The sequence below is a fragment of the Amphiprion ocellaris genome, chromosome 8, assembly GCF_022539595.1.
Source record: "Amphiprion ocellaris isolate individual 3 ecotype Okinawa chromosome 8, ASM2253959v1, whole genome shotgun sequence".
Lineage (NCBI taxonomy): Eukaryota > Metazoa > Chordata > Actinopteri > Pomacentridae > Amphiprion > Amphiprion ocellaris.
The window spans coordinates 10,112,204-10,355,996 of record NC_072773.1 but is presented as its reverse complement, the minus strand read 5'-3'; the positions used below and the strand labels follow the sequence as shown (position 1 = coordinate 10,355,996).

The 243,793-nt window shown below is 40.4% G+C and overlaps 3 protein-coding genes across 7 annotated transcripts; 2 read left to right on the top strand and 1 right to left on the bottom strand.

The window, feature by feature from the left end:
* The first annotated feature begins 435 nt into the window (after nt 1-435).
* Nucleotides 436-120,712, top strand: prkcz (protein kinase C, zeta). Of its 4 annotated transcripts, XM_023276271.3 has the most exons (18): nt 436-726; nt 12,283-12,404; nt 14,341-14,430; nt 15,781-15,831; nt 65,576-65,661; nt 75,495-75,626; nt 76,740-76,830; nt 78,790-78,845; nt 79,039-79,233; nt 84,772-84,869; nt 86,252-86,338; nt 88,683-88,818; nt 89,041-89,128; nt 90,293-90,412; nt 98,054-98,133; nt 99,788-99,877; nt 109,559-109,674; nt 117,239-120,712. In XM_023276271.3, the coding sequence occupies exons 1-18, from the start codon at nt 650-652 to the stop codon at nt 117,324-117,326; spliced, it is 1,803 nt and encodes a 600-aa protein (XP_023132039.1). In that variant the 5' UTR covers nt 436-649; the 3' UTR covers nt 117,327-120,712. The 4 variants fall into 4 exon arrangements, with proteins under 4 accessions (XP_023132039.1, XP_054868597.1, XP_054868598.1 ...); XM_055012622.1 differs by lacking the exons at nt 436-726; nt 12,283-12,404; nt 14,341-14,430; nt 15,781-15,831 and adding an exon at nt 52,658-52,795; XM_055012623.1 differs by lacking the exons at nt 436-726; nt 12,283-12,404; nt 14,341-14,430; nt 15,781-15,831 and adding an exon at nt 52,788-52,809.
* A 447-nt stretch (nt 120,713-121,159) lies between these two features.
* si:ch73-70k4.1 (uncharacterized) lies at nt 121,160-132,940 on the bottom strand. 2 transcript variants are annotated; one of them, XR_002746482.3, is made up of 5 exons: nt 132,753-132,940; nt 130,564-130,711; nt 127,484-128,037; nt 122,611-122,860; nt 121,160-122,478 (listed from the first exon to the last, which is right to left on the bottom strand). XR_002746482.3 is itself a non-coding variant. In XM_023276275.3 (4 exons), the coding sequence occupies exons 1-4, from the start codon at nt 132,875-132,877 to the stop codon at nt 122,788-122,790; spliced, it is 900 nt and encodes a 299-aa protein (XP_023132043.1). In that variant the 5' UTR covers nt 132,878-132,940; the 3' UTR covers nt 121,160-122,787. The 2 variants fall into 2 exon arrangements, 1 of the variants encoding a protein (XP_023132043.1); XM_023276275.3 differs by having other exon boundaries at nt 121,160-122,860.
* A 9,306-nt stretch (nt 132,941-142,246) lies between these two features.
* skia (v-ski avian sarcoma viral oncogene homolog a) lies at nt 142,247-240,215 on the top strand. The gene is made up of 7 exons (XM_055013283.1): nt 142,247-143,622; nt 230,976-231,092; nt 231,775-231,890; nt 232,426-232,736; nt 232,924-233,252; nt 234,945-235,175; nt 236,483-240,215. Exons 1-7 carry the CDS (start codon nt 142,717-142,719, stop codon nt 236,669-236,671), a joined length of 2,199 nt encoding a protein of 732 aa, XP_054869258.1. The 5' UTR covers nt 142,247-142,716; the 3' UTR covers nt 236,672-240,215.
* The last annotated feature ends 3,578 nt before the right edge of the window (nt 240,216-243,793 follow it).

Genomic DNA, 243,793 nt, shown 5'->3' with positions numbered 1-243,793 from the left:
TTCTCTAACGCTCACAATACTTTTAATTTTCACCAGCTGTAATAAGAAATGATATCCATTTTCACATGAAGCTGAAATATGACAGGTATATATTATTAGGAGAGATAAAATACATCACTGTGATATAAACAGTGAAGTACCATTAGTGAGCTCGTTTTATTGACTACAGAAGCAGCATCCCTCTGTAAATGTGAGGCTTCCTGTTGGGACAGCAGCACAACAGGTGAATGTGGATCACCGTAACCATAGTGAGCGAGTAAGAAACTGTCAAGTTTAACCTCACAACCAGGCTTTTGGAGGTTCTTATTTCAAAATAAAAGCACCGCACTGCTCTTTAATCCATTTACAGGACGACTTTCACAGAACTTGTTTTATTTTTAAACTGAATACCAGAAATAGACAATGTCATTTCCTCTACCTTGACAAGTTCTTCGTCACCGAAGCTTTTAACGTTGCCGAGACCAAAGAAACTTCCAAGTAGTTCCACAAGTTGTCTTCAGAGAGTACGGGACGAGACGTTGCTGCTGCCCGGTGTCGTTCCTCCGCCGCTGTTATGTAACTTTTATCCTGCTCGGTGGACGGGTGGTACAGCTGGTTCGGGCCTGTCCAGTTAACGTTGGCCGAGTTTGGAGGTGAACCAAACTGTACGATGCATACGCTGGCGTCAAACGGATTCATAATGGACTCGGGCTCGGAGTTGGTGAAAATTAAAGCACACTACAGTGGGTAAGTCCGTGTCCGTGAATAGCAGGTATCCGGCCGGTAACGGTGAGGAGGGAAACACCTGTGGAATGGAGGCTTCACTTCTCTGCTCCATGTAGCCTCGTCAGTCAGTGACACAGCAGACCTGACCTTTAAAACAGCCCCAATAGAGGCTTTAACTGCTCTCCCACCCTCATAGGAACACACACTAAATCATTTACCTCACCTTGTTTTACTTTATTTTGATAAATAACAGTAACATCAGTGGCAGTTTTGACCTGAGGAGTGTTTTAAAGATCTGTACGTTTTGTGCTAAGTGGTTAGTAGCCATTCTATGACATGATTTTGTGTAAGTTTGAAAATACTGCCATGAAAGTAAGTAAAGTTACTCCAGTTCTGCGTGTAATTCATCAGTAAATGCTTTCTTGTACCCTTTTTTAAGGCCATGGCAGGTGTTTATGTTAGTTTCCCCCTGAGAAATGGTTTACAGACGCTACTCCTCCTCTGAGAAAACTGTCTTCTTTTGACAAAAGTTTTACTTACTGAAATACTGTATTTATTGAGTAAATTCTGTAGCTGTGATGAGTTTCTTTTGTATCTCTCAGCGAACAAAGCTTGATGTAGTGATCCTCTGATGATGTGGCCACTTTTGGTCAGTCTGATCCTGCTTAGGATGGACCTGATCTAGTTCTCACACTGTGTTTTAGAGCTCCATGTACTGTCCATGAGAAACCTGTGATTTGACCCTGAGAAAACGTCTTTGCTTGGTTATGAAATGTTCGTCTTCTTCCCCTAGCCTGCTGCAACCCACGGTATAAATGATTGAAAATGTTTTTTTTTCTTATTGACAGAAATTAAAAGTGCACCGATGTGTTGGGCATCATAATCGTGTTTGGCTGAGATACAAAGCTAGCATCTTATCAAGCGTCAAACTCAGGGACACAAGTTCCTTGAGTCTCTCTGTAAGGCAGCACTTCTTCCCAAACTTGGAGCAGTCTGACCACGGTGCAATGATGCGCAAAAGTTCAAATGCTTAGTAATAAAGTGGTTTATTGAAGTCCTTGATAATGATTATGTTTAGATCATGCCTCAGTTGCAGTTACTGTATAATAGATAAATAGAATTTTAAAGAATTTTTAGCTGCTGCCTGTATTAAACAAGCATGTTCCTCCTGTGAGTGGAGAATATCATTTATAGGCCGTGGGATCTCTGTAGCACCACAATGTGTTTTTTTTTTTTTTTTTTTTAACAGTTTAATGGTATTTTGTGACATATTTGACGTTTAGCAAAAATTGCAGCTTCAACAATTTGGCTATTATACTTGGCCACACAATGTTTTGATTAATTGTTCATCCCTATAGTGTATCTCTCAACATAAAGTTTCACTGATTGTTGTTCATGAGACTGTTTTTTTCATTCTTGCATTGACCAGTCCGACCTGCTTATGACCTTAAATCAGTGCACCTCTCTGCAGAATATTGATGCTGTGTGAGTCAGCCTCATTTTTTGACATAACTCGTGGTTATGATATCTTTTACAATAAGCTACACTTGGCCCATTGTCCTCCAAAGTTTCCCCAGTTCTAGTTACCTTTATCTTATACCAATCTGCAAAATATACACTACCATTCAAAAGTTTGGGGTCACTCAGACAATTTCATGTTTTCCATGAAAGCTCACACTTTTATTCATGTGCTAACATAATTGCACAAGGGTTTTCTAATCATCAATTAGCCTAACAACACCATTAACCAACACAATGTAGCATTAGAACACAGGAGTGATGGTTGCTGGAAATGTTCCTCTGTATTCCTATGTAGATATTCCATTAAAAATCAGCCATTTCCAGCTAGAAAAGCCATTTACTACATTAACAATGCATTTCTGATTCATTTAATGTTGTCTTTGTTGAAAAAAACTGCTTTTCTTTCAAAAATAAGGACATTTTTAAGTGACCCCAAACTTTACACGGTAGTTATTTCTTTTTTTTTCTTGATTTATGTTATTCTTTGTCATTCCGTTAGCAATAAAACAAAACAAAATTTCACTGTAGCAGCTAGTTTACACCCCGCAGCAATAACATGTATGAAATTTCATGTGGTCTTTATATGCTGAATCGAAGGAAAATTGGTTTGCTTAGACCATAACATCTTTCTTTCATGGCTCCAAGTGTCATCCCTTCAGACTGGGCTTGTTTGTAGTGCTACCTTTGTCTGGCTTCCTTACCGTAGGATGCTCCTACCAGTGCCTTGCATATTTGTGCTTATATGACGGTGATTCTCAGAGAATTGCTGTTTGTGTCGAGTGTTTTTACACACACTCATAATAATCAGAGTATCATAGATATGAAGTATCCTACACTGCAGCAACAAAGAGGAGCTGAACGTTCCTGGTTCAGTGTTGGCTGTCAGTAGGGCTGTAACTAATCACTAAGTACAACTGATCGATCAGTTCAACACACCAGATCCTCTGTGACTGTTCAAATGCTGTAAAACTTCTCTGTGCAACACAATGGCAAGTTGTAATACTGGGGTCATTCAACCATCCAGGTTTTAATCAGAAACTGATTCTGAAGAAGAATAATGAAACAGAAAGCGCTCTGCAACCTGACATCAGTACACTGCAGTTCCATAGAGGAAATACTCAGCTGTCACGCTAACTACATATTTTACTCATGTGTTTTATATAAAACACAATAAGGATTCGTTAAACAGGTACAAAAAATGGATTTATTCCTGAGGGGTAACTTTAAATGGCCAATAACTGTCCTCAAATTTCTCATTTTGTTTGACCATTAGGAAAGAACCCAATGATACTCTCTTCATAATAGGGTTCAAAAGCGACAAAGGGCTTACTGTCAGTGAGTGCTTGTGATCTTTGCTTCCATTTAGGCTCCCTCTCAGTGAGATGGTTGTTATTTTAACAGATGTAACTCATCGGTGACACAGTAATGACAGTGAAAATCAGACCATTGCTGTAGAAACAGAAGCAGACTAGGGACAGCTGGCACAGAACAAAGAAGGCGTGTGGTTCGGTTGGGAACACTCTGGCTTCAGTACACACATAAAACAGAAGAAAACACAGTACATTCAAATACTGGAACACAAGTGGTTTGTTTCAACATCTTAAACACAACTATCATACACTGGTTGCTAATGCTACTCCATATGCTCAAACTAATTACTTGGTAAGCAAGTTTATGCAAAGTGCTACAGTATTTAAGTGTTTCAAATTTCCTGAAGTAACTATCCATCCCTCCATGATCTATACACCACTTAATCCTCATTAGGGTCTCAGGGGGCTGGAATCTATTCGAGCTAACTTAGGATGAAGGCAGGGGACACCCTGGACAGGTTACCAGTCTATCACAGGGCTGTATATAGATACAAACAATTACGCTCACAGTCACATCTACAGACAATTTAGAGTTACCAATTAACATGAGCATGTTTTTGGACTGTGGGAGGAAGCCAGAGAACCTGGAGAAAACCCACACATGCACAGAGAGAACATGCAAACTCCATACAGAAAGATCCCGGGAAGGCTGGGACGCAAACTGGGAACGTCTAGCTGCAAGGCGAAACTGCTAACCACCAAGCCACTGTGGAGCCTCTGAAGTAACTAATGATGTAAAAAAAAAAAAAAAAAAAAAAAAATCAAGAGTTTAATTTTTTTTTTTACCATTGAAAATGACAACAAAATGTGCCTCTCAGTGACACAGTTTGACAGAACTTGATAAAACAGGAGAGGGCTATAGTATAGATTTTGCTGTTAAAAGGACCAAAACAATACAAATCTTTATTTAAAGCAAAGTGATTTTACTTTGTCAGTTCAGAATTTGTGTGCACAGTCAATAGTCATGCTCTGTATCTTTAACAACAAATCATATATTCTTTCTTTGTAACCAGTCATTGGTGTTTATGTATTGATGTATTTATACTTAGTCTGAGGTTTTCTCAGATATTATACCCTAGTCTTTCATTCTTCAATTTGAAATGGAATTCTATCACTTTAAACTCTAACATGCTAACCTTGCTAAAGTTTCATGTTAGCTATGCAAAATTATTCACAGTAGCATGTGGCACCTGACATGGCATTAAACGATAATGTTTGGATTAGTGGTGGGACACGATTAAAAATTAATCTAATTAATTAGAGGCTTTGTAATTAATTGTTCACGATTGATCAGATTTTTGTCAAATAGCATTATTTGACACAATAAGCAAAATTTTTCAATTCAAATTATTTTTGTTTGAGGACTGAATCAATGAAAAGACATATATATGTGAACTTAAACAGCAAAAATGTTTATGTTTCGTTTATATTAATCTGTGCATTTTTCATCTGTCTACTACATTCACAGATTACTGCAAATTCAAAGTGCAATTCTAGCTATATATTCAACATTTCAAGACTTTTTGTCAACACTTTCAGTGTCTTGAAAATTGGTCTATTGTGAAGTGGCCACACTGTTTGCCCGTACCAGGACTGTTGTAGCTAACGTATGATGCATCGCCCCAGAGCTCATTTGCATAAAGTAGGTTCATTTATGCAAAAATGGCACAGAGGTCTGATGCATCGCGACACTTTCGTTAAACATCTGAACTAGCCGTCATTGAACTAAAATGAGGACAGCAGCTTTTTTCTTGCATCAAAAGTTTCTGAAATACTTTTTGCTGAACAGTTTTTAAAAAATAGAAAGTTTGCGACCGAGCCGCCATGTTTGTCCAACATTTCTGCGCTGATTTACTCATCCTGTGCATCTTCTTCATGGCGGACAAACAGACTTTAGGTGCATTACCGCCACCTACCGGACTGGAGTGTGCATCAGTGTCACCAGTGTGCCAGAAATTAGGGAACTGAGAAAGATGCGATTAAATGCTTCTCTTTTTTTTTGACATGTTATTTTTTCTGGAATTAATTAATCGTAATTAAGTCATTGAAGTCCCAGCCCTAGTTTGGATATCAACATGCTGATGTTATGTTAGCATTATCCTCATTGTGTAGGTGACTTAACTATAGCTGCTATTGTGTCTTGTGGCTGATACCTCTATTGATTTTTTGATGTTAAAACAAATGTAAAATTGGTCTGAATATCTTAAGGGTTATTTATTTTCACCCCTTAAATTTGGCGTATGTAAAACAATATGTAGTAAGTGTGAAGTTTTAAGTTTTTACAGATGTATTTGCGATAGGTTTTATAAGCTGATGATGGTGGTCCACTAATTTGTCAGCAGGCCTGTGTCTTGTGACCTGTAAATTGACTAAATGACTGATCCTTCAAACTACCTAGAGGACATTGCCATGTCAGTAAGTACATGAATGAATGATGATGGAGACCATGGATCCATTCTGGATGAACTGTAACAGGGTCCACAGTGGACGGAGCCTGGCATACACTGGCATTTCAGTATTAAGAGATCAGAAAAGGTTGAACAGTCCAAAAGAAGCCTGAGAATAAAAAGCCACTTTGTTCAATGGTTCATTAATCCAGTTGGCATGCTAAAGACCACTTACAGCTCAAAATTGCATTGTGATGAGTTGTGCTTTGCTCTTTTATATTTAGAAGAGAAAAAGCTTTCAGATGCCAGAGTGAAAAGTTTTTGATGTATACACCATATTAACTGCTGTTGGACTTGAACTCTGGATTTTTCCTTTACAGGACGATTAACTTTATTGTTGATATGTTGTTTTGTTTGAGAAGCCCTACTTCTTAAGTTGAAGTGTATTGATGCTGAACTTCCTCAAAACTATAAACTCGATCTGGCATGCTTCCTTGCTCTCAACTTGGCAATGCCATCAAATGTATTTTTGAAAGGGAGTGTGGATATGCAGGTGCTGGGCGTGGTTTTACTCCATTAAGGTCCAGTTATGCCTGCCAGTTTCAAGACACACTGGATGCTGGTGAACTGGTGAAGTCAGTTGCACCCAAAAGCTTGAGTGAAGATTAGCCCATGTAATTCAGCATTTACCTGGTGAAGAGATGGCAGCTAGATGTGCTCTGGGAAGAAAGCAGGATGGTGGATACAATGTGATGCCAAGCAGCAGCTTGGATTGGGTAGGAATTTCAAATTGTCTGTGTGACCCCAAACTTTTGAATGATAGTGTGCATATAAATATGACTACAGATACATTTACATTTTCTATTCTACCATCCACATGAGTAATGTGAGAAAATTTAGTTTGTAAGGATTTCGAAAGAAGAGAAAGAAGCATAAAAACGATAAACAAAGGGAAAAAACAGCATTAGGAATTATAAAAATAATGCAGAGCGGTAGCAAAGGAAAAAAAATGGTTGGGCCCTGGGGACTAACAGACATTGAGTTGGAAGTGGGAGAGATTAGAACTGCTGCATCAGGACAGTTTTATTTATTTATAGACTGATACATACATTTTTATATGTAGTCTTCATTTTCCATTGAATAATCTGTTATTCCTTTTTCTCTTTATCGACCTTCCAGTGACAAGAGACTGCTAATGAAAATGCTATTTTGAAGTGATTGCGCTGAGTTGATGTGTATCATCAGATGTGGAGCTTACTGTCAGTCCTCCAAGTTTAATACTGGTTTCTTATAGTCTCGCAGAGCTGGTATGGGATCTTGACCTGGTGTACTGTAACAAAGTACTTTTTGTAAATGTTGTCAATCAGGTTAACTCCATTACACAAAGCTTATGATCCCTACTGAAGGAAGTGCTATTAAATACTTTATTCTAATAACATATGCCGCAATCGCAGATCAGTTGGTCAGCGGTCAATGTAAAGCAGGGGTTTTACTCTGCACCTGCAAGTATGTGAGGGTCTGCTGGTAATGCAATTTGGTCATGTCCTCAAGTCAGGGAAAGGCCTGCCAAACGTACATATAACCTACTACAAATGTTCGCAATGGAGTCTTCCGAAGAAATTCCCACACAGAAGAAAAATAGTACAACAGCAACAACTACAAATCCATGGTTTTTCGCAGCCATTTATATGCATGCCTACAGCGGAGTATAATCAGCACTAAATGTCTATGTTTATTTCATGTACAAAGATGCAGCAGCAAGCAGCAGCTTTTCCAGTTTAAACATCACTTCACTGCTTTCCTAATACGGTTTAAAATGTTGTTAATCGCCTAAAAAGGATTGAATGGTTTGGCTTCAAGCTACATCTTGGATCTTTTTGTTCCTTACACTCAGGGATACGCCCTAGGGTTAGTAGAGAAAGTATCAAACTGTTCACAAAGGATAACCGTGGTTTTGCTGTTTAACTCCCTCTATAGAATGAAATACTGTCTACAATCTGCACTGATAACCCTGTATTTTCTTTGAAACATAAACGGCTTTTACAATCTACTTCTAACTGCCTGTGTGATTTTATGATTGTTATTATTATTAGATGTCTTTGGTCTCAATAAATATTGATCAGTTATCTCCATTGAGTCCTAAAGGGGTGTCATTGAAAGTGAAAATAGGAATCTTTCTGACGGGTTGTTAGTTTCAGAAGGCTGGAAACCCAGTAACACAGTGTATGTTACCAAGGAACCAACACAAGGTGAATGTTTGCAAATATTTGACTTTAAGGTGTCAGACATATTTTTATTAGACGGAACAAAGATCAGCATGTTGCACAGTTATGCTCTTGTGCATGACCAATACCTTAGTGTGTTGAGCATTTCTAAGCATGTGCACTCAGCAAACAGTGCAAAGGTTGGCCAAGGAACCGCCTGTAATCACAGAGTCTGAGATTTCAAATCACTTCTCAAGACCCACCTGTTCAGAACTGCTTTTAATACATAATACCAATTTATTTTTGTTATGTGTTTTATGACTTGTTTTATGATGCTCCCGACCCCCTCAAAATCATCTGATTTTTTATGTACATTAACATTCGTATATTTAATGATGTTAATTAATTCTTCTTTTCTAACAAAAAAAAGATTGTGTAGCCAGATGAGAGGGCACAGACAGTGTAGCTGACAACTGGTTTGTTGAGTTTCTTGACTGAAATACAATAAAGAGAAGAATTGTGTAGATCATGCAGAATGTGGCGTTGTGCAGTATTTTTAAATTGTACAATGACGGCATGTAACACAAACTTGGAAACTCTTAGTGTGAAAAAGCAGCTCCTCTTCCTGTGAGCTTTCAGTGTCATCAGGGCACCAACAAGTGGGAAAGCTGAGCTGTGTGTAAGGTCAACATTGCATATCAAGTTGCAGACACAGTTTAATGAATTATTTTCTGAAAATTCTCCAGAAAATTTTTTCACATTAACAGCTTGACTAAATGTCAAGAAGCCTAACAAACATGGTAGGACTACTAACCGATGAAGTGTTAAAGTAAATACTCAATATCATCAGCAACACTCAGAGACAGTATATTTTTCACACCACAGTTAACTCAACCAGATCTGATTTGATTACATGGCAGTGACTAGTACAGTATGAGACAACATTGGCTCACGAATATATAGACACAAACCTGTGACTTTGTGTGTGGTGTTTGAGTGTGACATCATTCTGCATTGACTTGTGTGGGTGTTGACTGTGTGGAGCAATGCCTGCTGGGAAGCAAGCTGTCTCTGCTCCACCTTGTCAGAGTCCAACAATCACTCGCCATAAACACTTGGCTACACACACTCAGAAACCTATCAGACACACTCACAAGGGACCACTCACAGCAGCTCCTGCCCATACACATTCGGAAGCAGGTTGCACAGTAAAACACACACACGTATGCACATGCGCACACACACACACACACACACACACACACACACGCACACACACACTACTCACTACTAGCTGTGTGTTTGGCCCTGTCTACGTTCATTCCTTGATTCTGAGCTGCTTCTGTGTTGAATGTGAATACATTTTGCCCAAGATTCTCTGTTCAGCCAGTGGCAGATCAGTGAGGGTGTGGATGTTGAAACTGAACATACATACCCTTATTTAAAATAGTTGTGAACTGATAAGGGTATGTGAAGGCCAGTACTGACATGAAATTCAGTGCTTATGTTATATTTATGGCCATTGGTTTCAATCACTCACTGTCCAATGTGCCACGTTTACAGCTTCAGTGCTGAAATTAGTCCAGAATCTCTGCTCATGATATTTCCCGTTTAAAAACATTTACTTGTTCGAATAAATTTAGTTTTTCAGTGTTTCCCCACAATGTGGGATTTTTTTTGTTTAACCACAGAACAACCAGCACTTATCTCAACTCCTAAGCTCATTGTTCTTCCAGTTATGATTAAACAGATATTTATTTCTCTTTGGTGGGTATTAAACTTCAACACTTGGTTGGAGCCAGTTGAAATTTGTTGTCCATCCTGGATAAAACGGTCCACCCGCTTCACCCCCTGCTGGACAGGCAGCAGAGCAGCTTTTCCAACAGGCTGGTCCACATGACTACACATGGCAATAAGCATGATTGGTTCACATACGGGCTGCACAGTTGTGTAGTGGTTAGCACTTTCGCCTTGCAGCAAGAAGGTCCCTGGTTCGCGTCCCGGCTTTCCCGGGATCTTTCTGCATGGAGTTTGCATGTTCTCCCTGTGCATGCGTGGGTTCTCTCCGGGTACTCCGGCTTCCTCCCACAGTCCAAAAATATGCTGAGGTTAATTGATTATTCTAAATTGCCTGTAGGTGTGAATGTGAGAGTGCTTGTTTGTCTTTGTATGTGGCCCTGCGACAGACTGGCGACCTGTCCAGGGTGTCCCCTGCCTTCGTCCGAGTCAGCTGGGATAGGCTCCAGCCCCCCCCGTGACCCTAGTGAGGATTAAGCGGTGTATAGATGATGGATGGATGATTGATTATTCTAAATTGCCCGTAGGTGTGAATGTGTGAGTGATTGTTTGTCTATATATGTAGCCCTGCGACAGACTGGCGACCTGTCTAGGGTGTCCCCTGCCTTCGCCCGAGTCAGCTGGGATAGGCTCCAGCCCCCCCCGCGACCCTAATGAGGATTAAGCGGTGTATAGATAATGGATGGATGGATGGTTCACATACTGTAAGGACAATAAGTCTGTGTTACCTTATTTGACAGAAATCTGTGGAATATTTTGTTATTTCTCACCATTTGATAAACCAAAATGTACACGGATCAGGCATAACATTATGACCACCTTCCTAATATTGTGTTGGTCCCCTTTATGCTGCTAAAACTCCTCTGACCCAGTGGGGCATGGACACAGGACCTGGTACGTGTCCCAGGTCCTGTGGTACCGGGATGGTGGCAGTGAATTCTGTGGGTCCTGTGGGTTGCAGGCTTTTCCTGGAACATCCCATAGATGCTCAGTAAGATTTGGATCTTGGGAGTGTGTAACCCAGGTGAAAACCTTAGCTCTGTTGTGTTCCCCAGGCCACTCCTGAGCAGTTTTTGCGGGGTTTCAGGGTGCATTGTCCTGCTGAGGGTGGTAGCGGCATCAAGGACTGTTATTGTCATGGGGGGATGGGGGGTTGGGGATTGTTTGACCTGCAATGCTTAGGTGGGTGGTGCATGTCAAACATCCATATGAATGTCAGGACTCAAGGTTTCCCAGCAGAACGTTGCATTATAACAAGATGATCGATGTTATTCACTTCATCTGTCACAATGTTGTGGCTGATCGGCGTATATTGTGCTTAATGAAAGAAACCAGAAATATCAAAACTAGTGCCAAACATATGTAGGAAACACGCTGTTTCAGCTTTGTAACCAAAATATAATGATAATACATTATGCATAGCATGGTTTGTTGTTATTACTGCTATTAGCACTTCTATAATTACAATAGGTGGACTGCTCCAGATCTAGCTGTGATTATAGTCCAGTATAACATGAGTGGGATCACAGCAGGTTAAAATAGGGAATAGGATCCAAATTAAAGCAGCAAAGGCTAAAATGTCTTTATTGATGTACGGGCCAATCTCCCAAAACTCTGGATTCTACACTTCCCATAATTCAACTCGATAGCATCTCCTATTAGATTCTCCCTGTAATGTAATCATTTGACATTCTAAGACTCTCTGTTACGCATCTGAAAGCAAAAAGAACATGACCATTCACAGATGAAACAAATAGTGTTTCTTATCTTGTTGAAGCAATAGTTCTGTCAGGCTGTCTAGTATCCCTTATAACTGTTAAACTGACTTTCAAGTCCAAAATCAGTGGAGTACCTCTTTAATTTTGTCTTTTTGTCAAATTCTGGAAAACACAATCTAACACCTGCAGCATCTATTGTGAATGTGCCAGTGAACTTCAGTACAAGCTGGTGCACAGCTGTGACAGGCCATAGCCAACAGTAAATATTGCACCGCCGACTGCAGCCAGTGGGTCATTAACTGTGTTGCAGGCCGAGCCAACATTTTTCTCCACCCCTTTGTCTTTCAAACCTGTTTGTACGTCCTAGTACTTTGTAGTTATATTGAAAGATAAGAGCTATTTCAATTGCTAATTTATAATTTGGATTATTTGTCTGTAACCTACAATACCAGACCATAGGGGAAATTTACTTTGAATTCTTCATTTTGTTGGTTGAGTTGTTGGGACCCCCTGATGGATAACTGCTCCACGTAGACAAAGTGGCTCAATCTTGACATTTTCTGTGTATTTGTGTATTCAGGGACATGCTGATCACAGACTTGGCTGCCACAGTAACCTTTGTGGAGCTGTGTGAGGAGGTGAAAACAATGTGCAGCGTTGCCAGGCAGCAGCCCATCACCCTCAAATGGATTGATGATGAAGGTGGGTGTGCCTTACAGTCACTGTATACTAGTGTGCATGCTCTGTCTTGTCCTGATGGCACCTGCTGGGTCCTGTTTCTCTCTCTATCTAAACCCTGGCTCAGAGATGCAGCCAAGTGGCCAGATAGCCCATTTCCTGGGCTCCTGGCCAGTCCAAAAGTCATCACTGCCACATGACAATGCAGTGGAATTGCTTCCAAGTGTTGCATTTAATCTCTAATATCACTTTAAGATGACATCGGTCTGGTGACATGCAATCAACATGCGTTCTTGCTGTTCACATAAGACGTAGCTCTTGCCCAGATATGCTACGGTGTTTCTGCATATATCACTTTCCAGCTGGATATTGAAGGTACATAGCTATAGTTTTCTTGTCAGTTTTCCACAGTTATTGTGGTCCTTCTACTCAAAACACATGCTGCTAATCAATTGATTAGCAGCAATTGAAAAAGACTGTGATGTGGATCTGAGTTTATATACGCTACTGTTCAAAAGTTTGGGGTCACTTGGGGACAAAGCAGCTGGTCCTGATGGTATCAGCCTTAGACTGCTGAAGACCTGCTCCACTCAGCTGTGTGACATCCTCACATATCTGTTCAACCTCAGCCTGAATCTGCAGAAGATCCCCACACTGTGGAAAACATCCTGCATAGTCCCTGTCCCCAAGAAGACACATCCTACTCATTCCTCTGACTGCAGACCTGTAGCCCTCACTTCTCACATCATAAAGACACTTGAGAAACTGATCCTTTCCCATCTAAGACCCAGGGTGAGGACGTACACAGTACCCCTGCAGTTCGCACGTCAGTCCAGTGTTGGTGTGGATGATGCCCTCATCTACAAGCTCCAGAAGACCTATGGATTCAAGATTCAAGACCTTTAATTATCACAAACACAACTATACATAGTATAATGCACAGTGAAATGCATTGTGCACCTGTTCCAGACTGAAACAATAAGATGTCCAGATGTCCATCTGATGGACATCTAGATATTGTAGATACGACGTGATGGATATGTTTTTTGATTTTTCAAGTGCCTTCAGTACTATCAAGCTGGTGCTCCTTGGTGAGAAGATGAGGATGATGCAGGTGGAGTCAGCACTGGTCTCCTGGGTCATGGACTATCTGACCTGGAGACCACAGTATGTTTGACTGCAGAACTGTGTCCAACACAATCCTCTGCAGTACATGGGCCCCACAAGGAACTGTCCTGTCCTCTTTCTATATACCTCTGACTTCAGGTATAACTCAGACAGCTGCTTTTTTCAGAAATATTCTGATGAATCTGCCATTGTCGACTGTATCAGAGAAGGATGTGAGGAGGAATACAAGGACATGATCTGGGACTGGTGTAACCTCAACCACCTTATACCACCTTGTACTGAATTAGCTGGGGTGAGAATGCTCAGGAAACTGAAATCTATTAGGAACGATGCTTTTCACCCACTACACAATCTGGAAATGTTTTGGCAGAGCACCTTCAGCCACAGACTCATCCCCCCTCGGTGCAGGTCTGAGTGCAGCAGGAAGTCCTTCCTACCAGCTGCAATCAGGCTTTTCAATTCACAGTAATTCACATTAATATTTCAACTTATGAGTTACATGCTTTGCATATGTTTTTAACGTTTATAAATTTTCTAATTTATATACTATGTATACTGATGACTATTAGTGTTGATGTTCTGTCGGATATGTAGGTTGTCTGTGTGTTAACATGCTGCTGTTACAAGTAATTTCCTGTAAAGGATCAGTAAAGTGTTTTTCTAATTCTATTCTTGTTTTTCATAGAAATGTCCTTAGTTTTGAAAGAGGAGCAGTTTTTTTCAATGAAGATAACATTAAATGAATCATAAATCCACTCCAGTCTAGACATTGTTAATGTGGTAAATAACTATGACTGTGCGTGTGCGTGTGTGTGTGTGTGTGTGTGTGTAGGGGACCCTTGTACCATTTCTTCTCAAATGGAGCTGGAGGAGGCTTTTCGCATTCACAGTCGAACCAAGTGGTCTGGTTTGCTCCTGCATGGTGAGTTAGCTCTTACTTTTACGGTACTTTTAGTTGAGAGAGACATATCGAGCACATCTCCAGGTCTACATTTTTGTTCTGTGGCTCATTTCTGAATGTCTCTTTATGTTGAGCCACTGTCAGAAACTGGCTATTTTAGCTCCTATATCTTGACGGCCCCACTCTAAATAGTTCCACTCTGTTGCAATTGCAAGCAAGCTATCCTTCTGCAGACTTCTGCTGGCTCCGGAGGCTATAAAAACAAATAATGGTTGTGGGATTTTGTGTTTTTTCTCATTCTTTGCTCCTGAGTCCAGGACTAAAGAGCCTCTGTAGCCTGAATCCAATCAGAAATAAGGACAACGTCAGAAACATAATGAACAATCTTAGCAACAGCTTGAATGACATGAGAAGTGCAGAGCAGGCTGATGGATGGACTTTGGACTTGCAGGGAGCAATTTTACATAGATTCATTTTAAGTTTTTGTCCAGTTACAGTGTCAGAGATGTAGGTTAACCTATACTATATATTTGAAAGAAAAATCACAAACAGCTTCAGCTTTCCTTTTGTATGGATTTTTGAAAAAATATTCCCTGGAAATGACTATCCAAGAAGCAGTTCAGAAGAAGTATAAAGAATTTTGTCTTTCGACAAAAGTATGTATTTAGATTGTAGTTTTAGTCAAATTTTTTTTGGTCATTTGATTTGTTTGTGAATCGTTTACAGATTCTGTTTTCTAAACATTTTGAGGTTACAGCTGTTGTTATCTTATGTGTTTTAAAGTGAAATAAAGTGGAATTTCTTCACTGAAGAAGAATTAGATGAACTGCTGTTGTTATTCCTGAAACTTACTCATTCTGTGTGACAGCAACATGAAAGGTAAAACTACTATTAACAGTATATCAGCTTACTGTCATGAAAATGTTAATGTCTAAAAACTGAGACATCACTTTACTGTCTATGACAGTGCATTTTATTCAAAATAGTCCAGCAGATCAAGTAGATATGAACTTCTGACTATCCGATATTTTGACTGGTGGACCACTGTTTCACTATTAGGAGCTACAGTGTCACAGATTGTTGAAAAAGACGCATTAAAATGGAGCTTTTTATCCATTCTTTGACCTTTGACATTACCAGTTAGTTTTCATTTGGTGGTAAAAGTAGAATCGATTTTATCGGGAGTCTCATTTTAAAATGTTACATTTTTATTTATTTTTAATGTTGCTTTATAGCATAAAAAATACAATATTGGCAAATAGTTTTTGTTACAGTTTTCATTGGCAAAATGAACACTGCTACTTCATGACAGGAGAAAAAATATAACAGAATAAAATCAGTGAACTTTCTTTTACTTTCTGTTTTTTTCAGTCTTCCCCAGCATCCCAGAGCAGCCTGGCATGCCCTGCCCTGGAGAGGACAGTGAGTGAAGCAGCTTTACCTTCATTGTCTAACTTTTTTAGGTCTCCCAATTAGTAGTTACAATGCTGTGCAACTAGCACTGATATGCTATGTTAGGTGCTTCTGTGCAGCAGTATCATGGAGTTGGGTGAAAGCTCTCTGGATTCACCTGATTAAGCTGCAGTTGTAGAAGACTCTGCACCAGTCCTCAGCCAGTAAAGATTTGGGATCATTGTTGTTCGTTAAAATCCACATGCAGCGATGTTCTGTGTTCGATGCAGATGAAGCACTACAAGTCAAATTCTGATGTTACTAAGAACGCAAAGGTGTTGAAGACCGTCAACAATGCAAGCCCTTATGCTTGTTCAAATCTAGAGGACCACTATCCTTAAAACAATGATTACATCAATGAATCTGACATTCAAATCTTGTAGCTCTATATTAAGGGAATGGGATGGAAGAGCTACTTCACTGAAGGGCTTCAGTTCAAAAGTTAGTAAAGAAGGTTGAGCCGCATCATGAGATTAGAGACTTTATCTGGCCTCATCTAATTTTTCTCTTTTATTTTGTGATTGCCATTGTCACTTATGTTACACGCGTGTCAAAATCTGTGGCCTAGTTTCTCAAAAATTCCCAAAGCTGAGTCTGCATGTCTATATATATGAGGAGGTCTTGTGAATTGTTACACATACATTCACAACAGACGTGGCATTAAGAAAGACTGTATGGCTGGTTTAATTTGTACTACAATGTAGTACTAGTACAGTGCAACCAGCTGATGCCAGCACAAAGCAGGAGAATTGATTAGCGCTGTTAAATTGCTGGTGATTGTCAGAATGCAATAGAAAAAGTCTCGCATTGTCTTCCAGCTCTCAGACCCTCAGCTCTATGTTACATTATAAAATTGCTTTGATATCTGCTACAGTGAGGGCACAAGGTGATCACAAGCAGCAAATCAATTTATACAATGCAGCACATTCATAAGTCTGGTATACACAATTGAAAATCCTAAATCATGAGGTTTTAGGTTTGAGTACTTCCTTGTCTCTAAAATACAGTAGTCTGGTAGTCTTGTGTACTAGTTTTGATCTGCTGTGAACACTGGTGACTGGAGAGTCTAACTGCAGCAGGCGTAATGACCTGCAGTAGCGTGTATCATGTAGAGGGGTTGAAGGTGTTGACCTGGAGAGGCCATAATCCTTGAACTGTAGTGCACATATTTCAGAATCATGTATTACTTGTTTACTATTTTCAAATACTTTTTGATCATAACCTAAGACTCTGCAAATGCTTGTAAGGTCTGATATATGTATTTTTGTAATACTGGGATATCGTTTTTTCATTATTTTAAAAAAATTCCAAACGAACATACAGTAGCTGGAAATACGAATCATTACTCCTACAAGCAAGAAATTCCCCTTTAGCACTCCACATTCAAATGGCTTGATAGAAGACAAAACATGTGGTCGCTAAAATCAAAGTATTTGTGCTCTCAGGAGCATGACAGCCGTGTTATCGCAGAATGTGATGTCTTCTTCACAAATTGGAAAGAAACAGCAGCAAAAGGTTAACTGCAATAAATAAATAGATTTGCTCATGGAGGCTTCAACCTTGATCAACTTTGAAATTAGTCAAAAAATAGTGGCGTCATATTACTGTGATACAACAGTCATTTTTACATTCAGCTGTGAGACATTAGTTGATTATGTCAATAAATCTGTTGAGTAAACTTTTTGTATGGTTTCCAGTTGGTAGCCAAACTTGCTGGTGTGCTAACTTACTGTTACTGCTTAGTGAATGTACAGTTTAGCTCATCAAACACGACTCACCAACTAGCATGACAAATTGTCAGTATGCCTTCAAATGTCTGTCATCACCTATTTCACAAAGATGCACAGTTCATTTTGTTCTACCACTTTCTGGTCTTGTGTGAAAGGAATTATTTAGATTACAAATGTTTGTTGAGTTTATCCAAATAATTCCAGCTTTGAAGTCTCCTCAGTCGTTTTTAGACGTGTGGACCCACTGGCTGGTCAACCCAGGCGCTAACAGATTAGGTCCCGAGATAACTGATTAGTCAATGTCTGTTGTCCTGCTGAGGAGAACTGTCTTACATTGCCAAGCATTTTTACCTCTGGTTCTGATGTCCTTAGTGTTTTGATATGGCGTAATTTCTACTGATAGAGGATAAAATTTCACCTCAATGTTGCAATATAATAGGTTAAGTAAGCTTGATGTTTTAAGTGAACAGCACATTGTTGCTTCCTTGGACTTACACTTGTCTTCAAGTATGGGATTTAGAACATGGCTTACTCTGTATTTTGAAAGGCTTTCAAGGTGGTCTTGACTCCTTGACTCCTGACTCCTGAAGAACTGAACATGATTTAGCTCAGTAAATATATCGACTAAGAGATATTCAAACCTAAAGGACAGATTGGAATCACTGAGGTTGGTTTAATATTTTTTTTTTGATCAAGAGAATAGTTCCAAGGCCATCACACAATAGCAGCTATGAATATGTGCAGAAAATGTCATGCTAGTTTGACCTGTAATGTTTCCCAAGTGTTCGACGGTTGGGCATGTCCATTCTTAGCTCTGTGTAAAAAGGCCTAAATATTGTTCTTAAACTATAATATGAGCTATTGCTGTATTGTGTCAGCAGTCACTGGTACTGTGGTCCCCTCCCTCCACATACTCTCATGCTGTTTGCTGCACTCCCTCACTGTCTATTTGCTGTGACAGCAGGTTTCTACACTGCACTCCTGACTGTGTCTGTGTGTGTGAGTGGAGTGTGTTTGCATGTGTGTTTGATGGGAGGGCAGCTTTGTTCCTGAGGCAGACCACTGGTGTAGTGTCTGAAGAGCAGAGTGGGACTGTCATTCTGTAGGTAGGTATTGAAGGACACACATTTACAGGCTCACACACACCAAATTGCTGAGTCTAAGTATTGTAAAGCTTTGCTTGTTGGGCCCTCTGGAAGATATGTAATGTTGTACAGTAATACTTGTGGAATGCTGCTGTGTTTGCTTCCATTTAAACCTCCTTTGTCTACTGTTGATGTACGTAAGTGGAAAGAAGGGGGCAGAGCTGTTCTCTTTGGAGTCAGGGAGGAAAGAATGACAATGAGTGGAGGAGGGAGAGAGATGTTGCTACTCATTCATTTTTAGAATGTTTCTGTTTTTCAAGGCAAACTCAGCACTGTTATCTCCTGATTAAATATGCAGTGGCTAGTCATTTCTGAAGATAGTGAAACATTAAAAGATCAGTTGAAATAAAATTACAAATATGCATATTAGCAGAATTCCTATGTCTAGCCATGCAGATAGTTATGGATTGTGATCTTTGATTTTTTTTTTTTAACTTACTGTATTCAATGAGGGCTGCACAGTAGCTCAGTTGTTAGTAGTCTGGCCATGCAGCTAGAAGATCCCCGGTTTGTGTTCCGGCCTTCCCGGGATCTTTCTGCATAGAGTTTGCATGTTCTCTCTGTGCATGTGTGGGTTTTTCTCAAGGTTCTCCAGCTTCCTCCCACAGTCCAAAAACATTTTCAGGTTAATTGGTAGCACTAAATTGTTTGTAGGTGTGAATGTGAGTGCGATTGTTTGTCTCTGTATGTAGCCCTATGATAGACTGGTGACCTGTCCAAAGTGTCCCCTGCCTTCACCCTAAGTCAGCTGGGATAATCTCTAGCCCCTTGAGCTAACCCTAATGAGGATTAAGCGGTATATAGATGATGGATGGATAGATGGATGTATTCACCTAGATCATAGTGTACAGTATTTGTAGATGTATGTAATCAGTCAAAAGTTGTGGCCACACCACATTGTTGTTTAAACTGAAGACATCAACAGTATGAAACACTCCTCAAAGCCTCCTCCTGCTTTAATAACAGCTTTCCACTGTCTATATTTTCTTAGCCAGCGTCAGGCTAAGAAGGACATCACCTGGAGTTATTCCAATAGCATTGAAGGAGTTCCAACATATACTGAGCACTTCTTAGCTGCTTTTCCTTCATCATCCCACACCATCTCAGTTGGCTATAAGTCTGTGACTGTGGAGGCCAGGTCATAAGATGCAGCAACCATGACTCTCCTTCTTTGTCAAGCAGCCCTTACAGAGTCTGTAGCTGTGATTTGGCTCATCATGCTGTTGAAAAACTAATGGTGGTCCCACTAAATTCAAATCACATGGGATGGTGTGTTTCTGCAGGATGGTGCTGTAGTCGTGCTGGTTTTGTGTTGCCTTGAATCTCTAACAGTGTCACCAGCTGCTGCTTCAATTTAGGACATCAGAGATTGCATATAAATAGCATGACATCTCAGACTCGTTTCACGTGTCTACACATTTGAAGCTTTTTGCGTGTCATTCTATGGCATTAAAATAACACATGACAATCATTGATATAAAAATATATAAAAACAGTCATTGTGGTTGTTTAACCCCCTGTATTAACAACCAGGCTAAGCATCTATGTAACATTTGTACCGCACAACTTTTCTATCGGTACACAATTCCTCAGTTGCAGCTGAAAGGCAGACTTGTATGTCTCTGTCTACCTGCATGCATGTCCTATGCTTAGTTTCTTTTGCAGTTAGTGTGGAGAATGGTGACTCACACAGGTGGGGAAACTTGTAAGGAAGGTAAGCAAACTTTTCACAGACATGAGTTTGGGATACTACTTTGAAAGGGTTGACCCAAACCCATTGTCTGGTCACAGGGCATCTCCAGCAGCTTCCCTTCTTCCTTGTCAGTATGGCTACTGGAATTTCTTCAGCTCTCCTTCTTACTGTATCATTTAAAAGAAGAACAGTTTTCACCTTATTACTTTCTTCTGCTCTGAGCACAATTTAACCTCAGCTGGTAGTTTGACTTTTTCAAAAATTATTATGTTCCTCACCCTTTCATCAGAAAAACTCTTTGTGTTGTGTTATCAGAAAGCTCAGCATCTGATACTAGTGTAGTAAACTCATAAATCAAGGTATTGAAAAGATTGCAATTTTCACCTCAGTAAAGTTATTAAACTTGATGCTAAACAAGTTTGACCACAGTCAACAAAGTCAGACATGTTTCCAGTCAGTGTTGGACTCCGTCAAGGCTGCCTCTTGTCTCCGATCCTGTTTGTGTTGTTCATGGACAGGATCTCAAGCCGCAGCCAGGGTGAGGAGGGTGTCTGGTTTGGCGACCTCAGGATCGTGTCTCTGCTTTTTGCAGATGATGTGTTTCTGTTGGCTTCATCAGACCGTGGCCTTCAGCAAGCACTGGATCAGTTTGCAGCCGAGTGTGAAGTGGGGATGCGGATGAGTCTGAGGCCATGGTTCTCTGTGGAAACCGGTGGATTGCTTCCTCTGGGTTGAGGGGTGAGTTGCTTCCCTAAGTGAAGGACTTCAAGTATCTTGGAATCTTGTTCATGAGTGATGAGAAAATGGAGCGAGAGATGGCCAGGCGGCTTGGTGTGGTGTCCGCAGTAATGCGCGTGTTGTACCGAACCGTTGTGGTGAAGAGGGAACTGAGCCACAAGTCAAAGCCCTCAATTTACCAGTCCATCTACGTTCAAACCTTCACCTGTGGTCATGAGCTCTGGATAGTGACTAAAAGAATCAGATCGCAGGTACAAGCGATGAGCTTCCTCCACAGGGTGGCTGGGGTCAGCCTTAGAGATAGCTCGGACATCTGGATGGATGATATGGTTGGACATCTGATTTAGATGTCTCCGGAAAGACTTCCTTTGGAGGTGTTCCGAGCACATCTGCCTGGGAGGAGACCCCGGGATAGACCCAGAACCCGCTGGAGGGATTATGTAGCTCGTCTGGCCTGGGAATGCCTTGGGATCCCCCAGGAAGAGCTGGAAAGCGTCGACAGGGAGAGGGACATCTAGAATGACTTGCTTCATCTGCTGCCTCCACAACCCGACCCCAGATAAACGGAAGATAATGGATGGATAGAAGTTGGACAACAGTGCTCTATAGAGTTCAAGATAACCAGTATATCAGGCTAGCACTGGTCTTAAATTGGTTTGCTTTATTGAATAGAGCATTTTTTACTAGTTGTACTAGTATCCTTTAAATGGGACAAATCATGTGTTTACTGTCATACATTCAATGTCAGGTGTTCACAGTAAATGTAACCAAAGCTTTAAAAGTAATCCCTGCTTACTTACTGCTGCTCTTAACAGTAGGTTTCCAGTGTTGTTGTTTTTTTTCATTGTTCAGCTCCACATAGATTTCTTTACACTGCCATTTGCTCCATGGACAGTGCATCCTCAAAGCCTCAAAGGCCAAATAGCTCATAAGCACTGGTTGCAGGCTTCCAAAAGTTGGTCAATCAGAAGAAAGTTTGCTGTCAGGGGGGCCTTTAAAGACAGAGGAGCTAAAATGGCTGTTTTTTTTTTGCCTGAGGATGAACTGAGGGGTTACATAATGTTCCAGTACAAGATCAATTTTTGAACAGTGAGTTATGCAGAGCTGGTCTAATGGGATTGATTTAAACGGAAATGAAAATGAAATATAAATGAAAATGTCCAATATTTCAGTGTTGATACTACTTTATATAGTGTTGTTAGAAAAAGCACAACACTTCTCTTGTTGTTATATGCCAGAAAATAAGCTGCCTTTGTTAATATATTGAGATGTGCTTGCCTACGATTGTGTATAGTTTTGGTAAATTTACTTAAATAAATACAGAAGTGTTCTACTGATGTAATGCTTTTAACTGACATGGGTCAGGTCTTTGTAGCCTTAGCAAAAGGTAGAGTTGACAACAATGGACAAGGCTTCTCTTGAAAGCAACTTGCTTCGGGCTTTTTTAAGGCTGAAAGTGTGATTTTCATGTGTGTGCGTGTGTGTGCGCATGTGTGCGTGTGTATGTGTGTGTGATGAGTGAACAGACCCCTCTCTGTGTGAAAAGCGAATGTTGGAGGGTGGGAGGAGGTGGAAGTGTTGAAATCCCGGATGATGCGCTTGGTGGATGGAGGCTGCCCTGCCTTGCACTGGATTCTCAGACAGTAACCCCCCCCCCCCACAACACCACCAAGCCCCGCCCATCCCCCCACTGCCCCACCCTCCTCCTCTCCCTCCCACCACTTTTTCCCATCATCCCCCTCTCTTTCTGTCAGCTGTGTGGCACCACTGTCTCTCCAGGGAGGAGCCTACAGCACTGCTGCATCACACAAGACACAGAGGTGGGCGAGGGACACAGTGTGAAAGTGAAAGACAGGGAGAGAGAGGGGGAGCATTGTACTGTGCAGATAGTGGCTCTTAATATACAAGACAGATATTCTTTTTTTTTTGTTTTTATTCTTCTATTTTTGGCTCTGACTGCCGCGGCAAAAAAAAAAAAAAAAGGCAGAGATACGACTTCATCGAGGACAACAAGTTCTGGAAGCAGAGGGGAGAAACAGACAGGGAGAGAGAATTACAGAACCTTGAGAAAAGCAAGGCGACTCTCTCAGCTGGAAGGAGAGAGGGGGAAGAAAGGGCGGGTTAGCTAGAGAGGGAGGAAATAATTAAATAAATCCCAGGGAGGAGAGAGAAAGAGGGAGGGATTGTCAGAGAGAGGGAGAGGAGGGGATGTAGCAGTGTGTATCCTTGCCGGCTCACCACACATACACACATACACATACACACACATACATGTACACAAACACACACGCACTCTTATCCTGGATAATGTGCTGAAAGAGGTGGAGAGAAAGGAAGAAGGCAACCCGGTGAGCTATCAGCTATCTATTCTGCATCCTTCCATCCATCCATCCATCATCCATCAATCCGTCTTTTCATCAGTCCGTCTGTATTTAGACACCAAACCCTGAGACAATGGATTTCAACGAGTGTGTCCTTGCCTGAAATCTTTCTTTGTGTGCGTGCATGTGTGTGCGTTTGTTTGTGTGTGTGTGTGTGTGTGTGTGTGTGGGAGATCTTTCTTCCCTCCTTCCTTCCATGATTAGCGTTTGTGATTGATTCATGCCTTATCGCTCGTCGTGCCACGCATTGCAGGCAGGGACTGTACATGCAACCTGCTAGCTGTGCTAGCATGGCTGGTGCCTGTTTCTGGCTGGCTTCCTTCACAGTATTGTAGCTCTGGAAGGCTGTCTGTTTGGCAGTTCACTCAAAGACTGCACCTGCCAATGAGTGCGACATGATGTCGGTGTAAATATGTGAGTGTAAAGGTTGCATTGTTTTGGTGGTGTGTAATTGAAGCATTATATCAGACTAGACTCGTCTTAAATTCAAATGTGCTGTAGTGACTGGCGTCCACCTGATGTAATGGCTGATGCAGGCTGATTGCACATTAGAAGATTTCCACTGGCTGTACTGGAATCCTTTAATCTAAATTAACAGTTTGAATGCTGTTTCAAAGGTTTGTCTGCAGTATACTACAGAATTATTACTGAAAAATCAAATCATTCAAAGGTATCTTAGAGTAGTTATTATATTGTGAGTATTGGCTCTGATGTTAAATCATAAACTGTTTTGATTTAATGTAGTAAAAATACAGGCCCACAGCACAAATTTAATGCAACAAAAAGTCTGTCACCTTTTGTTACTGAGATTTAAATATTTAGTTATTCACTACTTCATGTGTCCACTTTTATTTTTGATGATAGCTCAGTCCTTCTCAGCAGGGAGAATGCCAGTTTCCACAATTACTGCAGGATTGTGCTTTCACTGTGGTTGTCCTGACCAGACTGACCCCCATCAAATTTATCTTGATATCATCCAAACAAAGAATATATTCCCTATATTCATCAGCCAGCTTTTCATGTTATTTATCAAAATTCAATCTTTCAATCTTGTACCAAAAAGTAAGCAGGTTTCATGGAAACTGACATCATTCACTGTCCTTCACACTGTCTGAGCGGTCACAGAAACATTGTTTTCATTTTATATCCCTTTGCCAACTCTGAAACAACCTCACTCTGTTTTTAGGAGAGATTGCATATGTAGGAAGACTGCCTGGCGACATTTTAAGTGGACGGCCACTGTGACTGATTAGTGGTCCTATGGCTCTGTCTAAACTTTCGGATTTCTACTTATGATTTCAATGATTTCAATCTTCCTGTATCCTTTTCCATGTTTGTGAAGACTCTCAATCAGATTTTTCAGTTGTAGTTCTTGTTCTTCGTGTGAAGACATAATGCAGACATGCAGATGGACACAGTCCATAGGTCCAAAACTGAGCAAGTTCTGCTGTTCACGGGTCATTTTATAACCATGTTGCACTATTTGAAAATCACAAATATTCTCAAATTTGTTTCAATGATTCTATGTAGTCTTTCTAGATTAGGTGTCAGAGAAAATATTATTTTAAGAAATTGTAGAATTGTTGTGGCAAAAAATGGTTTAAAGCATTAATATTGTACAAAATAGAGGGAATGACAATGGGTTTATGTATATACTGAGCTTTCTTAGTCTTCTTGGTGCTCGTTGCTCAAGAGAAACGACTCAAAGAACAGACAGTACAAAAACCCAAAAATGTTTCTTTCCTCTTTCCTTCCATTCTTACCAAAGACTGTATGGATGTTTGTCATAAAAGCAATAAGAAGAAGATTTATTCACTAAGCTCAATTTACTTGTCCTGGTTCATACGACTCAGTTTGTGGAAACAACTGTATGCCTCCTGTGGTTCTGATGGAGCTTCCTCTGAGAAAATAATGCCGTTGATGTCACCAGGGTTATCTGGGCTTGCATTTGGAGAAAACACATTTTAAAACAATTAAGAGGCACTGTCAGGTTACGTTGTGGGAAATGTAGGCATTTTGGAGTTGGACCCATACGAAGGTCTTCTGCTGTATCGATTTTTGCCACTGTCTTTTATATTTGCCCCAGCTTTTTGGAATTACAATTCTAAATTGCATGTAGACCCTTTTAATGTGTCACTGTATTTTTCAGGTTGTACTGTATAATAAGGACAGAAACATGGAAAGAATTAGTGTAGAGATGTTTTCCTTGGGCAAAAAAAAAATCCCACTTGAAATCATGCAGTGATTTGCTGCACCTCTTATTTGCTTTAACCAGCCACTGAAGCTGAGACTCATAGATATTGTAATACTTAGATCTATCTGCCTTTAGCTTAGTAATCAAACTGCATTTTAATGCTGTCATTCCATTTATTGAGCCTGAAGTCATGCTCATGTTAGATGCTGCTCGTTTTGTTTGTATTTGACTGAGACAGACTATAGTAGTCATTGCACTGAGCTGTTTGCAATTTTGGGAAAATGGATTAATTGTTCAATCCTAGGTAGCTTAGCACATTTCACATCGCACAACAATGCCAGTTTAAGTCCACTTACAACTGGATCAATTATATCCATCTTATTCTCACTTGTTGGCATTTTATTGCCACTTCTCTGTTACTATTTGAGCATTTGAACCAATCAAACCAATCAGTTCAACTACCTATCTCTCATGTGCTGTTTTGTTGGGTAAATAATACACATCTAAGCTTACAATTGTGATATTTCTGTCCAATTAAAAAAAAAAACTTGTCAAAAATAAATTGGTTGCACTGAACAGATTCTGTGAAAACAAAAATGTTTGCTGTCCCTGGCATAACCATGAAGGCTTTAGTGACTTAACTTTGACCAGCAGCAGACAGCTGTCACATCACAACAGTTTTTCAGACTATTCATCTGAACTGCAGGCTGCATGTTTAGTTTGCAGATAGAAGACAAGTATGGAAACAAATTTAAAATGTAAGTCTCAAAATGTCCACAGTAGAGAGTCACAACTTTTTCAGGTTTTGGTAACACCTGTTGGCACTTGAAAAAATGTTGTACTTGTTGATTCCCGTTGTTCATTATTGTACAATAAATAATCAGTGCCTAGTAACTGAATTTTTTTCTTTCGAACTTGGTTATACAGCACAAAATACTTTTTAAAGTTTTCTCTGCTTCTCGCCATGCTTATATTGTTTCCATAGAGGTGCTGCGAAAATTGAGCCTACAGTGAGTAAAAATGTGTTGCATAAAACTGGGCTTGAAAGGGTTAACATGTTTATCTATTTATGAATTTTAAGAATATTATTAAAAGAAAACTTTGAAATGGTAATTTAGAGTGGGGAATGACACCTGACAGCTCTCACCTTTAGGCATTTCCATCTCTTGTGTTGATCCATTTGTCTTGACGTTGCTTGTTCAGAGGAAGAAGGCCAGTGTCCATCTGGACAGCTTTCCATGTTTTGTCCAGACAGCAGGCTGAGTTCTCATCCTTCAAGGCCAGGATTTATTGTCCAGGTGACACTGTGTGTTAATTGCTACACTGCGTTCTTCTGATGCTGGACTGGTGGTAATGGCTCAGCCCCTTCCTACCTTGAATGTTTCTTTGCTTAAAATGACAAGGCACTTTAGCATCCAGCCTCTCTGTCCTTGGCTTGCTCTCTGCAGAGCTAGAAGGTGAATACAGAGCCAGAGTATTACATCTCAGAGGCTATACCTGGTCTGGGGGGCATTTAGGGCTGCTTTGTGCTGTAGTGGCCGTGCTCTGTGCAATCTGAGTCATCCCATGTATTGATCCCTACATTGTTTCCAGCTATTTATGAGCCTGAGTAGGACTGTGGCTGTGTGTGTGTGTATGTGTGTGTGTGTCTGGTAGGAAGTTACTTTATTGTGTGCCGGTTTTGCTGACTGGACACTGACCTATTAATAGCATTTTATGGATAATACTTGGTCGAGCTCAGTCTGCAATGCGGTCATTGATATGGAATGGTACACAATAATACATCTGCTCCCATTTCCTTTTGTTAGTGGATGTGACTGTTTTTCAGAACATATCAGCTGATATAGCTCTCTTCTGGTTTTCTGCTGTAGGGCCATTGCAACTGCATTATGGAGCTCCAGTCAGCCTATAAGTGGCTAAACTGGTTAACTAGCAGATTCAATGGGGCTGCTGCCTTTAATATCGGGCTGACTGTGTGCAGGAAACCTTTTCGTGATACAATACCAGCAACTTCTGCTTTCCTCACGTTTGTTAATTGTGTGGCCATATTGCCCTTAGTATTTGTCCACAACACCACAACATAAACGTCAGCTGCTGTCATCACAGCATATAGACACATTCATCCTAGTGCAAAAAAAATGAATGCAAGAGGATATCTAACAGCACATGCCAAAAACTAAAGGCTCTGTATTTGTCACTGTCGGACTTTTGTTACTTATTACTTAACCTTGAAGCCAAGGGTTGTGGAGAATGGTCTCTGTTATTGCTGGAAGGCGTTCTCACCAGAAACACAGACGAACAAGAGAACGGGTTTTCCATCCTGATCATCAGATAACGCTCCAATTATAAATGAGCTTTTGGCCACAACTGTGCAAGCCTCAGGGGATTAATGTTAAAGCTGAAACAGGTTGCATTTGCAAATTAGTAATGAGGGTGCTTTCTGTTTTCAAGGATTGTGCAGACCATACGTTCATTTTTATGAATTTGTATGAACATTCTATACTAATAGCTTGAGAAAAAAATCGATGGTTGTCGTTGCAACTTTGTCTTGTTTAATTGTGACCTTAGTTTTTCATCTTGCTTTGCTGCTACGATGCATCATTTGCATCGTAACAGGGAATACATTCAGTTGGCTCGATACCGGCAGACTGTGGGATTACATAAACTCATCAGCCTTGGCTTAGAACCAAAGAGGGGGAAGCTACTTTCAAAATCCAATTTCAGCCTACTCATTACTTGCTTTAAGTTGTAGCCACTGATGTAATCCTCTGGAATGCCTCAACTCAGATATATAATCTGATTGCTTCTGTCAGTTGTGGGTTTATTTACCTCAACGACACGGCAAAAATAATTGCGCTCAAAAAACATGTTTTTTACTGTGTGGGGCAGATATTAGGTAGTCAGAGTTTAGTTATTTACCACTCATTATCACTTCTTTAAGTGTTTTGAATTTTTTGGTCTAACCAGTATTTAGCATAGTTCTCTTGTAGTGTATAATATGCATGTCATTAAAGTTGGTAGTCACTTCAATCAAATCACTATCATTTGAAATGTACAGAATGTTTGTTCATAATTTGAATTTGTCTGAATATCTGGCTGGCTTGCCAGACTTTGTTGTTGCAATATTGCCCTGTTTTAAAAGAGGACCCAAGTTGCTATTTAGCCAACAATATAGCTTTGCTCAAAGAGTCTCCTGAGGAATGTGGAGTTTCTGAATAAAGTGAAATAATTCTGGCAGTGGAAACTGAGGCCAGACATGGCTGTCCTTTGTCCGCAACACTAATCACAAAAGTGTCAGAGGATCCTGGAAGGAGTAACGTAAAAATAGATGATGATGATTCTTCCTCCTTTGATAGTCCCTGTATGTATTGACTGAAAAACTAGGGAAAGCTATAAACTATAACGGGCAAAGTTTCAGTGGTCCAATGCACTCAACTTTCTGTTTGCTCACCCCCAACCCATCCATTGACTGTACACCGCTTAGTTCTCTGTAGGGTCACGGGGGGGCTGGAGTCTATCCCAGCTGACTTAGGGTGAAGGCAGGGGACTCCCTAGACAGGTCACCAGTCTGTCACATTGCTACATGTAGAGACAAACAATCACACTCACATTCACACCTACGGACAATTTAGAATCACCAATTAACCTCAGCATCTTTTTGGGTTGTTGGAGAAAGCCGGAGTACACAGATGAAAACTCTACAGGCCGGAACATGAACCGTCATCTAGCTGTGAGGCAACGATGCCAACAAATGAGCCACTGTGCAGCCTCCTCAGCATGTCTGCTGCAATTCACACACAGCCTAGGGTTAAGAAGAAACCCAGCTCAAGGCTTTGAAAAGTCACTATACCAAAAGACAGATGTCTTTTTCTACAGTCATAAACCACATTGTACAAAATAAGATGACATGCTTTGGCTGTTTAGAGAATGATGGGCTAAAATGGTGTTTGCTAAAAACTTTTATACATTTCCAGCTTCAGTGCTAGATATTATGAAAGCTCGTTTTCCACCAGTGTGGAAGCAAACATTGATATTTTTGGGATTAAAGTTACCAGTAGCAGTTTTTTTTTCTGATATTTAAAAAAATGACCATTTTCAAACATTTCAGTCTTACCCCGAACCATCTTTAAACCATGGGACACTGAAGCAGAAAGCATCAATTAAGGTTAATGGTGTATTACAGACATCAACGAACAAACTGCATCATGTCAGAGTAGAAGTGCAGTATTAATTTACTGTTGCATGCAGAGCATAAATTGGGACTAGTACATCACCTGCATCTGTAACAACAGTGTTATGTAATGTACTAGCAGGAATTAATCGCTGCACTGAAACTATGGCCAACCCCCTGAGGGTGAAAATACAGCAGCAGCACAGTGCAAACTAACGTAGATTCCAGGCAAGAACAGCTGCCCTGTTTAGTTGTGTGATGTCACACAGCTTCCTAGTTTAACACCTCTGGTCTTTTTCATGTTACTTGTCTGTTAGTCAGCAACTGCAGTAATATTGCAATCTGTGATGAGCCACAAGCAGTGCTGAGACACAGGCCAATCATTTTCTTCTGTGATATTAAAGAAGTTGTTATTTCTCGTTTGTTGTACAATATGGATCACATCTGTCAACATTATGAGACATTAATAACACATGCATCTGAGAGAAATCGATCCGAAAACACTTGATTGCCATTATGATCTGTGCCTGTGTACCTTGAACTACTGGGCCCATTTAGTTTGTGATGCAGTATTTGCTGCCCCACTTACAGTTGGACCCCAAAAGGGCACTGATGGCCAGACTATATGTCTGCCTGCCCAACATTATAGAAGGTAGCAGTGTTGAACAAATAAAGACATGTTCTACAGCAAAGTAAGGCAAAGTGTCACAAGAAGTACTGGTCAGATTACGATGGAATTTAGTTTTGATATTCACAGAGTCCTCTGATTTTGAGGTCAGTTGGCCATTTGTATATCACTATGGTCAGGAGAATTTCTCTTTGATTGATATATTTAATTTTAAAAGCTGGAGTTCCGTGACATTGTTATGTATGTACACGATTCCTGCAAGAGGAAAAACCAAAAGGGCACAGTATGTATCAAGTGAAATATCATCAAACAGCATCTGAAGCACCCTCTCTTTACATGTGCTCTATATACTACAACATTTTTTGTAACATTTAAAACAATAGTGCAACAGATGTCCATGTGGCACGTCAACTGCAGGGATTGACCAGATGTGCAACTGATTTACCTCAAGGTCCATTAAGTCTAGTGAGAACCTTTTTACTTTCGAATGTACAGAACCTTATAGCCTGGAAGAGATTTATAAAAACCATATGGAGTGGACATTGTGTCAAGTGAAGGATTCAGACCATTGACTAAAGTAAAAGTAACATTATTACACACAGAAAGAAAATATTCCATTAAAACTTCTTTTAGTCAAAGTACACTACCAGTATTTTTTTTTTTGCATTTTTGTCATTGTTGTGTTTTTTAGTATTGAAAATAAAATAACTAATTTTGAAAAAAGACAAAAAAAAAAGGCTGCCTCCAACCTGCAGCATTCTTCTTAAAGATGAAGTAGGACCTGTTTGTGAGGTCATGAGTGGTCATAAGTGTTATCCAATCTATGTGTCTGTAAAATATATATGAATAAGAGCTTTAGAGCAAAGTGGCAGGTAGCAGTCTGGCTACCTGCCGTGTTATTGCTCACCCTTCCTCGTCCTTCTTTAAATGAGCCCATCGCTCATGTTATTAAGTTCTGAGCATTTCTGTAACTGATTATAGCCACAATACATCAAAAAATGTAGCTCTGTTATAAACATGAACCTTTAAACAAAGAAGTGCCAGTGCAGCATATAGTGTTCCTGTAGCTGTGCAATAATCCAGGGAGAGTAATGGTTTTAATCCTTTGCATGTTGCACTGACCTAGTAGTGGAAGGGTTAAAGTGTAGGCTGGGGATGGGTTCAATTACATCAGCCAAGTGCCAGGCCCATTTAATGACTGTTCCTGGCCAAAGTCATCTGGTTTACAAAACAGGGCATGCACTTAAAATTGTTTAATGATGTGCCGAATGGTTACATACTTGTAAATGTTTTGTATTATTAAACAGCGCCATTGACCAGTCTCATTTGGAAATAGTGAACTGAAATGCCTTATGTTTAGTGTACGCATGAGGCTTTGCCAAGTACAAGGAGAGATCAGATTAACCTAATGAAAAAAAGATTTGCAAAAGTTTAATCAAATGACATTCTTTTGATAGTTGCTCCCATGTTAAATTTTGTATCACCAGGTTTTCAACTCTTGTCATGGCAGCAGGTCTTCTTTTTGTCTTTGTCTTCAGGAAAAGAGGAGTGAAGATTGTTTGACTTGTTATGAACACGGCATTAAACGACATTGTGAAGTCGCTTTGGATTACCTTTGGGAGTTTGTTTAACCATGGTTATTTTTGGAATGAGCATCAGGGTACATGTTGTGCTTTTGTGTCTATATAGGAAACTTGCAGAATTTGAGTGCAAACACTGACTAAACCTGGTCACTGACAACATTTGCTGTGGTTACATCATCCATTCCCATTAGGACCCCTTTCCTATACTTCTTAACCTGCAGAAAACATCTAAAATGGTTTAAATAGTGTTAAAAAATTGACTTTGGACAGCAGCAGTGTTATGTTTGAAGTGAGATGGGTGTTTTTGGTGTTTGTCATTTATTGGTGTTTATCCAGGATAATAGAGGCATCACAAAGGAGTAATGGCAATAGTAGAGTGTAACCCAATTTTGCAAGATTTTGTTGGGCATTTTATGTATATAAATATAATAATAATAATAATAATAATAATAATAATAATAATAATAATAATAATTGTTATTGTTATTGTTATTGTTATTATTATTATTATTATTATTATTATTATTATTATTATTATTATTATTATTATTATTATTATTATTGTTATTGTTATTGTTATTAGAATTATTATATTATGATTTGTATTCTGTGTAGTCTGCACTTTTATTTTTAACGTACTGCTATATGAGCAAAAAATGCAATCACATTTGGTTTGCAAACACTTTGCAAACAAGGAAAAAGCTTTTTAACAGCAGTGTTCCCTTTACACAGTAGCAGTTAACATATTTCCTGTAAATCTTAACCTAAACATTAATGTAATCAAATCAAATCAAATCAAACCAAAGCTATTTGCCACTGCAAGGGCATTAATGTTTTATCTGGTTTCTTATAGAAAAACAAGTTACCCTCAGAGTCCAGAGCCACAATCATAACATTATAACAGGAACCTTCCCAGCAATGGCAAGTTAACATTTATACATCTGCATTCTTATTTTTTCTCAACAGGTACCAGTAGAAACATTTTTTCTTTTATCAGGGAGCAGCAGAAACAGTCTATGTTCAGTAGCAGCTGTCCCTGTTAGAGTGACGTGAAGTGGTCGAACACATAAAAATACACAGTTGGGACTGACTGTGCAGAAGACTTTTTAATCCTTGAAGTCCATGTTTGTACTTTTTTTTGGCCTTTTTAGGTGTTAATATAGAGAACAGTGGAGAGTGACAGGAAACGTGGGGAGAAGAGCAAATGACCGTGTTACGGACTCGATCCCAGGACCGCTGCGTTGGGGACTATAGCTCCGGTTTATATCGTCACACACACAAAAAAAAACATGCTAGTGATGCATGTTGAGGCTCATACGTGCCATCATTCATTGCAATACTAAGAACGTTTGTCAGACCGACATCTTCCACAATACTAATCAGAATACAGTCTATAGCTAGCTACTTCGCTGCAATATTTGTTAGCTTATCTTGTTTTAGTTTGTCTCTATTTCTCCCACACGCTGCATCCAACCAGTCTGCCACAATCTCCCTCCACTGTTAGTTTGGGTGAGATGTGAAGACGCCCATCCAAAGTACTGATCAATATCCAGCCCTCCTGTGATCCATGGCTAGTCTGTCTGTGTATTCAGAGCCAGTGAGCAACAGACTTTCACAGTTATAATAATAATAATAATAATAATAATAATAATAATAATAACAAAAAACGTGTTGACGAAAAATACATCAGTAGATAGAGTTCTTCAGCTGTCACAATGCTGCAGACAGATAGTATTAGATATTCAAAAGGTGTTTGCAGTACACTGTGTAGGTCTTTGCAGTCGTTAGCTTCAGGGCCAACCTGTTTCACTGCCAGCTGCACACTGCTGTCACTCTACCACTCACTTTCTCTGCATACACACCTGCACTGCTCTGTACTCTACTGTTCCCCTAGCACAGGTGAATCGATAAGCAGAATCAAAATGAAGCTTTCTTAACAATTCATTCCGAAGCATAACTTTGACACCAGTTTCAAATTGGAACCTGATGCCCAACCCCATTTCTAATGGTTGTGCATGACACATTCATGACCTGTAATTCTGACTGTGGCCACTGTGCTAAATCTTACTTCAACACAGTGCTGTTACTGTGTGGTTACTGCCAGTGACTGCCAGTTTCTGGTCTGACTCCAGCTGTCAGAGCTTAGCTCATGTAAAGACAAAGAGGGGTCAAAACATGTCATCGTATCAGAAACGATGAGGGTTTTAAAACTAATACTCAGCTTTGTCTGTGTGACAGTCTGTTTGCAGGGCTGAAAGGTATGCAGTGCAATATCTGCATACCATCAGTTCAGTGTAAAGCCCCAGGGGAACATGGGACAGGGTACAAAAAATTGTTGTATATAGTATATCATTATTGAATACATTTATTATGTAATTGAAACTATGAACACATGCCAAAAGACGGGTTTTATTTGATTCCCATTGGCGATCATTGTTGCATGTCATCCCCCTCATCTCGTCTCGTATCTGTGTAACCAGTGGTTTCTCTTCTGTGCGTTGTGTTGATCTAGCCGACACATAGATCTCTTTGGAGGCAATCTCTGTTTATTATTATCCTTCACAGTAGATAAAAGAAAACACACAAAATCATCCATCTCACAAACTTTGACTCCTCTCTCGCTGAACACATAAACAAAAGGACAGGGTAAGGCGGGTACAAAACGGAACACATACCTTCGGAGTTGACAAAAAAAAACACAAAATCGTGAATCAAACAAACTTGGACTCCTACAGAAATCAAACAATTCAAAGCCATATCAGAATTGGAAAGTGAACTCATGAGTAGAATTATATTGCATTCAAACACACAAATTACGACTGCACTATCTTGCTTAGTTCTCTCTCTGAACGCATAAACCAAACTGGAGTGGTACGGCGGGAATAACTCACTTATAGGACGCTATGGGGCAGCTAAGTGTGTACGTAGAGGTACAGGAGCCCCCCAGCAAAGGTTCCACACAACAACTAAGAGGTAGACTAAACTTTGTGTTATTAGAACAATAAAAGAATAAAATGAAATATATATGGTGCGTTATATATCACTACTCAGTAAAGCTAATTCATATATATTTAACCCACAACCACTGCTGCACTACTGACCCTGTTACATCTGTGTCTTCTCTGAAATACCCCCCACCCCCCAAAAAATACATAAATAAAAATTTGCCAAAATAAACAAAAACAAAATACAAGATACAAGATTTCCAAACAGGAGAAAAGGACGGCAAAAACAGTACAAAGAAATGAGTCAAAATGATCTATGAATACATTTCTCTGCATATATTAGAGCCCTCACAAGACTTAGACATTTTAGGTAAGATGCCTTCATTTAGCATGTAAAGCAACTTGTGCAATTTGAACAAAATAGACTTACCAATTAGAATTGGACTACAAAAACTTGAGAGTAATCCAACTAGTTGCCCTCAATGGTAGCAAAGTTTGGTGTCCCACTAGTACCATAGAGGTCTTGCATGCAGAATTCTGAAGGTCCATATTTACCAGCTAAAGAAAAACCTGCACCAGTGCATGCAGGATTGAATTAGACAATGGACGATGAGTGAGGAACACGTTATAAAGTTTGACTGGTTAATCTTTAACTTCTTAATCGTGAGGAGAGGAACACACAGCACCAAGCTGCACAATATGTGACTGCATGTTACAAACTGAAAGACATATTATTAAAATCTCACTGATTATGACAATTATCAAACACAAACACACATTTACTGTTTTTCTTTTTGACCTTTCCCTTGTTCTTTTTATCTTTAGTGTCTCCCACTAGCTTTTGCCACTGCCACATCCGCAGATTTTGTCGCTCTTCATACTACCTCATTTGAAAACTCTCATATAAGTTATTTTAGGAGTCAGTGATTTCTGTCATTATGAGGACATGTAGTAGAAACCAGGGGTGTTCTGAGATTCAGCATACAAAACTGACTTATTGTGCATGTATTGTTTCTTTCTTTTAGACCATTCACTTGTTCTGTTTAACCTTATTCATTATTTATACCACTTAAGATTTTTTTTGTAGTTTTCTAACTTAATTTTTTTTTTTTAAATTAAACCCCATCTTTGATAATTTGGCAATAATGTTATCCTGATGTCGGGGCCAATAAAGCATATTGAATTGAATTGATTTAAATTCTAAGGTGTGAGGTGTGTGATAGTTCAAGTAGTTGATGTGTAAGTTTGCATTGTTTGTTATGTAGAGATTGCTGTAGTTGAGTGCAAGGGCACTGTTTAGCCGTGGAGATATGCTGGTAGAATAAAAGGTTGTATGTGTGTGTGTGTGTGTCTGTGTGTGTGTGTGTGTGTGTGAGAGAGAGAGAGAGAGAGAGAGAGAGAGAGAGAGAGAGAGAGAGAGAGAGAGAGAGAGAGAGAGAGAGAGAGAGAGAGAGAGAGAGAGAGAGAGAGAGAGAGAGAGAGAGAGAGAGAGAGAGAGAGAGAGAGAGAGAGAGAGAGAGAGAGAGAGAGAGAGAGAGAGAGAGAGAGAGAGAGAGAGAGAGAGAGAGAGAGAGAGAGAGAGAGAGAGAGAGAGAGAGAGAGAGAGAGAGAGAGAGAGAGAGAGAGAGAGAGAGAGAGAGAGAGAGAGAGAGAGAGAGAGAGAGAGAGAGAGAGAGGAAGGAGTCAGCATGCAGGTCCTTCACGCATCACAGGACTCAACTGTCAAAGTGTGGAAGCCAGCATGCCAGTGATGACTTACTTTAGTCTGGGACAAGCTAGACTCAACTAAAATACAAAGAGGGAGGGGTGGAGGGGTTTGTGGGGGTGGTGGTGTGATTGGAGGGGGAACAGAGGGAGAACATTAATAGGCTAGATCAAACCAGTCAATATTTAGCCTTACAGGACCTTTATTCTGTGAGATTCTAAATCCGAGGAAGTTTGAAAACGGTAGTATCTGCGTTGCTGGGATGGATTTTGCCATTGGAGGTGTTCTGGTTTCATTTAGCAGTTACTTTCAACCTGGCCTACTTCCTATTAAAGCTGCCATTGTGGCACAAGCAACCACACAAAACACTGTATTGGTGCAACTAGCACAAGCCTTCTGCCATCAGCGGGTCCATTCGTTGCAGCTAAAGTTTCTGTCCTCAGTTGACAACAGAGCAGTGAGGGCAGGAACAGCCTCAACTTTTAACGCTACGCTGTCTCTCAGGACATGATGTTGTCTTTCTGTCTCTGCTTCCATCCCCCAATTCTTGTCCTCTTTTTGATCTAGCTTCACATTTGTGAATTCTGAGTAAATACTGGCAGCCATCAAACTGAAAGGACTTGCAACCATCCTCATCAAGTAAATCTCGCAAAACTTAAAAAAAAAAAAAAAACATGAAAAAACAAACCTAATTTCTTCAGCTTTTACAGTATCGCATAAACAACCATATGTGATCTGTCCACTGTCTGTGTATTAGTAGATATACACGCATCCAGGTATTGGTTTATCAGGTCCATATGTCCTTGTGCAATGTCATAAGTTCAGCTTTTTTTTTTTTTTGCTGGGATATGGAGTTAAAATACCTACCTATGAATTCTGGTTACATCTGTGTTAGGTGAGACACCAGTAATGCTACAGTTATCCAGTGATAGCCACATTGTGAACCATCATCAATTTTACTTAAAATGGCCTAATTAATTTTCAAAACCCAAAACTCATACAAACACCTGTATCAGGATTACTTCATACACTTCATATTGGTTTGATGCATAAAGAGTTGCAGTGGAACTGTATTTAAGATGTTGCGACCAGCGGATCATTTCTCACCAGAAAGGTCTCCACTCAGTAGAATTTTAAAACCAAAACAAAAAACAGTCATCTAGAGGCTGTAAAGTGATGCTACAGAGTGATGTATCATTTCACTCAAAAACAGTCTTTGTCAGAGTTTAGTCATCAGCTTGGGGAGAGCTGCTGATGTTGGCCATTTAAGTGGAGAACATAAGATTCAGCACTGGCTGTAAATAAAAAGCTGCTATCATTTATCTGCATGTTTTCAACATCTGTCTTTGCTAGTAAAAACCAAATAGAGATACAAACTTGATAAAAGATTTGTTACTGTCAGAGCTTAATAAATCCATTAAGAGAGATGATTAGGGGCAGCTGTATTCTGAACTAACAGTATATCATTTTACTTGGACTTGCAGTTGATTGCAATAACTTTGACCAACAAGAATTTTCTCTCTTAGGTGTAAATACAGTGTAAGAGCATGTTTATGTCATTGCATTAGATAACTCAACACAGTTGGGTTTCACAACATTTCCTGTCATCCCTTCTCTTGCATTCATTTATTTAGATCTGCCTTTCTAAGATGATCTTATTTAGCTGGAACTTAATGAGTTAGATCTTACATAATGACTCCATCCATCCATTATCTATACACCGCTTAATCCTCATTAGGGTTGTGGGGAGGCTGGAGTCTATCCCAGCTGACTTAGGGTGAAGGCAGGGGACACCCTGGACAGGTCAAAAGTCTATTACAGGGCTACACAGAGACAAATAACACACTCGCATTCACACCTATGGACAATTTAGAGCTACTAATTAACCTGAGCATGTTTTTGGACTGTGGGAGGAAGCCGGAGTACCCGGAAAAAACCCACGCATGCACAGGGAGAACATGCAAACTCCATGCAGAAAGATCCCAGGAAGGCCGGGAATGTAATGACTCACACTTCATTAAATTATTTATGTGTCCTCTGTGCTTCAAGTAAATCTAAGCATTGTTCATGGTCCCTTGAGACACTAGATTTTTTTCTACAAAATAAGTGACATCTGTGAATGGTTTACTAAATGCTAAGCTAACAGGTAGCATGGTTTATTTTTAAAAGAAAACATTACCTCAGACCTTCTATCTAGTGACAGTTATACTTGCTGCAGTACAGCATTTAATCAGACGCCAAGTAGACCACAATTTAACATGATTAGTTGCACAAATTTATGATTTCAGTAAAGCTGACCTTCACCCAAAACACAGAATATTCCAGACCTACAAACCACTTCACTAATTATAGGGATTCCACAGGAATGGATTGAATTTGCTGTGACCTTATCCTAAATACTGCTGTGACCCGGACTTTTGTCAGATTACATTTTTAAAATTGCATTAAATATTGCCAATGTGTACAAAATGACTTGAGACCTGATGCAACATATTCCATACAGCAAGTTATTGCACCCGGTCTTATCAGGTATTTCTGTAGCTGACCCCTTCGTCGTCGAACGCATACGAAAGGTGATAGTGTCCATTTAAATGGTTCCCCCTGTACTCACAAAAATAGAGGGGAAGCTTTTTGCAAGTGGATTTTTTAACCCAACCCATGATTTTTCTTAAACCTGACTAAATAGTTCAGATACATAAACTTAACCAAACAGACTGTAAATTGGAATAATAATGACCAAAAAACAGATTAAGTCGGCTGCATCTGAAAACAATGGTTCTATACAGGACACAAATCTCCCTCTCCTGGATCAAGGCCCTGTGACTACCTTTTGCCACTGCCACGTCTGCAGATTTTATCACTCTTCTTACTACCTCATTTGACAACTGTCATATATGTTTTTTTTAGGAGTCAGTTTTTCTGTCATTAAGTTTTGAGGACATGTTGTAGAAACCAGGGATGTTTTGAGATTCAGTGTACAGAACTAACTCATATTGTATTAATTTAACAACTGATTAAATCAGGAAACTGTTGGAGATCTATTGTCCATGTCCTGCTCAAGTCAACATTCTGTGTCAGCAGCAGAATAAACCTGTCAGAATTTAGCAGACATGTCACACATTACTTCCCTCACCTTGTATAATTGCCTCCACTAATCACTTGCTTCTAGAGAGAATGAGAATGTCATATGTCAGATGTCATTTGTGGTTCCTGCTAATGAGAACAGCTGGACATGCATCCGGGCTCCACACCCTTAATACTCAGTGAACCCCTTGACTTATAAGCATCTCTAGCTCCAGAAATAGCAACAGTGGTTTTGTAATGTGTTAGGCCTCCCTGCTGCACTGCAGCACACCCACATGTTCTCACTGCTGCTGATAACCGAGCAGCAGGGACGCTTTCTAGCATTGATCTGAATGCGGAAGCTAGCCAGCACTGTTAGGATATATTTGATATGCAGATAACTGAGGGAATTTGCTAGCTGTCTGGAAATCATGAACAGAATGCGAAGAACATTAAACATGTATAGACACACCTCCAGTAGGACTGATCTGAATCTGGATCATAATGGGTGCATAATAAATTCCATAGACAGGACAATCTTGGTGTTATAGGTTTAACATCTCTAAAAATACCGCTAGCAGCCTTAAAAGTCCACACTGATTGTGTGCTTGTCTGCTTTCCTTTACCCCATGCTTAGTTCTTGTGAAGTCTTCTGGACAATTTGGGTAGACTTGGGTAGTTTTATTTCTGCAGCAGTATAATTGTAAACGCAGAGCTAACATAGCTTTGAAGCTGTCAATGGTTGCCTTGTCGGTGACTATGGCACAGCAGAGCGCCATTGTTCTGCCTTTAACACACTGTGGTTTCTATACTGACCAGAATGATGTATTGTGGATGACAGAGTCACTCTACTGAGACAGCATGGGGTTTGTGCTAAGACTAAATGTTTCAGTAAAAGCTGTCTTTTAATGGGCCATGTAACTGAAACACACAACAAGCTAAATATTCTGCCATTGATCTTTACGTTTTTGTAATATGTGAAGAAATGAGTCAATTTCAATTTTATAGGGTCAGTAGGGATGTAGCATTTCCACAGATTTGATAATTAGTACCAGCACCATTGAATTTCTGAGTCTAGATACTAAATTTGATACCGAAATATTAAATGAATCAAATGAATGCATTTCAAAATAAACTCTTATTTAATAGAAATCTCCTGCATGCACTATGTAGTACTGCACACAAACACATGCACAACATTATATGCTACTGACAGTAGCCAGGAGTCTCAGATAGTCTTTTGGCTCCTGTACGAATAATTTGGTGTAAATTTGGCAAAAGTGTTTCTATTGTTTATCTAAATAAAACTTCCATCTCCTAGACGATTTTGAAATAGATTTCACCTTTGTCAAACACACTGCAGATCCTATGGCAAGATCAAATGCTTAGTGCTTTTTTTTTTACCCTTAAAACCCATAACTTAAATCCATTCATCCATCCATCCATTATCTATACACGGCTTAATCCTCATTAGGGTCATAGGGGGCTGGAGTCAATCCCAGCTGACTTAGGGTGAAGGCAGGGGACACCCTGGACAAGTAACAGTCTGTCACAGGGCTACACAGAGAGATGAACAATCACACTCACATTCACACCTACGGACAATTTAGAATCACAAATTAATCTCAGCATGTTTTTGGACCGTGGGAGGAAGCTGGAGAACCCAGAGAAAACCCACACAGAAAATACTGACTTTCCAAAAACATTGTTAGCATCTTAAAAGTGTTGCAGACAAACTTGTGCCTTAGTGAAAATATTAATTTAGAGTTACCAAATAGAAATAGCTGCGAATATTCCACTGAGTGAGCTTATTTTGGTGTCTGTGTATTTGTAATGACTTCTTGTGGTGACGCTAACACCTATGTGAGGGTCTGCAGGTCTCCACACGGAGAAGGACAGATCCTGTGCAGTCTTTACATTTTTGTACATTTCAGTTTGCAGTTGCTGGTGTTGAAATGCAACCTGTTTGTTTACATTTGTCACAGCTGAAGCTATTGGCAAGTGCTGTGCTGTACTCAGCTCAGCGTAGACTTCAAGTTTCTTATACACTACTTGTTACCTCTTTGATGCCATGCCACTACATTGACTTTCTACTCAGTAAATAATGGCTTGGATCATCCACTTAACATGCAGATGAGTACAATTCTTAGGCAGTTACTGTTTATGTGTAGAAGAGAGGGACAAATAGAGAGGAATATAAAGCAGCAGTGTCTGATGTTTGTAGACTACCCCCAGCTATAAGTCAGATGAAGCCACAGTAGAGTGACAGTCTGTATTAAGCAGGCAGATGAGGTGTGCACACAGTAGGTAATGTAGCTTTGATAATGATGCACCAGTCCTGATACCTGCTCTCAGAAATACTACAGTGAGCTTTCAGTCTCCAGGGGTTTTCTCACCAAATCCTGCTTTGTCTCTTATTTAATTTCTGTGACAAGTTTGCCAAATCTGCTGAGGTTTTATTGTGTTAGTTTTCATGTCTAAGCATAAAAACATTAGAAGAGCTAAATTATGTTACATTCTCTTTGTTGCTAGGATAATAGTGACAATTTTACTTCAGTATAAAGCCTCTTTTACAGATTAGGCGGTATAAAAAAGTTAGGGTATCAACAAAATTTGATGTACTTTCATCTACTTACTGTGTAATTAATCTCTTCTGGTAGGAACTTCAAATTCTATGAAAATAAAGCTGAATTCTCAATGCAGCTATCATTTTTATCCCTTGTGTATAGTAGGTTTGTCAGATAAAGTGATTGTTGGTTAACATGTAGTCTTAATGAGCCATGTTTCCATCATTATTTCATACATATGTAAATGAGTAAAGCTTCATGAGCATTAAAACACAGTATATGCGAACAGTAGTAAAACGAACAAATATAAAGTGGTTCTGTGCCGAATAGCATCTGCATGTTTCTCTTCAGGTGCATTATACTGTGATATACCATTCACACTCTGCACAGTGTACAAACTGCCTTTTTGTTCTGTGCTCATTGTGAGTACTCCCATGCTTTTCAAGTCTTGAGTCTTTGTAAACTTTTACATGAAACAGAATCGGACATTGCTGCTGCTTCCATTGTTTAACACTGTAGTACAAAAAAAAGGTTAAAATATAATAATAGCAGCAAAAATAATAATGATATCAATGCATTTTCAGCATAGAAGTCATTGATTATACTTATTATAGATTTTGATTCTTCTAACTAAAGTCAGAATACTAAAGTTGTAAGTACAGCTTTTATTTTTTGGGCCTTTTTGGCTTTATTGACAGGCAGTGAGAGAGACACAGGAAAGTGGGGACAAGAGTGGGGAAAGGAGCTGCAGCAAAGTCCTATGGGCTGGATTCAAACCCATGGCTGCTGGGGACTATAGCCCCTGTTTATGGGTCACCCTGTTAAGCTACCGGCACCCCCACTTTACTTTGTGCTCTGGTTTGGTTTCAGCCAACTAAACATATCTGCCTCTACAGCTGCTAAATGCGTCATTCTGTTCTGGTCTCCAACTGTGCCTGTCTGCTGTTTGGTGTTAGGCAGGTAGTGTACAGTGAGTTTAGCAGAACTTTTTCACTGGAAACACCTGCCTACTTCCTGCTGGAAAAAATGGACAAGAGCAGAGTTTGTGGGCTGTGAAGCACTGCAGAGACCGGTGATCATTCTCTGTGGATTTTCCCCTATACGTCTCACCTTTTCACTTGACACATTTTTAATATAAAAATAGTACAGCTTTAAATAAATTTGCAGTAATGCAGGCTTAAATACAACACATTAACGTTCCAATACAGCTTACTTGCCCTGGGCATATGCAGCATTCTGCAGTATTACAGTGAATACTATCAGCATACCTGAGATAGTTTGGGTTTCTTGCAATCAGATACAGAGTTTATTCAATCATTGTAAACAGAACAGGATGTTGTTGTAGAGACAGTTCAACAAAGAATATTAGCATCCTGGTTTATTAACAGGATCACAGTGTGAAGCATCCAAGCATTGTGTAACTTGTTTTCAACACTGTGTCACAGCCAGTTAATCTGTGGTCTGATGTAGAAAGAGCAATGCTTATCAGAGCAGCACATGAGGACATGTTCAATCACACACACTCAATCATGAAATTAGCTGTAGCAACTCTGATTTCAAATCACTTTCCCTGTCTGTTGAGTTCAACTCTTCTTTTGCGTCTCTTCTCATTTGTACATTTACATTACTATGTTATAGGCTCTGTGACCAACCACAGTCAACCCACAGCACCAGGACCTCATCCTTGGTTCTCTTCACCTCCGCAGGAATCTCTGATTTCCCAGGAGTGCTTCTCTGAATTGTCAGCTTCACTGGATTGATTTCTCATTACATTGACTTTGTGAGCTGTATGTAGTGTGTGGGCCTTGTGAGTCAATGCAGGACAGGTTCTTGTTAAAGAAAAAATGGTGCTCTGGCATCTGTCAGGAATCAATGTATTTTTGACACTGATATTTTTGTTACACAGCATTAGCTTGGTGATTTCATATTCTTACCTCTCAGTACAGGCGTATACATCTTCAAGAGTGGGAAATGTTTCTCAAGGGAAAGCCGCACAGAAAGGCACCTGAGCACAAATTGATTTCAGCCCGGCGGAGAGGTAAAACAGGCAGAGAATTGACATTGCAGTGTGATCTTCAATGAGAGTCATGGATTCTATAAAGAGGCTGCCTTGTGAATTACTCACTGCTTGGCAGATTACATCACAACACCCCAACACCGCACCTGTCTTTGATCCCTCTTTAATCTGAAAGGTCACAACAGTGGAGGCACTTTTCTTTGCAATGTAGGCATTTTGTTGGACTTATACTGAGAGACCTCAACACTGAACGTAACCATGAAGAGAGATTGTTTATTCGCAGAGTGTGTGCTGATATGCCTCCAGGGTTGAAATGTGATCTTGTGGCTCCGAAACAATCAGGAATAAAAGAGAGAGATAGTTGAAGAGTCCTTTTCTAAACATACTAATTATATTGCAAATATTTATCTTCAAAGCAGGGAAAGAATATCTATCTGTCTATTCAGCAAGTTCGTCTATAGCAAGATATCTTAACAGGTATTGGCCGGATTACCATGGGACATCTCATCTAGCACCACAGTCAGGTTCTAAAACCATGTGGAAAAAACACAAGTAGTTAAACACTTGGATAATAGGCCACCATAGTTTTTACTGACTTGAAGTTGGTCACCGAATCACCAAAATACTTTACAAAATCATGATATTATTTTAAACCCATACTGCCATCTGCTTGGATGATGATATGGGGTCTTAATGATACATTTTCTTTAGATTTATCATTCTCTTGGTCCCCCCTAGGTCGCCCTAGAACAATGTAGGAGTCTTTGATACTCCTAAATTGCACTATTGGGTCAAAATCTTTAGCTGCATTATATCAGAATCTAGTAACCAATGGCAAAATCTAATTGCCATGAAACTGACCGAGCAGAATGATGCTTCCTTGAAGATAAATCCTGTCTGGAACGTTGAAATTGCTCTTTTTTTTATACCAATCTCAGGACGAATGTCATCTTTTCACACAAGATTTCACAGAACTGATAGGCAGATTACCAAGAAATGAGATTTTCAGGCTGCTATACACATAAACCACGTCTGTCTAAAATGCCCCAACGTTTCCTCTAATACTACCCTGTGAAAAATGTTTATGATTTTTCTTACTGTTGGTACGGCTGTAAGAATACTAAACTAGTATGTTTATTGGTCATTCTGACACATAGGTTGATGTTGAAAATAGGGGAAATTAAACCTTTTGGAATTGCCTTGGGGAAATAGTTTTATAGTTGTTAAAATTTAGAAAATAAAAATTTGTATAATTTCAAAGAAATAATATTTGTATAACTGCAGGGCCAGAGGGAAAACAGATTTATTGAAATGTTCAGTGAAGTATTTCATCATTCTTAGCCTAAGTCAATTAATTGTTCTCCTTTGGAACACTTCACAAGTTGAAAAGGTTGATTTAATTTATTATATGCATCTATTCAGCTAAAGCTGTCAAAGTGGAACAATGAGCTAAAAGTGACTCAGGAAGTGCCCACCATCCTCTGTGAATGTCTCTTATTAACCGTAAAATTCCAGCTTCCTAGCTCAAGCAAATATGTGCATTTTTTATGACCTGTTTTGGGGTGTTTTGTTGTGATTCAGTTGCTTTGAAAATTCACTCTGCTTTGAATCTCCTGATATCTCCTGATATATAACTGAATATCAATAAAAGAAATCGTAACTCCTGAATATATCTGTGCAGTTTTGAACAACTTTGATGGTTTTTAACTGAAATGAGTAATAATGTCAGATTTTACTAGAAAAGTATAGATAATAAAGCAATCATCCAGATATAGTAGTTGAATTGTGTTTTTTTTCCCCAATCAGTCTTTGGGCTGCCTAAAATGCCTAAATAGATCTAAATACAGCCAAATGTCAGCACTTGCCATTACAGTCATTGACGGGTGGGTATTAATTAGACACCATATCAGCCATGCTGTGGGCAGTGAAAACATTACTTGGTGCACATAGTGGTCAGTCTGAAGAGATGGGAGACTGTTCCAGCAGTGTCCAGCACACATAACACTCCTAGATTTTTCAGTTGTTTCTCTTAAAAGGTCTAACAGAAAGCAAACTTCCATTGTATTTTTTTGGAGCTTTCATCATTAGCTATCAGTTAAATGAAGGCCTCAGCTTGTAGTTCATAACGGGGTCATTACAGCTGTCTGCATGCTGCTGTCTTGCTATTGACTCATGCTCCCTTGGCAGCTAGAGCAGCTTTGTTCGTGATTTGCTAATTAATTCCCTGGGTGATAAATGTTAGTACTAATAACCAAATGAGCCATCGAAGCACCCCATTACGACAGGTTTTCACTGCGGCTAGCTTTACTGACACAACAAGTCCTTTAACCAGGACAACCATATCGGTTGTTTGGTTTCCTGACGAGACCTATAGGAGTGCAGCAGCAGTAGGAGATAAATAACCCGTTCACAATGACTGCTTTGATACGGATTTGTTAGAGTTGTGGTGCAAAAACAGCTTAGTTAGATTAAAGGAAACATCATGGTTTGGGTTAAACGTACATAGCAAGGGCTAGGTAAAAAGAAATGCTGACTTGCAGTATATTTATAGAGCAAATGAAGAACGGCTGTTGTCATGGTTACTGCAGTAAACATACAGTTCAGGTTATGGAATGCTTATGGTAAGAAGAAACTTTGATAGGTTTAAAACAGGACATGAAGAGCAGCCTCCTGTGTTTTGTGGACCCATCCACCCTGACCTCCTCCTCACTTTGGGACTGTGACAGCGCCTAAGCTCCTTTGTGCCAGTCATATTTACTATCACCAGTAGGGGGAGCTGTCACAATGGAAAGGAACATTTAAACATAATAACCTGCACAAACATTGTATGTGACCATTATTTTATTAGAGAACAGTCTCAGTTAAAAGTATGTGTAGGGTGGGACAATTCCGTCAATGGCAACACTTAACATCACTAGCAGTGTGTGTTGTGTTGCATTTAACACTAAGCATCTGATGAGCTTGATAATACTGACACCTATTTGAATTTCTCCTCCGTTATTGTGACTTCTCTTAGAATCTGACCTTACCGATTCTTATCCTTCTTTTGTGAGAGTGGGTTGGACTCTGGAAAGGCCCAGCTTCAAAGTCTTTCAGGAGCAGGGCTTTTCTCTCCCTCTCTGTCTATTTCTACTAACTGGGTTGGAAGTAAACCTTTAAGTAACATGGCAGTTGTCATATCCAGCTTGAATTTGGGTCAAATGACCCTTCAGATGAAGAAATGCTTTAGTTAAGCACTGACAAATGAACCTCTTTTAAACCTGTCTCTCTTTGACCAATCCCTGTCTTTCAAATCCTCAGTAAAAGAATGATTAGAGCTTTGAGAACTGGGGCATTTTATATAAAGACAACCCCTCTGCTCAGCTGTGGTCGGCTTTATGGATTGCAGTTCATTTATATCATAAGCGCTTTTTTTCTCTGGCACATCTCATGGGGGGCTGCACAGTGGCTTGGTGATTAGCACTGTCGTCCAGGTAGAAGATCCCCGGTTCGTGTCCTGGCCTGGGCCTGGGATCTTTCTGTATGGAGTTTGCATGTTCTGCCTGTGCATGTGTGAGTTTTCTCCGGGTACTCCGGCTTCCTTGCACAGTCAAAAACATGCTTGAGGTTAATTGGTGATTCTAAATTGTCCATAAGTGTGAATGTGAGTGTGCTTGTTTGTCTCTATGTGTAGCCCTGTGATAGACTTTTGACCTGTCCAGGGTGTCCCTTCACAACAAAGAGAGTGAATGAGACACATACAGGGTGATACCTACTAAAATAGGTCTGCCTCACTGTAAGACAGCCATTCTTCAGCACCAAAGAATCCTGGCTGAAGCCCTAACTATTCAGTAACAAAGAACACAGAAACCGTTTCCACTGACTCCTACACTATCTTTAAGATGATCTGATAGCATTCTAAACAAACAAATGACTGCCTTACAGCAAGTTAACCTGCCAGCTTTTACTAAAAGAACCAGTGCTCTGAAATTGTATCTCAGACAATCAAAGCACCCATATAACTAGCCTGGTTCCAGACTTTTGAATTTCAGCAATTCAAAGAGGTCACTGATGCCTCTTGAACTGGAGAACTGAATAATCTGAGGTTTGTAGACAGGTCTAAACATGGGGGTGCCATTTAGGGTTAGGGTGTGATAAAATGTTTCCCAATACAGTCCAAGATGCTTGTACCTGAGCTGGACAAAATAATACAGTAAAAAGATAAATCAAGTATTTAGCCCTTGGTGTGGAAGTCCATGACTCCATGGCACTGTGCCTTGATTACAGATAAACGGTGGCGAATAATGAGAATAATGGTGAGATGAAAAGACAAAGGCAAGGAATGGCCGTTCACCTCAATGTGTAATTGGCTATCTTTACAGCTTGAGCCCTTTGTGGTGGAAGCTATTATGCACAAAGAACACTGAAGCATAGACAGAACTCTTTTCAGTGCAGTAAGTTGCTTAAAGCTTTTTAGACAGGTTCTGGCCAAGGGGGTGCCTTGACAGAAAATGTGAAACTGATTATATGAAACTGAGCTATTCTCAGGAGAGGAACCTTTTGTGTAGCTGATTTTATGTATACAGCATGAGACTGGAGACAAGGTTCTTTATTTTCAGTGTAATACAAGAAGCACTGACAATGTTAGGACTATTGCAACGGTATTTGGGTATTTTGTAAGTAACGCTGGATGGGTACTATTACATGCATGACAGTGACTGAATAACTAATAATGTGAGTACAGTGAAGGAAGTCTAAATGGGGATATTTCTTGGAGCCAAGATCTGGTGGCCATCAGCACCTTATGGCACTTTTCGATTGGCTTCATCATTCACGTTGATACAATACCTGAACTATGATACTGATTGATGCTGACACAAATCTTTTTTTTCTGCAAATTATAGATTAGCCAAAGCCAAAATCAAGTCATAATGTTGTAAGCATCCAAACATTAACCTCAAGTCCATGAAACTTAAAACTATCTGATTTTAATCATCAAGCATCTGATGCACAAGTATCAAAGACCTGAACCTGGCAAGTTTAGAGCCACTATTTGATCTGAAACAAGAAAGTATTGAGATTTTTTTCTATCCAACATCACGTGCTGCTTCATCTTGAAAGACATCAAAACTACATATCAGAACCATCCTGACACTCAAGCATCCTAACAGCTATTACCTCTGCTGCTAATCTCATTCTGTAGGCTGGATTTGGAGTGGTTGGCATGTCCTACTATTGAACCTCTGCAGTGAATAGTGTTAGCCTGGAGCACATCTGCTCAGAAGGCTAATCCACAAAAGGCTGGTCTCTTGCGTAATGCTCCCACTGGGCAACCACTTCAGCTAGCAAAAACAAGCCACACAACAATGGTGTCACTAAAGCTAGCCGTGGCGAGGCTACATGCTGAGCAGAAAGAGCTCTGCTAAGCTAAATCAAGCCAGTATAGTTCTGAGTGCTGCTAACTGAACTGACCTTGTTTCAGAAGCCTGCCCTTGGCTTTCCCCCTTCATCCAATTCTCATTCTTTCTTCTATTCCAGTCCCTGTCAGTCTCCTTTCTTTTCAGTCACACTTTGCTTTATCCCTGTCATCAATGTTTTTTTAAACTCATATTCTCGCATCTGTCTTTAAGTCTGCATTCCTCTGCTCAGTGCACCGCATACCTGTCCAGTTCACCTTGCTGCTCTTCTTTGTTGTTTTTGATATTCTGAAGTCAAAGCAGTTTTTGCAAAGCCCTGCAATCTTATATAATCTGGCACCAGATACAGTACAATGGCCTCTCAAGGTTAGGACCCTCACAGACAAAGGAGCTGAAATGCTACGTTATTATTATTTTAGTAGAAGCTACACAACAAGCGTTTGATATCCGTATTTGCACAGTAGGCTTCCCTCCCAGTCACTAAAGCATTGTTGGAGCTGGTTGATACCAGAGATTAACTGAATTACTGGTACTTAAGGATGCATTTGGATTCAGAGGATTCATTAGGTAAAGGGTTCAGAATTAAATTAGAAAAATGTAAAACCAACTGATCATGGAAGCAGCAATAGCAGACAAGTACAGTAAAAGTCTACAAATGATCACTGTAAAAAAACATGAACAACTTATTATTTTATACTCTGCAAAAGTGAATAAAAGCTGCAGTGGTTTCTTAAGATGGATAAAGTCAGCTAGTCTAGCTGAAAATCCTGTAAGTGAGTGCCAATACCTACACAGAGTAGAGAGAATGTGTTATCTTCATTTCCAATCACTTAGTTCCCCCCAGTGGAAAACCCCTTTAAAACCAGACAACTTGTGTTTCCTAACACACTCCACTGCTTTCAGCTACAGTGTTGACTCAGAGTGAATGGGTGCTGCATTACACAGCCTGCTCCTGGCAAGGCTGATAAAGTAAAAATGTCTTGAAGGTTACTTTGATAACGCAGTGTGTCCAGCCAAGTGAATAGCCTTCCACCCTCGCAGTGAAGGAATGCAGAAAATGCTTGCACAACCTCCCCAGTGTTGCAACACTGACGGGCAAGGATAGGCATACAGTAAATATGTCCAAGTGTGTGTTTGGCTGAAAGAGGGAGATCTCTGGGTGCGTCTATTGAAAAATAATCAAAGTTGCTATGGTGAATTTGATGAGGTTTAATAATCCTGTCATCCACAGCATTAGCTTTTTCTCAGGAGTATCTTTGAGTTTCAAACTGATAATTCTAAATTGTCTGTAGGTGTGAGTGTGAGTGTGATTGTCTCTATGTGTAGCCCTGTGATAGACTGATGACCTGTCCTGCCTTCACCCTAAGTCAACTGGGATAGCCCCTTCACAACCCTAATGAGGATTAAGCAGTGTATAGATAATGGATGGGTGGATTTTTGAGTTTCAGTTTTATGTACTGGGAAAGACCTCGGTATGTTTAATGTATTCTTTGTTTAGTCATCGAAAGGCCCAGGTGATGTGGCCAGTCTGTTGATGTGTTATATAATACAGTATACCTGTAATAATATCATACATTATTTGAGTACTCCACTGCTTTTCATGACCAACTGTGACATGTAAACAATAAATGCTCCAAGCAATGTTTTAATTAATCCACAGTTACATTAGACCTTCTTATGGCAGAAAATACATGAATAGTTAAATGCACCAGATCTTAACCTGGTACATAAACAAAACTGAGGAGGATAAATGATGGCTATAAGATGCTGCCACCTAATATGTACAAATACATTTAGTCTGAATATTAAACATAAACGCCGTCAAGTGTGAAAGCTAACTCAATCTAAGCTTAAAACTTGGTATCGTGGTATGCAGGCTTTGTTTGCACAGAGCAGATAGGAAAGTATGGGAAAAAATGGAAAATGTGTGTAGTAAAATATATGGAGCATGTAAAGTTGCCATTTTCTTCTAGTACTGGTAAAACCTGTGGTGCATTTTACCTATTTTTTCAGTCCTGAAAGTATCTTTGCAGATGTATTATTCTTACCAAGCTCTTTTACTATTTTGAGTGACATAATTTATTTTAAGCATAATTCTTGTTGTCCTTTAGTTAATCATTTCCTTGTTAATTCAATCATTTGCCTTGACTTGTCTTGAATTAGAATAAAACTGTTTGGATGTAAAACTGGATGAAACTGACATTTTAAAATGGAATTTTGGAATTTACTTTTAATGGCAAACATTGTTTTCAAATCCCCATAAAATAGGTTGTAGCTTTTATCCACACACTTCCAACACTTTCTAACTGTACAGCATGCATTAGCTGTTGCTTATATAGGGAAGCTTAGCATTACCAGTCACACACATATACAGTAGCACAAAAAGCTCTGAAAAAGTGCTATAAATGCATATTGAGACTGGTTTCTAGGAAAGTGTAGCTGTCATCCAGGATGTGTTCCAGTAGGCACAGTTACTAAAAATAGTCCAGGTTTATATTTGGGTTAAAACCTGCTGTGTGCAGAGAATGCTGCTGTTGGATGTAGAGCTACTTCTGCCATCTTGTGGGCTAAAAGCTGCAACTGCAACATGGATGCAGGCAGTAGGTTGCTGTGAAATCCTCAGTCAGGTGATATGATCCCTGTTCAGTGAGGAATATTTGATGATAACCACAAGAAAAAAAAATTGTGCTTTGGAGCTAGTCCATGTTTGCGTATGCCTCCTCTGATGTGTTGTATTTGAAGTGTCGGTGTAGTGTGACGGGAAGCTTTAGAGAAGCAGGGGAGGGAGGAGAGAGCAACATAAGAGCGAAGCTGCTTGGTGAGAGCAGGAGGAGGAGGAGGAGGAGGAGGAAAGCAGGATGAGGAGAAGAGTAGCGGAGGAGGTGCAGGAAACCACCATGCGATCTAGGGTGTGAAGGAGCGGAAACGTTCAGCAGTAGGGATGCTGCTCACGCTGCTTTTCTACCTTCGAGTCAAAGGTAGGGGATGTGGGGTGAGTGAGAATGATTCTGTAAATGGGAATTTTGGCAATATCAGGTCAGCTGAGATCTGTGCAGACATGTTAGGCTTGAAAGAAAGGTTGAATCAGGACTGAGTTGAGCTGAGGTGAGCTAGTTTTCCTTTAAGCTAGTGATGACATCATTAAGTATCAGCCGTTCTTATCTTGATAGGGCTGAATACATGAAAACCACTCCACTGTCTTGTTGCATGCAAACAGAGCATGAACTAGATCCATTTTCCATTATATCAGTTAGACGCCTTAACTGTTTAAGATGCAGCAGCTGCATCTAAACTAAATATCTTCCATGTTTTGTGTCTTTGCTGAGAGCATGTAAGACTCTTCTCTGTCAGCTGCCTACTGTCAGCGTTGACAGCTTGTGCCTGTCGGTTGTTTCCAGTATCAGAGGAGCTGCTGACTGGGATTCATGTAACCTATTAGAAAGCCCTCAGTCTGTCTGTGTCCATGGAGAAGTGACTAATAGCAATGCAATGTCTCTAAATACTTATTTGTGTAAGTTGATTTAATGACAGTGTGAGTTTTGTTTCAGACAACACTTTGGTCGGTCACGCTCTGCTCTACATACTATTTTTTACTGCAGCTCAGTAAATTAATTATTTAAGACTGTCACAGTTGACATAGAGAGTGAACTGTTCAATGTTAACCTTTTGAGACACTTGTCCCTTGGATAAGTCAGTTTACCTTTTGCTTGTCCAGCCATGGAGGTCACTTATCTGCATAAAAATGACGTGCAGCCTTGAAGTAAAACATTGTTTATCTTGTTTGCTTTGTGTTATTATTTTGTATTCTTCACATTGTTCTGCAAAATGCCACTCAAAGGTGCACTTACCATTTTTTTAATATTGTCTACCAGTAATGAATCTTTTAATTCTTTTTATTCACGTATGAGCAAGTACGAGCTCTATAGAGCTTCAATCATTTTTCTGGCTTTTAATAATGATGAATTGAGGTATTACTATGATGATGGTTTACAGGTGCATGTGGTGAATTAGTAGTACATGTGCTATAAAAAGCCACAGCTGTGTGTAATCGTCACATTTAATAGCATTTCTGTTGTTTAGGCAACACTTAACTTGGCTGACAAGCTAACGCTCCTCCTCTCTCCAGATAGTTTTGTTTATAGCTTAGTCAACGCATTTTGGGGTCAACGTGACAGATTTAGTGAGTAGATCACAATTTTAACAGCTAATGTAATAGTTGTAGTATACATGGGCCATTCCAATATCTATACTACCATACTATGGTATGCCACAGAAAAGACTTGGGATGTCCCAATACATAGTATGTCGAATGTTGTATGTCAAAAATGGCAGGATGTCCTACTATATCTGGTTGGATTTCGCAGTATTCTTACCCACAATCCTCTCCGCAGTAGATGACAGTTTTTTGTATGTTTATGTTTATTTTATTTTTAAAATGGGACAGTTCATATTAATGTATATACGAGAGATTTTAGCCGTATGGCTAATTTCCATCTCGTGTCCCACTGGCAGATCAAAAGTAAAGAAATTACAGATAACATAATACCATAACCAAAAAAGACATACAAAAACAGAAAAACAAGCAACAAACAATAGCACATAGTGCACAAAACAGACAAAAGCTAGGGGGACCAAGGCAAGCTACCAAGCAGTAATTAATTAACATTTACACATGATTATATTGTAAGTATTAAGTTGATGTTACACTACAGTCTGCAATTATTATATGAGAAAGGTTCAGTATTAGGTAGCATATCCCAGTTGTATACATACTGCATGAAACAGTGCGTACTTTGTAAGGGCAGGTTCTGTATGTACTTAAAGTAAAAATACAAAATATCGATTTGAAAGGCAGCCAGTGTTCAGTGTAGCAGCATTGCACGTGTGATCCTTATGACGTCGATGCATGTTTGGGAAAGTCCTGTTAAGCTACTTGGCAGGAACAATTAATTTTTTGTTGCCGCTTGTTTGTAGAGTACACTTGTGAACTTGTTAGCAAGATGTGACTGCAGCATTTTATCAAGATCAGTGTGTTGAAGTAATAATCTGTGTTGAGCTGTTACTTGTAAGTAAAGGTGTTGGATATTTAAGAAACTTTGTGGTGCGGTGGTGGCTTAAACTACTGTTCTGTGTTGCTTGTTACTCCTTTAAGTGACTAGAGTAGTGACTTTGTGTAGGTGACCCACTTGATCTCTGGCTGCTGCAACTGACACTTGTTTCCCTTTTAACTATTTGTCTGTATTCAAGATCTGAAGGATCAAGGTTGGACAAGACTACAGAGGAACTTTGTCCTGATTTTTTTAAGGTTCTGTGAGGAACCCTTGGGCCCCTCTGCATTCCTACTGGTGCTGGAATGACAGTACACGAGTTTCTGAGTAGTACAGGGCCTTAATTGTCCACACCAAATTGTCCACTTTATCCCCACGTTAAACTACGTGCATCAACCGCACAGCTGAGCAGTGCGATAAAACAGTGAAAACTCATCAGGGATCTTTTAAAATCTGTCGTTCATTATGTTTTTTGCTTGCTCAAACAGCACACACAGTAATGGACACAACACCAGAGGCTTAAAAGCTATATCAAACATCACTGATGAAATATAATTCTGGTTGTTTTGGTATTTTACTGTAGACTCCAAATATCCCAGATAAAACTCTGAGGACTTGAACCCAATGTCCTCAGTGGTAGTGCTCCTCTAAGAACTGGGTAATTGGCATTATGATGGATCAACAGCAAAGGCAGTGAAACTAATATTTGATGATGGGGTCTTCTCAGCTGTGAGTTGCTTGGTTTCCTGTTTTTTGTAACCTTGAATTGAATTGGGGAAAAAGTTAATTGACTGATTCCCTTTGAGTTTTTGGTCATTTGTCACTCACTAAATGGCTGTGGGTAAAAAGTCATTAGAATAATCCATAATGAAAATAATTGTTAAATAGGCGCCATGGAAAGAAATTAGCAGAACTGATCAGAAAATCATTTGTGATCATTTGTTTTCAAATCTAGTATGTAAAATATATCATATTTATAGTCTTTATGTGCAGTGAATTACTTACAGTTGAGTGGAAGCTATTTTATTTTTCAGTTTGATATGAGGCATACAAAGGACTTATGATAAATGAATAAGCAATAAAAGGCTGACCTGGCTGCTCACAGGTCGGGCCACTGTACAATTTTCTGCTCTCTCATTACAGTCTGTCATGAACAGGGGTGAATTAGCATGACATGTAGTCTTCTGTTGATGGCTGATGAGTCTCTTTTTCTCAGATTTTATTGGGTGAGCTCAGTGTGCTCTCTGTGGTCTTTATTTCTTGGTTTCCCAACTGCAGAAACATGGTGGAAATTCTGAAAGACCGGTCATTTTTTCTCTTAAACTATCCACATTCACAGCATCCCTGCATGTGTCTGCCATATGTGAAAGGAAGCACAGGGTCATCAATAACTGCAGTTGTTGTATAGATGCTCCAGCTGCTCATATTGCCACTCTGATGACCAGGTTATTCGTACGGATGTGCAGCTTTTATTTCTTGTCCATGTTTATGTTTAGAAAAGATGAACAGAAAGTTGTTTTCTCCCTGTGGTAGCCTGCAGCACCAGGCTGTTGAGCTGAATTGCAAAGTTAGGACTGTCAGTACACACCCACAGAGCAGTGAAGTGAAAGTGGATGAGACCTCAGAACTCCAGGACCAGTTCATTTAGGCTTACCATTTGCATAGGTAGTATTCAAATGCTCATGAATCCTTGGCCAGTATGAGTATATAAACCTGCAACATAGTTTATACCTGCTTAAGTTTGCAAAGTGCCATTGCTCAAAACTGTGTTCTAGATTTTCTTTGGGGCGTGAACTAGATTTTTAATGATTAGCTCAGACATGCTCAATTTTTTCTTTATGAGACACGCCTGTTTGCCTTTCTGCTGTGATTATATCAATAACAGCGGTTCAAAGCAGTGTAATCATTCCAGTTCTTCAGAATTACGTTTTTGCATCTATAGGTAATGAGAGTGTGTGGTAGTACTTAATTAAACAGAATTGCACGATGAACAGAGTACTCAAAATCAGTTCACTATGAATCCTTCAGATTCCCAGGTAGGCAGTGACCACATTTCAAAGAAATCTGTTCGAAATTAGCACCATGTAAGCACTTCTTTGCAGTTATACAGTGTAAGTGTGGAGGCTCTTAAAGAAACAATGTGCACTGCAATAGCACTAACATGTTTATAAATAGAAAGGAAATTAACAATTGAAAGGCAGATTACTGTCCATCTCTTTTGTGTTAATATTTTGGCAATAGTCTCATTGTTACACACAAGTAAATGTAAAATAGAGTCTGATTAGCTTTCACAAGCCTTAAAAACCGCTGATCACAGGATAATTGTAATAACGACAACTGAATACAGGCCGCCACCAAACACTTGAATAGAAATGCTCATCTGGCACATGAGCAAAAAGATTTTCTAGATTCTGGGTTTGCTTTTCTTCTGTGTGGCACACTGGCTTTGCCAATATGTTCTTGCTCTGAAGTAAATGAGAACTTGCTTTTCTGGGCTGTAGAAATAAAAACCCCACAAATTAGAACTGCTTTTTTTGTTGTTGTTGTTGTTGGCATTGCAATATAACAAGTGACCACTGGGAAAAAAATGACAGGAGGGCTGAAACTTATACTTCTGCATTGAATCTACACGGCAGATACATCAGGCCACAAAATTTAAGTACATATTGTGTCACAGACCACAACAACTGGGAATGGTCCACTTGGTTTATAGGCATGGCAATGGTTGTATGCCTACTGCAATGGCAGTGTAAAGGCCTATTTCTCACTTAAAAAAGGTCTTCCAAGTCATGCAAAGACTTTCGGTTCCAACATCTTCCCCTTTTTTGCGTTGCAGTAATCTCCAGTAACATTTGTTAGCACAAACTCCAACATAGTCTGCACTGTTTCAGTCATAGTTGTTTGATGTACTTGAAGACAATTAACAGTGGCTTAGAAACCCACTGCTAACTAGTGCTTAGGTGATGTAATCGTAGAGCAACGCACAAGTATAAATGCCAACAAAGGCGTAGGCCATTTGTGTAGACTGTGTAGATTCATCGCAGAAGCATAAATCAAGCTTTAGTGGCCACACCATGTTATGATTTCCTAACAAATTCATGCATGCATGACATACTGTGTACAGAGGAGGCATAGAAGGACAGGCAAGCAGGAAAGCAGAACCCACTAGATTGTTTGGTAATGTAGACAGTCTAGTAGGAACAACTCATGATAAATATTTAATTAAAGAAGAAGTCAAAAAAAGAGACAAAAGTTTAAAATAGCAAATAAATTGAATTTGCCTTGTCAAAACTGCAATGACTGAGCATAGGACAGATGAGGTATTACTATAGTGTTTCAGTATTAATATCAGAATATAGGAGGTTAAAAATAAATAATAAGAATTCAGAATTGCAGAGTGCAAAAAAAAAAAAATCACATGGAATAATTTTTAAATCTGGATATATGCCAGTTTTGAAAATATGAAGTTCAACTCTTCATAAGTGTACAAGTGATCAGAATTTGTCCCTCAGATGATACTTTAACCTCCTAATAGTAAGTGTTCATACACAAAAGCACCACATTATGATTTATAAGCAATGCTAATTTTAATAGCACCAAAAATGGAATTCTGGTTATTCTTAGAGACAGAAACCTGAAGCTACATGCTGTATATGTGTGCTAATTATTTCCACAGCAAATTGTAACAGTAATAACAACTAAAGAGTACAGTCGCTGATGAGAATCATTTCAGTATTAGTATAATAATAATACCCCTAACAATACCCCTGAACTGAAAATCTTCTAGCTAACGACTTGGGATGAGTACACATACTGTTAGACCCATAGTATTTCCAAATAGTAAAAAACAACATTTGGGTAGAGAAGCATAAATAAATATGGTTGCTCACAAATACTGCAAAGATGATTAGTTAGTGAACCTTAGCTTTTTTTTAATTTTCATATACTCTATTGATCACGCAAGAGGAAATTCTCTTTTCTCATATCACAGAAAGCTGGGATCAGAGCGTAGGGTCAGTCACACTAAGGCACTGCTGGAGCAGACAGGGTTAAAGGCTTTGCTCAGGAGCAATAGCATCTTGGCAGTGCTGATGTTTGGACCCCGACCTTCAGGCCACAAGCCCAGCAACCTTAACCACTGAGAATCCACTACCCCAGTCTGTATAAGCTGATATTGGCCTCAGTGCTCACTTTAACCAAAGGAATCATTCCATAAGTTTCCATGCTTGACACACGTTGTGTACAGCTCACACCTCAGATATGGGTGCAGGGGTAACATAGTGATAGATCAGTTGCCATGGTGTCACCTAAACCGTCTGACTCATCAGCATGTAACACTGTCTGCAGTCCAGAGGATCCCACACACTCCTTTGCCTGGCAGTCATACAGTGTGCCTATCACTGCCTCCTACCATATCTGCTTCAGAAAACCCTGATGGTCCTCAAAAGCCTTAATCAAGTCCTAAAACTGCATCAAATGTGGGTTGTCCCATCTTAAAATGATGTCTTTTGTAATCTCATGCACTTTGCAGTGTCTGTTGTCTCCTTTATCTGGAACACGATGCTGAAACAAATGTTTTATTTAATAGTCAAACTAGCAAAGTTAGTCATGCCACAATTCAACATCCCCTCTCACAGAAGTGTAATTGTGTCTAAAAAATGCCTCGGGGATGTTTCACTAATCTCTTTCAACTTCATTGAAAGTGGAAGCCAGTAATAACCTTGGCCTTCAACAATTGACAGTGTCCACAAAATAAGTAAAAAAATTGTTAAGTTAATTACACCCTGGTAGAGCGTAGGTGGATCCTTCATTGTGAAATACTGCTGCTGATTCCTAAGGAACATGTTGAAAACACACAGTGCAGAGCATTCTCAGCCTTGATGCCTTCTGCCTTCCTTTTTCTTTTTTTTTTTTTGGTATTTGAGCAAAGGGGCGGGTGCTGTTGGTAACAACTTGTATGCTGCTACTTTCCTGTGAGTGAGAGGAACAATGTCTGGAAGTGAGTCAAACCCTCGTAAATGTCCTGTCCTGGAGAGATTTGGTAGTACCACCCTGTCCTCCTGCTACACGGCTCCCCACATAATCTACAGTATATCACCAGCAGGCTGTCTGCAATTCTTTGTACCTTCAGTGGGTAAAATGGCAGGACTGTGCGCGTTGGCCTTTGCATCCGGAGGTGTAGTATTGTGTTTTGATTCATAATCTGAGAGCTGGTTTGACTTGCCTGCTTTGTTCCTTCACTCTGTGTCTTTCTTATTCTCATTCTGGCACCTTGGCAGAAAAATGGGGCAATGCAACACTCACTGTTCTCCTGAGGGGGATGTTGTAATAGGTCAGCTCTTTGAAGGTCTGCTAGTCAAGTGCAAGTGGTGTGTTGCGAGTGTGTCTGAGGCAGCAGTGTTTCTGGTTTGCATCGCCTTCAGGCTGTGAAGGATCCAACCAAGCTGTATATAAGACCTTATTAACTCTACTTATCCACAAATGACTTTTTAAGGAATAACCTTTTTAACTCAAGATGGTGTCATTTGTTGTGTTACAACTGATAATCAGATTGTTTACATGAAGGGATAGAAATGCAACTGCTGTATTGATCTTCACTTAAAATTGGGCAGATTTTTGAGCCAATATTGCATATATATTTTCAGCTTATAGGGCCTTTGAATTAAACAGGAATGTGGTTCTGATTCATTAAAAACATACATTTAAAATATATAGACTGAAATGTTATTCATCCAATCATTTACTTTCTAATTTGAGTTAAATTAATTTGTTTGATTTGTTACCAGTTTTACATGCATGTTCTCGATCGAATGGTTAATACTATCTATACCACAGAATATAAATGTCATCAAAATGTGCTTATTTATACATAGAATATTAATTGAATGACTCACAACAGTCTATATGACAGCTAAATACAAATTAAAAAGGAAACTATTTACTCATGTTTCTTAGCTTCTTCTATTTATCCACTCATCTATTCATCAGCACTCTAATTAAAGACACTGAGCTAAGAGCTGCAATTTACCACTTTGTCAAAACATCTGTTGCAATTAATTATTTAATCACATACACTGTATCTCGCATCTGATGTGGGCATGTGGTGTGGAACGTGATCTCCAGGTTTACCTTCGTCACACTTGTCCTCAGTGGCACATTGTCTCACCCCCAACTGCCTCACTCAGCCACCAGTACAAGTGCGAGAGAGGAAATACTGGGTAACTATGGAAACACTCTGCACTGATTCTCAGAGGCAGGCGGCACTTTTCTTTAAAGGGCTCGACTTAACAGGATTAGAGGGAATTCACAGTCGAGACCCTAAAGAGGAGGGCCTCTTTGTGTCTCCCCTCTGCTTGCTTTCACTCTGATCCCAACCAAGAGAGACAGAAACAATCAAGAATTACCAACACATTTATCATAATAAAAAAGAGGCAGAAGTGATGGTTGTTGAATGAACATTTTAGACAGGAGCGACCTCTATGACAGTGCTACTGTAGTAACATTAGACTGGTGTGACCATATTCTAGCATGCGACAGAAATTTTGCTGTAGTGTTGCCTTCAGTCCTCAGTCAGTACCTCAAGTGTCTGGTAATGCTTTTAAATCCCTGTCTCTATGGCTGCATATTTGCATAAGATGAGCATAAGTTCAGTTTTGGCTGAGACAACATTCAATCCGCATACTATCTTGTAATGTCAGTATTGCAGTATTATAGAATGCAAACAGCTATGCCCGAGAAGAGATGGAGACAAATAGTTTTGGTTGAACACTTACATGAAGGGAGCGAGTGCTGTCATTAAAAACGATCATTTATGGACAGAACTGAGCAGGTCTGCCTTAGTACATGATCCAAATATACTGCCATTTTCAGTGTGTCGCTTGCTACTTAGGGGCTCCTGTTCTTGCTGCTGTTGTGTCCTATAGTGGAAGAGATTATGGAAAAAGTATCATGCAAACGGAAGAAATGTGGCACAAATGGCAGGCTTATACCCAAAGTCTACATTTGGTGAGTCAGACTGGCTTAAGTAAGGTGCACGGCCCCCTTTTAAAACAATCTGGAACCAGACATCAACAGCAAATTTCATATACAGTATGTTTAACCTTAATCTTCATAATGGTAGAATCAGTTTTCAGAAGTGGACAAAGGGGGATTTGTTGTTAAGATGCACTGTTATTGGCAGACAAAGTCATCTTGACATGCTCACAGCTGACTAATAATAGCTGGTATGTGGTGGGCTTGGGGTACCATAGCAACAGAGGCAAAAAATGAGGGAGTAGAGGAGAATATCACAGCCGCACCCATCAACGGAGCATCCAACCAGACTAGAAAACCAGTGCAGACTGGGGGGAGGCTCTGGGATTGTGGCTAAGGAATAATTAGTGTGAGTGAAGAGGGCAATGTCTGATGTGGTTCAGCCGCTTAATGCTGTGGTGATTGTTTATTTTTGTTTTCTTGTAAACAGCACATACAAACATATTGCCTCATAATTTATTGATTTGCATTGATTTGTAGAAGTGCTGCTGCTTATTCACATTAACAACACTACAGTATGCCCTGCAAAGACATTTCACTGATGAGGTCAAGATAGAGGAGGAGGAACTTGCTTGGGCTTGGAGACTTTACATATTTGACCAAAAAAATCTATGATACACACTCGGGGTATGAAGTTGGGCTGGCGTCTAATGAAAAATTTATTCAAGCTTGTGTAAGTGTCAGCATTTTTACCATTTGACCAAAACATGACAATAGTGGCATTTTCTTAAATTGCTTTTGACCATTTGTCAGTGCAGTTCTTAATCACTAGAAAGTATTAACTCCCATGAAAAGAACCAAACTCACAATATCTGTGTCTCCTTCACTATTTTCTGGCTTATTTAATACAAATAGCCTTTGTAATTTTTATCAAATGTTGCTAACAAGATAAAATAGTGCATTTGTGGGCCTTATTTTCTATGTTAGCTTAATCTACATTTGCTGCTGTAGAGTATTTCTAACAGCAGGGTGGTGTAGTTGAGGCTGAATAAGGATGAATAACAGTTCATAATAATGAAGGATGTCACTCAGTGCAACACATTTTTGGACAACAGTGGAGCTCTGTAGCACACTGGAGAAAGATGTAACAAGCGTTGATGAACATTCATTGTTGGTTAGGGTTTTAGCTTGTTTTGTTGGATTTTTTTGTCCTAAGAAGAACATCACCAGACCAATTCTGAACAACAGCTTTTATTTCATCAGTGTTTAGATACTAGAGTAAACTTGGAGTGTTTTACAGTAGTTTTGCACTAGATTTCATATCAAGTTTTATCATGTACTTGATATTAATGTTGCACAGTGATTGCATGGTGTCCAGTTTGTTGCAGATCCACAATTAAATTCATTTGTCTAACCCTGTTCATCACTCAACTCTTTTGAATCTCCACTACTGTCTGCTGTGCGATAATGCATCAGCTGTTCCCTTTTTCCAAGCTTCATCTGATGTAACACCCTAAAATTAAAATTTCCTGCTGTTAATAGAAATACAATGGTTGTCTGTAATCATTTTCATCACTCTTTATCCTGTCAATTGTTGAGGGATTATATCACATGCTGAATTAAGATCTCATGTGCACACTGGAATAGGATTGGACCATGACTAGTAGGACATGAACTACAGAAATAGTGCATGATGGTTAAACAGAGTGTACTTATGCTCATTATACACTGTGATATGGGATCTGGACTAGATTGATTACGTATGTATCCATTATTTTTCCCCCAATATATTAGTTGTGCTTTCAGCTTATTTGTGCCATGCAGGAGGTAGGTTTTAACCCCAAGTCACTACTGCACAGACCCTGGTTGCAGATGTCATCACCAGCACAAGATCTCAGCGTCCCTATCTATCACGGGGGTTACGTTCTAGACCCCCCCGCGATAGACGAAAACCCGCAAAATAGCGACCATATTTATTTTATTATGTGTGTGTGTGTGTGTGTGTGTGTATATATATATATATATATATATATATATATGTATATATATATATATATATATATATATATATATATATATATATATATATATATTATATATATATATATATATATAATATATATATATATATATATTATATATATATATGTTACATATATATATATATGTTGAGGCTTCATAAACCCTCCCCACACACACCACAGAGCAACACTATGAGCAGTGATCATCTTTTATGTATTTTTTTATATTGTTTTCATTTTTTTAGCTAAAAAAAAAAACGCTTGTTTTACCACAAAAATAATTAAAATAATGTAGTGATCGCAGAGCCGGTCGCTATGACTGAACTGTTGTGCTGCAATGCACCATGGGAGTTCAGGGTGTTGGGGGTTTAAATGCCATTATTGTGGTTTATGTTAGTGTTACAGTGTTGTTAGTGTTTTATTGTGTTTTTGTGGTTTAGTCAGCCTAGTTAGCTTGGTTAAGTGTTATGCTGTCAGGACCGTGAGTGTGAAGTGTTTGATGACTTTCTGCCACATTTTCTATTGTGTTGCTACCTGTGTGTCAAAATAAAAACATCTGTCAGTGGCAGAGAGCACAGAAGGCAGACATCCTTACTCCAGTGTTGTTCTTCAACATAGCTCACCATAATAATACCCATATCCGCGATACCAAATGCAATTTAAGAATCCGCGAAACGGTGAGACCGCGAAAAGTGAACCGCAATATGGCGAGGGACCACTGTACTTTGGATTCTCTTGGTTAGTTGTCGTGTCCATCTATGTACAATATTGATTGCAACAAAACACTATAGATGTAAGACTATTTATATTTGTTTATCTCTTACTTTCCATAATTGATATTTAGTTTTTAGTGACAGAAAATGGTCAGGTAATTCTTACTGTCATTTATCAATAATCTCCTCAATCCCAGAGAATTATTATTATTATTATTATTATTATTATTATTATTATTATTATTATTATTATTATTATTAATAATAATAATAATAATAATAATAATAATAATAATAATAATAATAATAATAATAATAATAATAATAATAATAATAATAATCATGTGTCTTATAGGACTGCTTCAAAAGATCAAAATATTGAAAAATCCCAGAAAACCTTTTGTTAGTGTGTTAATTTTTTAAAATCGTTTTAAAACATTGCTTGATATGAGGACAGAATCAGCCAGTTTTAGTACATTGCAAGACACATGCTAATGCTCTGCAGTTTATTAATAGCTGACTACACAGTCCCATTATAAATAGCTACAGCTTCGTATTTTCGTCTGAATAAAAGGCATTGTGAAGCAGTGATGAGTCCATCCATCACCAGGGGTGAAAGAAAAAGAGAGAAGGAGGTCTTGAAGAATGGAAGAAACACAGAAAGATGAAACAAGACAGTAGACTGGGTGGGGTGAGGTGGAGGAGGGTGTAAAGGGAGAGCGGGGGGAAGGCAGGCACTTTTTGTGTGTGCGTGTGTGTGTGTGTGTGTGTGTGTATGTGTGTGTGTGTGTGTGTGTAATCGTGCATCTTCATTGTAGACCAACCTGGTGGTTGTTTTTCCCTCACTTGAACTCAGATTTCGCACAAAGAAAGAGCTGCAGGACCTTCCCTTCAGCTTTCACTCATCACTCTGTCTTTATCCTCTAGCTGAGCCTATCTCCATCCCCCTCCTCAATAGTCCCACACCATGCTGCTACTCTACAACTGTTTTATCTCTCTTTTAGAATCGATCTATCGCCGTGGGGCCAGAAGATGGAGGAAGCTCTATCGAGTCAACGGACACCTCTTCCAGGCCAAACGCTTTAACAGGGTGAGTGTCCTCAATTTTTTTTTTAAATATACAAGCAGCAATGCGTCACTTCAGTCAGTTCAGTGAACTGAGCTCATCTTCACTGACTGGAATTATGACTATCTTAATGTCACTGGAAGACAGGATGTTTGAAAGGGATGTGTACTTTAATATAAGGTTCAGGATTACTTTATTCTTAGCATTCCGGTGACTTTTCACCCTAATTCAGTGTGACCAGATTCAGATTTAGCGTGAGAAACTGGTCTTTCCCACTAAATTTTGCTGAACACTGTAGAGGAGCTATGTATGAGCCGAACAAAAAGACATGTTAGGCTGCTCAGAGCATCAGTAGTGATGCAGCTGATACAGATGCAGTTAGCAGATGTCAGGAGCACTTAACGTTTGTTAGTTGAAAAAAGTATGTTGGTTTGGTGGTATGTTACTACTCTATGTTGTAAGCCTGTACAGCTGTGCTAATTTCGTCCACAAACATTTTTGGTTTAATTGAATTCTAGCTTTGGCAAAGCAAAGTGTTGTCCCTGTTCTTGTTGTAGCATGTAAAGCTTTTATGGTCTTGGTTGATTACGCCATCAGAGTATAGTACCAGACCTGAATTCCTGCTAAGGAAAGCAGCTGAAATGACAAGAAAATGGGGTGAACCGTGAATGCTTTGGAAAAAGTAGAAGAAATCTGCATACTTACTTTTACTTAGTTTTTAAATACATCAGCTGCTAGATTTTACCATTAGATGACATTTTGAATGAGTTTCTTACAAAGATAAACACGATGAGGTGCAGATGTGAAAAGACACTAAGAGGAACTTTAGTTAAGATGCTTTATTAATAAATTGTCAAATCCATAAATCCATCTATTATCTTTCACCGTTTAATTCTCATTAAGGTCACGGGGCAATGGAATCTATCCCAGCTGACACCCTGGACAGGTCACCAGACTATCACAGGGCTAAATATAGAGACAAACAATCACACTCACATTCACATCTATGGACAATTTAGAGTAACCAATTAATCTATGTTTTTGGACTGTGGGAGGAAGCTGGAGTACCCAGAGAAAACCCACACATGCACAAGGGGAACATGCAAACTCCAGGCAGAAAGATCCCGGGAAGGCCGGGACGCAAACCGGGAATTTTCTAGCTACAAGGCAAAAGAAAATTGTCAAATCATTTTTAAAAGTTCTATTATTGTTTTAATTACTGAACATGCAGTGCCAGTGATCAGTGCCAGTGCTGGAAATAGCTCCATCACATATGTACCCTAATGTTCCCCATGTTATCACCCATAACTAGGGTCTCCTCTTAACTATTGGCAAGTGTTGTAGTTTGCCAAAACCACAATCTACAAATACACAGATTTTTAGTGACATGTACAAATTTCTTTCCATGTGGTTTTACCTTATGTTAAAAGGTGGAAAATTAGCTTAGAAGAATATAAAAATATTACAAGCAGACTAATGAAAGAAACAATAAAATGAGTTCTTCAAATTTGGCTCCAGGTGGGATGGTTAAGAGAGCCAAGAAATGGAGGAATTTTTGTGAGTGACAGACAGTGCTAAACTAAATGCTATGCAGCCTGGGTCAGCCACCTGATGAGGCGACGTCTGTGGTTGATATGTGGTGGTATGAGTCATCAAAAACCACAAAACCAATTGGATGACACTCATATGAAAGCTGCTTCAACTGGTTTAAGTCGACTTGACAGAAGCTTGCCCTTATTTCGATCACATACATAGAAAAATGTGCTAACACTTTTGGATATACTCACAGTTTCACACAATTGGATATACTTTATTTTACAACATGTGAACGCCTATAGGCTCACAAACAAGACTAAAGTTACGACCAACTGTGTAACTGCATTCATGGATTACAGCAGGAATTGGATCGCTTTACTACTTTCCCAAAAATTAATCAGGTTTATCATATATTTAAAAATCTATCAAACTTTTGTCAAACATTCCTCAGTATCAAAGCGGTCAGTAAGTTGAATAATATACAGCAAAAGCAAATAAGTAATAACAAATTTGGCGTATCTAATTTTCCAAAATGTAAATAAATACAGGCTAAAACAGGGTTTTTGTTTCAGACCACAGTGGAACTTACTGTACCATGGCAACACACTGCATCTTTTTCTTATTCTTGCAAAAGTTTGTGTTCCAACAAGTTAAGACTTTTGAGCATTTTCCAAAATACTTGATTTTAAAAAAAAACACTATCTTGATATTCAAGCTCATATTCAGTACTGAAGTACCTTTTAGAAGACTCAGTTAAATCATGCAGCGCCATAATGCTTCTTTGCATCCTGTAATTCTGAGATCCTCTTTCAGAATTTTGACATCCAGATTTCACGAACAAAAATTTTAATGAAACAACAACAACAACAACAATACAAGTAGGGTTAATTGGGTCTGTTATGCATTTCACCCCTAGCACAGGCATTTTGAAAAGGTTGGCACTGGACTGAGTGGTCCAATAGGAAAATTCTTTTTTGATGAGAGGGCAGAGCATGTAGGTTAAGAAAATAAAATACTTAAACTGTTTCTTTTAAGGAAACTGCCACTTAAGTGCGTGTAGTGTTGCTGCGGTTTATCACACTCTGACATTGTGTTTGTGTAGAATGTGATTACAATTAACATCCTGACTCATGATGAGAGTTTTCAGTTCAAAATTGAAATCTTTCTCTGAATTTATATCTGTGCAGAATATTGGCGTATTTCTCTTTCTTTGTGGAATGTACAGTGCAGTATGTCATAAACATACTGCACTTAAATTATAGATGACAGGTAATCAAGTCATCGCTCCAGCTAAGCTATCTGGATATTGATGCATAATTCATTGTGTCCTAGTTGTGGCTTGTTTAGCAGTTGTCTCAGCTCTCAGCTCCATGCTACACACACACACACACACACACACACACACACACACACACACACACACACACACACACACACACACACACACACACACACACACACTACCTGAAAGCACATGTGGGCTTTCATCATTTCCCTGCCAAGATGTTAAAGGGCTCCACCTGCCCATCCTGCTTGTCTGAAACAGGATTTCAACATTTAAAGACTTCTTATTCCATAATTCACTGGCCACTTTGGAAGGCAGAAGAAGAAAGACATTAATGCAGTTTCAGGTCTTAAGTGCCTAATGTGTTTTCTCTGAAGGGGAAGAATGCAGATCAGGTTCTACTGCTGCTAGAGCAAGGCACTACCTTTGTGTTGTGATCTTTCTTTCTGTGAACTGTAGAAGCTCTAGGCAGATTATACATTGTTGTATCATGTTTTTGTCATTTGTTTTTTGAGGCAGCGTTCAGATAAACAACCACAAAGTAGATGGAAAGTGGAGTTCATCAGTCAGCTGAATTAATCTGAGACTTCCAAATAATAATCAAAAAAGCTACCTTCAAAAGTTATTGCATTGCCAACTAATGATGTGCAAACTGTACATGAGTGTTTAAAGACAGCCTGGATTTCAGTAAGTGGAAGGGTTTTGGTCATTGTTACTGTTCTTCAGGGTGAAACATCTCCCATCGGTGCTATTGTCTTAATGTCTAGACCAGAAGTGGATAAGCTGAGTGCATCGGCATCATGCTGATTCAGCATGATGCTGATCTGCTCCTTGTTATTGTCACTAATGCACTGTGGAGCCTGACTTATTCAATTTAAGACATATACTGCTGGTTTAAGATGAGAAATGTAATGCAGAAACACTCATAATGATGGGACTGCTGCTCTGTTTAAATCGTAGTTACACATAGGACAGGTGCTGATGTACATTTTATTCCATACATATTGTACTGCAGTCAGGTTTGCATATGTGGATTTGTTCCAAACATCATTTCAAAAAGAATCTGCGCTACTGTTTAAGGCCTGTGCATGCGAATCCAGTTTGTGGTGCATGTGACTATGTGTTGAGTGTACATGTCTGACACTATGCACAGTCACACATTTTGGGCTACACACTGACATTCACACAAGGATTCAAGGGACAATCACAGACTTGTGCAAATAACAAAATATATGTTGTGTCGAGACTTGCAGTGATAAATTGGCCTTCTTTTGTTTTCGTTAAACGAGACAAGTAGCTTACTAGCATACTAGCCTCATATTTGTGTGGATCTGGAGTTAGAACATAGTTAACTTTGTTTAGGATAAAAGTAGCATCAAGGAAACAGTTGATTAATTTCCACAATTTTGAATGGACTTTACAAATGCTGCCCATTTATCTATATTTACATATATTATTGTATTTTTTATTCTAGAAGGAGAAAATATTTATATCTATGCACTGTATGCATTGTGTGCTGCTCTCCTTTTTGTTCTGTTCTATTTGCTGCTGCTGTTACATTGTAAATTTCCCCACTGTGGGATCAATAAAGGTTTAATCAATCAATATATCTATCTATCTATCTATCTATCTATCTATCTATCTATCTATCTATCTATCTATCTATCTATCTATCTATCTATCTATCTATCTATCTATCTATCTATCTATCTATCTATCTATCTATCTATCTATCTAAATCTAAATTGTTAATAAGTTGGTTTTCAGGCTGGGATTTCTCTGACTGTTGTTGCTATGCCAGCTTCCAGACTTGTGGTTGGTTCACTGTGCTGTCCTCAGCATATAAATAAGCTAAAGAGAAGTAGGTCAGATTTCTCCTCCCTTCTCTCGCTCCATCCCTCTCATTCCTCTCAGTCTGCACATGTTCATCTTCATCCCTCCCCTCCCTCCTCTTCATCCCCCTCCATCTCCTGCTGACACTGCAGTACAGAAAGCTGCTTTGTGGATCTCTTCCTATAGACATAATGAGGTCTGTTTAGGTCCATGTGATGAGGCAGAAATTAGTCACTTACTGTTCAGCTCTACATGCTTAATAGTTCAAATGGAATGCTAGAACCTCTGAAGGAGTGTCTTTATTGCTCAGAACTCTCACATATCTACCTTTGCTGTTGTGTATTTGGGCTGCCCAGTGGATAAGTGGTTAGCACTGTCGCCTTGTAGCTAGAAGATCCCCGGTTTGCATCCCGGCCTGGGCCTGGGATCTTTCTGCATGGAATTTGCATGTTCTCCCTGTACATGTGTGAGTTTTCAGCGGGTTCTCAGTCTTCCTCCCACAGTCCAAAAACATGCTGAGGTTAAACTGGTGATACTAAATTGTGTGTAGGTGTGAATATGAGTGTGCTTGTTTGTGTCTATATATAGCCCTGTGATAGACTGGTGACCTGTCCATGGTGTCCCCTGCCTTCACCCTAAGTCAGCTGGGATAGACTCCAGCCTTCGCATGACCCTAATGAGGATTTAGCGGTGTATTGATAATGGATGGATGGATGTAGTGTTTTCACTCTCATTGCCATTTTCTTGTTTTTGTTAGGCAGTTTGAGCTTTCTACTCTGGTCTTGTTGCCACTACTTGTCTTGTGATGATGGGGGTGAGTAGGTGAGAGAGTTATTACCCGTTTTTGTTAGTGTTTGAGAGCAGCTTTTACTTTTCAGTCTCCAGCAGGGGCTACCAGATGAAATTCAAGAAATGGACTTAATCCACCTAAAGCTACTGCTGGGGTCAAACATTAGGTTTGGCCAAGAGCATTTCTATCTCAGTGCTTTTACAGGTACATGCTTTGTAATGTTGGTTGGTCACTGCCTTGGTCCAGACTGAAATATCTCAACAATTATTGGATGGATGGAAATATACTTTTGTACAAAGTTTGAGCCAGGAATCAAAAGACTTTGGTTTTCTCTGACTTTATGTGATATTTTTTTTTATAGTTCTGCAGTTCATACCAAATGTCCACCAATTATCACTAACAACCAGTGATAATTTCCTGGCTTTTATTCTATGGTAAATCCTGGAACTAATCTCCTTGACTCTAGGATTCTGGAATGACAGTAACACTAGTCTCTTCCAAAACTGAGCTGTGAGAAGACGTCCAGTCAAGGACATCTCTGGGCTTTAGACTAAGCTGTTAATTTTCACTTCCTGTGAATGTAAGCCTAATTCTAACACTGGAATAGATATTTTCTGTTTTAAATAACATTTGAATGTAAATCACAGAACTGCATAAAATTAGTCAGAAAATAGTTTATATTTTCATCATCTTGTGTACTGTATGAAGTCATACTCTTCAGGAAGGTTTTTTAAAACATTCCTGATACCAAAGGGCCTTGTGTTTTGACTGCACTGTTTTGATATGAGGTAAATAATGTGTACAATGACATCAAAGAGCAATATAATGCTGTGTGGCAGTGCTGTCACTGAATTGTTTTTGGTAGTTTAAGCTATAGGATCACTGTTGTAGTATTCATGTTTTGTTGCTGTATTCTGGCTGTCTACTTTACACAATGCTCTTAAGTTTCAGTTACATGCTTACCTACTAAACTACTGTTGCTAAACATCAGTATGTTAGCATTGTCATTGTGAGCTTGCTGAAACTATCATTTATCTTATTGATCACTGTTTTATTTATTTAGTTATTTATTTTGTCTAAGAGCTGTAAAAAAAAAAAAAAGAATTAATTGGCCTTCTTGATTTTTGAAATGTCAAGGTGTTGTTTGCAGATATCTTGTTTAGTCTCACCATCAATCCAAAATTCAAAATTATTCAAATGGCTGTAATACATTATACAACAGCACTGAGTAGACTCCTTTGCATTATCAATTACATGTCAATGTTTTTCTAAATGGCATTACCTCTCAATAATTGTTACTCCGCCAAGGAGGTGGAGCCTCAGCGGAGTTAAATGATCATTAGCGTTGGCTCAAAAACAGATTAACAGATTTCAATTGAATTTTCAGGGAAGGTCAGAAATGACACAAGGACCAAGTGATTAGATTTTGGCAGTGAGGCGGCTTATAGTCTGGATTCACGGATTTGTTAAAGATTTCTGTATCATTGCAAGATAGTGGCACGGCAGCATTGTAACTATGACAACATGTGAACACTACCTCAGCTGCCTGCTGCCGATCATATGATTGTGATCCTACTACAAATCCACTGCGGACTTATCCATTGAAAATGATACAAGGAACAACTAATTAAATTGTGGGGATGTTTCCGAGTCCTATCAATTCCCATCGCCCGCTACATATTTAGGTCACGCGATTCGGTATCCGTACATAACGTACACATGCATAACACACACCTGTGCTCAGCGCAATGTCATTTTGTTTGTGGGCACATCTATATTAAATGGCCATATTCTATAGTGCTGTGATTTCTGCCACAATTTTTTTCAATATTTCAGCTGTCAGACATGATACGGCTGAGCAGTCTTGGCAAAGTACTGCGCTCTGAGTGCTTTCCTTGCATTTTTTATATTTTGATGAGGACAGCATTTTCCCTCACGAACAATCAAAAACAGTTACTCAAGAACGATTGAAAATACTGACCTCAAAGTAGAAATTCAGTGCCACAAAAATGAATACACCTGTGATCACTGAAAACCTTTGATTATTAGAACAAAACTTACTACAGCTGTGATTCTCAGTTAGCCTAGCTGTTTGAACGTGGTTATAGAATGAGCTGTGAACACCAGAACCTTCTCAGTTTTGCACTGATATATAACTCTGAACAACAGATGAGGAGCTGCTTCAGGAATAGCACAAGTTTTATCAATTCAAATTAGGCTTTCTGTGACAGATCAGACAGCATGAAAAACATTGTCTAATGTCAACCTCTATAGACGCTGTCCAAGAAAAAAAAAAAACATTTGCTAGCTCTTCAGCACAAAATTGCACGATGAAAACTTTGCTAAAGCAGCCTGATGAATATTGGTCAGATGAGATCAATAAAGTTATTTGACTTGATGGGGTTCAGGAAGTTTTGGAGTCAGCCTGGACAGGACTATTACAGTGAATTCATAGTCTTGACAGTAAAGCACAGATGTGAGGATATAGAGCTGCATTAGTGCAAAATGTGTTGAGAGATAACATTTATAGATGCACCATGAATGCCTGTGGATATTCCAAAATACAGGCTGACCAGATGACTCAGTCTGCAGTAACTTGGCAGAAGAAAAGTATTCCAGCATGATAATGATCCTAAGCACACAAGACTTTCTAAAGCAGGAACAAGTGAAAACTATGGCCTGGCCAAGTATGTCGCCTGACTTTAATCCAAGAGAAAAATTTTGAGGTATTTTATGGAGAAAGGTAGAAAGACCCATCCCCTCCAGCAAAGAGCAGCTGAAATAAAATGTCTGAAGAATGGCGGAAGACCTCCAGAAACTTAGTGACCTGGTTTATTTGTAACACTAAAAAAATACTACATATGAAATATACTACAGGCACAACCAATTCTTGTCAAGCCCATTTCCCAGAAGAACCCTGTTATGGCTCTAACTGTGGTTCCTAGATTTGAAGCAACATTTAGGTTTAGTCTACTATTTTGGTTTATGGCTTATTTTATTAAATGCACATTAAACGAATGACATTCCAGTAATGTTAATTTGCAAATGGTAACGTACTAACAAGAGATGGTGTTTCTGCAAAATAGCATACTCTGTGAACAAGTTGGCATTCTAATGTTAGCATTTAGCTCAAAGCAACCAAAAAGCACTGACACTGTATGCCCTCTAACAATAAAAGGCTTGACTAATAATACTCCCTGATGTTTTTTAACTTGTCCAAAGCCTGGTGCAATGACAGGCGTCCTCGACTGTTTTTTTTTTCACCTCACATTACTGATTACTCTCAGGTTGTGTGTGCTGTGTAGGGAAGGAAACAGAGAATAAGGCAAATCTTTGTGATTAATTTATAAATGTACGCCTTAACCTCTGCGTAGAGTTAGATTAAAAAGACTGAAAGAAGCCTTTGAAGTCTCACTGAAGAATTGCCATGGCAACGGAGCACTGACTGAGACTCTTTGTTCTTTACACTGTCAGCATACACACCCTGTGAATGGATGTTGTTGATGCAGCCAAGCACTCACATTGCATCTAAAGTGTTTAGTGTTTAGTCTTCCCAGGGAGACATCTTGGTGACAGGTTTATTGATTCCCAGGGACACTGAGCTGCAAACTTAACATCCTTTGGTACCAATATAGAAATGTGAGGCACAAGCTTAAAAAACACAAGCACAAAGAAAGAAACACTCAGGAGACCATGTTATGTAACACACAGTAAACTTCAGTAAGTCTCAGCTTCACAGTAGATGTAGGTGAAGGTAGGAGCCTGAGCTGTACAGACATACAGCAGACATGGTAACATACTGCATAGAAGACAACAGCGTATAAAAGAGTTCAAACATGTTCAAAACTATGAAGTAAACAGATAAATGCATTTTTTCTATAATATTGGCTTGACACTATCTACTATATTTTTACATTTTCCCCTCAAAAGACCATCCTTAAATTCAGTCAGTACAGAGCTACTAAAGAGATATGGAATGCACTCCAAGAACTTGCAGGCCATTGAAGGGTGGCCCAAAGTTTTGTGATTGTTCCAACCATAGGAACTGCCCCTGTAGAACCTCTTTCAGGGCCATTTTTGTGGGAGAGCAAAAAGTATGTAGGAAGTAAGTATGGCAGTGTTAGAAAGCAGTCTTCTCCTTTGTTACATTGCCAGACAGGCAAACACAACAAACCTGTATTGTTTTGTTTCCTACATGCTCATAGAGTTGGGGTTAAGTCCAGTAACTGCTATTTCTCAATAACTGATGGGATAACACCACGGTCGAAGCTGTTGGATCTTACACCACAACGTAAACAAAGGCTGAAGGGGCCGATTACTGGGCTGCCCTTGCAAACGTTGCGCACCTAGAGAGTGTGTCGGCGTGTGGTTTAAAAACTAACCTGTGTGTCCTGTCCTGTGTGTGTCTTTCAGAAAGCCTACTGTGGCCACTGTAGTGAAAGGATATGGGGGCTGGGCAGGCAGGGCTACAAGTGTATCAACTGCAAACTGCTGGTCCATAAGCGCTGTCACAGACTCATCCCTCAGACCTGCCAAAGGCTTATGGTGAGTATATTTTTCATGTCCCGAGCAGAGAACAGCACAGTGTCAGCCTGTCATAACCGACGCCAACACAGTGGCTCATTCTGCATTCTGCCAGAGTTCCATGTTGCTGACATGAAAGATTACATTCCCTCAGCAGTGTTATGCGATAATAGCACATGAAGTGCAACACGTCTTACAAGTTTTAAGCATAATTCCCATTTATTACAACTTATTTTTGCCATTATTTTCACTGTTAGCTCACAGTTGTCAGGGGTGACTATTTTAAATTATCTTTAACAAAGTCAAATCAATTTAACTCTCCTTTTGGATTCATGATACAAATTGTAACACGTGCATTTTTTTTTTTTTTAGATCAATACTAGAGTCCTCACTTCAGAGTTGATTATTGTACTTTTGGAAATTGTTGTGTTTCTTTTTGTTTTTTTTGGCTATCATTCAGTTGATTTTCTCACCCATTTCCTGTGTAGGAAGGAAACATTTATATCAACGAACATCTAAGAAATGTTGTTGTGCCTCTGAGCATGTGCTGTAAGCTGCTGATGTATTTTCTGAAACTCAAAAGTTGTCTATGCATATTTCCTGCCCATCATTGTGGATTGTTTTCCATCAGCTCCGGAGCTTTTCTCCCAGTCTGTTGAAATGAAAAATCCTATTAGATAACAGCAAATGTAGTTTGCTCCACATGATCAATCAATTTGACCGCAAAGCAAGCATTTCGCCAAACACAGACATCCAAAGTTTAACCTGTAAAAACACAAACCTGACAAGAAAATCAATGTAGTCAATGCGGTATTTGCTCTGGTACTGGACTAACTGTCTGCTGTCAGCTGCTTGATCACAGATTCAACTTGCTTCCTTCAGTACCAGATAAGTGACTTTTTGAGATTAAATGTGTTTCTAGTAGGACGCCAACATTGTCATTAGAGTCTCTGAGCGACAACATTTCTCTTGATTAACTGAGAACATCAAACACAGACTTCTTTCTGAGTGCTTGCAAACATGATCTATCATACACTCCTTCATGAGTGTGAACCAGTCGTGAATATTTCATTGAATATTTTGAAAAATATTTTTGCTGGATGTTTAGTCATTTTTTAAAATTTCTTTGTTCAGGATCCAGTCATGCCATCACAAGAGCCCCCTTCAGATGCCAAGAGTGAAGAGGTGGACCTTCCACCAGACGACACAGAGGACACAGATGGGAGTAAGTCTCTTTAACTGTTTTCTTCTTTTCTTGACAAGGGAGTGGAGTGCTACCTGCTCCTGTATTTAGTTTTTGCTTTACAGCATGGATTGAGATAAAAGGCATAAAGGCAGCTCTGAATACAGACAATTGTGAAAAATAGTATACTCCAAAGATTAGTACGTGTGACAAAAGTAACAAATTAAAAGAAAAACATTAGGTCTTGAGCCCTACAGTGAAGAGATGGCAGGCTCTGTTATGATGTGGGGGCATTTCACTGACATGGTTTGGGTCCACTTGTACCCATAGAGGGAGGGTCACTGCAAATCAATACAAAGTTGTTGTGAGTGTCACCTTTATTTTATGATAAAACATTTAATCATAATCATCTCATAATGTTTCCACCTACTGTCTAGTAGGACTAATTTTCTGCCTTGGTAAATCAAGATTTTCTTGAAATGGAAAAAAAACGGATTGCTTTTGGATCCATGTCAAATCTCTCAGATCCTTTTACTCCATCAGAAAATATTTGCCTTCTGAAAGAATTTAAAAGTTGCAGGAGATTAATTTAACACGAGAAAAGCCATCATTAGAAGAAAATCTCTACTTCTTCACAGTGTACTACTCAATATGTGTGATAACCTGCTATATACGTATATATATATATATATATATATATATATATATATATATATATATATATATATATATATATATATATATATATATATATATATATATATATATATATATATATATATATATATATATATATAATGATATACCAGAGGCATGAAATGACGAGAAACAGATACATACACACATACATACATACATACATACATACATACATACATACATACATACATACATACATACATATATATATATATATGTATATATATGTATATATGTATACATATATATATATATATATATATATATATATATATATATATATATATATATATATATATATACACACACATATATACATATATACATATATATACATATATATATGTATGTATGTATGTATGTATGTATGTATGTATGTGTGTATGTATGTATGTGTGTATGTATCTGTTTCTCGTTGTCATTTCATGCCTCTGGTCAGCCGGCACCCTGTAATTGTTACTGTGGAAACATGGCTTTTAGTTTCCAGTTCGCTGAGGGGTGCAGTGGCTAATTTCATAGGATTAAGAAAAGTCTGCCTTCATTTGTGGGAAACTGTCGAGCTTGCTTTATTGCATTAGATCAATCTATGATCGAAACAAAGACTTTCTAAACAACACAGACCGTTCTACAATCTCTTTGTGAAACCAACCCCTGTCATGGTGAAACCCACGTCACAGTAGCACCAAAAACTCAAGAACAAAACTCAGACAGCTCCTCTGACTTGAAAGAAGCAAAACAATTAAGAAGTGAATTGGTCTTCTGCGGTACATTTTCTTCTTATTGTGTTTTGAAGACATTGTGTACTCTATATGACATGTATAGAGAAGGAGGTAACTGAGTGTATAGCATCCAGAGTGGGATCAAGGAACCCTGAAGAGCACTGGTGTAATTCCAAGTGTCCCCAGACTAATGATTAATATGGGGGCTACTTTGTTCTAAAGCCTGATTCTGGACCCTGGACAGTGCACCTCACCTGCTCTATCATCACTTCTATAATTCTCAGCCCGTATCTAACCACATTACTGCTCTCTAATGGGATCCCATAGAAAAGACTCCTAAATCCTCTTACAAAGAGACTGGTGGACTGATGTTGTGGCCTATTTGGGGGCTTCTGATATGAGACACCCCCTGTGGGTTACTCTACTGTTGTATTTCCTGTGGGTTGTACAACTTTATTCTGTGTACTCTATCTCCCTCTATTGGTCAAAAATGAACAATGTAAATTTATCGGTGCAGGTTCACTTCTGTCACATTGCAACTGTCTTCAAATGCTCATACTTTTTCTGAACCTGTCTTTCACAGTACCGTTTTTACCACACAACTGTGCAGTGGATAAAACAGAAGATGCAGATACAGAGGTGAGATGAGCTCTGAGGCACTGCAGAATTGACATAATCTTTTGTTCAATAGTAAATAGCATGAAAGAATCACTTATTGTATGTGGTCCGTTTTCTACATAAAACTTTGTCTGCTATGACTCTTGTTCATATATATATATTTATTTTGGATGTATCAGTACACTCATAGTATTCTCACCTCTATGCCCTCTAGGACATGAAAGCAGTAGTGGATGGCATCGGTGGTATTAAGCTGTCCCAGGGCCTGGCTCTCGGACTGGGGGACTTTGACTTGATCCGAGTGATTGGGCGAGGCAGCTACGCCAAAGTCCTGCTGGTTCGGCTAAAAAAGAACGAGCAGGTGTATGCCATGAAGGTGGTGAAAAAGGAACTGGTCCATGATGATGAGGTGAGACACTAAGTACACCTGAGATGTCATAGATGTAAGACAAGTGGAGGAAAAATAAGGGAATGCTGAAGGAATGGGATGAAACCTTTGTGGTCATTGGACATATGCCAATCAGGTATAACATTGTGACCACGCACCTAATATTGGGTTGGTCCTGTTTTGCTGCCAAAACTGCCGTGACCCGTTGAGGCATGGACTCCACTAGACCTCTTAAGGTGTGCTGTGGTATCTGGCACCAAGATGTTAGCAGAAGGTCCTTGAAGTCCTGGAAGTTGTGAGGTAGGACCTCTATGGATTGGACTTGTTTGTCCAGCACATCTCACAGATGCTTAATTGGATTGAGATGTGGGGAATATGGAGGCCAAGTCAATACCTCAATCTGTGCTAGTCAAACCATTTCTGAACCATTTTTCCTTTGTGGCACGGCACAATATCCTGTTGAAAGAGGCCAGAGCCATCGGGGAATACCGTTTCCATGAAAGGGTGTACATGGTCTGCAGCAATGCTTAGGTAGGTGGTACATGTCAAAGTAACCCAAGGTTTCCAGCAGAACATTGTCCAAAGCATCACACTGCCTCCGCCGGCTTTCCTTCTTCCCATAGGACATCCTAGTGTCGTGTTCCTCAGGTAAGCGACACACATACACCCGGCCATCCCCGTGATGTAAAACAAAACATGATTCATCAGACCAGGCCACCTTCTTCCATTGCTCCGTGATCCAGTTCTGAAGCTCACATGCCCATTTGTTGGTGCTTTTGGCGGTGCACAGAGGTCAGCATGGGCAACTGACTGATCTGCAGCTATGCAGCCCCATACACAACAAATTGGTATGCATTGTGTAGTCTGGTACCTTTCTATCAGAACCAGCATTGACTTCTTCAGCAATTTGAGCAACAGTAGCTCTTTTGTTGGATCGAAACACACGGGCCAGCCTTCAGTCCCTCATCAGTGCACCTTGGCCGCTCATGACCCTGTCGCCGGTTCACCACTATTCCTTCCTTGGACTACTTTTGATAGATACTGACCACGGCAGACCAGGAGCACTCCACAAGAGCTGCAGTGTTGGAAATGCTCTGACCCAGTTGTCTAGACATCACACTTTGGTCCTTGTCAGGCTCACTCAAATCCTTGTGTTTGCCCATTTTTCCTGCTTCTAACACATCAACTTTTACGGACAAAATGTTCACTTGCCACCTATTATGTCCAATCCACTAATAGGTGCCATGATGAAGAAGTAAGTGTTATTCACTTCAGCTGTCAGTGGTCAGAATGTTATGCCTGATCGGTGCAGGTTTTTCTAAGGGGTCTGACATACTAGAAAATGATATTAAAGATTAATTCTGGTTAATTGCAACTCCGGTCTCATATTGTAAGTTCACTACAATGAGTTGAGAATAGTCAGCAGTCAGACTGATTGTACAATCTAATTATTTAAACATTGTTATATGAAGGTAAAACTGAAACATTTGAATGTTTGAGAGTGATGGTAATTTAATTTTTCACGTGTCCACTATGCATCTTTATTTATAAGTGTTGTCACATTCCAAGAATAGGAATGATAGCTAAATATACAGATTTAGTGAGACTTAAGTCACATTAAATTAACACCATCATTTACCACGAGCTTTACTATAGAAAGCACAAAATTTTAAGAAGCAAGAAATAGAGGCCTGCAAATATAGTATTTGCCAAAGTGGTCTTTACATGACAGTGCTTTGTGTTTAGAAATAGATTTAGAAAGCAGACCACAGCAGATGAGAGACAGTGTATTTGTCTTTAGCTTTGGATGTACCTCTGTTTCTGCCAGTTTGAAACTAATTATCGGAGCTTCCACTCTTTTTAGTTTTGATTGTCTAGAAACACATTTGAGTCAATGGGACATCACTGGACGGCTCATTCTTGTGGACAGATCATGCTAACACAGTGGTGGCATTTGCTGCCACCTACTGCACCTGCTGATTTCTACATAAATCCACTTGCAGTTGATGTCAGCATCTACCACTGTCCTATTTCCCAGCTTCAGCATGCATCACCGCTCCAGAGAAGCAGCAATTTAGTCATATTCTTTTTCTGGAGTCGCATATCCCAGCTACTGTACTTTGACTACTTTTTATGTCTGCCTGCTGCCTGTGGGAGAGAACTCATGACAGACCTAAAAGGTGATGGTCTTTAAGGCTTCTGCACAAGCCCAGTCTATCAGAAGTACAAATATATCACTGAGAATCAGATGAATTTCAAATATTTCTTGTACAATGTTTTCAGGGCATTTTCTTAGACTTAGATTGCTGCCAGTTTTGTGTGATGCTGTCTGTTTAATTGCTTTGACCTTGCATTCCAAGCACAAATTTGTCGCTGATTAGCTGCCCAGAATGAAAAGCAGTGAAGCTCTGGGTCTTCAGGGGTATGGTCTGAGAACTGCTGGACTATGCAAGAGATGGAGGAGGGAAGAGGGTAAAAATTGGGGAAAGAAAAGATTGAGATGGAACGATAAAATATATATCGAAATATGGGAAGCAGAAATATGGGAAGGGAGTGGGGTAGACTGATTTATAGACTGGTTGAAGCTTTTGAAAGGAACGAGGCAATAAAAAGTACTGTGACAAAGAAGGGGGATGAAGTAGGGGTGGAAATAAAGGTTTAAGAGGAATGAGGAATAAGTGAGTGGGTGACTCAGGATAAAATCCGGGTGTAACTTTTTTTTTTTTTGCATTGGTGAATCGCCAGATGAACATGAAGAAGAACAATTATAAACGCACATATTCACACAGCAATGTGACAGAGTTGCCATGCAAGAGATGCCTGCCAGGCATGTGAAGGGGCGGGAGGTTTAACCTGCTCCACCATCTGAGTGCCCAGATATGCAGCTTGATACTCTTGGTGTTATTTATCCATGTTTTAAGATATCTGTCTGTGTGTGATAGGACATAATGCAGCCCAATAATATGGGCTATCCTAAATAGCCAGCCTCACACCACAGGAGTGTTGGAACAGTTTCTAACAATCGGAGGAGAAGTCTGGTTTGACATGTCAGTCTGAACCAATGATGGGCCCAGAATATTTGGAAATGTGAGGGATTTGCAGATCCTCATTAAAACCTCCCAAACTGCTTGCAGACTCATCCATTAATATCTAATATATTATCAGGCTAGTTTCAGTTATCACAGTACTGCTCGGAGCAGTGTTCTCACCCTGAAGGGAAACGTTAGCAACATATTTTAAAAACTGACAGGCGGTAGAACAGACAACTGAATCTTCCAACCATTTTCTCATTCTGGCTCATTTAGCCTTTTACTTATATTTTTTTCTCACTGCAAACTACTGCAGGACTGTTCCAGCAGGTCATAGCACTGCATTCTCTCTTTTGTTTACATCTGCTTTCACATAAGATCACATGAGGTGGAGCACTGCTGCCTGATTGCTAGATATAGGAGTATCTGTTGCATCTATTGTGAGTTTCTACTTAGTTGCATGATGCATTTCAGTATGAAAACTCCTGTGTTGTGACCGCAGCCTCAAAATCTTTTCAGTTTCATCTGTCATAATTTGAAGTAAGAAAAAAAAATACATTCAAGATTCAAGGGTTTTAATTGTCACATGCTCATACAATATGTGCAGTGAAATACAGTGACTGTTTCACAAGACTATGCAATTACAAATAGAATACTAAAACAAACAAACAAACAAACAAAACGAGTGCCACAGGTGTTTGAGGCCAGTAGTTGATCCATGTTGTAGATGATGACTGTGATGCTGAGCAGAATAATTTGTTAACACGAGTGGACTATTGATATGATAGAACGCAGAATAAACTTTACAGCAATTTGGTGTGAAGGCCATTGCACCCGTCTCACCGTTAAATGCCATCAGAACATACAAGCAAGTTTATTCATTCGTTCCCTCAGCACAATTCATACATTGAACTAGATGCAGCGTTCATGCATTTTGTTTTTATAAAGAATCAAAGATTAATTTACAGAAGAAGGCTGTTAAAGAGCTGCTACAGCATGCTGCATCCTGTTACTGTTTGTGTTATATGAGCCCACTAGATGGCGCAATCGCTTAATATAAAACTCCTTCGGCACAAACAAGCCGATGAGATTATTATCTAGCCACAGTAAGGGTCAGTGTGAAGAGTGTCTGCATCATGCTACATCTGCACATCTCCAAGTCTCCCTCCCCAGCTTATAATCTTATTTTTTCCACTGATGTGAACACTTAAATCCAGTATTTAAATCCAAATTTTCAGGAACAGTTGAAGAAGAAAACAAATTTTACTCGGTGACAAAGATTCAGTTTTGCCCAAATAAAGAAGATTTAAGGAAATCCCTAAGCCTTTCCAGTGTTTTGATTGGACTTCTCCCTTCCATTTATTCATCGCTCTGTTCCTGCACATTAGTTTAATAATTCATCTCAATAGCAGTCTAATGCATGGCATCAAACGAAGCTTGTAACAACTTTCTACCAACTGAATATAAGCTACTGAAGGAGCTGAAAGTACCAACGTTGTGATGGCAGATTCTGCATGATTATATATTCTTCAGCTAGTAATGAGTTGACCACAATGAATTTTGTATGGTGTGCACAATATGTGGTCTCTATTGTGGTGGTATAAATTAACCATTAACCACAGAGGAGCACTGCATGGGGAGCTCAAAATGTAGACACACTCTATTGTAGCCCACATAAAACATTAACTATCATCAATTTAACGACACTTTAAATTAGCATAAAACATCCTCGCCTCATGCTAAACACTTTCTAAAACTCTCGATAACTGAAGCACCAGCGGTTAAAACAACAACTGACAACAATATTACGCGCACACTTTGTTTTCTCATGCAGAGACCTGATTTTGTAAGGGTATACTCCATGATTCTAATTGTCTGTTTTCGTTATGACTCTTACAATATGTCTGCAACACAGTCCTGATGTATGGAATTATGCAGCAAACAAAAAAGTGTTAAACATATGAAACCATGATTGATAGATTCAGATTTCTCACAGTAGCCATTGTTTGCCTTGATGACAACTTTATACAATGATGGAAATGTCTTAAGCAGCCAGAAAATAGTAAAAATAAAGAAAACCACTACAATGAGCAGCTCTGTACAAACTGTATATGATTGAACCTCATGCTGCTTTGCTTGCATGTAAATGTATCAGTAATGTAATTCAGTGATCTCTTTCTGTATTACAACCTTTGCATTTGATTTGTTTGATTAAATTTTTTAGAGCAATTTGAACATTACAACTTGAACAACACCACAAACCCGTAAATAAGTGTTTTATAATGACCTAGTAGATGGCTTTCAGGACAGGTTTGGCTGCCCTGCCATCATCAAGGTACACCCTCTTAAATTGAACAGCTGAAGGAAGAAATAATCCAAAATACTGAATTACTTCAAGACTGACTGCATGTCCGTGACATGGTGTATCTCCATCTGTCTGAGAAGGCCTATTGATCAGACAAATTGATTGATAATACATTATCTTTTCTTCATGCCATCTCCATCTCCTTCTGTCCCCTCATTTCTCCAGGATATTGACTGGGTGCAGACAGAGAAGCATGTGTTTGAACAGGCATCCACTAATCCTTTCCTAGTAGGCCTCCACTCCTGTTTCCAGACAGAAAGTCGGTAAGTGTGATAAAGCTGACACTTTGCGAGAGCTCATACTGTTTTAAAGCCAATATGTTTCAGTTGCAGCTCATAGTACCTGACAGTACTTTTCAGGAATATGAAGTATTACTTTGTGATGATGGTCTATTGTACATTAGAAAATAATACAGGTACATTTCTATAATTTCATTACTATCAGAAGATGCCGTGGAAATTTATCCTGCTGCTAAGGCTTGTCTAATGTCTTATGCCATTGTGTCATGGAGTAGGCTTGAAAGTATGCATTCTTCAGTCTGATCTAAGTGTTTTATAAAGAAACTTTCAGCCACTACCCCTTCCTCAAGGCAAATCTTGGACAAAGAAGTCTCACTATAGTGATATCAAACAAAGAAAATTTATTCTTTTTCATGGACATTGATGTACCTCATTGACTCTGAATTCATAGCTCTACAGATACTATATTACTGTAATAGGTTTAATTTGTGGCGTTTGCTATATTTGATAGTTTTCTTAATATTTCTCTCCCTTTGTTTTTTGCTTGCAAAAAAAGCACAGGCATTCTCTGTCAGATGTCATTGTCCTTTAAGTCAAGTTTTGTGAATCCTTCATTTGCCTTGGTAAAGATCACATGACCAAAAGAGATGGTTTAAGATTCAATACATTGATTAGAACTGTGCAACACCTTCATTTTTCCATATTAGATGTTTTTTAGGCATGTTGCACAATAGCAGTATCTAATGTACGCCTAGGTGTTCTGAAAGTGAGTCAAAAAAAAACAACATCAAACATATAAATGAGTCACACAACAAACAATGAACACCAACCATTCAATAGCAGTCTCACGTGTTTCTGCTACAGTTGGTTGTAGCTTGTCAGTAAAGGACTGAAAACACAGTTGTGGTGCTTTAGATACCACACTACTGGCCAATTTAATCTAAAACTACTACTGAATCTAAACTAAAGCTGTATTTCACCTAAATTTATGTTCTTCATCAGAATGCCTCTTTTATGCTATTTGGCACAGAAACGTAAACTGCATGCTTCCATGGAGACCATAGGCTCCTTATTAAAAGAATAATACATTGGTGTTTTTTAAATTTCTTCTTTGATTTGTTGGGACATTTAAAAAAAATGTCAGCCATTATGACCCAGTTTTATTTCTTTCACAATAAACAGGGACCAATGACTCAACAGAAAACATTTCTGTTGGGAGAATTTCCTTTGAAAAGATGCAAGATGTCCTCTCAAGAAAGAGAACGTGAAAAAATATATTCAAAGTGATATAGGCAGACTTTGTGCATGTATTTTTTTTCATCTGATATGATGCTTCATTGTCTAAACCAGCCGCTGGTAAATATTATCAATGGTTTGCTAATGAACTTTTTCACCATGGTTTCCAGGTTATTTCTGGTGATTGAATATGTGAATGGAGGGGACTTGATGTTTCATATGCAACGACAAAGGAAGCTCCCTGAAGAACATGCAAGGTAAACATCCAGATGTACATCATCTGTTTTCATACATGATCAAAATAAATTGAAATCCCAGTTTGGAATTTAAGCATCTATATTTAGATGTATTAAATGGTGTTTAGGTGTATTCGTCCCACATGGAAAATTCATCATCCCTAGAGCTATATGGTTAGGTAGCATTTTTAAATAGAAATGAGGTGAAGTGATTTTTCTTTGAATCTTTCTCAAATTCTGTATACAACAATAAAATTAAATATCTGTCTACTACTGGCCTGCAGGAATACACTGCAAGATCAGAGGACGACACTGAAGTGGGTGAATTTAAGATGAGATTTTCCTACTTCTGACATGGCAGAATCTTCTAGCTACACTGGAAACACATCTATGCAATGACCAGTTATTTTGGGATGGACTTAATGAAGCCAGTTCATTTGGGTGATCTGTGTTTCTTATGATGGTATACTGTAATATAACGGTTGGTGTAATATTTGTCTTTTGGTTAGGTCAAAAACCATCAGTTTCATGAAAGGATCTCAGGTTTTGTTGTGCAAAACAGCAGAAGTCTGTGCTGAAGATGGTTTTTAATGCACCTTCTTTGCAATTTAAAGTGCTCTTCAGTAGCATAGTTAGGAGTACTCCTACTAAACGGATGCTTTAACAGCTCTTCATGAGCATGGCAACATTTTCAAAACCCAACCTAACACTTTTTTTCCACCTCTGAGAAATATAATGAGCACCCATAATTCATTGTGCCTGTCTAGTTGCGGGGCACTCCAACTGCGGCTCTGATAAATGCTGGATCAAAGGCTGGGTAATTTAGAGAGGCACCGTTGGGCCCCTATCGGCCCCTTGCAATCTGGATTCTGGAGACAGTGGTTGTACATATGCAAAGCAGCATGTTAATCACTCATAATGATTGTACATATTCATGAGCAGCGCTCTTAGAGAGAGCCGTGCTACATTCCCCCACGCCGTGGGGGAGGCGGGCCGGTGGGCGATGGATGGTACTGCTGATAGGACACAGCGTCTATCAGTCTGATGGCAGCAATGAAACAACGATGTACAATGGAGGCTGTCACCGTGAAAATGTGGGGGAGCGATGTGGGATTTGTGATTTCTCTGTCAAACACTGCTCCACTACAGTCTTTTCCCTCAGTGTTTGACAATCATGGATTTACAGCAGGCAGACAGAGAGGCTCGTCAGTGTTAATGAAGGCTTATCTCCTGGAGACAGAATGCACACTACCTACACACAGAGAGAAAACATGCTAGTGACTCACCAAAGAAGCACACCAAGCACATTTAATCATGGCCAAAACTATGGAGGTTTTAAAGGCTAATGTTTGCTATAAATACGTCTCTGTTCACCATAATGAGAATCATCTTCATACCATTAATCTGCTTATAAAACCCTTTACACTTTAAGACTTAGGGATAAAGTAGATACAACCAAATGTTCATATATTATGTTTTGGGTTTTTTTATAGACCTTTTTAAAAAAAAAATATTTATGTGTTTTTGGTTGAGTTACTTCACATCACACCAAATACATTGGGATTGGGGCTTTGATTATTTAAAGGATTGTGGTTTCCTGTCGGTCAACAGTGATGAGTACCTACTGACAGAGTCCAGCTGAGTGGGTTGTGAGTGGGTTGTGAGTGGGGTGTGCTACAATACATCTGACACAACTCAAACCTTGCAAGACGTAAAGGATCTGGTGTTAACATCTAGGTACCTGATACCACGGGTCATAATGGTCATATTCTTTTAGCTGTCACAGTATCTGAACATTTCCCAGTGTTTTAAAAAAAAAAACTTGTTTAAAGCTCATGCAGTCAGATCAGTTCCAATTCATTGTGCCTAAAAACAAGTCCAAGCATCCAGACAGAGTCAGAGAGACCCATCCTCAGCCACTCTCTCTGAAAGAAGTGGCTTTTTGGGATTCTGACATAAACTCCCTATGGTGGCTTCATTTGAACATGACAGGGCCATTACGGATAGAGCCGCAGTGCCCCCTTTTCCTAATTACAATGATGGCAGCACTACTGAAGAACAGCGCTAACTGGAAAATAAATGAATAAAGTTGTGGACTTTATGCCGTTACATTATTGTGGCAAAATTGAGATCACACGTGTGCTGTGCTGAAAGTGCTGCACATTTGTTATTAGTCTATTTAAAATTTCCTGAATTCTCTGAAATTGTGACATTTGGGGGTTATGTACAGAGAACAACAGCAACATGTCAGCTACCAAGGTCTATACCAAGGTCCTGTGTACAAGTGGAAATCTTTGGCCTGATGATGGCACTAGATGACAGGTCAGGCACGTTATTCTCCGCTTTTCTCTCTGCTTCTTCACAGATTTTATGCTGCTGAAATCTGTATTGCTCTGAACTTCCTACATGAAAAGGGCATCATCTACCGCGATCTGAAGCTGGACAACGTTCTCTTGGACCATGAGGGACACATCAAGCTCACAGACTATGGCATGTGCAAGGTAAGACATGTATTGATTTTTTTTTCTAGGAGACTGCACAGTTATCAATAATGCAGGAGGTCAGAATTGACTGGCTCTAAAAGGGCCTCTGTTTTTTTAGTTTTATTTTTTCATCCCGCCATTCACCATGTTCTGCTGCACATGACATCCTTCACACTGCTTCTTTCATCTCTGCAACTGCTGTTTTCTCTTTCTTCTTCCTCTTCCTCCACCCTCGCTTAGGAGGGGATCAGACCAGGAGACACCACCAGTACTTTCTGTGGAACTCCCAACTACATTGCACCGGAGATCCTCAGAGGAGAGGACTATGGTGAGTACAGGTACACTGTTAAGCAGAAATTTACTTAGTAACAGACTAATTTAATGTCATCCTATTCTCAAGTAGTGTAAAGGACTACAATTACAAATTCAGTATTTAAATTACAGTTACATTAACACAGGTCGGCTCTCTACCAAAGCAGGAGAAATTCAACTCCCTGTTTCTCAAAAGTTGCTTAAATGTTGCATGTTCTCAACTGGCTTGCTAATGATAGCCATGCGTGTGCATGTGTTCAGGAGTCACCCAGTCAGAAGGTGTCAAACCACACTTCTGAGGTCTTTTTCTATCTGGAGAGTGGTGTGCAGTTACTGAGGCTAATGTTAAGCTAGCTGCTACTGCATGGGTTGTAAATCCTTCCAGATTGTTGGATATTATATGCAATATTTTGTAATAATATGTAACAGTATGTTTTGAAATTCTGTGGTAAAATACAAGTAATAATTTGATAGTTTTCTACGTCTATACATTTTAAATGCAAAAGTCATAGCTGTGACAGTAAAGTGAACATTATAAACAAACCATAAGACACCTTAGCACTCCCAGCTGCTTTGTACACTGGCATGCACAGTATGTTAGGTTCTTATCCATCATGCAATAGATAGATAGATAGATAGATAGATAGATAGATAGATAGATAGATAGATAGATAGATAGATAGATAGATAGATAGATAGATAGATAGATAGATAGATAGATAGATAGATAGATAGATAGATAGATAGATAGATTATTCGATTATTCATCCCGATGGAAATTCCAATGAAATCAAATCCCAAATTCTTTGTACATGACAACAAGACCATAAAGACAGTCAGAGTCATAAAGAACCATGTACTGCATCATACAGAAAATAGGCAGCACATGTGTGTGGATCATTTTACAGTTGTGTAAATGTTCCTTTGACGGAGCTTACAGCTGAGTAATAAGTATTAGGTAACATGTAATGTAACACATTGCCTTTGCTCATAAGAAATTAGTGTCTAACACTTTTGCAGAATACTGTACTTAGTATTCACTAGTGACCAAATCAGCCTCGGTTTGTGATTTCCTGATATGTTGCGTGTATAACATCTCTGTCAAAAGCAGAATTGAGCAGTGCTTTCATGGCAAACCCATTTCTGAATGAATATCATTTGTTTTTCTTTGCCCTCCCAGGCTTCAGTGTGGACTGGTGGGCTCTGGGCGTGCTGATGTTTGAGATGATGGCTGGAAGGTCCCCATTTGACATTATCACCGACAATCCTGACATGAACACAGAGGAGTACCTCTTTCAAGGTGAGACAGAGGAATTTTGCAATGTACGTACACCCTACAAAACCATGCTTGGAGTCACCAACTAAAGAAAATAGATGAGTAGTATCATAAACCTAAGTTTCTAACTTAATTAGTTTCTCTAATTAGTATTTCCATGTTATTTAAAAGTAATTTTAAACGATTATTATGAACATAGGTTTTTAAGTTGACAACCACATTCAAAGTAAATTGCGCTATATACATTTGCGTCTGCAGTTTGCAGTCCACTCTTATTTTGTTTTAGTTTTTTGGCATCTCTTAGCATTTGAATAAAGTTACATGAGTGATATAGAGCAGTTGAACAAGGCCCAAAGCAATAACAGTTGTAGAACCTGAAATCACACTGTTTCTTATATTTGTTGTTGGTAAAAACACTCCTGTGTGTTTATTTCCCCTCTGCAAATTCTTTATTTGCACATTTTTCTACCTTGGAATCTAATTTAGTGATTTGTGTGTTTCAAATTCAGTTGAGAGATTATATGGTCCTTAATGGATTAAGAAAATTCTACCCTTGGACTGGTTAAGTTCCTTCAGCTCCATTGGATGAGTGCAGAAATGCATTGCGGTGAGAATAAAAAGCAGGCTGGTTTTCTTGATGTATGAAAGAGTGACACGTGTTTAACAGTTTGTTGTATCTAGTCATGAACAAACGTTTCTGTACACTTGTAAAGACAATTTGTCTTTGTCACACACGTAAAATCAAACACACATACATACACACAAAAACAATCATACATTTTGTTTTTTTCATAGATTTATTGTAGATCTTCTGAAAATATGACAAAATCTGCTGGGTCAAAAATATACACATAGAAACTTGAATTGTAAGTTTTGGTGATGTAGAAAGCTGTGCTAATCCGATTTTCTTAGTGGCATTACCTCTTACCTTTTCAAGAGTACTTGCACTGGACTACAGTTGATGACTACTCAGAGCTAATTTAAAAACGGCCCATTTGATACACTCATGAGAATCAGCTACAAACACTACTGTAGGAAAGTCTGAGGAAGGAGGAGGATCTGAAAAAGCAAATCACTGACTTAAACAAGTCAAGAAAGCCACTTGGAGCCATTCCAAAGCAGCTACACATCCCAAAATCAACTTTGCAAACCATTGTTTGTTAAATATTAGAAGAACTAGGAGAACTAGAGAGACCAGTTCATTCGGCCCGGACAACACTCAGTGGTTGTGTGCTCAGGCACTGTGCAGAACAGCTGGGAGGTGTGTTTCAGACCCTCTTCCAAAACTCCCTTGATAGCGCTACAGTTCCTCAGTTGTGGAAACATTCCACAGTCATCCCCATCCCCAAGAAGAGTACAACCCAAGTACTCAATGACTTCAGACCTGTGGCTCTCATCTCCCTCGTGATGAAGGCAATGGAGAGAATCGTGAAACATCACGTCATCGGAGTAACTAACTCACAGACTGACCCTCTCCAATTTGCATGTCATTCAAGCAGAGGTGTTGATGATGCCAAAATACTCATTCTGGACACTTTACACCGTCACCTGGAACACCCGAATACTTCAGTGAGACTTCTGTTTGACGACTTCTCCTCGGCATTTAACACCCTCCAGCCTCACATCCTGGCTCACAAAACTCTCCTCCCGCTTCCACCTGGATGATCAGCTTGTCCTGTGGATACTGGACTTTTTAACCTACAGATCACAGAGAGTGCAGGTCAACAACACCTTCTCTAATCTACAACACTCCACTGGTTCTCCTCAAGGCTGTGTCCTCTCTCCGCTACTCTTCATCCTATACATGGATGACTGCAGATCCACACAGCCCAATTCCCACCTGGTCAAATATGCAGATGACACAGTCTTCCTGTCTCTGCTGTCAGGACCTTCTCAGTCCCACAGCTCAGTCCTCCAGGAGTTTGTGGAGTGGTGTGATGACTCTTGTCTGGAGCTGAATGTTAAAAAAACCAAGGAGATGGTGGTGACCTTTTCCAACAAGCAGATGGCGCTGGCTACAGCTGTCACCACCACCATCCATGGGATGCCTGTTGAGCTTGTGGAGGAATACAAATATCCGGGTACCATCTTTGACAGCCAGCTGAAATTCTCCTCCAAAACAGAGGAGATTATCAGGAAATGTCACCAGAGGCAGTATCTCCTAAGGAAGCTCAACTCTTTTGGAGTAAATAAGAACATTCTCCAGGCATTCTATTACTCCTCCATAGAGAGCACCATCACCTTCTCCATCACCTGCTGGTTCTACTCCATCAGCCTCCAGAACAGAAACCGCCTGCAGAGGACTGTCACTGTCTGCTCAAAAATCATAGGACTGCCTCTCAGAACTCTGTCTGCAGTGTATGAACATTTAACATGTACACTGGCAAACCGGATCATCCGTGACCCCTCACATGCTCTCTTCTCAGCATTTGAGTGGCTTCCTTCTGTTCGATGGCTTCGCTGCCCTGCATGCAGGACATAGAGGAGAAGCGCTACCTTTGTGCCCAGGGCAGTCCAACTCCTCCTCAACTCATGTCTTATTCCTCTTTTTTATTTTTTTTCTTATTACTCGCTCTAGATTTGTATATATATTTATCCCTATTTCTTATTATGTCATTGTTGCACTGACTGCTCTAAATGCCTTTTTAATTGTCCCCTGGGGACAAATAAAGTTTTGTGGATCTGAATCTGAATCTGAATTACCTGCATGGTACAGTTGTGTCACTGCCATGATCAGGAAGAAAACAAAAACTATCACCTGCTGCTGAGAGACAATTGTTCATGATTGTCAAGAGACAACCAAGAATCACCAAAAAGCAGGTCTGCAATGAATTAAAGGCTGCTAGAACACAGGTGTCAGTGTCCACAGTTAAGCATGTTTTACATCACCATGAGCTGAAAAGCTGCCGTGTAAGAAGAAAGCCCATCCTCAGAAGTGACACCTTAAAGCTCGACTGAAGTTTGCTGTTGAACACATGGACAAAGAAAAGGCCTTCAAAAGTTCTGTTCAGATTAAAGAAAAAATGAGCTATTTGGCCACAATGACCGGAATATGTTTGTAGGAGAAAATGCGAGGCCTCTAACTTCAAGAACCTACTAAGCCTACCATCAAGCATGGTGCTGGTTGTATTATGTTCTGGGGCTGTTTTGGTGCCAGTGGAACTGGTACTTTACACAAAGTAAATTGAAATAATGAAGAGGGAGGATTACCTCTATATTCTTCAGGAAAATATAAAGTCATCAGCGAGACAGTTGGATCTTGGATTCAGTTGAGTGTTCCAAACAGGACAGTGACCCCAACACACATCAAAAATAGTAGAGAAATGGATAAATTAAGCCACAGTTAAGAGTTTAAACTGGTATCTCTAAAGTCCTAACTTAAACCCCATCAAGAACCTGTGGATTGTGCTGAAGAAACAAGTCTGTGAAAAAGGCCGCAAATTTAGTTAAACAGTACCAATTCCATCAGGAGAAGTGGTCAAAGATGGAACCACAAGTTGTAGATAGCTACCAAAAGCACCTAATTGAAAATGACCAAAGGATGTTTAAACAAATATTAGCATTGCTGTGTGTATATTTTTGATCCAGCAAATTTTGTCATATTTCCAGATGGCCTTTAAAAAATCCATAAAAGAAACAAATCGCATGATTGTTTTTTGTGACAGAGCTTCATATGTTGCAATTATTTAATCAGAGAAAATTCAGAGTTATAGGAATCATTGGAAACTCAAGACTGGTATGATACACATGGTCTTTACAAGTGTGTGTAAACTTTTGTTCACAACTGTACATGGATCTTACCACAGAAAAGGGACAATTTGCTCTCACCTTATGTGTGCAGTGTGTGTGCGATGGTGTATCTCTGCACACGCATATTTTCTGTTGTATGCTCCTCCACCTCTTATGAACCGTTGGAAGTTTGGCAGCACACCATGACATTTATTGTAGATAAGATTTATGTGCATGTGTGGAACAATTTAGTGTTGTCTTCATTAGTGTGCTTCATTTGGCAGTTGATTCAATTTTGAGGGTTAGGGTTAACTCAACCCCTAAAACACAGCTTTGTGTGTTCTATCATTTCAAATACAGGGTAACTGTCCAGCAAACTATATAGTATGAGCATGTCCTCTGTTGGTGGAACATTGTGTCATAATTCTTATCTTGTTAGTATAAGGAGGTGTCTGTTAACATTCGATGACGTCGTTATTTATAAAGCTTTGCATGACAAAATGAGCTGAGGGAAGAATAACAGTATCTCATGATTTACCTGAGGGATGCGTAAATAAACTAAGCAGCAGCAAAAGTTTGGTTTCAAAAGATGTTCAGTCGACTTCATTGCCAGTTAGCACAGAAGCTAAAAATATCAAAGCAAAGGACAGAAACAAGTCTTGGTTTGTGGAACAAGGTTTTGTAGATTTTACAGTTAATACTATGTTCAGACTGAGATTAATACTAGAAAAGTTTTTTTTAAAAATGCAGCCCCCGTATTCATCTCAGTGAAACTACTGGAATAACACTCAAATGGCTGGGGCTGAAAAATCTTCACCAAACTACACAAAAAACACATCGTGAAACTCATCAAATTTTTGTACAACACAATCTGTCAACATCCATCTATGCACCTGGTCATCCAATCAGATCTGTGCAAGCATGCATCCTTGGTAGGTCACTTATAGAAAGTGAACAGTTTGGGGTCACTTATAAATGTCCTTGTTTTTGAAAGAAAAGCATTTTTTTTCAATGAAGATAGCATTAAATAAATCACAAATCCAATCTACACATTGTTTATGTGGTTAATGTCTATTTTAGCGGGAAATGGCAGATTTTTTAATTCAATTCAATTCAATTTTATTTATATAGTGCCAATTACAGTCAAATAGTCTCAAGACGCTTTACAGAACCCATATGCCTGACCCTGGATAATGGAATACCTACATAGGGCTACGGAGGCCCATTTCAGCAACTATCACTCCTGTGTTCTAATGGTACATTGCGTTAACTAATGGTGTTGAAAGGCTAATTGATGACTAGAAAACCCTTGTACAATTATGTTAGCATATGAATAAAAGTGTGACTTTTCATGGAAAATGTGGAATTGCCTGGGTGACCCCAAACTTTTGAATGGTAGTGTAAGTCCACAGAGAGTTCTATTCCAATTTGGGAGGCCTGCATGTCCTTTTGTTGACCTGCACTTACTCATCACACCTGTCCGTCTCTGTGTAGACCTGCAGACATCTCTACATGTATCTCTGGAGAATTAGGATTTCATCTTCACATGAAGATGGAGAACGTTTTAGCATTAAAGTGATTATTTGCAATGGATCTTTGTGCCCTCCTATCAAGGCACTCATTCAATAGTTTTAGCACTGTGATAATCATAAATTAGACTGGCCAAGTTCAAATATCAGATTTAGTGGGGTGACCGGTTCACTATTAGAAATCAGCAGACAACATACTCTGGGTGAGATCACACCCTCAGGGTAGAGGAACCTCAATTTCTGTCCTTCTTTTTGCATTTTTGTGTCGTCAAGCCATATGGTCCCTGTTCATGGCACACCCCCTTTTCCTCCCCCCTCCCTCCCCATCACACAACCACCCACACAGGCCTCAAAAACAGAAATTCCTCCATACTACAGTGTGACGCATTATGTCTCAGCTGTGACTGTCAGGAGCATAGCGCGGCACCATGGCTAGCATCTGCCACCAGTACCATCCTCCTGGCGGTCTTACCGGTAGAGCAGCAGGTTTCTGGATGAATGCCTGCCAACGGAAACTAACCCTCTCACTATAGGAGCCACCCAGCCATATGCCAGCTAGCTAGACCCTGTGCCAGCCCTTACTTTGGGAATCAATGCACCACATGCCAAGTCCGGGGCTTTAGACAGACACCTAAAGACTGGTAAACATTTGAATCCGTGGTGAAATCAGCCACACGGTGGTATTCACGTCAAAGCCTGAAAATGATGTCGTTTATTTGACCAAATAAGGCTGGAATGCTAACACTTGTTTTGGGATGACTTCTGAGCATTAAAGATTACTTTTGACTTTGGAAACTGTAGTTTAAGAAAAGGAAAAGATAATCTCAGTCCACTGATTAGCTTTCAGCATACTGTATCTCAAAGTTAAAGTCTCAGTGTCTAGGCATTAGCAAAAACTGCTCAATAGTAACAGAGATGACAGTGTATCAATTAGACTCCAAAAACATTAAACTGCCATCTCATCTGGCTGTTTTGTGACAGCATCCAATAATTAAACAGCTGTAGTGTTGAAGAGTGCCAGAGGAGAGGCTGGTGTACCTGGTGGCTGGTGTTTTGGGTGTACCTTTCCCAGTGTTTCACGATAAGAAGTTAAAATGAACCATAGAGGGCTGACTGGGTTTTCCTGAAGAGGGAGCCACAATAAAATAAAATAAATAAATGAATAATGTATGTGAGAAAAATACATGAATGCTCTGTCTTGCATTTCAATGTATATCAATTAGAAACTGGCTTAAAGTTGGATATTGTGATTTCCATAATAATGCTAATATAAACAAAATATTTACATTTTTGTTAGCTGATCCCATGAAAAGATCAAAAATCAACAATGATCTAACTCTACTCATTTGATTAACTTTGTTCCTGTAACTTTCACTGTCACACTGGAAAACTCTAATCCTTTATCAATAAAAATATGGGCACTGTAGTTTATTGAGGAACAGCTCCACAGGGTAATAACAGGGTCTGGGAGTTGCCTAGTTTAGGGGAAAAATCAAAGATGAAGGAGAAGGGAAGACAGGAGAAAAAAGAAAGTTCTGATGTGTTATTCTGTCAAGACAAACATTTCGGTTGATTTCAATATATTAATATGTTTATCTTTCTTTCTCTAACTTTGTCCCCGTCTTTCCCCTTTGTCATTACACATACATACACACCTCCTACACACACATATTTCTGCTTGCATGCGTGGTACAATGAGAAAATGCAAATGGAACTGTTTTATTTCACTCACATACCTTCTGTCAACTACTTATGCCTGTATTTGCCTGTGTTTCTTATTGTTATTGTCTTTCTTTTTGTCTCGTCATGTCTCATATATATATTCCGTGAAACGCTTGTCTTATACGTCAACACGAATGAAAGTAAGAGGACACACTTTAGAACAATGACATTTGCTGATTGTCATCTCCTTTTTTTCCTTGTCAAACATGTCTGTTTCTCTGCGCAGCACCCATTTATCTTATTTTGAAACATTGGGTCTTAAATGGGGAGTAAGTAGTATGAACTTGCAGTGGTCACATCACCTTGAACGGTAATTGAAAAAAAAACCAGAGTGAAGCACTAATCTCAAAAGCAGTGCCACATCCTTGGATTTAGGTTTTGAGGGGAAAAAAAACTATTTTTCAGTGTATTTCTTCTTGTGAGTATGACATTGTTTAGCTGTGGGAGTCTCAAGGCTATTAGTAGACCATAAAAAGTGAGAGAAAGAACAGAATAGTGTCCTCTGTATCTCCTCCCTTCCTCTGACTCCCACGCAGCAGACATGGTCACCCACAGGCAGATTGGACTGTGAATCATCCTCCTCCCTGCTCACGATTGTCTTTTTATTGTCTCTCTCTCTCTCTCTCTCACACACTCACTCACTCTTTTCTTTTGTTGCTGTCCTTCTTCTTTTTTCTGCCAACAGTTATTCTTGAGAAACCCATCCGCATCCCAAGGTCTCTGTCGGTGAAAGCTGCCAGCGTGCTCAAGGGCTTTCTAAACAAGGTGAGAGGAGTCCTCTCCCATCAGCCCTCTCTCTTTCTCTCAAATCACCATGTGTGGGATCACTGCCAAGAACTGGGGCTGTGTTATGGGCAGTCGGGGAAGGCCTCTGTATTTGGCTCAGACCGACTGTATGTTTCTTCCTGCATCATTTTGGTAGTAAGACATTAAAACTAGTATACCCCACACAAGATCTGTAGCATATACTGTAATCCATGTGAGGGTTTCTCAGTCAAGGGGCCAGGACTGTGTTGGGCCACTTGATATGAAAGAAGATAAATTGCTATTTGTCATACTGACTATCTGCTATTTACTATCAATCTGACTGTTGCTGATTAAATGGCATGACAAGAATAATTGGTAATTGCTGCTGCTGATGTCACATCTGTGCATCATAGCTAGAGCTAAGAGCTAAGTAATTAGCCCAGCTTAGCATAGTATAGAGCAAAAAGACTAACTATATATATATATATATATATATATATATATATATATATATATATATGTACACACCAGTCAACTACTAAAGTTTGGGCACACCTTCTCATTCATTAAATAATTCCACATATATTCTTTTATAGTTTTTATGTCTTCAGTATTAATATACAATGTATGAAATAACGATTGAATGAGAATGTGTGTCCAAACTTTGTGCGTGTGTGTATATATATATATATATATATATATATATATATATATATATATATATATATATATATATATATAAAATCCCCTTTAAAACCCACTATAACTGCTGGCTTTGACACTGGTCTTACAGCATGAAAATATGCATTCTGTGTTGTTATTTGGCTCCTAATCTGGGGCCTTGCTTCAGAATTGTCATTTTTAATATTTTCCAGAACATTGGGCTGTTTTCACATATTTGGCCTATGGAGCAAATACATACACATAAACATTTTTCCGTTGTTCAGTTTCTGCTGTATTATAGAGCATTATAGAGCATCGGAGACCAGTGGAATAAATGTATGCAACTGAATTTGTTTGAGGGTGTTGGTAGTAATGTCTATGTGTCTACTGAGTAATTTGTATGTGGTTGCGTGTGTGTGTGTGTGTGTGTGTGCGTGCATTAATACACAGGCAGGAATGTAGTTTGAAGAAGGAGAATATGAGCTGAAAGCATGTGGTTCCCATGACAGTCTTTCATTCGCTCTGCTCTCTACAGAAGTAAAATGGGAGTTTGACTTTGGTGAAGAAGTTCAAAAGACCTTCAACAATTTCTTTTGTTGAAAAACTTTTAGTATTCTGAGAGTGTACATTTTGGTAAAAGCTCCAATAGCAAATATAATTTGTAGGATGATTAAATGATCTACCGCATGAGAAATAGAAGAAGAAAGAAATAGAAACAGAAATGCCCTGCATGGACACAGACATGCAGTGTGTGATGTAACAGCTAGGGCCAGCATCATCAGTAATTGTATACTTGGGGATTGCTTCATTCTCATAGGAGTATGAATAGCGTGAAATATGAGAGGTACTATCTTTTGACATAGTCTACCCTGAACTTCAGTGTACATGTAAAGTAGACAACCCCCCTGCTTGTCTACGTCTACATGCAAAATTTTAAAGAATAATCACATTTCTATTGAATACAGTAGCTGCTGGTTATGTTCCTGACCAACTGTTCTGTTTTGAACAGGATCCTAAGGAACGGCTGGGTTGCCAGGTCCAGGCGGGCTTTACAGATATCAAGTCACACACATTTTTCCGCAGTATAGACTGGGACCAGGTAAGAGCTGACTGAGTGGAAAGTGGGGAAACATCATTGTGTGTTGTGGTCATTTCACTTTTTGCCAGTGTATAGATAATGGATGGATGGATTTGATTAAATTGGTTTCTGCTTCATTTTTCCCCTTGGTATGATTAATAATGGCAGATCCGAATCGAGCCAACAAACTGACGGTTTAAAAATCTTCTAATAAAAGAGAAAAAACATTGGATTGCAACTTCCAAATAGAGATCTGAGCCCCAAGTTGAAACTGATAAAGCGCTTGGTGGAAGGATAGGACAGATCTGGGTGTGTGCTGCTTCATGATAGACAGCTGCTGACAACTGATCTGGGGTTTGGCTTTACAACCTGTCAGTTCACTTAGAACTAATGTGAAAACAACAAACACAGAGTAAACACTGCACACCCACATTTAATGCCAGTCAACTCTGAGAGAGAACAGGGCACAGCTGTCATTGCACGTTCTGAATTCCCTTCATCACACTTGATCATGTGTGTCTGCTGTGTATATGAAGAGCTTAAACAACGCAGAGAACACACCCTCCTGTTTATAGTCTGAACAGGCACATGAGTGAAGTGGAACCCTTTGTGTATGTATGCATGTGTGTGTGTGTGTGTGTGTGTGTGTGTGTGTGTGTGTGTGTGTGTGTGTGTGTGTGTGTGTGTGTGCGTATTGGTTAAAAATGGATGATATAGTCATAGGCATTATGTGTAGACTCCCACTGCATGCCTCCCCCAACCTCCACCCCCACCCACCACCACCACTGTGGAGCAACAAGGCAAATAAAAGTGAATTCCTAATGACACACACACATTCACGCTATCTGAAACATGAGCACCGGATGTGTGTGTTGAGGTTACAGTTGTGTAATTAAATGGTGTAGCTCTGACACACAAAATTATGTGAAACTGACATGAAAGAAGAATCGAGGCTATGCAATTTTAAAGACCTTCGCAGTGCAAAACTCTGTGCTGAAGTCTGTATATAGTCGGTTTTTCATCAGCAGGGTTGAACAACATAATTGATAACAGATAATGTAACAGAAATTGTGATGTGCTCAAAAAAAAGTGAAATTTTAGATTACGACAAAATAGTATCAGTGTGCAAATTTGTTTGCATTCCCAATTTATTCATTTTAGAATCTTGCCTTCTTCATTTTACTTACTTTTAATCAGGTAATTACTGAATAGGGTTGGATACTAAGCCAAGTATAAAAAGTGACTTGCTGACATGTGCAAAGACTCAAAATATCTTAGTCTGAACCATCGCCTCCTCCACATCAAGTTCTTACACATATTCTAGCTTTCATCTTAAAGGATAAATTGAAATTCAACATTAAATCATGAAAACACTACCAAAAATGTAGCTATATGCTTATGATGCTTGATAACCATTCAGTTTCTGTATTTAATGAGAAGTAACTTTGTGATTTTATTAGATAGCCATATTTTAAACCATTAATACAAGCTAATGAGGGGCAGCTTTATTCCTCTATCACTATGCGAATGAAGGTTTTTTTCTAAAACTGTTCCAATTGGACTTATTCCAGTTTTTCCACTTTACATTTACTTTAGAAAAGCCCTATTATGCTGCTTTATCAGACATTAGCACAAATGCTAATATAAGGTGAATTAAGAGCATTTCTCTATCCTCATTGTTGCTGTGTCCCTCATGGGACAATTAGGTGGAGTGGCAGGTAGTATAGTGGCATAAAAGAGGAGGAAAACCATTGTCAGAGTGTGTTAATGAGTGCTGTCTCAGTGCCTGTGAAGTATACACCAAAGGCAAACTGGGGAGAGATATCAAAGCGGAGAGAAATCCTGAGCCCAGCGACAAAGCTCCCACGTAGTGCAGAGGGAAAACAAGTTGACAAAGCTGTGAGAGGTGGAGAAGCGACGCTCTCTGCCCTCAAACTAGAAACCTGTCTCCAGACCTGACAGGCCTGGAACGCCGCTACTGTTGTTACCACATATTAATATTCATCAGACATTTCCTGCGGGAGCGCAGAGTTTTCTCTCTGAAGAGATGACACATTTGAATATCATTTACCTGCCGTCCTCTTTTATTCCGTCTCCAAATGCACAGTTCTTTACTGCCAGAGAGGTGTCAGGTTGATGAGCACTGAGAAGAAATTGATCATTTGAAGGCAGATAGAACTGGATTTCATTGCTTTGACTTATTTTTCACTGATGCTGAGATCACATTTAGGAAGGAAACAAAATGTCTTTTGTACTGCATGTTGTGGATGCTTTTAACATCAGCATTAACAACAGAAAAACAAAGACTGCAGGCATTGAACTAAAATTAAAGCAATTAGATAAAATGCTTATTATAAATCAGCCTTCCTCTATACATGCCCCACCCTGGCAACCTTTTAAAATGGGGATGGATTGCTTCTTTAAAGCAGAGAATGCACAACTGACATTTATATACTCAAGTGGTCCAAATACTGATAACTCTGACACCTTTGCGATTAATCAAATTATATAGGGTCAAGTAATCAGGAGTAAACCTGGATTTTGGGCCCTGGGGGGTCTTGGGCTCCTCGGTAGTTGATTGACTTCTACTGTCAATGCGTCACAAAAAAACTAATCCTGTTCACACAGCTGCAGGTTGTCAATTGGCCCACTGAAGTCAGCATACATCAACTTTTACATGTTTCTGTGTGTGATGTTTGCTGTCTGACAGCAGATCAGTACAAAAAGCAGCAGGATATTTGAAAAGTTGTTTCACTCCTACAATTCAAACCTGCAGTGAAGTGAAGGTACTTGGCCTCTCTGATGTTAATCTCCTTGTTCTTGTGGAGATGTGCTTGTACAGTTCTGTGGAGGACAACAGAGAGAGCTGAAGAACCACTCAGAATGTGTGATTAAGTGAAACTCTGTTAGTGTGTCTGTACACTACCGTTCAAAAGTTTGTGGTTACTTAGAAATGTCCTTATTTTACAAAGAAAAGCAGCTTTTTTCAATGATGATGGCTTTAAATTAATCAGAAATACAGTCTAGACATTGTTTATGTGGTAAATGACTATTCTGGCTGGAAATGGCAGATTTTTTTTGATACTTTATTTTTATTAATATTAATTATAACATAAGAACATAACAGTTACAGTCGACATTAATGCAATATTACAAATTCACTTGCAATTGAGAATAAAGTTAAAAAAAACCAAAACAAAACCTTGTCATTGTGGTTTCCAGGTTGGCATGAATCATGCATTACACATTTTTGACCATTTGCCCCATCTAGCAGAATAGAGTTCTGGTTGTAGCCTTAACATGAATGTTTAACCTCTCCAACGTATGAGTTTCTTTCATAACTTCCAGCAAGTCCTCAACTTTTGGAGAGTCAGTTTGGAGCCATTTGCGAGTGATTGCTTTTTTTGCTCTGGTAATAAGAATTTTAAGTAAATATTTGTCAAGTCTGTAGGTAGATCTCCAGAGTACAATTTTAGCATTGATTGGGATATTTTAAAACCTAAAATTTCTTCCATTTTCAGTCTGACTTCAGTCCAATAGGGTCTTATTTTTATACAGGACCAAAAAATGTGTGTATGATGAGCACCATCCTCACCACATCCCCTCCAACATGTAGAACTGGCTGAATTTACCTTTGGTTGTTGCTTTGGAGTTATAAAATACCATGTTTTTCCAACTAAACTCTCGCCAGTGAGCAGAGCAAGAAGTGGTATAGACGGTTTTACATATACTGTCCCATTGTTCAAGTGATATGTCAATATTTATTTCTTTCTCCCATCAGATTCTAATATAATCTGCTGAGGTCCCTTTACTAGCTACTAAAGTTTGGTACAACTTGGAAATAATTGACTTCTGTGCCTTGGTATAGGCTTGAGAAATCAAAATTATTAACTGGATGAGTTTTGAATTTTCTGGATTTTGTAATTTTGCACTTACGTATTGTCTTAATTGTAGATATCTATAAGAATCTATTGATTTCAAGTTATATTTTGTCTGACATGTATTCTTGTCCATTATCCTACAATAAGCAGTCATTCCTTTCTGAATCCAATCTTTAAATTTTGAATCCATTTGATTGGGCTTAAATTCTGAATCAAAAGCCACCCATCTAAGTACCCAAGTTTGCTTCATAAACTTTAGATCTTTTAACAATTTGAACCATGTTGATAAAGTAAAAAACGTAATGGGGTAAGTTCTTTCTGGCAGGATAGCATTAATTTTTGGTCCCCAATCAAAGCTTGTACAGTAATTTTTCCACATGCGCTCTCCATTTCCTTCCACCTCGCCCCACAAGAATGATCACACCACTGTACTAATGCTTTAAGTTGGGCCGCAAAATAGTAATTTCAGAGATTTGGCAACGACATACACCCTTTTTTTTTTACAAGCTGTTAATGTTGAGTACTTAATTTGAGGTTTTTGTTCTCTCTAAATGAATCGGGATATTTGTTTATCCCAGTCGTGGAACTGGGAAATTGGAATTTTGATAGGAAGCGACATAAACAGATATAGTATCTTGTATTCTTGGCAGAATGGACATCTTTATTACTTCAATCCTTGAATAAAAATTAAGTATATTATTTGTCCACTTTGAGAGAGCCTCTTTAATGTGAAATGGCTGATTTTTAATGGAATATCTCCATAGGGGTACAGAGGCCCATTACCAGCAACCATCACTCCTGTGTTCTAATGCTACATTGTGTTAGGATAATGGTGTTGAAAGGCTAATTGATGATTAGAAAACCCTTGTGCGATTATGCTAGCACATAAATGTGTGAGTTTTCATGGAAAACATGGAATTGCCTGGCCGACCCCAAACTTTTGAATGGTAGTGTATGTGTGTGATGCATGATTCCAGGTGGGTTGACTGCAGTGTGTCTCCAGTCACATTAACGCCTGCCTCAGATCAGGCTGACTGCCGCATCGTCCAGTCATGTTCTGAAAGCATCGATGCCATTGGAATGCAAACACACACACACACACACACACACACACACACTCACTCACTGACAGGTGCTGTGATGTGAGAACTGGTGGCTCGCCTGTATAGCTCTGGCGCTCACTTACCTCTTTCATGTGCCCCTCTGGCCTCAGGGACACTTGCGGTGTGTGTGAAGGTTCCAGGCTCGTTCCAGGCCTTCAGTACACTTCATTACCACCACACAGAGCTGCAGCCTGCCCAACAACACATCAGAGAGACTGGAGAAAGTAGGAGGAGAGAGGAGAGGGATGTGAAAAGATAAAAGAATTGACAATGAGTAAGACAGACACAGGCGAAGAGGAGAAAGATGGAGACAGGATGTGAGGGGGTGAAACTGACAGGAGTGTAGGTAGGTGCGGAAAAAGCTGAAAAAGAAATTAGCAAATACAGAGAGAGGGAGAGATTTAGGGAAGGTGGGCCAATTTGATGGAGAGGGAGCGATAGGAAGAGATACAAAGAGAGAAAGTGAGTTGTTTTCTGTTTGTTGTTTGTTTGAAGTCGTTCTCAGAAAGCTCTTTGAACCAATAACACTAATGAAGCACAGAAACCAGAGCCAGGGGCTTTGTAGGAACTAAACACAGACACACACACACACACATATACAAGAAACAAGTCACGAGTGTTTAATAAATTCCTCAACAGTATTCAGAACTAAACACCACAACAGGTTGTTGGTTTCTCTCAGTGACCCGTATGAGCACCACAGCAGTGATTCAGATAAGCCACCTCCACGTAGTCCAGCTGATTTGTGCCAAATATGAAGAGCCATGTCCACTTTTTCACTCAGAAAAGCATTGAAATTGGAACACTCGTATTATTTCGGGCCCTGAACACTGTCAGAAATGGAGCCATCCTAAATATGTCTCATTATAGCCATTTTATTTTGCACCTTAACCAAATGAAGTATTTTGCATCATGAGCTAAACATGATTAGATTAGATGAGATTGCATTAGATTTTTTTAAATTTGTCACATACATATACAATATGGCAGTGAAATGCAATGACTGTCCATCAGGCTTTGTAAATACAAAATGTTAAAATAGGTAAAAATATAAAATACAAAAGAAAAATATAAATAATAACAAAAAAATACAAAAAATATTAATAGGTAAAACTATAATATACAAGAACAGACAGGTAAAATGGACATATTTTTGTCATGTACACTGTGCAAAAGGTAGCGGATGTGCAAAAGTGAGACTGCGTTCACATAGAGAATGTGCAGTCTGTGTGATGTGGATGTGCAACGTTGTGTGTTTATAGTCCCTGTCTGTGAGCTGCTGACTGGAGGTTAGAGTTGACGGTTCTGACAGCTTGAGGGGAAAAGCTCCTCCTGAGTCTCTCTGTTTTCGCCGTGATGAGGCGAAGGCGTCGGCCAGAGCGTAGCCACTCCAACAGTTCGTTGTGAGGGTGTTGAAGATCCTTCATGATCCTGTTCGCCCTGGCCACACTCCTCCTGGTGTCTCTATGGTACGCTCTGCTGACCTCAGCACCCTCTGCAGGGCTGGTCAGTCACAAGCAGTGCTGTTCCCGTACATGATGACACCAAAAAAAACAATCTGCTCATATGTTTTCATGGTCAACGTAAACCATCAAGGTTAATAGTTAATGATGACATTGTGAAAATGAAATGACTGAATCTGAGAACCGTGGCTCAATTAAATATCAGATCTGTTGTGTTCATGTTGATGACAGTTTTAAAAGCTTGACTTTTCTGTTTATTAACCCAGACAACACAGTGACTGTAAAGAGAAGAGCAATATTCAATATGACCGTCTTAGCCTTAATGAATGTGACACGAAGAGTGACTTCAAAAATAGAATTTCATAAACACCTTTAATTGTTTTATTGTTGTCATTGTTGGATCTGTTCTTCACTGTCTCTTCCATATTGATAAAGAGCTGTGCACGGCAGCCACAACTTGATAGTTTAAGGATGGATCAGTTTGCCTGTGAAAGAGTTAACGACAGTGCTCTCCATTTCCACACGTTTTCAGACCAGAAGGTTACAAAGCTCTGCTTTGTTTACATCGACTCTCTAGAAGACTTTCCATTGTTTGTTGTTGTCCAGGTATCTGCTGCTGTTCAGTACCACAAGTTTTCAGACCCAGTGTTCTATTATCACACCCACAACAAAGAAATCGGATTGCCCTTTGCAAGCATGAAGAGGCAGACACAAGATGCTACTCTATAGAATGGATGCCAGGAGAAAACAATTTAAAATGGTCACTCTGCATTCTGTGGACACAGATGTTGAGGTCCTCAGAATTCCACATGTCAAATTGGACATTGAGGACCTGTGGTGACATATGGAAATAACATTAAATAATTTCTACTGAAAATCAATACTGAATTTCAGATTCATACCTATCTATGCCAAGTGTCTGGGTCCTGACAAATCCCTTTCCTAGCTATGACACTGTGTCTCTACTTGCAGTTACAGCATGGGATACCTGGGATGGTAATGAAAGAGCAACAGAGGCTTTGATTTTTCTGTCAGAGTCTCCAAAAATCCTCCCAGAGGTCATTTCCATTTCCTCTATGATTGCAGCAGGTCACCCCAGCATGCTGGGGTGACGGGAGAGCACTGTGGTCAGTTTCTTCACAGGCAAGCAGTTCATCCTCAAACTCTGCAGTTGCCCGGATAGTGCAAATGCAATAAGGCCTCCTAAAAGTGCACAGCTTTGGGTCAGTATAGACAAGACTGTAAAAGAGACAGGGAAGAACAGATTAGACAATAACAATATAGTCAAACATGAAATATATATATATTTATATTTATAAGTCCATCACTGTGTTTGACACATTCTGGGTGAGGTTCACAACTTTTTGAAGTTCCCTTGTTGGTGTTTATTAAGCAAGATGGACTAAAATCAAGTTTTCTCCCTTCTTTCATTTTTTTTGTCTCTGACTAATCACAAGAAAACTAATTTTGCTGTTAGCGCAAAGTCTAAAATAAATGAAAGAGAACATGACAAATTTGTATCAGTTGTTTACTAATTAACAAATATACTAAAGATCACACTGTCAGTAATACAGGAACACAAGCTGATTGTAACTAAAAAACAGTTTGACAGGTGATGTTACCATGTGTCACCAGAATAATTCAATAGTGTTTAAAGCACTAACGAACCATCAGTCAGTCAGTTTGAGTTTGATGTTGGTTTATTCTCTAAGTGTTCAGCAGCTTAATGTATTATCAACATTATAAATTTTGTCAGGTAAAAACTGAATTTTCTGTATATTTCGTAGCAAGAGCCGCAACACACAGTTAATGGTTTGTTTGGAAGAGAGAAACTGCATTGAGAAAGCACACTATAGTAAAAGTGTAAATTTCCAAGGTGGAGCTGGAAAAGTCTAAAGTAACCAATCAGTGAACAGCCTCAAGTCACCCTGGCACTGGACATACAGATGGGTGACAAATGAAAGGTAATACCAACATTACGAGTCTTAATAAGGTGTTGGGCCACCATGTGCTACACCCATTATCTAGAACTCTACTACAGTGGTGAACGTCATTATTTCAAAAGATATTCCCTCATTTGTTGTTTTGATAAAGGTGGTGGAGAGCGCTGTCTAACACTTTGATCCAAAATCTCACAGAGGTGTTCAGTTGGATTGAAATCTGCAAACTGTGAAGGCATAGCATAGCATGTTATTTGCATCATTTTATACTCATCAAACCATTCAGTGACCCCTCATGCGCTGTGACGCTGTGATGGAGACATCATTCTGGAAGAGACTACTCCTCTTAGGATATAAATGTGTCATTACAGGATAAAATTAATCACTCAGAACAATTTTGTATGACCCAAATAATGCCAGTAACAGCCTTCACAAACCAGCCAACAAGTCATTACCTCTATTTTAAACCTGCCTACTTTCAACCAGGTTTCTGAACAATCAAAAACAACATGGAGAGCAAACCTGTGTACCTGTGGTCTTTCTGTGGCCATCTGACTTCATTGTGTTCTCATAAAATGTTCTCAGTGCACATTTTAACAGGATGAGGGACCAATGTGAAACCATGGAAACAAACCAGACAAAAAAACTCTCCTGGCTGAATCACTGGGGCACAATTATTCTGCTGCCTCAACCTTCTCCATTCTCTTATTTTTCTCTCCGTCGTTCAGTCCTGCCTTTCTTACCACTGAGGAAATATAGCAACAAGACGCTCATCTTTGACTGTAGCAACACTGACCATATGGCAAAGAGCAACAGGGCTTAAATATGGTCCGTTGATTAGCTAATGCACAAGTGATTTGTATCTGCGTTCTTTCTAATGACGAGCAGTGGGCAACTTTTCTGATGGCAAAACAACCTCATTAGCATAGAAGTCAATGAGAAAATGGCCCTACTTCTCACTTGTTTAATTACCTTTGTAAATATCATTAACATTATCTATTCACTGGTATATATTGCAGTTTTTCTCAGCCCCCTGCGACCCTAGTGAGGATTAAGCGGTGTATAGATAACGGATGGATGGATGGATGGTATATATTATTATTTTGAAGTAAACATTTTGTATTTAATTCAGAACGAATGAGAAATGGATGCAACTTCACTTGTGGTCTCAGACTTAAGGTCTTCACTGTATATGGGCCAAAAGCTGTTGATTTAGAAAAAGAAACAGCATAAACATGAAGGAGTTTTGACCCTTCACTTGTGCTCTTTATTCTCGTGATACATAATACATAATGATGTGTATGTTTTTCATCAGCTGGAGAAGAAAGAGATGACGCCGCCCTTCAAACCTCAAATCTCTGATGAGTACGGCCTCGAAAACTTTGACACCCAGTTTACTAATGAACCAGTGCAGCTAACGCCGGATGACGAGTAAGTACTGCTTCTTCAACTGGCATCTCTGCCTCCATTACAGTCAGTCTTATGTGAATAATGGCAAACACTATTTCATGTGTACGTCGGTTTAACGCAATGAATCTACACACTTCTGTATGAAGGTCTTAAAATTTGCAGCTTTCCCATTAAAACAACAAGATATTGGGTTTTTTTTCTTTGTTCCACTGTTGTTTTTGTGACTATCCTGGTTAATACATAATGTTTGAAGACCCCCTCTAGTTTTTAATGAAACCCCTTCAGGAGACCTTTGAGTTGCATTACATACAATTTTACAGCCTGTTAAACTCAAACTTATTTAATCCATGTATGTGTTCAGAAATGAAATGAAAATAATACTACAGCAGGCAACAGGCAAGTTACCCCCAAGGTAGATCCTTTCCAGTGCACTACTGTCACTGTTTACTTTCAATCAGCCTCACAGATGAGTGTTTGTAGAGTGACGGTATGGAGTGCAAACTTAACTCATAGAGCCACAAAATCCTCATTTGAAGGAAATATGTCAGGGTGAAATAAAGCCGAATTTTGCTTTGAGTTTGTACTCTGCTCAGAAAGTTGCAGCTAATGTTACTTTATATTCACGTTACCTCAATGCCTGCTGAGGCTTCTGCATAGACACTGATGGTTAAGTTCCTCGTTATAAAAAGGAGCGAGGCTAGCTAGTGTTAGCATTCTTTGTGTCATAGGTCCAGTTGTGTTGGACTATCAAAACCCACAGCAGCTGACAGCCTCATAACCTCAGCACTATTACAATAATGTGCCGAGGTCACAACCTTGGCCAAGAAATGGGAACTCATTAAACAATACAGTAGTGTGAATAAACTGCCTGGGCCATTTGGATTGAAGTGATGTCGTATCCAGTCACACACACACTGCAAGATAATCATATTTCAGTAGTGATACCATCAGTCTGTGCTAAAAATGTATCTTCTCTGAGGAAAAAAATATAAGGAGTTCAGTCACTGCAGACTAGAAAATATAGAGTACATTTCAACTTCAGTCTTTTATCATATTACATGTCTTTGCTTGCTTTTTTCAATACTGTTTTCTGTGTTGCTTCTACTATTTCGTATCTTATAATTGAAATTTAGTCTTTTGCTTTTAAATTCTGTTACAATGAATAAAACAGCATCATACCACAGCACTAGTCAACACTAGGACTAAAATATGATTGCGCTTGACGGGTGGAGATGTGCCCAGCAATATAAAGGGTTGATCCTGTCATGGTTGAACTGATGTTTTGAAAGAGCTCCCATTCAAAATGTATTTTCACATGACCATTGGGTGTTGTGCCATCTTCTCAGAGGACTTCTGCTTCCAATAAAGAAAAACTTCCCCCCATGAGTCCCAACACTGAAGTCTTTATCCATCAAGGGCATTGTTTTGATTAATACAAACATGTAACCTTCAGGATCTGACAAAAGCCGTTGTTTAAGATTTAACTTTAGAGAAGAAAGGCTGCAGAGATCTGGCACAGCAACAGACACGACAGGCTCCACTGCTGCAGACTGTAGCTGCAACATGAACACACAACCATGGCCTGTTTTCCTCTGCACTGTCACAAAATGGCTTCCATAAGGCTCTGGCAGGCCTTGCCAATACGTATTACCAGGCTTATGTTAGACAATATTTTCATTTAAATCCATGTTGGATTGATTGTACTGGCTCCAGCATTTAGACTTCTCCTGCAAAGCATTTATTGGACTAGTTGTAGCCTCTCATTTCTCAACAAACCTGCTGTTCAAAAACAGAGACTGAACTGAAAGTTATACACACTGTTCACCTCACTCCAAAAAAAAAGAAAAAAGAAAAAGGGATTCTTATTAAAATTAATGAATGACAACAAAGCCAGTGTGGAAAAATGTTGGGTGGAAATACACCAATACAACAAAGCATCTTATGGCTTGGATGAAGTGTTCAGATGTTGCTCACAGTTCTCCTCACTTTGGTTCTCTACACATCCAAAATGTGGAGGAGCAGTGTATGTATTTCAATGTCAAAACTCAGTAGTGTTGAGGTACCTTAGTTATGGGCGTTACAATTTTGGTCTCAATATTCAAATTGCAGTCATCATGATGGGAAAAAAATATCTTAGAATTTGCCACTGAACAAAATTGACAGGGAGCTTGGTGTTTACATTCAGTGTGAGCTCCGTATGGTGCCGGTTGATTGACCAGTACCAGGCTAACTCTGCTAGCATGTTGTTGCTGATAGCTGGTGCACTGGTGAAAATCCTTTACTGTGATATTTTTGACTGCAGTGACTGCAGCATGATATCTTCTCCCTACCTTTTGAGCACAGCAGCAAAGTAATATTTACTAAGTTGGAAATAGATTTGTTCATATGATCTACAGAGGTGTGCATGTTTGGTACCAATAATCATGTGTAGGCAGCCTGTGTTAGGAGAATTGTAAGATCCTGCTTTGGTGTATTGGTACATTCCATCAAATATTTCTGTGTAGATGTATGCAGCTGGGGATAAGGTAGAACTATCCTGTACACAGGAACAGTTAAGATGGTCGAAGACTGAAAACAAAGACCAGACTGTCTTACATCCTAGGTTACCGATCTCATTGCACAGAAGGCAGGATTCATCCAGGCAGCACACAACACACAAGTTAGCACTGCTGCAACGTTTGGCGTCCTGACTGTCCCAATAAGAAGACAATAGAAGGTGCTGAGAAAAAGCAATGCTGGCGTACACAGCCTTAGAGCAACATATAATTCAAGTCAGATTTATTCATATAATCTAATGTGACAGATTCCAAATTTGCCCAAGATTCTTACATTCTTGCAATATAATGTATCACATGCTTTGGTCTTCAACCCTGGGCTCAGAAGGTTTGATCAGGGGCCTCTCTTCAGGATGTATACATTCTGGAGCAACGTCCAAGACAAACCAACTGATGGAGACCTGTCTGAAATGGCTCATGATTATCTGTACCTCCTACCACTCCTGGCTTCAGCTGAAGCAGAATTAGGATTCATACTGTCAGAAACTGGCATTATCATTGCAAAGTTGTTGACTACGCTGTACTTAGTGGCCTTATTAAATGCCCATCATGTTCTGCACCGTTGACAGATGTTTTTGGGTAACTACCATCGCTCTCCCTCAGTTTGAAGGTGCTGCACACCTCCGCTGTTCACAAGACATTGATCTTCAAGACAGCCTCGGTGGCTGAGCTAATTAAGGGGCTGCAGTGAGACGCCTCTGAAAGTCATCCTGGCTCATTTGTGACAGAGTTTGATGATGAGAGTGTGTGACAGACTTTTGGGGAGACAGCTGCAGAAGAAGTTAGGGTAGCGCCATGGTGGAGGGGGAGCGAGATGAGTGGGAAAGCAGGGTGGAGAGCACATTGCCAGTTCAGTAGTGGAGATATCAACTTGGCATCAAACACCATGGCACATCAAAAGAAGACGCACGCCTCCTCCCTGCGTCTCGCACTTTATCTCCTCATCCCTTTCTCTTCCCTCTGTTACCAAGGAGAGGGGCTGACGTCGCCCACTCCTGCTAGGAGGGGGTGATGCAAAAAGCTCTCCCGTCTCCCCTCTCTCCCACTCGTGATGGGCTTGGCACAAGAAGAAAGAGAAGTGAGAGCCGAGTAGGGAGAGAGAAGGGTAAACCCTCCATGTTACAGATTTACATTGTGACATTAAAAAGCAGGATTGCTGGGAGCCCTTGCCAGCATAGTGAGGGGAGGGCGACAGAGGCTTTCGGTTTTCTATGCCAGTTCCCCGTCTTAGAAAATGGCTGCCTCAGCCAGTGCCTTGGGAAGCATACTTTGGTATTTTCTAACCTTGATCCTTGATGGTTGATTCTACGGTGCTGATGACTGTGGCTACGACCACAATACTGTTCTAGTCTGCCTGGTCAACCTGGTGTGAATCCTCACGCAGCAGAGGCTGTATTCAGGGAAATCATTCATTCATTTATTCTATCTCCCCCCCAGTTTCTTTCTTTACTGCAAAAAACAGTCTTAAAATCAAATGAGAAAAGTCTTACATGACAGTTTATGTGTCAGAAGGGTTCCTGTGGGCCTTCAGTGTTGGTCTCTGAGACAATCCTGATGCATGTTAAGCATCATTCTCACACTAAAGAGTGTGATTGTTTATCAGTTAAAATACTAAATTATATGTCACATTATGGTTAGAGTTGCATTCATCAAAAATATTGATGAAAAAATAGGACTTTTCACAATGAAAACAAGCGACATAAACAATGTTTCACATTTTTCATCCACAAATAAAAACCAAAAAAGATTTGGGCTTTTTTTTTGTTCATACAAACTCTTTCAAAGCATTTGTTTAGTCTGTTTTTGCACCATAAAAATCTCATGTAACCTTTGTGCAAATGTTAGATTTGGCTAATCTGGAAACCTTCTTTAAATTAGTTATTTTCAAATCTTGTCTCCTGCTGATTTAGCATAGCTAAAACATTTTCAACTCCTGATCTCACTGCATACCTCCCAAATTTGCACTTTAATTGTATCTACTAATGTTTTTGTGTCAACTTAAGACACAACTGTGCTGCTGCTAAAATTTGCATCACATTCAGTCAGAACACAACGTGACTAATCCAAACTCTGTAGCTGGATGAACACTGCAGTGGGTGGTGACTCGTAGCTTTCAGCTCCACACAGTCGTCAGTAGCTCTCTGAACCACTGACGTTAAAATGATTTCTTAGATTGTGAAATGTTCAGTGTTAAAATGTTGATTTCCAGTACAAATTGCTAGTCTTTTCCAAAACCCTGTTGTAATGATGTCTGGATATCCCCGTGCTTTACTCTCCAGATCCTGTTCTGTCTCTCTCTTACTTTATTCGCTCCTCTGTCCCTTCCTCCTCTCTTCATTCTGCATCTGGTAACGCTTTCAAGTCATCCAAGTCTGACAAAACGTTGGTTGAGCACACTGTTTGCTTTGGTCGCCTCCCAAACCTTCTCCCCTCGTTTTCATGAATCCCTCTCTGTGGTCTTTCTTTGCACCTCCCTGTCCTCCATGGAACTCCAGAATAGAAAAAAAAAAACATTTTCTAAATCTAATTGTTGTCTTGTTGGTTGACCTACTCCTACAGTGAGGGTACTTCACATGAGATCAGGTGGAGGAAAAATATTTGCTTCATCAATATGCTAGTCAGCACACTCAGAGAAGGACACTATAGCAGTTCATTCACTTGTCCTGGTGCTCTGTGTGGGTGGGATCTGCAACCCGTTCAACACTGCCGGTGGCCCTTAAAGTGAGACTCCCACCCACCTGGTAGACCAGGAGGTCGACCAGTGAACGCACCTATTGTTTTAACTTCAAAGCCCTCAGTTCAGTGTCTACAGGGAGAAAGCCTCTTGGCCTTTCTCAGCAAGAGGCCTCCTTTTTGGGTTCCAGTCCTTCATCTCACCATCACCGCGCACACACACACACACACACACACACACACACACACACACACACACACACACACACGAAGAGAGAGAGAGATGAGTAAACAGCCTGTTGCTGCAGGAGAAGAAGGCAGCAGCGTTGCTAAGGGAGTACATTATTTTTACCCATCCACTCTGAGCCCACTATTTATGGGGTTCCGCTCCAGTTACCTGTGATTAAGCCTTTGTTAATGGAAGCGGCATACTCAGGAAACAAAAAAAGCAGTCCAAGTTCTTCCGCTGATTAGTCTACACCATGTTTTTTTCTGTCACACTTAACATTGTGCACTAAAGGATGCCATCTTACTGAATTTATTCCAGAAAGAAACGGACGTAGAAACATTGGCTTATCAGGTAGCTTCCAGATGATGCACAGCTGTATCCTGGACTGGACTGGATGGTAGCAGCAGTTATTAAATATATCTTTAAATGCTATTTTAGTTGCATACATTTTAGTTGAAGATGTTTAAAATGGCAGTGAGCAGATGAAAACCTATGAGAAACAACTGCTGCATGATCAAACCATCAAGAACTTATTCAGTATTTGTGAATACCAACTCTGAACCCTTGATCTGGCCATACAAATCACTATTAGAACATTCAGTTGAAGGTAATAAACAATTTTAAAAGGTTTACAAGCAAATAATTTGAAGAATACTTTGTGTTTTGTAATTAGCTTTGCCTGTGGTCAAAACGGCTGACTGCTAGTCAGTCACAGTAGCTCTGAGGCTCCCAGCTCTACCTTCTCTATTCTGGAATAGACAGCTGCTATTGGTCAATAGTGTAAAGTACACCAATACTGTACTCCGAACAACAAATTTAGCAGCAGTGGAGCACATTCCTGCGAGTGAACCCACTACTTGTGATTGTTGTGGCATTTTAAGATTGAACAAATGATACAATTAGAAAAATGGGATGTGTGAATCAAATTTAAGAGCGAACATTGATTAGACTGGGAGACCTAACGTGTCAACTGAAGTTAGCGGCAACGCAACAGAAGCCTATGGAGCCCATATAAAGCATAAGACAGGAGTTCATGCCCTCTCTACGTCAGCACTCGTGAACTGAAACTAGGGCACGCTGAGCCAAGCAGAAATAATGCCAACCTAGCAGAAATAAAAAAGAGAAGGTGGTCTAACTTCCGATGCCATTACTTCATGTGTATCCTGATTGGGTCTTAAGACGATGGGTCTTAAGACGATGGGTCGTGGCTTCCAGAACGGAAGAGGAGTGTTTAAGAGAAGGTATATAAGATGATGTAACGCTATGTGTAGTCAGTTAAAATCTCGAGATTTTGCACGTTTGTTTTACAGCCTCTGTATTGAATAAACATTATTGAAGACTCTTTCTGGAAAGCTTTTTGAAGACTCCAACTTTTGATCCAGAATTGATTTTTGACTACATGTTGGACAAAGCTGCCTGATTATCACTGACCCTTAGCAGGCAGACTGAGTCACAACATGGTTGCTGTGGCTCAGTTGGGAGAACAGGCTGTCTGCTAAACAGCTTTGATAGCAGGTTCCTCTTGAACATGCACCGAAGTTTTTAAGGTTTAGCAACTGGAAGCATTTCTGTGGTGGTTTGAAGATTGAGGCTCTGGGTTACTGATCAGAAGAAAGAGGTGACGCCTCATCATCATTATCACCCTGCACTCTGACCCCAACAAGCGTCAATATGCCAAAAAAAAGAATTTTAAATAGCTGTACTGTATTTGTGGAAAATAACAGCTTCTTCTTCTCCTTGTACTGGTAAATGCCAATATTTGGGGTTGAGGTATTGAACCTGGAACGAAAGAGTTTGATTGCTGCATCACTAACCAGTTGTGCCAGTATGATTAGAAAACATGTCATAGAAAATCTTTGTCAGTGCTTGGAAACTCTGAGCAAATCTGTCCAAGCTCAGGGTGATAGGAAGCTTGCTGTCATTTAGAATATCCCACCATGATGTCGTTTCAAAACCTGGGCGTGGCAGGATTTATTGAGCATTAAGCTCAATTTAACTTTACCTTTTGGAGCAAAAAGCATGGTGACAGTAGATCTGAGAGCAGCTGGGTCTGCTGCTGATAGCACTGTGCTCTGGGTCTGTGATGAAACAACACCTTTAATTCTCCTTCCCATCTCCCTCTCCTCAGGGACGTCATCAAGAGAATAGACCAGTCAGAGTTTGAGGGATTTGAATACATCAACCCCCTGCTGCTATCCACAGAAGAGTCTGTATGAAGGAGAGGCCAGCTTCCTCCTTCGCCCACCAACTGTCTGTCCAAGCTGCCGTTTCAGCCAAAAAAATCACTCGCAAGCCAACTCTGAAAGGCGAGGGAAAGGAGGAGGAAGAGTAAAGGACAACAGAGAGGACGAACTCACCCTCTGGACCTGTCAACAAGGCAAAGCAAACTGGAGGAGGGGAGAGTTTCCTTTCTGGATGATTCCGATTGCGTCGTTTTGGGTACCAGACTGTTCTTATCGGCATCTACAAGGAAAACAGAGACACCGGACTACAACATTCCCTGTCGTTACGTTGTCTTTTTTCTGCCTCAGCTTCATTCATTTCCCCCTCAGAATGTCCATCCTCGTGTCAAAGCATGACCAGCTTTGTCATTTCAAAAGAGACGTGTTTCATTCTGTGCCTGCCATCATGAACACACTTCAGCCCGTCTCACATCCCTGGAGGAATATGACAGTTCTGATGAAGAACTTGAAATGATTTTATGTGCACTTTTTTTCTAAAAAAACAAAGTTAATTTCTTTTTTTTCTATCTTGTAGGGGGGCAATGCCTCACACAAAACAAGAATGTACAATGACAAAGGAAAAATAAGTTATTATTGTGTATTATAATGTAGGTAGTGAATCCAAAATTGACGATGCCTTTTTATTGATGCAAGTGGCACATTTTCATCCATAACCACAACCTTCCTTTTTTTTAAAAAATCTTTTATGATTTTCTCAAACAATGGGGGGGAAACACTAACAGGGAGACAACTTTTTATTTAAGAAGTGCCTCAAAGATTAAATTAATTACTGCGTCTCTGATTGCACTTATCTCTTATTGGACATTTCTTCACCCATCATGGCTTCAGCAGGTAAAGCAGCTGAAGCTATGGCTGCCCGGGTCCAAACTCCTCCAGTTTGTAAAGGAATCAGTATGTTTGGAGCTCAGTAGCCTGCCTCAGTGATGAATCAGTTTTTTAAAAAATCAGTGTGAAACAAATTATTTCCAATCTATGAATTCACAAGGGCAGCATCTAAGCAACATTAGATATAAACCTAAAACTGGTGGCAACAAGAGACGAAATGTATTGATATTGAAAAGTAAAGATTGTGTCCCACTTACCAGGAGTTTCACACGTTATTAGTCTGAGATTATCAGATGGCTGCTGTACAGCAAACACCACACAGCCCTGTATGTCAAAACACGACATAATGGTATATGAAGGTAATGGTATTAGAGTATACCGGACTGAAAAACAAAGCATTCCATGGGCTCCAGCTACCGCAGTGTGTACAGGCTTCCTGGCTGAGCTTGGGTTCTTCCTCACCAGCTGCCACTGTGTGACCATCTGCAGCCGCTCAGAAATACCATGTGACCTGTTGGTTGTGCTGCCGTGACTCATCTCCATTTCCACTTTGGGCTCACTGTGTATTTCCATCTCTGCCCTGAGGCCGGTTCTATCTGGTGCCACTATCGCTCAGTGATGCTTGAATTGACTAGATTGTTCCTTTGGTTGCGAAAGTCCACATGAAACGTCAGTTAGGAATCATGTTAAAATGATATTTAAATGTGTTATTCATGTTGCTACATTGCTAATGGACTGGACTATTGTGGTGACTCCAAAAGTTATGATCGTTCCCCCAGGTGGAGACAGGGAAGCCAAGGCTACAGTGACCCTAAAATGAACAGATGGATGGATGAATGAATGACATGAATGATTCTTAGTCTTGCTTTTTAACTGTGTTGCCATGTGTCCCGATCTAATGTTCTAAATGTTTCCAGTTTCAGCTCACTGTATTGCATTTAGACACAGTTCTTTTACAACAGATTGTGATTTAAACTGATGCATTAAGAAGTTTTGTTAAGTAAAAAATAAAGGTAAAACGTGTTTAAATTCCCCTAAAGTATCAGCAAGAAGTGTTGTTTTGGTACTGGTATCAGTATTGACCAATTAAGGAGTCATAATATCAGAAATTTATTCATCAGTTCCAACTCCATTTACTTTCCACAATCTTCTGTCAGTTCTTGTTACATTATGCTGTGGAGGTTGGGGTCACTTGGAATGTTCTGGCTGAGTTTATTACCCGGTGCAAAGACAGACAAACACGTGATAGATTGAACTCTTATGTCTGGGAATCAGAGGCTTAGCACGCCTCTATAAGCCATCCATGATCTACACACCGCTTAATCCTCATCAGGGTCGTGGCAGGGCTGGAGTCTGTCCCAGCTGACTTAGGGTGAAGGTTCACCTGGACAGGTAGCAGTCTATCACAGGGCTACACATAGAGACAAACAAGCACACTCACCAATTAACCTGAGGATGTTTTTGGACTGTGGGAGGAAGCCGGAGAATTTAGAAAAAACACACACACAGGGAGAACATGCAAACTCCACGCGGAAAGATCCCAGGCTGTGACACGAACCGGGGATCTTCTATCTAACTAGGTGACGGTGCTATCCACCGAGCCACTGTACAACCCATACACTTATCAATTCATCCAAATTAGAATGTCCCACCTCCAGCTGCTGGTGCACAGTGGGTACACAAACAATGAGAAGTCATGAGTTTATAAGTAAACGGTGAAGTTTTAGGCTGTTTCTAGTTCAGCCAACTTCATATACTGCCACCTTTACACACAGCAAACAACATGCAACCAAATGTGGGAGACTTGAACTGTTGAATGGCTGGGGGAAAAAAAATCAAACACATACTCATAATACGTCTATGAATATCGACTACGAGCACAAATTAAAGCCACCAACAGAAGTCCTCGCCTCTGAAGCAAGCTCAGTGTCGCTCTCTACATCTGTGTGCTTCCGAAGAAAGAAGCGCACTATTGGCTGAGAATTATTTGATGAAATCTGACCTGTGCTAATTTGATAACCACATAATAGGATTAATTAGCTGATCCCATGTCAACGGGTCTCAATTAGCTGGAGGGCCTTTACAGGCAGGGAAGAAGCAGATAGAGAAAGGAGAGATAATGAAGCAGTTTCACAGTCACCAATTAATCCAACAGACACACACACACACACGCACACACGCAGCTAGAAATCACTTCAACATTTGAGGAAGTTTCCTCTTCTACCCTCCCAAACTCAGCTCATTTGCTGCATTGTATTAATGTAGTGTTTTTGTTGACCATTTTACACACTATGCGATACATTGATGGCATTTTTTTTTTCTTGAGGGACCAATGGATAAACTGGGAGTCCTTGAATCCACCTAACCGAACACTATAGGCCATTCAAACACCAATAGAGAAATATTCTTTAAAAATGTATGAATTTAGACCATGATTTTTGGTTTAACATAATGCTGGTTGTATCGGCTTCATTTTGCTTTACTGCATCTTTGTAAATATGTGTAATTATTAAAAATGATACTGGTTTTCCGTGCATGGAGTCCGTCTTTTTTTTTGCAGACTATGGCAGTAAAATCTTTGCAGATACTACACTTTTGGAAGGGGTCGCCTGGGAAAAGGCCTCACACAGCAGCACATCCTCTGATCACCACTTACTCTGTTCATACAACATGAGCGGAGAAGGCAATTAACTGATCATCAGCTAACACCATTCTGTGTTTATTCTAGAGAAAATAAGGTGTTTACTAGAATACTAAATGTGCAATGGAGAATTCGACCGGTTTCATCAGCTCAGTTACATTCTGTGAAGTTAAGGCCAGTGTGCACATTTTTCTTTAACCCCTGCTATTAATCGTATCTATATATATATCTACCTATATCTTGCATCTTGCCAAGCGTGTTTGGAGGAAGACAATTAGCAAAAGACAGAAACCTTTGTAAATTTATGCTGACAAGAAGGAGAAATTGCACACAGTCCACATCTTTGCGACCCTGATGGTTCAATAACTTTAATGTTTTTACAAGAGGAAAACTGCCACCAGCTAAACATGATCAGAGGCTGTTTTCATTGACATGGAAGTGATTTAGAACCAACAATCAGAATGCCAGAAGTTTACCAGATGAACAAAGATGTATTTTTTTAAATACATTTTAGATAAGGTCATTATCAATCAAAACTTATTACAGAGCTGGATTCTGGACATAGCATAGCATAGCTTAGCACACACACAAAGCTAAGCATTACCACTGCACTGTGACCAGGCACTCAACACACTGGAACTCTCACTCGCAAGTAATCACACTACAGTTCCGGTCATTTGCACTGCATGTTGAATCCCTCAGACACCTCAGGATGTTCAATAGAACTCTGCCTTGACAGCTGGGGGATTAATTCCTGGTGCACAACGTGTGAATCTTGGAAAAAAGAACAAGCTGGCATCTTGGTGCACCTGACATGAAACTCCCTCTCCAGTCTGTGGCTCCACTGTCAAAACTGGTTTCTTCTCTCAATGGTATCTGCAAACCCATCTCTCATCGCTGGTAAGTCGTCAACATGAAGGTTGGATCATCCCAGCTGCTGACTGAAACAGAATGTGAGGTTTTCTTTTCTGCTCCAGTTCACGTCAATTGAGAAATCCCAAGTGTGCACACAGCAGTGGTCACAAAAACATACAACGGGTTGCAGTGTTGATAGCAATACTTTCACACGACATCCTGACTCATGACAGGTATTGTTTACACGTGTTGCAAGTGCAGTGAACAGTCTCAAAACTTTTTGCTGAACCCTTGTACGAACTAGAAACAGCGAATAAACAGCAGTTGACCAGGAGAATTCGGCAACAAACAAAAAAGAGAAAAACAAGGTAATGTTAGAAAAAATATCTGAAATATTTCCATGAGAATCTCTCATTTTAAGACACGCTGTCTGACAACGTTGGTTCTGAATGACCACGCTGGAAAAGATAGCTGACATAAGGGTTGGTTCACATTTTCAGACTCTTCTCCAGGGAGATACTAACCACACATTATTTAGTAACAACAATGCCTTACTCCCGTCCCACCTCTCCACAGCTGTCTAGTCACACAGTGAAAAACTCTCTCTTCAGACCAGTCTATGGTTTTGTGTAAGCAGCTTAGTTTGGAAGATGCGGCCCGCTTCCATTCCCGGTTTTATCTCCCAGAGCACGAGGCGGGCTGGATGGTCTTTTTGTCTGAAGAGCCTTTTGACCAGCAGAAATCAAATGCATCATAGGCCATGTGGACAAGCTGTGGTTACAGTAGAAATCTGGGCTCTTAAGTCTGGAAATTAAGAGAGTAATTGAGACATCACAGAAAAGTGTTGGTGACAAAGTAGCCCCAGTGCAAAATTCTCAATACTATCCCATCTTCCATGACTTTTCACAAAACAGGTAAACATCCTTGTCTCCTCACCTTGAACCTGTGGGCTCCCTCTCTCAGAGTACAGTCAGTGTAAAGTGTCATGGACAGTGGGAGTTATTTGCATGAGTTGCTCTCAGGGTGTGTCTTGGTCCATCTGATATGATCCTGGAGTATGTGGGGCATCTGGGCTGCTCGTAGCTCCTGGACAGCAGCCAGCGTCCCGTCGACTCACCAGGTCATGTCCACATTCATCTCCGACAGACACTGGGCCAGGTGGCCGTCACAGTCCATCTGGGTGAACCTGGAGAGACAGGAACACGGAACTGACAATGAACACACTCAGTGTGTGATTAGTACATACTGATGCATGCAGTCTGTGCTGCTCAATTCAAAAGCCGGAACGTCAGCAAGATGGCGCGGCTGTGTCCAGACGCCGTCCGATCTGCTCCGCTAAGGCTTTGCTTCTTTTTCTTTCATTCCATAAATATGTCCAGTTTACCTGTTTGTATTTTTCTTTTGTACAGTGATCCCTCATCTATCGTGGCGGATACATTCCAGACTCCCCCGCAATAGACAAAAATCCTCAAAGAAGCAACCATATTTATTTTATTATTTATATATATTTTATGGCTTCATAAACCCTCCCCACACACCACACACCACAGAGCAACACTACACGCAGCGATCAGACATCTATGTGAGATGGATAAGGCCAGATGCTGAAGCAGACTGATGCTACGATCGCTGAACCAATCAGTGCTGTACGCTACACATTTTATTTTGATGAAATATTCTTTTAATATGTTTTAATTCAGATTTTTAATATATTTTTAATATTGTTTTCAATTTTGTAAGCTAGAAAATGCTTGATTTACCGCAAAAATAAGATAAATAATGTAGCGATTGCAGAACCAGTAGCTATGACTGAACTGTTGGGCTGCAATGCACCATGGGAGTTCGTGGTGTTGGGGGCTTAAATGTCATTATTGTGGTTTATGTTAGTGTTACAGTGTTAGAAGTGTTTGTGTTTTTGTGGTTTAGCCAGCCTAGTTAATTTGGTTGAGTGTTATGTTGTCAGGACCGTGAGTGTGAAGTGTGGTGAGTTTGATGACTTCCAGCCACATTTTGTATAGTGTCAGCTTCCATGTGTGTCAAAATAAAAGCATCCGCCAGTTGAACAGTGCATTAAAGGCAGATATCCTTTCTCTAGCATCGTTCTTCTACGCAGCTCGCCACAATAATAAATATACAGAAACATCTATATCCCGCAAAATCCGGCAATATAGCGAAAAATCCGCGATTCCAAATGCAATTTCAAAATCCTCGATACAGTGAAGCGCGATATGGTGAGGGACCACTGTATTTTAAATTTGTACCTATTTTAACATTTTGTGTTTATAAGCCTGGTGGACAGTCACTGCATTTCACTGCCATACTGTATGTGTATGTGATGGATAAAAAACATACGTCCTTTTCATTAGGCTTCTGAAATGAAATTGACAGGTTTTAAACAGACTGAATGTTAGGTACATTTTGCTCATTATTGGTACCAACAGCAGAATGTTTTCATCCTGCACAACAAAGCATTTTAACCATAGTCTGTCCTCGACTTACAAACTGGACTTTACATCAGGGTGAAAACTACCCAGATATCAGGAACCAAAAATCCAAATGGTTGCAAATGTGTGAGGATCTAGTGCACTGTGATTTTAGTCATGTCAGTGAACTACAAACTGCAAAGATGGACATCATGACAGCTCCCCAAAAGTGAAGCCAAAATATGTCAATGGTTCCCTGATGGTTGAGATATTTTTCAGGTGTCTAACGTATCTTGCAGTATAAGTCATATCTGTATTTTTCTGATTCTTTATTTGATGCTATAACAGGGGCGTATGTCGTCACGATTGGTATCATTCAGTCTCATTATGTAATAGCCTCACCTCATATGTGCTAAACTGCAGCCTTTGTAATTTTATTGCATTGATTTAAGTTGCGATTTTGATTTGAAATAGCCCGAATAAGCAGATAGGCACATGACAGGTGTGTGAGTTAAAGCCAAAGTAGAGGTCATCCCTCCTTTACGTCCATTCACAAAGAGGTAATCAGTGTTTCTGCAGCAGGCCTGCAGAATGACAGTATGCTGGCTGTGTAGCCCAGGCCAACGTACACAGAGTCTAGCTCAACAGGCCCCGGGGCAAACCGGCAGCAGCACAAAGGGTAGATTGTTCACAAAGACATTGGATGCCTCAATCAAGTCTCTCTAGCCCTGATCTGAGCTCCCCAACACATATGTTGATACTTCAGCTAATACCAACCCATTAAAATGCATTCAGAACCCTGATGCCAAACCTTAGGACCAGCTCAGGATATTTGTAGTTTCTACTTCTGCTCACCTTCCTTATTTAAGTTAAGCAGCTGCCTATGGTATTATCCGAGATTTCAAGTATTTCTGTATGTGACTGGACCTTAAGTCGTACTACACTCCTATGACAAGTGAGAAAAAAAATGTTTGTGTTATGGTGTCACATTATGGGGTTTTGATGTCAATCAGCTATCCATCTTTACTGTAAGACAATAGATTTGTAGTTTCTTAGTCTGCGGACAGCTGTCAAGTCAGACAATGGATGGGCACACACTTCTATGTGTACTATAACCACAGGTGATGATTCATGGCTGCAATCAAATACAGAAGAAGAAAAAAAAATCATCCTTTTCAGTAGCCTCAGGTGCGTCTGTCTCTAAGATGAAAGAACATACTGCTCTGAACTAAACCTGTAACCAGCTGCAGCTCCGTCATGTTTTTGTGACAATAAACCAAACAGACAAACTTCTGTATCAATTATGTCGTGTTTTAGCAATGGAACAGAGAGACAAAACTGCCACCATCAGGTTAAACTGATACTTAGAGGACTGCCTTCAATATCTGTCATCTAATGTACTGTTATTAATAAACTGTTACATACAGTGCCTCAAAGTCTTTAGACCAAAATGTTTGAAAAAGAAAAAAACTTTGATGATTATATACATTTTGACACAAAAACATTTTAAGGACAAACAGGAATACCAGGGAGTTTAGTACTTAATTGAAAAAAATGAATGAATTACACAATGTTGTTATATATAGTTTTGGTTTGTTCCACCTTGAAGGCAAAGCTGAACAAACAAAAGGACTGCCAGAAATAAAAAGCTGTCAAGACACTAATAAATTGCAGGTGTCGTTCTGACATATTTTGTATTAGAGTCATAGTATTCTGACATAAGTTAACAGATTACATTTGTGAGAGGTGTCTGTTGGCTCCACCACAGGGGAGCTAGGGATGCAAATTTCAGACAATTTCCTTCACTGATAGTTGGCAGCCTTATCAATAAATACTCAAACAATCAATAACGTGAAATTACCCACAGTTATCATAATACTTTGCAGTTTTGGTTATATACACTGTCAGGCTGCTGTATCTCGTGTGTTAGTAAGTGCACAAAGGCACAGTTCATCAACTAGTAATTTGGTGTCATGCTCAGTTTACGCATTCTGTCTGGTAGTGAGCTTGGGGTCTCCGGTATATATCTGGAGTCACATCATTTTCTCATGGTTGCACTTAACTAGCCCAACTGTCACAATGCTCTTTGCTTGCCAACGTGAATATGTCGAAAGACCCAGTGACCGTCTCCTAGAGTGTTAAAAAGTGAAGAGGCACCACCTGGTGCCACATGCAGGTACAACTAATGCACAATAGCTTCCTTCTCAGTTCATTGATTTTTAAATCGGTTAAATTATAGGGCTGGGACTTTAATGCTTTAATTTCGATTAATTAATTAGAGAAAAAATAACAAGTTAAAAAAAAATAACGCATTTTATTGCACCTGTCTCAGTTCCCTAATTTCTGGTACACTGGTAACACTGATGCACACTCCAGTCCAGTAGGTGGCGGTAATGAACCTAAGGTCTCAGTAGTTTTGAGTTCAGACATAAGGTGGAAACACAAACAACAAAACAAAACAACTCAACAAAAGAACTCACAACGACTGCGCTAGTAAGAAGACATGATGAACGTTTTGAACCTAAAGTCTGTTAGCCAGCCGTGAAGAAGATACACAGGACGCACTGAGTAACGTCAGCGCACAAGAAAGTTTGGTGAACAGTGAAGGGAGACGACACCGCATTGAGCTTGTTGGGCAGAAAGTTTTCTTTTAAAAATCTTCCCAATGGCAGCTTAAATAAAAGCATGGTTGTGAGCAAATTGTGCAACAAAGAGTTGCAGCCTCGGTGGAGTAATAACTTAAACAAAAATGTGTGTCTTTTAATAACTTAATTATAACCTTTTAGTTTATAAGAACGATCAAAATTACACCATGTATCAGACCCAGAAACTATGAAAACAGAATGAATCTATGGATTTTCAACTTTTTGAAGGTCCTTGAACTACCCATGTTATGTGCTATACAATGGAAAAACCATTAAACCAACTAAATCCAGGCTATAAATCATCAAAATCACTTATTTCTATGTCCCATTTTAAAATTGTATTAATTTACTAAATTTAAATTATAAACACATATATGTCTATTCATTGATTCAACTGTCAACCAACATGTATTTGAACTGAAAAACTTTACTTATTGTGTCAAATATTGCTTTTTTTGTCAAAAATTTGATTAATCGCAATCAATTAATTACAAAGCCTGTAATTAATTAGCTTAACTTTTTTTTTTAATCGCATCCCACCACTATTAAATTATTAATGGCAATGAATCAGTTATTTGATTAATCATTAGCATTCCAAGTGGGAAGCACAAGATTATTGGACACAGGTGGAAATTCACTTCTCCATAAATGAAGAACCAGGACAGAAATTGCAGAGATGGACAAAAAGAGTCCTGCTAGGCTTTAGTGAAAAAACTAAAGTAAGTTTTGTGTAGTTCTCACCCAGCAGGGAACAGCTGCAGGCACATGGGGCAGCTCTGCAGTCTTCCTATTCCGACTTCTACACTCCTCTGCACCTCCTCTTCCTCTTCATCCTCTTCCTCCATCACTGCCTCTTTATTTTCACCCTCCTTCTGCAGACTAACTTGGCTGTCAGACATCTTCACCCTGTTAACAAAAAGCTGCCTGCTGACTGGTCCAGTCTCTTCTTCCAGTTCTCCTCCTGCCGTCCCCTCTTCACCACCAGCGTTTGAGGGTCCTGCTGATGATGCAGTTTCATCCTGCCTGCGAAGGGACAACTGCTGTCTTTTGCCCGAGTGTTGAGGAGACACTGTCTTGCAATTAGGACTCTGCCAGCTGGGAGAGAACAGCAGTTTATCAAGTGGATGTGGTACAGGTTTCATCTGTTCTGAGAGGTCTTGCTGATAGGGGCTGAAGCTGAGAGAATGTGGGCTCGATGAAATCCTTGGAGAATGTGCAGAGGACTCAGGGAAGACGGCAACCTCACTGTTAAGGTCACACCACTGTGGTTTATCCACCTTCATAGCTGTGGGTCTCTAACGGGATAGAAAGAAAAACGGATGCAACTTTAAACAGATGGTTTGACATTATATAAGCAAGGACAAGAAATAATAATAATAACCCCATGCATGCTCAACTGGATTAAGCTCTGTGGAACTTAATCAAGTCAACACTTTGAACCCTTTGTCATTTTCTTCAAAGCTTTTGTTGGCAGACTTTGCAGTGCCAGAGGGAGCATTATGCTGCTGAAAGTGGCCGCTGCCATCAGGAAACACTGCTGCCACAAAAGGGTGTACATGGTCTGCCACAATATTTAGGAACAATATCTGTCAAAGTACCATCAACACATGAATGCAGAACTCAAGGTTTCCCACCAGAACATTATCCAGAACACCATACTGCCTCTGCCACCTTGCCTTCTTACCAAACGGGATCCTGCTCCCATCTCTTTACCAGGTAAGCGATGCATACGCACTGGGCCATCATAACATTTTTTCAAATAGTTTGCCTCTGACCAGCACCATACTCTACATTTTTAAAGCTCCTATTGGTGCCAATCACAGGAAAAAATGCCAGTCTCATGTCAGCATGAACAATAAAGGTTTTATGGTTGGTAGTAGGGCCCGATGGATTCATCGGCCGGCCAATTAAATCGATCGATTATAGCCCTTCATAAAATAATCATCAGTCAGAATTTTGTCAATTAAATGCCCATAAATTCTTAATTTCTCATAAAACAGTAAATGATGTTATGTGTCAGAGTTGCGCAGAATGATGTCCTTGCACTGTTTGTCCAATACATGGAGCTCTGACTCCATTCAATCCTCAGTCCTCACCGCTGTCTTCTCAGTAACGTACAGGACTAAGCTACAGCCAGGCAACATAACAGAAGTGGGCTGAGCCGACAGGTGAGTTTATAACAACATTGTGAAATTAACAATGACTCAACATGTCTCCCGTTTCAGCTTAACTCTCTTTACCATGTGTCACAACGAATGATGCGTGCTTCGTTGCATCGGTCATGCTTTTCATTTACGTTGTATTGCTGAAGTTGTGCTAACCTAGCTTAAGTTGCTCCCTGTCTGTTTATGTTAGCAATAACATCGCTGTAGTTATGCCAACCTAGCATAGTGTTGGCTAACAGCTTAAAAACCAGGAAGTAACTGCAGAAATAATGTAAGTGTACAAAATACTTGAGAGTACAGAACGACCATTTGTCACTCCGTCAGCTACGTGTTGAGGCGCATTTAAGGAGGAACGATGTGAACGCAGAGGGGAGGGGGTTTATTCAGTGCAGGACCGAAAAGTTAAAGTGACTAACGTTATGGTCTGTCTTCAGCAACCATCATGTCACTCTTAGTTTTACTTTGTCGGAAAATACAATAACGTGACACAGCATGTAACAGCAACTCACTGTGTGTGTTGCTCTGGAGAAACATTAGTGACCATTATATATTTAAAATGCAACTTATCAAAGAGGACATGTTTTGACATCTGAGAACAGTGTCTCAGGTTTTCGTTTTGGTTCATATGACTCATGGCAAAAAAAAAAAAAAAATGGAGTAGAGAAAGTGTGATTTAACATTAAAGGGCATCAGGGGGCTGCATAAATAATGTTTTGCCAGTAACTTCACCTGTACTATAGCCCAGTGGTTCCCAACCTGTTTGCCTTGGAGCTTTAATAAAACCAAATTTAAGGTAACTCTCGAGGTATAGCCGGAGTTTTTAGGTACTGATGAATCTTCACCCGTTTTGCGTTTTTCAGACACCAATTCCGTCAGTAATTTTCTAACTGCACACAAACTAATGAATCGGGATGAACTAGCGAGCCAACCTGAAGAAAGACCACATAAATGTGTTTTAAAAATGTTTTATAAGTAGACTCGTGATGACACAGCGAGTCTGTTACTCTGATTTGATTTTATTTTATCCCCCCCCCAATCTATATATGAGTATTTCATAACTCATATATAGATTGACACTTTTTTAAGGTTAAATCATTTTCCAGAGGTTTTATGCTTTGTTGCATGTTTTTGTACTTGAAAATTCCTCTCTGTTGTGACGTTAAACAAATACTAAAGGACAAAGTATTGTAAAACAGTAAAATGTTCTGTCTGCAGTTCATATCTTTGTTGCTGTAAGCGTTAAGGGACCAAACAAGAAGTTATTTTGTTCATTATATATTTTTAAAATTAATCGGCCAATTAATCAGTTTCACCAAGATATAACTGGTTTGTATTATTCTATCAAAGTCAATAAAGACCACATGTACATATCAAGGAGCCTGCAAAATGTCAGGACTCTGGCTACATTAATTCTTAAGTTATGGCACTTCAAACATTGCTATACAGACTGGGGCAAAGGAAAGATGCAACAATCAACATGATCCCATCCCTCCTATTACATACAGGAGTGTAGTCTATGCAAGCACATGGCAAGAACACTTCTGAACAACTGAACTTTGAACATTCAGAACTCAGCATGTTGATGTCGAGTCTCTCTGACGTGTGTTTTAAGTTTCATCCTATTCACTACAGGTGCTGTATGAAGCTATAACTTACCACTGCAGATAGATGTGGCAGATCAGAAACCAGGTCCCAGTGTTGGTTTTCCAGGTACGGCAGAGCAGACTTCAGTGTGAACGCCCACAGGCTCTCCACAGCAGGCAGCGGCTGTGTGTTCCACCAGGCTGCTGCAGGAACCGCTGACCTGCAAACCAGATATCACACACAATGTGTTCCACACAACCACCACTGTTCTGCCTCCTCTTTGTAATCCTCATCCAGCATGGTGCTGAATGCAACATGTTGTATTTCAAATGTGGTGCATATTAACAGACAACACAAAGTATATCTAGAAATTCTGAATGTATTTGTTGTTTTTTTTCTTTTTAAAGTTAGGTATGAATTTTTAATTTGTCAATCAAATAATTTATGAGGCAGATCTTTGATCTGGTGCACAGTGGTGTAAATAAAATAGAAAGAGAAAATAGAGATTGCAGCCTGCGCAGTAACAGAAAACTCTCTAATCAGCTTTGATTTTTTTTTTAAATAATATGGTGACTTTTAATCAACTGTATGCAATGCTTTGACATACAGGTGCTCTCAGACCTCCTTATCTGGATTCTTCTTGTAGATTCTGCCAAATGTTGTGTAATTTAATGTATGCCTTTTTACTTTGTTTGGTTGTGTCCATTTATTAGAAAATTTTCCCCAGCATGAACTCAGTCGTGAACTAAGGTACGTCCTTGTTATGTACTCCTGCAGCATGTAATACAACAGCCCAGCCATAGATTTTATCTTTGTCTTGCTTATAATGTTCCATTTTAACAGACACCGCATCAGAGAGAACATGCTAAATTCAGGGGCTAATCTTTTCTTTGCCTTGTTACATCCTTTCCTTGATTTGGATTCAGTAGCTCTGCGGGGCAGATGCAATAGATAGAATAGATAGAATCAGCTGTGTCAGCCACGTCACGAGTGTAAAAATTTCCAGTGAGCTGACATACTGGTCTGTTGTGTTGCTGATTCCCTTTTATATTTTTCATATTCCATTACTGTAAGTGCAGCCTGAACTAACCTTGTCAAAAAGGGATCTTTGGAGTGAGGAAATAAAAATAAATATCGATTCTGCTGATAACCTGACTCAAAAGCAAAGTATTTCTATAAACGACTTGATATTTTTTCGTTTATTTTAACAGCAGACTTGTTACTGTGACTGCACTTGCCACCACCATTCTACATGTTGCTGTTGTTGTCTGGTACTTCTTGTACCTACACCATCTATGGTTCCTTAGATACCTATGGTACTATAGAACAATAGGTACCATCATGTTGTCAAAATTTTGGGATCAACCTGGTAGTGAAGTAACTGTACTGAAGCTGTATCTACACAGAAAGCATCTGAGGGACATCCGTTCACTGGTACTTCATCAAGAGAAGAGGCAACCTTATTGGTCTCTACAGAGGCTTTTTTTCTTTTCTTTTTTTTTATTTACAGGTAATCTGTATAGGTCACTAAAAACATTGCAGGAGAAAGAAGAAAGTCACATCTTGAACACACAGATACCCATCAGCAGCACAGATGACTTCATTATCACTCTGAAAATCGTGACCATGCAAATGGATTTCAGTTTGGGAAACGCATAGCTTCAGATGGTGCATGTCAGGTGAGTAAGGTGCATGGAGCAACATTGCAAAGCTACATTTGGTTGTTTCTGAAACCTGATGCACTTTTAAACTGGCTTTTGACTCACTTATTTTAGTCCTTTCTGTGTCTTTTATTTGGCTTTCGGTGCTGATGTATGATGCTGTCACTGTATCTCATGTCAGCTGCTGAAGAATTCTGTAGCCATGTTTAGAAAAGCATTCTATAGATTTTTATTTATGCATTTATTATTATTATTATTATTATTATTATTATTATTATTATTATTATTATTATTAAGACTCCTTTTATTTTATTTTGTATCAATTATCGAAGAAAGGCAAGTGTATGTCTGACCCTGTGGCACTCATCTGTTAATATGTTATGTCTTTCTCTGATGTTCTAATGAGTAACATGTTACAAAACAAAATCGAACATTTCATTTTTAACATGTTAATGCTGTTTCATTTTCTCACCAGGCAATTGCTTTATTAAAGCCGGCCGCCACTAACTAGGAACTAAGTATGAAATGAAGTACTGTAGCTTTGATGCGGCTTCAACATAAAACATTTTATCGATTCCTGAACCTGAACAGGAGACTCACCCAGCACGCTTTTCTGCACTGTTACCGGAAAACGGTGTCGTGTGGCCGCCCTTCGGTGTTGACTGCGGCTCGTCGACAGAAGACTTGTCTCGTCTAAGTTTGGTTCTTGGGTAATTTTCTGCCATGTCGTTTAATCGCTTTTTTTTCAGGATTTTTTCCAAATTCCGCGCCAGCACGGCGAACGGGGACTTCCTCATTCCTGAAAGTAACGTCATTTGATTCTATCCAATCAGACGTTTTTCGGGCCTGCCATGAAATAATTCTATCCAATCAAGTTGCTCTATGACGTTACTCAGCCAATTACGTAAACACACCAAACAGATCGATTGACACTACATTTGAACGCATTCAAAGATTAAGCGGAGAAAGAATTAGCAGTCTCTTGTGAGAACACTACCGTTCAAAAGTTTTGGGTCACTTAAAAGTATCCTTATTTTTGAAAGAAACGCTTTTTTTTCAATGAAGATAACATTACATGAATCAGAAAACCAGTCTAGACATTGTTAATGTGATAAATGACTATTCTAGCTGGAAAGGGCTGATTTTTAATGGAATATCTGTACACAGGCACATTTCCAGCAACCGTCACTCCTGTGTTCTAATGCTACATTGTGTTAGCTAATGGTGTTGAAAGGCTAATTGATGACAAGAAAACCCTTGTGCAATTATGTTAGCACATGAATAAAAGTGTGAGTTTTTATGGAAAATATGAAATTGTCTGGATGACCCCAAACTTACCAGTCAAAAGTTTGGACATATCTTCTCATTCAATGCTTTTCATTTATTTGTATTATTTTCTACATTGATAGATTGATACTGAAGGTTAACACTTTTTTTGTTTACAACATAATTCCATATGTATTCATTTATAGTTTTGATGTCTTCAATATTAATCTACAATGTACAAAATAATTAAAGCCATTGAATGAGATGGTGTGTCCAAACTTTGACTGGTAGTGTATATCTCAATAGAGATGTATGTTAGGGAAACTACACCTCTGACGAAACAAAACCTTCAGTACTGTTTCCAGCATCGGTGGCACCCAAACACACGCCTAAACTCCTGAGGTCCTTGTCAGTACTTATGGCTGAACTTCATGATAAACTCCACACAGCGTACTGGTCAGTATTATACGAATTATTTTAATGAATTTAGATTTTCTGGTGGAAAAAAAAATGCTATGCACTTTTCTACTGTTTCCTGCTGCTTCAGGATTGTGGGTATTCAGCTGCTCCCCATCAAAAGCAGATAGTTGAGCTGATTCAGTCATCTGACTAGGATGCCTTCCAGACACTTCCCATGTGTGTTTTGGGCCTGTAAAAGTAGAAGGAAATCCAGATTATGGTTCCATTTCAAATAACGCAATTTTCTTTTTCCTTTCAGGACATACTACAGCTGCCCTTACTGATTAGATACCGAATGCTTTCATTTGGGACATGCTACTTCATCATAATATTATGTCTTAAGCTTGCTCATATATCTATCATTGTCTGCAGTGCAATATGAGCTGTCATCTGTCTGCATGCTCTCAAGCTTTTTAATAGCTATGTGAGACAGTGTGACATATGTAACATAACTGTGCAGACAACTGTGGGTCAGAATGACCAGAAAAGCATCCTGGCTGCATATTGCAAAATGCAACTGGATGGAGTGGGACATCCTGGTATTTCTGATGTACTGCCTTTGACAAACTGCATCCACTGTTAAGTCTGACACACCAGCCATTTCCGGGTCCAGATGCTCCTTTACAGCCCAAAAGCAGACAAAGATTGAGGCACCATCAAGGATTCAAATGAGTCAGAATCCAGTCATCCCTGTAAAAACAATCTACCTGGGAGGCTGAAGCTATAGATTATGAAAGGACAATTCAATTCAATTTTATTTATATAGCGCAAGTTACAATTCAAATTGTCTCAAGACACTTTACAGAACTCATATGCCTGAGGTCGTGTAAAGTTATTAAATGATGATCATTAGGTTAAAACTAGATTTAAACATCAGCCATCCATATTTAAGGATAGTTCTGGTTTATTTCAACCTGATGTATTTTCCAATAATGTGGCTATTTTTACTTTTAATGTGTCAACTTTGCACACTCCACCACTGTTGCAGAGATTCATGGAAAACAAGGAGTTCTACAAAGCAGAAATGATCTGACTAAATTGCCATTTTGCTAATCTCCTTAGGGTCAGTTTTTACTTGTTATACCAGTTTTTATGGCATGCAGAGTGGAACACAAGGAGTCACAAAAAGGCGAACAAATCTGAACTATCACGCACTCCATTCCATTAACATGTGTGAGGCTGATTTTTAGAAACTCAGCAGCAACATGCAAGAATGGATTACCCCATGGAAAATAAAGGGGGATTATGCGTCATTTCAGTATTATAGTCAGCTATATTTATTAGAGCCCACACTTGAGGAACTAAACTAAATGAAAGGCAAAACATCATCCAGTGATTAGCCAAGAAAACTGTATCTGTTCATTCTTCTCTCCACAGAATTATTGGACAGTATGTCCAGAACTGTTTGCATGTTGTATTGCAATCACTTCTCTCTCTTTGGTTTTGACTTTAAGAATAAAATAACATAATAAACAGCTTTTTACTGTCCACAATAGCTTTCGCTTTTAATACATTCAAGTATTTTGTCAGTCTTGCACAAGGATTTCTACTCACTGCACTGTAAAGAATGTTACATCATGCAAGTATGCTAACGGTAATGACAATACTTTGTTCTCTCTGCAAGGACACACATAAAGTGGAAAGTTGAAGTCATATAATAATGGTGGGACTTTCTGAACTTTTTAAGCTTTTGGCCAGAACAGAGGGACCAATGGAGAGTGGCTACAATTATGCAGTGGAAAAAGACAAGGGAAACCTGGACTGAATGGGAGAAAAGGAAAAGAGAGGGAAGAGAAGTGCATTATTTACAAGAATAGAAAAGAGCAATATGGGAAAACCTACTACTTTGAAATAAGGTGACAGTTTTTTGGGGGGTTTTCATTTTTGGAGTTGGGGTCCGATAAGATGAGGATTGCAGAAGGACTTCTGCTGAACTGCTGACTTTGGTCAGTCAGTTTTTTCTACCTCAACCACAAGCAGGGAAGACACACAAAAGCAGAGCAGTGGGCCAGGCCTGTGGTACATAGTGCGACTGGGAAAAAGCAACCCGGCGCCTGGAAAGAAACATTATGTCACCCATCCCACATGATGCTGTGTTGTGCTCTGCTGTCATGGTGACAGCAGAGCACGCCTCAGAAGCAGCCGATAATTCTGTAAGTTAAAGAAACACACCAATAGTTTTGAAAGTTCCACTCAGCGTTGTTTGTTGAGTGATGAAAACCTCAATAGAACATCTTTCAGGTGTCCTGATAGATTGTGGTCAGTTTAAAGAGTGGCTTTTGACACATTAAGCCATAATAAACTCCATCTATTGATCCCACTTCTTGGTAACATTTAAAACCCTCATCCAGGTTAAGTTCAACTTGATTAGTTTGACTTCCATAGTGCCATTTCTATAGACTTCTATTTACCTGGAGAACTCCACCTCAGTACAACTTTTGGAGTTAAATCTGCCTGAGACATGTGGCCCAAGCATTGCAGTCACCCGTGTTGTATTTCAGTGATGACGTTTTGATTCTAGGTTTTCTGCATAATTCCAGGAAAGTGATCTTGTTAGGGGGCAGCATGGTAGTGCGGTAGTTAGCACTGCTGCTTTGGTTTGCATCCCAGTTTATGGAGTTTGCATGTTCTCCCTGTGGGTCTTCTCCGGGTTCCCCCGCCAGACATCCACTGAATTCTAAACCGTAACTGTATACCTTTTCAGATGATTGTTAATCATTGTCGCAGACCTTACAGGAAATCTAAAATAATAGCTTTTGAATCTGTATCTGCCAGTATGAGGTTATATTAATATATAAGACATATCATATAACTTATGTTAGAAAATCAAAATGGGGTTTACAAAATTCATTAGGGTAACTTAACTAGCATTAATGCAATTAAGCAGTTTGATTTTTTTTTTTTTTTTTTTTTACCTGTTTTGTAGTTCTTGTGAAGCAGTCAACCACAGCACAGCTAAAGCTACAGCCACAATCACAGCATCAGCATTGACTTTAGCTTAGTATAAACATTTTGTATCTTGTTCACTAACATAGATGATGTAGTTGGCTTTCCTTCTTGGAATGATTTTAGGAAAGAGGTTCCCGGTCAGCACTTTAACCACATACCGTTAGAACTTGTCCAGTTCTGCCTTGCTGCTGTGAAAGAGAGGTTAAGACTCAAAGAGTTTAAAAGACATTTATTTATACATTCTCAGCATTACATTGTGTTTACTGGCACTTCATTGAAGAGAAATGACCACTTGAATACCTAAAAGCTAGGCTTCAACCAAAGAATCTGCCAGTTGGTCTAACAACAAGTGAAACCTTTAGACAGTGAAAACTCAGTAGGCTTCCAAGAATTTTTGTAAAAGTCAGACTGCAGTGTGTAGTTCATTCTACTTAGAGGTTTGACTGACTGCAATCTATCATCTCTCCCAAACCTGTACACCCTCAGAACCCTGGGGTGGGCAGGACAGATTGTGTCAATGCATCCCACCCCAGGTACAAAGTTTCTGTGACACTCCTCTCCAGTAGGAGGCTGTGAGTCTATTAGAACCAAACTTTACGCCTCATCAACAAGGGCGAGGACCTCTGCCTATAATGGATTCCTATCATAGCCCAATGACACTGCACATTACATTAATATAAAGTAGCCCCACCTTTCTCAGGGAATGCACAACACACAGTTTTCTGAACTATTATTGTTGCACCATTCACATTTGTTGTACTTAATACTGAAAACATTTACACATGCACACATACATTGCATGGTTCATATGTTACACATCCTTTCAAAACATGCTCAACTCCTTCATTTTAAAACAGACACATTTTAAATATTCTTGGTGTGTCTTGACTTACAGTACTTGCTTTTACTTTATCCTCATTGTCATGCTTCAAAATACAAAAACCCTTTTCGTTGTGTGTACAAACTTGGCAATAAAGACAATTCTGTTTCTGACTGAAGTCTTTTAGACTTCAGGCCTGCTTTTGGTACAGCTGATCATTCTGTCCTTCCATTATCAAGATGCAAGTTGACACAGCATTACCCTCGAATGATTTCCCTCCTACCTAACATCCGTCCATTATCTATACACTGCTTTTTATTCATGAGGGTCGTAGGGGGGCTGGAGTCTATCCCAGCTGACTTAGGGTGAAGGCAGGGGACACCCTGGACAGGTCACCGGTCTATCACAGGGCTACACATAAACAAACCAGCACTCACTTTCACACCTATGGGTAACTTAGAATCATCAATTAACCGCATATTTTTAACCTGTGGGAGGAAGCCAGAGGACCCGTTGAAAACCATGCATGCAAACTCCTCACAAAAAGATCCTACGCGCAGGGTGGGATGGAATGGGAACCGGGGATCTTCTAGCTGTGAGTTGACAGTGCTAACCACCGAGCTACTGTGCAGTCTTCCTACCTAACAGATAGTTAGTTAAAATTGCCTTGTATATGCTCTCTTTGGGCTCCTTCTTCACAAAGCCCACTGTCTCGTAGTTGTTACACTGATAACACTCAATTATATCTTCCACTGAGACTGGGGGTTACAAATTCAGTTCAGTCCTTCTTTGAGTGCCTCCAGGTTGTGAAAGGCTGGATGATAAAAGAGCTGACTGAAACACAGATGGTTTGTTTATATATATAAAAAAAAATATCACTCAAGTGCATTAGTTTTGTCTGTTCCATGGTCAAGGACAGTGAGTAGTGGCATCATGTCTTTCCAGTAAATGAACCAATGCTTTGGAATAGACTTCCATTGTATTAGGTGTTATTCCTTTACTGACATTTAAGTCAAAACTCAAGACTAACATGTTTTTAATAGCCTGTGGGTGTCTTTATTGGCTTGTAGATTTTATTTTAGCTGTTTTCTATTTAGATAAATATTTTACAATTTGTATCTTTTTCCATGTTTTACATTTATTTATATTGGTTGATATTGTTTTGTCTCTCATCATTGCCTTTCACAGGCCTTTTATTACTGATGTCATTTCATCTTCAACTCTGGTTGTTTTGATTGTATCCTAAAAATAAATATCTGACAGTTGGCTGTGTGTTTGATCAGTGGAAGTACTGATTTATTTTCCAGACTGTGGAATGAAAAAGTAGCTTTAAATTCAATGCAATGTTTGCTGTGATGAAGAAAAAGAGAAGACTATGAACTATGGCCACCACACTCAGCAAGACTTTCATGTCCAACATGAGCAGCAGATAGTGTGGGTCATGCATCAGACTCTACAACTCTCCAAAAACAAATAAGAATTTCAAAACCACAAGGAGAAAAAAGGGCAAGAAAGAAAATGTATAAGTAAATGATGAGCACAGATAAGGTCATGGGGGAAAAAGAGGAGAGAGCAGGAGGACAAGCACTGCACGCTGGCAACATTATGAATCATTGAAAACAAGGCTTGGCATGCACTTGCCACTGTCTAACAGCTCTGGCCTTAATAGGACAAGAAGCCTAAAGAAAGCACAAACTTTTGATCTCACTTGTATCCATATTACTTATTGTATACACACAGACAGTGAAACAGAATGCCAGTGTAGCACTGCAGGCCCAAGTCCAGCTGCCGGTGCTCAACCCTGAGTGAAAGAATGGCTTCAGGACAACTGATTAAGACCAGCAGAGGCTCTGGTCCCTTGAGGAATGGTGACATATCTGCCTGAATGGGATAGAGCCCAGCACTGTGGGTCCAGCACTGGAATAATCACTGACCGCTATGCAATACTGCTGAATACACTATGGGATTATTATAATATACTGGGAAGATATAGATTGTATTTAAAAATCACGTTTTTCACCTCAGACTTGAAGATTTTAACTGAACAACTGCAGGAGTAGGTAATACATCTTTGGAAATACTACACTACATTCTGTTTATTATTGATGCCTTTGGCTGTATTACCAGATACACCACTAAACATGGGTTCTAGAGTTGGCCTCTGAACTGTCAACAACAAATCTTGCTGAATTGCTCCAGCCGAAACGTCCTCTAAAACTACACTTTGTCGTTAACACTGATTAAACATGTTCCGCTAGGCTAATCTGACCATGAACTGACCAGCTGCATTGCGAATAAACTGAATTCATTAGAACAACGAAGTGCTTAAATCTGGTTCTAACATTATTGTAAAGTAGAATTAATGTTGTCTTTTCTTGGTCTTATAGGCTGCATTCTGTGATTGTGATTAAACAATAAACCATTTCAACACTGGAATGCTGGTTAGTTTTGAGCTACTTGAGGTAATAATGAATGAACAGTAGGAGTGGCCCAACAAAAACAGTTTGCCTGGAGCCAAAAGATTAATCAACCCAAAGCTTTATTTCAACTTGTTGCACATAGATTCTTATTTAATTGGAACATATGGTATTTTCACATGTATATTCACAAAAATAGAACCTTCAATATTTCCCTCATTCTCTGCTGGCCTATAGTGGAGGATAATTTCAGGTTTTACCCCCACACTCCCCCACCCCTGCTGCTGCCATGTTGCAGTTACAGCAGGGTTTGGCTAGGGGACGCCACGTGAACAGCAAACTGCTCCATCAGCACTGGAGTTGAACTTACTCTGGACACATGACACACACAGGTTGATGTAATAAGACAGGATTATTAGTCAGTAATTGTACTTCTTTATTGTCACCTCTGTTCTCCAACATTAAAATTCTGAGGAATGAAATGAGAAAGCTGGGATTTCCTGTGCATAAGTCAACTTTAGAAACAATTCTGTGTATCCTCCGGATATATACACACAAATGATAAGAAATGATCTGTTATCTATAGATTTTAAATATTGATTTCTTTGTAGATTTGTAGGCATCACATTTATTAAAAGATCAAATGTTTATAAAAACTCATAAATTACACTGAAGTGTATACTCTTCCCTTGGACTAGTTCGGCTGTTCACTAACATTTTCTGATAGCCGTGAAGAACAAAAACGAATAAATACATAAAAATATGCTCGTGTCATTTCATTAGCAAGACTGTTTCTCAAGGTCTCCAATCCATGAAACTTGTTTATTCGCCGCCTCTTGCCAACCATTTTTTAACACATTCAAGCAGAAGGGAAAATAAATAAACCGCAGTCAGTAGCGTAATTTGCGTTTCCTCTTCCACAGCTAAATTTGTCATGTCTCGCAAAGCACCACCCATCCTCTTTCGACTTTTTTTTTTATTCCGCAGCCGTGAACCAAATGATTCACATAAACGCTCTCTATTCTCCTGCTGCGTTCGGGACCTATGGGAAAGGTGGGAAATATGGATATCCCCATCCCCCCGTTCACCTCCGCTTTCAGTTATGACGGCAACACAACTGCAGTCACAAGTGGAAAACTCCATGTTGATCTTATGACAGAAAAGAACTGTGGAGATATGTGTTTAAGTCAGCGATGCATTCTTCCCAAAATTAGATGTGCAATTTCCCATAAAGCCTGAACGCAGCACCGGTAGTCAAAGCTTAACTGATTTTGAAACCAGTCAGTTTTTGTACTAAACACTCGTTTTCATAGTATACTGGGCATTTATGTCAGATATGCGAGGTTTATCGACATATACAGATATAGTGCAAGGACCAATGTGTTAGAAACATCAGTCCAGTAAAATCATGCATTCAATAGAGGTGTCAGTAATAACTTAAAAGTTATTTTCAAAATCAAAAAAATGCCACCACTTTTACGAAATTGCATAAAACTGGGCTCCCAGTCTTAGTCATTAATTCATTTCGTGTTAGCATCATATAGTAAAAAGCAATTGTGACGTACTCATCAGGCAGAATGTCGCTTTTATTTTACTATTCTAATACTATGCATCTAACAGAAAGTAATATTAAATGCAGCTTGATCGAAGGCAGTGTATGTTCTATTTCATACTTTTAGGTCTCGTATGTAAATCGTCATCTGCGAGTCTCTCAAGTGAATATAGTAAAAAAAAAAGTACAGCGTTTTCGTCTTAATTCCACTGAAGTACAGGGATAAAGCAGCATAAATTGGAAACACTTGAGTAAAGTACACGTATTTATTTAATTTCTACTGTAAGCAGGCTTACAGTAAACAAAGTGTTTTCCCCATATGACATGAACGCAGCGTCCGTCTCCTCTGCTCCGTTCGCTTCGGTTTCTTTTTCTGTGCTCTCTGCAGGGCAGGGCAGTGTGTGTGCGCGCGCGCATGTGTGTGTGAGTGCGCGGGGGGGTGACGGCTTGTTCCTGGAAGAGCCCGGCCTGCCTGCAGAGTCACTCACATTCCTGGCTGGGATTCAATGACTGAGCCAGACACACAAACACAGAGGGAGGGGGCGCGTGAGAGAGCGCGCGCGAGAGACCTAGACGGAGCGCGAGGGGGAGAGAGAGCCCACAGACTGTGAGGAGAGAGAGAGTGAGCGCGCAAGCAGGCTGGCTCTCAGACTTCTCATCTCCATACAGTCAGAGTGAACTGCGGGGGCAGACGGAGCGGATCGCTGCAGTCCTCGACAGCGGAAAGAACCTCAAATAAGGATTTTTTTTATCGCGCTGTATCGATTCTCACCTCCCGCTTTTGGTTCATTTTCGCCTACTTTGTTTTGGAATTCGACAAACGGAACTTTTCGCTTCTTCTGAGTTTGGAAAGTCGTCTTTTCAGATATGGACAGTCGGCGACCCGCTACAGGGAGCGACTGGCCGGTGTACACTCTGTAGTCGCAGGAATAAAACTGTAAACTCACGTCTGGGACTTTTTCCTGGATATTTGATGAAGCGCTTCGCAATTTTGGTCAATTCTGGGACACCGCGGATTTACCAGGTTCAGGAACGGATAGATACTTGTGATTCCCGGTCGACAACAAGAAGGATTTACGCTTCTAAAGTTGCAGGAAAAGCATGGAGACTGTAAGTCGGCAGAGCTTCCAGCCTCATCCGGGACTGCAACAAACTCTCAAGCAGTTTCACCTCAGCTCTATGAGCTCTCTGGGCGGACCTGCGGCTTTCTCTGCCCGGTGGCAACATGAGCTGCTCTTCAAGAAGGACGGTAAGGAGCCCGAGCCGGTTCTGCAGCATCTGCCGCCCCCCGTGATGCCGGGCCCGCTGTTCATCCCGTCGGACCGCTCCACGGAGAGGTGCGAAACGGTGCTGGAAGGCGAGACCATCTCATGCTTCGTGGTCGGCGGGGAGAAGCGACTGTGCCTGCCGCAGATTCTCAACACGGTGCTGCGGGACTTCACCCTGCAGCAGATCAACTCAGTGTGCGACGAGCTGCACATCTACTGCTCCCGTTGCACGGCGGACCAGCTTGAGATCCTCAAAGTCATGGGGATCCTGCCCTTCTCGGCGCCGTCCTGCGGCCTCATCACCAAGACGGACGCTGAGCGGCTCTGCAACGCCCTGATCTACGGAGGCGCCTACCCGCCGCGCTGCAAGAAGGAGCTGAACGGAGGCACGCTGGAGCTGCAGTTTACCGATAGGAGCTTCAAAGTCTACCACGAGTGCTTTGGCAAGTGCAAGGGTTTGTTCGTGCCGGAGCTATACACCAGCCCAAACGCAGCGTGCGTCCAGTGCATGGACTGCAGACTCATGTACCCGACCCACAAGTTCGTGGTGCACAGCCACAAGGCGCAGGAGAACAGAACTTGCCACTGGGGCTTCGACTCGGCCAACTGGAGGGCGTACATCCTCCTGGGCCAGGATTACACAGGGAAAGAGGAGAAGACTCGTCTGGAGCAGCTCCTGGACGAGATCAAGGAGAAATTTGACTTCGCCAACAAGTACAAGAGGAAAGCATCATCCAGGGTGAGCTGATCCTCCATGGAGCTTTGGTTTATTTATTTTCTATATAAATTGCCGTTTGTGAAGACATTATGCTTAAAATCATTCATGCATTGCAGCGCTTTTAGTTGTTACTTTATTATACTTTCCTGCCATAATTACTTACATGCTTAATATTCTACTCCCCCTTTAATACCACAGAGCTTGTTTGAAGGTTTCGTGTAGATACAGTTTAATCCACACATTCAGATTCACATTTAGCAGGATGCTCCATAAAATGTAGTGTGGCACCCTAGAATCGACATGGGACAGAAGGGTGTCTCCAGCAAAATTTCACTATTGTATCTGTTTTAAGATTCAGTTCTGGGAATCCCAGTTGTCTACTAGAGAGTCCTTAACTTGAAATGCATCCCAGATAAAAATAGCATTTTAAGTAGTTAATTCTATCAACTTCCACATTTCCAAAATTCCCCTGATGCTGAAACATTTGGATTTCTATGTGATGTGTCTTGTGTTTACCTAAAGTCAGTATTTGATTATCATTGCCATATTGTTGCTAATTGGGCCTCATCTAGCAGTGACAACAAAATGCCTCAGGTAGCAATAAAGCCATTATTCCCCCCTTGAAACACCTTTATACTCACTTTTATTGGTATGTACAGTAAATACAATCTCATTTACCCACAAATGGCTCAATGGGAAATTGTCAACCACCGTTCTGGGGGAATGGGTCATAGTGTAGATTAAACAGATATTCAGATGCATGTCTGGATATAATTACTTTCCCTTCTTCAGCTTTCTCTATCAGGCACACACTCTTCAGTGGGACATACACTTATTGGCTGTATGTGTGTGTTGCAAATGGGAAGACATAGACATGTTCGTATTTGTATTCCTTGTTCTGTTAGCCTCTGAGACTTGTGTCATTAAATGTATGTAATGTTTGTCTGAATGTCACGTGTCTGGCTTCCTGCAGGTTTAATCAGCACGGCTATCAGTTTTGACTTTTCTTGTTTTTCTCTTATTCGTGTCCACATTCTCAGATTCTCTTTTCACTTGAGATACTTCTGAAATGTTTGAATAATCAGAATTAGAGTGTTTGAGTAGGTTTTGGCTGTGCGTATTTCCTGTGGATTTTGTGATCAGGTACACAAATTCCAATTGAAGGAAATGAGTCTAGGCATCAAATCTGATTTCCGCAGCTCCACTTTGTAAGGCTAACTGACTTTAAAACTGTATGCAGGAATTATAATCTTCACTTTGGTGTGCAGGGAAGATTTTACAGAGAGAGTGGTTGGGTGGCAGACTGATAAAAAGAATCCCACCCCCACCCCACCCTTAGGAAAAAAAGGGCTAGTGCAGCCATTTGCATGAACTGTTACACATGAATGGAGCTGATGAAGCAGGGTTTAGAAGTATTGTGGTGGAAACATAATATGATCCCAACAAAGGAGAGCATTCACCAAACATCAGAACCCCCCCTCTAAAAAACATCCACTGACCCTAGGCCAGCCACCCACCTCTGACATACACACATTCACTCTAATCCGCCCCCCTTGCCAACTTTTTCCTCCCATCTGACTGAAACCACAGTGAACCTCTGAGGGCAGCAGACTTGTTGATGAGGGACAGAAAGCAACTGCAAAGTGTTTACAAGCAGCTTCCCTCCACTTCTCTACTGGGGCTTCTTTCAGAAGAATCTGCCAAAGAAAGAGAAATCAGGGAGACCCTTGAAGTCCTGAAGAGTGCCAAAGTCCTGCCATGCATGGTGAATACCCACTCTTGGCACACACTTTTATTCAGACTCGAGTGGGCACACCTCAAGGACCTCCACTTTCAGGGGCCTCTTCTGTTTTTATAAGTGCAGATGGGGCACCCAAGTGTTAAGCCCAAGGCTCATTTGAGCCTCTACCCAGCTTTTAATTCAACTCCTCCTTTTTTTCCCCTCAAGCACCCTGTTTCAAGCAACGCTAATGGGGGAATACATGCTGGGTGTGAGTTGAGGAATATTACTAAACTTATGACAACAGAGCTCTCTTTTGTCAGCACATTTCAGTACAGTCAAGGAACTCTGAAAATGTTCTTGGAGGATGTGAGGCAAAGTGCTAGTCATGCTGCCTTCTGCCTTTCAACACAGCAGAAAATGCCATCATCTGCATGCTGTCAACGGAGGAACCGGGTGGTTCTGTGAATATTAATGAGGCTGTTGCCAAAGTTTTTGCAGCAGTCTCGCATGCAGACAGACGCAGGAAATGATATTGCTACATTTCCCTTCTTGCAGACGCTCTTTTGAAAGTTTCCCTCCCAGACACTCACATGCATATATCTGAATCATAGGCCGTTTGAGTAAAAATATGTCTTCACTTTTTACAGCTTTACTGCAGTTGTGGAAGAAGTGTTAATTTGCAGTTTATTCTCCTTTCTTATCTTGGAGGATGTGAGCCACAGTGTTGATTGTAAACAACATGAACAAAGGCAGTAAACTATTGAAGTGTTTAAATTAGTTTATATGCTGGGTGTGGAGCACTTCTCCGACTTGCTCATGCCAGCTCTTAGCTGCAATTTTTTCGGTTTCTGGCTGGTATACATGTGGGTGGCGCACATAATCAGTGGCTTTCCGCATCAGGATGTTTAGATAAGGATTGTGGCTGCAGATTTAGTATGTTTCTAACTTTATAATTCGCCCTCAAGATGATGTGATTTCTACACAATCCATCTGTTTCAGAGAGATATGACAAAGTGAGTGGGGGTGGGGGTGTCGAGCCAGCTCGAGCTTGGTTCAAAATCAGCAAGTTATTGTCAGAGTTTTTCTTTTTTGGTACCTTCCTAAATGGCGAAGATCTTGTTTCTACATAGTCTGTGTTTTCAGCAACTTTTTCAGTTTTGGAAATAAAGCAGTTTTTTTCAGTTGAAGTTATGGAATTGAACTCTTATTTATTTATTTATTTATTTATAAAAGGGTTCTGATTCATTCAATTTAGTCAGCCTGTGCTTACATTCCAGACCTTTCCATTTGAGGCCACTCCCTCTGAGGGGTGAATTTGTTTGAAACAACTGTTACACGAAGACACTCTTGAGTAGACTTGAATGGCACATGTCTCGGTGCAGGCATGTCCATACAGTTAAGCACGACTCCACTGGCTACTGCTGAAAATAGCAATGGAAATCCAGATTTCCTCCTCATGGTTCATTTTTCTGCTGTACTGGTGGGAAGTGATTGTTTAGAGATAAATGTGTATAACAAATCCAGTGAGAACAATAAAGCAGGATAGAAGCTTTTTGTGTTTATGCTCCACATATGCTGTGCTACTGTGCTGACACACAGCACATTCTTGCAGGCTGTTTCCATGTGTTATCCTGTGGCTTAATGTGGAGAAGGCTGACAGAAAAGCTGACAACCCTTAACACGAAACCATTAAGCCGTAAATATGGAAGTTGTGTGGGGTTTTAATTTATTTGTGCAACAGCATTACACTTGACTATTCTCAAATATGCAGAGGTTTAAACTTCCCTTTTATTTCCACAACCAGCCCTGCCCCTGAAAAGCACCCACTCCTTCTTGGGATATCTGGCCTCCAGCTGAAGGGGCCGCTTGTTTCAGGAGGGAGGTGGGGCTGTGGTGATGGTGGGGGCTCAGAGGAAGTGAACTCCCAGAGGGGATATAGGCCATGTCCTGTTTCATATGCAAGGCGCAGTGTTGGCGAAGCCTGCTGACAGCCAGCCATGTCCTCACGGTGGACAGGACAACAGCTGGTAGCTGTGCATTTCAATGGCTGCTCAGCGAATATTTCCATTCTCTTTTTAGGAGTGTTTGGCAAATTGTGAGTGCTTCAAATGTCCACAGCAGTGCTTAAATTTGTCCTGATTGCGTGGGTGTGAGAGAAAAGTATTTTTACAGATTCCATACCCCTTTTGCTGCTTTGATGACTCCCCTATCAAATAGTAGAATTTAGACATTGTGCTCTGTGCTATGAAAAGTAAGGAGCCACCAATTCAATTAGGCCTGTGTAATGAGTTCTACTGCCTGGCTGGGCTGCCAGTCTAGGTTTCTAATGGAGGACAGTCATGGTATGTGTCCACAGGATCTGACAGTTTCCATTCCTTATCTATGTGAAACGCCCTGCGCTGCTTTATGGTAGTGTTGTGTTGCATTTTGAGGGACGGGGCATTGAATTGCCCACCCCTTATTAACATAAAGTAGCCTAGACCTCAACTTTATGCAAATGAGGGTCATCAATCAAAGGTTTGACGATTCGCGAAGCTTTCGTTAAAACGTCTAAACTAGCTGCTGCTGAACTAAAATGAGGATACATTCAGCAAATGCATAGCTTATTCCTCTCCTTAAGTGTTTCCAGAAATACTTTTCACTGAACTGTTTTCATAATTGAGGACAAAGTTTGTGACCGAACCACCACGTTGGACCAAAGCCTCTACAGGACTGAAGGGAAAATGCTTGTCATGTGACCACCTAGTGACATGCCTATCAAGTGTGTGATATTGGCATTTGCATGTAAAATCGCCCCTGTGGACATGTACCATCAGTCAGTGCTGTAAAACATTCAAGTGTCTTTTTGTCAAGTATGACTGAAGACTCACCTTTTTGAGCTCAGAGTGACAGAATGACATAGAAAATTCAGCCTATTGCCCTTAAATGAATTCTGTTTTATATTACCAATGATATAGCTCTTAATATATATTCTGGGTGGACCTCAAGGCATGAAATGCATTTTGAGAAAAAGTGTTCTGCTTCACCTTTTTATTGATTTGGACTGTAATTGCTCTTAACCTTAATAGTATGCAAATGAAAGTCACTTTGTGTGCTGAAACTTTTGCTAATTGCTTTCCGCATATGCTACTACTTTTCCATACTTCTTTTAGTGTCCTTATTCTATACTGAAAATTACCTGCAAAAACTAAGTTTATTTTGCTTTTTTCATCCATGCTGGAACAATTTCTCTGTGAGTAGAAACTGCACTCAGAGTCTCTTTGATGAAAACTTTGAGGAACAAAAGTACTGTGAGTTGAAAATTCAATGCAGTGGTTTTGATGTGTCTTTAGACATTTGTCTCAGTCTGTGTTTTCACCACAACTGCAGACAGGAGAGCACTGTAACACACAGGAACGAGGGAGGGAGAGTGGAGGAGCGTCACAGGTTGTATAGCTTGCTGCATTTGTCTGGAAAATTTTTCAAAAGACTGCCATTGAAGTAGCAGTGGAAAAATGAATTAAGTGCAGTGATTGTTTTCATACAGCATTTCTCCCTGCCAGAAGCTGTTTATTTCAAAGCCTTTAAAGTTGTGTGAACAAAAGGGCATTTTCCCAGTTGCTATTTGACTGTGCACTAGGCAAGAAAGCATCTAAAAAGTAGTATGGGCTGGAGTTCTGAAGTTACTGTCAGTTGATGTGTCAATCCAGGAACACCTTGTGTCTGTGTATTGCTGCATTCAAAATGCTGCTTGAGAACTAACAAATGTTCTATACAAAGCAATGCTGCAAGATTTTCTAACCTTTGCAAGGTACCATGATTGCCTTCTTTTAGTCCACTGCATTAGAGCTGAGTAACAAACCTCAGTACCGTTTTGGGAGTGAAAAAAAGTGCCTGTGGAGCATGAAGACACATTAAGAACTGTTAAGCATTATCATTTCATCATGGGTAACTGTGAATTTAAGCCAAAATCTAAATGAAAATTCACCTGGGTCCTGGTTGTGTTAATTTTAATTAATTATACCATGAAGAGTTGTTTTTTATTCACAGGAGGGACAGAAAAAAACAGCTGACAATGAATGACAGTTCTTTGTAAAAGGTATTAAAAGTCTTTAATTTGGTGAACCCTGAAGAAGAAGCTTAAAAAATTTACAGGTATCTTTGATGAAAAGCAGAAGTCTGGTCAAAGACGAAGAATCACAGTAGAGAGCAAGAGATGGAAAGTGGTAGTTCAAGCCCTCACTGCCAGCCATTGCCTACTCTCCATCCCCTGTGCAGCACTCCCATCCCCCGTCTCCTCTGACTTCACTGGTTTCTCCATCCATCAGCAGCAGTTTAATGTGACAAATGGATGGAGCAGCCCACCGAGTGCTTTATGAAGAGCCCAGGCAGGGAGAACTGAACATTGCATTAATATACCTGCCTGGAACTGGCTGGCTATAAGTCAGTCTTTGCCCGGAGGAGACAAAAGGCAGGTGCAGTAAAATAAGGCTCTCTGGGGCTACCTCCCACCTATCTGCTCATCCATTCAAAGAAGATAGAGGGAAAAAACAGTCTCTAACAAGTAATCCATGTTGATGTTGTTGTAGGCAACCATGCATGCAAGTTGTCTGGGAAAGTGGTACACGCAAAGCTCAGAGCATATTCATTTCAGGAGCCAGGAGCATGCGTGGAAGTAAACTATTTCCTCTCACTGTGTGAAATCCCCATCAGAATATTCATAGCCTTCCAATAAAGCATGAAACCAACAAGCACTCTCAGCTTACTGTGGCTATTCTTAAGTCTTCAAAGGACCTTGAGCGTATCTCATTGGGATTATTGCACAAGCTGCACGGAAGGAAGAACCCAGTGACCTCCTCCAGGTGTTGCGTGGAAAAGAAGCACCTTCTTTTTCAGATGGTGAAATTTGATGTCTGGCCTGACTGTTAGCTTGCCAACGACACTGTGTCTGTTTTTTGTGGCCATTCAATATTGATAGTAGGTTACTGTAGGCGGTGAGGTCCAGCATGTTATTTTAATGAGAGGGTCTTTGAAATATTCATCAACACACATGGCACTGTAAGACCAGCTATTGCCATAACTGCACATTCCCAAGCACTATCCTCTCACCTTTGGCCTCCTTTAACCCACCCTGAAGCTTGTTTACTGGGGATGCTCAGGTATCAGGCTAGCACCTCAGTGGGCCACAAGAGGCTGAAACAAATGTTAAGAGTCAGAATAACCTTGAAGTTGATGCAGTGTACTAGTGAGTGATTTGAAGGTGAAATGATGTCTAGTTTTCAAGGTTAGAAATGTTTATACTTATTTTTTTTAACAGCAAGAAAGGGTTACCATTAGGGTTAGGGTTTCATTGCACTATTTACAAATAACTGTCACGTCATTTAAGGTTGAACAGGATAATCAACTAGACCAGCTGATGAAAAATATGTGTTTAGAACTGGAAAGCTTTCCTTGTGAGACTGAATGATGGGATTCAGGAGTAGGGGTTTACTTTTTGCTGTGTCAGCTCAGGAGCACCCTTTGTTTATGACGGCAGTGTCTGTCACTGGAGTTAACCCCCCACCCCCCTCACTTACCCTCCCTGCACCCACATATTTTTAAGAGCAGCCAGCATCACATGACCTTTCCCTTCCCAAAAGAAGAGGTGACCCTCTCTTGAAGAACAGTGGGCCTATCGCGTGCTGCTGAGCAACTCCCACGGGGCAGATGGCTGTCTGACAGAAGCAGCTAGCCTTACACACACACACACACACACAATACACCCGCACAACAACGTAATTAAGTGAATCTTTACATGACAGATATGCTCAAATGTGCACTACCAGTCAAAAGTTTGGACACACCTTCTCATTCATTGTTTTTTATTTAATTATTTTATACATTGTAGATTAATATAGAATACATCAAAACTAAAAAAGAATGCGTATGTAATTATATTGTAAATAAAAAAGTGTTAATCTTCAGTATTAATCTACAATGTAGAAAATAATGCAAATAAATAAAACCATTGAATGAGAAGGTGTGTCCAAAGTTTTGACTGGTACTGTATTTCAGATTTTGTTGAAAGATTTTGGCCATACCTCACGAAATCTGCATGTGAGACTCATGGGAATATTTGAATTGCAAAGGCATCCTCAGCCTCATTTGAAGTGTGATTGTGCATGGCGCTGGTCAAGTGTATGATTTGCAGTCATGCAAGTGCATGTGTGCATGCTTGTTTTGTGCCTGGATCAGCTGTAGGAGCTGTAGGAGGAGATTACCATGAGCTCCCTGCCTACTCATTTCCATCCCCATCTGCCTGTCTCCCACAGTGAAGCCCCACCCCCCCCACCCCCCGCCCCTGCACCCAACCACACACACAACTACACAAACATAAGCACAGACATCCACACAGCACCCAGAGCCCACCCCCACAATGCCTCCTAAGTCTTGTAATGAATACAGAAGCAGACAGAATTACGTTCAAACGCACACACACACACACACACACACACACACAACACACACACACACACACACACACACACACACACACTCAGAGCCTTGTCTGCTTCAACTGCACCAGCAGCACGTAACACAGCATCAACCAAGCATGGCCTAGAATATGCTCCTGTAGTAACATGTCAGGACCCAGGGATCCCTCTCAGACTGCTTGGACAGCAATCCATAGGTGGACTGTTATCTCCTTCGGGCGTCTCCTGTATCGTCTCACAGTTTGGGGACAGGTAGAGACAGAAAGTCGATGCAGAGATTTTCAAGCTAATAATAAGCTGCGCTAATCTTATTGCTGATAGAACCGGCACAATTTCTCCAAGGAGGAAGCTGCCAAGTTAACTCAGCAGCTTTGCAAATTCTCCATAAAGTGGATGTGATGCTGATAACAGTGAGAGATATGGATTTTTATTTTCAAAGAAGCAATGCAGAAGAGCTTTATCTTCATATAATCTGAGCAGTGGGGCTGAAAAAACAAACCAATTTTGTGAGTACAGAGTGATACCATTAATAAACCTTTTTACTTCATACATCCTTTCTTACTTCTCAAAAAAATCCCATTGGCAACCTGCTTTGGGCAGGACATACATCACGATCATTTAATTCTGAACACATTAATAGAGATTTTTGTGAAAATGCTTATCTGAAACTCGGAGGTAATTCCCATTGCATATACTACAGCAGTTTACAGCTATGCTGTGCATTGTCTACAAGGCTAAAATGAAAGCGGATTAACCTTCGCCATCACTGGGCCGCAGTGTTTTTACCATCTGGTTCATCTTTACCATCAGTGTGGTAAAAGGCAAAAATCAAGGAAATTCTGTACCAGTAATGACCAAGTGTATGCTATATATTTCAGTCAGCTTGTATTGTGTTTCAGCAGTAAAAGAATTCTTTTTTTATCCTGAAGAGGTTGCCAGTTTGTTCTAGATGTGTCCAACACTGCTGAATTTCTTTCAGTACAAACTTAGTTCAGAGAGATTTCACCTTTCTTCTTTAGAGCACAAATGTCTTGTGTGAGGTTGCATTAAATACTCCACTGCCCTCTTTGAAATAATGGTGTGTCAGCTCTCCAAACAAGCATTTGGCAGCCTGTCCAATGGCAGACATTGAGATGAGAGTCTGAAGGGGCTTGAGGTGTATTTTCTGTTATTGTGAAGGCAGGCTGGGTCCTGAGAAAACTCTTTGTGTCTTCAAGGGATAGGGGGTGGGTGACACTGGCTTGGCCTCAGCCATGTGGAAGGGCAGCTCCCAAGAGCTTGGTGAAGTATTGTGAGAGCATGAGATGATGGTAGTAGTGTGTGTGTGTGTGTGTGTGTGTGTGTGTGTGTGTGTGTGTGTGTGTGTGTGTGTGTGTGTGTGTGTGTGTGTGTGTGTGTGCGCGCGTGTGTGTGTGTGTTTTGGGGAGTGGGGGCTGTGGCCAGCTAACCATTGTCACCTCCTCTGTGGTGGGTATCAGCTGCGGATCTGTGATTGTGAAACAGATACAGGCAATATCCCATCCCCACCCCCTCCATTGCTAGATGGTCACTGCTCCCAAAATGCCTGAGTCATGGACCAGTGCTCATTGTTTGCCTCCCCTCCTCCATCCTCAGGGTTGTGTCTGTTTGTTCATCTTTCCTGGAAGTGTCATGGCCGTCGCTGTCTGGCACAAACAAACACAGAGTGAGGTAGCCATGATTATCAAAATAGCTACCGACTATTTTTCAGTTGATCAACTTATCATTTCACCTCTACAACTATATAACAGTGATCAAGCTTGCCCTCAGTTTTGTCAGCTGGCCAAACAATTTGATGAAAATATCCTGATTTTACTGACCAGTACCGTAATTACAATTTTAATTAGAAGAAAATGATGGCATGGATTTAACTGGGAAATTCAAAAAACAACTATCTGTCACTTACCCTCGACATCTGTTACACCTGAAGGGATTTAAACAACTTCAGTCAGCTTTTTTTGTGTGCAACCAAATGCCATTATTGTTTAGTCCTCCTCCAAAAATAAGTCTGTGTAGGTCCAAAATAGAGCTGGGTGATAAAACAACAGTGATATGTACCTGCAATATATGCTTGGTCAATAGCACTAAGAAAATTGTTTGGTAGCATGTACCATTGATTCTCTTAAATGCAAACCACCGTAAAAGTACATAGGGGAAATGCAAAGATAGTTTGAATGAACAAACCCCAAACATGCTACCCCTGACTCACAAACATACTTTGATGATGTAGCACACTACTTCCCATCACTCTCCCTGTTGGCTCCCATGAAGATCTTCTGAGACTCGCTAGACCAAGGTTGTCGGTTCCTTTTGTCACCTCTGTGTACATTGATAAATACATTAAAAGTGGCTCAACTCAAAATAAAGTGACATTTAAATTCTATCCTTTTTACTCCTGGTCTTTATTACTAAAACCACATCTTTGGGTAAAAGAATCAGAAAATATGCCTCAAACTTCAACTTCACTGCATACCTGAGGAATTGTTTATGTCAGCAGAGTATAAGAGATTTGGAGGAATATGATAGGGCCTTCAAAAAGTTCGTTTTCAGAGCTGAATGATTTTGAGAAGAATACACCAGTAGCTGCAGGTTTTCACGCTATTTACTGCAGTAAAACATAGTTATGAATGAGCCATTCACTCAGACATTGAAATAGATGCACTGTCTTGCAGGTCTTTTCTCAGAAAAGGCGTGTCTTCCTGACAGCATGTTGTAGAAACACCTCTGAGTTCTACTTTTGTTTAGTCTGCTCTGACTCATGGTTATGTCTAGCTGCTCTTAGTTTTGTTAAGGCAGGATGAGTTAATGTTAAACTGCATTAATCAGTAGGATAACCGACCTGCCCAATTGATCCAACAAGGAAACTTTGTCCTGAACTTTGGCTGACTATTATAACGTTTCTGTTTTATCACAACAGCCATTTATAGGAAGTACTGTAAAGCCACAATCGAAAGATAAAATTGAAGAAGGATTTGGTCTTGTTAGAATGACTGTACCAAATAGGAAGTTTTGGGGATGGGAGAGCACTGTGTTTAAAGTTAAATCAGTCAGTGGCGGGCAAGTTTAGGCTGGTTCCTTTAACCAAGTGCAGACTGGCATGCAGAGAAAACTGTGCAAAGGGAGAAGCATTTAGGCAAACAGAGCAGAATCAGACAGCTTTCATTTAGGCTGCCAAGGCACAAACAGAAACATAGTCTGTGAATTGCAGTCACACCTCAGCTGTAGTAGCATGTCAGGAAGTCAAAGTGGACGGTGCTTGTGTGTATGAGCAAACTTGGGCCTCTAGGTAGGGGTAGTAAAGGGGTAGGTTGCAGGCGGCTCAGTTTACTCCTCAGGAATGAAATGTTGGAAACAAACGCTTATAATGTGGTTAACATCCTTCATCCAGGCTGGGCCATTCCTCCCTTCCAAGTCACCAACCTCCAGAATTAATCCATTCCAGTGTCACTTTGGCAAATGAAGTGGCCATGCAGATGCTAAATAAAACAATATGTTGAAAGGGGAGCCCTCCTCCTGGCATGGATGTCTGCTTCTCAGGTTCAGGAAGCCTTCCCCAAGCCCAGACTTGCTCCTCTGCTTTAGGCTATGTCCACACTAATATGTATTAAAATGGCGTTTTACAATGGAAACAATCACTGTTCAGATCAGTGTTTTAACACAGTTACAGAAAGAATCTCCTTCCATACTAATACATCTGAACATGCACATCACATACCCATTCATGTACACTGAGCATGACTGTGTCAACAGAAAGCAGAGGGGTGGTTACTTGCTTGTAGAAAATACTGAGTCAGAGCAGCAATGAGGAAAAGTGATACCAGAGATTTCCTTGCTTAGACCCATGGCAAGGTGGAACTGGTACTGAAAGTAACACATGAGCATTTGGCAGTCATGGAGGTGGACAACATAGATTGGAAATCATCACTTTTTCTTCAAAACAGCTACCACATGAGGTGTGATGAATCAAGGAAGGACACGTAGTGACTGGTCAGACCCAATCAAAAGGCAAACATGGGTATGTATGTCATACTGTCAGACTAAAACACAACCCTGGAGTTCTGTAAACTAAAACAGGGTCAGCAGCAATTTCAAATATCTCTATGTAAGGGCTGTAAAACGGCAAAGTAGTGAGAATGCTGGTGTAAATGTAGTAGTAATGTAGACACTATGTGATTAAGGCCAACAACAAATAACTCCCACCCCACACACATACACACATGCACACACTCACATGCACACTCGGTTCACTCCTAGAGAGCAGAAAATAGACCCCTTGAAGCCCTTGGCAAATAATTAATGTAACTGTAGATCTCTAAGACAAGGTAATGCGTGGAGTGTGTAACCATTTCTGAGCAAAAAGACAATATTTTCAGCATCTTCCTTCAAAGAAACACTGCCACAGCTATCCTGAACAATAAGATATGTGTTTATATGAAGCCTACTGCAATTTATACACGGCTGCTAGTGTGTGGTGGTGGTGGGGTCGGACAAGCTGACTTATTCCATGTGACCTCTACCCTTCTCACTGGGCTCATCTGTCTGCCCTGTTTAATTATCTTCTCTCTCTCTCTCTCTCTCTCTCTCTCTCTCTCTCTCTGTCTCTCTCTTTCTCTCTCTCACACACACACACACACACACACACACACACACACACACACACACACACACACACACACACACATTCTTGTATGGGCACCAAAGTGAGATCCGAGTATATTAACCTAGGAAGTGAGGACCACCCTTTCTGCTATACTTAGAGAGAAATGAATGTTACATTTCGACAGTAGGTGGCTCCCTGATTCCAGTTATCACCTCAGATTCCTCAAAAAACAAAGAATAAAAATCAGTATAGTCAATCACAGATTACCACTGAAGTGAGAACTTTTTTGTAGGGTGTGCTATGGGGTTCGCCCAGCAGGGGGTGCAGTTGGGGTCATTTCTTATTAGAGCATAGAACTACATTATGACTTTGGCTATCATAATCATACTTTGCTACTATTTAAATTTTACAGTGCAGACAAATAATTGAATAATATGTAAGTTTAAATGTTGTAGACAAGAGTTGTACAGTTTGAGGAGAATAGACAAGCAGAATACTAACTCTACATACTAATTTTGTCACCATAAACAGTGCACAAAGACACAATGTACTTGTGCCAATTCCAGTGACCAGCACCGTATTTATTTATTTCAGCCAGTTCAAACTCAGCTGCTGCTTTAATTCATCCCATGCCATTAAACTTTGACAAAATAAATCCAAAGATATCGCCTTGGAAATACTTTCTTCATTAAGCATTTGTTGTATAATATGTGTGAACATTTTGAAATTGCCTGACTGTAAATAAATGTTAATTGCACATTCAAGCACCTTAGTGCCATGAACTACAACAATGCAGAACAATCCAAACAGCATCAACAAGCATGAAAGTGCTAATTATTAAATTGATAACTAGAAGATGTATTGTACTGTACATTGAAGATCTTCAAAGTGCAAGTTGCTTCCGAGCAGACCTGCAGTTCAAAGCGACTATTGTGTTGTACACAAAGTTCTTTATGTCCTTCCAGGATCTTCCATCCAAGGCGCTCTCCTTTTTAAGACATTGTAGACGGGGCTCTTTCCCTGGAACTCGTCGCACTCCTTTCAGCGTCACTCCATGGTCTCTTCACCTTTAAAACAGGTTTCTCTATAAACAGCAAAGACAGAAAAGACAAAGAATGGCTTCAAAATTAGTCACAGAGAACACATAACTGTAGTTTTGAAGTACAGTGCAGTCACACAGTTATTGATGTATAGAAGCAGATAGATGGTCCTCTATTTTAATGTTTGCTGAATTTATATGTAGTCTGAGTGTTTTGAAAAGTGTCAGAAATAAAATGTATTATTATTATTATTATTATTATTATCAATAATGATAATAATAATGATAATAATAATAATAATAATAATAATAATAATAATAATAATAATAATAATAATAATAAACAGTATTATTCTTATTATTGTTATTATTATTATTATTATTATTATTATTAATAATAATAATAATAATAATAATAATAATAATAATAATAATAATAATAAATTAATTAATTGTAGCTTGGCACTTAAAGAGTAGTAGTAGTAGTAACTGATGCTTCATTTCAAATTAAATGAGCACAGAGCATGGACACAAAAAAGCTAACTGCTCAATTCATTACACTCTGGACTGTTTATGTTTTTGAAGAACTTACTCAGCACACCCTCTTCCACAGTCTTATTCTGTTTCCCTCTCTTCTTCTTCTTCTGTGAGCGTTTCTGTCTTGTTCCTGGACTCTGATCTACTGCAACAACTGTAACAGACAAACATTAGCACCTGTTAATAAAATCTCAGGGACAATGTGTGTTCAGTTAACTGTTCACATGCTAAAATTCAGAGGCAGCAGCTCTTCACAGGGATATTACTTTAATAGACAGCTATTAAAAATGACAGAATATATTTTCTGTAATGGAACATTCATCTCATAATTATAATAAGCTGCATGGATAAACGGGAAGAAATTGTGTTTCCTAATTAATAAACTTGAGAGGAAAGTAGTGCTCTTCTTTTTATTAACAGAGAATCACAAGAAAATTGTTTGTGTATTTCATGATGAACACTATTTCACTCACCATCCAATTCTGATGAGAGGTCTGAGCCACCATCTGGAAAACAAGAGCAAAGATAAAGTGAGACCTCATCCTCCGCAGTGTATAAAAAGAAGACAGCTGAAGCATAAAACTGTGTAAAGAGGCCTACAATTTCAGATTCATGATACATCACAAGGCATGAGCTGATGTCACTTCCAGGTGACACCAAGCCCTTACAACCACAGAGTAGTCAGACAAACCTGCTATTCCTACAATGAATGTGCAGCTTTATTGATATATTTGATCTTTGCTGAAAGAGGAATAAAATAATTCAGTAACACATAAATCAACTTTCATGTCTGTGTACATACACAATCTGACTGAAGGGCAAACTCCAGAATTCCTCATATTAAAATTCTAAGGGACATGAATGCAATTTCTGTTGCAAGCCTTTTGCACATATAGTCACAGAAAGCTCTTAAGACAGCTTTGAAGGTTTAAAGAACTTACCTGTAGCTTCCACAGTCTTGGTCTGTTTTCCTCTCTTTTTCTTCCTCTTCTTCTTTTGTGGGGTTCTGTTAACCAGATGTGTTCCTGGACGCTGATCTACAACAGGTGACAGACAATAGCACCTATTAGAGAAGTCTCAGGTGTGGTGGATATTCAGGGTCCATGTGTAATCAGGTGCTGACTGTAAAATCTGATTACCACCACCTGACAGTTGGCTGTTAACATTTACTTTCTTTGGTCAAAACTGCAAGCAGCAGGACAGGATGATGATTTAACATTAAAAGGCATACTAGATAATTACTGTGATGGAACATCACTCACATAACTGTATATGAGTATCAAACTGTGCTGACAAAATGGATGAAATTTGTACTTCATACACTTGAGAAAACTAGTGCGATTCTTTTAACTGAAGTATAGAAACATCAAACAGGGTCCTTTGCCAAAGAAAATTGTTTTTTGTATACATCATAATGAAGCCATTTCACTCACCATCTAAAACTGAACTCCCGTCCTCACTGCAGGGCTCACATCTCATCTGAAGGGATGAGAGTTCTGAACCACCATCTGGAAAACAAGCAAAAAAATGTAACTATCTGTAGCATTTATGACCTCTATTTTAGTATTTATGACCTTTATCTGTCTTCATGGTGTTGACCTCTGTTAATTTTAACATCTTTTGTCAGCCTGCATGAACCCATTTAGTTTGCCTGCACTCACTAATCATCTACATTGTCATGCTCAGCTTAATGAAATGATTACTAGACAATAAAATGGTGGGCAGAGCTGTGATATAGACTACAGACTATAAACTCCATGTCACTCACCATCTGAATGTGAATTCCCATTCTCACTGCAGGGCTCATGTCTTTTTGGGGGATGAGAGGTCAGAAACTCCATCTGAAAAACAACAGAACACAAAGTGACCCCTCGTCCTCTGCAGTGAATGAAAGGTCAATAATGTATGTATGTTCTGTTGCTTAGTGACAGAACTGAGCTGTAGCTTGTCTTGCCAGGATATTAAATCTAGGCCTAAATGGTGTCAGGGCCATTCTCATGCACGTCTGGAGCCCATTGATGAAACTGGAACCATATTTAGTCTGAATTATGTTCGCGGCCTAACTTTCATGCAGTTGGTCTGTGTGTTTCCTGAGGGCTGAATTATGAAGTGAGATTAATGGGCTAGCAGGTATGTTTGAGCATTAAGTCTTCAGTGAAAGTGGCTCTGTTTAAACCTGCTAGATCTCCATGGTAACTGATGCTGTGGAGCTACATCTCCATGGTTACTGATGCCGTGGAGCTAGATCTCCATGGTTACTGATGTGTTGGAACTAACCTGGTCCAGATCAGGTTATGTTCAGTTGTTAGTTTACTAAGTGTTTCCTGACAATTTTTTATGAGCGATACAAATTCTCAGCTGATGAAATAGGTTTTATCTGTAAACTTGCTAATCTGTACATTGCTAAAACCACTGAGTGAAGCTGTTGCAGTATGACACATTGGATGAATCACGTTGCCGTGGGAACTGACATGTATGCGGTTGGTAATGCAGAAAACGCATAAATGTGTTTCATTCTGATTTGTTGTCAAGTCTGTTTACTCTGCTGGTACTGCAGCGGATAGAACACTGGTTAGAACATTGATTATTTATCAGTATTCATTACAGAGAATATTAATCAGTAACTTCAGTTTCACTTTGATTTAGTTCAAATTAAAGTGATTTCCTTCATTATGATACAGTGTCCGATCTACATGCACTTCAGTACAATATCATGTTTAAATATCTGCTGCTGTCGGGTAGAAATATTTGGCTGCATTCATCAATAAAATAAATTCATTACACACATTTATCAGTTTTCTACCAGCATTCCTATCACATTTTCAATAGTATCTTTTTACCATCATAAATTAGGTATGTTCCTCATAGTTCTCCATTAAAACAACCTGTTGACTGAAGCATCTGAACAACATTGACTCATTTAGTGCAGAAAACAAGTCAAATGATGCCTTAAACTCTCCTATTTGTGTGACAAGTTCATAACCACCTTCATACCTGTTAACTGACAGGTTTTAGTTTTTGTCGAGCTGAATTCTACAAATAAAGCCTGACTGTGATAAACTGCCTTCATAGTTCAGTCCTCTGGCCTGCTAAATACTGTAAACAGTAGAAAAGCTGCACCAGTTAAAATAGAAGCATCTCGTCAAATTTAAAATCCCCTTCTACTATATTGATTATAGCTCTGGGTCAGTTCAATCTTGCTTAAAATTCACATTATTATACAAAAAAAATCTACATTACACTAGTAGTTATAAGTGACTACAACTTAACTGAAGTTAACAACCCTGTTTTACAATAAAAACTCAAATGTGATAAGTTTCTTTTTTGCACAATAGTTTAACATAAACAGCAGTAACAGACTAGAAAAAACAGAAATCTGAGGTTTCAGTCTTACCTTTACATGCTGTTTGCTAAAATCGCCTTCCACTGATGATTCAAAGTTTAAATCCCACAACTCTGCTCTTCAGCGTTAGTCCTGCTTGTTGCTGTTCAGCCTCGCCCTGCAGTGTGGAGGAGGGGAGCCTGACCCTGAAGGGAGGGGAGCCTGACCCTGAAGGGAGGGGAGCCTGGTCCTGAAGGTGGAGGAGGGGAGCCTCACCCTGAAACCAGCAGTGAAGGTGCAGGGGGGGAGCCCCTCCCCTTGATGGGCCATCAGCCACCACTTAAGGAGCAGCAGAAACTGCTCACAATATTCACCCTAAACAGCAGCATTCACCTCAGCATGTATACACTGTTTACTGGCTGCAGAGCTGGAAACTCACTGAATTAACTGTCAAATCTGAATGTTAACAGTAAAGTCCCTCTCTTGAAGTTTAACAGTAGTTAACACCCATTATCACTGTTGGAAATTCTTTGGTGAAGTAACAGTAACAACACTGCAGAATAAACATACTTAGCAATGAGTTAAAGCTGTGCATTCAAAAGTTTTACTTTTTTAAACAAAAAAACTAAATCAAACATGTTAAACTGAAAGGTGGGGGAAGGGCAGGTTCCTGCAGAAAAGTGAAGAAGTGAAGACTGGAGAGGCAGCAGCAGTGAAGGTGCAGGGGGGGACCCCTCCCCATGATGGGCCATCAGTGAAGGCTGAGCTGCAGAAACACAAAACTCTCTGACCCACGGTATTCAGCCTAAACTATAGTATTCACCCTAAACTATAATATTCAGCCTAAACTACAGTATTCAGCCTAAACTACAGTATTCAGCCTAAACTATAATATTCAGCCTAAACTACAGTATTCAGCCTAAACTACAGTATTCAGCCTAAACTATAATATTCACCCTAAACTACAGTATTCACCCTAAACTACAGTATTCACCCTAACCTATAGTATTCAGCCTAAACTACAGCCTAAACTACAGTATTAACCCTAAACCACAGTATTCAGCCTAAACTATAGTATTCACCGTAAACTATAATATTCAGCCTAAACTACAGTATTCAGCCTAAACTACAGTATTCAGCCTAAACAACAATATTCACCCTAAACTATAATATTCAGCCTAAACTACAGTATTCAGCCTAAACAACAAAATTCACCCTAAACTATAATATTCAGCCTAAACTACAGTATTAAGCCTAACCTATAATATTCAGCCCTAAACTACAGTATTCAGCCTAAACTACAGTATTCACCCTAAACTATAATATTCAGCTTAAACTACAGTATTCAGCCTAAACTACAGTATTCAGCCTAAACTACAGTATTCAGCCTAAACAACAATATTCAGCCTAAACAACAATATTCAGCCTAAACTGCAATAATACAGCATTAACCTTGCTGCTGTCATACATACATACATACATACATACATACGTTCTTACATACACATACATAGTCATTTATAAATTCATTCATTCATTCATTCATTCACATGAAGGGTAATATTTTGATGACTCCATTTTTCACTATATTTGATAAAAAGCAAGCCTAAAAAATACTTTACATTCCAAAATGTACCGAAAGCTACTAAATAGCACTGGTGAATGTTTGATTATATTAACTTTATCAATGATACAAACATTGGGCAGAATTTTAGGAAAATGTTCCATAATTTCTGGAAGGCCAATAATTTTGGCTTCAACTGTACAGGTGGAGTTGCCACTCACTCCACTGATCCCTGAGCAACACACACTGAGACCATGTGCTATACATAGAACAGTGTTCCTGCCCTGTAGCTGCTGTACATTCTTTCAACATTCAATTCATATGTGTTTAATGATAAGCAGGCTAGTCTAAGGGAGAAAACTGGATTTTCAATATCGTAGCAACAAGCAGTCCAAGCACTGTTCTTCAGATGCATGTCAGTGTAAATAATCTGTAGGTAGAAAGCCTTATTATCTCTCAGTTCTGTCCAGCTGTGTTTGTGCTAGATTATGTGAGCAAAGCGGAAACAATTAGGAGGTTATGGGTTTAGACACAGATATAAATATGGATTTTACTGCTGATGGTAAAACATGTTTTGTTTGAAATGTTTTATAGCTTCATCTGCACAACCACAAAATATAACATTTCTCTAAAAATGCAGAAAAGCTAAGTGAAGGCACCAGGTTTTTACTCTGGATGCTATCAATGTCATTATCAGTATCTTGACATTGTTATTACTAAAATGCTGTGGTCTTCAGTTCTTTAAATGAATAAGAGTAATCACACTGTACTGTGGAGAAAATATAGGGCACTCTCTCCACAGTAGTTACAACAGAAGGGCCTTCCAGGTTTATAGACTTTCAATCTGCACTCAAATGATCATTAAACTTACTGTACTTCATCCTGAGTATTACCTGTATGTTTGTGATATGTTTTATGCCAATCCATCTAATAGGTGAAGATATTTCACTCTCAATAAAACCTCTGTATACAAGGCATCCTCTGAAGACCTTGCAACATTCAGAGCAATCCAGCAGATAGTTTTTGAAATGTATCTCAAATAGTGTCCATATATCTCAATAGTGACATAGAGAGAGAGAGAGAGAGAGAGAGATAAGAGATGCAGAGAACCCAACCTTTATTTTTAGTTTCCCTGTCAGGCATCAGGACAGCCAAAGTCAAGTTTGTCTTTTTTCCATGAGCAAAGTAAAGTTAATGAATGAAGCTCAACACTTCAAATGGTCACATTAAATGTGCAATTTTGCTCAAGAGTAGGAAAAAAACTGAAGTGACCAGTGAAGAACACAAAGATATTATTCTCATTAAGGAGATATAGCAGTCTGAACAGAGGTCATTGTACTGATGACATCATGCAACAAAATAGACACACTGAATTTACCATGGAAGCTGTTGTAGTTAGCATGGCTAGCATTTATGTTAGCCATGCTAACTACATTATCAAGTTTCATTATCTCTGAACAACCTTCTCAATAAAGAACTCTGAACCAACAGAGATGTCCATTGGGGTCTGATTAAAAAACTTGTTCCATATATACTGTGTAAGAGTTAATATTGTTGCAGTTTAAATCTCAGTAAGTCATGTATGAACACCTAAACATACATGTTTAGGTGCTCATTTGGAACTGATTCTGCAAGGCTTGACATATTAATGTTGACACATTTCTCATCTTCATTTTTATGGAAATCAGCTTCTAATGCATTCATAGCTGTCACATGTAAAGAACATACACCTAAAACTATACATCTTTAATATCTGTTATCTTTACCTCAGCATATGTAAAATCCTCTTTTAACACCTGTTTACTTGCTCAGCAGTTTAGACCACAATTACAGTTGTGCTCATAAGTTTACATACCCACAATTTATAAATATGTACTGTTCTTTAATGAAAACATGAATGATCAGAGCAAATACATTTTCATGATAGTAAATAACTTTTATCTGACCACTAACCCTAACTGAAAGAAATGTTTTTCCATGATCAAACATATTTTCTGAAAAAATGTACAATATTTCACAAATTTGCCAATGTATGCTAACTTATGAGCACAATTGTAATAGTACATGCTCATACTGTAAATAAATAATAGAAGTGCTGTGTAAATATTCTAAAAGGGAAAGCTACTTCAGGGTGCACCAGAGTCAGAAACACCAGCCACTTAGTGACAATGGTAGTGTAATGTGATCACAAATTATTTAAATTCCTTATATGTATTTCATACTGTCACACACTTTTAATTTCATGCTTAAATTCTGTAATTTATTTGAAAAATACCAGTAATAAGTACATTATATTGAGTATAGTGACAATAAACAGATTCTTTCTGAACTGTACACCCTTCTCTTGTGCACCGACTGTGCTGAGAAGTAAAAGAGAATGAAACCTCCTTAATATGCTGTCTGATAGGCCGTAAGGTCACAGACATTTCTCACAGGCAGCCTACACATGAAGAAGAAACACAAGTCGAACACAAGTCATGTGAGGTTTACACTGAAAGAGGTTTTAGGTTATGAGACTCATTATCATGAATGTAAGTCAATTAAATTCAAACTCTTTTTTTAATTATTTGTAAAGTGAGACATAAATATTAAACTACCATGCCATTCCATATAATGTACTTCATTGAACTCAATCCTCTGTCTCCTTCTATTGTTATGGTCGCATGGGTGCAGTAACTGCAATGACCAAAGAGGGAGCCAGAGAGCAAAACATATTTTTCTGGCTCAGGCCATTGCAGTAACTGCAATGACCAAAGAGGGAGCCAGAGAGCAAAATATATTTTTCTGGCTCAGGCCTTTAGAGGCCGCTAGAGAGTGGGAAAACGATTTTTCTCACTTGGGTACAGTACAGTAGGGGGCAATAGAGAGTAAAAAGTGTGTGTACTCAGAATATATACACACACCAAAGTGTGTGTATTTTTTTAGGGTTTACTATTTTTGTGAGGACCAGTCTGAAACTTTGTCAGAAGCCTAGATATGACCTCTGGAAGCCATTGCAGTGAAAATAAAGTGAGGACCGGCCTAAATGTCCTCACTTTGTAGTTTGGTCCTCACTCCAAGGGTTAAAAATTCACACTGGTCCTCACCATGATAGCCGTACAAACACACACACACACACACACACACACACACACACACACACACAGAGGTCAGGGCTGCAGCTGAACCTTGCCACTCCCCCTTCCCTCCCACTCCTCTCTCAGTTCCCTCTCTCCAGGCATGACTGCTGGTTGTCTGCATGGCTCTGCAGAGGATTAAACCAGACGTGTGTGTGTGTGTGTGTGTGTGTGTGTGTGTGTGTGTGTGTGTGTGTGTGTGTGTGTGTGTGTGTGTGTTTGCATGGGAGTCACATTTTCCCACCAGTGTTATGGCAATAGCGACGCACGTCTCCCACACAAGACTACTTTCAGGGGCTGCCTCCATCCACTGTCCTACAGGGTTAACACCATTTTGATGATTAATATCAAGATGTTTGGGTTCACTGAGACCGTCGTACCTGGCCTCTAGGTTGCCTCATGTAGCGTTTCTCTGTTGTATTTTTTTGGTGTTTGCTAACATGCTTGAACAAAAGTGCCTGCCTCAATGAACTGATTTAATATCAAATCAATTTTGTAGTGTTTGGCCACGCAGATCTGGTGATGAGGGCTGAAATATTTTGCCAAGATTGAAGACTATTCATGATTTTATCCAGAATTAATTTTTTCCTGGAAAGTAAAGCAAAGACTCAGTATGGAAACAGTTTCAATTAAAAGTTATTAACTGTTATAATTAACATGAAGCATTTTTCTGTGTCTAGACATTAAATCACGCAAAGATAAATATAAGCGGCCACACTGCAAATCTCTCAAACAAATGTGATAAGATTTGATGGGCACATGGTGAAAATCTGGGACAGGGATGTGAAGACAGGTTGTGAATATCTGCCATATTATTTTCTGCATGGCAACAGCCAAATGTAAAGTATGAATATTTTTTGTCTATAGAAGTGGTTACATTTCTCAGAGAGATATTGAAATGTGAGCAAGGAGGTTAGATCCAGTCAGAAGTTGTCACTGCGATGCGTTCATAGACAGATTGATGTGTGCACTGCAGTCCCTCTTACCTACATATAGACACTATCTGGTGTAGGTCTCCAGGTCTGAAACAGAGGATAGTGCTCTGCTTTCCACAGCCGAAGTCAGTGTTCTGTGAAGCAGCCAGGGCAGGAGGCGTGTGTTCAGTCTCAGCTCAAGGACAGAGCCAAAAGTGTTATGTCTGTCTTTTCACTCCTTTTTCTTCTTCCTCTCAACCTTTTCTGTTTTCTTGAACTGGTTACTTCCCCTGTGTCAAGACCCTCCTCCATCCCGCTGGACCCCCACCTCTCACTGCTTTCACTGTTGGTGGCGAAACCATTCAACTCAGGAAGTGCTGTGAAACATCAGATTCCACTTCCTGCAGCAATCAATACATCTCAGGTCCGGGAGACACACATCCACAGCTGAGACACGCATGTTCTTTCCCTTTCCTCCCCTTCTTCTCTCCCTTCCTCCCTCTCTCCCTGCCTCCCTCACACTAGCATACACACACACATAGCTGATGTGTTTCGCACTGCATGCATGAAAGAAAGACTTTCATATGGAGCAACTTTCAATGGCAAGATCAGATTATTATTCTAAAATGAGTTTGAAGTGTTGCAAAGGCATTGAAGAGATTACCCAATAAGGAAGTGTCAGTATGTCTCCAATAAATCAGATGAATGGTGCGGTCTCATTCAGCTACCATATTTAGACATACTACGGAACCCTTATTGGTGTCAAAAAAGCTATTTTGCCACTTAATTAGCAGTCAAACATTGCACAGTTCTCAGTAGGTGAAATCAGAGGACTCAGCTCATCCATCACATGCAGGTCCTTTGCTAATTGTCATATTCTAGTATTCCAGGGGTGTTTGAGGGAGGGTGTCAGCCATTTGATGATGTAAAAGAATTACAGTTGGCACTTGCAGGTCTCTTTGTCGCCTTTGTTATTTCCTTTCAGCTGAAAGTTTATTTCCACCCTTAATCAGCCTGTAAAATTCTGCCCAACATTTGTAAATTTTCTCCTCCATGGTTTGTTTTGACACTGAAAAGAAGCAGCAGTGAAACAGATTGACAGATCGATGCCTTGCCCATTCTCCCTCCTCCCCAACAGCAGTAATGAAATGATAGATCCCTGATGTGAATGGGAGTAGAAGTGAAGGGATGACCTCATGGCCACCTAATCGTCGCGGAGGGACAAGCTAGCGGCTAATGTGTCCATTAGCCTTTCCTCCACCAGAAGAGAAACCAACCTGGCTGAGGGAGATAGAGAGAAGGGATGGAGGACAGGCCATAGGTTCTTCTGTCTTTTTTGCTCACTGGATTGACTGAATTTAGTTTAATCCTGGTGTAATCTTTGTGGTATTTTCACATCCTGTCAAATACTGTTTTTTGGACAAAGGTTGCCATATCTGATGTCCTAATTACAATCATCTACACTGTGTACACCTTTTGAACTCAGAAACCTTCCACTGAAATCCAGAATCAAACTGTTGTTGACTCCATTACTCTTGAACAAATATCACTCTCTGTAAGGGACCATCTATGTGACTGTGTAAATGTTTTCTGCTGGGGGATCCTGTTGTTCCTTGCCTGGTGTGCAGTTCATCACTGGGGGTCAGAGAGGTTGCTGATACCAGAGTTTGCTCCAATGGAAGCCCTACCTCATCATGTGACCTGTGTGGGGTGACTTGTCAGTGGGCAACAGCCAGAAGCCCGGGGATGGGCCTTTTTGTACAAAATGAAAACACAGCACATGTGCACACAACTAAATCCATGCAGTATCACATGTCCATCTGCTGTACTGCAATTTCGTCTACTTCCTTTTTTAAATTTGTTCAGCCAGGGTGAGCAGTGTGTCGGCTGTCAGCCACAACAGCACAGCAGACAATCATGCAGGCAGCTACCCTAGCACTTCTGGTTTTGACACCACACTGTGTTCCTGTGCATTCCCGCACCCTGCTGGTGGAAGCATCTTCACTGCAACAGTCACAAATGTCTGCATTGCCTTGTCCCAGAATGTCCCATGTCTGTCTACTACACATTGTTGTAATCCATAACTAAATTGAAGGGCTTCAGATTGTCTTCGGCCAGTCAGATTTTGAGAAACGCACTGGTTTGGCATTTCAATAAGACAGCCAATCTCGGTTTGTGGTTTTGGCCGTTTGTTTCTGATAAGAAGTCACAAAGCCACCAAAAAGAAATCAGAAGAGCAACAAATGGAAGCAGTCAGACTGTCAGACAGGTTTTAAACAAATGATAGCAAATTAAACTTCCCAGCTTTAGTTTGGTGAATGCACTGTTATCAATAACTGGTAAAAACAGAAAAAGCACATCCAAAATTAGACCCCAGATGTCATTAAACAGAAGTCTGTTGTATATACAATACTGATTATCATGAAATACTAGCTCAAAGGAAACTTTTGTCTATAACGTCCAATTTCCAGAACCTACACTCAAGACCCTCTTCATTCACTTCCATCCATTCTTACTCCCCACTGGAAACCATGTGATTTGGCTCCAGAGTGAAGCCTCTCACTCTTTTTTCACTCACTCAGCTTCCCTCAGAGTTCAACAGTGGAACAAAATGTCCGGCTCCAGAGTGGAAAGCGCCAGTATGTGCTAGCCAGTCAGCTGGATTTTGAGGCTGCCCAGCACCCTGCACTGAACCAAAGGGCCCCTTTGTGCTCTGGCCTCACAAATATATACACCAAGCAGCAAAAAAGAGGGGTAGTACAATCAAAAAATAAACACCTCAGAAAACAAAACCAACAGCAGTGTCCTAGCCAGGGGGGCATGCCTGCCTTGCTGTATGCAGGGTCCAAGTGGAGGAGCTGCCAGAATCGGAGGTTACAAATGAAACCTGGTGAATAAGCCGGAGAAAAACAGAGGAAGGAAGTTTTCCATTTGAGCTGAAAAGGCCCCACGTGGTTGGCTTCCCCTCATTCCTCTTCCTCATGTACAAAGCCATGATTACTGTGTAAATGCTCATGTTTATCTTTGCAAGCCATTTGCAGTCAGTGAATGCTGTATTACCAGCCAAAATCCCAATCTGCATGGATATTTTTTAGAGTTGATCTTTATTATTGTATGTACTGTAATCTGTAAATACTTCCACAAATTAAGAGCTTTCAACATCGATAGTTAGTGCATTTTTTTTGCACGCCAAAAGATGCCAGACAGTTAAGCTGGGTTGTAACCAACCACTTTTTAATTAATCTTTGTTTAAGATAAAATGTTGCATTGTTGAATGGAATAAACTACTGAATTTTGACACAAATAATTGACTATTTGCACTATTTTTTGAAAAATCAGTAAATTCTGATGGTCCGGAATACACCTTGAGTGGCAGGCACACACACACACACACACACACACACACACACACACACACACACACACACACACACACACACACACACACACACACACACACACACACACACACACACACACAGGCAGATTTATTAAAAACTTTCTTGCAGCGGTGGCAGCCAGTACTCTACACCACTGCAGCCAAGTGTCTTTTTTGACAGAGAGCCAGCATGGGCCTGTAACTAATGATAGCATTAGGGAAGGGTCCTGTATTTTCTGTGATAACATAGAGAAGATGAAATGCTCTGTTGTAGTAAAGACAGAGTGCTATGCTTCACTGTTCCGAGGCTGGACTGTAGTTAATAGTGGTGGCACGAATGTTGGATGTTGCTGGTGAGCTTTCGAACCATTATATCTGTTTTCAACGATAGGCTACTACTTCATTGTAGCTAGTTTAAAAGCCAGGGTTATATTTTTGGTTCGTCCTGTTTTTCTGTTCTGAGATCAGCAGTGAATTTGATCCGTCTGTCCCCAGACTGTGAGAAAGCAGTCCATGCTTTTATATAATCACATTGGGAAATGACACATTTCCCTCAAGGAAGCGGTAATGCCTTCATGTCAAAGCATTCTGAGTCAGCACAAAAAAACTCATACAATTATGTCAACTAATTGACAGTGAAATTTGTTGATAGCTAATTTGATCATAAATCTTTGTTGACAATGCCAATTATTTATTGCACTACTGCATATTCACTCAAGCTTGTATCTTCCTGTATTTGATCAGATATTTTTTCAAATTGATGTTGTAGTTTCCCCAGTTTTTCATCATTTTAGTATTTTTTTTATTTTTTTTTATTTAAATATTTTAAATCGAAATATTTAAAAAAAGAACTGTTCAACAAAGTATGCTTTTTTGCATTGTGAATTTATACATGAAAGTGTTTTTGGAGAATGCCAATCTAATTTTGTTAGTAAAGCAAATGTTACATATCAGAGTACACAGCAAAAAATATTGGAATTTGATTTAAAATCTAAGTTGAAACACAGACTTGGTTTTCGCTGAGTGAGTCTGTAGCGAAATTTTTCTGTCACATAAGGTCTCCAGGTGCTCCACAGCAAATAGGTTTTAAAGCTGAGATGATGACAAACAGGAATAGTGTTTTGAAAGAAATAATAAACTCATGACTATCAGCGCCTCTGACAGTCATAAACAGATAGCTGAATGCAGTCTGCAGGCTGCTATGTCTCTGTTCACTCCGCTTTGACTGGACTTTATTTGCTCTGTGTGTGTGTTTCCATACAGTAGTGCTAATGAACTTTGAGCCCTGTCTTGAGGCCTCAATACCCGTCTCTGATAGTAAAAACACGGTCATGAATGTTGTTTTCTGCCCTTGATAATGTGGCCAAACACTGCGGCGACCTAAGTCTTCCACCCTGAACTCTCAGCTTTACAACCTAAGAGGTGTGTGCATGCGTGCGCACACACACACACACACACACAGCATGGGTCACCTAATTGTTCACTACTGGCTGCATGCAGGGTGCATTGTAAAAAAATTCCATTCTGTGTTAAATTGGCTCAACCTGAAGTTCGGCGTCCAGCAGTTTGTTACAGAAATAGCATAGAGCTCTTGGAGATAGCTTAGAATGTGTTGTGTGATGTGTCTGTATGTTTGTGTGTGTGAATTGATGCTACAGGGCACAGCCAGCACCAGTAACAGCTACCACGGAAATTTCTATTTCAGTCTATTAGTCTGGTGGTGGTGGTAGTGGGGGGGCAGACAGTCAGACACCTCTGTAGCGTAGAGGGAGGGAGGGTAGAAGCGATAATGGATTTACTCTAGTGTGTTTCAAGGTGCCAGACAGTATTTCTCTCCCTCCCTCTCTTTCACTCTGTCTCTCTCTCAAAGTGGTCTAGGCAGGAGCTTGAGCATTACGGTAAGGCGGTCTTGTGTGAAAAAAAAATACTCTTCTTTTCATGCTTGGGGAGAGCTGCAGCATTAAGTTAGACAGGCATCCGACTAGTGTGTGTTTCTGTGTGTCTGTGTGTGTGTGCTTGTGAGGCTAATGCACCACCTCCACACAGCACAGCACAGTGCTCTGGCCCTACATTATCCCAAATGCTGCTGCTGTGATTGGAGCGGTAATGTGGTTGCTAAGCAAATGCAGTCTTCCTGGACTAAATCAGAATGAGCAGGGCCGCTTCCTGGCTGGCTGGCTGGTGGGCTGGGCTTGGGTGCTGCTGCTCCCACGTGCTAACAAGGCTCACACGCAGAGACAAACACACACGCACATCATTTAGTGTTTCACTGCAGCGCAGAATGGAGAACGGTGCTTTTGTATGCCACCCTGTTGCAATGCTCCGTCTGGTCCTTGCCAGCAAATATATTTTAAAAATGATCTTACCACATAATTTTTCATGAACACACTTGATGGTAGGTTTGGCGTGCTTTGGGTTAAAAGTTTTACCTGCTCTTCCTCAAACATCGTTGGTCGTTGTGACTAAATAGCTCAATTTTTGTTTCATCAGGCCACAAACCTTTTACTTCAGAAGACCTTTTCTTTGTCTGTGTGATAAGCAGCAAACTTTAATCAAGCCCTATGATGCTGCTTCTTGTACGGCAGTCTTTTAGCCCATGGTGATTTAAAACACACTAAACTGTCGACACTGACACCTGTGTTCTAGCAGCTTCTAATTTATTGAAAATCTGCTTTTTGGTGATTCTTGCGTGACTCTGAACAATTGTCTCTCAGCAGCAGGTGATAGTTTGTGTTTTCTTACAGATTGTGGCAGTGACACAACTGCACTATGCACTTTATGCTTGCAAACAATTGCTTGCACAGTTTGAGTTCTGTAGCTGCTTTGATATGGCTCCAAGTGACTTTCCTGACTTGTTCAAGTCAGTGATTTGCTTTTTCGGATCTGTGCTAAGCCCCTCAGACTTTCCAGCAGTAGTCTTTGTGACTGAGTCTAATGAGTGTGTCAAATGGGCTCTATTTAAAATGGCTCAGAAAAATCGCCAGCTGTTGTCAATCGTAATCATTCACAAGAAGTTAGGAGGCCATGAAAATTTGACTAACAACTGTATACCACCAAAGCGGATTTTTTTAAAGTAATTTTTTTTGGCATTTTTAATAGTACACAGTGTAGAGACAGACAGGAAACATGGGGAGAAGAGTAGGGTAAGACATGCAGTAAATGGCCATGGGTCAGACTCGAACCCATGACCGCTGCATCGGGACTATTTCTATTATTGTTGAGCTATGGGGTGACCAAAACTGACTTTATTCAAGGTGATGTGTTTTTTTTTGACCCAGCACATGTTCTCATTTTTCCTGAAGATTTCTAGGAATTTGATGCAAGAACCAAAACACATGATTGTTTGATCATTCCATAATAGAACATTATGAGCTGTAGTAGTCATTGGAAACTGCCAGTATATGGATGCTCTTCACAAGTGTATGTAAACTTTGTTCACAACTCTATGTGGATATAGACCTCATAAAAATTTACCACTGCCGCTGTTGCAGTCCTAATCTCTCAAAAAGTGTGGATACCATTAAAAGTAGTGAAATAAATATCATCCAAACATGGTTGATCTTCTACAATTTGTCATATGGCTGCTCAGAGCGAGCAGATGATGACTAATAATGAGTTAAACAAATCAGGGAATAGTGGTAAGCCACAACAAAAGGTTTCAAATGATTCAGCTAGAGCACTTGCTGTGTGTATTTGTAGACTTTTGATGATATTACTGCCAGCCACTTGGAAGAGGAATATTAAGATTGCTAAGATTCAATTGGCAAGCCTTTGATTACTAAACTGACTAAAATGTTAAAGAAGAAAACAGAATCACAAATTCACATAGCAAAAACATATCAAGGCTTATCCAAATCCCAAGGTTATAGTCTACTGTGAAATCAAACACAGAAAATCAGCTAGATATCACATTTAAGCTGAACATTTGATATTAGTAGATCCAAAAAGTTGCAGCTGTTGTTAATATGTTTATGATGATGATTCTGATAAAATGCTGGACATGATAGTTTTTTCCAAGTATCATGTTGATGAGTCTAGTTCAGTACTCCTCTCTGGTCGCTGATCAGCCCGCCAGCCAGCAGCTTGAATTTCTGGTAAGGTGAGATGGCAGCTCTGGGTCAACTGTCTGTCAAGAGTGAGATGGAGGTGCAAGATGTGTGGTGGTGTGGGTGGAGGTGTCAGTTCCTGAAGGCAGCTTTAATTAAAGCCATAGCTGGATAGGGTTAGCGGTCAGCGCAAAACATTCTTGTCAGGAGACCTAAGAGTGACAGGGGCCAGCAGTTACCCTAAACAGGAGTCAAGAGGTAATCATGTGAACGGCCCAAAGATGCATGCAGGGATCCGTTTTCAAACATGCTTGGGATAGCAGCACTGTCTATATACAAACTGAAGGAAAAACCTGAACTCTTGGGCCCTACAGTGAAGGGATCTGGTGGCTCTGTTATGCTGTGGGGGGCATTTTCTGCCGTAGTTTGGTTTCACTTGTCCACTTGTAGGGAAGGAACACTAGAAGTCAATACAAAGCAGTTAAGAGTGATCACCTTTATTCCTGTAGCCTATGAGGAAACATTTCTATCCTGATGGTAGTGGTCTCCCCCAGGATGGTAGTGTTTCCAGCCATAGGACATGAAAGGTCACTAAATGGTTTGATGAAAATCATGTGAATCATGTGCTATGGCTTTTACCAGGTCACAACCCAGTTAAACACCTATGAGAGATTACGGACCGACATGTTAAATCTCCATCACAATCATCAAAACGCCAAATGAGAGGGGGCATCTTTCGGATGAATCGTGTTTATCCTTGCAGTAGAGTTCCAGGCTTGGAGAGTAACATCAAGGAACACTAAAATTGCTCTGGCAGTACGGGGTGGCCTGACACTTTACTAGGACACTTCATGGTACTTCTACCCATCTGCATGCGTATGGGTTTGTGCATAAGGAGCAGGGTGTCATCTACTTTTGCCTTCACACTCAGTCTCACATTTTCTTACCTGTGTCTGAGCTACTCCCCCAGGGAACTGAATATGTTTTTAATACATGAACCACTGTCTCTGTGAACGTATAAGCTCCAGTGATTTTGTTCCAAAGACCAATGTTGGTGGATGTGGCTAAGCCTGTGTACTGGAAGTTGGAGTGTAAACTTTGAGGAAGTGAATAGTGAAGTTTTACTGATACAGCTCTGTGTGCAACACTGTCAGCAAAACTGTGCTCAGTGTGAAATTGGATTTTTCAAGTCACATCAAACACAGAATACCTTAGTCAGTTAACTGACTGACATTCGCAAATGCAAAGCATGATTCACCACTTAACAACAGGCTAATTATTCAATGAATACGTCTAATATATATATAACCACACACACACACACACACACACACACACACACACACACACACACACACACACACACGCACACACACACACATCTATAATATAAGTAATCATTGCTTGTAGCTCTGTTTTCCTAGGTTTGAGGAAATCCTCTTATTTCTTGTCTTACTTGCAGTCAGAGGAGAAGGACAGTTTCAGGACATCTTTAGCTTAATGCAGAGCTTGAAAGCTACTAACCGAGTTTTGTGAGAAGTGAGAAATACACCTACAAACATACAACACAATGTTGCAACCTGTCTTTTTAACTTTTGGTAGACAGTTTTCAGCATTAAATGCTTCTGTCGTATTTCTGTTGGGACACAAAAAGCATTGAGTTTCCATCAAGCCCAACATTATTAGCTTGGTAGCTGCTAAGGTGCAACATAAGGCAGTTCTGTAAAATATCTGATTTAACCTTTGACTAAGCTACACTAACTATTTTATTAACATAGACTATGCCACAAAAATTGCATTGTTTTTTTGTTTTGTTTTTTTCACCAGAACCAATTAATTCATTTTCAGCGTAATGCTCCTGCAAGTGTTTTACCTTAGCACACATAGACTGGAAGCACTGGACAACTGCTAACTTTCCTTTTGAATAGGAAGGAATATATCTGCCAACAGCTAGGACTTTGTAGTAATGCTTTAATAACCCAGCCATGTTCACTCTAGCTAATCCTATCTGACTCGAGATAAGACAGCAAAAAATATATTACCAAAATGGTGCATTGTTTCGTTAAATAGTATGTCACAACCCTGTTTAGTGTAGTACAACCTTGCAGAACTGCCCTGCTGCTGCTGTATAGAACCTTTTTGTTGATAGTGTGTGCGCAAGGGAGGCCTCGTGTGGGCCTGACCTGATTCCAGCCAAGCATCGCGTGCCTGACCAGAGCGTCTTTCTGTTCTCTTTTACTCTTTCCCATCTATCCATCCCTCTCTCACTCACTCACTCTGCCTCTCTCTCTCTGCCACCCATTCTTCTTTTGCTCTTTTCTTCCTCACATTACAGTGTGCCTCACCGCCCATGCTCCACTATTCACTCGAACACACTCTGTCCTGCACACACGCACGCATGCACGCACACATGCACACATGCACACACACACACAAACACACACACACACACACACACACACACACACACACACACACACACACACACACACACACACACACACACACGCACACACACATGCACACACACACACTCCCACACACAGGGTCCCACAGGCTCCCAGCCTGCTTACCTCAGTAGAACTGAACACTTTCACAGTGGCTTTACGGAAGACAAAGTGAGAGTGGCTCTGTCTACCTCTATACTGTTCAACTTTAGAGGAATAAAAATTTACATATTATATCTGGGTTTATGACAAAGCATGCATCTTCTGCCACATTTAGCCATTTTCGATATCAAACCATATTTTTTTAGCATCTACTCCTTTAAAAATAACTCTTCTAAGAAAGGGAATGTCCCTGCCAAATGTTCACTTAATGAAGAAAGTTTCCTGTAAAGTGCATTTCTGGATGCAAAACCATCGTCACTGAGGAGTCTTGAAGGCCCAGTTTAACCTGGCAACCTGCTGCTGGAAGTGTGCCAGCATGGAACAGAAGGTGTGAATACTTTACATGATTTATGTGCCACTGGGCAGGTGGAAAGACAGCATTTGTGGTGTGTGTGTGTGTGTGTGTGTGTGTGTGTGTGTGTGTGTGTGTGTGTGTGTGTGTGTGTGTGTGTGTGTGTGTGTGTGTGTGTGTGTGTGTCATCCTGCACAGGCAATAGATATTCAGAGCACAGAAGCATGCATGCCCACATACACTCATATAGAGAAGACAGAAACGTCATGATGATGAAACCTGGAGACGTAAACGATGCTGTTGTTCACTAAGACATGTACTAGTTTGACAGGTAGCATGTAGCCTATGTCCTGCTGCCTCACACATACATACGCACACACACACACACACACAAACACACACACACACACACACACACACACACACACACACACACACACACACACACACACACACACACACACACACACACACACAACACAGCAGGTTCATTTTCTTTCCACATGCTGACAACATAACTTGAAATAAACAAGTGTACAAATGTTCTGGTCTTTGCTTTTACAAAATACACTTTTACAGCTATTTTTCGAAGCTGCCACTATACTGTGCCTCATTACAAACTCTGTAAAGTTTAGGCAACCCTGACCCTCAGTCACACACACACACACACACACAGACACACACACACACACACACACACACACACACACATATACACACACCCGCTACCTCCATCTTTCAGAGGTCCTGTTGTTGGGAGGGAAGATCCAAGGCCTGTCATCCCCAATTACCCAGATGTGGGCCTTGTCCTCTATCACTCCCACTAATCCCTCCTTTCTCTCTCTCTCTCTCTCTCTCTCTCTCTCTCTCTCTCTCTCTCTCTCTCTCTCTCCTTTGTATTCTTCTAGTTTGAACACAAAAAGGTAACAGGGAGAGCAATGCCATTGTTTGTGGGATTTATATAAGGATTATTAAGGCATATACTCTATGTGATATATATATATATATATATATATATATATATATATATATATATAAAATCTTGCTAGGTTTTTGGTCGTCGCCTTAATTTATTCAAGTAAACACCATAAATAGACCTATTAAAAGGGTATTTTTCTTTTAATTATAATCTAGAGAATCTGGAAATTTCAGGAGTTGATGAATTCCCTTAGCAATGTGAAATGAATAAATGTTCTTTCATTTTACATGATGGAATTTTACATGATGGAAATTAAATGCCAGTAGCTTTTGAGAGGATCTTCATGTGGATGATCAGATGTTGGCAGATTTTAAAACGGTCAGTTTTAAAGATGTATTTATTTCAAATTATAATACATTGACAACTTTAATAAAAAATATTGATATAGTATTCAATACTAATAAGTCAACCCTGCTGTCATTTTGTGTAACAGCATCTCAGCTCTATTTGACAGCAGAGGCAGGGTGAAAAGATGCTACCAACAACTTTCTGAAACCAAATACCTGACAGTCACGCCCAGCTCATGCAGAGGTTGGCCATGAATGCCAAGGTGTTTGAACTCCTCAATGAAGTTCTATTCATAACACCTAGTTTTGTTTGAGGCTTTTCAACTCTTCAGTCGCTTTGCAGTTCTCCTGGGAGTTGGTGGCAGTTTAAAGGGAGTTTGGTATCGTTTTGTCTTTATTCTTCTAAGGAGAAAACAGACCAAGGTTAGCAGCCTCAGAAATAGAGCAGCGCTTGTTCTTTCTCTCTGGGCATGCCCTGTTGGAGCACAGAGTGAGGATTTGGTGCTGCCAGCAATTTTTTAAATTTACATATGAACACCTACCAAAAACTCTTACTTGTATTTCTTTCCCCGTGAGACCCCCTGACCAGGACCCTCCTCATGGGATCCACCCTTTCTGAATGGTCTAGAGACACCATTTTAACTCCTAAATTTTTTAAAAATTCCTGTGAGGTTGAAAATCACTTGAAACTTCAAACACTCTCACAAAAATTTTAGACCTGAAATTTTGTCCCCTCTGGGGTCCAGTCACCTCAGTCAGATTTGTAGCCCCCCATGGGGACTAGTAACTCCACCACCACCACTCAGTCATGTTACGTCTGTTAGCCTCACAGAAGCAGAGAGAAGCAGTTCTTCAGGTCTCCACTGATGGAACCAGAGAGAACAGCATCTCCTGTGACCATTAGAAGGATCATTCTTCTCTGTAAGGAAGTGTTACTGAACAAAAGACAGGCTTCTGAAATCAATCTGCTATGATTTTATTTTGTCCCCCATGTTACTCATAAGTAACCATGGTGATAAGTCAGCCATTTCACAACAACAGCTGAACTGAAAGGTACTTTAACAACACTAGATGGTTTAAGTACTATATATGTCCATACAGAGCTTTACAGTACTGTAACAACATCTCTTCAGTCCTCAACATGTCAACCAAACATGCACAATCAGTGCATACAGAGCTACACAGAACTGTAGAGAGGAGAGAGGACAGACAGTGGAGAGGTGAGACAGTGGAGAGGACAGACAGCAGAAACAGCAGGGAGGAGAGACAGAGAAGAGAGACAGGAGAGGAGAGACAGAGAAGAGAAACAGAGGAGAAGAGAGACAGAGAAAAGAGAGAGAGGAGAGACAGCAGAGAGGAGAGACAGCAGAGAGTAAAGACAGAGGAGAAGAGACAGCAGAGGAGAGACAGAGGAGGAGACAGCAGAGAGACAGAGGAGAAGAGGAGAGACAGCAGAGAGGAGAGACAGCGGAAAGGACAGACAGCAGAGAGGAGAGACAGCAGAGAGGAGAGAGGACAGACAGCGGAGAGGTGAGACAGCGGAGAGGACAGATAGCAGAGAGGACAGACAGTAGAGAGGACAGACAGTAGAAAGAGTAGAGAGGAGAGACAGCAGAGAGAAGAGACAGTAGAGAGGAGAGACAGCAGAAAGGAGAGACAGAGAAGAGACAGATGAGAGGAGAGACAACAGAGAGGAGAGACAGAGAAGAGGAGAGACAGCAGAGAGGTGAGACAACAGGGATATCGGAGAAGAGAGACAGCAGAGAGTAAAGACAGAGGAGAAGGAGAGAAAGAGGAGAGAGAGGAGAAGAGGAGAGACGTAGAGAGGAGAGACAGAGGAGAAGAGGAGAGACGGCAGAGAGGAGAGACAGCAGAGAGGAGAGACAGGAGGAGAGAGGGAGAGACAGGAGAAAAAAGGAGAGACAGTAGAGAGGAGAGACAGGAGAAAAAAGGAGAGACAGTAGAGAGGAGAGACAGGAGAAGAGGAGAGAAAGAGGAGAGACAGAGAAGAGGAGAGACAGCAGAGAGGAGAGACAGCAGAGAGGAGAGACAGAGAAGAGAGACAGAGGAGAGGAAAGAACAGAAAGGAGAGAGAGGAGAGACAGCAGAGAGGACAGACAGCGGAGAGGAGAGACGGCGGAGAGGACAGACAGCAGAGAGAAGAGGCAGCAGAGAGGAGAGACAGCAGAGAGGAGAGACAGTGGAGAGGTGAGACAGTGGAGAGGACAGACAGCAGAAACAGCAGGGAGGAGAGACAGAGAAGAGAGACAGGAGAGGAGAGACAGAGAAGAGAAACAGAGGAGAGGAGAGACAGAAGAGAGAGAGAGGGGAGACAGCAGAGAGGAGAGACAGCAGAGACAGCAGAGAGGACAGAGAGGAGAGAGGACAGACAGCGGAGAGGTGAGACAGCGGAGAGGACAGACAGCAGAGAGGACAGACAGCAGAGAGAGTAGAGAGAAGAGACAGCAGAGACAGCAGAGAGGAGAGACAGTAGAGAGGAGAAACAGCAGAAAGTAGAGACAAAGAAGAGAGACAGATGAGAGGAGAGACAACAGAGAGGAGAGACAGAGAAAAGGAGAGACAGCAGAGAGGAGAGACAGAGGAGAAGAGGAGAGACAGCAAAGAGGAGAGACAGCGGAGAGGACAGACAGCAGACAGAAGAGACAGCAGAGAGGAGAGACAGCAGAGAGAGTAGAGAGGAGAGACAGCAGAGAGGAGAGACAGTAGAGAGGAGAGACAGCAGAAAGGAGAGACAGAGAAGAGACAGATGAGAGGAGAGACAACAGAGAGGAGAGACAGAGAAGAGGAGAGACAGCAGAGAGGTGAGACAACAGGGACAGCGGAGAGGAGAGACAGCAGAGAGTAAAGACAGAGAAGAGACAGCAGAGAGGAGAGACAGGAGGAGACAGCAGAGAGGAGAGACAGAGGAGGAGGAGAGAAAGAGGAGAGAGAGGAGAAGAGGAGAGACGTAGAGCGGAGAGACAGAGGAGAAGAGGAGAGACAGCAGAGAGGAGAGACAGCAGAGAGGAGAGACAGAGGTTTAGAGGAGAGACAGCAGAGAGGAGAGACAGGAGAAGAGGAGAGACAGCAGAGAGGAGAGAGGGAGAGACAGGAGAAAAAAGGAGAGACAGTAGAGAGGAGAGACAGGAGAGAGGAGAGAGGACAGACAGCAGAGAGGAGAGAGGACAGACAGTGGAGAGGAGAGAGGCCAGACAGCGGAGAGGTGAGACAGTGGAGAGGACAGACAGCAGAGAGGACAGACAGCAGAGAGAGTAGAGAGGAGAGACAGCAGAGACAGCAGAGAGGAGAGACAGTAGAGAGGAGAGACAGGAGAGAGGAGAGAGGACAGACAGCAGAGAGGAGAGAGGACAGACAGTGGAGAGGTGAGACAGTGGAGAGGACAAACAGCAGAGAGTAGAGAGGAGAGACAGCAGAGACAGCAGAGAGGAGAGACAGTAGAGAGGAGAGACAGCAGAAAGTAGAGACAGAGAAGAGAGACAGATGAGAGGAGAGACAACAGAGAGGAGAGACAGAGAAAAGGAGAGACAGCAGAGAGGTGAGACAGCGGAAAGGACAGAGGAGAGACAGCAGAGAGAACAGACCGCAGAGAGGCGAGACAGTAGAGAGGAGAGACGACAGGGACAGTGGAGAGGAGAGACAGAGAAGAGGAGAGACAGCAGAGAGGAGAGACAGAGAAGAGGAGAGACAGCAGAGAGGAGAGACAGAGAAGAGAGACAGATGAGAGGAGAGACAGAGAAGAGGAGAGACAGCAGAGAGAAGAGACAACAGGGACAGCGGAGAGGAGAGACAGCAGAGAGGTGAGACAGCGGAAAGGACAGAGAGGAGAGACAGCAGAGAGGAGAGACAGCAGAGCGGAGTTGATGTCTGAGTGGATGCTGGTACACACTTCCTGACTTTTGCGGCACCGAGTCAGAGGTAAGGGAGAAACACACACCTATAGCGGGCCCCATGCCGACTATGGGGGATGGGCATGGTCGGCGTGGGGCCCGCTATAGGTGTGTGTTTCTCCCTTACCTCTGACTTGGTGCTGGTACACACCTTTACTGTCTAGTGGTCCCCATGGTGACTATATCATCCTCCACTCAGTAATGACATGGCAAAGCTGTGTTAAGTTGCTGTTAAGGAAAACTTAACATTTCCTGTTGGTATTCCTTCACAATAAAAGTGATCCATCAGGGAACAAGTGGGATACTTCAGTTATGAAGAAAGCAACAGGAAATGTGATGTTTATGACACTAACTTAGCAAAGCTTCATTACTGGTGCTTTACTTACGTTAAAATGGGTCTAGTTATGTAGTTTTTGGCCATTTTCTGTTGTTTAATCTGCAGATCAAGTTAAATATTGCAGGAGATCATAGTGCAGTGGGGATGAGCTGTTAGATGAAGAGATGCATTAAGCAGATTCACACAGAACGTGACCAGTATTTTCAACGCGTCAAACAGGACTTATTAAATGGCCATACATGGAGTGGAAAAACGAACAACTGGCCAAAAAGGCAGTACACAAAGCACCTCATTGTTTAAAACATTGCAAGAGGAAGGATTAATGCAAACATTTTCTGAAAATATGAGTGGAGATATACTTCAGCACAGAAGCTATACTTCTCCAGTTGTGCAAGACAGTCAAAGGTAAAAACCATAGCCATAACTTCAAAGTTAATGTGGCTTTTCATGTCAGTAAATGCATGATGTATGACTTGGTGTGGATGAAATTTATTAACCAGTCAATCTTTTTACCATGTCTGAATGCCCTTCTGCCAGTGGCATGTCAGGACTCTCCTTGTTTACATGATATTCATCTTGACTTACAGTGTAAACTGTTAAAGCTGGCCTATTGAAAATATAAACCTCTTGTGGTTCTTCTTCACCACACCATCACTTTGTTCATAATCCCCCAAATTAACAACAATACACTGCCATTCCCAGAATGATTGTTCTGTTTGTCTTTTGATTGAAGACCTGCTAACTATTGTGCAAACTAATTTTCTGGTTGCTTCATTTAAATCTCGCAATCAAATGGAGTACACCAGTACACTGCTTATTGTCTCTTTGGTAAAGGACATGTTCTACTATTTGCCATTTTCATATTTGTGGTTGGAGAAAAGATTTCTTACTTCTATAACCTTCATCAATATGCCCAGCTTGTGTGTCCATTTGTATTTTTAATAGACTAGTTGACTGCGTACTTGTTTTTAGTAAGTGTTTGATATGAAAGTGTCATTCTCCATTAGCGTAACCATTTCAATTCACTTCAATTCAGTTTTATTCATATAGCGCAAATTACAGGTCAAATTGTATCAAGACGCTTTACAGAAACCATATGCCTGAACCCCCAGAGCAGTCCTAATGGGGCAGTGGCAAGAAAAAACTCCCTTTTAACAGGGAAAAAAACCTTGAGCAGAACCCGGCTCTTTATGTGGGGGGACCCATCTGCTGCTGGCCGGACGGGTTGAGGGGGACAGAAGAGGTAGAGGAAGCGAGGTAGAGGGGTAGAGGGAGAGAGGGAGAGGTAGATGTAGAGAGGTAGATGTAGAGAGGTAGAGAGGTAGAGGGGTAGAGGTAGAGAGGGAGAGGTAGAGGTAGAGAGAGAGAGGTAGAGGTGGAGAGGTAGAGGTAGAGGAAGAGAGGCAGAGAGGGAGAGGAAAGGGGAGAAGGGGGGGAGGGGAACAAGGAACATATAACATACAGTTGGATACATGTATGAATAGCTAGATGATACATACAAGGTACAAGCTAGCATTGAAATTGATTCATAGTTTACTGTTATGATGTATGACTTTGGCATTAAATATACAACGTATATAGCTGGTAAATAAAATTCAAGCAGTGCATATGTGTGTGAGCGTATAATTTCAACTTCCATAACAAACCCACATTTGTGTTTAAGGAGCCTTTTTGAGAGGTCTGTAGTTGGTCATGTACTCTAGCTGTAATCAAGGTTAATTTTTACCAGAGCATTGTATTCAAAATCTGAAATGCTCTTCTTCCTGGTTGTCCTAATTGTCTGACATGCTCATACCCATAACATTATGACCCACACTCCTGTTTGAACAGCTAGGCCCTGTCCTTGTGGAGTTTGCTTCTGCTCAAGCTAAAGTAGCACATCTTGCCATTTCAAATAGATTTCTTCAGTTTGGCTCAGCATCCCAATCTAATGGAGTGAGTAAGATGCAGAGGTCCCACCACTATGTTCCATAATTAGACAATATTTTATAGGAACCAAAGACTTCACACCAGATTTCGGTAAACATTAGCAAAGTTACCATTGCAACCACAGCTGGCAGATGAAGGCTATGCTAGGTTGGTAGCAAAATTCAGAAACAACTCAAAAAATGTTCATGCTTCAGGGTTCCTTGCATAACGCTTACTGCACAGGAAAGGACAGGTAAATGCTACATGCAATTGAGGTTGGTAGCTGACTTGAAGTGAGCCAGAAGACCCTCATGCTAATGGTTAGAAATGTGATGCCCTCAAGTCCCTCCACTGCTGAAACAGCACACTGAAACACTGTTAGTGACTGATATCCTGGCATGGTTAATCAGATGATGATCAGCTGTGATAGAAATGAAGGATGGGACTGAGTCTGAGTCAGTCTGCAAACATATAGGAAATATGTGGGAAACAGGGCATAACTATGGCCTCCAACATCACATCAGACTAAGAAATTGGTCAAAAGGCAACAGAATCATTGCTGTTGTTCAGACAGTTACAAGTGTGACTCAAGCAGAGCCCTGTTAAAGTGGTACAGTTAATGAATCAGTGTAAAAGTTTAAAAATAAGTAAAGGAAAAGGCCAGGATATATCCAATTGCTTTTTTAAATCTCCCAGCTTAGTTTTTTGAGTGATTCACCTTTTCCTTTGACGTACTTTGATATACACTGTAGGTGACTATTGTTGACAGACAAGCAGTGACATTGTACAAATACTGAATACTCAGTCAGGGAGGAGAAGGGCACAGAGGGCAGATGTTCTGTTTACTGCGAATTCAGTTTGTAGATATTGATATTATGTATTCCCAAAGGAGACACAGAGACGGATGCAGGTTTAGAGTTAATTACAAAAACCAAAAACTATAACTGAGGGAAAGCAGAGCTTAGTAGGAGATGGGGAAGTGGGCAAAATCCAGGGAGGAAAACTGGGTCTAATGAAGGTAGCTTCATTACCTATATGGAATTCACATTCAAGATACAATAAGACACAAAACAATGACTGTGTCTTATGGATTTAATGAGTGTGGGTTTGAGGCTGGCATGTGCTGTCATGTGCAGCCATGTGCTGTTTGGTGGCTTCTCCTTGCAACATTGGGTGAAAACCCTGCTGAGGCCTACAAGGCAGAAAGCAACAGTTTGAGTACAAGGATTAATTGATTGGACTTCATTTATAACTGAATGCCTGTAGAAGTGGGTGTGGGGCATTGTTTTGATAATGCATAAATTGAAAAGTGTGACATGACTCACCTGTCTTTTGTCACTGCAGGTGTTCCAGCCAAAGAGTCCCCATGGGCTGGAACATCTTTTTAAAGGTTCCGGGAGGAACCAAGTGTAGGTGAGGAGAGGGTGAGAAGAAATCTCTTCAGGTGATAAAATAAATGTATTGCTTGATGAGGATGTTGGTAGTCGTTTTTCGGAAATGGATATCCAGTTTTAATGTTTGTTATTATAGTTAAAATTAAAGACATTGCGTTTTTGGGAAACTCTTGTGTTTGATTATTTTGGTTAACCCTTATGTTGGTAGGCCTGAGGGGCTGATTAGGGGGATGCCTATAAAAGACTGGCAGTTGAGTGAGAGCGAGGAGAGAGGAAAGGAGCGACACAACACACCAGTTAACCACCTTTGCTATTTGTGTTCTTTTAATGTGAATGTTGGTGAACAAATGCCAGGTTGACCTGCATCTTATCTCGCCTCAAGCCTCCTGTTTTATCCAACTGTAAAACAGTCATCCTAACACTGGGGTGTGATGGGGAAGCAGTCTGAGTGAGGATTTACAGAACTGGAGGTAATAGCAGGGCTACAAGCAGAAAGAAACACACGAGGAAAAGAAACTGAACAGATAGCATGAGTGGATTTACAATAAACTGGTGGAGAGCGGAGGGAGAGATTGGTCTTTAAACTGCAGGTGTTGGGAGTGGCAGTTAGTGAGGATGAGCTGCAGGTGTGTCAGGAGCATGTTAGCAGGCACTGTCAGCTGAAGATCAGGCATTAGCCAGGATGGACAACCAAGAGAACAGGCTTAGAAATAGACATCACTCATGTCAACTGATATAGGAACATGAGAGATGTTGGCCATAAACTGACATAAATAGCATTTTTGTGAGACAGTGTTCTGTTGTTGACCTTTAATCTTTCAGACATTTGTGTGTTTTGTCATCATTAACAAATTAATTTGACGTGATCTCATAAAACAAAGCCAAAAACATGTTTTGTTAGGTCACAGTGACCTTGACCTTTGACCATCAAAATCTACTCAGTTCATCCTTGAGTCTATGTCAACATTTATGCCAAATTTGAAAGAATTCTCTCAAGCCTTTCTTGAAATATCTGACTATTAGGAATGAGCCTGACCTTTGACCTTCAGTGTTATACCTTGGATACATGTCATCACTTAATAATTTTATCTCAGTTGGTTTTGTTTAACGCTTTGTCATAATTAATGTGAATTCTTGAGTCATAGACAAAAACATGTTTTGACATCATTTGACCTTTGACCTTCAAAATCGAATCAGTTAATGTCCAAGTCTAAGTGGATGTTTAAATTCTTGAGGTGTGGCATAAATGTGAAGAAATTCCCTCAGGACTTTCTTGAGGTATGACATTCACAGTTTGCCTTTAACTAGTACATTCATTATATTTGTAAAAAGGATTCATTGCAGTTCTTGTGAGCCAGGTTGCATCCTCTCTCCCATGTGAGTGACATGCTCACCCCTCATGTCACCTCAGCCAACAGCCAATAGGATGTTACGGCTATTGGTAGTGTATCTGACTGTAGTGGAGAGGAGACTGAAGCTGTGGGAGATACAGAGCTGCACAGAATATGCATGGAATGTGTTATATGTGAGGCAGTGCTCGATAAAGACGTCAAACTACAGTGGCATCTCCTCGTGTTTCTGACCGAACACATTGCAGTGGAACAGCACAACAACCATCCTAACATTGGATAGTGAGAAGATCCTAAAATCACTATGACAATATTTATATGAAAATATGTATTTATATTTACATATACATACTGCAAATAAAACGAATTGACTGCTATGACAGGATGCTATAGTGATTAAATTGATTCCTGAATTGATTTTAGGCAAAGTAATTCAATAACATTCGAGTTTAATCACTTGAAAATGCATAAATCTGTATGAAATATGAATTTTTTTGTCACACACACTTACACACACTCTCCGTTAATGGACCCCACGGATGCAAATTTACACACTGCAGTACCCACCAATGACCACTGGGGACGCTGTCCGACACACACTTTGTGTGAAGTCAGACTCCATGGGGTCCATTTTTTTTTTTCAAGAAAATTGCACCAGGCATGTCAGGAGGCCATTTTCTATTGATTGCAATGCTTGTGCCTGTGGGGCCCCGGTTTTGGGCCCCACGGGAAAAATTGGACCCCACGGCGTGAGTGATTTGTCAGGTTGTGGACCCCATCGAGATATAAATACAAATGCACACACACACACACACACACACACACACACACACACACACACACAACACAGCAGGTTCATTTTCTTTCCACATGCTGACAACATAACTTGAAATAAACAAGTGTACAAATGTTCTGGTCTTTGCTTTTACAAAATACACTTTTACAGCTATTTTTCGAAGCTGCCACTATACTGTGCCTCATTACAAACTCTGTAAAGTTTAGGCAACCCTGACCCTCAGTCACACACACACACACACACACAGACACACACACACACACACACACACACACATATACACACACCCGCTACCTCCATCTTTCAGAGGTCCTGTTGTTGGGAGGGAAGATCCAAGGCCTGTCATCCCCAATTACCCAGATGTGGGCCTTGTCCTCTATCACTCCCACTAATCCCTCCTTTCTCTCTCTCTCTCTCTCTCTCTCTCTCTCTCTCTCTCTCTCTCTCTCTCTCCTTTGTATTCTTCTAGTTTGAACACAAAAAGGTAACAGGGAGAGCAATGCCATTGTTTGTGGGATTTATATAAGGATTATTAAGGCATATACTCTATGTGATATATATATATATATATATATATATATATATATATATATATATATATATAAAATCTTGCTAGGTTTTTGGTCGTCGCCTTAATTTATTCAAGTAAACACCATAAATAGACCTATTAAAAGGGTATTTTTCTTTTAATTATAATCTAGAGAATCTGGAAATTTCAGGAGTTGATGAATTCCCTTAGCAATGTGAAATGAATAAATGTTCTTTCATTTTACATGATGGAATTTTACATGATGGAAATTAAATGCCAGTAGCTTTTGAGAGGATCTTCATGTGGATGATCAGATGTTGGCAGATTTTAAAACGGTCAGTTTTAAAGATGTATTTATTTCAAATTATAATACATTGACAACTTTAATAAAAAAATATTGATATAGTATTCAATACTAATAAGTCAACCCTGCTGTCATTTTGTGTAACAGCATCTCAGCTCTATTTGACAGCAGAGGCAGGGTGAAAAGATGCTACCAACAACTTTCTGAAACCAAATACCTGACAGTCACGCCCAGCTCATGCAGAGGTTGGCCATGAATGCCAAGGTGTTTGAACTCCTCAATGAAGTTCTATTCATAACACCTAGTTTTGTTTGAGGCTTTTCAACTCTTCAGTCGCTTTGCAGTTCTCCTGGGAGTTGGTGGCAGTTTAAAGGGAGTTTGGTATCGTTTTGTCTTTATTCTTCTAAGGAGAAAACAGACCAAGGTTAGCAGCCTCAGAAATAGAGCAGCGCTTGTTCTTTCTCTCTGGGCATGCCCTGTTGGAGCACAGAGTGAGGATTTGGTGCTGCCAGCAATTTTTTAAATTTACATATGAACACCTACCAAAAACTCTGACAAACATTTCACATTCTTATATTTTGCTTAACTGGGACATTCAATCTTGCCAGAAAGTGTGAACAGCACTGATGCATCTTTGTGGGAGGCCCATCATCCATGTAGGTGGACCCACTTGGATGAGCTGACCTACTTCACAAATCACTTTGCTCCTATTGGAGCTTTAAATTTGCTGTTTTACACTTCTCTGTGGTTCTTTTTAGCAGCCTTGTAAGGCTGGCCCGTGCTGGTCAGGGGGAGAGAGGACAGACTGCCACCACTGCTGCGTCTTTAAAAACTCTCTCCAAGCTGCTTTTCAGATTACCAGCGCTGCAAACTAGGTAATCGCCCTTCAGCACGAAAGGGCTTATATACCAACTGCAAAGTACGCACAATTCATTTCCAGCGCCACCTCACCCTGCTCACTGCTTTAATCGGATTCTTGTTTTTGCTGTTTGGTTCTCACTATTATGCCAGTGGGTGTTGTTGTTTACAGCTCACTCCTATTTAGATACACTGATGGCTGGTGTGTATGACGTGTGCGCGTGCATGTTTGTGCATGCCTGTGTGTTTGTGCATGTGTGCTTCTGTCTGTGTGCATTTGCGTGACTGATCATTTCAGCCTTCTCAACTTTTTCCCAGTGGCAGGTGGCTCCAGTGTGGTGTCATAGGGTGCTACATAGAGTTTAAACCAAAGGTACACAAAATGAATCCAGGATAAAACAGAAATAGAAATAAAGAAGGTCATATTCAACTGATAACCTGTTAAATATTTATTTGCTTCTTTTGCAACTTATAATGAAGAAAAATCAATAACAGACTTGGTGCAACATTTGCCAACAAGCCCTATTCATTATCCCCCACATAGACCACTTCCAATTGTTTTATCCTGTCTTGGTGTTTCTTTCCAACACGGCAACCATTTTGGCTCCTGGAGGATGAGGGTTGTGGTGGTGGCAAACAGAGGAGAGCAGCACAGGGGGTTTGTTTTGGCTCAGATACTGGTGCAGCTATGGAAAGAGTTACTCAATGACCAGTGGGGAGGCAGGCAATGCATCATTCTGCTGGAGCTGAGCACAATTCTTCAATCCATCAACCTCGCAAAACAGTGCAGGGGGGATGTTCGTCAACATCCCCCCTGCACTGTTTTTTCAAGAATGAGTGCAAAATAACTATTGACCAAGCTTCCACATACAGATCCAGCAATTCCTCCTTTCGAAACTAGTTAATGATAAAGCCAGTGATTCAAATAAAATACAATTTTGTCAGATTCAGAAAATATCTCCTTACAGTCCATTGGCCATCCATTCTGAATGTGCCTTTAAAAAATCTGGTGTTTGTACACAGCTTTGGCTCAGTAAATGGGGAAACAAAGTGGCTTGGACACAACACTCCACTGTGTTCTGTGCATGTTGGAGCTTGTGCACGGTTGTGCTCGTGCACAGGACAGGGAGAAAGGGAGGGGAAGTGAGGGAAAGACGGTAGTGGGAGTACGAGGAACAGTAAAGCTTGTACATGCTAGTTATCTAAATATGATAACTAGCTAGATATCAGCATTCTTTCTCCAGCACCACTGACTTTAAAACACAGTCACTGTTCCTACCAGTCACTGGCATTGCACTGATTGGTAGGAATATTGGACTTATGCCATAAATGCATCTATCTAGTTTAGGGGATGGGATTACATTGCACCCAGAAGTCTAATGTCTTGTTTTCCAAAAGTAGCAGAAGCCTTGTATGGTACTGTCCTGGAAAAAGTGAGTTTTAGTGGAGTTCTGGCAGATAACGTGTGTGTTCTGGTGACAACACCCCCTTCCTCCAATGTTCCTTTCTCAGCTCATATGCTTCCCATCAGGCAGAGCGATCTGCATGACGTCAGTATGTGTATGTGTGTGTATGCATGCAGTGGGAATGGCAGAGAAACCAGTCCTGCTTTCCAGATGTGAGAGGAAAGGAGGGAAATGAAGAGAACAGGCCAGAGAGTGTGACAATACAGACTACCATTAACTTAAAGACTCATCCTGGTTCCAGATTCAGTCAGTCTCATTGTCACTAGTATTTGTCCAGTTTGAGATCGATCTCTTGTCATCTTTATTAGCTTGATCATATCTTTCCCAATACCAGAACCATTCTTAAACTACAGTTTCCCCATTTGCTCACTCTGCAAAGGCATCCATTTTATAAACACTACTATGATTTTTCCTTTTTTTCCCCTCAATATACACTTGGCCTTGAATATTCTTGCCTCCACACCTCCTCCTCTAGAACAAACTCGTCTCTCAAAAGCCACAACAGCTTCTTTCTACAGTCCTCAGTTTTAACCTCCTGGCCCCTACACCAGTGGGCTGTACAGCTGTTAGCTGCTATGGATGCAGTCCAAACTTTCTGTCAGCCTGTTATTCAACCTGACCCCTTTCTGACCTCTCTGTGGCCTGGGCTCTGTGGTCATTGGAACTGAGAGCAAAGAGAAGAAGGGTTGCGACTTCTGGTCATTAAAGGACATTTGGTGCAATTAAGCTTTTAAGTGTCCCTCCCTTGATTACTTCTCAAGATAGTGTTTGTAGAGTGAGCCTGCATTTCTAAAGGCCAGACGTAATCACCCCTCCCCTTTTTGCTATTTTTACAGTGGTCCAGACCGTAAAGTCAGTCAAGTGATGGCTTTGGCTGTTCGTAGAGAGGTCACTAAGGGTCATGAACCTTCTGTGACACCTAGAAATAAACCCTCAGACGCAAGTCTGTGTCGAGTACACTTCTTTATCAGTTGGTGTTGTTAGGACTCCTAATAAGGTGCAAGCCTAACTGTGTGGTTCTTTGTGGTTCCATGACTAAAGGGCTACATCAGTTACCTGACACTGCAGAACAAATATCTTAAGTCTTTGTTACTGCAGCAAAGAGATTGAGGAAGATCAAGGAAAGTAGCAAGTCTGCATGCTGTAAAAACTTTTGCATGATTCCAAGTGTGCTACTCCTCTTTTGAACCGATTTACCATTTAAGATCTTTACATTGTACAGCCCTCATAAGATTAACTCTGTGGAGACTGGAAATCAACATCACATAATAAGCGAGACCTCCTTAGGTAGCTTGGTCACAGTTATGCATCTTAGTAGTTGGAGCCCTGTTGTCTTAGACGCCATGTTTATATGGCTCCAGGGTCAACTGGTCACTGTTTTACAGGGGTAGAGGCTAGTTCATCAGCAGCCCAGGCCCTTCTCATGCCATCTGGCAGCCATAAAGTCAGCCCAGAAAGACTGACTTTTGTACTGTTTAATGGGGCTCTGTGGGGGTGACCTTACGTAGGAAAAAATATAGGACTTCTGTTTTGCCCCTCACTCTTCACCTTCTACCCAAGGCCTGCAGTTTGATTCCTCCCTGCAACAACATAAGGTCAGAAGTTCACTTTTGGTGTATGTGGAGTTGTTTCAGCTTAAGTTTTCTGGAATTTTTTCATATTTGTCAGACTAATGATATGTCACCAAGACATGTCAGCTTAGCTAGTGGTAAGAGCTGAAACTATTGTGTCACTGGGTTGTCACCACAACTGACCTAAGCATTCACACAAATGTAGTAACCTGCCAAATAGCCAGCCCTCCCTCATCATTTATTGATTTCTTGCAGCAGAATGCATCTGAAGGTTACATGGAGGATGTTGCTGTAATATTCAATATGTATAATATAATATCCAGTTTCCTTTTTACGCTGTGCAAAAAAATGCTGATGACAGTGAAGAGATTTCAGTAAAAGACTTTAAATAGCTAACATGCAGAAAAAAGTATTTTCTACAGCTGCAAGCTTATATCTTCTTACACTTTTTTGACATTTCCCCTGCCATCAACACCGGTCTTAGTGGCATCACTTTCATAGGCAGTGAGGCCTCGCAGACATGTCAGATAAAAGAGTGAGAAAGGAAACGTGCACATTCTCAGCAGCACTAGAACATGAGGCAGAAATAACAGCCAGCCAGCGTAGTGAAAAGGTCACATAAATGCAATGGTTTCCCTGTCCAACGTACATTCTTAACCTCAAAGACAAAACAACTGAAGGATTTTTTCCACAACTGTACAAAGTAGTATCTTGAGTTGGGGCAGTTGAGGCGGCAGATTGAGATGATTTTTTTTCTTTTTTTTTCTCTATACTAGTCTGCAAGCTCCTAAGAATACATTTTTTTCCAGGAGCTTGAATTCAAAAGTACTCCTGGCGGAACAAATTTGAGTAGTCAGAATTGATAAGATCCCTGCAGTTGGGCTGACTGTATTTAGTGGCCTGCTAAAGAGGGAGACCCAATGCAAAAAAAAAAAGGTTGAGGACAGTGCTTTTGTTCCAATTACAGCTAATCCCTTTAGTTGCAGAGAAAATGGGGACCCCCTACAATCTCACTCTGCCTTCACAGAAGAAGCTATGCAGAAAGGAAAGGCATCCCCCCACCCCCACCCCCAGAGAAGAGAAAGTCAAGACCTATCATCTGTCTTTTGTCTTTGCGATTCATCAGTCTTTTCAGATGAAAACGTGCCACTTTTCAGTCATGGCTTGAAATATGTTAAGCAGGGTGACGTTATCCAGACCAATCCTGTTATGAGCATCAGCGCCTGGGAGGGAAATGGGTGCAGGGGGCTATGTGAGTGGGCTAACAGAAGTGGGGGTAGGGGGGCACAATCTTCTTAAGTGATTAATCACCATGTGAAAGTGAAACCCACTGAAGGATTTCTCCACCTCAAAATTTCAGCTCTATCTCATTTTGCTGCTATTTTTTTTCTTCATATATTTTGCACCTAACTGCATGGACACCAGTTCTCAGTGTAAAGTTTGGGAGACAAGCAACCATAGAAAGTAGTCTGGAGTGTATGTGAAACTGATTTTCTGTTCAGTTGTCAAAACTTTCATAGTCTCTGTTCTTTTCAAAATGATCCACTCCAGAAAGCGTTTCTGAAAAGTATATTTTTAAGAAAAGTTGAATTTTCGAATAGCCGATGTACAGTTGACATTGCCTGAATCATCATGAGCATGGAAGGACTCATCAACTGGCATCATTACGCAAACTATAGGGTTGCAGGAAGAGGCAATTAGCAGGGCCGGGTGTGAAAAACAAACACATTTGGAGAAGTTTTACCCTCATTAGGTGGTGCAATGGAGAAGGAATTTTTTTTTTGTCTATATGCCTCTGGCTATGTGCAGAGAGATGGATGTCAGTGGGTCTCTATAAGACAGAATCCAGAAAAAAAACTAAGAAGTGGGCAATATTGTGCTGGAGGTCACAGCCTCTCACCAAAAAAGATAAAGCCATGGTCAATTTAGATGTGTGTTGTATGTTAGTAGCTAATCTGTGTGGGTGCCTGCATTCTGTATGCATGATTAATCATTTGTGCTGATACTTATGTAGGTATGTGCTTATGTGTAGGCAGTTGGTATGGGTTTCAGATGGTGTTTAGAAGGCTAATGCCACTTGTGAAACTACTCCACTGAAGGTTCCTGTCAACAACCATGGTGGTGTTGATCAATAATAAACTGGCTAATTGCTCAAACATCAGCATCCAGTCACATTAAGGAATCATTTGCCCAAACAGTCCCACCCCCCAACCCCCTGCTTTTCCTCTGCCTCTTGCACCAACACCTCCACAGCTGGGGTCCCCCCTTGTCCTGCACCCGTACAACCCCCAACTCCACCTCAAACACCCCCATTACCTCCTTGCCTTTTATTGGAAGAGATGGGGCTGCCCAGGTTTTTTATGAGCTGCTGTTCGCAAAAGCAATTACTGCTCTTTAATGAGACTGTCTGGAATTTCACAGACCCCCTCCTCTGTGTTACTTAAGCCAAGCACAGGAAAAATATAAAACCACTACTGAGAGAGACTGCCGCCCATCTTGAGATGGGAGAATGAAAGGAAGCAAGAAAAAAGAAAACAAAACATGTGCGTTGTGTGCAAGAAAAACTCAAATAAGCTGCCTCTTATATTGAATTCAGTCTCTAACAGAGAAAACTCAAGTAAAATGAGGTATTTTGATTGCTTTGTACAAAACGCTCTTAAACATTTTCTTGTCATTACACATTCATGCCCAAGACATGAAGAGGCCCCATATGTGCAAAGACTATACTTTCTGACAGGAAATACAAATGATGAGTCAAACTTATGATGGGAACAGTAACTCTTACATGTTTCTAATGACGATAATTTCAGTTAAAGTGAAATTAAGGTATTCTTCATTTTGCTGGAACCCCCGAAATGACAACTTTGTGAACTGTGGCTTCATAGTGCAATTAGTTGTTGTGACTTTGTGTTGAGCACCTGAAGATGATGTGACTAACTGTTCTATTTTTTTTCCCTTTGCATGGCTCTGCGGTGTGTTCCTGCTGTCGTTTTTCATCTGTAGGTGAGTGTTACTGTGTAATTCTTCATACTTATCTCTCCTGGGTCCCTCTTCTCTTTTGTATCTGTATCTGCAGCCACAACACCAAGTTATATGTAGCAGCGGGTAGCCATTTTCACCTTGATAGTACACTACACAAGCTTCCAGAAACACTGCTGCAGTAGAACACACTCCGTCCTAGTTAGTTTTGTAACATGTGCTGTATAATTGTAATTCTACGGCGGCGGCAGCTTATTTGCCCACATGCCACTTCCATTCAGACACAGAAAACTGAGATTTGTCTGGTAGTTGTAGGAGGGAAGAACTGCAGCGTGGGGAGGGGAAGGATGCGGTAGTGAAACCCCCAATGCACACCAACATGGGTTTAACCAAAATGGCCGCCTGCCACAGGCCTCTGTGAGATGGAGCTGGGTGTAACCACATGCGTCTGCTATCAGCAGTGCATGCTGCAGCCGACAACCTGTTAAGTGTGCACATAGTAAGGCTTGGCTTTGTTCAGCCACTAGTCAGTCTTACAGCTTTATTTTCACAAATGTAGCCACCATTGAGTTTCATTTTGTATCACCGTGCTGCACAGAGCTCCTCTTAGCAACAAAGCTTTGCAGACAGCCCGTTCTGCCAACAGTTATGATCACGTGTAATTTTATTGTATGTACTGTGATGCTTTCCAGCTGACTAATCCCCAATTTAGCTACGATCCCAGCTGTTAAAAAGTATGCTATCTATCTTTTAAAGCAAGTTAAGGGTGAAAAGTCACTTATCCTTGGAGTCAGTAGTTTGACAATGAAATCTTTATGAATCAAGGTTGGTAGGTTATGTTTTTTTCCAGAGCTTTTAGCTCACTGTCTTTTTCAGCAGATGGTCAGTTTTTTCTGAAAGTTTTTTTTTTTTTTTTTTTTTTTTTAAACTAATAATGAATCCTCATCCCTCAACACCCTTCTAAAAGTCCATATTCAGTCAGCTTAGGCTTGACACACTGGTACCTGAGAACATAAATCAGTGCATTCTTTGTGGATTTCTAAAATATCTGTCTGTCGAAGAAGGTTACTAAAGTCACCTTCTCTGCCATGGAGCAAAGTAAATTTTTCTCCAAAACCAAAATCTTCTTCTTCAAGACTACTTTGTTTCCTCACCTTGCACCAACAAAATAGACAGATGTCCTTTTCACTGTGCATGGCTGCATCTCGCTTAAGAAAGGCCCAGCCATCTACCTCTAGAGAAGGCAATTGGCTCATCTATGGGATGTGGCAGAACAGGGGGGGAGACAGACGGGCCACCATGTCAGGGGTCAGAGTGGGTTCTATGTTTGTGGTTTAGCATGGTCTACATCCTTTTCTATGGACCCCAAATATGGGCTAATAGTGGTGGCCACTGTGCCTTGAAGGCTTCCAGTGTGTGTGTGTTTGGGAGATAGGATGACTTAACCTGGTACACGAGTGAGAGGTCCTGTCCTTCACTGAGGGTCAGAGAGAGAGTGAGATGAGGTGCCGTTAAGAAATTAACCACAACCAGCTTAGCAATATTTGTGTGCTTGTGATATGTAAGTATACCAGCTAACAAGTGCTAAACAACAATGTTGTCATAAAAATGAAAAATCTAAACCTGGAGTGGCTCATTAGTGCAGCCTCACTGCTAGCAAGCATTTCATAAGACCTACGACACAATCCCCATGATCTAAAATTTTAGGCCATACCCTTGAGGACTTGGGAAGATGACGACATTAACGTCATGCCGACCCTTATGCCAACCATAAGTCTGCTTTTAACCATAAGGGTTGGTGTGACTTAAGTTTTGTCACAAGAATCCATGCAGACATGTTTTGTTTACATGCAGCCCAGTATGTATGCTCACAAGCAGACTGCACATGTGTGAACACATCCAGATATGCACACCCACAATGCCGTAGAAACAAAAACACCAGCAGATCCCATAAAATCCATGGTCTAGATCTGTGTCTGTGTATGGACTATACAGACCTCTGTCACAGCATGTTGATTCACTGTCCTGACTCATTGGGACATTTAAAAGGAATCAAGCCCTCATTAATTTCACATGTGCTTTCCTTGCTAAATGTCTGCCATTGAAAAGGGTTTCTGTTCTATTGGTTCCTTCACCTTTGAGTTCTACCAACAAGATCCATCAAATTAAATCTTGTATTGTTTCATATTTGGTGCATGACACAAAACAGTGTCTACATCTGTTGACTCTATGCTCATCTGGACTAGGTCAGATGTGATGAAACTCCATTTTTTTTACACAACAAACTGCATGTTTACATGTTACATTACAGCAGGGAACTCTTAAAAAAATGCACAGCCACCGGAAACGCAATCAGACAGCAGGGGTCCAGGTTTGGCCACCACTGTGTTCGGTGTTTCCATGTCACCTCGTCCCAGCTGACGCCCCAGCAGAGATACTAAAGCAGAAAGAGGTGAAGAGAGACCGAGTAAGAAGAGACAGCGAGCACAGGAAAAGAGGAGGGAAGCTGTGTTCGTGCATGCAAGCGTGTGCGTGTAGCGGGCGGCACGCCCTTGCAGGTTTCTTTATCACTCAGCTTCCATTAATTTTTAATTGCTTCCTCTGCCTGGCACACAGCTCCACTTTTCACTCGGTGAGCAGAAAGGAGGAGGAAGGACTCCCCAGCAGAGGAGAAGGGGGAAAAGAGAGGGGGAGAAGGAGGAGAGATGCAGAAAGAGAGGAGAGGAAATGGTGGTTTAAACTGCTTCCATGAGCCAGATTTGACTCAACCTTCCACCAGTACCTCCTTTATGAACCTCATTTCACTTTCTCCATTTCCTCCTGTGCACCCTTCCTCCTCATCTCCTCTGTAACTTCCCCCAGCCTTTTCTTTCTACTGTTGTCCGTATTCTCCTTTATCATTATTGGTAAAAAAAAATGAAAGGGAGAGGAAACCCGAAGCAAAGCCTTTGATGGAAAACAGTGGAGTTTCAGCACACTCGACACTTCCACCATCTCTCGCTCCATCCACTCCCCCATCCTTTCAGCCTGTCCTTCCTTCTCTCTCTAAATTAAACATCAAAGGGAGGGCCCTCCACTAGGTGCTCTGACTCGCCTGCATTGCCAGTGATGCCATGGCTCTTTTTCCTTGTTTGAAAGTCGTGGAACGTATTTCACACCCAATCTAACCCTCTTCTGCTGCTGCCTACTCCTGATGGAGTGCTCTCTTGAGTTTTCAAGTGTGTGGGGATGGTCGATGAAGGACCCGAGGAGAGAAAAAAACACGTTAGGAGGGGTTCAAGAAAAACTGGTGATTGATATTTTGTGCCGATATATAAGGTATTCAATACGACTAATGATTTAAAAAACTGCTTCACCTTTTTTCTCCACTTGTTTTCTTAACTGGGTTAAATGCCCCTTTAAGCAACAAGACTGTAAATACACTCTTTCTCTCTATCTATCTCTCTCTCGCTCCTTCACTCTCTCCCCTCACACACATTTCTGATGGAGCAACGTGTGGGATAACACAGTCAATCATTGCAGGTTGAGGGTAGCATTGATCAGCTTGACAATATTATCGATCAAACTGTATCATATTCATGGCACATGATATTGAAGTTGTAATTTAAACTTATTCACTTGCCTGAATTATCGGTCAAGCAGACACCTCTGTTTTTAGTTTGTGGACTGCACTAATTATACTGGTATGAGGTGGAAGAGCTGTGTAGCTGTGTCTGCCATCCTGAGAGAGAGAAAGAGAGAGAGCAAGAGAGAGAGAGAGCCTGCAGAATACATTAGTGTCGTCAGAACAACCACAGAGGAAGAGAAAGTGAGAGAGACGCCTATTAGTGTAGCAGGGAGGGGAGGGAGGGAAGGCATGAGGATGGAACAGCTGCAGTCTGGGCCGCCAGCCTCCTGGCTAGACTGCTAAAAGTTTTTATTGAGCTTCTGATCAGATACTCCCACCCTTCTTCCATCTATCTGTACATCTGTCTCTTACTGACACAGAGAGCAAGTATCAAAACTGGCAAAGAGGGTTGACAGAACTGAAGTTGATGTGTTGCACTTCTTTTTTGTACTTAATTGCTTCTATAAAGGTCTGCTCAATTTTCAGTGCCCAAAATCACATTCTTGACAAATTTTGTCAAACTAAGTTGGTCAGAAAGGTGCTATGAACTTCTTTATTTCTAATTTTCAAGTCCTTTTCTGATGAAAATCCCTTTCGTTTTAAAATTCATGTAGCTAAGTTGAGTTTGTGTTGTTTTTCAGTAGGTCAAATTAATGTCAGGGCCAAACGTATGAATCTGTACAGACTGATTTCAGGTTTGTCATTAAATGTAAGTTAAATCTAAATAAATATATATTTTTAAAAATACTGATCCATTCAGTGGGAACAATGCTGACATACGCTATGTGTAAGTAAATATAGTTATGTTACCAAATTGGAAAATGTTAAGCACTGCTGCAAAATATTCACTACCTTACGGTTCAGTCCCAAAAATAATGTTGATTTAAGCATTTGGAGGCTTACTAAAAGAGTGGTAGAGAGAAGTGGAGAACAGAAAGACAAGGGCAGGGAAGAGGAGGAGGAGGACGAGGAAAGAGACTGCTGGCTCCTTGCCATGCCCTCTCAGTGTGACCTTCCTTGTAAATAGCTCATACGACTTTTTTCCCCCTCTCGTTCCGATGGGAGGAAGATAGAGAAAACTGAGACGGATTTAAGCACCGCAACAAGCCCCTGTTTTATTTCTGCCAGTCTCCCTTTTTAAAACAAGAAAGTCAGGTGTAGCAGATGCTCATAAACCTGAGCCCCCCATCCTGTTTTCATGTGGAAGATGAAAAGGTGCAGAAGCAACTGCAAAGAAAAAGCTAAAAGCCGACACTAAATTTTATTTTCTCTCAAAGGGCAGTGCACAAAGTGAACTACTGTTCAGGCTGCTACCCATCTCTGATTAAAATATATGACATTTCTAAGGTCACAAGACCGAGGACATCTTCCAGAGCTCATTTGACTGTTAAATAGAGCAGTGTTGCAATTAACTATTCCATAAATTGGTTTGCCAAATTAAATTGGCGGAGTGTGACATCAAGTCTCTGTGGAGACAGGGCCAGTCTCTCTACTTTACTCTGTGCTTGCTGCAAAACAGATGTAGGTTTGTGTAAGTTGAAACTAAAGAGCTGGATTCAAATCAACCAAATTTATAGCCACCATTAATATAGGCACTGCTGGCGTAATATCACAGTCACGTAGTTTACTACAAGGGCTAGAGCCAACTCTGTCAGAGTGGAGGGTGGTTGTGAAAATGAGCAAATGATCTGTAGTTTTTGTTTTTTTTAACATGGCAGTGCAGTTTTCTTCCTCCGTCCCTCTGTTGCCTCTTTGTCACTGGGATACAGTCACTGCCGGCCATGGCAGATGGCACGTGGATCGTGAAAGGGCAATGCTCACCAATCCTCACCCACCAACCCAGCAGCACCCACCTCGGTGCCACCTGCTCCTCTTGTCTGTTTGACCCCCAAGCCAGCCACACACACGCACACCAAGGACTACACGACTAAAACATGTGAGGTGATAGAAGTAGATTTTACACACCTTTTCTATTTTCAGACTCCACCAACACCATTTGCACCTGCTCTTTCCACAGTCTGTTGTTTTTAAATGAAAAGTTGATAGATAAAAGAAAAATAGATAGATTTATTAAAGCATTGTTGGAAATATTAAATACATAAAATCTTTCCCATGGGGAAGGTTACCACCCAAATTTTCACTCTATACTTCGGCCTGGATCAGCCTCTATGTCCAGTGGTTGTTGCAGTAGTCTTTGCTGAATGCTTAACACTTGTTCTGTACTGCTATAGGAGACTAAAGGTTGACCTATATACAGTAGCTAGCTATAGATGTGCCTGTTGTCTCTGAGTCACCCACTATCTCCCTCCAAGGCTTTGTCATCCAGGCTCGGCTTTATGGTTAAAGCTTGGTTCCTTTTGGAGCCATACACAAAATATACTATCAGCTTTCCACACAAAGCACCTCCAAAAGATCACAGAAAATGATATACTTAGAGGACTAGTGTTGCACACTATACTAACACGAGAAAAGTATTTCAATACCCTACCGTTAAAACCAGTACAATACCTCATTTTTATTAGTATCTGTACTTAAAGATTCACAGGGTTTTACTGAAGGCCATATTTCCTGTGAGCTTTGGAGATGTGGCAAGTTACCAACCATCCATGGTTTGTCCAACAAGGCAAAATAAGGCATTGCTTTGCTGACAGCCAACAGTCAGGCAAGCGCACAGACACCACAAAGCCAATCTGTAAAAAATCTTAACACGTGCAGACCAATGAAGCCAACACATCCAATTTTCACTAATGGACATGCTGACTTGTTCAAAGGATTGAAAGGCCGACAGGTTAGCAAATGTGATAGATAATATAATTACATCATGTCTACACCTTTAAATATAAGTCAGACAAGTGTCATTTTTTTCATCCTCAGAGTTTTACATGGCAGTTAAGATCAATGGTATTGACTTTATCTCTTTTGCCAACTGACTATTGTGGCAAACATATTTAAATGCAAACACAGCATTCACAGTATTGCAAGCTGCTAAAAATCAGTCTGTCACAAGTATGCATATCAACAACACCAGTTAAATGATCAACTAAACTCCCGCACAAGTACATAAAATTGACTAATGACTGTGGTGGTTCACTATCAATCATTTTTTCAAACTCCTTCAATTGGCTTGATGATGTTTTTAGGCAAGTTGAGGTGGATGGATAAGCCAAAGCATGTCACAAAGGACTGGTGTGTCCACACTGTTTGCTACAAGCTGTCAGTGCATCACTAGTCTTAGATTCTGTTTACCATGACCATAATCCTTCCCTCAAGTTTCCCTCACTCTGTAACAGCCCCAACCACAACTTAGAAGACTTAGAGTCATTGACTAAAACTGATGGTTTTCAACTGACTTTTGGCAGTTTAAGGAAGTTTGTAGAAACCGAGAAAGCTGAGACTACTTTCTTTCTACTAGGAAGCCTGTGTATATACTCTTACTCATATGAAAGATACATCTTTACATCTTAAGTTGGGTGAGTCTCTAAGTCTCCCTATCCTTCCACAAGACATTCCAAATATAGCCTTCATTAATATTCATATTTATGCTAGTGCACAATGTAGGTGAAGTATCCATACTAGTCACGCATATTAGAAATATCATTCACAGGGCTGCAGGACATTGCATGACTTTAAGGTCTTTTCAAGTGCTTTTCCCAGTTAAATTTTTACAAGGGGGATATGGATTACCTCAGTGTGGGCCTTGAATAAGACTGCTTGTTCCAAAACAGATGTGGTGTATTGCGCGGTGCTCTAGCAGAGAGAATGAGCTCATTGTTTACAGTTGAACCTGGTGCTAATCTTTTCTGAAACACTAACAGCTGCCTAACTGCACCCCTAGCCAGCCTTGATATGGCCCTTCCCCTGTACTAGCAGACTCCAAAAGACCAACTAGGCGCCTGATGATTGCCAACCTCCATCTCAAAGCACCATCAGCTCCATCCCAGTGCACTCCCAAAATCTAATCTATGCAATGAAATCGATTGGCGTCACTGTTCGCTACGGCCAATGCAGAATTGCCAGTGTTGGGTTCCCTACTTAAGCCCTCCCACTACCCAGTGCCAAGGAGGGATTGGGTCCCATTGGGGAACTTGACATACAGACCCACACTAACTCACCTTCACATCTAACTGTGGCTATACAAACTTAGATTGAATGTGTGCGGTCTCTTTTGATTATAGTGGCTGTGAGCAAAGCGACAGAGAAAGCGGTCTGTGCAGTGTGACCATGTATTGCTGAAACACAGTCCTACACAACACAAACATTGGAGGTAATTTTTTTTAACCAATCCAATTAAATAATGAAGTGCTGTTGGCTTTGCAGGGGAGTGAATGAAAGGGGGGATGAAGTCAGTTAAGGGGTGATACTTGTACTCCTCCCTAATTGACTTAAGTGCCCTTATTAGTCTTGGTCCATTAGCACCTCAGCTTCCTTCTAATCACCATATCTACATGCTGTCCATAACACTTCCATGTTTTTATGAACACGCTTGCCTGTTTCTTTTTCCGGCAGCATGTCAGTTAACTTTGGCCTTGAATTAACGTATTCTCTGTGAAGTTCAAACTGGTGCGTGGTTTCACCTCGACAGCAGCGGCGAGACATGCAAGTTTCTGTTTCTTTAAATGTATTTTTTATAGGCCGTAGAGACACTGGGGAGATGCAGGGTCCTTGTTTGTGGCAAGCAGCAGAGCTAAAGACAGTTTGATGTTAATTTCCCTGCACTTAAGCCCACGGGCGGCTTCCTGCCTGCCTCAGCTCTTGATGCATTTTTTATTTTTCTTGTGCCTTTCTTCTCCCTCCCCCTTTCTCTGTTAGATTTTATGCCTATTTCTTTGTCTTTCTACTTTCTCCTGTCTGGAATGGAACTGTAATCGCTCTCCCACATGATGGGAAGGAGGAATGGGGAAGTGGCGGAAATGGCCATTTCCTCTTTTCACTGCCACATTGACTTCATACATCCCATTCTTTTTTTCCCATCTCTCCATACTCTGCTTTGTTTAGTGTGTGTAATATGAAAGGGTTATCGCCTCATGTTGTGTTTGAGAAGATAAAATGATTGCACTGTACAATGAAGACAACCAGGGAGAGAGGCAGAGATAGGGACACCTAAGGGACGTACAACCAGTGGAAAATCTCCAGGCTTGCCAGTTCCAAATGGTACATTCTGGACACTGGACACAACACTTTTATTTCCCTCATCCTCTAACAGAAATGCAGATAGTCTGTCTTTCTGCTCTCCATCTTAAACTACTCTCTGTTTGCTCATGACATTTCATGGTGTCAAATTAGCCTTCCAAAAGCTTGAATTTTTGGCACCATTGTTGCAACTTCCAGACCTTATGGCGAACTGGACAAAGGAGGTCAGGAACAGTTTTCAGAACAAAATTTCAGAACTGTTGACTTAATTGTACATTGGCAAAAATGCATGCATCAGTCAAGACTGGCACTGCTGAATATAATAAAGTCAACTTTTAGTGCCATATGTATCTTTTTATATTAGATGTCTGCACATGCCCCTTTAGCATATGTGCAGGCCATATCTAAGTTTTTGTTTCTTTAAAGTCATACATTCTGTCACTAACATGAGCGTTTGCATGTGTACTCACAGCAGTCCCGGACACCGATAAAGCCACATGCACCCAAAGTCAATGAGCTCACTGAGGAGGAGTTGCACACAAAGACACATTGGACCCATATGAAAAGTCGTGCAGTATTGTACTTAACTGATAAAATAAAGATCACAGCTGGAAAAGTTTTTCTGCCATTTCCCAGCATTGAAACAACGACCCACAAAATTCAATCAGTGATCGGGAGAAATCGTTTTATTTTTTTGTTTATTTGTTTTTTAAAGGAACATATGAAAGCAACTGTGTGTTCCACAGTGCAGTAACAGAACAGACTGTGATAAGTCTGTCGAGGAATCTCGTCTCCTCGGCCTCAGACATAACAGATGAGTGCGATGTGAGATTGGAGGGAGCCGAGGGGAGGAAAATGAGGCGGGGGTGCCACATAGTTTACCAAATGCAATTATGTAAGTGTGTCATGGTTGCAGAGGATGGGTAAATGAGGAGGGTGAGAGGCATGTGGACAAGAGAAAAGACCCTGTATTTACCAGGAAGAAAGGTCTTGATTGACTGAGCAGTATGCAGTTTTGTCTTAAGTCCAAATTTGATGTTTGTTAAAATGGAATGTACAGATAATTTGTACAGAGAAGCAGTAGCTATATAAACTTTACTCCAAAATATTTTCAGTCATCAGTTTTTGATCCTATTCTTCATGTTTATAGGTTTCATAGTCAGTAATAGTAGCTGCTGGGTCTAGTCATAGCATGTAGTAGTACATTGACAGGGACAGATAGGACAAAGAGATGTAAAGACAGAAAAGGAGAGATGCTAACAGACAGCTGACAGTGTCCAGAGACAGCTGATAGAGAGTCTGTGACGTCTTCTGCCAGAGCCCGTCTCTCTGGCTCTTGTCTGTGTGTCACGTACACTTTTCCCATAGCCACAGTCGACGCTCACCCTCCTTCCTTTCCCCTTCTCCTTCTCCCTCTCTTTCAACCTAGATATCCCAGAGGGCTGTGGGGTTGGCTTAGGGGAGCGAGGCTGATTGTCCACAGCGACAGACGGCTGGCCGATTGGCCTGGCGCTGGCTAGTGTCAGCTGACTATGACTGTGTGTGTGTGTGTGTGTGTGTGTGTGTGTGTGTGTGTGTGTGTGTGTGTGTGTGTGTGTGTGCGCACATAATATTTGCCCTCCCTGATGAATGTGTGCATCCTGGAAAAAGAAAACTTGGCATTCATCATGCATGTTACCAGAGCTTCCCTAAAGCCCAGAAAGTTTCAGTTACTAGAAATGCAGTAGGATATCAACAGTTCTTAAAACAGGTTTCAGATTTTTTCAAACTAGTTAGTGATCTTATTTTCCAGCATGAAATAATACGTCTTTGTCAGTGTTGGTATATACTGCCTAGTACTCAGTAGCTACTTATTTTTTTGGTTTGGTCTATTTGTCACTGCCAAACATGTCAGTAACATCCGTCTGCACATACGTTGCTAGAAAGCCATAAATTTTATCACTTCTTTTGAAAAGATCATTCAGTTTTCAAATAGGTCTTAAATTCAGTACAACCTCGCATTAATAAGGTCTTAAAAAGTCTTACAATTTACTTTGGGAAGCCTGCAGTTATCCAGCTTCTGGCAACTTACAAAAATCTGCAATAATTTGATGATTTCTCTGGCATTCTAGCATGTGCTTCCCTGTTTACTGTGAGAAAGAAACAAAGGCAGAGCCACTACTGCCACTGTTATGTACAGTTCTTTTCCACAGATTCAGACACTCTGTGATATGTCGGTTTTTCTGAACAGTTTGCGTATTAAAGAAATGGTTTGGAAGTTTCTCTCCCCCTGCTTCTTTGGCCAGGAAATGCTAATCGTCTGAGATTCGTCATTTGTTCCATCTGGCAAACGCAGTGGAGAGTTTGGAGGGGTTGAGAGCTTACATAACTAAAACAAATATCCAACATTTTAAGGGATTACATCATAGGAATGGGCTCAAATTGATAGGTTTTAGTTGTGTTCATGGGTTACGAAGGTGCTATACTGCACTTTTAAAACTAGTTTGGTGCTAGAACAAAAGATTTATCGAAGCCGGACTGGATACCTAATGAATCGTACAATCATCAGATTGCATCATAAATGCAGCAGTACATAATGTCCTGTTTCTCAAGATGAATTAGTTATGACTAACAATATTAATAAAAATCCAATTTTCAGGGACGCTTGTGAAGATTTTTCTATTTGAAGGAAAAATTTCAGAAGCTTTTAAATACTTCGTGTTTTAGGATTATTCTTGCACGCGTGTTTTAGGATTATTCTTGCACGCTTAAATGCATATTACCTTGAGCAGACATCTTACCCAATGATGGCTATGATCAAAACTTTGACACACCACCCTCCACCACCAACTGCAATACCACCCACCCCACCACACCCCAAACAACCACCCTGACCATCCTTGTCCTGCTGGAAGTGCTGTAAAATAAGGCACGAGTGCCTCATGAAGGTAGAAGAGAGGGTAAAAGAGAAGAGACTTTAGCACACACTGACTGAATGATAGATTTTATTTGGTCTCTGTTTGCTTAGCCCAAGCTTGGCTGTGTTGGTCTGTTATGTCGGTTTCTATGGTGAAAAACACAAGCCATGCCAGACTCTGAGTAGTACAAGGACCAGAAAAAAAGGAAAAGCATGTGCATGACGGGGAAGGGTGGGGGGTTGGCGATGGCAGGGAAACGAGGGAAATTTGATTCCAGGAATTCAGAGGGTGTGGATTCACAAGGAGCAAGACACAGCGGACAGAAAGTATATGTGCAACAGACCGAAAAACACTGAGGCAAAGACAGAGCAGCCTCTTTCGACAGTCAGTGAATAACTGAGTCAGACAGAAAAAAAATGGAACTGAGTAAACCCCGTCTCTCAAGTTGTACCTTCTGGAAACCAATGAAAGCATGCTAAGAGTTTTGAATGAAGCTGACAATAGCTTGTAATGGTAGTATTTCTTGTATCACTTCAAGTTTGAGGGCTTGTATGTAAGTTCATGAGCCAAAGCAATCAGATTTAACAGTAGATTTAGCATTATTAATCTAATAAAGAGTGAAGCAAAGGCATTCCACTTCGTTTTTTTGTGTTCCCAACTGGTGCTTATTAAGTGGCAATAGCAAGAGTGTACTAAGAACTGTCTATAAAAATAATGGGCAATTTGGGGATTTTGAAAATTATTTACCAGTTTTACACACATGAATTTTAAACAAATGGAATACTGGATTCGTGTTTTTAGGCTTAATGTCATTTGGGAACTTTTGCGTCATTTAGAGTACTGTCTTCGTTAAGTTTTACCTGCATAAATTTCCAAAGATATTCATTGCTGGCCATAGACTACCAATACTGCATCAGCAACATTTGTATAACACTAACTAATAGATGCCCCATCATATAGACAGTTTCTCTGTGACGAAATTGTGCTGTAATTGCATCACTGTCTTACCTAAAGTCCATTCAGATACAACGAAAGGTTCACTTCAGTTAACAGTGCTAATCCCACATTTCAGCATGAACAGAGCTTTTGCTAATGCCATTTCCTCTCCATGAATGAAAGATGAGGTGCATTAGTGGACACTGACATGCGATTTATAGTGTGTGTGTCGGGGGGGTGTGTGTCTGTGTCTGTGTGTGTTAAGGAGAGATGAGGTATGTGTCAAAGCAGGATTGATGGGGTGCATTTTATTTAACAGATTGAAGTGAGTGAAAGGTCAGCTGTGAGTGCGAGGCTCCTGCTACAACTCTGCCATTTCCTTGATTAGTGTATGTGTGTGTGTATGTTTGTGTAAGGGAGGGAGATTGTGTGTGTTTGCAGGTGTGCAAAAATGAATGTTTAGGCTAAATCAAAGCGCTCTTGTTTTTTTCTCAGTCTGCTGTATGTGCAGCTGCATCAAATATCTCTTTGTTCATCATTTCACATCTGTGTGTGTGCGTGTGTGTGTGTGTGTGTGTGTGTGTGTGGGTGCGTGTGTGCGTGTGTGTCATGCCTGTACTTGCTTGTCTGTTATCAGTTCATCTATCTACAGCTTAGCTCGTGGTATGCAGCTCACCTGCAGTAAAGCACTCCCGAACACAACCTGTGCCAGCACAGACATTTTAATGTGTATCTTGGCACAGTGTAGACACAGTTACTGAGTCCACAGGTAAGGTAGTCAGCACATATTGGCACAGAAAGGCGCAGAATCAATATTCACACTTCTTGTGACGAGTGTTGCCTGTCTGGCAAGGTGAGTCACTCACAGTCTCTGTGCTCTTCTACTCATACTATTGGTGTGTGTATATAGTTAACAAACTTCCACATACGCAGTCTCTCACACACACAGACACACACACACACACACACACACACACACACACACACACACACACACACACACACACACACACGCATGCACAGAGAGAGAGAGGAAATAGCTGAATCCATGAGCAAACAGATGTCACTCTGACTGAAAAACCAACAACAGTGTACAGCTTGTTTCTGGCAGGTCATAGTGATCCCTGATCTCTACTCTCTGCTGTGGGCACACTGTCTTTTTTTCTGTGTGTAGAGTTCAGTTTCTCATCTATTCCAACTCTAGTTTGTTTGCTAATGATGGACACTTTTGTCTGACACATTATACAAAGAAATTCAAGAAGCTGAACTGGTCGCATCAGGTCCTTCCTGAGTCTGCTCTTGCTTCAGATTTTCAACTACTACATCCAAAAATGCAGCAATACTGAACACAGCACATGCAAAGAGGGGACACACAATGCAATGCAACAAACACGTACTGGAATTGCTCCTGTGAAAGTTATGCAGGTCAAACCCTAAGTTTGTTTAACCTTTACTGTTCAATAACCTTACCCACCTGTTTATTGACCATAATGACGGAGGTCATCTTGCCTTTATCAAATATTTCCATTAGCCTTTTTTTCCTGAGGCCAGCCAAGTTGGTGTGTGTGCGCGTGTGTGTGTGTGTGTGTGTGTGTGTGTGTGTGTGTGTGTGTGTGTGTGTGTGTGTGTGTGTGTGTGTGTGTGTGTGTGTGTGCGCGCACGTGTGTGGGTGTGTGTGTGTGTCGTTCAGGTGACGTAGGTCATTGGGGATCAGTCATACTGGGGTCTGCTTAGACTCTGTATCAACAGTTTGGTCTACACTTCACCACAGAAGCCATGCGTTTACTGGTTGCCATGGTGACGGCTCATGTTCTCCTACCTGGTAGCTACCTCTGTCATTGACTGACATGAGGCAGACATAGTGAGTTGGCTTTGGATTTCACTGATTGTAGTCTTCTATTACTATCTATAAATTAGGGCTGGGCGATATGGCCTAAAAAAAAAATCTCAGATTTTTTTCACAAAAAATCCCGATTCACTATTTATCCAAAATTTTTTTTACCCCTTACCTAATCTCCGCACGCCGGAGTCCAGTCTACTTTATGCAAATGAGCTGCGGCCCTCTCCAGGTAAACACGATCGCAGCTGGAAATGTGCCGCATGTGGCATGCTGGTCCGGTTGTGGTGCGTTTTTACCTGGAGCGGGCTATAGCTCATTTGCATAAAGTAGACTGACTTCTACTTTATGCAAATTGGATGCGGCGTGCGGAGATTACACGCATCGTGAAACTGTCCTCAAACTTCTAGACTAGGCGTCGGTGACATAAAACGAGGACAGATTCAGCTGCTGTAGATTATTTCTCGCTTCAAATGCTTTCAGAAATACTTTTCGTTGCCGTATTTTTGAAATAAAAGGGAAAGTTTGCGGCCGAGCCGCTGTGTTTATCCGACTTGTCTGCCGGACTGTCCAGCTGAAAGCTCGGTCACGTGACCACATAGCGGCCTGCTGTTGCTCAGTGCTGTCATGTGACCATGTTGTGGTCCGCTAGTGACCGCCGTCCATGCGATTTTCAGATGCAGTGGGTTGCCGTGCGGGAAAATAGCATCTAGTGGACACGTGCCTTTAGATCTGCACCGCTCGCCGCCATGTTGTTTGTGTATCAAGTGCGGGGGGGAGGGGGGCGCACTCTGAACTACGGGAGCCCAGCGGGAAGGCGTTGGTGGCGGATGTTGATGAGAAAATTGATTTTCATTAAAATAAATCGACATTAAGTATAAACTCAAATTATTCGCTAAAATCGATTTATTGCTCAGCCCTACTATAAATAGATTAATGAATCTGTTTTCATGAAAATTATCTATTTATATCTAGCAGTCAAACTCCCATACTAACTGATAAATTAACTGAACTTTTTTTTTTATTTTTGAAAGATTTATTTTTTTCATTTTTCTGAAGTTCAAAACTTATGTCAAGGAAAAAATGTGCAGAGCCATTTAGTTGTTAGAAAATAAATCAATATCAATTGAATAATTATTTAGACTTTCACTGGTTGCAGACCCTTAAAGGACAAGTCTGGTTCATTTAGGCTCAGTGGATTTCTCATTAATAGGTCTCCTGTGCCTCAGTTGGTCATTCTGACTTTGCATCCCCCACCTCCATTGTAAAGATTTTTACATGATTACTTTTAAACATTTATTGTTCATCTGACAGATGAAGTCATTTTCCTAAAAATATTGCTTTTAAATATTTTTAAATATTGCTGGTAAATTAAAATTTATATAAACAATTGTTAGGATATGATAAGATCGATCAGATTTAACTTTATTAATCCAGAAGGAAAACATTTTTCCAGATTTTGCTTGGAAAACAAAATTACATAGCATGAGAAGATGATAAAGTATGATACATTACTGAAAATCCAAAAATAAGTAAGCTAAAATAAGACTACATTAAAAAGTAATACTTGCTATGATTCTTAAAAGTAGTCAAATATTTCATATATAAAAACTAAATATTGCAAATAAAATTTAAATGTTACCCATGACAATAAAGTATGGCACAATTAATTGAAAATATTACACGAGATTGAAATATTGCACTTGAAAAATAAAATAGTGCACATTACACTGACATGTACATGAAAATTATATATTACACAATGAAACATGACACAGTGCTGAGCCAGATATTACACAAACTATTGAGAGTAATATTTCAAATAACAGTGACAACATTGTTTAGATTTAAGTGTTGGAGCTCTAGTATATTTCACATGTACATGTATCTGCCATGGTCAGGTAGACGTGTAGTCATTCATTAGGAGAGCTTGTCAGTAAACCAGTCAGTCAGATGGTCAGTCTGTGGTATTTCCAGACTGGAGAAAAGCCAGTGGCTTTCTAAAACTAATCGACTGTGACTTCAGTGCTGTCTGTTGGTCACAAGGGCATGACTGCTGGCCCAGGTGTGTGTCTGTGTGAGTGCAGCACTTCTGCGGAAGGCATGGCAGTTAACACATTCCACTAAACAAACCTTGAGTGATGAGACAGCAGCCGATCTGACGTTCCAGCCCCCTTAAACAGAAGCTGGAATCAGGCCCAGTGTACAGAGTAATTGGTGTGTGTTTGTGTGTGTGTGTGTGTGTGTGTGTGTGTGTGTGTGTCTATGCGTGCGTGAGTGTGTGTATGTGTGTGTGTGCATATACACTAGGCTTTACAGTTTGCTGTGGCAACAACATGCAACAAATTGTTTCCAAATATATTCATGTGCTTTAACCTCTCAACACTCAAACTGGCTTTTCATTTACCTTTCATCGCCTGCTAATAAACCTTCACACTTGGAAAAAAAACAGCTTCTTTTGAGGCTGCTGCACTTTGTAGATGCAAATCCGATCGAAAGCTATGGAGTCTTAGAATTCTAACTTGCATCTCTTGCCCTTAATGGGATGTTTAATAATCCCGGCTTCACTGCAATAACTCTTGCATAAAGAACCTTCTTACAGCACTGTACAGAACTCTTTTTTGTGTGAGTATTTAAGGAAAAGTGTACTCGAAAGCGTCCAACCCACCAAGCTCTCCCAGTGGCTGATTGCTTCAGAACATGTTTGCAGTGCAGTCAGCTCCCCTCAGGCTCTCTCTTACTGCAAAACCAATCCTTTTTAATTAAGATAGATTCCAGTGAGGAAAGAAGAGCAATTGCTACCCCCACATTCAAACACACGCGTACACTCACTTAGACACACACACACACACAACCGCAACATCCTGTCATTTGTTTTTCTTCCCTTTTCTTTTCCCTTCCCATCATCTTTCTTTTTTATCCCCTTTTTAGAAGCTGGTTAGTTGCTCCTTTTCTGTGTTCTTGTTTGGTTGGATGTACGTGTGTGGTTGGAAACTAAATGACATGCAAATAAAGCAAGAATAAAAACAACAAGACTGACCTGAAGAGCTCAAACCAAAGTTGCTTTCTGAATGACCCCAAAAGTTAGTGGTCAGTTGGCCTCCCTGTGAGCCAGATGTTTTTTTTTTTTTTTTTTAAAACTTCCCTTTTGTTTTTTACGGCACTCTTGCTTTGCCTGTCTCTGTTGTGTCTTTGCCGCCCACCCCCAGAATGTGGTGGAACAACAAACCCAAATAGTGGCTATAAACTTCAGACTTGTTTATGGCATGGGTCTGCTTGCTCACCTCTTGGTGAACTCCTGCAACAGACACCACTGTCCTCTCTAGTTAGAGCATAGAACAACGCGACCCCAACTTCACCCTGTCCAACCTGCCCTTTGTATGATTTCAATGGGATTGCTGTGTTTGTACTCTTCTGCCAACAGCAGAACCATTTAACACTTTGTCCATGCCTCATTTGATGGTTTACCACTTCAGTGAATCTCTAAAAATCTGTAAGTCTAACCATGTTAGTATTTCCAAAGCAGAGACACTATGTTGTTAATTTTGAGGTGTACCCTGGCAAGGCTATAAAAACACAATTTAATGAGGCACTGTCTGCTGAATAAAAGTTTAATCAGCTGCATAGTGGCAATGCCTCATAATATGCAAGTTCTTGATGCGTTTGAGTGGGTTGACAGTCTATATTTGAGGCCAAAAAATTTTGAATCACCTATCATGGGTGAGCTGGGATGACTGGCATTGACTGGTATCATCCTGTTCTCTGAAATCACTGCCAAGATGGTGGTGGTTGACTCTGGGGTGGCTGGCACATCGATTGTGTGTGCGTGTTTTATGGTGGAAGTAGGGCACTGAGCCTGGCAGCAGAATGGTAGTCAGTGTTTTCCCATCATGCTGCATTTACCAGGAATTTTGCCTGACATAATGAGGAGATAAAGCCGGTTTTAGTCCTATTTTTTTTTAGTAATTATTTTTTTGATAGGGACATTATATGTTTTGGACACTTGTCATTGTCAGTATGGGTAGGAGTCACATACCTTGCCTTACAGGCAGGCATGAACTTTTCAGCAAACTTTGAAAGTATACAGTGCCGTTCAATACAGTTTACACTGGCATATAAAGATATATCTCACAAAAATGTAAATCAAAATCAGTGCTTCTTCTTATTCTCCTGTCTGTCCAGCACCCTCTAACTTCACTGACCAACCAAACGCATCACTCACCTTTTCCCTTTTTACTGGAAAATGTGGACAGTGTCTGAGCTTGAAGAACACTGTGGAAAGGAAGAACCACTGTTCAGGTTATAGATAATGGGTTGTTAAGTTGCTGCTGTGGACAAGAGTCCCTAGTCTGCTGACTTCACTTTAGCTTGCACCACATTTCATTACTCACCACAACAATAAAACAAGCCTAAAGGAGCAGTTGTTTGCCTTGCCACCCACATTCTGACCAAACAAGATCTCCAGCTCATTACCGTCTTCCCTCGCTGCCTCATAACACCCATATCTCATCCAGTTATGCTGATTCATGGGATTTGACTTAAGCTGTGACCCGTGGTTTTTATAACGTTTCCCTTTCCCATTGATTGGAGGGGGTTTAGGGTGTCTGTGGTTCCTAAAGAGCCAAACAATTTAATCTAAACATCATCTTTGCCTTCTTTTTTCCTCTCACTCAGCTCTGCCTTGGAAATGAGCAGTAATTATCTTTGCTCCTCTTACTTAAAGTGTGTCTGTTTGGGTTGGTGCAAGGTTAGCAGTTGAGATTTTAATCTGCTCAGTGAGCCATCTGCCGCTGTCGTTGGCCTGCATATCTTGGGGATTAAATCAGAGGCTGCGCTGCACGTGAGATGTTCCTCTTGCACAGCGAGATACACACCCTCTGTGGCACACACTCTTATCCAGCCACAACAAAAACAAATGACACCTTCTATTGAGCAAATACTGCCAGTGCCCACACATGAATAAGTGCATACATGTTCAGCAATGCAAGAGTGGAGAATGTGGGCCACTGCCACTTTCCCTGCAGCTCAGATTGCCAAACGACTCTCCACTGCCTGCAGCTAAAGGCCCTGATTACCATTTTATTACAGCATGTCATTATTCTGATGCTATCAATGGAAATGAATTGGCTGACAATTGATTTACAATAATTCTCCCCTCCTCTGTCCTGGCCCTCAGGGAGCCTCTGGCGCTCATTGATTCGTTCCTCCTGTCCGCTGTGTCTGACTGGCTCTAACTAGGCTTTCACCTATCACAGGCTACACTACTTCAACATGACAGAGATTGAATTTACTGTTAGATTTTAATACATTCACATGCTTTAGGAGAGCCACTTAGACAAATTGATTTTAATTTAATATCTCTGTCTGGTGTGCCTTCTTCAGGAAATAAACAGTGGACATTTAAAGGTAGAGCTGGGTAGTCAGTATGACTGCTAAGAGCCGTCATATGGGCCATCAGCACAATCTCAAACTTCAACAGAAATATTTAAGACTACGTACTAACCCAAGGTGCAAAGTAGGAAGGGATAATTATACCTGATCTCTGATTGGCTCTACCCAGAGCTGTACCACTAGACCCACAGTCAGAATGTAGTTTCATTCAGACAGATTTGTCTCCTGATATCATTATTGTTTACCAGGAACCCGTTTGATCGGTGAAGACCTTAAGCAGAGTTTTTGCCAGTGTGTTGCAAATCGTTAAGCATCGGTAATTCTTTATAAATAAATTTTTCGTTTTTAAGCTAAAGTTACACAATGGCAGCTTGGATGGAAACATATAAATATTGGAAAACTCACCAGCAACATCTGTTGGTTTCAAATTTCATAAACTGCTATTTGTGTGTAAAATTATACTCAGCATTTGATTTTATTTGACTTTATTTGTGACATTTAACTGAAATAAAATTCAACTTTGATTTAAATATTTACATAGCGACATTAAACGTTCTAGTACTGAAAATTCTTCTACTTTCTTTGTAGCACATTGCCATTTTAACTTGTAAACCTAAGCAACAGCAGTCTGGACTGGCATGTTTCTGTGCCTTTGTGTGGCTGCTGGTAAAATTGCTCAACACACTGATTGGAGGGAGAAGAAAATAAAAAACCCCAGCTGGCCACAGGGCATGTAGAACATCATTAGTGCCAAGTGTCTGAAAGCTGTCGAAAACATTCCCATCACAGTGCAACTGGAGTGCTCACTAACAACCCAGACCATTATGCCTCTGCTCTGAGTAGGCCAGCAGACAGAGAGCCCTGCAGACACTGAGATGTGACTTTGGTACATTCAGCACATGTGCAGTCGCAGCCACATTCTCTCACCTTAGTCAAGTGTGTCAAGACTCTCAATGGAGAGTCTCTCACCTCAGGGAAAAAATTGCATGTGATAGTTTTAGGACTGTTTTGCCCTCCCACCCTCCCCCCAAAAAACAAAAAACAATACATCTTTATGGATTAAGCAGCAGATGGTGCACACCATGCTCTCCACACATTCCCCTTTAGGATAACTCTCAAAATGTGTTAGCTGGAACTTCAGTCTGCTGGTTAATGACTTGTAATAGGCATAGTTTCCTGTTGCAGCATTGTGGGAACAGGGCTCTTGTCTCTTTTGTCAAAGGTCCTCAAGACGCACTGCTTAGACTTAGGAGGACATGACCTAATGTCTCTCACTGACACACTTCTCTTTTTTCACCTTGCGATTGATAACTTCCCGTCTGGTATACGTCCATTTACATATTTGGTTGTTGGGGCAAGTTCAGTGTCTCTGTTTTTCTAGTGGTTTGAAGTGAGATGTATAATGCTGTTGAACTGACACAAGCTCAAATGCAAATGCTGCTTTCCTGCTGCACTTGTCCACCATAGGTAATACGAGACAAAACATTCTCTCCATACAATTAAACTGTCTGAGTGAAGGAAAAGATGGATTGGCAGATACTGTAATTGTGAGTGCTTTTATCTCATGGAAATGGTGCTGATGCTAATCCTGATGTATCTTCTGTCTATCCACATGATACTACAGTATTTGCTGTTATTATTATTGTTGTTGTTGGGGTACTTTTTTCTCCTTTGACTAGTAAAGGGTCTTAAGAGGGAAATAATGCATCAGGGCAACAGTGAGAATTCTGTGTCTACTAAACATGATAATTAGCCTCTACTGTTCCTGGTAGACATTCTCTGCTGCTACCATATAAACAGTATATTATATTTTATATAGCATACTTCATTCATTTCATCCCCCTCTGTTTCCCCGTCTCTCCGCATAATAACACTTGAAGACCACAACTTGCATCTCAGTGGCCAGCATGTGTAAGAGCTTGTTTCTCCACATTAGATGATGGGCTCAGCATGGTGCTCATATTGACCCGCCATGTCTGCAAATGCATTAGTGCGGCCATGCCTGGCCCACTTAATGCCCAAATACAACAAACACTGCCATCAATAGATACAGCCGCCTTTTTATGCAGGATATAAGGAGTTACTGTCTGCTTGTGAAGGCCCAGTGTGTTCAGTGGTATGTCTAAAAAGCAGGTAGGGCCTATCAGACGATGGCTTCGTCAGGAGAGTTGCAGTGGCTAGTTGTGGTGTCTGAAACAGCTGACACCCTGACCTAATCCTACCACACAGACAGGAAGGAAAAAGACTGCAGCCTCTGGCCATCTGAGCTCTGGCCTCTGAAAGACTGTTTTGTGTAAAGCATGAGGTCAGTCATTTGACAAGCAGTCAAGAGTTGCTGGGAAAAAGAGTGGCTACAGGGGAGCTTCTAAACTTTACTTGTATTTATTTATGACAACATACAAATTATATTTTGAGCTGATTTAATGTAAAAAATTCTATTCTGTTTTCATTCTAATCCAGAATAGCCTCAGGAACTTTATTATTTTAAGGTTGGAGAACAATTTAGACCACAGAACAGGTTTTGGACACTTAAACTTTACTTCTTGAAGCTACTTAAATGTACAGACAGCTTTTGCTACTAGATTGCTACCAGATGTAGCTGCAATGTCCCATCCCCACCCCCCCTTTTAATACTGAAAACAAAGATCAACTGATATAAACGAAGAAACAATCACTTCTGCATATCTGTCACCATTACTCTTATCCACTGATTCCACACTGGTTTCCTTTGTAGAGTTCAAGGGTCTACTGATTTAACCCTACTTGCCTTGGCTCTTTTGTGGCAGTCTCTTGGGCAGGGGATAGGGTTTAAGCGGATAGCAGCCGGACAAGTTAACTATCACTGCTGACCTGCTCTGGTGTCAATCCCTCAAACAGTCCTAATCCCACCACATCCTGCTCTAACTGCTCAATCCCACATGTCTCACTAGATCATGCCTTGGGCAAAAGGCATCCATTGGGGTGGAGCAGTGAGAGAAACTGGTGGATTTTCTCCTCGTTATTGGTGTTAACTCCTGTCTCTGTAGCTGGTGCTTTAACTATCTTTGCAGCACCCATGCGAGTGCAAAAAATGCTCCACTGCGTAGATTAGAAATACTACATACTTTCCACTCGAATATTTGCTACACCAATTCCCTGTGTTTACTGTTAACACAAGCTGTAAACACAGGCACACATGGCTGAGCTGGATAATCACACATACATTCATTCATTTTGAGCCAGTGACCTCCCTTGTTTACTGGGCCTCAACACACCTTCAGGTGCTTCTGTGAACGGGGGCCGAATGTAGGCCTGTTCTAGACTCACACATTTTCAGAATCACACCTTCCGGTATCCGCTAAGCTATCTTATCACTTTTGCTGTTTCAAGTGCCGGAGGCTTGTTTATGTGATCAACCATTCATTTACAGCTACTGAGTCACAGCAGACCACTCCATCTTCAAATTATCATCCCATGAGCCTTTTTAATTATACTGTAGCTGTATACTGGAACTGTGAAATCCGGTCTTACCAGTCCAGGCTGTGCCACATTCCCGTGCTCAATAGACCTTGGTAATCCTACTCATATCATTCAGTATTTTGTAAACTTTGGTTTATATTTGATGAACTGCCACCATCTCTTGTATACTCAATATATAGTATTAATTACTTGTTTGGGCAGAACCCTTCTGAACAACAGGTTCTGTTAAGGTGGAGTATTTTTAGCCATTCCACACAGGGTTTTTGAAAAACCATGTTCTAGGGCAGCTTTTGTGGTTCATGTTAACTAGCTCCACTTTGTCATGTTTAGTGATTAATGTGCTCTGAATGTTCCTGACAAGACTTCATGTGGAGTAATGTCAGAGGTTGAGCCAAGTCCAAATGGGGGTTGATTCTGGGCCCGAAACATGTGGCATTATTTGCTAATAGCTGTTGCAACAGTGCAAAAAGCCTTCAGGGCTTGGTTAAGACCCAAGACAAACATCATGACTAAAGTTTTGAGACTAGACTTGACTGACACAGGATTAGTAACGTCTTGATACCACAACAGTAAAAGAAGCCTGTTGGACATTTTTGTTGTACCTTGTCAAAATATTCTTCGTCACAATATCCCTGACAGCAGCTGTCACTCATGCAGCCTTACAGTAAAAGTTGAGCATAATAGTAAAGTTGTGACATGACCCACAGACTGGTTGATTCACTGCAACTCAGCAGATAATGTCTGTAATTTCAGCAGCTTTTGATGTCTCCCGTGAGGCAGCATCTTTATCAGTCCCCGCCTCCCTCCAACTATAGGTGTCAGTGAGATATAGAAAGAGAGGGCAAGACTGTAATTGGTGGTCTGTCCCAATTCTTCGTAGTAAAGGGCTCCAGGGATGAGGCTTTAGCAGGCGTAATGATGCCTGTAAGATGAGAGGGGATTTGACTGCAAGCCCTCACCCTCTCTTAAATCCCCCTCATCCTCCTCTGATAGAAGGATCCATGACAGCAAACCACCTGTTAAAGAACACATCACATATTTACATTCACCTGTCTCATTTTGCCAAGTCCACCCAAACCTTCTCAACTTACTAATTGCAATAAACAGAAAGTGGTTGAAGTTGTGGATTTAAGTAAGAAATGCTTCTAATTCCGTATGTCAGATTTTCAAATTGTAAACTAACATGATTTCCGAGGACCTAAACCTGTGCTAATCCTTTCAGATTAGTGAAAATTTAGTGAAAAAAGAGAGTGGGGCAGGAAGGGTGTCTAGAAGCACCCAGGTTTCTGTTTTGTTTGGTGTCCATCTTAGAGCAGTTAAAAATGGTTGAGAGTTTGCTTTAGGTGTTGGGTTGTGATTTATCATGATAGGATGGGGCCCGTCTGCAGTTTCACTCTGCTACTGTGAGCTACTTTGATGTGTAGGAGTGGGTGGGTTTGCTTTTTTTGGCATGCTTGCGTTTGTGTGTGCAAAAGTTAGTGTGTCTTTGAATAACTGCAAACATACATGTATATGTGCGTGCTTGTACAGCGCTCTTGACTGGGTTGTCACATGTCAAGGCATGTGCTGCAGTCTGTACTGGGGTACCCGAAATGCCTGCTGGTGTTCCAGTGCCCCGTAAGTAATACTTGGAAATCAAACTGTGTGTGTGTGTGTGTGTGTGTGTGTGTGTGTGTGTGTGTGTGTGTGTGTGTGTGTGTGGGTGTGTGTGTGTGTGTGTTCACCCTCTCCCTATACGCCAGCTGGCAGCAGCATCCATGCCCACACACACCCCCCAGTGCTATTTATGTATTTGCTCAGCCATGCGACTTAACCCTTTCACAAGCAACCTCAACCTTAGGGCATGTTACACGGCTAGCAGAAATATGCCCTATGCCCCGCATTCCCTGATCCTGAGCGCACACACACAGACACACTCCTCCCCTCATTACCCATAATTCACATCTGGCCTCCTTTAAAACGGGGCAGCTTTTTGCACCAGTGCAAGAAAAAGAGACATCAGCAGATTCCTCCTTGCGTGCGCCTCCCTACAACCAGAAAGCAACCTTTACAAGGCCTTAAATGCAGAAATGTTCTTTTCTGATGCTAAACTAAATTCTAGGACATCACAGTCTATAAATTTATATTATGAAAGTAGTTGATACTTTAGTTGCTAGGCTTGTATAAATTGAACTATAGCCCTTTCATTTTTACCAACAAACTGAAAGATACAGATACTGTATGACTGGGGAAACTGTTGCTCATCAACACTAGTTATTCTAAAGGTTTAGTTTGTCATCTTATATTAAAAAGTGCTAACCATGTGGATGTCCTCTTGTGAGATTGGACAATTTATCTATCTATCTATCTATCTATCTATCTATCTATCTATCTATCTATCTATCTATCTAGCTATCTAGCTATCTATCTATCTATCTATCTATCTAGCTATCTATCTATCTATCTATCTATCTAGCTATCTATCTATCTAGCTATCTAGCTATCTAGCTATCTAGCTAGCTATCTAGCTATCTAGCTATCTCTATGCCTGCCTACCAGCCTGCCTCTGTCTGCCTGTCTGTCTGTCTTTGACTCGTATAAAAAAAACTGACATGCCCCAAGGCATGTCAGTTTTTACAAGTACATGATCACATTTTATGTCTAACCAGTCAGTGACACAGAGGGATGTACTGACCACACCATACATATCTCAAACAAATTCATGGGTCCTTGCCTGAAATATCAACTGATACAGCATCTGTTTCCCTCAACCCCTAAAACTTGTTACTGGTCTATGACCAATGACTAATTTCACACACTGGCAATGACGCTGCCTGTGTCTAGCAGGTTATTGTTAGCATTTGATCTCAGTATAAACTGCAGAAGCCAAGGATGGGATGGAAAAGGAAAAGCTATGGAAACATCCAGCTGTATTTACTTACCCACCCACCCCCTTCACTCCTCTCCCTCTCTCTAGCTCATCGTACTTTTTTTGAGCTTTCTGTCTCCGCGGCGGGCCAATCCCCATCTCTCTCCGGTCAGCAAGGAGAGCTGGTCTCTCACCATTCCCACGGAAAGAGTTGCCAAAGCAAATTTGGCAAGAGGAAATGGAGACCCTGCTCCCTTCCCAAACCTCCTCAATCTCTTCCCTTTCCTTTTATTTGTGTGTGTGTGTGTGTGTGTGTGTGTGTGTGTGTGTGTGTGTGTGTGTGTGTGTGTGTGTGTGTGTGTGTGTGCGTGTGTGTGTCTGTTGTACAAGGCCTCCAGGCACAAATGGAATGGCGTGTGGTACAAGAGGAGTCTTTTGTTGTCTTCTCTTTCATTTTTCCATGCATATGACTATTGCCATGTGTAAAGTCACTTTTGATGATTTACATGTTGATGACTGAAAGCTGACGTATTCCTCCACAGGGTGTCAGATGTCAGCTAATGGGCTTTTAAAACCAATCAAATAGATTTGTGGTGGTGTAACTACAAACAAAGCTGCTCATCTTTATAGATTAGTAAATTTTTATTGTCTCTTTGTCTCTGTCTAGACTTCATGCCTTGCCACAACCTGTTTATACTTTTCTTGTCTCTTTTTATAGTGTTTATCCACCCCTTGTTCTCTTTTTCCTTCTGTTCTTTGCTGTTTCTTGTCTGTTTTTGCTGATGTGTTTGGGAATGTTGGCCTTCCTTTCTTTTTAGGACAACGGGACTCATTCGGCATCTTGTCCTCTCAGCCTACCCCAGCATTGCATAGCATGACGTAGCCTAGTTTCATATAGTTCCCTATTGAGGAGTTGTCATAGTATGTGGTAACCTAATCTACAATCACCGCTGCCCTTTGTAGACAATCTCAAGATGTTAATTCTGTCTTCTGTATACTTTGTGTTACAAAGCATTTTGGCCATTGTTGGCATCTGTACGTCATTCTACAGCACTGTAGTGGGATATAGAAAACAAACAGTCACCATACACTTTTATTGTGAGTCTTGAGAGGGCTCAATTGCTAGACCCAATATTATGTAGCAGTTAAAGACAAGCTATAAGTGCAGATGGTTTTATATTCTGAGTTAATCAAATACACACTGCATTACATATTAAATAGTCATGTTATCTGAACTTTGTTTTTATCAGTTGCTACAAGTGTTTAACCTTTAGCCAAGCTAGTGGCAACACCTCTGAGAGGTTTCTCCTCTGTTTTGTCTACTGGCCTCTCTGGGACCTTCTTGGAAACAGAGACTTCAGGAACAGCTGCTGACCTGCAGCCATAAAATTTTTCGAGGAAAACAATTTTCAGATGTAAATGTTGAAATAAGAATCCAAATGTCAGATTTGTAGCATTAGATGGATTCATCGGGGAAAAGATGAATGGTAAAATAGTTGAAATATTTTATACTTTAACCCCTGCGGTTGTATTAACCAAACTACAGACATTGCAACAAATTGTACAACAAATTGAAATAGTGTACAGCCTGGTGGTTACAAGAGCAGCAGTGTGAGTACAGGCTGTTTTGGGGTGGGGATTGTCTTTCAAGTAGCATGGGAATGTAGGAGAAGCTGGTAACGGGATAAATAATAGGTTATGTGAGGAGAGGTGGTACAGGTGGGCCCTTTTCTCTACACAGGGCTACCTGCTGGTCTGAACACCTACCATTTGTCTACACACACTAACACATGCCCACAGTCCTCAGCTGGCAGCTCTCTTTTGCCTCTGAGTACTAACACTGTTCTCCAACAAACCTCACAAGTTAATACTTGCTCTTCATAATTGAAACTTGAAGTGAGTAAACAGTAACTTATGTGCTTAGCACATGAGAAATTACTTTTCACTATATTAAAGTGAATATAGAATGAGGTCATTTCAAGTGTAGTCAGCAAACCAGTTCATCTTGAAACTATGCTTCAGCAAGACAGAACTCTTGAATAATAAGAAAGATTTGGTGCTTTGCAGTGTGCACTTTGAATGTAACTGTGTAAAGTGTTTTTACTATTTACTTCCTGGAAGACAGAGGCCCCATTGTTCTGTGTGACTCCTCAGCCAGGGTGATGATGGTGGGATGATCTAGTTGCCAAAACTGGAGCTCTCTCTCTCTCTCTCTCTGTGTGTGTGTGTGTGTGTGTGTGTGTGTGTGTGTGTGTGTGTGTGTGTGTGTGTGTGTGTGTGTGTGTGTGTGTGTGTGTAACCCACAAACATACAGTTGAGGAATCTCACTTGAGCAAGCAGCTACAGTGCTGACTATATTTTTATCCACTGTGTTCGTCTGGGTGTAGAGCTGCGCATACACATATTCACATACACACAAAGTTACAAGACGAGAAATAAGTGGCATTCTGATAGCAAAACTAGCATAGCAATTGCTACTTTGCGTGAACAGTGGAACCACATGTCTGACACTTGTTTGTCTCCCAGCATATGTTGGGTTTTGTGGCCAGTGCCATACGAGGTAAGCTAAGCTCTTACTTTGCCTCCAGGAAGGGCCCCTCCCTTTCCACCGCTATGGGCCCCTTAGTAAGACATACAGGGAGGCCAAAGTCAGGTCACAGGCAGGGTGCGGCTCCTTAGTGAAGAAAGAGCAAAGAAAACAGGTTGTTTGCCCTTTCATCTCGGCTTGGTCTTGGGGGATGTTGGGTTAGGCAACCAGTTTAGCACCGTACCACTCCAGGCTGTTTGTTTCCGACAGCCGTGCAGTCTTGACACCTGACACATTATGCGGTCAGAACAGAAATGACTGGCTAAAGAGAACTGCCAAAGACAATTTTCAACAACATTAAGAAAGCATTATAACAATAAATTATGGTGCTAATTTCTATGATTTTATATTTCCAATTTGCTAAAGTTATAAGGTAGACATTGACTAAGGATTTTGTTGTGAAATGTTCACTCTTTAAACTTTTCACATTGGTCACACATTTCTCAAACTACATGTATTCTTCTTAAGAACAGTAGTAAGAAAATCAATTCCAAAAGTAGTTTGCTTCTGTATAGATCATGTTTAGACTAGTTACCCTAGGACTTATGCCATATATGTAACTGCACTAGGACCTCTTTTAGCCTCAGACTGTTTATGCATGCTTGTGGAAGAGTATGTCAAACTTATTTTGCTTGTCTTTTCTCTGTGACTGGAATCAAGCATGTTTGTAAAGGACATCCTGTAATCTATGACACAGGAAGCACAGTCAGACAGATAGACGAAAAGAGCGGGGTGGGTGTAGGGGTTTGGGGAAAGCAACAAGAGGAGGGAGTGGCAGAAAATGAAACAAGGTGGTGGTAGTGGGGTTGATGAAAATGACAGACTGTGTCAAGTAGGAGATTCTGAATTACCTCATGAAAGGTTGTCTGTCATCAGTACGACAATATTTAAAGCTGCTGGGATTTGGTGGCTTTTAGTTTTTTGGGACAAACTCCCTATTGACAACATTGCAAGGTGTCAGCAGCATTCTCCTGTCAAGCCTTGCCTAATGCACGTTTCATCTCAGTCTGTAACTTTTTTTTTCATAACTTATTTCCTGAGATCTGGTTTTCAGAAGGTAATCATTCTGTGAATCAGGTTCTCTGAACAATGTTTTACCAGAGTCCAACAACAAAAAATGTCTAGATTTGCTGCTTTCTTGACTGCTTGGTACTTAAATAGATAAATATGAATGTACTTCTCCATCCAGTGCTGTCATTAAGAAGGGACTATTACAAACATTCAGTCCTTTTGCTCATGGACTAATTCCCTATTCTGCCATCGCACCAACTGCTTAATCGAGTTAGAGACTGAGCACTTGTGGAAGACTTCTCCATGAACTCTTCGCTGACTGACTCATTTGTAGCTGAGTATGACCTTTGCTTCCTCACTTTTCCAGCTAATAGTAACAACCTATTTGATTTGTTGCAATGGCACAATAGAACAAAGAATCCCGTGTCTCTATAAAGCATCACTGATTTGGAAAATTCTGTGCATTTTTTCAAGGTTTTTGTCATACCACTCTTCTTCAAAGTGACATCCTTAGTGATCTGAAATAAATTTCAAAATGTTCACAACCAGACAAGGAAAGAGATTTTTTGAATTCAGTGCAATGAAATTCTCACAAAGCCAGTCTTAATCAGAAGTTTCACTTCCCCTAGTTGTTTTTGTAACAGTTATGTAAGGCTTCTGTTAACTACATGTGCCTATACATCCTTACTTATGTGGAAATACGTCGCATGGCAGTCTGATGCACGCTCATTTGAATGTCTTTAGCATGATAAAACCACAGTCATTTTTTCTTTCCTATGCAGAATTAATAGGCACAAAGAACCTTTCAGTTAGACAGATTTAGAGCTGCAACAATGGCTTCACCAAAGTTTTATGAAGTCTATTACTGTACATTCTCCAAAGAATGGTATTCATAGGGTTTTAAGTCACTATGACAGCCACCAATAACCTGCAGACACAGGAACTGAAACTGTGAGGACTTTCAAAAGACGCAGACAGTCTTTTACCAAGAAGACTGCTCTCACCCCACCCAAGTTGTCTCTGCCACAAACACACACATGCAGCCATACTAACACATATCCACCCATATCCCCTGCATAGACATGTGCTCATGCATGAACCCCTTGCACGGGGCCCCCTTATGGCAGCTGAGATGAGCATGACGTTCTCACTATTTCCACGTATGCTGCCTCATGACTTGGTGCTTTGCGAGTTTCTCATGCAGGGGATATTCCTAACTGCCATGTGTGAAGTGAGCTGAATTAGCATTTGACAGATATGTACTTCAAAGGTCTAGTTGTGATATGTTGTACCATTGTTTGGTTATTATCATGCCAAAAACCTAGAGCTTAGAGCACAGAGCTCTGCAACTTTTATAATGAAATCATATCTGACTTTTAATAAAGGCCATAGTCATCCCCTAGATACCAGTGTAATGCCAGTACGTAGATACAAAGGTGTCATGTTCTCAGCAAGAGGTGTTGGAGTAGAGTACATAGACAATGTCACGGCATGTCTTACACACCCCAGGTAATCAGAAAGCTTTATCTTAGAAGTGTGACATCCTGTCTATGCTGTATAATCCACACAGATCATAAAGGGGGTGGGCTGCAAAGGGCATGAATGTGTGTGCGCACCTGCAATTCTTTGCATGTCTTTGCAGCAGTGCTGCTGTAAGTCAGAGACTTATCAGGAGAGCACTGTCAAGTTTCCAATAAAAGTGTCTCACTGACCCCTCGGTCAGGGTCTCAGTATGTGTGGATATGAATGTGCACGTGTGTCAATTGCAAGAGGATTTCTCATGTATTCATGCCACACCTTCAGCCACAGAGCTCCTGTTCGATAATGTCCAATCCTTATGGACCCACATAGAAAGATATCATACACTATAATGGAATCATTTCAAGTTAATGAAATTATGGTGAAATTACACCACTCTTTGCACCCTCTTGATTTTTGCCCTGGATCACCTGAAACCAGCCCGTGGGTCCCTAACAACCAGTGCCACTGACACTTTTTAAATAGGACTTCCCAACCTGACTGTTTGCCTCATGCCTCACAGTCCCACTGTTCAGTAACCTAGACATGCAGATATTTCCCTCCCTGAAGTGCCTGCTGCTGAGCCCCCACAAGCTCAGCTGCCAATTTTGTTGACCCCTCAACACTCTCCTCCATCCAAGATTACTGCGACCGGATCTCACCCTGGTGGAGAACCGCAGCGTTGGCAACTGGTAATCCACGAGATGAGGACTGGCACGTGGCACAGAGGCTTTGCCCAGAGCCAGCACTAAGTGTGTGCGCGCATGCGTGTGTGATCAGCCACTCTTTGGGCTGAACTGCTGGCAGTAGCCACTTGCCTCTAGTCCTGTTTTACTGCAGTGATAAGTAGGACATCTCTTCATCACTAGATAACCCATAAAAATACCATCCACAGTCAAGACTCCTCTGTACTATTGTATTGTCTGTCTTTGTTAGCATCTGTGTAACGGTGCATCACTTAAATTTAAAAATTTTGCTATAAAGAAAGGAATCTTAAACCCTAAAAATAAATTAAGAAGTTTGTTAAAAATATTTGTATGCATTGCATACACATTTCTCTCACTCAATCCAGCTTTGTTCCTTTTAGTTGGGTTTTCAGGTATTTTAGCTACAATACAGTGAATTCCTAAATACTGTGACCATGATGAAAACAATCGTATATTGTGACCAGTGAAGTAACATAAATTTAATTAATTGAATTGAATTAATGTAGCACTTTTTTGGGCTGAAGTTTTGGTTTCATGAACCCCTTTCAGGTATGTATGACTCTAGGACTGGCTATATTTTTTCAGTTGGTTGGTCCAGCACTATTATTATACCCAGAGAACGACTGATCCTAGATGGATCAATGCCACCATGAGTTGAAAATGTCCTGTGGTGCCTTGACACAAATCAGCAATGATCAGCAAATTCCAGCTTGTCTAGTCTAATGTGTGCTAAGGGCTTAACTGACATGCATCGTATAGTTTTTAAAAACTTTTTTCTAATAAAACTGTCCTAAAAAATAAGACAAGTAATTTCAGAAGTTACTGTGTGAACATTAAATTGATATATCAGTTTTACAATGGAGATACATGGATTAACAATCTAAACATAAACGAGATTCAGTAACTGTTCAATGCAGACACTTTTTTATCGGATGTATTGAAATTCTAGACAAAGGGCACAACACAGGAGTAAAAGATGACACTAAGTTTCAGTTTGGTGCTTGGTTTGACCGTGTCTATTCACAAATATCTCATCTGTTAGAATTCCATCCATTATCCATCCATTATCTATACACCACTTAATCCTCACTAGGGTCGCGGGGGGAGCTGGAGCCTATCCCAGCTGACTCGGGCGAAGGCAGGGGACACCCTGGACAGGTCGCCAGTCTGTCGCAGGGCCACATACAAAGACAAACAAGCACTCTCACATTCACACCTACGGGCAATTTAGAATAATCAATTAAACTCAGCATATTTTTGGACTGTGGGAGGAAGCCGGAGTACCCGGAGAAAACCCACGCATGCACAGGGAGAACATGCAAACTCCATGCAGAAAGATCCCGGGAAAGCCGGGACGCGAACCAGGGACCTTCTTGCTGCAAGGCGAAAGTGCTAACCACTACGCCACTGTGCAGCCCCTGTTAGAATTCCTTGTAATAAAAAAAAAAAAGCTCTTAAAATAAAGGCTTAATGTCTGATCTGTCTCGTTTGAAATCCTTATCATTTCTGCATTTGAAGTTCAGAAAATAAAGAACACTCTTGGTCACTTAAGCACTCTGATGCTGTTTTGAAAAATCATATATGAAATTCATAGAGTTATACATCATGGTAGATCGTGGACAGCTGCCACATTGGCAGACCTCGGAGGTATTTATTCGTCTAGCCATACTACTTTCCTGCAAGAGCTGCTCTGATTACACAGACGTGGCATAGCATGACGCACTGCCAATATGGTGGAGAGGGACAGACATACACACACACACACACACACACACACACACACACACACACACACACACACACACACACACACACACACACACACACACACACACATATATGGAGAGAGACAAATGGCCACCTGTTGACACCACACAGCTACACAGGGTGTTGTGTGAGTGTGACAGACAGAAAGACAGAAGAGAGACAGAGTTAGAAAGTCTGTGTATTCTGGCCTCTCTTGCACACTGCAGCAGTTTGCTGGCAAAACACTGTAGATTCCTGAGGGAGATCCTCAGAGAGAAAAAACAAGAGTGAGAGAGCACCACGAAGAGAACCAGAGAAAGAACTGAATGAGTGCATGAATATGGGTGAATTTATCCATCTAGAAATATTATTCCTTTGATAGAGCCAGTCCAGATCTACATTCCATGTGACCTCCATTTCAACACGTGACCTCGAAACACTGAGGAAGAGTAAAACACACAGAATGTGTACGATTAAACTAAGCACAAACTGTTCAACAGCTCAACTTCAACAGACACCAAGAATTTTGCAGCTTCAATGATTCGTTGTTTCTGCAAAATAGTGTCAAATTACTATTAGCTAAATCTAAGTATTATATTTCAGAATATGTCACATTTGTTCTATAACCCTTTAACAATAAATTACACCTTTGTCAGATATGAAATCCTGTAAAAGAAAACACCGGTATTACTTTTGAGAAACATGTATTCTGTTCAGTCATTGCAGTTGCTCTTAGCTGGTGTGTGCGCTTCAGTGTGTGGCAACTAGTGACAGCCACAGCTTGGAGAGGCTGAGGTCATAGCTACAAAGCCAGCCTAACAGGGAGGAAAGAGAAACAAACCCCCACTTGTCTGTCTGTATGGGTGTATCTGTGTGTGACAGACTGACACACAAATGGGCACACACTCTGCCCCAGTCACCTCTTGCCTCCTCTCTTGGCTGCCCATGAGCAAACACACCTAGCTATATTGGATACTGCATGTGACAAGTTTGTGAAGCTTTGCCCTTGCCTCGATTGATGGTGTGTGGTTGGGCGAACTTTTTAGTTTCCTCACAAACACCAGAACGCGCACAGACACACAAAGTCAATAGCACACCTAAATATAAACACACTTGCACTTCAGCCAACAGACACATCTGCTGGCACTCCTCTATCAAGCATCCACATAAACACACACACACACAAACACACATAGTTATTGGTTTGTCTGACAGTATTGGGTTCATTTTCAGTTCACTGACATTCTAGTGACACAGTCTTTGGTCAGCTGCCAAGTGGGCTACCTATGATACATTCATATCACATGGAGCAAATCAACCTAAATGTGTTTGCACATTCAACCATTGTAGTAGTACGTAAACTGAAGCTATATAGGGAATATAAGCTATCTTCCATTTTTAAAACAAATCTTCCTTTCTTCTAGGCATGTGATCCCATCCCGATGAAAAAGTCCAAGCATGAAGACCTCCCGTCACAATCCCCGCTGGCCGACAAAGAGAAGCAGCACGACTGGCTACAGTCCTTGTCTGCCTCAAATAAGGTTGGTGTTGTTAGGCTCAGGAAGGAGATGCTCATGATGAGGATTGTGATGCATGGTCTATGAAATGAGATGTCATGTAATATTATATGGATGTTTTTGGATGAGGGGAGTGCTTAAATTTAGATTTGGCAAGCTGTGCTAACAGAGGAGGTAACTGTAGACACCAAGAGCCCCACAATGGAAAGAAGTTTGAGAGCTGTGAAACAGAATATAACCACAATGTAGTGATGGATGTCCCATGTGAAGATCGATATTCTCTAAAAAAAATCTACCATAGAGTAATACTTCGACGGTCTTCAACAAATAATCTTCATACTGAAACCTCTTCACTCAAAGAACAAAAACATTTTTGTAGCACAGTTGATTGTATGGATACATCTAAGTAGTTGATATTTAAACCCTAAAATATTTGGTTGTCTAAATTTGCATGATGTGGATAAACCATCATTTTTTCCTAGATCCTACCAAGGGTCAAAGACCACTTTTAGACTTTTGTACAATATGTTTTTCAATGGACAGCAGTACTGTGTGTAAACTTGAGTATCACATCTATGTTTGCATTTACAGACTTGAAATGAAACCATGCATAACTCTATACTGTTATTGAACTGTGTCGCTTGATCATTACAAATGTAGTTTTTTATTACTTGTTATATAAGGCTTTGTCAATGTCTCTTTTCAGGGGATTAACTGCATTCAGCCCAGGCAGAGGCCCTCAGCTTTTAGACCTTGGTCCCCCCACATCTCTGCAGGTGATAAGGAGCCCTCCAGTCACCCTTTGGCCCTGCTGAGAGACAGGTGAGCCCAGCAGAGCACACCAGAACTAGATCTAAAATGGAAGACAATCTCACCAAACAACACTTCGAAAATCAATTAAAACAATGAAATATCTAGACTCTATGAGAAGCTTTTAAGGCAAGGATTGACAGCCGTTTTGTTCAGCTGGATGTGGTAAGCTCCCAGCATGCGCTCTCACTTGTCTGGGTGGGTTGGTGTCACAGGGGTCAAGTCTGACTCTACCGCAGCCTCCCACACGCCACCATTCACACACATTTGACACACACTCATACTGTGGGCACCCACTTGGCATGATGCTGCCAGATCAGGCTTCACCATATCACAGTTGATCTGGCCCACTTTCTCCTGAAGTGGGAGGAAATAGCTGTAGGCACTTTATTTGAATGTTTTTCTACCCTGGTTGGCATAGGCTGTTCACAAAGGACCATACAATATGGTATTAGCTGTCTCTCCTTAAATTCAGAATTCATCTCTTCTTAATCAACTAACCTTTATGTAGATTATGAAGCTGAAAAACTGCATGATTTTCTTTTAGCTTCTACAACTACAAGAGCCTTGAGAACGCTGTGGCCCCCAATGTGGCCCTCACACCACTGCCTCTGGGGAAAGTGGGTCCTATGTCCCCGTCGGTACCCAGCACCTCACACCCAAGTGGAGGTGAACCCCCAGGCGAGGGCGCCAACCCCAACTCCAGGTCTCGGAAGAGAAGAGCCACAGGGGAGCTCCCACCCCCAACACCAGAGGTCCCCTGCTTTCCGTCCTCCACAGCCAGTAAGGCACCACTGCCACCGTCTCAGGACGACAAAGATTCAGAGGTGGAGATTGAAGTGGAAAGTCGTGACGAATGTAAGCAAATAACGCTGTGCCGGCACCACAGATCTTTTTATAGTGTTTACATGTGTTTTCTTGTTTATTGCAGGGCTCAGCTGACGAGCTAATATTGACAAGCTCAGCTGATCAGTTACTTACCACTGCCAGGACGTCTCATTGTTTTAATCTCACCCTCTCTTGTGTTTCTGCTCTGCTCCAACAGTCACTTCATCATTGTCCTCCCTGTCGTCACCATCATTCACCTCATCCAGCAGCTCAGCCAAAGACTTGAGCTCACCAGGCGTCCAAGGGCCCATCTGCACTGTCACGTCGGCCGAAGGCACTGCCCCTGGAGCTGCACCTGTCGCAGTCCCTGTGACTCCTCCAGAGCTTGGGCTGGAGTCAGAGCTGGAGAGCCTTCGTCAGGCACTGGACAGTGGACTGGACTCCAAAGAGTCAAAAGAGAAGTTTCTTCATGAGATTGTTAAGATGAGGGTGAAGCAGGAAGAAAAGTTGGGATCAGCTCTGCAGGCCAAACGAAGCCTCCAGCAGGTAGGGTTCCATTCAAATCATTGTATGGATGGATGTGTCTTTATGTCAAACGAGAATATAGATATCAGTTTAATATGCTTACATTATGTACAAAGATGAATGCAAGATGCGTTTAGTCCAACTGAGCAGAAACACTGAAGGCAGAATTAAACGACTAGCAACTCGACAGTCATCACACCGACATTTACATTTTGAATTTTACTCATCAACTCACACACTTGATCTTGACTTGACCATTCTGAACTTGAATTATTCCCTGTAGTGAAATGCTTTTGAGAAAATATGAAAACACTGTTAATTCACTATTGACTATTCAGATTTGAAAGGAAAACATGCTACTGTGCAACTTTAACAGTATTCATTCAGAGACGAGGCATAATTGTCCTCAGGGACAAACAAATTCCATTAGACTTGTCTCCAGTGATATGAGACTTGGCTTTAACTTGTTTCATTTGATATGAGAACGAGTTTTCTTGATTGGTTCCAAATTTTGCTTGACTTGGACTTGACTGAATTGAGATTTTGGTTTCACCAGAAGACTGAAGAAAAAAATGCTTCACTAAAGACCATATATAAGACAAGGCACTTTATTCATGAATTAGCATGCAGTATATTTGCATACTAAGTCATTTCATTTTTGTGATTCAGTGATGACTGATGTTTACCACTTTTGGATGGAATAGTGGGATTTCCCAGTAACTGCCAATCACAAACCATACAAACCTTAAATCTTTCCTTACATTCTTAAAATCAGACTTGACAGAAACTTTTCAAAGCTGGCACTCTGAGGAAATCACTTTAGCTCAGGCATCAAAATGCAAAAGTGGATTAGAAGTCCTCACTGTCCACAAAGCTTAGCATGAGTTGGCAAGTGATAACAACGAGAGCGGATGTTGCAGTGAAGGGAAAGGCCAGACTTCCATTTTATTTTTGGTCTTGGACAGACAACAAGTAAATGCCGACAAAGGATACTGTGTGGGTGAGCAACATAAGATGCAGCCTGAGCAAAGAAAACTGATTCCAGCTTGACAGAATTCCACTTTCGCTTTCCATCAAGCCAGAGAGGAGCTGTGGAGAGTCACCACAAATCCAGCCAAGCAACAACCTAAATCAGAAATGGTCTTTACGACTCACAGGCATACTTTTTCCTGTGTTTCACTGAATGAACCCTAATCCTGTTGGGATTGCAAGAGTTCTTATGTAAAACTGTTGTAGACTAAAGGGTGTGACAGGGATTGTTTCTTTTCACTCTTTCTGTAGGACTCAACAAAGCTTGATGACAGATATGTTTGTCTCAGCTGCTAGGTTCCCATGAGAAGGCTATGGGCGTGTTACTGCAACATACACAGACACACATTCGTACTCTTTCAGTGCTTCGGAGGAAGGAAACCCAACTTCTGTCAGCCCACACATTGCCCTAACCCCTGACTTGGCTCAATGTAAACACTGACATGGATACTGCAGGCTACCGTAGCAAACTTCTCTCAGGTGTCAACAATTCAGAAACAAAGTAAAGCAGACATGTGACTGATGCTGTATTATCCACTGGCATCCACAACAGTTATTTATCACTGACTCTTCCTAGATATCACTTCAATTTGTGAAAACAACTTTTTAAATTGATTAATTGATTAATTCTATAAGCATTACCTTCAGACTAACAGTCTGATTTCTCCAATCTCTTCTTCAAAGGAGCTGGAGTTCTTGCGAGTGGCCAAGAAGGAGAAGCTGCGCGAGGCAACCGAGGCAAAGCGCAACTTGAGGAAGGAAATTGAGCGTCTGCGAGCCGAGAGTGAAAAGAAGATGAAGGAAGCCAATGAGTCACGGATCCGTCTGAAGCGGGAGTTGGAGCAGGCCCGACAGCTTAGGGTCTGTGATAAAGGCTGTGAGGCTGGACGTCTCCGCGCAAAGTACTCTGCACAGGTCAGTTAGCATATGTTGAAAAAGCTTTGTCTAACTATAGGCTATAAAACTTAAATAATCCCTACATAATATATTTGAGGAACATTAGGGAATGGATAGAAATATAGCCAAACCAAGTTGTGCATTTAGATAAACATTATTAGGATAGTGTGTTGAGATGTGATGGTAGAAAGTCTAGACGATTATATCAACACACTCACACTAATGCAGTTTTTCACTTTCGCAAATGCTCTCAAGGTCAGCAGAGAAGGCAGGAAAAAAACACATTTCCTTTTCCCCAGGCAAAAATAAATGGGTGTAGCCCTGAGACGTATGATAAGTCCCCCTCAAAGAGGAAACAGGAAGAGACGTTGACTTCCCTCGGGCACTATGGGAAATGCAGATTAGACAAAACAAGAAGGAGATTGTGCTCTCTAGCTGTGTCTGTGTGCCTCTCTGCAGAGACTGCACTCTTTGGAAAGCCATCATTAAGACAAAATGTATTAAGTTGTTGCAGCCAATAAAAAACTTCAGTAATTTTCAGCGTTTGCTGAGTGCTCTCAAAGATTATTTTGCTAAAAATGCCACTGTTTAGAGACATCAATGACTGTAAAATGAAATCTAGATAAACCGGAAATGATTGTGTCAGACAGAAGTTAAATTTTTGGAAATATGAAGCCAGTCTGCCAGTGCAGCGAGTTCATTGCTGGAAAATCCCCGACTGATGATGTCTTGCAGAAATTTTTATTCCCAAGCTCGCAATATTTGGCCTTGGGTTGGACTAAAACAGTAGTTAAGTAATTTTGTCTTATCACATAACTTCAATAAATACACTGGTTGGTGGGAGAGATGGGCCAGACAACTCATGACAGTCATATCACCATGTGATACTGAGTTTGGCATGTGAGGATTGAGGAAATACTTTGCAATGATGTATTTCAGCTTACATGAAGCATCCCTGTTAACTTTGAGAGGGTTTTTGTCTTTTTTGTGTTTTTTTTTCCTTTCTGTTTGTGTCTCTGCGTTATTTGGTCTGAAATAGTTTCCATAGGTTTCGTAATTATCACACATATGTCATCATTAACAGTATTCAGAGGTCAGTTCTGCTTGTGTGGGTAACATGAACATTGCACAAGTACTACAGTAGAAACACTGGTGTGTAGACTGGGGCAGATGTTCTGGTAGTCTGCAGTGTTGAAATGGCAAATGAATGAAAGAGAGCCATAATTAGTGTATGCAAGTGTGCAGGGTCTGAGCGACACAATGTTCCAGGAGTCACGTTTCCACTGCTGCATAGATTCAGCGGATTTCTGTGTTCTTTTTTCCAGATCGAGGACCTCCAGATGAAGCTTCAGCATGCTGAAGCTGACCGTGAGCAGCTCCGAGCAGACCTGCTGCAGGAGCGGGAGGCCAGAGAGCACCTGGAAAGGGTGGTGAAGGAGCTACAGCAGCAACTCTGGCCCAAATCCACCAGCCACAAAGACGGTACACCCAAGGACATGCCAGCTGACAACTAACCCAGCGGTCAGCTCCACTACCTAACTATTCCCTCTCATTGCTATGATCCACCCCAACATCCTCTACCCTTTTCAAACTCTATTCAGGAGGCCTGGGACAGACATATTGTGTCACTGTCCCTCACACTCGCACCCCCAGAACACAAAAGCATACAGAGACTCTCGCCCTCCAACCAGAGACAGAAAAAAGAAATGTGGAGCTGTGCCCTCATCCACACCCATGAAAAGTCTCGTGAGTGATTCCCTTGAAGAATGACCAGAAATGGCAACAAGGAAACCCATGTTTCTAAATCAAGCACTGATTCGCACCTTCCAAACTCAGAGAAGTGAAAACTGGATCACAGTGAATAACAGAAAAGAGATACGCAGCACGATGTGTGGCTGTCCCTACATTTTCTCTGACAAGGAAATGAGGTGAGGCGTGGGGACTGTGCTAATAACTGCTAAAAGAAGATCATATTCTATTGGATTTACACAGCTGTTAAGAGGTGTTGTAGCAGTGTGGCCAGGAGTGTTGGTCTCACACGTAACCCCCAGTTCTGGACAAAGCCTCCACCACTTTCTCCTGCCACGTTGAAGACAGAGGATTTTGAAGACATTATAAGCTATTTAAGGACAACATAGCAATGTGTAAAGAAAAAGAAGAGCATTTCCCTGTTTCTCTGTGCTGTTGGAGTTGGAAAATATGAAAGATACAGAAAAATTAGAAGGTAAACAAAACATGCAAATGAACTTTCCACCGTGCCACCGTGGTTTTGTTGGTTTTTCAGGAAGTCATCACAGTCCACTCAGAGGCAACTCATCTTCTCCTCACGTTTTATAAGATTGTTTATTTCCATTCAGGTTGAATTTTTTTCTCTCTTGGGATCAAACCTGGATTGAAGATTGAAAATAGAAACATGCTGACTTAGAGGCACCTTTTTTAGTGAGCACTTGTTTTTGGTGATCAGCAACAATATCCAGCCGTCTCCACCATGCACACACACAAACACACACACTGGTTGCCATATGTTTTTTAAGCATTTGGGTCAAAACCCTGAAGTTTTTATCTTCTAAAGATAAAATACTCCAGATGTGAGTGTTGCCTTGTTTTCTTGTCCTGTAACATTTGCGTGATCAGCGCCGGCATGTTTTTACTCAAATTGGCATCATCATCTTTGAAGTCACAGTGGACTGGATGGACACTCTTGTCAATAACCACAAAATGTTCATTTTAATTAAATTAAGGTATGTAAATATAAGTATATGATGTTGTTTTCTTTTTTACTTTACAATAATGAATCGCACTTTGTCATAACAAAATACTGTTATAATGCATTGTACTCGCACTATTATCTTCAGTCTTTCTTTGAAAACATCATCTTATACATGAGTGCTAACATATAAATCCAGTAAGCATTTCGTTGATTATATGCATCTTCAATTTAAAAAAAAAAAAAAAAAAGTTGTTCTGTTTACTAAGGCAAAGTATTGTAAATAAACAGAAAGAAAAAAGTATAGCTGTTGCTTGCTGATGCAGTCTGGAATTTTTGGAAAGTGTTGGACAAGACATTCTCCTGTCCTTGTAATATAATTGACACTTGAGCACCCGGTTCTAACACATAACAAATCTGACAACACAGAGCTGAATTGCAGGAGCACGAACAAAAAGCAAAGTCCGATTTTATTCAGAAGGTGGAGATCGTGAACCGGCCATCACACAGGGGGTACAATGCAATCAGAATGTACATTGTGTTAATGCTAATTTTCCTTTGGTTGTTGATGTTGTTTTAAACGTGGAGATACTTTATTGCTTGTCTGTTATGTTCACTTTTTTCAATAGAAAACTCATATTTTCTTTATGCATGAAATTTGAGAACGTTTGCCATACATATAGTCAGTTATTGGGCATTGATACTGTACATGTAAGGGTTTTATTGTGTTATGCAATATAAAGCATTTTTTTCTTATTTAGAAGAGGAAATTGTAATTGAAAAAAGCAACAAGTCGTGTATTGTTCTTAAGAAAAAACTTCACACTTGCGAAAAAAAACAAAACACAACAAAAAAAGAAGAAAAAAAATCAATGCAATGCTGGACAACCTCAAGTGCCTGAAATTGGGCGAAAGGTTTCCAGAGAAGGAAAACTGATGATGAAGCTGCTGGCGTTGGGGCATCTTATAGATTTACTGTTTGCAGGTTTCAAATTAACAGCCCCTCCTTGTTCTGCACTTCTTTTATCAGTATTCCTAAATCCAACCAGTTTACAAATGTTTTATTTTTCTTTTTTCAGTGCAGAGAACAACTGAACAAATGCTAAGATGCTTAAGGCTTTTTTTTGTTCTGAATGAGTGCTTTTTTTTTCTTCATTTGATATCAATGATATGCATGTTCAGACAATTTTTATAGAAGATCTTGAAAAGCCACTTGCTTCGGTGAATTGTTACTTTGGGTTGTACATAAAAACTTTACTGTTTATTCCCAGTTTGCTGACTTGTCCTGAGGCGGACACTTCGAGGATAATAGGGCATTATGTTGAAAGCCCGTTTCTTATCCGACATTACTGATGTTGCACGGAGAACAACACTGCATCTGTGACTTTGGCAGAACTAAAATTGGTACATTTTGTAGTTGTTTTTACACTCAAAAGAGTTGATAGCCTATGTGTAGTTTACGTTACTCATGGTTTTCTACAAAAAAAAGGGAGACTAATGACATTTGGCTCTTCGCTCTCCCGCCGAAAAGAAAAAAGCTGTTTAATGACGTCTTGTTTTCTAAAGGAGAATCATTTTGCTAAATAATGGGCAGTAAAGCAGCAATAACAGTCCATATTAATAGACAAATACTAGCCAGTGTGAAGATTTGAATAAGGATTTACAAATGTAAATATTTTTTCATTTACAATATTGTATAATATATGTACATGGTGTTTCCTTTTTCAAAAAGAAATCTTTTCTTACAATAGCTGTCTTGTTTTTTTTGTTTTGTTTTTTTGAATTTGTGTTATAACTGAGACGTTTCAAAAACAGTTAATGCAGTGCGTAAGAGAATATTCCCTACATGAACATGTTAATCCATTTCTTTTCATTATTTTTTACTGTAGAGTCTTTATATTGAATGACTTTTTTCACCAGTTCATATATATTTTAACAGTATGTTCAGCATCAGATAGCAGACCTGCAGTATGGGTCGCACACACACGACTACGCCACCTTGCAGATTGTTTCTCCCTCATCCTCATGTATCGTTTTAGCCCTGTGCTGCTGCTAATTCTATATACAGTTCTAGAAATATTTTTGTGTAAGAGGTAAGCTTTCTCATTTATTAATGCCACATATACAGTATGAAAAAAAGCTTGGCTTATTCATCTATCTCCCTTGTTTCCTTCATCTTTTCATGCCTTTTTCTTCCTCCAACAACACTGTTCCCTTCTCTAACGACACGGACTATATTGTAAAGTAAAGGACTTTATGAGATTATGTTTGAAAATAGCTATGCTTATATACTACAGTGACTGAATGTACAGTGTATAGATGCATTACCAGAAATAAAGTTGTTTGTCCAGATTGAATGACCCAGTTTCTTATTTTACTGCCTGTTTGGGAAATAATATAAACCTAATTCTTCTGCATATCTTGCGGAATGCTTCTTGACTTCTTATTCACTTACTGATATATTCAGTTTAATACACAAAAATATCAGTCGTTTCAGCTAAAAAAAAAACTTGTTTTCTAAGGAGGGGATCTCTGGGTCATCCTTGTGAATTCTCAGTAGTCATAGGAGAGGAAAGGTGCTCTTTGGTTACACTACTCAGATTCTAGAGCTCCAGTTTATTTCAAAGAAATGGGAAAGGTCCTATTTACAGATTAACCCATCAGCAACAAGCAAAGCTTCTCAGATTGCCACTTTGATTCAGCTATTTTGGCCATTCTGTAGGAAGAATTTCTGAGCTTCATGGAAGTGGTGACTAATTTTCCTGCAGGATGTGTATGGGTATTGTATGGGTGACTTTCTGCTTCCTCTTGCAAACATACGGTAAATGATGTAAGATTTCCTGATACATTCAGATTTGATAAGACAGTAAAAATTGGAGGAAAGTCCAAACGACAAAAACTGTGGGAAGAGCAGACGGCAGAGGATTTATTACACATTTGTCATCTGACATGTTTCCCTTTTGTTTTGGACAGAGATTTTGGACATACAAATATGTGTTTAAGGTGAGACTATGCAGTGGTTCACAGTATTTATGGGCGAAAAAGACAAATTTCTGGCAAGCTTTCCAGACTTAATAAAAATAAAAATGAAAAATGTAATGTCAGAATATAGAGGTGATAAAAGAATGAAATAGCTGCAGCTCCTTTCAGGTAAAACTAAGTGGAGCTGTTTCAGTGCAGAGTACCAAACAACACATTCTTCTTGTTTCACCCTCTCATCCGGTTTATGTACACAGATATGGTTTTAGTGCAGCTGCAGGAGAAACCTCCATAATTACTGTGAAAACCTTGAAAAGAAAAAGATGAGCTGCAAACACTTAACTAGAAAGGAATGTACGCTAGTCTCCAGTTAACGCCCACTCAGCCTGACAGCATTTCATGTAAACATTCATTAGTACGTGCACACACACTGGCGATACACAGTCTCATGTGCACAGTATAGGTCAGCTGCTGGGTTAGGCTCCTCACCATCCAGTGAATGAGGTTTTAGCTTATGCTCTTAGCCAAGTCATAAATTAGACTTTACACACACTTTAAGACCTTCTAACACTACTTTCATTGTTTTCAACTCCAAAATAAGAACTCAAGAACTGGATACAGACTCTGACAGTTTTGAAATTGTTAACTTTAAATTACAAAACCGGAAATGCTAGATAACAAAAGATAACAGTGGTGACAAACCCAGAAAACTGTCCTCCTGCTCTTTACTGATGTTAGATTAAGGGATCTGTGTCTGAACAACATTGCGCCTCCTCCCTCTATGTGATGGCCAGCTTTTTACTCCACTCTTAATTTCCAGTATCAACTGATCAAATATTTGTTTGTTCACCTGTGAAAAAAACTTCCAAAAAAATTGTAGAATACTGTAACTGTTGCTAAATACAGTAAAACATGTTACAGTCACACATTGTAAAAAAAAAAACAAATTAAAAAAAAAAAAACATTTTGACATTATGTAAAGTTTTGGTCTGTTTTGTTTTTTTTAGTTTGTTCAGTTTTATTTTGTTGAATTTTTGTTTGTTTAGTGTGATTTTACTAGATATCAGTCATTTTAAAAAGCACTGAAAATCTGCAAAACAGTTCAAAAAATTATTTAGCATTTTTAAACTTTTATTATACATATTTTATCTTTCAAATAAAAACACGTATCTATGAATAATGATATGTTTTGCAGATTTAAAAATTACCATTTATAAAAATACTGATTTTTTTTGTTTTTTTTAAACACGTGAATTAAAGCTTTTTGTGACTTTACTAGTTATAACTAACAGGAAAGGGAAAACCTGTAAAACAACACTAAATTACTCAAAAAATTAAATTTAAAAACTCTGAAAAAACATTTATTTTTTTACAGTGTAGATAGGCTGTGAGAAGCTGTACTTAGGCTCAGCAGAGCTTATTAGCTAAATGCTAAGATACTCAGTGAAAATGTTGCCACATCTTAGTTTAGCAAGTTAACATGCTTTGTTCATTAGCACTAAATCAAAGCATTGCTAAGGCTAATGGGAATGTCATTAGATACGTAGTAAACCAATGTCATCAGTAGGAAACCAAAGTATTGGTCAAATTAGTATTTGAACCTGATGATGACACTGCAAGGAAGGTTACACTTATTACTGTATATCTGAACTCTTGCCTCTGGACAGGCCAGTGGGTTGCAGGCTATTCTTATCCCCACAGCTACTAAATAAGCGCATAACAGCACTTTTATCCAGATATAAAATTTCAGATGTACTTTTACTAAATTTGTCAGTATTTTTATTTTATTTTACACTTAATCTTTTACATCATTTTGTTTTTCTTGTCTGTTACCTGTGTTCTTTTTACTGTTTAATGCACTTTAACTTTTTGTTCTGTTATGTTCTTTTATCTGTTTATGAATCACCTTGAATTGCAAATGTGTATGTATTGTACTATATAGATAGACTTGCCTTGCCTTGCCTAAGGTCACAAGGAGTTTATCCACTGGAAGCCATAAACATCTGTATGAAACACATGCAGAGGTACAAAAATGCATGACAATTAAAAGGAAGAAACAACAAAAGTGTCTTTGTAAAGTGTTACGTCATTGGTTGTTTCTTGTCATGTTCTGTGCAGATTCTCTTGTTCAGTTCTGTATTTTAATGTCTGTATATATTGTTTAGTGTGTGTTTACTTTTTACACTTTACTTACTTTGTAGTGGCACGGTGTCACTGTAACTATGACAACAGGTGAACACTACATAAGCTGCCTGCTGACAATCACACAATTGCGATCCTACTACAAATCCACCGCTGGGGACTTATCAGGACTTATTCATCAGAAATCATGCAATGACTGAGCAGCCTTAGCAGAGTACTGCGCTCTCTGAGTGCTTTTCTTGTGTTATTAATGGATTTTGTTGTTGAGTTTTATGTATTTTAAAGGCCTATCCGGAGATGGCTGCTGCATAGTAGCCTATAAATGCTGTGGTGTGTTGCATCCTCTATCTTGGGTACATGTCCTAGTAGAAAGAAACATTGAGTAATTAAATGAATGCAGTCAATGCTTCCATGACAAACATTTACAAACATTAGTGCTCTGACATGACACAGTGCTCATATGGAACATGTGCAGGAGTCTTGTAACACCAACTGCTTACAAGTGGGTAAAATTACTGACCCAAAAGATGTACAGCTAAACAGTTCCAACAGCAAAACCCAAATGCAGTAACATTATGGGAAATGCTTTCCTTCTCGTAACTCAAACTGTTTCTCAGTCCAAGCAGCCCTAACTGTACTGGCTGGTAGGAGGCAGCTCTCTGGTTACTGCTGCTGCAGCCCACATCATCAGACAGCTCTCAGCTCCTCTCAACCAGCAGTAGCACCACCACACAGGGCTATTGACTGACCCAATTACAGCAGTCACATGAGGAAGAACGCCCCGCAGTTAGCTCATTAGTCTCTGGAGT

Coding starts and splice junctions, on each gene's coding strand:
- prkcz (XM_023276271.3), top strand. CDS start 650: ATGCATACGCTGGCGTCAAACGGATTCATAATGGACTCGGGCTCGGAG. Junction 78,846..79,038: donor CAGAAGATGCAGATACAGAG/GTGAGATGAGCT, acceptor TATGCCCTCTAG/GACATGAAAGCAGTAGTGGA. Junction 89,129..90,292: donor CCTCAGAGGAGAGGACTATG/GTGAGTACAGGT, acceptor TTGCCCTCCCAG/GCTTCAGTGTGGACTGGTGG.
- si:ch73-70k4.1 (XM_023276275.3), bottom strand. CDS start 132,877: ATGGCAGAAAATTACCCAAGAACCAAACTTAGACGAGACAAGTCTTCT. Junction 128,038..130,563: donor TGCCACATCTATCTGCAGTG/GTAAGTTATAGC, acceptor CTATCCCGTTAG/AGACCCACAGCTATGAAGGT. Junction 122,861..127,483: donor CTGCAGCTGTTCCCTGCTGG/GTGAGAACTACA, acceptor CTGTCTCTCCAG/GTTCACCCAGATGGACTGTG.
- skia (XM_055013283.1), top strand. CDS start 142,717: ATGGAGACTGTAAGTCGGCAGAGCTTCCAGCCTCATCCGGGACTGCAA. Junction 233,253..234,944: donor CCAAACGAAGCCTCCAGCAG/GTAGGGTTCCAT, acceptor TCTTCTTCAAAG/GAGCTGGAGTTCTTGCGAGT. Junction 235,176..236,482: donor GCGCAAAGTACTCTGCACAG/GTCAGTTAGCAT, acceptor TCTTTTTTCCAG/ATCGAGGACCTCCAGATGAA.